Source organism: Gobius niger (assembly GCF_951799975.1).
Source record: "Gobius niger genome assembly, chromosome: 6".
Classification (NCBI taxonomy): domain Eukaryota; kingdom Metazoa; phylum Chordata; class Actinopteri; order Gobiiformes; family Gobiidae; genus Gobius; species Gobius niger.
Window position 1 is genome coordinate 20,428,738 of NC_136857.1, and position 218,436 is coordinate 20,647,173.

At 41.4% G+C, this 218,436-nt stretch overlaps 4 protein-coding genes and 1 long non-coding RNA gene across 6 annotated transcripts; 2 read left to right on the forward strand and 3 right to left on the reverse strand.

The window, feature by feature from the left end:
* Positions 1-7,604: 7,604 nt before the first annotated feature.
* Positions 7,605-19,159, reverse strand: klf15 (Kruppel like factor 15). Its single transcript, XM_079558777.1, has 3 exons — positions 18,886-19,159; positions 15,636-17,167; positions 7,605-8,369 (listed from the first exon to the last, which is right to left on the reverse strand). Exons 2-3 carry the CDS (start codon positions 17,084-17,086, stop codon positions 8,201-8,203), a joined length of 1,620 nt encoding a protein of 539 aa, XP_079414903.1. The 5' UTR covers positions 17,087-17,167; positions 18,886-19,159; the 3' UTR covers positions 7,605-8,200.
* A 17,334-nt stretch (positions 19,160-36,493) lies between these two features.
* cpne9 (copine family member IX) lies at positions 36,494-150,356 on the reverse strand. 2 transcript variants are annotated; one of them, XM_079557617.1, is made up of 20 exons: positions 150,039-150,356; positions 145,562-145,602; positions 106,262-106,308; positions 101,945-102,048; positions 101,168-101,207; positions 94,184-94,260; positions 66,465-66,528; positions 64,627-64,730; positions 63,735-63,839; positions 61,499-61,540; positions 61,218-61,293; positions 56,233-56,286; positions 52,971-53,032; positions 52,549-52,595; positions 48,093-48,274; positions 47,129-47,256; positions 45,092-45,194; positions 44,423-44,480; positions 40,998-41,071; positions 36,494-38,180 (listed from the first exon to the last, which is right to left on the reverse strand). In XM_079557617.1, exons 1-20 carry the CDS (start codon positions 150,116-150,118, stop codon positions 37,998-38,000), a joined length of 1,671 nt encoding a protein of 556 aa, XP_079413743.1. In that variant the 5' UTR covers positions 150,119-150,356; the 3' UTR covers positions 36,494-37,997. The 2 variants fall into 2 exon arrangements, with proteins under 2 accessions (XP_079413743.1, XP_079413742.1); XM_079557616.1 differs by lacking the exons at positions 101,168-101,207; positions 101,945-102,048; positions 106,262-106,308; positions 145,562-145,602; positions 150,039-150,356 and adding an exon at positions 100,823-100,884.
* A 20,397-nt stretch (positions 150,357-170,753) lies between these two features.
* On the forward strand, positions 170,754-197,834 carry lhfpl4a (LHFPL tetraspan subfamily member 4a). Its single transcript, XM_079557653.1, has 4 exons — positions 170,754-171,833; positions 192,437-192,673; positions 196,232-196,248; positions 196,640-197,834. Exons 1-4 carry the CDS (start codon positions 171,425-171,427, stop codon positions 196,691-196,693), a joined length of 717 nt encoding a protein of 238 aa, XP_079413779.1. The 5' UTR covers positions 170,754-171,424; the 3' UTR covers positions 196,694-197,834.
* A 6,459-nt stretch (positions 197,835-204,293) lies between these two features.
* LOC306964663 lies at positions 204,294-207,065 on the forward strand. Its single transcript, XR_013792991.1, has 3 exons — positions 204,294-204,599; positions 206,528-206,627; positions 206,703-207,065. It is a non-coding gene; the product is annotated as an uncharacterized lncRNA (long non-coding RNA).
* A 543-nt stretch (positions 207,066-207,608) lies between these two features.
* LOC306964298 (SRSF protein kinase 3) lies at positions 207,609-215,144 on the reverse strand (the record flags this gene model as incomplete). Its single annotated transcript, XM_079558290.1, is given in 13 exon segments — positions 207,609-207,981; positions 208,051-208,143; positions 208,720-208,789; positions 208,905-209,012; positions 210,236-210,312; positions 210,603-210,612; positions 210,615-210,761; positions 211,035-211,141; positions 211,226-211,313; positions 211,414-211,501; positions 212,308-212,416; positions 212,719-212,804; positions 215,008-215,144. Coding segments are annotated over 13 exon segments (1,305 nt in total). The 3' UTR covers positions 207,609-207,796.
* Between the last annotated feature and the right edge of the window lie 3,292 nt (positions 215,145-218,436).

The following is a 218,436-nucleotide window of genomic DNA, read 5'->3' on the forward strand; positions in this document are numbered from 1 at the left end:
ATTTTATGGTAGTGGTTTCAAAAAATTTATTTGCGAATGTGATGAAGTGGTATTTTAACAATGAATTTTACCAATGGACCTTGAATGCACCATGCTGCACAGGTGCTGTAATCAGGGCAAGCCTATACAGGTGTGGGTCTACATGGCTGGCTTGGCATTGTCTGGGGCTGAATTGGGTGCTGCTGGTCCACTCGTGCTGCCAGCATGAATGGTTGGAAGGAGTGTAGAGAGCTCCGTCAAGGTGCTGCTGGTCCACTCGAGGCCATATGCTGGGAGCTTCACTATAAATGTGACCGAGTGTAGAGAGTCCCACAGCAACAGAAATGTTTATTGCCAAGGTATGGATGACATTTTCAGTAATGTTTTCTGTAACGGAAGCTCATAATAATGGTTTGTGTTTGCTTTGGTGTTGCAGCCAGCCACTGCTGTCTTTTGTTTTGCTCTTGTTTTTGCCTTTTTAATTTGGGTTTGTAGTTTGCATGTACCGAGTGAACTCAGCTAGTGGATTGGTTTGAAACCAATAGCATCGACCTTACTGTTTATGTAGCTGTGTTACTGCCAGTCCATTCTGTCCTATCAACATTTTTAAAAATTAAAACAAAGGAAATTTAATGGAAAAAAAAGATTTATTCCAACTCCTATTGTAAAACAAAATAAAAGTCCTATTTTTCTATTTCTGCCTCTGCATTTTTGTGAGACTTATGTTGTAAGGTGAACCCAAAACCTTGCCACTTTACTACACCATGCAGTTTGGCATGACGCTTGGGTACAATGTTATAACAGTGTTTTTTTTTCAATAGTACGAGCCAGATGTACAGAGAAACATTATGTGCTGGTCCTTGGGCACATGCAAGTGTTGAGTATTCATGCTCATTTGGTATATATATTATATATATATTTATATAGTTATATATATATTTGCTCACTTGGTGCTCCTCAAGTGGCTTCTTCAGAAGGTGGATAGAACAAAATGAACAAAAAGCACACAAGGGTTTACGACAAGCTTCCCAAAAAAAGACAATCGTGAGCACAATGTTTCATAGGTACCTAAGTATGTGAAGACAAAATAAAAAGGGATATTTCCCTGTCAACATGTGGTGTGCACTCAAAACATTTTCTGAGAAATGCACTCTGGATCTGGACTTCCATGAATTCTCTTCAGACCATATGAAAGTGACTTGGATTCAGAAACATTCCCAAATCATGTTTGTTCAATTAGAATATAGCATGGTGTGCACACCCCAGCCCTCTTAACACTATTTCAATATTCATAAAAGGACCAAGAGATGACCAGAAATTGATTCAAATCGTCCTACTTTCTAAGCTACGTCCTAAGCTTCTGGACTCTATGTACATATTGTTGAATGTAAGCGAGTGAATCAGTGGGATATAAAACAACTTTTATACACAGGCACATATAGTCCTCCTATCCTCTAGCCAGGTACTCCTGACTATGAGCACAACTCGAGATCTGCAGAAGGTTCACAGTGGGATCACCCATCTCACATTGCACAGTCGACTGCCACAAAAGTAAGATTGGCCTTTTCTTAAAGTTCTGCATAATTTACCACTGACTCTGGTGTGGCAGAAAAATCTGTTTATTTTGTCAGAACAGTGCATGTCCATGATAACCTGAGACTCATTCATGTAAACACACATTTGTAGCCATGGGCTAATTTCTATCTGTTGCCCCGCGCTCGCACTCACACACCCGCTTCTCTTAATCCTGGCGTATTGTAAATGTGTTTAGGGGTACGGGAAACTAGAGCACCTGTAGAAAACCTTTGCAGGCATGTGGAGAAAGGCCCCGCCTGACCTGAGGATCGAACCCGTGCTAACCACTGTGCTACCTTCTCCTGTTTCAACATTATTTTGAAAAATAAATAATGCTCTGCATTATTGAAAAGACCATTAGAGAACATCTACTGTTATAAATGTGTGAGGTGCAATGTGAACCAAAGCCAATAAGTGTAACAGACTCTGCTACTACGCCACAGTAGGACGTCTATTCAACTTGACTAACTTGTAACAATGCACACTGTATGTCCTTTTCTTTTATTAGCTACTATTACCTACTACATATACCGTGCAAAACTGCACTCTCTTGCAAAACAGTGCTCATCTGATCCTGATGGCTCGCTGTCGTCTGCTGTCCCTGACCTTCGTATAGTGCTGACATGTGTCCACTTCTGCAGCTCCTTCAAACACATTTACGTTCAGTGGGAAGAGTGCACACAGCTGGTCCACAGTCACCTTTCTGGAAGGTTTTCAAAAAACATACCCCCTGCTTTTTATTGTACTGATATTGGAAGGCTATGATCCAGCGAGAACTTTCTAAGAACTGTTTACCTGTGTTATTTTGTGCAAATCATATTCAATTGAGTTATTAAAAGGAATTACTATTTATTTTCTTTTTTTATTTACATCCAATGTTGTATTGTGAGACACTGCTACCAGTGGAACGCTAATGTGATGGTCTGACAGTCCAAGAAGTAGGAGCATGTCACTTCTGAACATATAGCCCATTATAACCCCAAACACTTTTTTTTCACTTTTTTCTTTGAACATCAATCTTAATCTAATCTCAAACCAGGAATAATCAAGATTGCTGGTGCAACCTTCTGTGAAATTGTGTCTCTTGTTACTGCTTCGCACAGACCCTTGACATTTTCCAAGCAATTATCCTTCATTATACGTGTTGGCTAATGTATGCAATCTTTGTTTTCTTTCCTTTTTGGGGGCAACCCACAGACATCAACAGTAAAAAAGTGTGTGCTAAAACCTGAGAAGAGCAGTTTATATCCAGATGTGTGGAATTAAACCCGGCTGCTGAATCCCGGAATGCCTCTGAGAGTAGCCTGACTCGTAAATCAGCCGGCACCATATTCCACAACACATGCTAACAGACACTTCGCTTTTTATGTTAGCTGCTCAAGCAAAATAACTCAGCAAGTAAGTAGCTAACAACAAAACATTGGCTCCTCATTGGATGGCTGTTTTGTTTTGTAAATACAGTGAGACACTTCATAAGAAGACATATTTGCTTTTTTTTTTTTTCTTACGGTCAGACATGAAACCAGAATTAAGTTTTATTTTTCTTAGTTCAGTTAGAATTTTTACAAAATATTTCTATCTGTAAAATTCCAGAAGAATGAGAGATAGCATCTTCTACACATTTTGTTTAATTACTTTTTACAAAACCAAAAGTTTGCATACACTAAGATTACTATACCTTTAAACAGTATTTGGGAAAGCCCAGATGATGATGTCTGGTTCATCCTTGGGTGCAATTTCAAGACACTTGAAGATGCCAGGTTCATTCGTTAAAACAATGATGGAAATATCCAGTCATCATACAGATCAGAAAGCAGGCGGGTTCTGTGTCCCAGAGATGATCGTTCTGTGGTCTGAAATGTGAATATCAACCCAAGAAAAAAAGACCTGGTGAAGATGCTGAACCTGTAAGAGTTTATCATTATCCAGAGTGAAGCAAGTCCTGTACTAACATGGGCTGAGAGGGTACTCTGCCAGGAAGAAGCTCGTGCTCCAAAAGAAACATGAAAAAGAAAGATTGGAGTTTGCAAATAAGGACAAAGACTGGCCGTAATGACCATTGTCTCGTTTGGAGGAAAAAGGGTGAATCTTGCAAGCCTGAGAAAACCATCTCAACTTTGAAATACGGGGGTGGCAGCCTCATGCTGTGGGGTTGTTTTGCTGCGGGAGGTGCACTTCACAAAATAGATGACATCATGAAGAAAGAGCTCTATGTGGAAATATTGGAGCAACATCTCAAGACATCAGCCAGGAAGTTAAAGCTTGGGCAGAGACGGGTCTTCCAAATGGACAATGACCCAGGGCAAACGGCCAAACTGGTCACAAAGTGGCTTAAGGAAAACAAAGTCAATTTTTTTAAGTGACCACATCACAAAGTCCTGATCTCTGTTGCTGGCCTGCGGCTGTGGAACCAGCTGCCATTAGAGATCAGACAGGCCCAGTCTCTACCTGTTTTTAAAGCTCTCCTGAAAAAGCATCGTTTTTCGCTGGCGTTTAACACAGATTGATCTGTGTGTCACTGTTCTGTTGCCTGTTGTTTGTACTTGTTTATTACACTTTTACTGTACATCTTTCATCTGTTTCTGTGTGCGGCACTTTGGCCAACTGTACAGTTTTTAAAGTGCTTTATAAATAAAGTTGAAAATGTATGGGCAGAGCTGGAAAAGCATGTGCAAGGTGATCTACAAATTTGGCTCAGTTACACCAGTTACACATCTGTATGAAGGAATGGACCAAAACTCCTGCCAACTATTGTGAGAAGCTTGTGGAAGGAAAACATTCCAAAACATTTGACCCAAAATATACAGTTTAAAGGCAATGCTACCAAATATTAATGAAATGTATGTAAACCTTTGGTTTTGTAAAAAGTAATTAAAAAAAATGTGTAGAAAATTCTATCTCTCCTTTTTCTAGCATTTAGCAAATAATAATTTAATTCTGGTTTCATGTCTGACAGTGAGAAAGAAAATGCAAATGTATCTTTTTATGAAATGTATGTATACATCTTGTTGTCACTAATCAGTGGAATTGTATGTTTGAAGATCATTTGACATGTATAAACCGTGTACTTACATCCCTCACGTTTTCAGAGGTTCAGACCTTATGCTTTGTTATGTTTTTGTCTATTAGAATCTGAACATCTTTCATTTGATTCTAATAGACAAAACCACACAAAAAGAAAAGGTAAATACGGTTTGTTCATACTTACTGGTATTCAAACAGTCTGGAGAGTACTGAGCAGTCTTCAGTGGCTCATGAAAACACGAACAGTTTTTTTTTTCCACTTCGTACAACCAGTTTGACATGAAATGCAGTGTGTGTTACTTATGGGCTTTATCTTGGATGGATAAAGTGGTTACGAACATTGTCACTAATAATATTTCATCGTGCTATGGATGTTTCTCATATTTTTTTACTCTGTTCTGCACAGAGCTCATAAATTCACATGAGTCGGTCACAAGGAAATTAATGAGCACAACTGTCGGCTGTTCACCACAAAGGTATTGACTGCAGCGTGAGGGAGATTGTCCTTGAAGTGTGTGGCAAAAGACTTTCTCATGAATGCTGTCAGAGTCTTGGCCCCACTCACCGGCTGGCAGACGCTCAGCAGTACGTACAGTGTACATTTTGTCTGCACAAGCCTTCTGTAGTAGGCTATTCAGAAGGCATTTCATCAGGTAAACTTGATGAATGGGGATGATTAGCATTTTTTTAAATCGCTATAATTTATTAACATGTCAGCATTGATTAAGCTGTCAAAGGCTGAATGACCTCGGGCAGGGTTTCTTGGAAAATAATGATGATGAAAGCCCGCAAGCAGTGCAACAGTCCGGTATTAGCATTGTGAGTCACTGTTTCAATAATTTGCCAAACGTCTCCACTCTTCTTAAAGTGCATGTGCTTCAGATATAACGATGTCCACTTTTGTGCTTTCATAATATATGTGAACGCTAGATGAATAAATCTATCGACCGACCGACCTGCCCTTCACAGTATATCATGTCTTGTCCTTAAAATTTCCCCCAAAAGCCATTGAAGTATCTCCCCATGGGTCATTTTTATCACGTGTCAAAGATGAGCTACTTTGCTTGCTTTTTTTTTCCACGAAGAAGGGGCTCATACAGCAGGAATAAAAGTTCACCTCGAAGTATGCGTTTTCACATTAACACTCTAAGATGAGACCTGGTTGGCAAACAGGAAGTCGCAGTTTGCATGCTTTGTCTTCAAATTCTCCATTCTCTCTGGGAAAAACTGTCACGACTTTAGCTACTATTGATTTAGATTTATTTGTGTGATGTGTTTTCACGTTCACCCATATGATTCGTGGAGGAGACCAGGTGGAAGTTGTACAGAGACACGGAAGAATTTGTATTTTCTTTTCAACTTTTATTTGTAAATGGATTTATGTAGAACAAAAGCAAAAAATATATAATTTGGAACATTTATCTTGAGTGTTTACAGAGCACAATTAAAAGGCACATGGCACTTTTGAACATGACCATATGAGTCAGGGTGCATACAGACCGATAGTAGTTGGAAAAATTCCCAAATGCTTTTAATCATGTTGTGTAAACACTTTTGCATATTTATATACTATGTACGAATTATCATGTTATTTACATTTTCTTTACATAGTCTTAAAAATCTTTTGCAATCACAGAAATCACTAAAAGAATAGTTCATGTCTCTTGGACGCATATACAGTATTTACATACATTCACAGGCCTCACTTTGAACAGGCCACATTTCTTCTGGGTGCATGGAAGGCACTTCCTCCATACAGGTTACTCTCAGGTGCTCACATCATCATGGCTTTGTCCTTACACATTTAAGACCATACATCACATCACTGGGACAATACTGAACAATAAGGGTGTTTTTTGGCACAGAAGAGTGAATCCCTCATTTGGTTCAAGTGAGCTGCAGCATTGCAATACAAGGAAGACACGTTTAAAGCCAGTCACTGTTGCTTCATTAAACAAACAGCAAAGGGCCTCATAATAACATCCTAATACATTGTTTGTTTTCCCTCAAATGCATTATAAACATGGATTCAGTCAATTCAGTATATTGTGTTTAGAATCTTTGGTGAATTGTTTATTGAGATGCAGTATCTGAAATTTCCTTTTTTCCATCCATCAGAAATGTATTTTAAAAATTGTGCATGGCTTTTACATCACAGTTCTATTAATTTTACACAGAAGTGCTTTCTTTGCAAGATAATGTTACACAACCGTGTTGACACTAACATTTGAGCTAATGGACTTTGGACTGGAATAGAAGTCTGGTTAGACGATTGTTCATTCAAGTACAGCCAACATCAACATGGCAGTGTGCTGCTATGTCACCCTGTATATGTGTATTAGAGCATTGGATAGTGACCACAGTTTTTGCTTAGGAAGACTGACTGATGCTAATCATAAATGTTATCGTTCGTGTTTTAACAATAAAAAGTTATCCACAAATCATTTCCAGTTAAGTCAAGTAGCATTACAGGTGCATCCAGTTGTCAACCATGTAATTCTCGGCACTTCAATGTTGGCAGCAGCATAGCGTCAATAAAGAATATAAAAGGATTACATAACACGAAATGTCTCTTCTCACGGAGCACCACATGTTTTGAAGCAGGGCTTAGTTTGTCATTATCGTTCTTCAATTCAAAACGCTTGTGAACCATGCCACAAAACTGAAGGAAAGTTCAAATGGTCCTGATGGGCAGAAGATCAGGGTCATTGTACAGTGAGAGGCATCACTGGTGGCTCCAGTTCAATTTAGACACTTGACAAAACAGACTTTTCAAACTTAAGGAATGTTCATCTCAACTAAGTGTGTGCATTGCAATGACCATATTTTTGATATTTCATACTATATTTGTTGACAAGGTACCGGTAGTTTTGATTTCTTCAACAATTAGTGCGACCCAAAACTGTGCATGATTGTCTATCATCATGATAATACTGCTACATTGGCTGAACATTGGTTGAAGTCATGATATGCTTTAGGTATATGATTCCAGTTAATATAGAGAGAGATAATTTACACATTTTCCCTTTTGTTGGCATACATTCTCAGAGATATATGTACATTTACACAGTCAGAATTCTGCTCACATAGTGTTCAGAGCACATCCCTCAGAGATGCTGTACTGATATAAGGCTTTTAAATGGCAAAACAATTAGAAGTGTAAAAATACACTCAATAGCTCCTTTATCTTCAAATTAGATTAGCAAAAGGATTTCAACAAGACAAATACAGTTGTAATATACAAGAAGCTTATTCCACCTGTGAAGGTGTTATGTCAAGTAACAGTTTTCTGTTTTCAATCAGGCTTATTTTCATAGTCCTTTCCTCGTCACCTAATAAATTATCACAGTACCAGAATGTACGTCACGCGCACATATTTGAGCATAAACACAGCTAACACATGAGCTCCAGTCCCGCACCATATGTTTTAAAGGGTGTTAGGACTCACCCACCCTTCTTCTCACTCATGCTGTTCACGCACAGTCACTCACGCACGCACAGCCCCCCCTGAGCCCCCCCTGCAGTTCCTCACAGCGCCCCTGTCCATCCCGCTGTCTGTGTGTCTGTCCTGAGCGAGTGGGGGGGCTCTGGCGGGGTGGGGTTGTGCACAGGGTCGGGGGGGTCAGTTGGCGGAGCGGCCTGTCCTGCTGCTTCGCGGAAAGCGGTGCACTTTGAGGTGTTTGGACAGGTGGTCGCTGCGAGCAAACTTCTTCTCACACACGATGCACTGGTACGGTTTCACTCCAGAGTGCGAGCGCCGGTGCCGCGACAGCTCATCCGAACGGGAGAACCTGCAACAGCACACAACACAACAGCTCAGTGAAATTTGCATGCTAGTATGACTTCCTTGAGTCAGACTGACATATAAATGGCTGTGGGGAGAGTTTCAAATATTGTCACTGAACTGGTCGATTGAGTTCTCAACACGCCTCAATCAAACAGTTGACTTGGCATGCTGTGGGGAGTGGAAAGTAGTTGTGACAGGGCCATGTTTGTCTCATAAAGTACTTTGTGAAGTGCTCCATATTGAGCAGAAAGATGGGCTTTGACTGAACCCTATGTCGCCAGTAAACAATAATCATTCAGCTGTTGAGTTCGCAATTCATTCTTGTATGTATATGTTTAAATTATAGCTTGCATCAAAAAGTGACATATGTTCAGTTCAGGGGAGGAGGGTGTTTGTAAAATCCCTTTCTCAGAGGAGTTTGGTCTTGGGGCATCACTACTGTCCTGTGAAGGATGCCATTTCAAACAAGACACTTGAGCAAACTTTGAACCTCTAACGACAGAGGAAACGCAAGCCTAATTTGCATTCAAACTTGTTGCACTTGCGTGTACATGCAAGTAATGAAGTCATGTGTTGAGCTGCCAAATAAAAGTGCTCAGTACGAGAGTAATGTGAGAGGTGTGAAGTGACACAAGTCTTCCCCGCACGGCTGCTGTGAAGTTTAAGAGGAGAGCCATATTTAGCGCAACACATGAGCGCCCATCTATCCATATATCTCCCTCTGCTCCCGTCTCCGGGGCTTCACGGCTGAACGCTGTCGCCTGCTCACGGCACATGTCCCATAAAATCCCCTTCCAATCAGATTAATGTACAGCGCATCCATTTCCGCTCCATCCCCAGCAGCAGGCGGCGGACTGAGGCCATTGAGGCGATAATTCAGCCGTGTAAAGACGTCACTCATTGTATTTCTTTTTTTTTTTTTTCAAAGCTTCTCCACTCTAGACAGAGATTACACAACTGGCCTATTCATCATTTTAATAGCCCAGTAATAAAACAGAGATAACCAGTGGAGCTTAGAGGGGACAAGCCGCGGACCTGAGAAGCCCAGAACAGCAAAAACAAACACTTGGATGTATGTGACGAGAAGCATTAGCCGTATTATGTCTGGGCCGACGTCAAGTAAACTTGTTGTAGGAGGGAACAGGAAGGTTACAGTAGTCCAACAACTGTTACTAAGTCAGGGATCTATTTTCGGCGGCTGCTGTTTGCCTTTTCACATTTTAAGATAGGATCAAGCCACAGCAGCGCAGACGCCGCCATGAGTCAACAACGGCTCAATTACACCTGCAATTTGCACCAATCAAAACGGACAGGTTATTTTCATGGTCTTCTAATATCCTGATTATAACTGGTGTATACATACTACAAATTGTGTGAGATTAAAACCAACAATTAAGTGTTCCCTTGAGTAACAGCCTATCTTAAATGGGCATCTTATATGCACCCCTTGATATACTGTATAATCAACATTGGGCACTCAATAATAAGCAATAAAGTATGGCAACTTAAAGACACCATTCAGTCTAGAATACATTGGCCTGCACATGGACGTACACAGATTACATGCAGGATAGTCAGACTTGTGGTAAAATATTGAACATTAAGAAAATGGGACTGGAAATGGAAAGTCGGTTCTACAGCATGTCGGTTCCGGGGCGTTTTGAGTTATTCACATTTCCAACAAAGTGTAGCACATGGAAATCTGGTAATATTTGGAGAGCCATGAGACTCGTGTGTTCTTTCTCATTCCTTAATTGGACAAATGTGTCGCATCACATGTCTGGCTAAAGGACAAAAGGCGTGAATCTCAAAATGGTGGTTTCTAGCTAACCTGTCCTTTCAGAGAAGCCTCTGTACATCTGCTTGTCTTTAATCTCATAAGCACACTTCACATCGCTAAAGTTTCAAGCCAGGGCACGACAGAACCCATCTATTCCAATGACATCTGGGACACAGACCAACTCCACCACTCTGCACTGCCAGCTCTCTCAACGCCACAGAACCCAACGTTACGCAAAGAGACGATTGTTCTTTTTAAAGCAGTCATGTGGCACTCTCTCTGTACATCGCATTCGGCTTGTGACAACGTCCTCACTTCATTTCCCAATAGCATGTATTCTTAAACCTTTCCTTGAACAGCACAGGTTACTTGGCAACTATTTTAACCACAAATCAGCACTGCCAAATTGTCCACCACCCAAATTGTTTGTTTGTTTTATCGGGCAAGACACTGAGGCATGGCAACATTTACATATCCCAATTCTCTATAGTGGACTCACAGACGCTAAGGTGGAAGGCGAGGACACAACAACATCGTTGCAGAGAGCTGGGATCAAACTAACTGAGCTGCTTGCTACACTAAAAATGCTATAATATCGCCCTTCAAGTTAGTCAGTTATGAAGACTGGCGAGGTTACAGAGTTCATTATGACGCCTGTGAGTTTGAGCGAGCGTGTAGCGGCTCTGGCAATTACAGAGTATTTAATGGTGTTTTTGCACTTCTCTAAAGCGACCACACAGCACATACTCTACATAATGGTGCGGCGGCGGTGGGAAACACCAGCCCAGACTCTGTTCCAGCCTGTCCCTCGGCCCTGAGCGCCACAGTGACAGAGTTAGTGAAAACAGACTCTACACCTGCAGAACTACAATAACATACACACAGGCACGGGACTGGTTTCCCCACTGTTTGTTTATGTTATCACTGCTGAATTCTAAAAGGAAATCACATTATTGCCCTGATGCAGTGATTACTCACAGATGTTTTCCGCCCGATATAAAACAGAGATAGTCTTTGTTGGAAGTATGGATGGGAACTTATGGGAGATACAGCGTTTGCAGGCTACCATTCATGCACTGTGTGGAAGATTAAAAGAGCCTCCATGTTTCACGACATCTTCCTTTCAAAGCTGATTTTGAAAGTATGACATTTTCAAAGCAGTTACAAGCTTTTAGGGCATTTAACAATGTTAGAGGAGATTATCCACGCAAGTTACACACTTAGACACAGGCTCAAAGTATGAGTGACAGTTGACATTTGCACAGTCACTTTTAGAAATACCAATCACATTTACCGGCTCTAATAATAATGCTCCTTTCAAAGAGTACATTTCAAAACACAAAACACTTTTCATCAAACAGAATAAAAAGAAACAGTGTGTGTAACATGTAGCTGCTTCTTGACTAAATGAAGTATCAAAGCATTCTGTTATGTGGATGCAATGTAACAAAATAAATATAACTGAACTCTTGCTACTGCCCCATGGGGTGACATTGCCGTGCCCGCCGGTGAATGGATGCATGGGCAGTATTTAGGCCATAACAATTCAAACAACAGAACTATTTCCATAAGTCACGGGGCACGGCGAGGCTCATCACTGTCACTCGGCACTAACTGTTTTGTTGTGGGGGCGAATATCAGCTGACAAGGACAACACTCCAGTCCTGATGACAGAGGTCCTGATGACAGAGGTCCAGTGCACTCACGTCAGTCTGTTTTTACAGCAAACTGTTTGGGTCTGCGCCCAGCCTCCGCGCTCATGGGCCTCCATGCCGGTCGGAGCGGAGAGGACTACATGTACACCTCAGCACAGTGTGAACATACACTGCGGTGCTGCGGCACGGGCAAAGGAAAATAAAAAACATGCACGGCAAACATTGAAAGATGTTGACCGGCTGTGATGTGCTCTGAAGGAGTCCACGCGTGGTGGTTATGTTCTGCTCAATACTGGAGGCTGAAGGCGGCAAAGAACATTCAACGCTGAAGTCAAGTTTATCCTTTGTATTTTTGCACTTGTTAGTCTATTTATTTTCTCTATCAAAAAGGATGAGTCAAAAGCAGAGGGGAAAAGTCTGTCTCAACCTAGCCTTAGCACAAATAGAATCTTTTTAAGGTTTACTACTTTCACTGCAAAACTTACAAAAGTAGAACTCATATACAATGCAGTTAACAATAACTACATACTATAACTACAAGTATAGTACTTCTGCAGACTGCTTTGTCTCTACAGTCGTTTCCACATGGCTCTACAAGCTTCTGATGGCAGGCTAAAGGTGTCTAACCCCCATTTCCTGGCCGGACTTGGAGGCCAGGAGGAGCTGGGGGGAAGAGGTCTGAAAAGGCCAACTGTATAACTGTATATATGGCTGCTGTCATACTGAGACCTTGGCAGTGTCATTCTGTGGGAATTACAGACATGTATGCTCTGACTCCAGGTCTTGCTGCCGTAACTCAACAAACCTGGGCAAGCCTTCAAAAACACACATCAAAGGCACCAAAGTCACTCAGAGGATGAGACCTACTGATATGGATTCATACCATATTTTTCTGTAAACAACATAGTTTGCTTTGTTCCCCATTGCCAAGACAACCAACAACAAGGTCTCTTAATGTAGGTTCACGGACAAATCATTAGGACAAGCTTTGTACAACAGAGATGCACATATTTGCACCCCTGGAACATCTCATCTGACCTTTGCTGAACATTGCCAATATGAAATCAGCTTCTAATCGTCCAACTACAATCCTGCACTACAATTATTGAGGTTTCACTTTTCACAATCAAGCTTTTATTTGCAAAGCTTTGATTAGATAATGCAGATAGTGGTAAATTGTATTATCAGTAAAACTACAACTTGTTGACAAAGCTTTGCCATTATGTCTTCTTACTGGTTCCCATCTGACTAAAGTATGTCCACTTGTACGTTCGTATACCGCTGTTTGCAAACATGTGCAGCAAAATATGACAGCCAGCCTCAATAACAAAACAACGATGCAACATAAGGAAGTCATAAAAAACATAAAACGCGGGCTGCATTTTTAAACGGGCGTATTACTTTCATCGCTCTGAATCAGAAACTTTGTGAACTGTGTGAAGTGTAACTTAGCTATGAGTTCAGTTACAAAGAATCCACGTTCCGTCAGCTAGTTTGAAGCAATTACCCCTCTTTACTTCTCCCCCAAGATATTCAAAAGACGGGAAAACGCACTGTTACATAACTTGCAGCACTTGAAAGATTTGAACGAAATCCCAGATATTATAATAATTGTTGAGGGGAACATGTCAGATTGAAAAGCTGTAAATGCATGCAGGTGTGTGGTGTGCACGGGAACACTGTGCCGCGCTGTGCTTTATGTCAAAGATTTACCTGAGGCACAAACATTCACACAAACCTAATCCTGCCCATGAGTGTGATCAGCACCATAAAGCCATATCCTTGCAAAAACACTGCTGCTTAGTTTTTGTTCACGTGTCCCATCCTGAGAACATACGTAAACGGACGGTGTGTGCAAAAACAGCAGGTCCAAAGGAGGATTCCACTGACCGTCAGGGTAAAAGTCTGTTTGTACTTTGGATAGCAGAGTTCAAATTGGGATTCAGGTGGTCAATTACATTCTAGTTCATTTTTAAAGAACTTACTAATATACTATTACAAAATCAGGAAATATAGGCAACAACTAACAAAAACCTCGACAGAAGTATGGGCAAAACTGATTCTTCTCCAATTCTTACTACCCTTGACTCAATACTATAGCAACTGCATATCTTACAGCTAACACTGCTGTCTGCAAATAGTATGTTTACTTCTATTACAGAGGCTACTTAGAACAACTACTACATTTACTGGAAGTTGTATGACTCCATGTGTTGTGAATTTACGGAGGCATAAGACACACCAAGGATGTGTGGACTTCTTCTAACGTGTAAGCAGTTGCTTTCAAGAGAAAGAAAGGAACACACAATTCCAGCACACGCACGTCAGCTCTGGTTGAAGATTAAATGACAGACAGGGCAATGTATTCCTGAAGTCAAAACTTTGAACTTGATTCCGCTTAAACCCTTGTTTCCTGGCCTTGTGGATGTCTGTGTAGAGTGACAGCAGACAGAGAGCAAACAAGTAAAACAACAAGCAGGGGGCAAAGTCTGCAAGAAACTGACTTCAAACGCGGCTCTATCTAATCTACAACTCTACCAGAGTACAAAAACACACAGATAGTGGCAAGCACCGCAAGATTAGCTTCCATTTAAATAGACTTCACAACTGGCAGCAATGCAGATGCAATATTTCCTACTTTTATTACTAAAGTGACTCACAATCTATAGGGCATAGCATTTGGTCATAAAGCTAGCTTTGTTTTGAATGCAGTATATCTTGAAATTTTTTTTTTTGGGATATCACACAGGCACAGTTTTAGCAATAATGCCATGAATGAAATCCCTAGAAGTGGGTAGCACTATTTACACATCAGCATATGTGATAACTGCATGTACCTTGTAATCCAAATAGAGTGCTTAAACCAGACCCCATAGTATGCTTACATTACAAATCAACCACTCACGCATTCATATGCAGTTGAAACGTTGACATTTCAGTCTACTACTACTATCTACCACTAAATCTGGCTCAAAATCTGGGGTCAACTCCATGATGCACCACTGGCTTTGAGAAATGGGTCAAACGCAGGGAACAAATATCCATAAAAGAAATAAAAGAGCAGAAATCAGAGCATATAATTTTAACTTCACATCGAGTGTGTTTTGTCATCTGGACATAGAAAGGTGAATTGAAGTATGTTCAACTTCATGGTCTCATCAACAAACAAATTTAAGAAGTGCTCCCCACTGTGCAATGTGTATATGGCCTTGCATGTGGGTAGTGAACAATCTTTCACGATCCACCAATGTCATATGGCACAGTTCAAGAATTGACAAGCTGTGTGGTCAAACTGCTGCCTTTTTCCCTTAAAAGATCTCTAATTGGCTCACATCCCAATCAATGTGACATGCTGTGCGTACGGTGTCATTTCCTGTGACATTTTGAACAATTCTATTTTGATTATGCCAATTGGCAACAGGTGATAAGTCATGCGGTTTCAAACATGTATATTTAGATGTTGGTGTTTATGTTGTTGACTGTCTATGTTTAGTCCTAAGCTTCTGAACACTCCTCTACTTGACTTACACATCAAATACAAGTGAATTATAACTGACAATATATACCTAATGCTTTACTTTTGACAACAATAAAATCCTAAGTTAGAAGGGGCCTAGTGTATTTGCTTTATGGATCCTATATCAGACTTTTTTGTATCCTCATTTCTTCATTTGGTCGCTATGGATGGATGGATAAACTTTATTGTCCTCAATGAGGAAATTTGTCTCTATGTTATACACATTTGCATACGAACGAATATAAATCTTGCAGTATTGCAAATGATTCTCCAGTTCATGTATCATATGACCTTACAACATATTGAGTGCTTGCTCACCTCCATCCACATCCAGGCCAGGTACAGGCGAAAGGCTTCTCCCCCGTGTGTCTCCTGAGATGCGCCTTCAGATGGCTGCTCTTTGTGTACATCTTATTGCATCCCGGGAAAGAGCACTTGTGCATTTTTATCAGGTCCGCTACGGCACTTTTCTGATACCGCTGAGCTCCGTTGAGGACCCCCGCCACCGTACTGCCACCTAAACCGGCTTCACCAAGCCCTAACGGTTTGGCTGCGATAGGTACTGGTGCGATCCTTACAAATTTGGATGGACCATTGCTGCCAGTTTTGCTTGCGTTGGATATGCTCGCTGCTGGAAGTAGCTGAGGCACCAAGGCAAATGTCTGCCCCTGGATGTTGACAAGAAGCTGGGCGATTTTGATATCAGACGAAGCATTTGTGGATTGAGTTTTGGGGGATTGCTGGTTGCTAGGATCGGAAATTGCACTTGTGGTAGGCTCTTGCTTGATCTGAATGGGTTGGATCTGCAGGATAACAGGAACACCTGATTGAGCACTGTTATCTTCATTTAAGGCAGATTGTGATCCACCATCTTCCTGCTTGATCCCGTCGGCGTCCACGGTGAAAAGTTTATCCAAATGGGCTGGCGTAGGTTTGGTCTCTGTGTAGGAAGACATTGTAGTTGAAGCAGCATAAGCCACAGGTACAGTTTGATCTGCTGTTTGTTGTCGTGATGTGGACTCTTCAGCAACCGTCCTCGATATGTCCATCTCTATGTGCTGGGACATGGGGGACATCTCGGCGTCACTTGCTTCTTCATCTCTGCCCATGGCCACCACCATGTTCTCCTCCAGGAACTCCTCGATCTCCTCTAAGGTAGGCTGGAAGAGTAGCGCTGCGGGGTCCTGCAGTTCATCCAGGAAGACAGGGAACTCATAACAGTCCTCTTTGGCTTGATGCTGGAGGGTGACTCTCTGCTCCTTTTTGAAATCCCAGGACAGGCCCATGGGTAACTGGGGGGCATTGGGTGATGAGGACAGTGAAGAAGGAGGGGACGAGACACTAGAGGACAAGGAGGTGGTGCTGCCATGATACGGGGCTGAGTTGTTCAGGTTGGACTGGGACAGGAGCAGGTCAAGGAGGCTGTCCTGGCTCTCCCCGGCTGATGAGCTATCACTGCTTCGGCTGCTCCTGCTTTCATAGCTGGAACCAAAGGTGTAGTGAGAGGATGGAGACAGGGACTCTGGACTGGAGCACAGAGAGGACCGAGGACTGGATGAGTCACTGAGGTCGTCTTCGGACAGCCCCGGGGAGGATGACAGGGTGACCCCCAGGTAGGGCTGCTGGCTGTGGCTGATACAGGCGTCCGTTACCATAACGCCCTGGGACACAGCACCACTTGTGTGATGGCAGGGGGAGGGGTAGTCCACCCCCGGTGAGCCAGTATAGTACAGGAAGGTCTCCTCACCAAGAGGCAGGTGATCCACCATTCCTGTGTGGGCTCTGCTCAGCTCTGGAACTGTTCTACTCAAACTGAGAAGACCTCAATGTTGATGAATGAACTCTTCTTCCTGAAAGAACACATATTGCAACCATTATGATAAATAGTACACATTCTAAATAAAGCTAACATTCTATAAGCCTGTCCTTAATCTCACAGCAAAAAGCTTTGAACTTGATCTTGGTGCTAGTGTAGGTATTATAGAGTTGTGGCAGTTACATAATGAGGAATAAGATGACACAACATGGCATAAAGTTTTTTTCCCTCTTCAGTGTGTGTCAATTTTGCTTCAGGCTGTTAAAAAAATGCAGTGAGTAGCCTAACTTTTCCGCATAGGTTTCTGTTGTTGTTGTTGTTGTTGTTGTTGTTGTTGTTGTTGTTGTTGTTGTTGTTCTCTGACATTTGAAAAGCCCTTTAAAGACTCAGTTGCTCTATAGTTCTAGATTTCCAGTCCTGGTGTGTTTTCTGAATGCGATCGGTACAGCATAACAATGGAACCAATTTTTGAACTTTACGCCAAGTTACTCTCAGACCCATGTACTTTCTGTAGGTTAGTCAAGCAGAAAAGAAGTATTTTCAAGCTCCCAGATAAACCACCCAACGGCGTATTTTGACAGGTAAACCAGTGAGTTCAAAGCCACGCTAATTAGCAGCTTTGTTTGTCCTCTACCTGCTGCTTACTTTAGTTTTGCAGCTGATGACACTTCAGAAAGAAAGTCAACCTCGTGTGAAGCAAGTGGAATGTGAAAGCTTTGTGCGCGCGCATGCGTGCGTGCATGTATTTGTGCACGCGGCTGTGCAGCTGCTGAAGCACGCTTCAAGCTGTCCATGTGGTATCAGGAGTTCCCATTTCTCGCTCAACTTCCAACTTCAAAGCGCTCGTTTTAATGGCGTGTTTCACGGTCACATCTCTGCCACGCTCATTAGCAACACTTGGTTTGACTTTTCACGGTACAAGCGGGATGCTGCGCGCATAAATATATAATACAGTAAAATCAGATTTGGATTTTATTAGTTTATGGTATTTCTTTATAGAAAGTAAATCAGAACATCGCTCATTGTGTGCCTTTGAGCTGAATGATATTTTATGATGGTATAATAACCTCAGAGCACTAAATCACGTTTTATTATCGCCACCACATTAAACGTTGTGTGAGTGATCGGTAAGAGCGAGGTTTGATGATAGTGCGCCCTCTTCTGTAAACCTAGCAGTGGCTTCCAAATCGTATGATCTATCCAAAGATTGTTGCCATCGCGTTATATAACCGTGTCAGCAAAACCTGAACCATCCGCTGCCCTTCAATGGACGACAATCACTAAACGTCCGCCGCGAGAAAGGAGCAGTTTGCGCAGGTCGGCGAACCGGTCTCACCTGGCCCGGGCTGAAGAGTTTGTCCGATAGTAACCCAAAGCGCACTGACAGCATTACGCGCGCTGCTCTGCACAAACCATGCCACTATGGGAGCTTTACGAGCGAGGCGTGTTTTATAGTGCACACCCGAATACCTTTACTATCACAGCATCACAATATTGAAACGCACATGGTTTTGATCAGACTTTTTTGATTTGCCGCAACAGTGATCAAGCACGGCATATGTTTGAATCGAACTTCGTTCAGCTATTGCCAGCGGAATAATTCCATTTATTGAATAGCATCGGAGTACAATTTTGCATTTTGTATTCATGAGTTGATACTGTTTGGCTCTCTTCTCATCAAATCAATCTGCCACTAAACACAAAATACAATCCAATATGTTTCAAATAATCCTGCTCACACCGTGCACTCACCTACACGCATGAAGAAATCGTCCCTTCACCGAGGGCTCTCCAGGAGAAAGTTGCTTTTGGTGCGTAATTGTGCGTAATGCTGGTGTAGCTCCACAACAGTCTTTGGATGGTTTTACGCTTCACCCAATCTCTATCCTTGGGCTCTCTCTCTCTCTCTCTCTCTCTCTGTCTGTCGCTCTCTCTCTCTCTCTCTCTCTCTGTCGCTCTCTCTCTCTCTCTCTCTCTCTCTCTCTCTCTCTCTCTCTCTCTCTCTCTCTCTCTCTCTCTCTCTCTCTCTCGCTCTCTCACGTACACGCGCGCGTATCCAGCGTGTGCCTCTTCAGTTTTGCTAGTGTAAGTTCGTTTATCCCGTCACATGATCTGAGCGGGGTTTGTATAGTAAAAACGAGTAGGTAGGCTCATGAAGGCTCGACTTCGGGACTCGCATCGATTGGGTCAGAGAGACGGAGAGGCGGGACTAACTGGGAAGGGCTGGACTTAAGGAGAATGTCAACATGTTTGTCCATTGAGAGAATTGTGGACGAATCAAGTTGGATTTATTTGTCCTTGAACATGAACGTCAAAACAAAACCAAAAAATATTTAGATGAAATATGCATAATGCCAAATATATTCCAACAACATATATTAAAATGCTCTATAACGCATTGCCAGTACACTCAGCTTAACATTCATCATACAGATGGAAATCAATCCATGCTACATTCTGGTGTGTCTCCATGCATGCAGTATAATTAGATGCACAGTTCACGAAGTGTCTGCGTTTACAATGTACTGAAGGATAACACAAATTCAATTCCACCATTACAAAACGAATCAGGCATGAGCCCTTTAAAGAAGCAACAAACGGCTGCAACAAAAGAAGCAGACACTGGGGCACCTCTCAAAATAAAAACAACTGGACAAACTAAAACGAGCTGACACTTTGGCTGCCCATATAGTTATGAAACATCCACTGAAAGGTCAAATATGCACTAATATCCTGATTTATTTTCCAAATAAAAATCTATACATAATGTACCTTTAAGTTTATCCTGCAAAAAGTTAAACAAATCGAACAAAAGCTCTTTTTACATAATGCAGTCACACAGTCAACAGTCTGTGAGACTTCGACAACTTTGAGGGAAAGGTTAACTTGCACAGAAACGCTTCCAATAAGCACACTGACCGAAACAAAAATTAAAGCAGAAAGCAAAAATAATTTTCAGACACAAGCCAGTATCTTTTGCTATGCTTACTCACTACACTTGTGTTTAAAATACAGAGAGTAAAAGTGGAACTGAGAGTTGATGGACCCATACTGCACACTCATATTGATCCCGCAGGATCACTCCCCCCGTAAATCAAAAAATTAATTACTCTTCCTCATTTCCATGTTGTAATGTCTTTATTCTGTTCAGTGCTGTTCCCCAGCCGCTTCTGTTTTAATTTCTCATTAGCACTTGTAGTGTTTTTAGCCCCTAAGCAGCCAACCCTGTTACAGCTGACGTCCTCGGGATAAGTGGCCGACTGATGGAGTGACTGAGGCCGCTATTGAGGAGCCAAGCGAGTGTGTTTACATGCTGCCTAATAGCATCAGTAATAGAACTCTGCTTTTCACTTTGACCCAGCAGGCTACTTAAAAACACCTTCAAATTCACCACGCTGACTCCAAGTTAATTTGATTTGCTTGCGTAAGTTGGATTAGCTTTCAGCGTGTTTGGATAAATGATTCAATCTGTAGGTGCTTTCAGTGTGCGGTGGTGGGTAGATTGGAGTTAAGAAGCATAATGTTGCACTGAGGTGGCCTGTTTGCCTCAAGATTTAGAGAAAATGTATAGAATAAGTGCAAGAGTGGACCACTAACAAACATGACATCACTAAAAGTAGGGTAGGGAGACAGGGTAGTAGTCAGCAGAATAGTTTCATGGAGACAGTTGTTAATACTATATTTGGAAAAGGGCCAGAGGTCATGTGAAAGTTAGCCTGTTGCTAAATTAGCTTTTGATGCAAGAATGTGCAGAGACAGTCAAATGAGTAGTTTCATACTCAGTAAATAAATGCACTAATTCTTCTTAATTTTTAGGCAAGGGTGTTGAAAATTGGACCTACCATTTTTGTTCACAAGTTTTGATATGAGATATTTGGGCAATGATTGATTGGATGTACCATCCACCAGAAAATAATGTTGCAACAAAGGCAGCAGAATGGAAATTAAAGCTAAACTAATAGTCATGTATTAAATCTGAATGAACAAACATGTATATAAACATGGCATGTATAAACAATAACATAATAACGGCTGATTACGTTATTACATTATCGGTTCCTACAAGGCATTCTATCATGATGGTTGTGTAGTCACATAAATGCAAATATTTACAAATGAAATAAATGGTGCATCAGTATCTTTGTGCAAACAGACCTATTATAATTAATTTCACATCATTACTACTGTCTAAACTGCATGTAAGCAGTCACTATTTCAGTAAGTTAAAGTAGCCTGTTGACAGTCTATTTGAAGTTCATAAAGAACATGCCTTTGCTTCATCTACCCGCCCAGTTAGAGTGTGGCGGTGTTCCTGAACTTTCAGTGGACCATGGCCCTGTCTGAGTGCTCTCTGTTAATGTTGTACCATGCATCAGTCAGTTTGTCCACAGCAGCGGCGTCACTGCCGTTTACTGATGGCTCTCAACACCCCTCTGTGCTGTATACCATCACATCTGAGGCATCTCCTCACACATGTAAACATGCCATGCTCTTGAGTCACATACATGGGCAAAATGTTTAAAAACACTCCTTCAATGTATGACGCCAACTTAAATTGTGTATTGACCGAAGAATGGGGAATTGTCCTTTGCATTTGTCTCATCCTTCAATGCTCCTGGGGCAAGCTGTTAAGAGCAGTGTGGTGTCTGGTTAGCCATAACCAGATCATGATCATGCTCATTGTCAGAATTCCATCTAGAAAATCTATGGCTTGCATGGATTGATGGGAGAAACTGGGACACCAGGAAGTAACTCTCTCAGACACATGGGAGAACATGCAAACTCCACAGAGAGAGTGAAGAGGAAACCGTGCTAAGCTCCTGCATGAGAGGCAAACCAACCAAATAATAACCAGTTTCTAAACAGTTTAGAATAAGGTTTCTATAGCAAACAGTTTGTTGTTGTTGTTTCTAAACACTGGAACCCAAGTCAAGAGAGAATCTTGGGGCCATATGAAGACAAATAATGTTACTTCAAACTCGAAACACAGCAACGAGCTGAAACTATTGACCATTAAGAGTTAATAAAAGGCAATATTTTGTGCTAGCTATTTATCATCACAACTGAAGACAAGTGGTCTTGAGGCTCCCTTCCAACTCGGGCAATTTTCTAATTTGCTTCCCCCATTGTGACAACCCTGTTTGTTGTTAAAGGGACTAGATGCAAGTTGGCCATTTTATACTCACTACTGCCACCTCAGGTCTTATGTGTGACTGCACATTCTATATTAAGCTCATGCATGAGGACACTTCGGACCTGAAGTGACAACTTTTTGAGTGACAGTGCAGGATTTTAGAGGCAGTTGTGGTGAATAGGTCTGGGCTCATTCTACACATTAGGACATCTGGAACATGTAAGTGTAACCGAATGGAAAGGCGCTAGTAAGCGTCCATAAATGCATATAAACAATACTTCACTTTTACTAGCAGGCAACGCAGGTTTTTAACAGGCTTAATGATGACAGAGACATGGCGTTAACTATATGTTACTTCATTTAATAATATGTTTCTCTTTTTTTCTCTTTTGGTATTTTTGGTTAAAAAGGAAAATTACGTCGGACGCATACACATTATGTCCAAGGCACATACTTCAACAGAATTGAAATCATGAGCAGCACAGAAGAGTCCAACAAAATAAAACATCTCCAGGCAATGGAAGAGCTGGAGATGCTTCCAAAGAGGAGGCTTGACTGAACCAGGAACCGGGGGTAGGCGCAGGACCTGGCTCGCCACAGGTCTTGTACACAAACGCCCCATCACGCACACGAGGAGTCCAACGCCGAGGCCACGAGGCCCGCACACCTCTCGCCAAACCGCCGGCTTTATGCTCCTTGCGGCTGCAGTGCGCCTTTAAGTGCTCCTCGCAGCTAGGCCGGTTCCTGACTGGTGGATGACGTCAGGGGTGACAGGTCAGAGAGAGAGGGCGAGGATGGGAAAGCAGCGCCTTTTATAGGTGAACCTGGGGGTAGCGACCCCATACTGCCACATAAGGTAGAGGAAAATACATAATTTTAACATGTTTAAACTCCATATAGTCCCTATAAGTTGTTTTTGTGTGTGTGTGAACATTTCTTTATTATTTGTGATTAACATAGATTGTACATTTTATGTACCGTCAAAGAGGGGTAATTCTTCAGAATAAAATACTAGCAACTGCATACTAAGTTATTTTTTCATTCCCCATCTTAGTTTTCTAAGTACTGTGACCATAAATATACTGTACTTGCAGTAGACTTTTATTTGAATAAGAACAGTGTGTCAGTGCTGTATTTTACTCTGCACCACAAACTAATTGCCTTCATCTGCTCTGCTCAAACTTACACCTCCGCATCTGCATATTATGTAAGCCCCAGATGGACCTAATGAATGAAATGGGCTTGTATCCTGTGGTAATGCTCGCAACGTGCCAAATGCGACTTGAGAAGCTGTGTGCAGTTGTTTTCATGTTGTAGCCATTATCTTAACAACGCCGCCTTGTCCCTGATACTAGAGCTATAGGCTACGCTAGCTTTGGCAGTCACTGCCAAGCTGCTGAGTCGGATCTCAGTTGTGTTTCAAGAATATAGACATGAATATAGAGTGTTCTTTCAGCGTTCAGAACGGTGACCATAGTCTGACTGTAATACACTCCAAGCACACATGAATGACTTTTTTTTACATAACTTTATTGTGTTTGAACTGACTGAGACTGATATTGTGGTAAGTAACTTTTTCAAACTTTGTTGGAGATTGCATCAATGAAACAAACAATATTTTGACCTTGGCTATAGTGTGTATTTTTCTCACCTCTCTTTTAGACTGTCCCTTGGGATGCTGCAGCAATGTGGAGATTTATTGCAAAAGTCCAGGCCACAGGTTTATAGCACTGATTTCCCCCGAGACAAAGGTCTTTTAAAAAAAAAAAAACCTTTTTAGCCCTCAACACTTACACTATGAGGAAAAATTACAACAAACACCAGTTTGACATCAATCCACATTATAGGGTCAGACCAAAGTCTCTATAAATGTCAGTCATACAAGATCAATACTATAATCACTTCTGCTTGAAGCCCTTTTTAATTATATTGAGAGATGGTGTTAGTCAGAAGAACATAAACAACACTTTCCAATACTACTTTGGGAAACGTTTTGAAATTCTTGAAACAATTCCTGCAAGAACTCATGCTTATGTGATTGTCTGATACCGGTTACATTCCATTTTGAGGGAGAATCTATCCAACTGATGAGTCTTTGACCTTGGCCCAAGTATGTTTTCCTCACTTCAGTTTTCTGACAGTCTCTTGGGACGCTCTGCTGCTTCCCCATCCCAGATCTATAAAAAACAGGATGTTTGGGGCATGTCTTCCTCTGGGCACTGTTCGCATTATGGCCCCCCTGCTGGGACGTGACCCACCCCCCATGTGCCTTACCCCTCCTCTGTGTCTACTCCACGTCTTAGCCTGTAGTTATTCCAAATGGGATCATCTTATTTGACGGATTAAGCGTCTCTGCCCTTTTGCCTTCCAGACGTGCCACACAGTCTTTCGCAAACCGCTCCAAAACGAGAAACCTGTAAATCCTTAGAATAACATGGAGCACTAATAGGGCAATAACATGTAGCACTAATCCACTGGAACAGCTGGCCTCAGATACTCGTGAGTCAAGAACAAGGGAGCATTTCGATGACTGTTGTGAGGCTTTAATGGCGGAAACAGGTTAATGTTCCTGTAATTCGAGAGTTTACATTAGGTAGATGTTATTCTCACTCATTTACAATCACTGCAGCTCTCGTGTCACTAGTGAAAAATTAAAACACGTCACAAGGCCTTGAGCAGCTGAATGAACATGTTACGTGATCAGTTAGTGGATTGGGAACATTACCATTGCCTTTTTTAGTAGCTGCTTGTTTAGCCTAGAGGATACCAGATAGAAACCGCAATGCCCCAGACAACCCAATGAACCCAAGGCATGGCAGGGTGGTTTTTGTATCCAACGTTTCATTAAAGGAACAGGCCACCGTTTTTACATACTGAGATATGTTCTTACCTGAGCTTAGACGAGTTGATGCGTAACTGTCTGGTCTTTGTGCATGCGCAAAACGACCAAAGATGTTAGCATTTGGCCTCTCCAAGTATATTCCTATAGCTCTAAACGGGGGTGAAGTTGGAAGCTATACCACACTCTTCCACAGGCACGCACAAAGACCAGACAGGTACGTATCAGCTTGTCTAAAGTCAGATAAGAACATATCACAGTATGGAAGAACTGTGTGCCCTCAGTCACGCAAAACGACCAAGATGTTGTTAGCATCTGGCCTCTCCCAGTATATTCCTATAGCTCCAAACAGGGGTGAAGTTGGATACGTATCAGGTACGTATCAACTGGTCTAAGCTCAGGTAAGAACATGTCAGTATGGAAAAACGGTGGCCTGTTCCTTTAAAGGAATAGGCCACCGTTTTTACATACTAAGATATGTTCTTACCTCACTTTAGTCGAGTTAATATATCCCCGTCTGGTCTTTGTCCGCGTGCTCTGTCACGCAAACGGAGCACATACGCAGCCTCTCCCACATGTCACATAGCTCCAAAAAAGCTCACGATAGAAGCTACCAAGCTCTTCCACGTGTTCCCTATTTAAATAAAGTTACGTGAAGTGTTTTCATGCGAAGTATATTTACCCAGAAATGTAGCATGTCGATTTTATAAGAAAATAAAAAAGGGGGACTATATTGTGAGGCGTAATGATACGAGGAGTAAAACGTCCGCGTAGTAACTCCTAAAGGTTATTGACGAAAGTGAGCGGGGGGAAGTCTTTAGGAGTTACTACGCGGACGCTGTGCTCCTCGTATCATTACGCCTCACAATATAGTCCCCCTTTTTATTTGCTTATAAAATCGACATGCTACATTTCTGGGTAAATATACTTCGCATGAAAACACTTCACGTAACTTTATTTAAATAGGGAACACGTGGAAGAGCTTGGTAGCTTCTATCGTGAGCTTTTTCGGAGCTATGTGACATGTGGGAGAGGCTGCGTATGTGCTCCGTTTGCGTGACAGAGCGCGCGGACAAAGACCAGACGGGGATATATTAACTCGACTAAAGTGAGCTAAGAACATATCTTTGTTTGTAAAAACGGTGGCCTATTCCTTTAAGGATATTGTGGATTTTCTGTGCGGTGGACCCAACAAACCAGCAACAACAATAGTATCAAGACAAAACGTGATGTCATTATTTTTCAGGAGCTATATGTGTTACTTTAACCCCTGTCAAAGGTGATGTTTGCCTGTTTCCCCATTTTGACACCAATTTCAGCAAGATTTTACAACTTTGCAACAGAGCTTCGTCACAAAGTTCACGAGAGGCCTTCGAATGAGACGTTAAGTAAAAAAGGGGAAAAAAAGTAATGGCGATGTTCAAATATTGTGAAAGTGCGTGAGGTGAGTGAACGCTGGCTTCAGAGCTAATGACGCACGTATGATATAACCCCAGTTCGCCAAAGGTCACCGCTAAGACGAGAATCCCTGCAATTTGCCACTGATCCTGCTTGTCGGAATTGACTCAAAATGTGGCGAGCGGCATTCGCAAGAAAGACATGTGTCCAGAAAAACTGAGCTTCTATACATGCGCCTTGTGTTTACTCGGCTTCCTGTTTTGTTTGCTTAGCCTATAAAAACAAGAGCGAAGTTTGTCAGCTGCTTGCAGGGTCACGGACCAGGCCTGGCGTCAACAAACTGCAAACACGAGCCCTTCAATGCCCACCTCATCTTCATGTTTGGAATCTATACATAAGTCTTGATAAATATGGGAAGCTAAAATGATAGAAGATGCGGTTTGCTCCCTCGAAAAAAATAGAGTGTGTCCTGAGGCGGTCGAGAGGTGAATGGAGCCGTGTGTTCTGAAGCAGGTAAGCTGGCTGGAGTCAAGTCCTTCAGGTGGTCTTCCCATGGCTTTTCCCAGCGTGATACGGCCACAGTCGCTGGAGGATCACTGATAAGGACAGTCAGCACACTGTCAGCTCTATGTGGAGGGCAACCAGCAATATGGAATGTTTCCCTTCAGTGCGTGATGTTCAACTAACCCAACTTTGCATTGGTTGTAATAAAGTTTAACCTCAATAATATCATGGTGAACGATTCTTATCCATAAGCACCATTGCTGGATCAAGGAGGCAATTTCGAAACGTGCTTCCAGGACTTTAAACGGGGATGAGGGGGCATTTTGCTTTACAAAAGGAGTCAGACTGCAGATGGGGCTGTTGTCCTGCCGCTGGAGGAAGGACGACAGCACCCTCTGTAGTCCGACTGACAACCCGGGTAAATCGGCTGCAAGACAGAAGGAAGACTGCTGCAAGCATTATGAAGAAATCTGGAGAAACGGTTGGAAAAAAACACTGGTCTGAACCTTAAAAATACGACTGTGTCATAGAAGACCAAATTGACGTTATTGGACTATGTGTTTTTCGCGGTTCAGGTTTATTTTTTCTTTGAATGAGCATAAAATGATAACATTCAGACAACAGACATTCATGGCCATCTAACTTGTATCAGGTCATAGTTTACAGACTGCTTACAATCCAATTGCTCCATTTGCAATGTGTGTTTATTGTCAGTGGACAAAGTGTAAAGAAATAAACCTTATCTGTTGGAACAAGAAGCAAAACAAAAAATCTATTACCATAGGCATTTCCTGATAAGGATTTGGCAGCATTTGTTGCCTTATGTGTGTCATTCAGTCTGTCCTGTAGTTAAAGCTTATCATCTTTGGTGGATGAGTTGCATAAGGATTTGGCTGCTATAGTGCCATTCTAGCCTAGATTAGTCACATCGTTGTGTTAATGTTTGATTGAGTAGAATTGCAATTGATAGTTTTAACAACACAATTGTTTTACAGGGTTTTGGAGTGTGACCAATTTAGTTTAGTACGGGCGTCTGAATATTTTATTGGTGCAACTAAATGTTTTCCCTTGGTCGTACCGGTGCAACATGTCGGAGCCTCACCCCCTCACCGGCCAACTCTGTCACTATAAGTACAGATCGGGGGAACAGTAGCAGCTCGTTGGAAAATCCTCTCAAACCAGCATTTTAAGATCACCGCAATTACTGTAGGAACGTCAGCAATTCACTTTTTTCTCCTCACTTCTTTGATAGAGTACTAGGTCAAGCTGCTTTTCATTGATTAGTCACATTGCTGTGTTAACATGAAGCTTAGGGGCAAAGCTTTTTCTTCGGATAATTTACAGCAGGCTAGGTGTCACTGTCCACTTATCACTTTGATGATTTGAGCAAGATTTGGATCATTTTGCAGTTACATATTATCTTCTGCAGATAACCGCAAAAAGCATAAAACATGATTTAAATCACTGTGTCAAACTAATATACATTTCTGTGATTTATGGGCAATAATATGAGCACTCTGCACTCCTTTCTAAAGTAAGTGCTTTATTTATCATCGTACAACCGCACAACAAAATAGCATTCAGGTGTTAGTCCTAATCCGCTGCAGCTGAGCCGCGCCACCACTGTGGGCCAACCTGACCAGCATATTTTTGAAGGTAGGGGAAACCATAGCACCCGGAGGAAACCTGGCTGCCCACAGTGCTCCTCTGATCCTCTGAAATGTTGCAGCTGGGTTTTTCCCTGTTTCAGAGCATGGTGTCCTGCACTGGTCAGCTCCTCTTCCTCCTCCTTCCTCTTCCTCCTGTGCAGCTCCCTCCACCCCACAACAGTCTTCCAACATCTCCTGGGAAGAGCTTAGCAGTTAATCTGTTTTTATTCTCCAGTGAACATCCATTGGCTAGAACAATGGAAGGCATGCATGGCTTAGCTGTGAGTCTTGCCCAGATACCTCCTCATTTGTCCCTTTTTTGTTTCCGGTTGCGCCTCTTGTGACGCCTCCACTGTGCTGCAGGTGTAGGGGCTCTTGGTGCCTCTTCAGTGTTTCAGAAGAAGATGTTTGTAGGTCTCAAATGTCTTTAGCTCATAAGCTAGCTGTTTGTCCACCTCTAAAGTGCAACTAACCGAAGATGTTAGTCTGGAGCTCTGACTATGACTTGTTATAACTTGGTAAGATTTTTAAAAAGTTAATTAAGGCGATACTGTAAAAGCTACCAAATGTATCACTTAAAGTGAAACAAATTAATAAAACAGATGATAAAGCCCGTATTAAAATAATAGTTAACAAAAAACAATATACAATTAAACTAGCTCTTACATGAACCCTGCGTACCTTAGAATGGCAGAATATAATAGGGTCTTAGAGTGGTCTGATGCTCCAACTAAATACTTTGTGCTCCCATAAAATGCGAGCTTGATGCTGATTCAATTATGAGTGTGGGTTGCCTGGTGCCTCCTGTGCAATTACTCTGCATATTTGGACATCTGAGGAGCACATAGAGTATATTTTGCACATGCTAAAACACACTCAGATCCTATTATTCTGAAGGAAGCACGGACCACGCAGTCTAGTCCAAATGCATTTAATAATATCCATCAGAAGACCTGTAACTTGGGAAGTAAGTAAATCATCCCTTGGCCACAGCAGGACACATTTTAAGGCTAAAGCATTTTTGATGAGAGCAGACAGCACAGGATGAGGACATACTGTACTAAATTATACTCCTGTTTTGGAAATGAGATGAAGGCCCTGCTTTGTTCTATTGGCCGTTTAATGTATAAAAGCAGATCCAAGAGTTGGAGGCAGAATATATCCAGTGTGGACCATGGCCTGTCATAATGGCAACAATGCTAAACATGGAAGCCACTGAACTGGAATAAACACAAGAAGTGGATACATGAGAAAACAAAAGTAAGTAATAGTTAGTGTTAGTGATCTCTGTAAATGTTGTGCCTAGAAATGTTTTTTTTCCTAATCTGTGTGAACCTATCCCAAACAGAGCGCCTTTCTCTCAACATCACTAAGATAAAGGGCCACTTGGTGCTCTGCAATAACATGTGCTTTTGGGAAACATAAAAAGACAGAAAAATAAACGTGGTTTGCAACTGTCATCCAGTTTTGTATTGTTGTGCACATACAGTAATTACATTGAGAGACCAGTTCTTATTGAATAAGCTCGTGGGTTAGGCTATCTAAAACAAATATAGACCCAAGTCAATAGCATTTTACAAATCCGTTTGAGATCACTTAATAATTACTTAAACATCCTTACTAAAGGACCAGGCAACGATCTACCATGGCGTGCGATAGATCCGTGCTATGTGGAACAACGCCTTTTGGGTCGGGCCAAAGTCCAGGGCTAACAAGCCCCAGTCTGGCCTGCGTTTTTTTTTTTTTTACGTGAGCAATAGCCTACTTGTTTTTGTTCTTCTTTTTTGTCAAATGTTGCAGTTAGAATTAAGAGATTGGATGTACTAACTGCACAAACTGTGAGTTGTATAGGGCAGTGTGCCGTGAGATATTGTCTGGTGTGCCTTGGGAAATTATCCAATCTCACCTTGTTGTTTTTGTTTTTTAAACAAATGCATTATTATCCACAAATAGTGTACCGGTTTCGAGTGTCTATGCTGTCTAGTGATCGGCAGAGTAACCATATTATACTCTTCCATATCAGGTAGTTAATTTCTTTGAGACAAGAGATTTAGTGATGTATTGAGGCATTGTGGGTAGTGAGACTATACGGTGTTCCTAGTCAAGACACTTTGATGAGAACATTTTCTGCTGGTGGTGTGCCTCGTGATTATTTCAATGAAAACAATGTGCCTTGGCTCAACAAAGGTTGAAAAACACTGTTACAAACTAACCTAAACCTTTTCAAATAGCAATATGGAGGTTTATAAAAAAAAAAACTATCAAAGCGTGTACAGCTGGTGTTGAACTGGTTTATGCTGTTGCTAATGAAAACGTGCAGCATTGAAAGGCTCTGAGTGAGACTCCCCTGAGAGAGACTTCCACACAGTGTGCGATTGTTCCACAACTGGCTCCTGTCTGTGAATAAGTCCGTCCTCGGCCCTCAGCGGTGACAGCAGAAAAACAAACAAGCTGGCTTTTTTACGAAGCGCAAGAGGTAAGCGCATGAGGTAAGTGGAAAAACAGCACTACCGACGTGTACCGCTACAACTACTGCTACTTTTATTGAGTCTTTAAAAACCCGACACTGTTCGGCCTGTCCGTGTATTTACTCAGCGCTCATTTGCAGCATGTACAGTGGGATCTGTCAAAGCGAATTAGACACGCCACTCTTAACCTCCCTCCACATTTCTCTGAACGAATGTTTGCGGAAACCAATTTGGACCGTTCACAATCTGGCCCCCGGCTTTTGTTTAGAGACAGCCATTGACTTGAAAAAAAAAAATGCTGTACATTCTGTGCGAGATTCTAAAGTGCCCGATTCTTCTTAAGCTTGAAGGCATCATTTATATTTGCCCAAAGTTTCCCTGAGCTAAGCCCGTCTGACCTATTACCCAAAGTCCCACAAAACACGGTTTGTTCAAGTTGTGCTTTTAAAAAAGTAGCACACGTTTTTGCCAGATGTTGTTCCTTGTTTCTTTCCACATAAAAAGCCGTGTTTAGATGAAAATGGACTGGAGTAATGACACGAGGAGTGGGTTTGTTGTAGTCCAGAGGTGAGTTCAACTGCAGACATGTCAATGAAATCATCTCAAAGCTAATGTGCCGCTGTCGTCTGCGGTGGAGACATTTCGGACAGAGCTGCAGTTTGGTCCCTCTGTCAGACAGAGTGGTCCTTCAGTTTTTCTTGCCTCCTGACTGTCTGCTGTGGACCGTGTTTTGGCTACATCTGCAAAGAGCTGTGAGTGTTTCTCTACAGGAGTTCTCTTCAAGTCTTGATTCTAATTCTTACTGGTGGTTGACAACAGCAGCCAAGCGCATGAAAGTACATTCACATTCATATAGTTTTGAGGTTCACTTTTGAGTAAAGTAAAGCAAAGTAAAGCGCAACACCCAGGTACCCGTCTCTAGATGTGTAGCCAAGCTAATTTGTCAGTATCACCTGGCATCAGGATTAACCTGTTGTGGATGTTTTAGGTCGATGGGGGGAACCGTAGCACCCAGACAAAACCCGTTCAGAGTCAGACACAGGGCGAACATACACCCTCCGCACAGAAAGGCCTGCACAGTCCCGAAATCGAACCCGTAACCTTCCTGTTGTGCGGCAAGAGTGCTATCCACTCCCAGTGACTGTGCCGCCATGGTTTTAATCAGAATTAGCAGACGTTATAAGTATATTTGATTGCCCATGATCTGCAGGCAATACATTACCCTTTTATGGATATCACTTTTCCAGACCCTTAATGTGACCTGACAGTTCTCCTATTTCCAAAAATGATATGGTATCAGTGAACTTAGACCATCAGTCATTTGTCTGTAAAGTGCTTTAATCAGTTTATTTGTCAACAACATGGTCCCATTCTCCAAAGTCACACTTTTGTATCTGGAGATACTGGTCGTGAGATCAGATCATCTGCTCGTTGGACATAATGCCACGCAGTGTAGCATTATGTCTGGACAATTGATATTCATATGCGGTATTTCATCATTCTTATATCAAAACACTACAAACACTACAAAACTACATATTCAAGTGGACATTCTCTGGGAAACATTCATAAAAACACACAAAAACAAAAGGGAACACGTAATCCTGCCAGTAATAGTTTTGACAGTTTAATAATATATGCTCTGGATCTTATATACAATAAAGTAATTTCTTAAGTCATTAACATAAACATACATTGGCAAAGAAAAACCTTCTGAAAATGAAATGTGAGTAATAACAATAGAACATAAGAGCATGTGAAAGAACTTTACAGCATGCTGATATTATATTAAAAATAATTTCATATCCTTTAAGCTACTCCCCATGATACTCAGAAATACCAAAACGTCAAAAAACGGTATGTTCCAACAAATTTATATAGAAAGCTATTTTTGGAACGCAACCTCATAACAATGTTATCTCCAAATAATAACTGATGAGCCAATCTTTCCCATCCCCTCGTGGTACATTAGCATAGAAGTGACAACCCAGAGCTACACTTTCTGAAACCCTTTTTGTTGCTGTTGTGTTACAAGCCGAATTGGAGAAAATATATCTTTATTCATCGAGGATATGCGAATATAGGTTGTACATTATTATTCACGGACAAATACTACATGTGTCAGGTCATTCTGAGTAACTGTTATTACTATACCTAACGGACTATAACTATAATATTAGTACAGTATGTCATAATGCCCTGTTGTTTAGTGATATGTTGCACTCTTAAACGCGTAAGACATGTTAGAACAGTATGGATAACTTTAGGAATGAATCTCTGGAATATCAGAGCCAAGAACACTAGTAAATTTAAAACATAATGTATGTTGCATTATACTGTTCGTCCCCATACAATTACGGGTCCCTTGGCCAAGAACCCACCCCATAATTGTGTGTTTGTGAGTGTACGCTTATGTAATACTTTTGCATTTCAAGCCCAAAAACAATCTTAGATTTTTCATTTTACCATATGTGCATATCATTTTTACATAAGCTGTTACTGAATTGGGGAAACGTTCACAACCACCATACGCAGGGTCAACACTGGGAGGGCAGTGTAACGCGTCTGAGCGTCTCATTAAAGTCAAGATACATTTCACAATTGCACAAGGGTCTTTTTCTGGAGGGTGAGATTTGCCTTAGTATTGGATTTTTGCATTTGGGACACCGATGTGACCTTTGCCATGAGTCATACAAAGAACAGAGTAGATTGATGGGTTTTGGACTTTTCCCCCACTACCTTATTAATTAAAAAGTGATAGTATACAGTACCTGTATACTATACCATCTAACATTCTGATATATTATGTAACGGAAGGCCCAAACTTGCAAATAAATCATCATACCTCACATGAGTGAAGTTAAGATAGATGTGTGTAAGTCCTATCTCAACGTTTTTCTGTCGATTTTTCATATTGGGCATTGTTTAACTGATGATAATTCAGATATTCCTATCACCACAATTGTAAGATTCCGTTTCCCTCCTATTGTTTTCTTGACCCTTCCGATGGTGGATGATTTGAACAAAATGTTGATGTCGTTTGGGCACATGCAGGTGCTGCTACACAATCCTGAACTCTGAAAGGTCAATTTAGGTCGGAGTTGATATAAGTTCACACATACAGTGACTCAACTAACCATAATAAACAATATGCTATCGTTGAAAACATTCTTACAATAACACCTCATTTCTTATAATAAACATTATCGGGGCCTCCAGTGGTTCCCTCAGACGCAGAACAGACTTTAATGCCTGACATCTCTGACGTCCAGCAGAGACTCGGTCACGGGCAGTGTTAAAACACGAGCGTCAGGGGCCCTCGACAGAATACAGGAGACTCCGAGGGGCCACGCCACAGAACACATACTCTAATATACACACGTTAGTTAAAACTGACAGCAGCATGACGTCACGAAGCAGTACCAAACACTGTGAGTAAGGCCTGTATACTCGGACATGCAAGTACAAGTATTCATGTTATTATTGTACACAGGTATAAAAAAAGACAGCAGAATGGCCCCGCGAAGCCACCGACACCACATTAGAAAAGTGACGGTTCACAGTTGATAGAGCACAGAGTGATGTTTGTAGCGGTGGATACAATGGAGTCTGTCGGGAACCTCACTGTGGGTACAGGTCTGGGATGCTCAGTGGTCACCGGCCAAAGGAATTAAATCAGATTTAAAAAAAGAAGGTGAAAGTGGGCCCTTCTTGAGCTTGACTGCTCCCTGGAGGCAGTGAATAAACCTCTTCCATATGAATATCATATAGTTTCAGCACAAATTATGTCAAAATACCACAGCAGTTCATTTCAGACATTAAATAAATGACAAGTGCAGTATTGTGGCGCATCTCCCTCCATCAGCAATCCCAGAGCGTTCCCACGGCTGAGGTCCCACTCTACAGACTCCTCACAAGCCGGACTGTTAGCTGTTTGCTGAAGAGCATTGGGATACATTGGAGGGCTTCGGTCTCATGCATATTAAAGACACCCTGCAATGCACATAAAGAACACCAGGTGGCGGGCTTGCTCTGCACTATACACCAGCCCAAGTCGTGTGAGTAGAGTGTCAAGTCATGGCAGGGGAGTACTAGGGGGACATGCATAGGGTTAAGATACACAGGGGTCATATATGCTCTATCTACTATATTTATATTGCTTTACGGAATGTGCGCTTCATGTTCACTCGCTGTTAAAAAATATATCTCCAACTGTACAAGATGATTCAAAACAGACATTGACCCTTCGTGTTGCTGTGCTTTGTAAACTAAGGCTCAGTCACAATTCTTTCAAAAGATTCCTTTCCCTAATCTTTGCTCCCTGACCCTTGCGAACAGTTTCATGAAATAAAGTAAAAATGTAAACAATCCTGATGAATCCACTAACCTCAGCAGTGAAAACAACACACAGCGGGGTGGCACAGCGCAATACGATGTGGATCATAAATCACCATTAAGATGTAAATCGGGCTATATTTTCGAACAGCGATATCACAGCAGACCTGGGTAAATCCACACAATCACCTTAGATGTCTTTTGTATTATTTATTAGCAGCAGATTGTTTTGCATAGGCATATGTGGATTTATGCAAATCAGATGTATTAGTCAAAGACATTAAGACAAATTGCAAATCCTTTAGCTATATCTACAGATTTCCTCTGTGGCACTGAAGCGGGGTCAAATGCACGAAAACTATTTCCATTAATTACACAATAAGTTTAACAGCAAGGTAAATAACATGACTGACAAATCTCTTTGCTTCACCTGTGCCTTTGACACTAAAGACAAATGTCCTTAGCTCATGTGCTTACAGGCAAAGCTCTGGTTGCATTAATAGGTAGTTACTTTGTTTAGGAGACATTGTTCTAAATAGCTTCAGATTGATTATTTTAAAACCACATTATTATTTTCACAGCTGACGTTAGAGAAACTTCAGTTATTCACGGCCCGGCTACAGTTCCACTTGTCCTTGTCTTTTTACTCGCCCTTTCTTCTCCCGCACCCCCTCCACTCTTCCTGTTCCTTCCTTTGGCACCCTCCCTCTCCCCGCGGTGTCGCCGGCGAGACTGGCATTTCTCTCACAGCGGGTGGACCTTCTGCACCCAGCCCGACCCCCCACCGTGCCGGAGAGGGTGGGGGGGCCGGGGGTTTGACTGGCAGTAATGAACACGTGAACGGAATCCCAACACCTATTACCTGCCAACATATATCATCACACACACGAGGCCCGCGGGAGGGAGGATGGAGGTAATAAATGAAAAAAAAAAAAAAGAAAAAGCCACAACGTAAACACTCATCATGCCAAAGAGAGCGGTCCATTACATGGATTGTCTGGGGGCTGATGTCGTTGACCGACGGGGGAATGTATTCTGTTGTCTGACATTTATTTAATAGAGGGAGTCGGGCTGGGGAGCAAATCTTGTTAAATTTGAATATGCAATGAAATTCTGTCTCGCTGCTGCTGTGGCGTCAAGTCGTTTTGGGCTGGTCGCGACCTATTCGGAGATGCAGCAGACATCGGGGTCAACCAACTATCTGTCTATCAGCGTATTTACATGAAGACTGTAATAAAGAAATGATCATTTCAACATTGATGCATTTAGCCTGTGATCCCAAACAAGTTGCATTGAAGCATAAATATAGGCTTAGCTTTGTCATTTGCTGCCTATGGACATGTGTCCGGCGCATTTCTACTATTATATTGATAAGATTAAAAAAGAAGTGGATTCATTTTAGACATTACAAAAACCTATTCAAATTCTGCCTGAAATACAATTGAGTTGACTAAGAATGAGGACAGCAAATCCAGTCATAAAGAGTTTGATTAACTGCCTGAAAGGAAATCCGGGCAAAACTTACTTTTTTGTCTTTTTGTAATTACATTTTCCTACCTGCTCCATTCATAAATTGTTCTGTCCCCCGGAAACGAGAGCAATAATCTTAATAGGAAAGCCGTTTCATTCATGTTGTGACGTTTTATGAGACGTCTGGCCCCCCCCATACGTGCATCTCCATAAACCCCTCTCAGGTGACTCATTCATCTGTTTGGATTTGATCAATTGTTGCCAGTCTATATTAAATTAGCCTGGCATTTGGCAGTGCTTTGCTCGTATTATCTCCACTATAATGACTATCAGTAGAATAAATCAAACACCTGTCCCCTTACTGACCAATTACTGCGTGAATTACTGGGAAGCGTCTAAAAATACACCGGACCACCTGACGGAAGCTGGATTAGACTGCGAGTCTAGGGCTTCCACTTCAATTAAATTTAATGCCCTGCACTTCCTGGGCCTGCTGCCAAACGGAGCCGTGTCAAGGACAAGTGGAGAACTTCTGACTGAGCATCCTTTGAGTGGTATGGTACAGGTTGGGTCATATGCCATGGTGACTTATGCCATAACAGTGGTTTTGAGAGTGAGTTTTTTTGTCCCCAAGCCACAAACTCAAATGAGAAGAAATTATGCGACTGTATTTGGCAAGGAAATACACTCAATATAGCCACACCCATGGCACATGTATAATTTTAGCGTTTATTTAGTGTACGGGGTGGGATAGACCACACGTTTCTCTGATTGGTTAAACTGCCTGTCAATCAAGCCCTTCAGAACTCAGACTAGTCTTTTTACTTCCAATCTTTGGAGTTTTCTGTACCAACTTGTATCAAAGTGACTCAGGAAGTACCATACCATTCCAGTTAAGGGAGAATACAAAGATCATCAGTTTGTCCTGCACTAACATAGAAGTAAAGTCAGGGTATAGGTAGTAATGCGTCAATCATGAGGGCCAACTCAGCTTCAGAAGTCCATGGGCAGTCAGGCTGTGTGCAGGGGCGATAAGGTAAGGGGACGGCGGGCGAACAGTTTGGTGGTCACATGTGAGGGTGCAGCGCAGACGTGGGGGGCGTGCCCATGGAGGGTCGCGGTTCGATTCCCCGGCTCTTCATGAAGGACAGCAGCTGGTCGGGGATCTCTGCCAGGACGTCTTTAGCCAATCGCGCCATGCTCAGGACCTGGTTCCCTGATCGGTCAATGTAGTCTCTGAAGGGAACGAACTGCACGCACAAAGCAGCACAGATTAGAGAAACTCCTATTAAAGCAGAACTAAGTAACTCAAGCCCCTAGAGGCCATAAGCGCCACTACAGGTGTCAGAGCATGTTACCTTTTTTTTTTATTCATTTATTGTGCGTGAGAGTAAATTCTACGCTGACAGAAAAGACAAAGAGAGAGAGGGATATTGTACATCCAATTACACAATGGAAATATTTTTTTCACTCAAATTTGGCTGTAAACACTGCTGAAGTGGCACTAGCCCACAGTTAGCTTTGCCTGTTAGCCTGTTAGCTTCTTCTGCGTGATTCCATTAGTGTGTATTGGATCTACGAAAATGATTTATTGAGGTAAACAAGTCACTTAGTTCTGCTTTAAGGAGTATTAAATGCCAGTTTATCAAAATACAGCATTCTCAGTCCCAAAAAATAATTTCAACATCACAGTAAAGGTTTACACTGTCATAGCCTGACCTACAGTAGGTTGCATGAGTTGAGAATGTTTTGCCTTTCCTCTCAGAGGCCTCCTCTTACTCATTTGATAATCCAGTCCAGTTGACAACTTTGAAAAGGCTTCCTACGGTGGATAAAACCAGCATATCCAATTATGAATATGAAAATTTTCATATTCATAATTGGCACCTAAATATGCACCTACTCAAAGTGTTTGTGTACTGTATATCTTGGGCTTGATCTTCAACATTTTTCTGGCAAGTAACATAAAACCAAAAATAGGCTTAGGAAAAAAAAAAAAATCTGATATATTCAAAGAGATTCAAATGTATTCTTGTCAAGGGGCTAATTTAAAAAACAAACATTGTGATGCATGTAAGATTTTTGTATAATCCTTCAACGCCTGCACTAGTATGATCACATCTAGCATAAATTCATTAGTCTGCCCTTCATATCTAATTGGGCCTATGGATATATGCACATGTAAGCAGGTTTTTAATGAGAGTGATAAGAAGTACAGCTCAGTAAGATAACATTCACTGCTAGGTATACTCATAAAATGTGCTCATAAAATATTAGATTTATTTGTTTAATTTTATGTTAGATCTCAATGATTATTCTAGTTGCAAATAGGAATGACCATCCACATAATATGCCACAAGAGAATATCAATACTCTTTAAGCACACTCTCGTCTGACCTCCAAGACAGATCTGCTCAATTGATTTCCTCCCCTTCCCTCTATGAACCCTGCAGATAAATCCATCATGTAATGTTGATAATGTAAACAAAGAGCCGAGTTAATATGAAGTTGTGTCTTCAAGGTAAAATAACTAACCAGTTTCATGTCCTTTTTACACAAAATGTCCAAATCTCATTGTGAGTTACTGTGAAAAAAACAGTGGTGGCTATTGTGAGAGAATCTGTCAAAGTTCATGTTGAGGTGAGCTGAATCCTTTGTGTTACAGGGTGATATAACATGAGCGCCGGGAAATCTCCTGTTTCTCTAACAAGCAGAGAGCATACCATTATAGGAGACAGGAATAATGTGTGGGTGTTATTTGGATCAATAGTAATATTGACTGACTTGACATGAATAGACATCTTCATTGGATTAGAAAGGTGAGCTCAGAACACCCTCATAGTGTATACAAACAACACAACAAACTTCACACTCAAACTTGATTCAGTAGTTCTCGAACAACCTTTTGTTTGCCTGTCCCTATGTGTGTTATGTCATATAAATGAATCTATGACTCTTGTTAACCTTACTGCTTACTGACACAAACGTACAGTATGTACTGTCATAATAAGGGATTGATGGAACTAATAATGTGGCCACTAATGTAATGAATTTAGCCACTTTCAAAATGTAATGAGCTAATGACGATTTACGAGCCAATAACGTAATAATTTTGGCCTGACAAGATGAAAATCATTCAAAATGTAATAAATTCAGCCAACAATGCAATATAGTAATACATAAATCTGACACATTTTTGTTTGTTTTTTTCATACATTTTTTGTTGTTGTCTGTTTTTCACTATCCTTGCTTATATGTAAATGTGGTGCATTCATGCGAAAGCAGTGAGTGAGAATTTGGTGGTGGTTCAAGTGACCACCACCGAAGTCCTTGCTCCAGTAGCTTCTTCCACCACTGCCCAAAACAAAGTTCAGTTCAGTGATAATAGGATAATGATAAAAAACAACAACAATGTTATAATGCTAAACCGGCCAAATCTATTACGTTATACATTATCGTCATTACGTTATGGGTTCCTATAGTGATGCACTTCATAGGATGCACTTGACATTTAGGATGTCACTGACATTTAGACGTGAGCATCCGCAACTTGGTCTAACCTTTTATTAAAATCTAAATGCTGAAAAACTGGATTTACAAACCTACCAAACCAAGATAAAACTTTTCCTATCTTTATTACGACTGAAGACTTTGTAGTTTATGGGGCCATTTAATCAGACTGTTGCTGCTATAAAACCTGATTTAGATAAGTACATTGTACAAGTGTCACTTGTATAATGCACCACTGCACTTATCAGTAGTATTTGAAAACACCATTTAAAGTCCAATATAATGCCCTTATCTTTGGCCACGCTGTTCGCTTCCTATTCTCATTCCCTTAAAATGCATTAGAAGATAAATGCTCAGTGTTGTTGCCAGATATGTTTTATCTTTGCTGATGAGGTTTTTATACTTTATTACACTCACTGAATTTTAAGATTTAAAAAGTCCAGCGCAGAGGCCTTTGTTGTAGCGCTGTAACGTTAGCGGCGGTTCTCTGGAGGCAGACACCTCAAAGTGGCGTTGTCGGCAGGATGTGTATGGGTAAACGTAATTATGACAAGTACCTGTACAATGTCTCTCTCAGCAAGACGTCCTCTAGAGGATACTCTCACGTCGTCTCCATCCAGCTCCTCCATTGCTGTGGAGAGGAAAGAAGAAGTGACTCGAGTGTATGACAGAGGGGAGAAGCACTGGGTGTTCCTTTCATGGTTCTTAATGAAATCAGGAAGTGTACTGGGATCAGGATGGGCATTCACAGTGAGAAAAGTCATGCACCAGATCTGTCACACTTGGAGCACTTGGAACACTTGGATTTCACCCAGGTCGATCTGTTTCTAAAAATACCTCACATACTGGTCAGTGGTATGCTCTGTATGTTCAGACATGACACTCCCACGGGAACATCCCAGCACATGGCCTCAATGCAACAGAAAGGAGGATTTAAGAAGCTTTTGTATCAAAATGTACAGTGAAAGAAATGCCTCCAAAAGCACATAATCCAAGCATACGGGAATGCATGTGGGTAATACAGTTTATAGAAGAGTTATTCATATCATGGGACATGGAAGATTTGTGGATAAAGGAAGCACATACTGTCATTTTACAAAGCACTGCAGATGGTAATGCTGTACCTTTGGTTATGAGGAGAGCTTGTCTTATTACTTTTACTTCCCATTATCAGAGCTGTACCCCACAGGCACAAACACCATACATCAGTCAGTAAGATGCTATAACTTGAGTGAAATTGTTCACTGGCCTTATGAACTTGTGAGTCTTGCGCGACAGAATTGGTGAATATCAGAGCAGTAGTTGTTTGGCAGTAAAGAAACTAAATCCAAAAATAGTAACTACATTACTTTTCATCACCTTTAGACATTGAGGAGTGGCCACCCACACTCTCTTAAAGCTATTTTGAGGATTGAACCGACAATCTCTGGATAGGCAAACATAGCCCTCAACAGGAATAAGTGGAAGAAGTATTTACTGCAGATTTGGAATTTCCAAGAAAGAATGGTATGATTGATTGCTGTTTAATGTATGCACATGCTTGATCGCACAGCATCAACATACTTACTGTACACTCTGTATATTTGCTGCCACTCAATGAGGAAGGGCAGCCCGAGCCACGACATGAGGTGACTTTCTTACATATGTTTTCACCCGGAGACGAAAATAGCTTGTCGGGTGCCGTCTTGTGAGAGGTCCTCACAAACACCACCTGTACTTTGGACCTGCTCTGGCCTGTTCCTAAAGCGGCTGAGGCATAAAGAGCTGTCACAGGGACGGGTGGCTGAGCAAGACGTAGGGTCAGGGCGAGCAGCAGCGCCACAGAATACTGAATAGAAGTGAGGATCCGCAGGCACATCGCAAAAAAGGAAGCTGTTAAAATGACTTGAGTTCAAAGTCCTCTCTTCCAGCACGTATGGACTATGGTGTAATTATGTCCTCATAAAGGTGTTCGAAAGTGGTGACAATATTCAAAAACATGTGTGTGATGTTGGTCAGTAGAAATGACTTTCAGCCATAAGAATAATGTTTTGATTTGTGAATCACAATCACTATCAAATAATGATCAGGGAAAACATTTGGACATTTTTCTCTCCTATAGAGTTGTATTGGCACTTGAAATAGAATTCTAGAACAACCTAGAAAAGTTGGTGAAAATATGTATTCACATTTGTATCATCGCAACTGGACTAGGACTCTCACTACTCCTGTGGTCTGAGGATGAGTTGTGTTCGAATGCAAAACACTGACATGGTGGATATTGCAAAAACGTGTGTACAGAGCCAGAAAATATCCATCTTTGGCTCCCAGAGTTGACCCTTGTGCTGTTTGTAAAGGGCTCAATTTATGCTTTGAACCGTATCTCCATGACTCTATAAGCCACACTCATTACAAAAATCCCCGGAGTACTGCAAGGTAAAGGCTTGAAGAAACACAGCCTTGGTCTACCAGAAATAAAAAGCAGAAAAAGCCAATTAGGTCTGAAAATAAAAGGTCTGGACACACACAGCGGAGCACCTCTGCTGCAATTAGCCAACCTGACCCTCTGACCTTTCCACACGGCTGACCGGCTGCAGCCAGAACTCTTCTATGTCGATTGAGTGAACCAATAGAAATTAGGGATCTGACACGCAATGATGAGGTGCTAAGTCACTACGGCCGGCTGAGCAATAACTCAGAGTAACACACAAAGGAAAAGCATTGACCCCTGGGCTGGAAGAGGCTGCAGCACTTACAATTGAGCGTTAACTCTTCTATCAGTCTGACAAAAAGGAGCTATTACGGAGTCATGTAAAAGACACCCACAGTTTAAATGTACTGTGCCTAAATATGACACAGTACCACAGTACTACAACTAATACATTCTTTACACAATATGTACACTGCCTGCAGTGTACATATTGTGTACTGCAATGTCAAAAGATCCCATGTTGCATTATTTTTTTCAACAAGCTCTTGTACTGATGATGGGAGAGTGCGACCACTGCATAAAGCCTTCTCCAGCACAAAGATTCTCAATGAGGTTAAGATCTGGACTGTGTGGTGGCCCGTTCATGTGTAAAATATGTAGGATGTTCAAGTGGTCAGCTGCTCCCCCAGGCAGTGTATATAAAGTATGTGGACAAGCTTCTCAAAGTTGTTCAATCCCCACTGTGGATGTAACAGTTTAAGAAAAAAACAACAACTTTTTGACAATATGTAAACACTACAGATAATTTATTAGAAAGACCTACCTCTACAATATTATCTCAACGTTAACGAAAAGAAACAATATGTGCTACACAATCTTTTGAACAATAGAACTGGGTTATCTTCATGTCTTCTGTATGTTATCTTCATCATTATTAATAATGTATTAAACCAATCGCCCCAGGGACCCATCTCCAGATATATTGTGAATTCTAATATTATTCCAACAGACGTAGTATCAAAAAACAGGTTAATCTTGAAACTCTCCTCACAGCTGCTATTTTAGCCAAAACAGAGGTAGACTAATGGAAGCGAGGCTGCCAAACGATTTACCCTTCTGACCACAACAATCAAAAAATGTAAAAAATAATGCTTTCATATCAAACAGCCCTGAAACTTGATAATTCCTGATTATGAAGTAAATGTCTAGTTTACTTGCCAAAGGTTGGGTTAATCATCGTTTCACGCCCGTCTCAAAGCTAAAAAGGTCAACAATAACCCAGGCCAAATCTCACCAAACACAACATTACTTGTGAGTCAGCCACTAATTAAATACAATTTATGAAAGAATTCTAACAAATATCTTATGGGCTAAAGCAGTGGTGACATTTTCCATTCCAAAGGTCAACAGCGCTGCAAGATCGGCACTTTTCATTAAAACTCATTCTCCCCAGCGGCAGCGAGATAATAACAAGGTGTAAGTCAGGGCTTTGAAATCGGGCAAATAGAAATTATAGACATGTTGGGTCTATGAATAGAACATGGAATCATCTTAATGAAAAATGGACCTTACCATCAAACTCGGCCGGACCAACTCCAACGATGATAATGGACAGAGGGAGTGACGAGGCCTGCAGAGGAATAAAACGACATTTGTTTGTCTTGTGTTATAGAAAACGAAAAAATGGAATGTGAATGGACATATCATCCCATTCACATGAGCTCATAACAATACTTAAAACAAATTACAACATGAATTGCTGTACATTCATGTGTTTTTCTATTGTGTACAACCTGGAGACCCATCTCTTTTACCGCAAATGCTGTCCACTTGAACCAGCCACTCCATTATTTGTATGTTTACATTTGGGAGAATCGTGTCTTGTCAGTGGAGTGTCTGCTTTTAGAATGAAGTGTCTCTTTACATCATCCTTCAGACAGAGGGGATCTCTTGAGTCTAACGACATGAGACTGTTGGAGAAACAATAAATCTGCTTCTGCTGGGTGTCCTTTCCAAATGAAATGATGAAGTACCAATGTGGAAAAAAAAAAAAAGGTTCCTCGGCTTAATCTAGTTATAAAAATCTATTCAAGAAAATCTGATGTGCCGACAATGTGTTCAAAGGCAGAAAAAGTATAACATGACTTTAAAAATATAACTTGAGAATCAGGAGGATTTAAAATGGTTTTGTGTTGGATCTGCTAGTTCCATGAGGTTTGTGATTTGAACGCCAATACTCACATTGACAACGGCCTCTTTGGTCTGAACCATGTCCGAGATGACTCCGTCTGTGATCATCAGGAGGACAAAGTACTGTGAGCCGTCTGTGATCTCTGCCGCACAGCTGGAACACACACACAATTTTTTTTTCCAGTGCAGCCCAGAGCAACATAAGGAGCGCACAGGTTATAGACGGGACAGGGAGAGCGCAGCAGCAGATGGTCGGAAACTCTGGACTCACACTTACATATTCATTATGAGTATGGGAGATTTTGTGATTAAAATCCATGGGGTAGAGTTCTATCACGAGAAGCAGACAAGGAAAAAAAACAGGTTCTGATTTTATTTGAAAATATACAGACACGTAATAACATAAAGCCTCTTAAAAATGTACTTTAAATTTGCAACAAAACCATCTAAGGAGTACACTAATATGTAAAAGTTGTAGTATTTGATATAATAAGAGTTCCAATTGCCTTCCTTCTACATGCCATGGCAACCACTTCACTTCCAGGACGTGAGCGCATTGAGTTGTTTACTGTCTAGAAAAGTCCAACCTTGAGCTGCGAAGAGGCCCTTCAAAAATAACAAGCCCACAAAAGAATTGAGGAGAAATCCCGGTAGCGCTCCGTCTCCGTCTCGCTGCTGTCCGTACAAAGATCAGGAAACGAACACATCCGTCCCTGATCCCTTGTCTGAGCGATGAGATGGATGAAGTGTGTCTTTCAACGTCCTTCACACTTCAGCTCTGAAGTGTACAGAGAAATGGAATGGAAAAAGCAGCTGTATATTCCATCGCAAGCTTCTGAGTGAACTTGTGATGCGATCGTTCAATAGGCAGGCGTAAAGGTATGAACAACCAAAACTTCAAAAAGAAAAAAAAGAGCTTGGGTTTTCAAGATGAACAGAACTGGTATCCAAACCATCTCAGCCTGCCCTTTTTTTACTTCAAAACATGAGCTGTCCATCTGAAGATATTTTCACACATATACCCATCAAAGACCACAAAGAGGACTAATATAGAAGAAGAATTGAGTCGGTCTGGCTGGCTGTGCAGTGTTATATCTCACTTCATTCTATCCTTTCCACCAAACATGGTTTTCTTTTGATGAAGTTTGCTTTGAGTGGTCTGGAATATGTGAGTTCTGCATTTGGAAGCTACAGTAACTACCGCATTTTCCAAACTACAGGTCAAACTTTTTATCATGGATGGGTGTGCGACTTATACTCCCGTGCGACTTATATATCGAAATGTATACTTCCACAAGGTTTGTTCTTTTCACAGCCGCTAGAGGGCGCTCAAGGCTTGTGTACCAGAATCCGCAACTCCTGTACCACTGAGGATTTATAAAACGGTAATCGAGCAGCAGAAAGAAAGTTTGGAGAGAGCGAGAAACTTGCGAGAAACTGAAGATAAGTGAAGGTTACTCTTACTGCAATTAAGAAAACAAAATAGCTAATCGCAGGCTTAAAGCTAGATGGCCACAGCTAGAGGAACAAGATCACAAATGAAAGCTTGAACAACGTCTTCATTTTGCATTTTTTGCTGGCTCTGGAGCGACTTATAGTCCGGTAAATACGGTAATTCAGGCTCAAAGTTGTGAAAAGTGAAAAGTAACAAATTAAGGTAAATTCATCATACAGGATCTTATGCATTGAATTGTGGGAGAACTTTGGCACAATCACACATCCAAAGCTGTTAATTTAGTATTACAGATAGCTTATAAGCTAGGGCAAACGTTGAGTGCTGCAAATTCCATCCTAAACTGTAGCTATATCACAGGGGATGATTAGCCCTAATATGCATTTCAATAACACATGCTCCCACATGAGCCATTGGGATTTGACTAATAGCCAACAGGATTTTGAACCTCATCTTTGAGCCTACACAAATTGACATGCCCCCCTAAAAAAACTCTTTAATCTGCGGCACTGACAAGCTGTGACTCATGCTATTTATTACTGCCTTCATTCAAACAAGCCCCGTAAACAGGAGAACGCAGAGGAAAGATTCTTCCTCAGAGTTTGGGGTGATATTGGAGCGGAAATGGAACTCACTTGGCCACTTTGTTGATGACGGGGGCGAAGTTGGTTGGGCCGTACAGCTGCACCGTCCGCAAGCTCTGGAAGTATGACTCCAGCACACCCTCGATGCCCACGCAGTTAGAGTTCTCATTGTCTCCATTCTGACAAAATAGAACAGGGCAAACAACGTAAGGTCCTAGGTGCTTTGTATGACATCATCAATGACAATATAATACAATACATATAAGGTATATTTTCTATTGACAAACCATGTTGCATCATAACTGCACTCTCAGACATGCAGCAAGAATTCTACAGTGCTTTTGGCAAGATATTACACATAGTCTGCTGAGAACTTTAGATTGTGCTCTCTAGCAGGGAGTCATGGTCAAGATAGTTGAGCCACTGAAACCACCATTAGGCTTAAACATTAGTGCTGATGAAGCATCCTAAATGAGACGCTCAAACTACCATTCTCATGTTAGTGTTGGGACAGATGTTTTTTTCCCGTCAGATTCTAAACAAATCCAATTTAATGTTGATGTACATTAAATATTGTTATTTGGCAAACAATATTTTTTCTATTTTCTTTCTGTGTGATTTCAAAGGGGTTGCCAGCAATATGACTCATGTGATGATGTCTTTGCAGTAGATATTTTGCTCAAAGTTGGGTGTCATAGGTGCAAATATTGCTAGTGGGACGCATAGTTAAGCCTGACATGAGTAGCAGGGCGTTGGCTTGTCTCCTGCTTGTTTCCTGGAGCAATAATGCCTGGCTGGCCTCTTCCTCAGGAGGCTGAAGGAGGAAGTGGAGAGGATGATGGGAGTTTCCCCGCTGGCATCAGATGAGCCAACTTTTCAGCATAGGAGAGCAGCTGCCTTCACAGCGTCCCTCCTGGTCGGACCCCGCCCTGCCAGGCCTGATCCCTGTGTGTCTATGGAGATGTGAGTGAGGGGCCTGGTGCATGGGGCCAATGGGGGCCAGTGTGTGTCGTACCAGTGGGAATGCATGAGAGATTTTGCCGTCGGGGGGCAGCTTAGCGCCAAAGCCGTAGGCAGGGAAGAGCTTGTCACTGTCATAGTCCTGGATAATCTCGCCCACTGCTTTCAAGGCCATGGCATAAGCGTTCATCTGGTATGGGCTCATATAATGCAGGGAGGTGGGCTGCGACGGATTACCTGGGAATAAACACATACAAATGAAAGGGGCATTGTAACAGTCCTTATTTACAGTCGGGTTTGACCAAAAGCACTACAGGCAATTTGGCACTGGAGCAGTGCTTTAAGAACCAAGACAGAATCAAAAACTCGTTCTTCTTATTTCAAAAGAGTGAAGTGTAGTGCAACAGCACTACACATCTTTGAAAGCAGTTGTTGGCTTAATCCTTTAATGTATTCAGGATTATGTTATGTTTACCTCACAATATGTTTATTATATTACATATTTATGCAATCACTGACCAAAACAACTTCAACAAAAAAAAGATACTCTGAAGAGGACGGCCATGCCTGAATTATCAAACAAGGGCAAAGTACCAGCTTATTTTGTAAACTAATTAAAGAGACCGAACAACTGAGTATTTGATGCAGCTCTTATAATTATCAGTTCTGAACCTCATTAACTTTTTGTCTCTAAATAAAAAGAAAGTTCCATGAAGTAATTACAGTATATGTTGATCCGCTAAAAGATTGTCCTCTCGAATATTTCATAACGGGAGCTATTTCAGATTGATATTACTGTGCTTATGTCAGTTGCACTGTAATGTCAATCTGGCTCTTGCCAGTGTTAGAGAAAAACAATGATGTCTGAGAGGGTAGATATAAAATAGATTGAATGGAGTCTGGATGTCTAACGGAGGAGAAGTTTAATTACCATCATGACATGAACTGAAGACCATTCAAGTCTGGATAATGGGGATGCTTTTATGAAGAGGGAAGCATCCTCTGTTGTGCGTCATACTGATATAAAAAAAACATGCCGTTTTTGGACGCAGATATCTGAGAGCCAAAGTTAGGGCTGTATGGCAGTAGCGATTAAGTCTGGTGACGAGCATTGAGGGAGAACATGTGACGTAAATAAACGAATCTGATGCACAGGCTCGTTTTGATTTTTCTGATGCCGCCAATGAGGGCGGAGTTCCAGACTGATCCCCCTCTGTAAAAACAAATATAGAGGGGGCCTAATATGGCAGAGATAGGACGATCGTACAGAATGACCTACTATGATAAAAGGCGATTTTATTTTCGGCTCTAACTGTGGTTGAGACCTTGTCGTGGATTAGCGATGGTGTACAATACTAGTTCTTAAAATTATTTTATAGTGATGCATTTTTACATGTTAATCCTGGATAAACTATGAAGAGGTGTCATCAAAAATAGACATAGAGTACTGTTTTACTGTACGGTCATTTGCACCATATATATATGGCACCATTGGACAAAAACCTGTAGAAAAGCTGTACAAAAAAAAGCATCAAGGTTTTTGCCATAAAACCCTACTCATCTCACCATTGTCCAATTTTAGAGAAATATCATCTTTTGAGTTTTGAACATTTCAGACCTCTTAAACAGGCTTGTCTTGTCTGCAAATCCCTCCATAGCTTGGCCCCTCCCCTTTGGAGGAATTCATTACATAAAAAGACAGTTTTCTTAGAACCAGATCAGCCACTCGAAGGAACTGTGAGGTTCCATTCGGAGGAACCACCACTGGACAAAACACCATATCTGTGAAAGGGTGCACAAAGCTGTAATAATCTTCCAATTAATATTCGAGTGTTTAAAAAATTCTGGCGCATTTACAATAAGTAACTATACTCAGAGTTTATTAATGTGCACTGTCCTCTCCAAATAAACAAGTAAAGTAAAGTTAAACGGTACTTGATGAGCCACACATTTCCTGTGGTGTAGTTACTTGTAAAAAGTTTTTGACACATGCCCAGAAAACATTGTTAACTGTGTAAATATTCATCATTTCCAAACACCACCAGACCTGATTTTGAATGCCTTTCTTTTTCTCTCTGAATATTCTGCCCCACTTTCTCCTCTCCACACCGGAATATTGGGTGGGATGAAAGACTCTGATTTGATTATGTGTGATGGATGCGTGCTCTGCTTGCACCTACTGCTAATACATTTGTATACTAATCACAGCCCGCCCCTCACTGTGCCACAGGTGCAGCATGTGCCACCGGTCACTGAGAAACGCACACATTCAGAGGGCCTTGAACGCACCACACGGCCCACAGCTCGTCACACAGCGGGAGACCATAACAAACAGCTCTATTGAGAAGGATGAAGGCAGCGGTGCAAAGAATAAGCCAGCAACGCAAGCGCTAAATGACTATCACCGCGGTTAATACAGAAGCAAGACAAAAAGAAGGCAGAGAATGGGAATTAGATTGGTGCCAAACTCCTGCAACATTCAGTGGCAGAGTGTTCAGGAGAATGAATCTTTTATGTTGCAGGTGGTCTATTAGGTCAGTGCTGGAGGGCTGTGCTCAAAGTCAATGGAACCTGTTGTGGAGAAGGTTTGGAGGTGATAAAAGTTTTGGAAATGGGTTAGTTAGGGAACATTTTGCAGAGACTTTCCCTTTCGAAGTGCTATTCCTGCGGCGCACCTGGACATTAGTGTCTTTCTCTTTACATAACATTTGTATGATTGATTAAAGGTACATTTGCACTGCATCTTAAGGTCAGCACGCACTATACAACTTTTCCAGTCTTTTTTTTTAATAAAGAATAGGGTGTCCAGACTACACGACAGGATTTAACGACTCGTAAGAATCGTAAGAGCGAACACACTACACGACAGCTGATGTTTTGTAACACAGCGCGTCTGTCCTCTCTACGGCTTCATTTCTCCTCCGGCTTCAAAAACTGACCCCCAAATATCGGCCTCTGTTTGTGAACGTGGGAAACATGTGTGTGTCTGGATGGGTCAACAGTGTCAACAGTGTCATGGGATCGCTGTCACAACAATGCAGTTCAATGCTGCTGCTGCTGCTGCTACTATGAGCCTTCAAACGTGGCTGTAGTTCTGTCAAAATGGAGATAAACGTCGGCGACACGATGATGCGGGACGTATTTCTTTGGATTTAATAAGAAAAGGAGATGGACCATCAGCTACGAGACGGATGAGACAGCGGAGAGTGGAGAAAGCAGAGAAGTTAACGGAGAAAAGTAGCTGGAAGGTCCGTCTCCAAACTCAGTAAGTGTTAAACTCCTTTTGCGGTTGAAATGTAGCTGGTTGGTGATATAAAGTTATGCTGTTTCGTGTGGGGGTCGCTGTGGCCATGAAATTAGCTGTTTGTGCCACTGTTTTAACAGAGAAATTAAAAGGGAGGCACGGCTGCGTTTTTCTGTCTTTATTTCACTCTGGCATCGGCCGCTGCATTCGGTTTGTTCGTTTTGGGGAGGGTAAAATCAACCACGTTTCTCCTGCGTCCGAAATGGGGCTTAAAAATCAAACATGTTTGACTACCTATACGACTGGAGTCTCGTCGCGTCTGACTGCTGCCCACACTACACGATTCGAACGCGAGTCCAGTCGTGACCCCCCCACACACACACACACACTACGCGACACGACTCTGTGTGACTGCCTTAGGCGAGCCACGACTCAAGAAGACTCAGCGCGACAGATAACATCTGTTGTAAGTAAAAAGCATGATTTTGATTAAAAGTGCACTATGTAACTTTTTATGTAAAACAAAAGACTTGATATTTGCGTGTATTTGACCTTTTAGTGACTCAGTGGCTTTATGGGTGCAGCATGTTACCTTTCCTTTCCTTCACAGTGGCCTTGATCACGCTCCAGAAACAATTGTTTTGGGGTTTCTGGCCAGTTTCTTGTACGAACCCCTAAAAGCATTTGATCCTGGAGCGTCATAGAGCCCACTGTGAGGGAAAACAAAGGTGCCATGCTGTACCCATAACGCCACTGAGTCATTAAAAAGTCAAATATGAAGATTTTTTTTTCACCTAAAAAGTTGCATAGTGCACCTTTAAGTGACGCCGCAATCTTAATGAAAAAAGCTATTTTTTATTTGAATATTAAGCTGCTGATGGGAAGTGACATAGACAGAGGTTAAGTTCCATAGCAGTTTGACTCATTTCTCACTTCCTCACTTCCTGTCAGTGTCCAATAAGGAAGGGAAACTATAACCATCCCAAAAATAGTTAAGCTAAACATTTTTGCTAAAATAGTAAGTATAATTGTGCTAGAAAAATATGTTTAATGTGTCATAAGTAGATTTAGTAGATTATGTAGATTTTTTATTTCCAACTTTTCAGTATTTTTATTATTTCCTGTATCTGTAAGTAGAGAAATTAAACACTTCTTCCACTCCCTTTGACATTTCTCTTCTGCATCTACAGATTAAGGCTACGAGATGCTGTGCCGCTTGAATGCCACAATGCATGATGAATGGTTACTCCAGTGCATAGTCACTTACCATTGGATGCAGTGAAGTCTATAGCCACAGTGAAGTTCAGCTGTGTCCTGGAACAAACGCAGAATCAACAAGTATGTCATAGAAGTGAATACAGCGCTATAAAGAATGCGAAGTTGTGACCAAGTGAAGCCAAATCTGTCTGCTGCCGGAGCTTCAGTGTCTCATTAATATGGCAGTCCAATACTCCCCTCGCCATTTTGAAGGTCTAATTAGCCAGAGTGAATTAAACCAGTAATTAAAAGTGGGTGCACTGAATAAATTGGCTATTTACAAAAAAGGATGACCAAAAACCGTGTTGTCCCCGGCCACATGCACACACTATAAACTGAATCTCACAAAGGGCTGTGTGGAAATTGAAATTGTGTCCAAAGAAGAGACCTGAGCTTAAATGCTAACTCTAGAAGCATTGATATTCCACTCACCCTCCGCGAATGAAGTCCACAAAGGTATATTCAGACTCCACTTTGAAGGACAGCAGTGTCACCTGAGTACAAAAAATAGGCACAGCACAAAAAAGGAGACGAAGATTAGTGGTGCGCAATAAAAACAACAACAAAAAAGAGCACTGTTACTTTAAAAGAACAAAGCAGTGACCTGAATAGTAGAGTGTTTGGCAAAAATCCTACTTCAGTACAGATAAACTCAAAGCTAACACCATTCTTGCTCTCCTTCATAGGTGTTCCCCAGGTGTTTGGAGCCCAGAGTCACTGAGACCAAATGTTGTTCTGCTTAACTTGGATTCCTAAGTCACAACTGGACGTACGACTTTTTGGCCGTGCAATGCTTGCTGTTTCCCAAATCACAGCGTTTATTTTTTGTTTGTGGAGAATGTAGTTGTGGTGTAAGATCACCGCGCAGCCCACGTACAACCTTTAAGCGTCACTTGGAGGCTGCTCAGACATATGGCTGTCGCTTTATCCGTACAGCCAACGCACGTAAGTTGTAAGACCAACCTGCAAAACATGTACTGACCGTGGGTTCCATACGGGCTTCATATGAAGGTTGCAAGAACTGCATATGATCTGTACGTTGTGTGTACCAACGGCGTGCATTTGTCTTTGAGATTACCCAGCAATTTGGAGGGGTGTATAGGCTATATTTCAGCACACTTTGACCACATTCCCCTGTGAAAATGGTGATCTCTCCGCAAAGACTTCGTCTTCTATATTTACAGCTTGGCAAAGCTGTAAATAAGCTATACTTCTCTTTCTACTTCATGCGAGACAGCACAAACAGGGACCAAGACCAAGGCGATGGTAGGAACGTCCTTGGATGCAGAGATGGAGCATGTTTGGACCCTTTCTCTCTCATCCCTTTCTGACACATGTTCTGTCTTCACCTTCCCTCTTCCCCTCGGCATATTGCAAAAACTTGTTCAAATGGCCGCAGGCACCTGTGAAGCTTTATATATGGGAGTTTTCGTGCGATTGATGCATTCTTGCCGAATGGCAACTCACGATCGTCTTATGCGACATGTATGGAGGACGTACGAGATGTCTGAATGTGCGTTGGCCGCACTAATGGTGCACGTGTGGCGCACGACACATAATATGTGTCATATATTATACAAAGTCTGCAAGTGCGACATACGGAAAAGTTTCATACAAAATATACACGCTGGCCGTACAGAAGACGTACAGCATTAGTAAAGTTGTCTTGCAAACTGAGAAAACGTAGCCCGTAGGGATTGTTTGACATGACAAAGAACCTCTGCGGTGGGTCTGCGTCACACGCGTGCTCTCCGTGCGTTTCTTGCATTTTTTGCACATAGACCGGCCGTAGGAGCCCGTACGACCGGTTGTGACCTAGGCTCTTTTTGTCCGACCACAACCAATCATTCACAAACTACATTCATACATAGACAAGGTGGGAATAGTGTCTTACTCAAGGACACAACCACAGTCTGCCAGTCAGAACTGAATTTGGAACCGATGACTTTTGGATCCCTGAATGGACATTCTAAGCACTGAGCCACAGATTGTAATACAGCTTTTTCATCTGTTGTGGAGTTCTGCATGTAAGATTTCTGAAGCTATTCTTATGTGTTGTTTTTCAAGCCTAATTGTCATCTAATGGTTCATGTTATGACAAATTAAAGTAATGACTTGCAAAATCACACTTCACTGGACTATGACATTTTGAACGTGCCATCAGAATTTAAAATGCGCTCCATATATTTCTCAGTTTCTACCTTTTATTGTGAACACACTCCCCAAGTGATTTGTTCATTCAGCGATTCACAGTCGAAGAGTAAAGCAGTTATTATGTGTCTCCAAGGGTTGACCAAACCAAAGTCTGCTTTCCAATTAGGCTTACTCGTGATTGTTTTGTTTTTTTCTTGAGGCGTCACAGCTTTCCTGTCATTGTCTCTTGGGCACTCTTACAACATTTTGTGTCTAAATAAGTGTCAGCGTATTTGCAACTTGTTATAACTTCCATAAATTCAACGTTGTGGAGTCATTGCTTTTACAACAATAACCTTTTATGCCTTTTTTGTTGCATGGGCATGTATCTATTAGCATACATAACATACAGGAAACAAACTGAATGTAAAGGTTTTTTTTTTGTTTTGCCTGATCACTTTTCTAGAAGCACCAATTGTCAGACCTTAAAGTTTTGTTAAGATAAAGTAGGAATTTAATAGAGAAAATAAGAACTGTCAATCTCAAAAACAACATAATTATCCACTCCGGGGCTCCCAAATACCACTGTCAACATAATTAAAAAGTTTCTCACTGTCTGTGCTTCGCTTATATAAGAGCTAACAGTTGGCAACTGGATAAATAGCCTACATCAGTCAGTCATGACTGTGACCAACAAATGAAGAGATCACAGTGGCATGCTGGCTTATCATAAAATATTTGACTTCCAAGACCACCTTGAAACATATTTGTCCTTCTAAGTAACACCAGGCCGAGATCAAGATCAAATCAGGACAAAGACAGGTCTAAAAAGGAGGCTAAAGAAACTGAAACTTGGAAACCTTCACAGGCCTGACGAGAACATGAAAAGGCGTTTCCCTAAAAACATGTACAATAAGTGAAAGCCAGGTGATTCTGACAGCGGCCTGAACAGACTATTTTGAGCTGGACAAAAGAAAATCCCATCCTTTTTTCTCGCAATCTTAGGCGGCACCTGGTTGTTTCTGCTGGACGACACCAAAAGAAACTGGGGTGAAAGTTCAAGCTCTGCTGGATAACTGTGTTTTCCGCGTTTCTCTTTATGGACATCTTCAGTTCAGCCGAAAAGAGTGACCTAAAGTCAGGACTTTATCTGGAGCCACCGCATACCAAGCAAGACCCAGTGCACAGCTCTGCTTTTAACATTTTCTCTCATGTTGACTTCAGACCTTGTATACAAGGAGCTGATGGAAAGAGGAGGGTGGAGGCGACGAGCAGCTAAACCCAGCAGTACATAAGAAAAAGCAATAAGACTGAACATTGCCTCTAAATGAAATGGACGATGGAAATAAGCTTGTATATTGTACTTTTAATTGAGAAATTAAGCTGGCATTACCTGCTTACATGTGATTATAACATGTAATGAACATTTTATGAACTAGAATGCATCATACATATTGTATGACTGCAGAAGACATAACAGTTTCCATATATGAAGGGTCAGACTGGGTAAACCATCGTAGCAAGGAAAAATAATAATTAACAATAAGTCGCACATACTCACCGTCCCAGAATTAATGTATTTCTTCTTTTTGCCCTTTTTCTTGGGATTTAACACCTGGGGGGAGAAATGGGAAAATCTGATTGAGTGGGCACTTGTAGAAGCACTTCATACCTTGGTCTGGTGTTTAATAATGAACATGAATAATGCAGCAGATCGAGGATAATGGCGCTGTGAGGAGGAGGAGGAGGGGGAGGAGGGGGAAGGGGGAGAGGAAATGGACTCTGAGGTGAGGAGATTGCACTGTCCCTTTACATTTGACTCTCCATCGGTTCTGCTGGCCTCACAAACATCCCCATCAGAGAATCTCATCCGACGTTTACCCTGATTAAAAAGCTGCTGTAGATTTGGTAATTAAGAGCCTATAAAGGGAAATGTATTTGACTTTGCAAGAGTTTCATTAAGCACTTCCTGGTGTGTACGTGTGTGTGTACGACGCAGAAGGATGTGCAATCAGGAGTCTCGCGTATCAGCGGTAAATAGTACTCACTGAAAGGCATGAATTAGATTATGTTGTACAAAAGTTTTAATAAGATTGGAGTAAATCCCGTTCCAAGTCAAGCATATGCTCCAACTCATTTCTCCTAAAACAAACCCTATATTCTCTTTCACTACATTGATCTGCCTCCTCACTTGGATCCCACACCGGCTTCCTTCTACATATACTGTATATTCACTGCCTCCCCGCGCATGCCCAATCCATCTCCAATCTGGATCCAAAACATCTAACACGAGCTGTACCGCTGACGCTCTTATTATTGCCGAGAATTACCGGCAACAAGTGGGAGAGGGGGCGTGGTTCATTTAGCAGAAAGGAAATTACAGCTGTATTATTACAAATCACACATCAAACAGAGTTGTCCACAAAGCGCACTGTGGGCCTTATGATAATGTTTTCTCCGTTGGGTTTTCAAAACAATACATACATTTGTTTTACTTTCCTGTTGCCAAATGGTTTAGAATATTATAGCGTATTAGTATTGCATTTTCATAGATGTCAGGGAGACTCAAAACCATAACACTACGGTGAGTTGTGGCATGTGCCCACAACCTGTAAGTAGAGTTCAGCAATTGTTTATTTTTATTCAGTATTCAGAAAATACTGTTCGAAATGTGCCCTGGTGAAGGCCAGTTCAGTTTTTTTTTTTTTTTCTTTTTCCCTCAAGTGAGTGTTATATTACCCAGTGCCCCAGTGTAGCATTATCATAATGGAGGATTTAGCTGCATGAGAAAAATGTTTTACAGCTCAGACTGTAGCAAATGACTACTGTAAAGTCCATCACAGTAAGTGTAGACAGGGGTGTGCTTCTTTTCTCTCTCTCTCACACCCTTGTCTGGTCTAAAGTACATATTGGACAATCAGGGTAGTTCATCCTGGCAGCCATCGACGTGAGAGCAGCCGTTCAGCCATGTCCCCATTCACAATCCCAGGTTTAAAAATAAAAAAAGGAATGCCAATGTTTGTATCCCGACATCTGCTTCTAATTATTTACTCACCTGCAGGTCCATTCTTTTAAGAGGGACATTTACAAAAGAATAAAAGCTTTTGATGTAGCAGCCGACTGTCACATTGTATCGGCCTGGTCTTGGATAATGTTGAAATACTGGCAGATTGGAAGTTTTGTGACATAAACTCCTCATTTTGTACTTTGAGCCTTTCACCTTAAATTGTTTTTTTTTTTTTGAAGAAGAAGAAAGCTGCCAGGAGCTGTTTGGATAAGCAGAAAGGGATAACGCTACCCTTTAAAGACTGGAAGTGATAAAGGTGAAAATGATGAAAAGGTTTGGGAGACATTTGCAGAGGTGAAAATATCTTCAGTGAAGATGTGAATTTGTAGGGGGGAGGGGTAGAGGAAACGGGCTCAAAAAATCAAGCCCAACCCGACTCGAGCCCGTAGGCATAAAACCCGATCCCGACCCGAGCCCGAACAATTAACTTGAATTGTTGGCCCGAGCCCGAGAAAAACCCGACGTAAATAATTATTTATTTAATGCCTGGTTAGAGCCCCTGCGCAATGCATTCATTTCAGCAGCAGAAGCGCCAGGAGAGGAGCGCTCAGCGCAGCTCTTCTTCCTATACTTTTGTCAAGAATGAGACATTTTGAGATAAACATTTTTAGATTTGTTTTATTCACGACAAAAAGGCCATGTTTGAACTTTGAACACACACGTAAAATAAGTTCTCCGTTAACATCGTATCGGGTACAAAAGGCATCTAATAGCCTACACCTTGCCTCGGTGTGCACAAACAGGCATATGCGCCTATAAAAACCAAAAACGAGTCTTTGTTTACCAAATTAAACCCAGAACAATTCTAGATTAAGATTATTATACATCGCAATAACGAAATAACACAAAAAGTTACACAAAACTGACATTATATCCACGATTCACAACGTCGATAGTGTTTCCCTTTACATGGCGCGTGCGTGCGTGCGTGAAATTTCGGCCTAGTTAATGTTAAAATGTCCACAACATATCTACACTTTCGTTTGGTGTCTAAGGTGTATTAAATTGTGAACAGAAAGAGAACAAAAGGATAATACTTTTCAGTGATTGCTCCACAATCACTGAATTCGAATAGGCTATTCCCAACATGCCAATAAAAAGTATTTCAAACGAAATTAAATGAAATTAACACCAATTCTAAATTAAGATGGGTGTTTGGCAATAACGAAATTATAGACAAAGGCTCATTTGCCTCGGCACTTCTCTCTCCACAGTCCAGCCTCAACGTGACGGTGCAGGTGCACATGCAGCTGAAAGTTAATAAAAGAACAGTGTCATCATAAGCCTACAAACTTGATCTCTACATTATGCTTTTAAATTATACTTTCAAAAACCTTTACTCACCAAGGCTACAAGTTTTTGTGGAGGAAAATTATTGAATCCACTGTTGACGGCTTCAGCGCGGTTCTGCGCTGACTGATGGTGCGTCCAGCAGCACTGAACACCCTTTCGCTGCTGCTGCTACTGGCCGGGATGCATAGCACTGATCGGGCTAACTTTGTCAATTTTGGGAAGGATGCTTTGTTGATCTTCCACCAGTCAAGAACATCCATATCATTTTCCATGACAGCCATTTCGGTGTAGCGATTGACCTCGTCATCTTCCCAGTCAGCTTGCTGTACATTTTCCCATTCGGCAAAATGCGCTTTTTTTGCTGGAGGAGGTGGAGGTTCCGCTTCGACCTCAGGCTCAGGGAGCGCCACAAAGTCCACATCTGTAGGCCCCCTATCTTCATCCATGGCACGCAGAAGAGTGCGGACATGAGCATATAATGCATTCCTGTCTGAGGGTGACAGCATTCTCATCTGGTTAAATTTTGGCCAGAGGAAAGTGGCGATCTTGTGGAGGTCCTGGAGCACCACTTTACGCATGAGCCAGTCTTCGTGCCGTTTACGCACGAAAGCTTGCTGAGGGGAGTCAAGCGCATTAGGTTGACAGTGGCGTTTTAATTTCTCACTCCAGAGACACACACGATTAAGTGTTGGATATTTGTCTCCCTCAAGCTCCCGCTGGGCTTCATAGAATGGCTTCAGAAAGTCTATCAAAAAGCTCAGTGTGTCAGGTGCTATTTTGTCCAAGCGTGCGCTCTCCCCGCGCATCTCCAGCTTCTCATGGAGCTCCTGATAAACGGCCTGGATAGAAGTCAGCGTGAGGTACACTGTACTGAAACGGGTGTCTCCCATTTGCAGCAACGTTGTTGTAAGTTGTGCAGCCAGCCCCGACTGTTTCACGTACTTTACTAACGCTTTAGCAGCGGTAAGTGTGTCTCCTATGTCTGGAGCACCATCGGCTTTGGATAACTCAGCGATGTCGAGTCCATGGCGCAGCACCGTATTGAGGACATGGTCAATGCAGTTCAATCTCTGATATGGCCGCAGAGCTAATTTAATGTTTGCTCCCTCATCAGTTACCCATACAATTTTGTTGAGAGAGGAGGCGTGAAGTCCAAACTTAGTCACCAGCAGTTTCAATATCTCCCGTCTGATATTTTCTCCTGTTTTTGCCTCCTCCAAAGGGAACATTGCAGTCGTCAGGGTTTTATTCACCAGTTCCATATCTTCGTTAATGAAATGGCATGTGATTGTCAAATAACTAATCTTCCGGTAATCATCTGTCCACATGTCTGTGGTCATTGCTACGGTGAAATCCTTCAGCAGAGTATTAAGTGTCTGCACTAAAGCTGCCCTCTTTACTTCTGCCATGTCAATGCACCTGCTCGCAATTGTCTTATGGCAGGGAATAACACCATCTACGGGAACTCTCCCGTACGCAGCCCCGACATTAATTAGTTCTTGCGCAATCTCTGCAAATCCTTCGCCATTTACGACATTAAAAGGCCTAATGTCCTTACAGCAAAAGCTGACACACTTCTCTGTCACCGTTTGTTTTACTTTTAAAGGTATGGGTCTTGTCGATGCTGTAACAAATGCTTTTATTGTGGGTTGATGATCCTGGGCAAGTTTTGAAGTTGAACAGCTCCGATCAACATGTCTTGTCAGCGATGAATTTCCTGTTTTTTTGCTGTCATACTTTAACAAAGCGTCGCATTTTTTGCATTTAACGTAACCCACTGGCTTATTATTTTCATCGTGTACATGGTCAAAATTCTTCCACACCTCAGATCTTGCTTTTGTTGCTGGGTCAGCCAAAATGTAGTCACCAGAGGCTAGCCTCCGTTTCACCTCCTCAGCATCCATTTTGGCACCTTTCTCACGCTGATTGAGACGCATCATATGACCGCTCATTTACCGCGAAAGTCATAGCGCAAGCCCGAGACCGGCCCGGGCCCGACTAAAATGGTAAAAATTATGCCCGAACCGGCCCGAACCCGTCGGGTCCCGACGGGTCCCGTCGGGTTCGGGCAAAGATTTCCAGCTCTAGGGAGGGGGGGTGGGAGAACTGGATAAGAAGAGGCGATTGGGAAAGCTATTAAGGATTCCAGTAAATAAAAAAAAATCCAGTGCGGTGCTTCCTCTGACCTCGTAGACGTTGAACTGGTTCTGCCCCCGGGACAGCTCTCTGTAGCTGGTGGTGAACTCCCCGATGAAATCATGACTGCAGTGAACAAACAGACGAAAACCCCGATCAGTGATTAATCAGACGTGTCACTTCATCTCATCTTTTCAGCACATCACTGTCAGCGCCTGCCTCCTGTCTATTCCTCATGTTCGACCCAAAACTTTCGCCGCCTACTCTGTGTTAGATAAGTCACACTAGAGTGAATCACGCTATCTCGAGTAGAGTCCAAAGGCAGACTTACCTCCCGTCTCTGTCCCAGTCGTACACGTCCACCTTTACTGTCCTGCAAACAAGGCAAAAACAATGCTCTTTTTAACTTCTATTGTATTCTTACATATCAGATCAGTGACACGATAAACTACAGTGCTCCGGGTGAACAGATATTAATACTTATTATTTGCACTTGACCAGTTCCAACTCTTATCTCAAAATGACTTTTGCCAGTGGACACATCGTTTTCCAACCTGACAACTACAGTATCGATTTGCATTAATGTCAATACAGTAGTTAATAAGATATCATGGAAAAACAATCAATATACAGTGCCCTGAGGGGCTGAGGGTTTGGAGTCACTGAAACTTTCATGATGATGATTTTTCGGATCTTGCTCTTTAGAGAGTTTTCTTTCATTTAATGTTCCCATATGAAAATAGTAATACATTTAAAAAATTGCCTTTTTTCTGTAACAATATAGTGGATTAAGCCGGGTTTAAATTGATGTGTTTGCCAATATAAAGTAACAAAACTTTTTTTAATTAAATATCGAGGATACGCTCACCAGGATCTCAATTTGTAAATAGATCGGTGCTCATCAAGGTTCCAGCGTGGGTCAAAACTAAATATAAATTTTATATATATATAATATTAATATAATTAAACACCTTATTGTGAAAATTAGACAAACTATTTGTGGCCAAGTGAAAGTTCACTATATCTGATAAAAACTAAATTTGTAAATTGAAAAATGAAAAAATAGAGCTTTGCTGGCAGTGTCTCTCCTGAACAGGAGTGAGCGGTTCTTTAGTGGAAATAATCACAGCAGAATCATTAACTCGGTGGGGATATAATAATACTATTAAGGCTGATTGCCTTGAGACCTGGGGTTACACACATTCATAACGTATCCAGCTGTTACAGAAAGTTACTCTGCACTCTAAAAAGTGCGACTGCACATTCTCAAGTGCTTTTATAATCACCGTTCACAACAAGGATTGTTACTAATCAACTTAAAAAAGTTAAAACAGAATATAATGTCCCTTTCCTGATGAAGGCAGAAACGTTTTGGGGTTTAAATATAACAATGTAAGTGAATTTGAATGAGTTTGAGTTTAAGATATGAATTATATACTTTGGATTCTCTACTTAATCTATGCCGTCTTTTACTCCATTTGTCCATTTTGCTGATATAGATTCTAGTTCTTCTTCTTGTGCTTCATCCTCCTCTTCTTCTTTGAAGCTTGACTTTCTTGCAGTGTGTCTCTAATAGAAACAGGACGTTTCCATGTGAGTGCAGTCCTGCAAAGTTCTGTATGGACAAGTAGGATGTGGGAGACCGAGTCAGTCTCAATAACACCAGTGCTGGTCCCTGACTAGAACAAGACCGACTGCTGGCATTATTCTGACTGCCCCGGCAACCAATGATGTCAGCGCTCACAGGACACATCTGATTGGCTCCCTCCGCTCACTGGGACCTGGAGGATTCCCCACTTTTGAATGTAGGCTATGTTCATTAATCATACAGCGGTTCATAGTCTTTGTTTCAGAAGGCTCCCGCAGAGATGTGAAAGGCTCTCATTGGACGAAGCCTTCAATCATGTGGATCATATGGATGCTATGAATAAAATATACTGCACTTAGACACAGAACAGCTCTACGTATTGTCATTTGTGTTGCCCATTTATTTCTGCTACCATTTCTGATGTATCCATGATTTATATGAGGGCAGACTGATGTGTCTTCGATCCGATCATAATAAAGATAAATACATGAAGCTGATTCACGAAGTTAGATGTATCTTTCATATAATCCGTACCCTCCAGTATGATTTAACATCATTTCATTCACACTCCAAAACTAGGTGCTGTTTCTGCAAAAGAAATGGCTGTAAACCGGTCGATTATAAAGTCCCATGACAATAATTCACATCGACCAAAGTAGAGATTGCGATTTCGATTACATTTCCAGCCGTAATTTATACAGTCATTAAGTCTAACCCTGTGCAATATAGTGCAATTACTTACCTAGCTACTCCTTTTTGATTTTTACAACTGAGAATGTTTTTGTTTTATAACTGTATAATAACTATTCATAAATTAGCTCCAATAACCAAGACTAAAAACCACTCAGGAACCACTTGGACTCTGTTTTGTTCTTGTCGGTGCTCAAATGTATTGTTATATATAACTTGTTTAAGATCTTTGTAGGTATATATTTAGTCATTTCTGATCACAGGTGTCATTCTCAGTGAGTGTTCCCACCTGTCATAGTCCCCGTTGCACAGTGCTCGGACTGGGATGGTGAAGGGCTGCCACACAGGGTTCAGCGTGTTCTTGATCACCTCTGTCTTGTGGCAGATGGTGAACCTGTCCACACAGAACAAACACACAACTGTATAACTGTCATAACTTCATTGTCCCCTGTGAAGACACCGTGTTCCGTTATCTGTCTCAGACTCGCAGATATTATTGTCGCACTCCTATTGCTCTTCCAGGGTGCAGCGCGAGGTAATAATCCTAAATTTAGATCGAACTCAATGGGAGGTGGATGTGCAAAGAAATATTCAAAAGCCTCCTCTGATAGACCACTACAGAAAAGATGGAATTACTTTTCATCCAAAAGCTCATGACGCTGGCATTAAAGGCTGAGCCATGAGAGGCAATGAATGCGTAATGGAAAAAGGAGAATCATTTTCAAGAAATGTTGCTGTACACAGAAATGTATTAGCTGGATGAAGAGTTCAAAATGGTGGAGTCTTATTAGCGCCGTCACAGGATCAATTCAAAAGTAAGGTCTTAAGTTGGCTGCACAGAGAACGTCACTGAATATGTGAATATACAGAATCTTTGAGTAGTTTAGTTAATGGTTCAAGATATTAACATGAGCACTTGTGAAATGCAGGTATTTTCTTTTTGGCTAGTAACACATTGCAATAGTTCCTTTAGTCACTTCAGGATTTCAAGCAAACAACCCAATGACAACGGATAATTCCTGGTCATGTCATTTACACGTTTTGTTTATTTGTGATGCAGAATTCTCTCATTTGTAAATCAGTTTTTGGAAAATAATTTGAAAATAATGACCTGAAAAGTATAGTCACAATCGACAATAAACTGTGTGCAAAGTGCAAGCCAATGTGTGTGAAAGACTCACGTTCCATCCTCATTGCTCCTGTAGAAAACCAGGAAGGGGTCAGACTTGCCGAAGAAGTCCTTCTTGTCCAGCTTGTTGGCGCACAGCTGCATGGTGGCAATATCCTGCACCACAACACATAAGCAACGTTTACTTCAATTCCATCTCCTTCTGATGCAGTCTATTCTTAGCTCTGCGTCTTATTCACTACAGTCTGATGAAGGCAAACTTGTGGATGATAAAAATGAACAAGGAAGACTTTATTTGTATTGGGAAGGACTTCCTAAATTACAGCTAATGTAAAAGAGACAAATACCTTGAAACATTAACTTTTTATTTCATTTTCTTTTTTACAAATGTAGCTATTGGTCCTCTAAATTGTGTTTTATGTAACTGTGAAGCACTTTGAATTGCCAAGTGTACAAATTGTGTTCCATAACAAAACTTGCCTCGCCTAAATCTACACGAAAAAAAAACAAAATTTTATTAATCTCTGCTGGAGCCATGAATACATCAAAGAATGCTCCGTTCTCTACCCGACATTATACACACACTTTGTGTTTATTATTGCAATAAGTAATAGCTTTTGGTAATTAATGTATTGTTTACTGAGTGTCTTTACATCCTTGTCCTAGTCCATTTAGCAGGCATCATTAGTGATGGAGACACCATTTTCAATTAACCTCAAATGCATCAAGTCAGACAGATCATTACAATGAGCAGTAACCATCCATAAAAGAGTGGTTGTACTCGAGGCGATGATTAAAAGGACGTTGAGGAGTGTGTCTCTAATCTTATAGTTGTAGATGTGGAATTGCATCATCCATATGTCTGAGAACAGCTCACAGCAGAGACAGACAGAGAGACCGAGAGGGACAGACCCACAATGCTGACACACACTAATGAGGTGTTTTACTCTTAGCCCAGAGTGAATCTCTTCGGGGGAGGCTAAACTCATCTCTGATGGAAAGAGCTGTTAGAGCTTACCCTAAATGAAGGAGTGTTAGCATCCTGAGTGCATAAAACTCCCACAGTCACTGAAGTAAACACAAGCATTGCTTATTCTGGTTTATTAAAACCACCACTTTAGCGCTCTACTTGGCCACTTAATAACATTAACTTTGTAGCAACGCCACAACAGGGATGTGGAATCTGCTTTTGACATCACTCAAGTTAATAAACCATTATTTAACAAACAAAGGTCCTGGTCAAGGGGATAGCCGCAGATTTTTATTAAGCCAGACATAAAGACATCATTAACTGAAGGGCTATATAGATAAAAGTATCATTGCTTTGATTGCATGATAGATAAAAATGCCATCTCATCATAGAAGAGGGTGTGGCTTCACCGAGGGGGTGAACAGAATCTTTTGGGAAACACAATTTTTCCCGGTTAGCATTTTCCGTTATTTATGTAATTATGGGCTGTTGAACCACTTTGCTCCTCCCCATGTCTTTGTATCTTTATTGGGTCGAAAACTATCAATAATTATGCATTTGTTAAAGTAGTTTTTGAATAATTGGAGAAAGTTACGATTTTTCTCTTCTTTGTTTTCCCCCTTTATTGTTTCAAACATAACCATATATGGGCGATTCCAGAGATACAGTCTGCATCTATAGGTTCATCTTTTCAAAGTTCCTAGATTTAAGCTTAGAGAAGATGAAGAGGATCAAAGATGGGTATTTCTCTCTATAGTGAGCCATTTTATTTTCTTCCAGTGTAATCAAAGCAATTCGAGCCTTGTGTTTATGAGTAAAAATATACCAAGTAGGAGGTTCCCAATAATCTGGCAAGACATGTTTTGAAGACTATTACTGTACAGCTGTACTGCTCCAGTTCTGTGTGTGCGTGCACTGACCCGGCAGTTACTGAGCTCCTCCGCCGTTAAGATAATGACTCCACACTTCTTCCCGGGAATCCCACTGTAACAATAGCACAGACAGACACACAGACAGACAGAAAGGAGAATGTGAGTGGCACTGTGGCTCATAAATTATTCAGATGCCCGGCAGCTGCCACTCAAGGCTCTGAGCTGTTCCTGCAAGAGGTGACATTCCGCGGAGGAAGATTGTCATATTGAGGAAAAATATGTTCTTCGGAAAATCGCTGCCATTCCGACGGAGAGCCATCTGCGGCGTTCTGGTTTTAGCCAAGAGAAAGAACAAAAAAAATGGTGATTAGATTACTTTGTATGTTTTGTTTGTTTACCATGGACGCTGGAAGGGTGTCATTACATCTTGCCTCATTATGGCAGCTGCTGGATAAGTGCTTTGCTCAAGGGCAGTGTTTAAAAAGAAGCAGCGCAGTTACCTTTCGGACGAGAGTTGTATTATCAATTTACATATGGAACCTAGTGATGCGCAACGCTAACAATTTCATGGTAAAAATACACCCGCTGTATTATAGAGCAGCTCTATCTAAATAACAGACATTATGGGCTGCACTTGAATCTACAGTGGACATGTTTTGAATAAGCCGTCAGAGGTTTATATGACAGGCCCAGAAACCTATTGAGCGATATGTGGTAGATTTAACATGTAAGTATGATCATTTCAGAGTGATTACCCGTGGAAACATGAACACACATGACAGATGTTGAATGACTCACAATGAAGACTGTAAGGTTGATATTATCTTGAGGATACTAGAAACAGTGCTGCAAATGCATATACAGTACCTCTTATCTTATCTTCTTTTGCGAGTTATGTTTTCATTCTTTTACATTGCTTCTACTACGCTGTAATTTTGAAAAAACTATTTAGACAGTATTTTCTTGTTCCTGGATCCCACCATATAAAATGTTTGCATCATTTTTTTTTTTTTGTGTTTTAAAGTTCTATCTGCAATTCCACTGCTTGACTTGGTGTTATTACCTTCACTGCCCGACCAATCACAACCTGTAGTTAAACTGACCAATCAAATGCCACCTCTTTGGAATGTTAAAACTGGCGAATGTTTTTTGTGGGCCACAGCCATTTTATGTGGTTTGCAACAAGATTCAGTTCATTAATGACATTAGTTTAAAGGTGCACTATGCAACTTTATATGTACAAAAAAAAAGCTGATATCAATGCTTATTTGTGGTTAGCGTAGCCATCCCGATGGCCTGTAGCACACTCCAGGATCAATTGTTTTTGTAAGTTTTCACTGCTGATTGAACCGTATGTGTGGTTACATATACATTCCATTCCATTACCTGAAATTACCAGAAAAATAAATAAATAAACTGAAATAAAATGTATCCTGAAGCATCATAGGAGCCACCGGGATGGAAAGCGAAGGTGCCAAGCTCAACTACCCATACAGCCACTAGGTCACTTTTTTGTTTTGTTTTTTACATGAAAAGTTACATAGTGCACCATTAAAGTTCAGCTTATTGTGTGTTTTAGTCTTAATATAAAGAAGCATTACAAGTCAAATCATTTGAATATCAGCGTTCCAGACATTCTTCCCGAACCCCAAGTAAATTCTTTGTCATCTCCAGGTCCCAGCAGCTTTCAGAGTCCGTCTCAAATGGAATTATCAGACTATTGTTGTTCTATTGTATGGAGCCGTTTGACAGCTGTGATTGATGGCTGGCTGTCAGCAGAACCACTCCCTGGACAACCTCTCATTGAATATAAAGTTTTGTAATCAGTTTCGCCTAAACTATTGTAACAGACGTATCAAAGGAGTTTTCAAGTTTTGACAATTAAAACTAATCTTCAGTCACGACCAACGGGGAAAGTAAACTTGGCACAGTGGTGGACTTTCCTTTCAAATCATGAGGACATGCATTTAAAGAGTGTATTACGAGTTGGACTTTTTGTACCAGTGGGCTATTCTATCCCTGGAATATGGTAATCCCTGTTACTAACTCACAGATGTTTTATAATTGATTTCTCTTTTTCATACAATTGCCACTTCCCTGGTGTAAGATTATAGACTATATAATTTGAAACACCGGCACTGCTGAGGTGTTATGGAAGACCAGGATGCTTCAACAAGAAGAATATGACATTTGAAGCCCATGTCCAGGATCAGTCTGTGTGTGGTGGCTCTTGATGCACTGACTCCAGCCTCAGTCCACTCCTTGTGAAGGTCCCCCACACTTTTGAATGGCCTTTTCCTGACAGTCCTCTCCAGACTGAGATCACCCCTGCGGCTTGTGCACCTTTTTCCTCCACACTTTCTTCCACTTAACTTTCTATTAATGTGCTTTGATACAGAACTTTGAGAACATCCATCCTCTTTATGGAGAATGTCTGGTTTTCTGCTGTCAGGGCTGCAGTTTTCCTCATGATGGTGAATTCTACTGGACCACTGAGAGACCATTTAAGGAGCCTTTGCAGGTGTTTTGGATGAATTAGCTGATGAAAGGGTGACACTTTGAGCCAACAATAAAGTCCCTTTTCACAATATTCTAATCTTCTAAGATTTTGAAATTTGTTTTTTTTACAGCTGTAAGCCAAAATCATCATACAAAGTAAGATCCTTTTGATAATTATGGCTCACAGCTTGTAAAAACCCCAAATAAAACATCTCAGAAAATTTGAATATTTTGAAAATGGACTGTAAGCTTTAATCATCAAAATCATCAAAACCATCAAAACAAAGGCTTGACATATGTCACTTTGCATGTCATGAGTCTATATCATATATCAGTGTCACATTTTAAGTAGAAGAAAAGAACAGAAATAAATAAACGTTTTCACGATAATCCAATTTCCCGAGTTTCGCCTGTATAACAATTGCCCATTTCTTGACAAAATATTTCCCAAAATGTAACTTCTTCCCTTGATCACCAAATGTTCAAAGTTTTTGCAGACTTCTCTCAGCGCCCTCAGCTCAGTCAACAGTTGAAATAAAGACGTTTGATAGTAATTCATTAGAGAGAGGTGAAAACAGGTTCCACAGCTGAGCAGAGCAGAGCTAATGTCCTGTCACCCTCCTTCTCCACACTCTCTTTCAAACGTCAAGGTTGACTTGCACAGGTAGTGCTCCCTTTGTTGAGACAAACACATTATTAAAACCCACATTAAACTTTTGCATTCTGGGACGAAGTGACTGCACGGAAAGAACTCTTTGCTTCACAAAGAACACAGCAATTGGTTCAAAAACCAAAAGTTTGTACCAACCCATGATTGTTTAACTATAAGAATGTCCACCCTGGTGCAATGTTATGAACTGGCACACAATGAGGGAATCAAGATTTAAAAAAAAAAACTAGAAAACTTCAGACAACCCAGGATGACTTTTGCCGCTATGGTACCAATAGAAAGATGCTATGAGGTCTGTAGGTTTAATTTATGTTTGAACATGAGATAAGATGTGTGAGTGCTCCCACATTCAGTAAATCTAGTTAAACATGGGCTCTACAGTCGTGAAAGTATCATTCTGATTCTATCCAAATTCATTTGCTTCGAAATGATCAAAGTCACACCCTGCGAGGGAAGCCAACATTGCTAAAAGTCTTTTGAAATGATTATTCACTGCATGGTGATCAAACATCGCACCGTATGTCTGAAGAAATTAAATGTGCCAAACTCAAACGTGTGAGCGTGACGGCTGTAGTCAATTCACATGCCTCCACTGTGAGATAAAAGCTCTCTGCCTTGGAGCAAAGTCCCCTGGCAGCAACACTGAAAAGGAGACTCACTGAGAGGTTAATTTATACATACATTAGCAGAGTAATTCCGGCAGAATCTTTTTCAAACTTGTGCAACAAAAGAACTGACAGCCCATGTGCCTCGCGTTTCAGAAAGTGAATTGCATAAGCTTAGAAGAGCCACAATAATCATCTCTGAACTGCTCCATAAACGGACGGAACGGACAATTCTTTGTATTGTATTTTATCTGTGGGAAGACATTTGTTACAGACCTGCACTTTTACACAACCAAAAACAACAATAGAGATGAAAAATAAAGCTTGATGGTTTGAAAAAAATAATAAAAAATGCTGCTACTACCTTTTATCAGTGTGGGGGAGTGAATGTGTTTGACAAAAAAAACTAAAAACGTCCTGGCTAATGTTCTCCACACAGCATGCTGATATTTTAAAAGGAGTTTGCTGATCTCTGTGGCCATTGCCTTTGTTGATGAAATTGAACGGTTGTCTATTTATACAGATTAGCAAGCAAAGAATACAGATGGCTGAAGCTTTTAGCACGGGAACATGGTACTCATATTTCTATATTTCTATACATAACGTGGCCATCTCTTGTCAGCTAAAAGTTCATACATATTAACGTCCCGTTCCCTGACCTCTGACACGTCTGTTGCAGCACTCGTCGTGTCTCCATTTGCAGTGTCTCTATTGAGCGCTTCAGTCGCTGGCTCCCATTCTTCAACTTTGTGCTCTGTACTATCATAACGTGCAAGCGGTCAAGGCTGCTGCAAGCCCTTATGGTGCCCTAAGCAGAAAAAAAAAAAAAAAAAAGGGAAGCTCATTCCAACTAAACACACTCTCAAAACTAAACCAATATTATTTGTGGAACTAAAATAATTGAGTTTAGATATAGCAGTTTCGTGCCCCGCCCCCCCAGAACTTGAGTTTCTCTGCTCCGTCCCTGCAGTGTCTCCCCACAGGCTCCGGAGAACACTACATGACACTAATGTTTTGTCAGGATCTGAACTTAAATTTACCACGTTTGTATGAGCGGGCTGTGCGTTCACAGAGATTGCTACGTGTGTTGTATCATCAGCCGCCTTGGCACACATTACAACTCTTTCTTTCTCATCGTTTTCATTCAATGCGGGTTTTTTTTTTTTTTTTTTTAAACAGCGGCGCAAATACTGTACAATTCCATTTAGTCACATTGGCCTCAGTGTGGTGCCCCTCGGAGCATGTGTTGCCTGACGCAGAGTGTGTTATGAGCCTAAGCAGTATAACATTGCTTGAGGACAGTTGGCCGATAGCAGCAGGTATTTGTGAGCAGCCTGAGATGGGGCTGGAAGTACATTAAAGCTCTTAACTTCTCAGTCGGATAAGCGGTAAAAGTCACGACTCAAGCGTCTGGAACACAGGCCTTGGTTATTGACCACTTAGCCCCAGTTAGCAGTAGGTACCTTACAGCTAACCGTCTTGTTCGTGTGCTCTGAAGCCCACATTGAGACATTTAACTGTTTCTTTTTCTCTGGTGTTTTATACAATGCACTTTACAATGTTAAATAGGTTGCTCTGTTCCAGCCTTTTTGCTCCTCCTCCAATTTGGATACTAAAAAGAAGAATGTGTCAATGTAAATTTGTGTCAATGTAAATTATTGTACAGGTATTGTCAATTTAAATTATTTGTCCAAGTGAAACCTCACCTTGCCACACATGTACAACATAAAGAGAAAATGGTTTCACACAGTTCATATAGCATTCACTTTCCTTAGAGACTCGCTCTGTAAACACCTCTGTCTGACTAATATGTCGAGCGAACCATTTGCAGAAACTTGAAATAAGAGGAACAAAGAAAACAGTAATTTGGCTTCCTCATAGCTCCGGGGAAACATTCAAGGTTGATGTTTGAGTTTGTTTTACAACTGCATGGCAGCCAAACAGACGGCAGAAATACATTTTGACGGTAACAAATTACAACCCAACCCAAAACATTTAAAAGCGCATGAACACACTGTGGGAAGTACCATAGTAACAACTCTAGCTTTTACAGCAGAACTAAGTAACTCATGCCCCTAGAGGCCTGATGCGCCACTGCAGCTGTCGTAGCATGCTGCAATTTTTTACTCATTAATTGTCCGTGAGAGTAAATACAACGTTGACAGAAAAGATAAAGGGAGACAGGGATATTGTACATCCAAATACACAATGGAGATATTTTTTTGTCACTCAAACTTGGCTGAAAATACTGTATAAGTGGCGCTAGCCCGCAGCTAGGTTTGCCCGTTAGCCTGCTAGCTTCTTCTTCGTGATTCTATTAGTGTGTATTGGGGCCTTCGACCCGGAGGCAGGGAAGTTGCATTTGTGGTTTTCTGGCCAGAGACACCAGGGGGCGATGAAAGACCCCCCAACCATCACAATACAACACTTGTATTACCCCCAGAGGAACTATGAAAAGAATGTATTAAGTTTTTAAAGCTACTTAAAATTACTTAGTACTAAAAGGAAAAGAACAAATGTGATCAAATAAGAACATATGAACATGATTGTGTCCCTAGAAGTACTAAAAGAAGCCTCTGCGTTCCATCGAAAATGTTACAATGATTGTTTGCTACAGAATTCCTTCAAATGACACTGTTAACAGTTTCAGAATCCTGCATGTTATTTCCTCTTCAGGTGGAACTCAGTGTGCAGTCAGTCAGCGCTCTCATCGGCAGTCGCTCCTTTGTCGAACATGACAACCAGCAGTACACCAAACAAATCAAACCTGACAACTCTTTTATCCTTCATCTTTCCACATTCCTACACTGCTTTCAACTTGCAAAAAAACATGTAATGACACCTGGTATTCACATGTAGAACCATATATGATGAACAGTCATAAACGCGGGTCTAAATGGTAACGTCAGACGAAGTGTTGTGATGTTCAAGACTGACTCAGATTGTTTCAAGCGTCCTTGAATTAATCACCTTTGCAAAGAGACTGATCAGCATGTTTCTGTTTCTATGCACACCTGTGCATTAAATGAACACAATAAGAACAGCAGAGGAGGCCATGCTTATCACGTAGTTATAGCTTGTTTTCCTAAATGTGGCACAAGCTTTTGTTCATGTTCATTGGTTTTACATTTCTATGGTTTTAAACCTCTCAGAGAAAAGCCTTTAGGAGTATGTGTTGCCAGTCTTTTGTCCCATTACAAAGCCATATACAGACACATATAGCCATCCCCCGGTACGGAACTTTTGACACATTGAGAAGGTGTTGACAGCTCTGACAAACTTAATATGGAATTGCCCCTAGCATTCTCCCCACTGCATGTTTATATACACATTTACGCTGTCGTTTATGCGCACATCTCATTATAGCAGCACAAAAAACTAATGTTGATTTATGAGGCACTCCGCCCCATTTGAATATTTGGAATCGGGATGTGGGAATAAATAGATCCTCTGGCTTCGTAATTTGCATGAAGGCAATAACTATCTCACATTGCTTAATGCTATACAGGTCGGGCGTGGTGTTTGTACTGTCTTATTTCTCTATGGGCTTGGAATATTCTGGAGGTTTGAAGAGACAGAGGTCTGAGATGTGAGCAACAAAGGCTGACTGTGAATATTTTAGACTTGACCCATTTTAGGCACAATTCAACAACAGGAAATGAAGGTAGTCGCACTCGCTCATTGCACCTGTATTAATGCTTTTTGCTTGTGGTTCTATATTTTGCATGGACAGTTAAGGTAACATCTGAGAGTTTCAATGCAAGTTAGCCAAGCTCACCTCCATCATGGACAACACCTCCCACCCACTGCACAGGACTGTAGAAGAGCTGTGCAGCTCTCTCAGTGGAAGACTGAGACACCCTCAGTGCAGGACGGAGCGCTACCGCAAAGCCTTCATCCCCACTGCTGTCAGACTGTACAATAAGACTGTGAAGTAACGCCGACTGTAACAAGTGAATTTCTCCTTTGTGAGATTAATAAAGGTTTATCTTATCTTATCTTATCTTAAGTTTAGCTTATATGTGAAGAGCTTGGAAGGACTTTATTATACCTTGAGTCAGAAAGAAAGTGAGCCACTTTGTCTGAGTTTACATACAGCTCAGTCCAAAGCTGCTGGGACGGATTCCAGTTCTCACGAAAATGCAGAAAGTGAAAGAAAACATATAAAAGTTTAAAAATATACTTCTTAGGGAAAAGGGCTCTGTGTGAGTGAATTCTCCTTTAAAATGTAACCAAAGTTTTGAGGTTTTGTTGCTTTTCAAATTGATCCCATTATTATTCACAAAAACAGGTTTCTCAAAGTGTTCCACATTAGTACAATCTTCCCACAATCTAGTAGTAAAGACCATCTCCCGTTACAAAGAGTGACTGCCGTTTTGTGCGTGTGGCCTTTATGACCAATACCATCACACACTGACACATTCTTACAGCTAATTAGGGGCTGGCACAAACACACAATGACAGTATGCAATTCTAGTTGTGGGCATGTAAGCAAGTGGGTCTGATGTGTTCCTGAAAGCATCACATCGTTACACTGTGTGGAGGAATGCCATTGCTTCTTTCTGAATTAATGATATTAAATCTTTGCATTTCAAAAACATTTTTTGTTGTCGAGAGCCACGTCGTGAGGAACTTTTTCTTGTTTTTTTATGCATCACCTTTCAATTTCCTTTACACACAACAGAGGAAAACCAATCTCTTTTAAGGGGGATACCTGAACCAGGCAGTGCTTGACCCATATCACTTTGTGGAACAGCGTCTAAGCAGATCTATCAAAAATACCCTGCAAACTCGTGTCTAATTAGAGGGGGAAAGAATGTCAGCCAGCAGATGATTAAAGCAGAAGAGGAGCATGTTCCGAACCAAAACGAGGCCATGGCGAGGCGATGGGGATGAAAGAGTGACGAAACCGGAGCACAATCCACACATTGCTCTTCGCTCCTCAGCCATTCTCTCCTCACTTTTCATGCCCAAGTCATCTAAATTGGTTGTTTTTTTCAAACAGTAATGCATTAGTTTAGGTCATCCCTTCTGTCCGTTTCCCCTGCTCCCTTGAGCTCAGAGCAGCAGAGGCTCTTGTGCCTGTGCCGCCACGTATGCCAACTTTACAGCAGGATCAATGGAACTTAACGCATTACTTTCACCGCTACTCAACACTGCTCACTTCTATCCTCTGCCTCCTCACCGTTCAGTTCAAAAAGACGTGACGTAGTGTGGAGAAAGCGCTGGATTCTCCACCAGCTGCAGCCCAAGTGAACAAATTATTTATGAATTTAGGTGCACAGTGTGTCTAAGAGCCTCAAGTGAAGCCGAAAGGCAGCGCAAGTCTCAACAACAACAAGCACCTCACGTGTAATATTCACTTTTATTCTTGCAACTTCCAAAAAATATTACTCTATTGCTCCTATTGTTTAGGTCCTCTTTAGCTCGTAACCGTTTGGGAATGGATTCCAGTTACCAGAATATATACTGTTCGCAGGCTTACTTAAAAATGGGCAATCTTCGCAAAAGTACTTTACTCCAATTTACTTTGGGGAGTAAAGACGGTATTGCAAGGGCAACTTTTAGAAGGAGACAAGCCATTCCCTCACAGTCAAAGGTTGCACTTTCTTCCATCTGCAAACTACCATCTTTTTGGCAGCTGTTAAACCAGCTAATATTATTTGACGTTTTTTAATTGTCAGATTTAATTTTGATGTATCATCTTGCAGAATAACCCTTGGAGTGCAGGGTATGGCTATTCCAGTAATATTAGAGAGTATCTTCGAGACATTGTCCCAAAACTGAAGAACCTCCGGGCATTGCCGCACCATATGGAGAAAACTACCAATAGTATTATCTGGACAAAAATCACAATATTGATTGTCTTTTATTTTCATTAAATGTAGTCTTCTAGGATATAAGAAGGCTATTTCAAATTGAAAGCGTTGAAGAGCTTTTCCTCGTCTTTTAGCAGAGGCAAATATAAAGAAACATATGACATGGTAGAAAGTCACAAAAAGTTACATTAATATCATAACTGTGTCATTTAGAAACACTTTCAATACCAACGTTTTAAAGGAAATTTAAATATTCCCTGTTTTTCTATGTTTGTTTGTAGTGCGACTAAAATAACTGTGTTAGTGGTGGCTGTGCAGTTCAGAAGAAAAAATCTGGTAGAAAATGTGTTTGAAATCTCGCAGCTTGTCTCTTTGCAAAGTGCAGCGTTGAAAGGGAACGAGCCATATGCAATCATTGGGACAAGTCCCCTGTCAGAACTATAGGCTAAACTCAGGTCAGCGCTGCCATTTCCAAAGTTAATGTCTTCATTTCTCTGTCTGTTTGGGGATTAAAATCCTCATTTGGTCTCGTTTTGGTCTGGTTCAGTGGCCCGGGCCTCATGTGTTTATTATGTGAAAAATGTGGTTCAACAAAATCATTCATTAGTTTACTCTGGTGTTGTGGAACTCGGGAGGGTGTCATAAATCCTGGCACCCAAAGTGCCAGAAAACTTTGGTCAGCCAATATTTTGAAGTGAGTTGAGACGTCAGACAATGGCCAGATGGGAGGCACAGGATGAGCAAGCGAAGATCAGATGAACACAATTGGCGTAAAAGAAAACGATGGTCAGTTGACACTTGATTGTCAGTGTAGTGTAGGGTTAAGAAGAACAACAAGCTTTAAACAGAACACTTTAGACACTTCAAGGCATAAACTTAGACAGGAAGGCAGAAATGAATGCATCCGAACAAGGGGCAATATGGTTTACTCAATCTATTGCAGCATTCTGTGGAAACTAAACACAACAGCTCCTGCAGTGAAATGGGAAAGTACTCAGTTATCAGTTCATCGCCATCTTAACTTCAGGCTCCTTTGATGACAGTGAGGGTACATTTTAGCCATAGTGAAGAGTTGGTTTGAGAGATTGTGTGACATTAGTGTGACAAGCATGTTCTCTGATGATCCCATGCTTGGACAATGCATTCCCCATTATGTGGCCATCGTTTTAAAGCTCACATCTCCTGGGCCTTGGTGCAATAGCTTCAAGACTTTTCATATTCTTCCGAAGCTCATTTAAGTTTAAACAAGATGGGGGTCGAAGGATTAAATGTTTTCAGTGAAATGCCCAAATAGAATTTCAGGAGGGTCACAGGTCACCCTGGATAATTATAGCAGAGGAGAAAGTGATGGGGGTAACATCTGAGTTATTACTGTCCCGCGCATAAAACATGAGCCCATCAGACAGGAGTGAATATGACTCATCCATATGCAACACGTCCTCAGCTCAACTGTCAGTCACTGCCGCCAACTCCAGCTGTCCGTCATTCTCCTCATTCAACACATCCACAGGCTCACGGCTGGACCGCAGACAACTGAAGTTTAGATAACAGCAGCAACAAAAGCTGAGTGAAGGCTAATAAATCACCCAGGTTCCTGTGCAGATTGTTTAGTCTAAACTGGGCGTGCTGCAAAGTTCTTCTTGTGTCAGTCCCAAGCTGGGATGGGGTTAATGTTAAAGGGACTATACACATAAGTTTAACCACAAATAAATATAACTACATTTTAAATATCTTCCTCATACATGCTTCAATGCTCCGGTGAGCAGAAAGAGCCCTGGCCTTTGCACTGCAATTGCCTCTATATGCCTGTAAATTAATTTGAATAGACAGTTCCAGCGTTAGCTTTCTTCTCCATACTGAAACCGCCGAGCAAGAGCTAACTTTGGGAGGATGGATTTAGCAGAGAATAAGAAGAGACCGACTTCAAGCACCGGCGAAACTCCAGCCCAGACGCCAACTAACAAAAAGAAACAAAGAGTTTATTGTGGTGTGACAAAAAGGGCGAAAGTCGAGTCTGATCGGCGTAGGCAAAGAACAACATCGGAAAATGTTGAGAGAATCACTGGGTAGGACAAAAGACCCGTAGCTGCTGTCATTTTTGTTGAAAGGTAAGAAATGATTATTAAGTATGTGGGAAAAAAGTGTTGTTGATGCTTTCAGAACAAGGTGCATGTTGTACACACTTCACTGAAACAAGCCATAAAATAATCAGATTTTGAAGTTACCCAACTAGTTGATCTAATAGTTTTATACCTACAGACTTAGACTAGTAGTGTCAGTAATAACAGTAATTTTGCTGTACCTACAAAATAATAATAATAATGCATTGGTTTTATATAGGGGTTTTCTGGACACTCAAAGACGCTTTATATTGCATTATTCATTCACTCCATACATGGTGGTGGTAGGCTACTATTGTAGCCATAGCTGCCCCGGGGAGAGGCAACCAGTCTGCGAGCCAGCCCCCCCGAGCACCACCAACCACTCAGACACTCACTGCATTCACTAGGCTTCCTGGTCTTCCCAAACGGTCTCCCATCCAAGTACCGACCAGGCCCTTCCCTGCTAAGCTTCCAAGGTCTGACGAGATCGGGCACAAAACATTTGAGTAGTAACAGTGGTAATGGTGTTGTATTTACAATGGCAACAATAATGTTGCTAATGTTAGCTTTTCTTTGCCGCAAAGTAAGAGTGACTGTTCACGGATTTATAAGTAGTGAAATGACTACAAAAAGTAAACACTGGACATGTGCCATTTACAAGCATAGTTTACAAGTTAGCTATGCTAACTTTATTGGGCCCAGGGAATTGAAGAGATGATTTTGGCTTTTCCTAGCCTTTCTACCAGTGGAATTCTTTTATTATAACAATTAGGCCAACATTTATGCATACCAAGTATATTTTTTTCCTCCTTCAAACGTCATTCATTCGTTTATCTGTATTATTTGGCTTCTTCACTCGATTCACTTTTCTATGGATTTGCTCAAGTATCGCATCTTCAAAATTCATTCAAATTGATTTGGTCTAAATATCTTACAGCATGTTTTAAAACCATAGTCGTAGCTTGAACTAAAGGTCAAAACTAAAATGTTAAAATACACATCAGCAAGCAGTCCCTCAACACGTGCCCTACATCCACTTTGGTAAACCTGACTAGCGAACGGAAGCCGAGCGGTGTAAATAATTTAGAGCTTAACTTTGGCTGCGTCTTTGCTCTTAAGTATTTTATGTAATTGAAGTCGTTAATCTCCGGTAGGTGCACTCCCCCTCGCAGTAATGATGACACAGAACAGTTAATTCCCCACAGAAGAACTAATGCCGGCTCGACACAGAGAGAAACACTTAGCTCTGCGTCACATCTCTGTTAATACTATCAGATAAAGTGCCATTCTGCCGCTCTCCTGTGATGCCGTGATGAAGACGATTGCCAAAAGCGGTCCCCATCCAGAGCGGAATCCGGTTTAACAAGAGCCTTGAAGATGAGCCGCGCAGATACAACAAACGCAGGGATATTCAAAGCGCTCGTCATTTTCTAATGCTCCGGCAAATTTCTTCTCCCGTCGCTTTGAGGAAAAGTGGGAGGAACAACTTTACCATTCCACTTGGGAGGAGTGTTACGCGTTTGAAATGACAAAAGGGAAGTCGTTAAAGCGGGTCAAAGGTTGCGCTGATTGCAAAATGTTCGCCTAAAGATGGAGGTGATACAAATGCGTCACTTAAAAAGGAGGCGTTCTGCTGTTTGCGATGTATTTGTGTTTGGTGATAACTATCTTGCAATTTGTTGGGTAGAAAATGCAACGTTGATAAAAAAAAACAGCTGAAAATAAGTATGCGGTAGTTTCACTTCCTGACTTTCCGCACGAGCTCAACATAAGCCCCTCCCTCCACGCCCCTCATCTTCCTCTCCTTCACTCTGCAGCTGTTTCAACATAGAAAAACAGAGTCCGTGCTGCTCGTGTGGCTGTAGTGAAGTTGTGAGTAAAGCATTTCCTGGATATGTAGGACCTTAGGCGGAACTTTTAGGGAGAAGATACCAAGATTGCTCAAAGATTCGCTAGCGGCTCGAAACACAACTTCAGGTATGTTTTTGATGAGAGAACAACATTGTAACATGGCCGCACTCAGTAGAGGTCAGATATATAACGTCACCTCTATTGTATTAGAGTTAGCAAATTCAATAAAATGTTAACTATGCTTTTTAATTGAATATGTAAAAGCAGCCTTCATCACAGTTTTCTATCAATGGATTTTCGTTTATTTTATATATTCAATTATATAAAAGGTAGAAAAATTCAAATATATTTTTAGAATTTGCAGAGGGCCAATTAAAAGTGGGCCGCAGGCCGCAATTGGCCCATGGGCCGTAGTTTGGACAACCCCGCTCTAAAAAGTCAATTTTGTATAATACAGGGGATATTATATAAAATTGACTCAATAGATTTCACCTCTTAACCCCCATCTGAACCGAGCACATTTTCTCTAGATTTTACCCAAATCTATTAACTTGAAAAACATCAAAATAGCTACAAAAACGAGAAGAAAACGAGAAGAAAACGCAGCAAAAATGTGACAAATATGCAACACAAAAGTGACAAAAGCTGCAAACAATTCAACCTGAAAAGACTGACAGAGACAGACTGCATTAGAATGTTTTATTGAACGCGAATCATGATCGGGGCTCAGACACCGGCGGAAGATTGCAGTAATGATATGGAATGCATGGTGTTGATAGATGATGGACAGGGTCTTCCCCCGGAGCCCGGACACTGGTGGTGGTATCATAAGACCCGGCGTGGCTGGTCGATGCGACGAGCAGAGCCTGAGGAGATGCCGGGCGGAGGAGGGTCGCAGCACAGTTGGGAAACGGCCAAGTGATTGACCAGGGAGCTTAGAAGGGGATCCTGCACGTTGAATGGCTGTAGCGGAATAAGCAGCTGCGATGATTGGCTGACGCGAAGGCGCGGAACGTGAATGAAAAGGAACGTGAAAAAAGTGCTGACAACCTAAGGAAAAAGATACGGTTGGACCAGCTTTGTAGGCCTTAGCTTTCAAATGTGGAGCCACTTTGGCCTGTTTAGGCTTGTGAGCTCCAGTTGAGAATCTTTTACATTTTGGGTAAAGCTGAACTGGAGAAAATGTGCTTGGTTAAGGCATGGGTAAGAGTTTAAATACATGCCTGAGGAACATTAGCACAGAAAGCATTTTACTGTTACATAAAATCTGATATGTAAAGTAGATTTGAATTTGAATCCAGAGTGCCCGGAGTTAACCCACCCCGACACGTGGAGAACACATAAACTCCACATAGGAGGGCCCCAGGAACTGAACCTGGGATCTTCTTGTTTCAAGGCAGCATTGCTAACCACTCAGCCGCAATATGCTGCCTTGTTCAAAGAATACAGACAACGCACTGCAGAGCTTGCATGGGGTAAAAAGTTTGAACTTGATTATGTATAAAAACAAAGAGGCTCTTAATTACGAACGATTACTCATTATTGTGTCATCAAATTTAAAACATGGCCTTCCAAGTCATTAGTATGAACCAGCACAAAGCTGACGCCGTTACCTTGAGCTAAATTTTAGAGAATAAAAAACAACTCGCACACAACAACAACTGAGTCACTTTAAAAGCAGCCGCTGTTTCCCCAGAAGAAGTAATTCTAACTCCACATTAGCATAGCACCAACACAGAAAAAGCCCTAAGGTGTAATTCCGCAGTGACGTGGCTAAGTATAGTCTGTGGATGCACGTATATACTGATTTGAATTTGGCTTGAGTTCGATGCAATGGCACATAAGAGCAGTTGTGCCTTGGTGAGTTTGGAAATCGTGCAGACGTGACCCCCAGCACAGAAGCAGATGGTGGGTGACAGCGGAGAGAGGACATGGGCCCCGGGGGACACATGATGAAGACGGACATTTACACGAGACAGACCCATCCAGACTGGGAACGACACCACTGCTAACAAATCCCTGTCCCAGCCTTCTGCAGGACTCGGATTTGTTTCAGGGAATTCATGACCACTGCTAGGTATGTTAAATATTTATAGTCACGCTTTCCGTATAACAAAAAGCGAGACAAATTTCAACACTGTTATCATGTAACAGCCGTCTGGGACCGGGTTTGTGGAAATAACTGTATTCTGTTATAGCTTTTATTCTGGTTTGATGAAGTGTGTCAGTGGTCTCTAGTGTGAGGCTTCATATGGCAAATCTATCAAGGACTCTCCCATCACCCCACTCCAATATAGTATCAGACAAAATAGAAAATTATTTATGTGCTACTTTTTGAATGTGTGTGTTGCCATATTTTGATCAAAGAAGCAGTAATGGAAATCCAATATGGGATGACCATAAATGAACACAAATAAGCTTCCATTTCATTTTTCTAATACATTGGCAAACCTACAGTAAATTGCAAGTTATACTCCAAAACAAAGTGAAAATAAATTAACAATTATAAAATGAGCCATTTTATTTAACACCTCTGGGGTATAATGGGGATGACTTTGCTTTGTAATCTCTTGAACCATTTGCCTAATTAACCGAGTGGTTTGCTCTTTTGCCTCTAACGTTTGTTTCACAGACTATATTCATTAGTTAGCAACAGTAAAGCCTGTAATTGCATGCAATTCTCTGTGTGTTTTATTTGACATAAATGCAAAAGTCACCTTGGCTTTTTAAACTAATTGTAGTTCCATAATTGCAGGGAGCGAGTCTCCAGAATGCGGCGGTGATGCTGTTCTTCCCTCATCCCTCCTGCCATACAGTAGAGCCCGCAGTTCTCATTAGCTCAGTGTTTCTGCTGGAGTTTCCCCAAACTCGAAAAGTCAGTTTTAGCAGAGTTCTCGTGTCCACACAGGAAACACGATCTGTCCCTGTCCCTCACGAACGTGTTATTTCAGGCATGAGGCGCTTCTTGACAAATCTTCAGTATGTGCTGCAGATGCATGTGGAGCATTTCTAAAGATTGAGTTGCTTTTGTATCAATATGTGATTTCCTGATTTTTCGTATTTATTTTTAATAATCATTCAAATTATATCGTTGTTGTTTGGTCCGTCTTTTCCCACAAATCCACAATTCTCAGCGTATTTAAAGCAGTACTAAGTAACTTGTTTACCTGAATAAATCCTCTTGGGGTAATTCTAGTGTTACGGGATGATTGGGGCGTCTTTCATCTCCCCCTGGTGTCTCTGGCCAGAAAACCACACTTGCAGCTTTCCCGTCTCCGGGTCGGAGGCCCCAATACACACTAATGGAATCACAAAGAAGAAGCTAACAGGCAAATGGGCAAAGCTAACTGCGGGATAGCGCCACTTAAACAGTTTTTACAGCCAAGTTTGAGTGAAAAAAATATCTCCATTGTGTAATTAGATGTACAATATCCCTCTCTCCCTTTGTCTTTTCTGTTAGCGTAGTATTTACTTTCACGGACAATTAATGAGTAACATAGCATGTTACGACACCTGCATTGGCGCCTATGTGCCTAGGGGCACAAGTTACTTAGTATTGCTTTAACTTGTGACATTTGACAGCTCGTCTCAACTGATCCTATGTGAAGGCTTGATTGATTGATTTCTTTCCCCCGTGCATTCATTACAAAAGTCTTTTCTCAGTCTTTTCGACCCTCTTCAATGATGAAACTTGAGAAATAAAGTACAACAGATGCTTGTTATTTCTGGCTTCAAGTGTATACCCAAGACTATGAAAACAAAGGCACTGTTTCCAATCAATGAGGGTTTTTTTCTTTTCTTTTTTGCAGGATAAGGGAAAGATCAGGGAATTTACAACGTAACAGTCCTCAGATTTGACTTCAGAATAATGAAGTTCAATCATAATGGCAATGCATGTCCTTCAGCAGAAATGCAGCATTGTACAGCAACACTTTCTGACATTTCTTTTGGCCAGACAGATCCTTGTTATGCCACACTTTCCTGTCTGTCCCATTAGACCATGTGTTGATGCCTCCGACAGTAACAATACAAGCCGCAATCTGCCACTTCTTTCCACCTCCAAGTGCACAAGTGCGATTCTGCTCTGTCACCATGTACTGTATTTCCCCGACACTTGCTTACTTACTTTGTCTGCACGCCGCATCCCAGCGCCTGAACCCTATTTCTCACCGTGGCCTCTGAACCGCTGGAAGACGGACCGCGTCTTGCCGCCTGGCACAAGCCCAGACAGGGGATAATTTCGTGACACCCGCTGTTTTTTTTTTTTTTCCCGCTCATACACCGACAAGGCTGACAGCTTATTTAGTGGAGCGTCCGCCTCATCAATCTGCATCTGGGAGTGTGCCAGCTCCTCGCACACCTAATAGATCGGGCTCATTCTGCCAGATTACTTTTACAAATGGGTGATTTGTCTGTTTTTTTGCTCGCTTGGGCACAGCGTGTGCTAATGAAGGAAGTGGCAAAGTTGCGGTAAACTTGAGGGTTTTGCTGCTGTGCGTAATGTACCTGTCTTTTCAACCATATACTGCTGAATATATCACACCCTTTTACCGTTACATATTTCTTATTTATGCAGTCGGCGTAAAGAGATTTAGCCACGGAGCTGCATTGGTTTTTAATTTTGTTCACACCATGAAAAATAGAGCCATTAAATGTAGTGCTCTTTTGGGAGTGCAGGCCAGGTCAGCAGATAGAAAAAGTTAAGCAAACTTTTTAAAACGTGGTCAAATACAGAGGATACCTTAGGTTTGCGTATAATATAGACTGGACACAACACTGTTTCCTTGGCTTATTTTACTTATAGTAGACTGAAATGATGGAAAAAGTTGGAGACATCAAAACGACAGGTGCTTAAAGAGCGTAAAGTTGCTTTTGACCATATGTCAAATGGCGAAATTGTTCAACTCCTGCCCTATATTCCTATATCTCAGTATGGCCCTTTGTCAAACTGACACCTCCCGTGTGTTCTGTATAGGTCCTCATTGTGTAAAGACAAGTGTAAAAATACCTGCAGTAGGAGGTCTCCCTGTGCGGGCGGCCATAACGCTTCCTGCTGTGCACTCCATTTAAATGCTCAGAGGGCTGTATTTTGGATCATTGTTGTACTTTTACCGCCTCGGCTAATAGCCCCCTCGGTTGTCATAGTAACACCCAGGTGAGTGGAGGGAAACTGAGTGCTTAGTTGGCCGCGCAGCTTGGAGCCTGTTTCTAAAACTGTTGACCTATAAAAGTGCACTCCCACCAGCAGGAGGAGGCAGGCCCTGTACGGCGTATATATATATATATGTTTGTTTTGGATTGATTGAGCGCGTTTGTTTGTGCGCAGGCCTTTGTGAAGAAGATGCGCAGAATACAGGACACAGATCGATCCTCAGATGTATTTTTGGACATATATACCAGCGCATACTGTGATGTTGCGCGAAGCCGCTCACAGCTAAATGACAGCGCAGTAGGATAGTGCACTTTGTCAAACAAAGCAGTACGGTCTACAAAATCACTTCCTCAACACCACTGCAGAACAATGGAACAAACTGTTTTTTTGTTTGTTTTGTTTAATCTATAAAGGAACAGGCCACCGTTTTTCCATCCTGAGATATGTTCTTGCCTGATCTTAGACAAGTTGATGTGTACCTTTGTGCGTGCCCTCAGTCACGCAAAACGACCAAAGATGTATAGTGTATTCCTATAGCTCCAAATGGGGGTGAAGTTGGAAGCGACCGTGCTCTTCCACGGGCACGCACAAAGACCAGACAGGTACATATCAACTCGTCTAAGCTCAGGCAAGAACATATCTCAGTATGTAAAATTGGTGGCCTGTTCCTTTAAAAGATGCAAAATTCCTATTGTAGGGGAGTCTTGGTCATAGGGGAGGTCCTATTGAAGCAGTTCTAGTGTTGGCGTCGGGCAGGGATCTCCTACAAGTTCACCTTTTCTAAATTTGTATGTGCTCTTGATGAGTCACAATATTGATGCATTATCAGCATATTTTTATTATAAATATGATGAACACAATCTGTCATCCCTTAGGCGAATAGAAATGTATAAGAGTGATTTTTCTTTATTTGTGTGAAATATCATGTTGGTCTAGCGTGTTTGTCTTCTTTGTCCCGTGTTTTCTCTGAAACCATAAATACTGTTTTACACAGGCTTCCACTCAATGTTTTTGGGCCATGTGTTGTCACAGAGTATGAACCAGTTCAGATGTTCAAAAGTCTCTCACCCCAACGCTGATCGGCATCGACATTCACCAAACCAAGAATCCTATCGCACTGTGCTGCCATGCTTAATGTAATGAGAAGCCCAGCAACAGCACAATGCAACAAATAGAATTGCACATGAGTCCAGTTTTACAATTTTCTGAGGTTTATTCCAACTTATCTGAGCCCGGGCAGATCCTCCACCTCTGTTTCCGTGTTTCTGCAGCTCTCTCTGCTCGGATGACTTGTTACCCCTCCTCCCTGTGCCCCTCCTGAACACCAGAGAGTCTGATCTATCAAGCGCTCCAGACAGCTGTCTATTCCCCGCAGGCACTGACCGGATGAGACGGCCATATGAGCTGGATACTGATAGCACAGCCTGGCCCTGCAATCATATTGTTTTCTGTCATATTTTAAAGGTTATTTTTAGCCTCTCTAAACACCTTCTGTGTTGTTTCTCCCATCCATCTCTTAAATCTGCAGTTAAGTTCTCCAGTTATCCAAATTAAATGAAGGTCAGGGAAATTTGGTCTGCAGCAGGGAAGGCTTTAAATTGACAACTCTGAACCTCTTCTAACCAAATGTACAGGTTAAAAATGCTGAGGTTGCTCTTATGAAATATTGAAATGGTACAGCATCAATTTGTGTTTCTGTGCTGATCCGGAGTTGTCAGGAGCAGGTGTCTTGGGATGAGAGCTGTCTTTGGGTCTCAGTTCTGGACTTGGGTGGATTTGCTGTTTCTGTCAGACACTGCTAGATGCTTTGTCACAGTGAAGTGGAAAATCAAGTGCTATCATGAGGATTCTTGGCTTTCTGCAACTTTCAGTGTTGCAGTTTTTTCCGCATCCATGACATCAGTGGTGAAAAGGGCATTTGTTCCAAGAGAAAGAGAAATCACAGTAAATGAAGAGCCGCTCGCTTCATTTACAGTTTGTGTTCAAGGCTAACATTTCTGACATTTTAATCACAATCAATCTGATCTGTAAATGGTGTCCACACTGTTATCTCATGCAGAAACAGAGCCAAGAGGACTAAACATAGATCCTACGGTAACATCCTTTCAATTTCTTTGCCATGAAAGGTTAAGAAAACAGCTACGACGACTAAGGTACTGTGGAAGATTTTCTACAATAGGATCATGTAAATTTTCATTACTTTTGCTTAGTTGATTTGTTACTGGTAATTAACGCTACAAACTTTTAAGCCAAGATTATTTGAAACATCCTAAAATAAGCACAGAACATTCCCGCCATCGAATGTGGTGTTCTTTCTGACCAGAATGTAGGCTCTAAGTTTTTAATTCTGTGGTTTCTGGCAGAAACATAACCATCTTGTTCTCCACCAAATTACTATAAAATAAACTTCTGGTGGATATAAATTGTCATAAAATAAAAATAAATGAAAAGTAAAACATGAAGTGAGTGTTAAGACTTGCCGTCTGAACAAAGCCACACATTGTCAAGCATGCATGCTTGAAATTGCGTTGCATTTTAGCAAGGTTTCCAAATAAACTTGCAGAGATGATGAATAGTGCAAGACAGTTTCAATTCTGATGTAATGTAGCTATTTTTTTTAACCTGCTGCCGATGGGTGATGCTGGAGGATCCACTTGTCACACTCCGCTGTCCACATTAATCAAAGAGCCTGCTATTAAACATATGGCACACACACAGGACATGTGATATGAAACCTTTGACTTGGTGCATTTTCTCATTCCTCTCTCCAAGGTGAATTCCATCAGCCCATACAGCGAAAGATGATTAATCACATGGGGCCCGTGACAGGTATGTGGCAACTTTAAGTAATTGTCCTTGTCCTTAAGAGTCAATTTAATCTAAGGGGTGACATATCTATAAATCACATTTGTCCCCAAGTGGTGGTGAATGTGGGAGCCTGTGGTACTGATCGGGTCAAATATTGGGAATAATGTGTAATAGGTTTTTGCAGCAGAAGATGTAATTGGACGTCAGGATTCATTTTATACTTGACAACATTTATTTGGATTTGTGTCTAGCATAATTTTTTCAGCACACCAATATGCCATGTATTAATGCAAATAGATTCAGAACTGGCTGAAAAATATGGAATCTGCACCTTCATTATCACATATTACATAATATCGGATTCATATTCCACACAGGTGGTGGATAGGCCAAGGTGAATTGCACTTTTACGCTAAATTTCGAAAAGGAATTTGGTTCCACCAGGCCAAAACCAACACGCCAAAACCAGCGCACCAGATAGAAGGGGCACAGACATGCAAGAGCAGAGTGGGAAGCATTTAACGTAGTACTTTGTGGACTGATGTTTACCTGCACAGCATGACTGAGCACTCTAACCGGATGGCAAAGAGAACAGGGAGGTGGAAGTGAGAGGTCAGTGGGCGAGTAACCCAAAGAACACACTATTTATAGGGTAACCCTACCGTGCACTGCCAATACAAATCAGGCCACATCATATGTCAGACCACACTGCCACATAGGCTTTATTTGAAAGGACAGAAAGCAACGTGAAAGTGAGTGGAGTGTAGACAGATTCAACAAACTTCCAGGAGGTGAACTCACTATGTTCAATCTAGCATAGGTGCTTTTCCTTAAACACATCAGGTGCGGGCAAGGTATACTTTATTGTCCCCGCAGGGAAATTTGTCCTCTGCATTTGAGCCATCCTTCAACGCCGCTGGGGCACCCGTAAGGAGCAGTGGAAGACTGCAGTGTAGCGCCCGGGGACCCATCTCCAGATGTGGAGCCAGGCTGATGGTCAGTATCACCCAGCTGGAGGTATCACCTATTGTACATGTTTTTCGTGGTAGGGGAAACTGGAGTCCCCGGAGGAACGCAGACACATGGGGAACATGCAAACTCCCCAGAGAGGCCCATCCGGGGATTGAACCCGGGATCTTCTAGCTGTGAAGCACGAGCAACATTCCAAAACAAGAAGCACACTGGCAGAGTCAGACCTGCTTTATATCTTTTCACAATGTTTTTAGTCATCCTGGCTCTGAAACAGAACAAGATCACATCAGATAATCAGGCCTGTCAGGATTGTCTCGGGTGAGACATGCCCTGGTTCACATATCCAGTGATGAGTAGACTGTCTGTCTGTGCCGTCCACAACATCGCTCAAAACACTAGATAGAGTCTGGACATATGGCAGCCCAGTATGTCACTACATACTGTATAAACATGTCACAGAGGGGCATGCCGCGTCTCTGTCTGTGTCAACAGTGCCTTGCTTATGATTAAAGAGCCTATCTCACCGACCTAGAGACTAGTCGGAGATTAGAGTTGTCGCTAGTCACGAAGATATTTCCGAGAGGTCCCCTGGCAATAAGGTGAGTCTCCAGGCAGTCTTGGTCAAAACGAACAGGTTAGATTTCAGGAGAGACTGCATGTGGAGACCACATGGAGACTTGAAAAAGTCTCCACATGGAGTCCGAGAAGTCTTCGAGAGGTCTCCGAGAAGTCTACGCAGTCTCAAGCAGCTGTGGCAATGTTTCAAATACTATTTGTTTTCCTCAAGCTGTGAGACGCTTCTGTGACAGATACCAAGGAGATCTCAAAGAGTCGTATGGAGTCTCTGTGGTATCCGACAGGTCTCGGAGACACTGCAGGGACGTCCTCAAACCTCATAGAATAGTATTCGCGACCTCTTGGAGACCTTTTTCAATTCTTCATGAGGTCTCCACTGAAATCGAACCTGGTCGTTCTCACAGTTTACCTGGAGACTCGCCTTATCTCCAGGGGATGTCTCGGAGACATCTCCGTGACCTGCGGCAACTCAAGTCTCCAAGTAGTCTCTAGGCCAGTGAGGCCCTTTAACCACAACAACACATGAAAACTGCACTCTACAACAAGATAAATAAAAAACACAGTCACTGGTTTAAATTGGTGAAAGAAGGAAACTGTAAACAAAAACATCTACCTTTCCTCATTATACATACTGTAATTGTAAGCACAAAGTTAGAAATGAGTCCAGATAAGCTTAGGTGATACTGCTTGATTGCCCTTTGTGAGGGTATGAAAAGATAGAAGTCAGACGACCATCCCTAATCATGTGACCCTGCTAAAGGCCTCCAGTGGGGAACGAGAAGGTAGTGCCCTTCTGCCCTGCATTCATGCAAATCCCACATCCACTCTTGGATATGTGATAATATGGCATTATTCCATCCTCGAGATTGTCTACATAGTGCTGTGATATGTACTGATTTTAGTTAGGAATGAGCACTGGCTTGTGACCACTTGTGGTCTCTCTTTTCAAACTCCAATATAGAACTCTTTTCATGTGCCCTTTGTGCTCCAACTGTCCCCTGTGCTGGCCAGCCCCGTGGCCTTTAGAGTGACCACAGCTGAGTGCCTGCATGGCCTGTGTGTGCCTGATAAGCCTCTGAAACCTGTCAATAGCGACACTGGCAAGGGACAGCTGCAGGGGCGGCAGAGTGGCCCCCATCTGACCAGACTCATTACCGAGTCCCACTAAAGTCAGAGCAGTGGTTCACCATTCATGCGGTTCATTCATGTAGAACGCTTTTATAACTTGTTCAACACCATACGGACTGGCTATTGTCAGTCCGCCGTTTAATTATAGTAACAGCTTTATACACGGCTCTGTTGTTGGTTCAGCTAAACCTCCCAGACCAGTGCCAAGCAAACTTTGTGGGGAAAAACATTTGAAAACTGGCACAGGCAAGCTGCAGCGTGGAAGGCAAATAAAGTTAGGATACAAATGGATGCAGAGTGAAATTATGTTTTTGTAACCTTGAAAAGTGCTAGCATTTCCAAGGCTTTTAGTCACATTGCATGATAATCAGAGCCACAAAGTTTGAGATGGCCTTACATGTGTAATGCTTGTGGTTGTTTACTTGAAGCTATTTCCCATATACTTAATTGCTTGTCTGAATTAAGGAGATTGACGAGTCTACAAACTGCTATCTAAACTAGGAATGATGACAGCTGTTTGAAAGAGGTATTTTTCTCTTCCAGACTCGGCACATCATTAGCAACCTGCTGCAGAGAGGTACATTAGATTTGCCATTTTTGCACTTAAGCAAGGTAGCTGTATACCCTCACTTTGTAAACTGCAATGATTTATGACAATATAATACACATATAATACAAGAATAATTAATAACAAACTCTTTAATGGCTTTATAGATTTTACTGTGAAGAAATTAACCTGTCTCAGCAGTTCCTAATACAAGATAAGGTGCCAAAGATGTTGCATCACTGAAACATCACAATGAATAAAAGACAAACCTGAACAAAGATAAGTATAAATGTATCTAATACTCAAATAGTAATGACTCCAGGAAGGAAGGAAGATATGTACGGAAAATAAGCCCAAAAACTATAAACCTAGCCAGAAAATGATTCAATAGCGAAATCCTCAAAGTCATCCACAAAGCAAATTCCAACAATTTAAAAGTTTGCATCTTTTGTTTCCCTAAATGCCAAGTCACCAAGCGAGGCATTCACAAAGCCATTAATCTTATTCCGAAGCAAATCCCTCTGAAGGTTTTACACCAAAACAACAATCTATCCTCTGGGCAGGAAATCAAATACAAAACTGAGGTGTGAATAGGAATTTAAAAGCTATTTGCTTTTAGGAAAAGAGGCTATGATAAAGGGAAACAAATGTAGGAACAAATACAGCAGGTTAGGTACAGCAATAACTGGGCCACAGCAGAGATCAAAATGTGGTGTGAGGTACCCAGAGTTTTACAGTCCGCTCATGGTTAGTAAGGGCTCTAGGTATTTATTTGATATAGGTATTTACATCATGGGGAAAAAAAACACAAATGTGAGAAAATGCTAGGCTCATGCTCACTATATTTCAAGCTAATTCTCATTATGGATTACATTATTCAACTAACAAAACCAGTTTCATGCTGACTTCAACGCCTTTGAAATAGCAGCTGTAATAGCCATCTGGCAGCACTCATGTGCAGTTCAGAAGCACCAAACATGAGAAACAGTGTGCCGATATTGTTCTGTATGTTTTTTTGTTTTTTTTGCTACATTCACAGAAGCAGTAAAAAGCTTTTGGCTGTGTTTTGTATTCATTGAAACGGCATATTCAGCTGCTGTCCGTGCCTTTCTTGTTTCTATGCTGATTTTCTACAATATGCTTGTGTGATAACCGTTCTGTAATGTATTTTTTTTTCTTCTTTTTCTTGTGCAAGCCCAGACAAAGAGGCAGACCTCGTCCCCGTCACAGAATGGGTTCACAGAGGCGCAAGACTTTTCTGATTCCACCTATCACTCTGTGCTTATGCTATCGGGAGCACACAGTATTATCTAGTCCTGGACAAAGTGCAGGAACATGCGTAGCAATATATATATATATATATGTATGGGGGAGGTGTAATGTTGTTCTGCACTGCAAAGGAGGAATGTGAATAATGAATGATAACTACTATTTTTCCAGGGCTTTATAATAAGTTTGGCTGGTGCTGTCAAATGGAAATCTGATGGCCGACACATCAAAACACCTCAGATCAGATATAACCTGTAAAGAAACAAACACAGAATTGTTTGCCATAAACATATTGCTTATCACTGAACAGGGAAAGCTTCTGAAGCTCCACTAAAATGATAAGTTACAATTGTAATGAGAACTGAACAATAAGGACAAAATGAGTTCTAAAGTTAACTTTTGGGGTGCATGCGGTGTCTGTGTTTAAATAAATGAAACCCAGTTTTGCTAGGAATTATGAGCACATCTGGATGAAGGACTGGTACCTCCCTGCCACAGGAAAAAACAGAAAAGACTTCAATGTAACAATATGTTCATGTAAAAATTATATACTGTACGTGAATAAGGCTAATTTCCATCCTTTCTCCCGTACTCACAAACACGCGCTCATCCATCCAGGCTATTGCACATGTTTTAGTTGTAGGGAAAGCTGTATCTGAGGAAACCTGCAAACAAACTCCCTACAGAGAGGCCAAGCATGGCCTGGGGATTGAACCCGAGACTTTCTGTGAGGCAAGGCCATGAACAACTCCACCATCATGCCACCCGCACAGCCTTGCAGACAGGACTCTAGGAGTGCATGGGGTCAAAGAGAATTCTGGGTAACAAAAATCACAGTCCACTAAAGAAACCGACTATTGTCCCGCGCTGCTCTCTGAAGCATGCGCCGTGTGCTGCTGTGTGCAGAGTGTTTTCAAGAACACACGGTAGAGCTTCAGTGGAGCGAATCCCTAACAGCAGCGAGGTCTGGAGACAGAGGTCAACCACCACAGTGTTTCCAAAACACACTTCCAGGACATTTTTTTTTTTTTTCATATTAATCATAATAAAAAAGGAAAGGGAAAATGAAGTAGAAATTCTGGTATCCGGTGCCAGGAAGTAAGCTAATACCATTATACCATAGCATTTGACAAATTAAGTACTATATTGTAATAACCACTTAAAATAACAATAATAAAACCTGATACATTTAGGATTCAATACCATTCATACATATTTAAACAAGTCCTTATCTAAATATACACCAACACAGAACTTTGTACAAGGGGCTATTGCGCTAAAGTGGTAAGTAAAAGTTTCAAATGAAATGTGTGTGAACATCAGAGTCCACGTCTATCTTGAGCGGCTTATTCAGTTGTCCGTTCCAGCGACCATAATAGTTACAATGCTGTACTCCATCTGTCAATATCCAGACCCAACTGACTACCACAGCCCATAGCCATTAGCTTTGTGAAGCCATAACAAAACATTTGGTTTGAATGATGCTGTAGCCTGATCTGGCCTCTGCTCTTCGCTGCGAACCATAAAAAATATAACATCAGCCGAGTTTAGCCACAGTGCATTAAGCTCATGTTGTGTTCTCCGCAAGCGCATATAAATAAATATGGAATGAGGAATGTAAAAGCGAGGCTCGGCACGACACCATTTTTCAATTCACAACTCTAAACAAATTATTTATAGGGCGCGATTTGCATGGGGATGATTCGATATGTCGCGGTCTTCAAATGACGGGTGCTGAAAGTTAGGGGGATGCGGCCAAGGCGACTTACGACAGAGTTCTTTGCAGACGTCCTCCTGTTGAGCCGATGATTTCTCCGAGGGTGCAGAAGGTCTGACCCAGAAAGTCCTGCAGGAGCAAGAGAAGATAGTGGAGGAAGATTTAATTGCGCGCCGGGTCAGAGGTGGCAAGGGTACAGGGACACGGTGTGCAAAATAGCAACACGCACATGAAAGTCTGATGGGTGAGTCGAAACAAAATGATGAATGAAAAACGTGAGTACGGGAGAGGACCACATTGAGATGCAAGGGCTTTGGGGGGGTCATGAGGGAAGCTCTGAAATGCAAATGCTTCTGTGACCTGTTCAGCCCACATTCTCTGCGTAAGCACTCATTTACACATGCTTACCGTGTTGATATTAAAATGTGCAAATATTTATAGCACTATATAGCTTTTATTGACACCGCACGGAGGGCAGTATAACCACGTAACACAATGTAAACATCATAGCCCCATAGATAGAACTCCAGAAAAAGGGTATTTTAAACTATTTCACTTCACTTGGCGTATATCCGAGTCAGTTCATTTCGATGGAAAATATGTCAAATCAAAGGCCAGAATTGTTTTGAACTTGAATAAACATTGCTTCAGAGAGTGCGGGAACAAGCAAGTGTTGCCATAGCCCTGAAGAGTGGCCTCCAAGGAAATCACAAGACATTTTATCACCATATTGTTAGGTTCTACAGACTATAATCATTTGCCGTCCATCCTTTTTTTTTCTTTCATAGTTTCCTATAGCTTTATCATAGATCTGTGATTTTTTTCATTTTAGATTTTCATACATTTAAAGCAGTGTTATTTAACTCGTGACACTAGAGGTCATAAGCGCAACTGCAGGTGTTGTAGCATGTTACGTTTTTAACTCATTAATTGTCCGTGGGAGAAAATACTATGCTAAAAGAAAAGACAAAGGGAGAGAGGAATATTGTACATTCAAATACATAATGGAGATCTTTTTTTTTCACTCACTTCACAGGTCAAGTGGCGTTAGCCGTAGTTAGCTTTGCCCGTTAGCCTGTTAGCTTCATGATGCTATTAGTGTGTATTGGTGACTCCGACCCAGAGGCAGCACAGTTACCATTGTGGTTTTCTCTGGGGGAGATGAAAGACCCCCCAATCATCCCATAAACACTTGTATTGCCCCCAGAGGGACAATGGAAAGGATATACGAATGCAACAAGTTACCTAGTACTGCTTTAAAGGTACATTATGCAACTTTTTATCTGGAAAAAAAGTTTATATTTTTGTGTATTTGACCATAAAGTGGCCTAGCGGCTGAGTGGTCAGCTTGATGCCTTTACTTTTGATCACATTGATCTCTAAGACGCTCCAGGATCAATTGTTTTGTAGGTTTTCTGGCGAGAGGGACCGTTAGCAGTGAAAACCTTCCAAACAATTGATTCTGGAGCGTCCTAGAGACCACTGTGATGGAAAGTACAGGCGCCATGCTGACCACTCATACAGTCGCTGGGTCACATGGTCGATATTATATATAAAAAGAAAAATTACATATAAAGTTGCATAATACGCCTTTAAATCAGTTATGCAAAATAGATTGAAATAACACCATCTCATGACATCAGCTGGTGCAACAAAGTGCTTTGACCTTTTGAGAGGAAGACTGACTGAATATGCAAAAAAAAAACACAAAACAGCCTTAAGTGTGTTTTTACTTTATTTTTCAAAAGGGAACAGCATTAGCCAATGATTAAAAGCTTAAAAAAGTCACATAATATGGTCGACTTAATTATGCTTTACGTACTCTCCACTGCTTACCTCTCAACCAAAATGTGTTTAATACTTTTTTAATGATTAATTTATACAACTGTCACTCATCTGTCCATAATTTCTTGCCTTAACGGAACTATACGGAGTTCAAAAATATTAAAAGTATGTATTTTCCTCCCCCTACATGTTCCAGCCATGTCCTAATGTGTAGAATGAGCTCAGACCTGTTCACCACAACTGCCTCAAAAATCCTGCACTGTCAGTCAAAAAGGTGTTAATTCGGGTCCAAATTGCCGTCATGCATGAGCTTAATATGGAAGGTGCAGTTACACGTATGGCCTGAGGTGGCAGTAGTGAGTAAAAAATGTCAAACTTGCATCTAGCCCCTTTAAGCCCTCTCTGTCAATACTCTTAATTTCTACTTGTCAACTAAAATCAATGTTCAGTCAATCACATGCAATGCTTTGACAATGCCTTGTGGTGGATATTGATTACCACACGACTGGGGTACTCTTTAGCTTATAAAGAGATGTTAGTGACCCGAGTCAATCAGGAAACTGACATCCATTAGAGTGCAGTCCCCAGGCTGGGCATTTCTGTCCCTCTATCTCTCATCTGCCTGGACACATGTAAAACAGCTTTGATTTTTACTACAGGGGCGAGCATGCACGATAAACCACTTGCCAATAATTAACCACTTGCCAATAATGAGTTGTTACATGAGAAAAAACGATCCAGTCCAAGTACTGCCACGCAGAAATTGCATCTTATTTACTTCACTATGTTACCTATAACGTGTGTATTTTGCTGCAGGGGTCACTGCATGTGACCTACTTTTATGCAACGTACAGTAAATAAATGCTAGAGTGCTGTGATTCGTTGCGTAACTATGTGCAACTTGGAGAGTGAGCAGATGATGGTTCAACACCATTTTAAAAAAGGACTTGACTTTCCTAACACTTGACTGTATTTGCATAAATGTTTGCAGGTTGTGTTGAACATGTTCCAAACAAAAATAAAATACATTGAAGAGATTCATCAGTACGTACAAAATGTGGAAATACTAACTGAGAATTTGTTGCATCTTTTGTCCCGACCAACTGGTTTCAGACGTGGCACATGTGGCAAACCCAAACTCTATTGGGTTTTGTTTGATGTTAAAAAAAAAAAGTCAATACAAAAATCAGTGAATGTTTCATGGAGATCGGGATGTTGATCATCGTCTCGAGGCTGGTTGATCTTGTCCCATACATCATTATACAACTTTAGGCCTTTGTACGTGGCAGCTGTTGGCTCGTGAATTCATTCATCATACAGTATAATTAGGGTATAAGCTCTCCGGAGAGCCCCCAACCAACTCAACCTTCAAAGCCTTTATGAGGAGCAGCGACGCGCCTCATACATTAGAGATTATATAACAGCACAAATAATACAGCACACAGAACTGTCAGGATTTGAAGTTCTCACAATATCTGAAAAGTAATTATGGATTGTTCTGTGTGTCTTGGCATCTCAGAGTCACAACGGTGATGTTATCACGCAGTGTCTTTGAATATTTCCTTTTTAAAGGTCCTTTATCATGGGAGCCGTAAAGAATGTACCTAGTGTATTCCAAGAACGCATAAGACACTTTCTTATACAGCAGACAAAGGGCATGTGGGTCGATAAGTCCAGCTCTGTCATTTCTTGTCTTTAATCCTACTTCTTATAAAACACATTAACTGCTCTAACCTTGAATAACATGTTGCTATTTAGTGACAAAGTATGGGTACATAGATGCAGTCTAGGCTGACTATACACTTGTAACACGTTATACTTCAGCTCAAATCATTCCTACATTTTTGTGCAGTGGCTGTACACTGTGTTCGAATGACATTTTTCTAAGATTTTCTAAATTGTCAAGTCAAATGAGAGTCAGCATAATTTTCATGTCTTTAACTGGTAGAGGATCATTTAAATGTGGTGGGGAAAAAATCCTAGTGATAACAGTGTTTTTTTCAAAAATAAATATAGTAAAAACCTCAAAATCTACTGTTCCAAATTATTATGCAACTCATCGTTTCAATGCATTTTAAAGCTTGTAATTAACTGAAAATGGTCATTTGTTGAATTTGTAGCATTATGAGGTCATATATGCTGAAATCAAAAGCTATTTCAATCAAAAAAATCTGAACAGGTCAAGTTATATTTTACCATAGGAGCCCTTGTGTGATAGCAGCTTAAAAATTCTTAAATCCATTAAACTTGTGAGTTTTCGGACAGTTTCTGCTTGGATTTCTTTGCAGGATGTCAGAATAGCCTCCCAGAGCTGCTGTTTGGATGAAAACTGCCTCCCACCCTCACAGAAGTTTTTTTTGTTGAGGCTCCAAAGGCTCTCAACAGGGTTGAGGTCAGGGGAGGAGGGGGTCCACATCATGAGTTTCTGTCCTTTTTTGCCCATAGCAGCCAGTGATGCAGAGGTATTCTGTCATGATGAAGAGCATCTTGTTAGGGAAAGCACAGCTCTTCTTTTTGTAGCATAGAAGACAGTGGACATCAGAAACTCCACATATTTTTCAAAGGTCATTTTCACACCTTCAGGGAGCCCAAAGGGGCCTAGTGGGGCCGACCAGCTCTCTCACCATGATTCTGGCCCAAAACATGACTCTGCCACCTCCTTACTGACGTCACAGCCTTGTTGGGACATGGTGGCCGTTCACCAACTATCCACTACTCTACATTATCCACTACATTGATTTGACCATCCAGGGCTACACGGCCTCATCAGTGAACAAGACTGTTTCAAAATGAGTCCTCATGTATTTCTGAGCCACTGCAGCCGTTTCTGTTCATCAGCTTCCATTAACAGTTTAGGGGAGGCCCGGATAGAAGGTTTTTGCACAACTGCAGCCTCTGGAGGGTCCTGCACCAGCAGCTTCAAATACCTGTCTGCTGCTTTGTTGCATCTGTTCTCTTAATCTGATGTGTTTGTCTCGCAGAAACCGTCCATATTGTGCCATTATCTGCACAAACTGGAGTGTGCTCTGAATCATCCACAAATCTCTTATCAGTATGATGATTATGCTTAATCTTTCATGAAATATCAAAGGTTTTCATACCTAGACCAAGGCATTCAACTATTGCACGCTTTTCATCAGCAGAAAGTCCTTTTTTCTTTCCCATATTGCTTGAAAATGATGATCTGCATAATAAAGTGGAACACTCTTTTTCAGAAGTTTTCCCTTAACTGGGCTTAACCTGAAAACTAATCATCCCAGGTCTCTGAGATTAATGTCAGTGATTCATAGAGCCCCAAGACACGATACCATCCATGAGTTTCATTATTATTGGTTTTTTTTTTACCGTTTTGACACAAAAATCCAATTTGCATAATAATTTGGAACGCAGTGTATGTACAGAGTGCAGCATCATGGTGCATGAAAAGAGGTTAATCTGTTACTTAATCGCCGATCAGGAGGCTAGGGTTAGGTTTAGGGTCAAGGGTTAGGGTTAGGAATGGCATATGTGATGTAAAGTGTGTTTGACTCACACAGATCTCACAGTTTTATAAACTACAAGGTAGTAGCTTTCAAATGAGATATCACACTGGTATATAGGCAGTACGCTCATGTCAGTACGTTTTGAGATTTGGATATACATAATTGTTAACCCTAACTCTAACCATGAACTGAACCCTCATCTGGCAGATACAGTAACAGCATAAATGAGTGCCTCAGCCACTGATCACCATCGAAATATAGCATAATGGTGATGTATCCTCTGGTTTGGCCAAGCTATGCCAGGGTTTCATGGACAGGGGTTAACTTGGCTACACTGGTTATTGACAGACAGAGATAAGTCCCAGCACAAAGCATATTGGAGTTTCTCTCTGCGCAGATCTCGTCTCTGTGGGAGGGCGCGGGATTGAACAGCACTGTACACTCAAGAGTTATCCAGCGCTCTCCCACACAATGATAAAGGGGTTCAGCGTGTGTTGGCCTTTAATCAAGCAATAACTCGATCCCCGGAGAAAAGCCTGGATTTCGGGACAGCTGGTCACCATAATGCAGTCACTCTGAAAACGCCTTTGTTGGAGGATCCTGTAACACCGTTTGGAAACCACTGCACTTTCTGTAGTATGCGGTGAAAAAGCATGGATGTTTATCAAATGAATGCAAACTTTCATAAAACTATCTCATGTCGGCGTACCTCTTTACATAAGTGCTCATAAATTTATGATCTGAACTCACCTTCAGTTTGCACTCGGCAAACAAAGTCAATTCAGGCGTGTCCTTCAGGGCTGCTTTATTCTGCCGCTTGTTCACACATTGATTATTTTTAAGAGCTCTCTATGCACATAATGAATGCTCCCTACAGCTGTTTCCAATTCAATCAGCAGTTTTATTGGGCAAAAGATTCTAGACATTCTGATAGCTTGCACACACATCACAAAGAAGGCACATGAAGAGAGGAAGAAACTAAAACAAAACATGGAGCTGCATCAAGATGACAGTCCTAAAGCTCTGATGTGTAAGTATGTGGAAGCGTAGGGAAATGTATCGTCTGTATTTGACCTGTCCTTTTGCTTCTTTCTCTCAGGAAAAAAAAGGTTTAGGCCCTAAAGAGCAAGATCAAATTGAGTTGGGGCCCATGAGTCCAGATTCAAACAGAACGCGAATGGGCCGAAACGACTATATTCAAGTTACCTGTGATAAGAGGCAGCCAGACAAACCAATTGTGATGGCATTGCAGCAGTGTTTTCTCTGTGTCCCTGATGTAGTGTGATAAAAGAATGAGAGGAAAATCACAAACACGAGTGTAATAAATCAAATACGCAGCAGAAATGAAAGGATCATCTTTGAGATCGATGGTGAATGCGATGATGGATACACGTAATACGGGGCTCATGGGTCCTTTAGCTTACCTTCTGCTCAGATGGTTGGGATTGTGAGAGAGAGAAGACAAACAGCATTTAGATATCTCAGACACAAACAAATTATGACTGAGAGGATTTGAAAAGTAACAGGACACTTGAATTTAGGGCCATTGTTTTCCTTTTCTTTTAAAATCTGTTTACATCTCTGCAATGAGCATTAGTAGTACCACCAAATAAGCAATCCCAAGTTCAGACAAGCTTGTACTTGAGATATGTGTATTTATATTTGTAGCAGTAGTAGCAGTAGTAGTAGTAGTAGTATTCCTATTTAGCAAAAACAATAGTAACAATAACAGATTAAGTTATTCTTCAGTCTGCTTCTTGCATACGTACGTATTTGGAAATGTTACAACTCCTGGAGTCCACATTGTATCTGTAAAAAAGCAGGTGCAGATTCTGTTAGTGGCGTTCATAAACACACAGCCTACTTTCCTCTCCCATCGTGTTTTTTGTGCTATTTTCTGATAGCACCAACATAATGAACATCGGTTACATATGACAGGATTATATATTTCTTTTAGCATAGAATGAGGTAGAAGAAAGGGTGAATAGCTTCAATTTAGTCTGGACAGAAGTGACACAAACTTTTATTGCACAGCCTGTTGGAGTGACTGCAGGTGCTAACTTCACTCTAGCAGATGTGTGAAATTACAGTTTTGCTCATGTAAGTAATAAGCTTTCCTTGGAAGCTACTTCACAGTCAATAAAGTGTTGCTTCAGGTGAGCTGAGGACCTCCCTCAAGCAGCACATTTGTGTTTCTTGATTAGGGCTTTGGAGACGCCTGGCTGATTTTCTCAATTGATTTGAGAAAGGTGGATGAAAGAATGGCCAAGGCGTAACACAGGCTCTAATTCAATCAGTGGCAGATTCCAAGTGGCCTGCATTAAGTGCCCTTGTTGGAATCTTCTTTGTGATTGAAAATCCTGGAGTCTAAATTTAGCTTAGATTGAGCTGTTCATTTATCTTAATGAGGCAAAATTGCCTCTTCACCTCAGTAAAGACCTGCAGAGACCGGAATTATTCAAATGTAATCAAGGCTAAGACACTGAGACCTGTTGTCACGGCTATTTCCTGCAAATAACAGATGAAAAGACTGTGGAGTTACTCACACATCGAATCTTAGGTTCTGCCTCTCTTCAAAGAAGAAATCCAAGACAAACTTCCTTACAAAGTCTGGGTTCCGTGTGTTATCGATCACCTCTGTCCGCCCGAACTACAACAGAAGTAAAAAGGTGAAAGCCCAGTGATTGATGACTGAATATGTTGTTCAGCCAAAAGGACCAAAGTGTGAATAAAATTGATGAGATTCAGAAGCTGGGCTGATTACTACCGTCACATTTCAGAGGAAAAATTCTTCCATACATATGAGCCTCCTATTACACGAGGTTCCTGTTCAGCCAAATCCCAGATCCCAAGAGAAATCACCCTCTCCTTCAGAGGCACAGCACGCCCCTGCAGCCCCTCGCCCTGTCCCAGGCTGGACGCCTCCTGGGCCACCCGGCTGTCTCTCCATCTCTCTGACAATCACACAGTAATCCCCTCAGTGCGACCCGCTCCGACACCGCTCTGTAATGAGCTATTGATCTGAGCACTGCTTCAGCACAGCCTCAACAGCTCTGCCCTGTCTTTAGTGCCCAGTGCACATAATCCATGCTATCAAGTGTGTCCCCAGCCTATCCATTACCAGGCCTCAGCGGAGAGCACCAGACCTTACCTGTGTATCGACCACTGGGACACTTCCACAGCGTGTTTCTATTCTGGTCTGGGGGCCGGAGCCGTGAACACACTCGGCCTGATTGGTTAATAGGTGCTGTGTGATGTGCTGGAGGTTAGAGGAGTGTTGTTATAAGGACCAGTGGTTTCTGATGTTGCTGGATAAAGCCGGAAAACACTCATCCACACTATTGTTTCAATGAGACATGCTGTGCCAAAAGCCAAGCAGCAGCAAAATGCTACAGCTCAATCCACCGATGTCAAAGGAAACTAGCCCTTATGAGCTAGCATTTAAATGTTTGCAATTTCCCCTGTCCACCTCAGAAGTGCATGCTGACAAAACTCTATTTGGTGCTGCTATACTTAGCTGCTGCCAATAAAGTGCTAACATCTAAAGCACGTACAAAGCCACAACCTGATCAAAGACATGTTGTAGCGTGATGCTGACTTAAGATGTTTCTGTTCACTGATGATGACAACCAGGAAGGATCAGGTACACATTATTCTTCTGTGTATTATGTTTCTTACTGCTTTCTTTAATTGGTGTTATTCATAGATAGAAGATAGAAGAGATAACCATGTTCCATTCAGCCCCATTCCTGAGTGGTCTGTCAAATTAACATGGCTGCCTAATCTCCTCCTACGAATCCTGTTTCTTAAAAGGCCAAAAAGGCAGAAAGCCCCACCGTTGTGGGGCAGGCTTCAACTTTTTATTGCTGATGTTCAAAAAACAGTGTGGTTAAAAATATTTACATTGTCACATGGGTCATAGCAATTTTTAGAAAATGAAAAACTTGTTTTTTAAGCAGTTTAAACAAGGTGAAGTCTTCATGGAAACGCTGTTCCCCAAGTGTCTTTTCGAGTCGCCCCTGGCTACCAGGGGGTGGTGTTACAGCAATGCTATCCGCCATGAGGACCACAGAGAAGGGCTTTCCTCACCCATTGGTTTTACTTTATATTATTTATGTGGCCACTGTGAGTCACTTGGATCCCTGGTAAATCAAAGAGCGGATATTATGCTTTTGTGGGTAATAATCTCAAACACATATTTATCACTATCTTACACTTTGTTGGTTAGCAAATGCGATATTAATCTAAAACAGCTGGTAGTAGTTTCACTTCCTGATCCTCGAAGCAAGCTGCCATAAGCCCCTCCCACCCCCTCCTCCTCTTGCTCCCCTTTGCTGTGCAGCTGTTTCAATAAAGAGAAAAAAAGAAAAAGATAATGCTCCATAGGAGGCCCTGCATGAAGAATTGGACACACACACCATTTTTCTCTGTTCAATGCACTTCTACACAAAACAAAGTTTGACCTTTATGTCAAAAATAGAAATGTTAGGCTAAGATTTATTGCATCAAAAATATTGATTGTACAAAATGAATTGCTGACTTTTGACAGTATTTAGTCGTATTGATTTGCAGTGCCTTTTTCCTGGAGGTACATGTTTGCCATAATTATCAGCGTTTCCAGGCGGCCACATGAAAAGGGCTTCACAATAGACAGAGGTTTGTTTTTTGGTATCGGTGCCTCTTCGCATGGCTGCCCTGTGTCGACTTCCACAGCGAGAGATTTGCATTCATCTTGTTTGAGCATTGAAATTGGAGTTTTCCATAACTATACGGCACAAAAGGTGTATTAGTGAAATGCATTGTGAGTGGTTCCTTTGTAGAGATTTGCGATGGCGTACATCTAAAGTTGGCGTCTGGGAGTGTATTAGCATGCACCGCGTACACATCGCTACGGGTAGGAGAGGATTTAGGATGTTTTCATTTTGCTGAGTGGAAATAAGAAGGTCGTTCGCCTATCTGCACAAAAAGGGGAGAAATACATTTAGTTATTTTCTTCATAACCTCAGAGGACCTTGTCGAGAGAGCCTGCACTGAAACAAGACATAAGCATAAACATATGAAATCTCAAATCTTACAAAGAAAGTTTGTGTAAGTGCACACTACTCATCATTTTTTATGAAACTGTATAAAGTATGATTTTATTTAGGCCTGGGAATCAATTCCATCTTTTATTCATGCACTAGAAGATGCATGAAATAGACTACTGAGATTTGTTGAATATTTACCTCTGATATTTAAGATTACAATACATGTGTTTTTTTTTTGTCCCATTACAATGTTGCGAGGCTTAAAGATACTTTCAACTCAACTAGGGAATAAACTGTCTTTATTTTTTTCTTTCAAGACCAAAATAAACATGTATAATTTTGAGGATTATATGTATTAAAGATTTCCTTTCTTGGGGTCCTAGGGTTAAGACAGGAAAGCTTTCACGTTTTCATTTCGCTCTTGAGGTCACCCAAGGATTTCTGAAAGACTGGTGATCATTTACATCACACTGCTAAATGCTAGTCCTACTAACTAATTCACCTCATACATACATTTTCTACTTGAAGAGTATTAGCCTTGCTCAAACCAATCCTCGTCACCAAACAAATGACGTGTCAGCTTTCATTCTGAGCACAATAGAAAATGCATTCCACTGGCAGCAGAGATGTTTACTCGACTGATTGCGATGCTTTCATGTCGTGTTTTCGATCACATCCTGGTTTGCTAGATAAAGAGGTGTGAGGTGTCTAGAGGACAGGGGATCATCGGTGACCCAGACCTGACGAACACGGCAAGCGTCGACTTACAATCTGCAAACGGTATAATTAAACCAACAAAGGCAGCTGCCTCAGGTAAGTTATGTAAGAGCATAAAGGCGGGGAGATGGTGAGATGCAGTGGATGAAATATGAAGACCTTTTCAATAAAACACAATCCCATGACATCACTACCATTGTGTAACGCATAGTAAAGGTGGGGCTTTTGTTGCCATTTTTAAAGGGATTGTATCTGTTCTTTGTTTGCTTTGTTTTTTGTGTGTAGTAATCCATTTAACCTCATGTACTATATTGGGTTTGCAGAGACCATTGAAGTGATGTTGGTTCCTCAAATATATAGGTTTAGAAAGTGCACTTTTTCTAATACATTTTTCCTTACATTTTTGGCTTACAACATAAGGTGCATTCTTATTCATAAATGCCACTCACAGTTTTGTTGAATGTCCAGTTTTATGGGGTGTCATTAGCATGTTTTGTTTTCTCATTGTTCTGAGTTTAGATGCCTAGAGCTCTTCTGCTCCAAATGCAGCACAACAACAGAGCCCAAGCACATGCGCGACATGAAAATGATGCAGCCGCAAGAAGCAAGGCCCAGCTACAATAACAATAACGGGATATTCTGCTCCTCGTCCATAAGCGATTTCAAAGGTGTCCTCAAAACAACAAGCGCCATTTCTCCCCTGTGAGCTAGTTGCAAAGCGGCTCATGCGACGTCTTTTTAATGTGTTCGGGTCGGCAAATTGAGACTCATTTTTTCTGCGACTGTACAGGAAGAAGTAGTCGCAGGTTAGCCGGCACAGCTGCACTTTAACCTGAATGTTGCAAAACCTGCTTATGAATTTATCCCTGTGAAACATCGTCATGTTTTTGAAACGTTTAAATAGCTCCCGGTGTAAAAATAAGGAAAGTAGGGTACCGTGTCTTTAAAGGATGGGTTGGAAATGGCAAAGGTTTATCATTTGAGAAAAAGTGTATGTCCGATTGTTTGAACGCCGGGATGTCTGAATCCTGAGGACATCAAAAAATCAAAGGAAATTCCGACGTTTGAAGTTCATAGACTTGTGATAGAGACTATTGGGAAACCGACGGCAGTACTCACCTCTCTCCATTCTTTGGTGCCCACGGCCTGGAGGTACAGCACGACCACTGGAAAAGACAAAAGTGACAGGGGGCTGTTTAAGGAAGGGAAAACAGACAAGCCGCTCGATGATTTCAGTAAATAAAAGCTGACAAGTGATGAAACTCGAGGGAAGGACTCAGCGTGGCTTGCATGGATTTCCATTCGAAGTGGCGCAGCTTGAGGCCCAATCGATAACTGGGTTGGATCAAACCGCGGCTCTACCTTTGTGAGGGTGACATTCAGACCTCAATGTGGTTTCAAAGATAAATGAATATCATAATTTATGGCCGGACATGTCAGTAAGGATGAGCTTCTTCAACCGAGACCTGTCAGCAGAAATATACGAACCATAGTTCTTTTGGTGATTTTCAAAGGGTTCACTCACATCAGAACACAATATTATAACCCGGTTCTATCTTAGGTTACTCAAGTGAGATCAATGCATTGCTCTGTGTAAGTGTATGAGGAACAATGTGACATCCCTCATCATTTTATCATGATGCGAACTTCAAGCAGTTATTTTGCATGTGATCCTACATGAACCTGCCACAACTTCCTTTCAACACATACATCAGATGGGGTTGCCAAGCAAACTGTGATTCTGTCTGCTGCTGTAGCTGTGGGGTTGTAAACAAAATGACTTTTCTCTCGTCAAACATATACCGGGAGTTGTATTTGGAGTCAATCGTGTGAGTGATCGTTAAATCTCTGACGGACACTGTTTGAAGTGTTGCATTTGTCTTCCTCACTTTCTTCTTTTGTACATAGTCAGCCATTTTCTAACAACCATACCTGAGACATTTAGTGGAGCGCTGCGGCTGTATAAAACAAAAAGCTGTGGCCCCTTCTGATACTCGCCGATGTTCAGCGATCAATTATGACTACAATGTGGAGAAGAGATGGACTGTGTGTTTGAAACATACAGTAGAGCAAAGAGAGTCTTGATGAGCAAATTCAGATAAATAGTGATCTAGTCTATCACAAATACCTGAAAAAAAGCGTAAGAATTCCACGTAGCCAGGGTTGTCACATAGCCTACCGTAAATTCCAGAGTATTGAGTGCACCTGAGTATAAGTCGCACCAACAACATTTTTAAGTTTTTTTTTTTTACATACATAGGCCACTGGCCTTTAAGCCGCAGTTGTCCACGCTGTTCCAGCACATTTGAAGCGCCATCAGCAACTGAAAATACTGGACTTTTGTTTTACGTGTGCGGTCAAATTTTCTTTTTTCTAATTTACTTTTATTAAAGGGACTATATGGAGTTTAAAAATGTAATTAAGTATTTTCCTCCCCCTACATGTTTCAACAATGTCCTAAGGTGTAGAATGAGCCCAGACATATTCACCACAACTGCCTCTAAAATCCTGCACTGTCACTCAAAAAGGTGTTAATTCGGGTCCCAAGTGCCGTCATGCACGAGCTTAATATAGAAGGTGCAGTTACACGTATGACCTGAGGTGGCAGTAGTGAGTATAAAATGGCTAACTTGCATCTAGCCCCTTTAAAGCGTGATAAAAAACTTCTATGATATTACTCTTTAGACAGTCGTGTGGTTAGTGAAGCCAAAGCACTGCCCGCACAGCGACTCCTCCTTGGGAGTTTGGCCGTGTTTAGAGCCGCCCTCCTCGGGATGTTTGCGCACACATCCTCGCGAGTTTCCCGGTATTCGAAGCTGCTCTGAGCTGGGAAAATCACTCAAGGCTGGCTTTTGATACTTGCGCTATATTCAGCAGTGAAAGAATTATTTTGCACCCAAAGGCACGTTAGCAACGGGAGGGCATCCTGCTGCCCCCGCCACGGTGCGCAGCGATAGGGTAACACGACACAATATTCAGTATGACCATAAAAATCTATAAATTAGCCGCATCATTGCACAAAAGTGTGGGAAAAAAGCAGTGGCTTAAACAGGAAATTGTCCATCTTTATGCTATTCTTAGACCTTGTTTCTCCTCAACATAATCAATTTGTTTCTCATCCATAGGTGGCCTTGAGGTTAGCTATGCATTATTAGTAGGTTAATAACGTCATCCACTGCTCAGGACTTGTTGTTCTTTGCCTTGTTACCAAAAGTTATTTATGTTATTATTTTTGTGTGTGAATTATCTCTCAACTAATGCATCCCATCTGTGCTGCAGCTGTTTGCAGGAAATATATCACTGACTGAAATTACCTGTGAATGTTTTGATCTTTACTGCCTCTCCCTAATGACAGCGGTGCCTAAATTTAGCCCGGCGCATAAATCGCCCAGAACACTTCTCCAGCCCGTGCGCTCCCTGGAGCTCTTCTCTGTGCAAGATGTGTGTAAAGGAGCTGAAAGAGTAATCCATCTCCGCGTTTGAGCCTCAAAGAAACACTGCCACACTGTCCGCCACGCCACACATCGATGCTGAGCGCTAATTACCCAGAGCCACATTCAGACATGTCCAGCATAAGGAAAGCGCGGTGTTAATGAATAGAATGAAAACAATCAGAGTTACAAAAGGCAACAAAGTATCTCATCAAATGTAGACGCGAGCAAATAAAAAACAAATGAAAAACAATAAACTACATGAATAATTAAACATAACAATGAAAGCAAAGTGAAATCAAAAATCAAAAAACAAATCAAAACAGCAAATTAAGCAGCACCAATATAAAATCACACAAGATGTTGTAGAGTAATCTGAAGGGAAGGGGGTAACAAACCTGGATATGAGCCAGGCGCCTAAAGGGAAACAAAAATATGCTTTCATGAAAGGTGCCTTGACATTAGCCATTGTCTCGAAAAAATAATTATAATAATAAATTCACATTTGAGACAAAGAGGACATGGCTTATTCTTTGTTAGAAAATCATTTCTCCAATAAGGTCGGCAAATGTTGGCGCTGCAAAAGCCCAATTACCACCCAAACAGTGCCCACAAATACTTAATGTGCTGCAATAAGCAACAAACAAAGCAGGGCTAAAGAGTCTGCGGGGACACTTTAATAAAAGTGATTCTATGTTCGGACAGTCACCATCAGCTGAAGTGTGGACATTAGCTCTAATAAACTTGAGCCTGTCTGCTGCGCTGCATGATTAAAACCACATTGGGCTTCTTAATGAGCAATTAACAGAGGAGAGATAAGAGCCAGGGGCAGCAGCGGACAACCTCCAGGCATTGTGTAGGAGAAATGCAGCTTTGTGTTGGCAGAGCGTTAAACATACGGTCAGCTTACGGCGCGGTTTAAAGGAGCTTAGGATCCAGCGGAACAAGACCATTCAGACAAAAGCACTATTAGGTTTGCAATGGACCAAGCTGTGTTTAAAAAAAAACACACGTTGTATAACTTGTGTATGGAAATGTGGAGCATAATAAACAGTTATTCACTCCTAACTTTTATTTACTCCTTGAGGAAAGCTGTTTAGGAGAAGAATACATTATTGTCAATCTATGGGGATATTAGTCCTCTGCATTTGTGTCGGCCATCAGTGCCACTGGAGCAACTTGTCAGGAGCAGCAGTGACCTGTTTCCAGGCTGGGTATGATCAGTACTACCCTGCTGGATTGCATGAAGTTATTAGTGATCAAAATGTAGGGGAAATTTTATTCCTTACAGACATTGCAACATCCCCACCAAGACGAAAGAAAAACGTGAAAAACATAACTTTGCATTTCAAAATTATTATTGAATCAAAAATGAAACAACCAAAAACCTATTAAGCTCATAAGCCCATAAGAACAATGTATAAGTTGAACAAGAATGAATGATTTCCTGTTTGTCTCAGCGAAGTTGTGCGGCAATAGCCTATGGCTAGTCTATGGCTGAACGAGCTCATGCATCTGACCAGGTGAAAAGGGTAGAATAATTCTGATATTAAACAACAAATCAAATCAAATCAAATCAAATCAAATGTATTTATATAGCACATTTAAAACAACTGTTGTTGACCAAAGTGCTTCACAACATCCTCCTCTCTGTCCCCAATCAGAGAGTCCAGCTCCCCCTCATAACATGGCTGACAGCAGTGTACATGTTGACAGTGGTCACCGCTTGTAGAACATCCTGAGCATCACCCTGAGGATGTTTATGGACCTCAGCCGCCTCAGGACATAGAGAGCTCTGGCCCTTCATGAATGACTTCAGGTCCATTTATAATTATATCAGGCCTTTACTTGAAATCCGCAGTTGATGTCTTACTTCCTAAACATTATTATAACTGGCTGCTTTTTCATTTAGATTCCTACCATTCACAAGATTGGTCAATTGACCATCAAAGCCCATCGAAACAGAATGTTAAGAGCTCTCAAATGGCACCCAATCAATGAAGGCTTGATAGCTTTGACCTTCGGGGGATAATAGCTGGTAATTTTCTATTAATGAAGTCATTAAAATGTAAAATTGAAACACATTAGCTTATCATACCCAGCCTGTCGAGATCTATATTAGATGTTGTAAAAGGGCCAAAAATAAATAAATAAGACAAGTGGAAAAAAATGTTGTAGCATATGTGGTGTGACTATCTAAAATAAATTTTACAAATATAGAAGTTGTGCAATGTTTCTGCTAATTTGTTGCAAAAAGTTGTTGAGAGTGGCCCTAAACTTCATTTAATTACAAAAAGTGTCCTGCTGACCTGCTCCAGACCATCGTCTTCCAGACAGCCCTGGTCCAGACCCCTTCAGTATCCCTGTGGCAGCATGGGGATTTTTTTTTTTTATGAATTATGCTTTGCTTATTTGTGTCTGTTTCTATCTTTTGCTCCATGCAATCTAACAATATATTTTATTTTGTTCATTGTTTTTTTCTTTTCTTGCAATGTTAACATTGGGTATGCACAGGCTTAACTATCCATTGACATATAGTCAATTTTAACTGCTCTCTTTGATCACATGGATTATTGTGCACAGGAGGGATTACAAATTCTTCTGTTTAGTGGAATTGTGGCAAGAGGGATTTACATTTTAATGACTTCTGTGCCTATTCTTGGATCATCCACCTGAACAATATATGGTAATCTTACAATGCTATTCAAACGGGTTCAAAGGAAATTGTCCAAAGACTACCCTTGCACCTTCGCCTACCACAATAATGATCTTCCTCCCAGTCAGTGGGTTATTTCCCCACTCAGTCCATTCCATCTAAAGCTCCTGTCCCCTCACAGCTTTAGCATTGCATACATGTGTGTGCGGGTCGTCTGGGTGAGAGAGTGAGGAGGCTGACTGATGACCTTTCTCATGGAAAGTGACTGCAGAAGGAAGAGCCCATCTGGTCAGCTGCAATTGCCCAAAATCTCACCAAATCGCAGAGCAACCAGAGTCTAACTACCACAGACCCCAGGTGACGACAAAGATAAATGAATTGAGAACAAATTGTGTTAGGTTCACTGGTGGCTTGACTGTTTAGGACTTAAATAGGACAATGGTTATAACATATAGCCCAGTAACGGCCGATGTTAGAAGGTTCAATTCCAGATCTGACGGCGTACGGGTACTCTTCACACACCATAAAGACCACCAAGTGAATTCACAATGCAAGTTAAAGGCCGTTGGGTAAAGGCTAATGGCTTCTACATGTTGTGAAAACCTCGACAAATATTATACAAAAACTTGATAAGCAGCTACATTATGTGTCTTTTACTGGAGCAGCACCTTCTGTGTCAGTCCAGCACAGGTCAGAACTATCTTCCAAACTTACATGAGGCGTTGACTCATATTTATGCAAAGCCGCCATCATCACTTCATCTCGAGTCACTCATATAGGCCTATAGCATAGGACTTGTTAAATCCACTTTTGTGAAACTTGTGATTCCCGTCTCTCAGACCCCATCATAAATGTCACAGCGGTACATCCCCTACAAGAGCACTTTATGTAACATTCACGGGGGTTAAAAATAGCCCGGGTTTTCACAAAGTTCATTCCGCCAACCTGAACCCCACAACATGAAATAAAGAAGATGCCGGCATTAATAATTGAACTGATGATTAAACATGTAGCAGGATGTTCTATGTTTACGCGGCACAGGAATTAGCCACCTCCGTTCTGTAGCCAACTGTCACCGCATCCGATAGGTGCCTCCCCAGAGAAGCCCTTACAGAAACTAGCACTCTGTGTGCACTGTGGCCTACCTGTGTATGAATAAATCAGGCTAACAAATAGGCCAGGGAAATCTCTGCTTGGCTTAAATACACTTGTTCACTCGGAATTCCCAATTCTCCTTGGAAAAAAAATAGCCAAGAAGTAGGTTGAACGTGAAACCAAAAGTGGACCTAGTTATTTGTGAGAGCACCCCTTCTCTAAGACCATCTCGCTTTAGCGGTATAATATTTATGAAAATGAATACGAATTGTTTTATATTGAATGACAGCAGTAAATGTTGTTACTGTAAATGTCGGCCCTATGTCAGTGTAACCACCACAGTTCTACTTTGCTCATATTTCTGCTTCTCCATGTTGTTTCCAAAACAAGACCATAAAGACCTCCCACTCCTTCCCGAGGCACAGTAAAGCACCATTTGGTAAATGGCCTGTCACATCAAAATCTGGGGCACATATGCGGCAGTAAACACAGCTCCATTCTGCATGTCTTCCACTTTACAGCTGCTTTCCTCTGTGTGGAGTATACTGTATGTTCTTTCTGCTCTAATAACATGTTCTGAAACAGGCATGTAGAAAATGTATAGATACAGGCGGCAGCTCTGGAATCGCCCATATATGGTCATGTTTGAAAGCAGTTGAGGGGGGAAAACAATCAAAACTTTCTCTAATTATTCAAAAACTACTTTAATAATGCTGAATTATGAACATAGTTTTACACTAAATAAAGATACAAGGACATGGGAGGAGTCAAGTGGTTCAACAGCCTATAAATACATAAATTACGGAGAATGCTAACGTGATGCTTTATCGTGCTAATGCTAGTGCTAGCTACGACTGCCATTTTTTTGCTTCTACTGAACAATCTGTTGTGAAAAAATATCCAAATGGACCCGATTTAGACTTGACTTTATTTATGTGATAAATAGGGAGATGGACCTATATTGGACATTGTTCGACATATAATTAATGAATACAATGAGGAATGATGACTCATATGTACACGGTTGCAAACATATACATCCGAGAACTCAAGTGGGTGTCGGCCCAATATTGGACCACCCCATGTGTCCTCATATTGGACCAGTTCGGTCCAATGTAATGCTATGGACTCTCTCCACGCATTAACATGATTAAAACATCTGCACACATTTTAGGGCTATAATGGCATGAATGAATAAATAAATAGATTGATTAATAAATAAATCATTAAATTAAGTATATACTCATTGTACTTGCCATTTGAAACAAAGCATTCATACATACATACACACACACTGAGGGAGACAAAAGGCATAAACAGTTGGTTACAGGTCAAGATTGTGAATGTGTGTTCTGTGAGTACGGAAGCATTTAATTCAATTTTTATTTGTTTAGGCCAAATTATACACAGTTTTACATGTGGTCCAATATTGGGATCGACCTGGTCCAACATAGGTCACTGTGTCCCCAAATTGGACCACTTTTACTGCAATAATATAATATTTGACAAGCTCGTATCTTGTATGCATAGAGGACTTATTGTAACTCATTCACTGAGGCACAAATGCTTTTGATGCACTTAATTAGAAAGGGGATATACGAGTATGTTCTTAGGGGGTCCAATATAGGTCCATCTCCCCTAAGTTTGTATTCCCCCTTGGTGAAGCCACGCCCCCTTCTATGCGCGATGCCGTCTGTATCTATAACAATGTATCTTTTATATTTACAGTGCCATCTGTTTTCACTCTCGGCCAATATGCAGTTTGGACCACCTGACGCCTTTGATAATTCCATCTGTCTTTTTTTAACAAACAAATTAACATACATCAGCCTTGCCAGCAATTGTGTTTGTAATACACATTTACAACAGCCGGGAGTTCTGCCACTGCACAAACCTTACACCAACTTCGTCTTCCAAGCGAAACCTACGTTGACTGCCTTCATCAGTGTATGCGAAGGAAACAGTCCATCGCCAATCCCTCCCCCGCACAAACCTGGCGGCAGTATAGGCTCACCGTTTCCATTAGTCTGTGGGGTTAATTGGACCCTTTTCCTCTGATCGTTACGAATTGAAGACTGTGATACCTGCCGTCACCTAAAACGGCTCCCCATCCTGAGGTTCTGCTTCCACCATCTTGGATCAGCTCAGGAGGGAAATCTCATCAGAGTATAGGCAGAGGTAGACAGCGTGCCAGAGGGAACCACGCTGCAGATGAAACAGGAGGAAGGGGGAGATGGCTCACGGGGAAGGAAGGCATCACGGCAAGATGGAATACTAAAGGCTCCGAAATTGAGGGAGTATGCTGGAAATAACTGGGGACAGGATTGGGAGTTAGTGGAAAACAAAATGCAGTTTGGAAAAGGATGTTAGTCGAAATGGGCAAACACATACAAAGATGCAGGCTTAGTGTCCCAGACCAGACTTTTCGACGAGAACCAGTCATTCTAAACTGGGTCAGAACCCAAAAGTGGGTCACAGAACCATTTTCAGAGAGTCACGAGAGACTTTCCGAGAGAACCTTTCTTTCAGTATTCATCTTCTGTAAAGTATGAAAACACAATCTGTCTGACTTCAGCTTTATGAGTTTGCTGAAAGCTTTAATGTGTTCAATCCAACGACAATTAGTGGAAAATTCCAGTATTTTACGTTATATATACAGTATAACAAACTATCTTTCTATTTGGGTCGCTGCTGTCATCCACTGGTGATGGTTATGACAAAGAAAGTGTACAGCGACTCAGAAATAACCCCTAGAATCTCAAGCAGTCGAACAAAAGAAACAGTCTGGCTTCACTTGGACAGAATGGTAATCCGGGGCTAAAACCGTCCGAGGCGGTAGATTTGAGCGCAAAGTAGAAGATTGTGGTTTTAAGGGGCTCTCCGGTCAAAAATCCCCAGAGGCTGCACCTCTGCCCGGGCTGAGGATCGCCACACACTCGTTCTAAATCTATTGATCCGGAGCAGCAGAGGGATCAGGGACAGCCGGCCCTTCTCAGAACCATCCTGGGGCTCTGCTGAAGCTCACCTGGGGGCCAATTTAGGGAGATACCAGCAACCCCATGGAGATTAGCAACGGCACACTGCAGCAGAAGAGGTGCCAAGGCATGAAAGTAACTGCAGAGGAACAATTACGCGAACAAAAGGGGGAAAAAATATTGGGTTTGACTGGCTAGATACAAAAATGTGCAGTGCATTTGTACTAAGCCTTAGTAGCATTAACATTTATTTATTTTTATTTTTTATCATGGCAGACACTTTTTTAATTAATGTACCTTTGATCATTAATTCAGAATGTCAGGAACTAATTAAAAACAGGAACTTAAAGATAAGAATCAAATGCAACAGATGAGATTGTATCTGTTAAGCCTCTTGGGGGCTAGACCCGAAGCCTTCAGCCTCATCCCTGTTCACCCGTCTTTCGCTTATTTAGACCAGGGGTGTCCAAGCACGGTGTAAAGGGCCATAGATCAGAAGTTAGTGCCACCAAACCTTTGACTAGAAGAGGTTTAAATTGTGCCCCATACCTTTACTTATGCTTTAAACCTTTATGCCAGCTCTGTCTCACAATAAAATGTTAGTTGTTAGGCTAGAATTGTGTAGCATTATTACATTTCAAATAAAAAGGACCATCTCTGAAAATGTGGACTGATTCAGCAAGAAGACAGAGGGCAACCAAAAATTGGTCTGAGGGCCGCATTTGGCCCCCGGGCCGCACTTTGGACACCCCTGATTTAGACTTATACTCAATTTCTTTGAATTCATAAGGAGCCAAACCTACCCCCATGTGCCCTTTTGGCAACACCACTAACTCTCAACAACTATGGGCGTAAATGTAAGTCGAATTTAACCCACATCTGATTCAACAACAATTTTAAAAACATGTGACTGTGAGAGGACAGCAGACGCCACACTGAAACAAATTGGGAAAAATGACCAGCTCGGTGGGAGGCAGCACATGTTTAATGGTGGCGAGCAACAATCCAGACAAGGAATGCAGCCATGGGTTCAACAGTGAAGGCTAAAGTGGTGAGTATGTATATTAGGGAAAATTTAACTGAGAGTGATTCATTAATTCATTATTTAAAGCAGTACTAAGTAACTCTTCCCCCTAGAGGCCATAAGCGCAACTGCAGGTGTAGTAGCAAGTTACGATTTTTTAACTTATTAATTGTCTTGGAGAGTAAATACAACACTGACAGGAAAGGCGAAGGGAGAGAGGGTTACTGTGCATCCAATTATACAATGGAAATATATTTTTTTCACTCAAACCTGGCTGTAAATACTGTTTAAAGTGACGTTAGCCCGCAGTTAGCTTTGCCCGTTAGCATGTTAGCTTCTTCTTCGTGATTCCATTAGTGTGTATTGCTTTCTCCGCACCGGTGGCAGTCAAGTTGCAAACATGGTTTTCTGGTCAGAGACACCAGGGAGAGATGAAAGACCCTCCAATCATCCCATGAACACTTGTATTACCCCCACAGGGACTACGGAAAGGATTTATTAAGGTAAACACGTTACTTAGTACTGCTTTAAAGAAAACAGTTTGTTGTTTGGACGCTAGAATCTAAATGGTCTGAGCAACAACGTTAATTGCAATTTTTGTGCTTATAAAATATGAATAAATGATGAGGAATGCCTTATAAATGATGAATTAAATCTTGTGTTTTACAGACTGTTAAGGGTCAATTATATTTTAGTAAAAGCCCACCAAAATAATATTACTCATACATAACTCAGTAAAATGAGAAGTTATTATAATACAGTTTCCACAGCAAACTGAATCTTTCCTGTGCATTTTAGTACTGCCACATGTAATTAACTTTATGATTTTGTCCTTCCCGTCCCTGTCATGCACTCATGTGGCGCTGATTCAGGAGGAGCCTTGGGTGGTATTTGGAGAAGTGCAGATAATTAAGCTCTGGTGCCACGTTGCACTGATGCCTGCTTTAATTGGGCCATGCATCCCCCCAGGAGCAGACTGGTCAGAGAGAGAGGGCACCACTTTCCCCCTGACCTAACTCTGGCTCTGGTTAGGCTCCACCACCGCTTCACTTTGAAAAGAAAACTTCTGCTAAGGGCTAGAGGATACAGAATCTGAAGGATCCTGTGACTGGGACAGGATGGGTCTTGGTAATGCCGTCACATACCCACATGATGTTTTGATGGGACCTGTGGGAGTGAACATTCGACTGTCTCCTGAAAAGTCATTTGTTGTCATTGTGTTATATAGACCTCCTTCAACTAATAATGAATTTTACTAGTAGTTACTTAAGTGATATTTTTTAAAAATGTAACTCAAAAGAAGTCCTACTTTTGGGGGATTTTAATATTAATTGGTTAGATAAGCAAGGCAGAAGGACATTTGAAGAAATGACTCATAAATTCAACTTTACACAAATTATTGATAAACCAACTCGGGTTACAAAGACATCACAAACACTTATTGATTTAATTTTCACAAATAAAACCGACCGTATCACAAAGGCGTACAATCTTATAACAGGCCTATCTGACCATAATTTAACATTAGTTGCCAGGAAGCTGTCAAAAGCGCGCTATAGAAAATGAAATAGTGCAGACTCAAATGATTCTGTATCTTACATTCCAAGAAAAAATATTGAGTTATTTGATAATGAAATAAGACAGGTTAATTGGAACAAAAGTATTGAGTCTAAAGACTGTAGTGTCTCATCTCTTGATTTAATGGAAGTGTTTCAGCACATGATATCTAAATATACAAAAGTAACAAAGGTAAAGCATAATGGGAGAAGTCCCCTACCTTGGATGAATGATGTTTTATGTAAATTGATGAGAGAAAGAGTCTCAGCTCTAAAAAAAACAAACATTTTAGAACAAAACTTGTAACCAATCGATTAATATTTACTGGGCTTCGAAACAAAATTACACAGGTTTTTAGAAAAGCTATGGGCGACATTTATTCTTAAAATAATTAAACCCAGGGAAATTCTAAAAAGCTGTGGCAAACAATAGATAACATTACAGGAAGGGGAAACCAAAATGCACGACCATAGAGCTTAAAATAGATTGTTAGAGAATTAACAATGGTGTTCGAGAGGATAGATGAAAAACAGGCAGCAGTCTGGATGTCTTATACAGGAGAAGTTTATTTACCATCGGTGCGGGACCCGGAGGCATGAACTTGAGACATTGCGCCAGTCCTACCACTCAAGTCTGTCTATGCTTCCACAGAAAAGGGATAAATGCCCTGTCAGAGCGCCATACTGATACGCAAGCATTTCAGTGGCTGAGAGTGGCGCCTGAGCCCCACAATCAAGGCCATGACAGAGATAGTACGACTGTACAGCCTGACCCGGTAAATAGCGATTTAATGTTATGTTAACATAGATGAAACTTACATCAATGATGGTACAGTTGCTGATCACTTCAGCAATTATTTTATTGACTCTGTGAACGAAATCACATCACAACCCTCTGGTTCCCTTCAATTGCTCTCACCACCTGCATTTCTGTCCAATACTGCACTAAAATTCAAAAGTATGGATGATGCCAAAAAAGGTAAAATAATAAAATCTTTGTCAAATTCAAAGGCCAAAGACTACTGAGGACTTGACAACACACTTTCAAAAACATAGGGAGACTCTAACAACAACAATAACCCAAATTGTTAACAAATCTATTAATGAAAGTGTGTTTCCTAGTGTCTTCAAAACAGTGGTTAACCCCAATTCATAAATCTGGTAGTAAAAATGGGGTTAGTAACTTTAGGCCCATTAGTATACTACCTGTAGTATCAAAAATATTAGAAAAGGCAATTATACACATTCCAAGGCATCCCCTACTGTGTCCATTTGAGAACTGGGTCTATATTGAACTATTTTAGAACTTTCAAAGTAAACTCCTACCACAGGCACATGTTGTACATAATATTTACATTTTGGCAATATGTAAAACTCATTTGTTGTGAAGTATTTATTTATTCTATTTACTTATTATTTGGTTAAATAAGCTTTGTTTTTGCTTATTTATTGACAAAATTCACTAAATCCAAGCCAATCAGCGCTGCTTTTCCAGTGAGAGGGAGACAGTGGCGATTCCACATCTTTGAAGGAGCACATGGGCTTGTGAATAAGTAAAATACATTGAAAGGTCCAGCTGCAGATTATGAACGTTTTTTCAGACACTTTTGGGCATGGTTTGGCAGCTGAGACCTGGCAACCCTGGTTGTAGTGAAGCTATAGCAAGCTTTTTACTGCGCCATAAAAGGATTATGCTATACGAACACAGGAAGAGATAAATAATCTTGCCCCACTTGCCCCAAAATAAAACTAATTTAACCTTATAGGCTAGTTCATTCATTCATTCATTCATTCATCTATGAATCCCTGAGGAAGATTCAAAGAAAGAAATGCTAGTTCCTGGACACACAACTCAAGGTCTATTTTAGATCAAGGAATAACATTATAACATGACAAAAAGCTCAAAAAAGGTTGATTTTACATACCAACCTCCTTTAAGATAATAAGTAGTACTAGTAGACGTCTATCTTTTCCCATGCGTACCCTGCATGGATAGATGTCATGTATTTATATTACTGAACTGTCAGCCTAAAGTCATCATAGTGTGGACGTTTGACCATACGCTTTATTGCGACTACAACTTGTCACATGTGAAACAACAAAAACTCCAGCCTACATAAGATTTGTCACATTTTGTTTATCACATTTTTATTAAATGATTGGCACAATTCAGCGACAGAATTCACAGACTCTGGCATCACTGGAGTAGTAGCAGTTCTTCTGTAGTTAGCGTGCTCCAGGTTTGCTGCGGCGCTAGATCTTGTAGATTATGTTAACTGTTCTGAAGTCCTGAAGACGATTCAAACAGTCAGAGTGGTTGTATGCAGAAACTGCTAAATGATCTTGCCCCACTTTCCCCCAGCACCAATAAAACTATATTATTTAACCTAGTAGGCTAATTCTTTTATTCATTCATCTATTGCATTGAAGCCCAATATTAATATGCATGTATTACACAACCCAGGCCAGCACAATGTGTTTAAAACCTATTTTCTAAAACCCACCAATGAATTTTAATATTTTTTTGTCTAATAACATGGTACTTGGAATGGCTCAAATCAACTAAACTATTGTAATGCGACCCTGGGAGTTAGGGATTTGCTTTCTTAAAGGGGTCCAAGTATCTGTCACCTCAATAAAGTTGAAGAAGTTAATGTGGATTTTAAGAGTTGCCCTGGATTAAAGGTCCTATATCATGCAAAATCGACTCTTTGGAGCATTTATGAAGCTATGTTGCAGATGTCAACTCCTTATAACTGTATTGTGAAGTAACTTCACTTATTGCTGTGATATTTATATTTATTTTACTGCTAATAATGCATGGGCAGATCCGCTCGGAGAGAGTTAACTGAATTGAAGCGTATTGTCTTCCGTGTTTGCAAAATACCCCCAGAAAATATTTATATTTCTCACAAAAAATAGTGCTCCATAGCAGTAGAGGTACTTATAAATGCATGTATATCCTATAAATGCCTATACTTTACTTAAGGATGGCTAAAACAGCATGATACAGATCCTTTAATGCTTCAATTGTGCGGGCTCTCATTCGTCCAGAAAGTATTATTATTTAAGTTGCTTCTATCCACCAAGAAGCTTCTTTTAAATTTACATTCATTTTATTTTTAAAATAGCATAAAACATAGTAGCATTATAGTAAAAACATAGTATTTTAATTGCAATGAAGCTTAAATCGCCGTCTGGATTGTTCTTTGTTGAGCTGAGGATGTTTTGCTTGTATCTGCAGAAGTGTCTTCTTTGTTCTTGTGGTCAGAATGTGACACTACACCTAAGCTAGAACGGTCTCATGGCAGATTCAGGAACCAAAGCTGCCAACAGCCAAGTTCAAGTTGTTCACTTAACAGCATCACTTCTGAATTGAGTGCTACTTTAAACAACTTGAATAGATGGTTGTTGGCAGTTTTGGTTCCCGAGTCAGTCATGAGACCGTTCTAGCTTGGGTGAAGTGTCACATTCTGACCACAAGAACAAAGAAGACGCTTCTGCGGATAGAAGCAAAACATCCTCAGCTCAACAAAAAACAATCCAGACGGCGATTTAATTGCATTTAAAATTGCAATTGAAATACTATGTTTTCAGTTTTTGTTTCATCGGAACGAAGAATGTAAAAATAAAAAGAATGTAAATTTATAATGGGGTTCATGTTTAAATTTTGCAGTAGGGCCGGGATGAGATGGTGCTGAGAGGGCGTTGGGACTATGTTTAAATAACACGATTATGTTAATTTGCTGTGTAAACTAATAAAAAATTGGAAAATTCTCCAGGAACAAAGTTTCGGCTGTTGTGGTCTGATTCAGACCTTTGGCTCTGATGAAAGATATTCGCTGAATGCACCCGTGGGGATTCTGTTTCTCTTGAATACCTTACTTAAGACTCTTTTGTGCCATGGTTTTGCAGTGAGAGTCTGGGTCAGTGAACTCTTGATGTGGATCTGCAGATGTTTGACTGTGGCCCTGATAAAATCTTCCTCCCTTTGTGATAAAAGCGTAGAGGAGGAGCCAAGCTCCAGCAGCAGGCCTTTGGCAGCTGCTTTGCCAATTGTTTTCAGCATTTTGGCTCTGAGCTCAAGGTTCTCAGGGACCAGGACTCTGCTCTCCACCTCTCTGAGTCTGTGAACAAGGTCCACTTGTTGCTGAGTGTCAAGGGACACAGGGGATTTTTGGAGTAGTTTCTTGGCCATGGCTTTGACCATACTGTGCACAGTGGAGGAGGATTGTGGCATCACAATCTCCAACGCCACAGTTAAACTTCCTGCAGCAGAAAGGTCTTGTTGATCTAGTAGTTGGGTGGGCTGAGGAGCGCTGGAGAAAGCTAGATCGGTGAAGTCCTCTAGTGCATAAGGGGAGTCCTCTGGATCAGTGAAGCCTTCCAGTGCATAAGGGGAGTCCTCTGGATCAGTGAAGTCTTCCAGTGCATTAAGGAAGTCCTCTGGATCAGTGAAGTCTTCCAGTGCATAAGGGAAGTCCTCTGCTGGAGTGGGTTCAGCGGAACTGGTTAAATCCAGTGGCGTTGAGAACTGCTGTGGTACAGAGCAAGAGGCCTCTGCTTCCATGAAGTCCTCTGGAGGGACAAGGCCCCCTGTTGGACTGACATGGTCCACAGGGCTGAGGGTCTCTGGTTCAGTGATGTCCTCTGGAGGGGTGGAGTCCTCTACTATAATGAAAGGCTCTGTGGGATCAGGGATGGTCAGTGGAGTTGAGAACTGCTCATGTTCAGAGGTGGAGACCTCTGGGACAGCACACTCTGCTGGAGTGACTGAGTCAGCACTCCTGGTCAAATCCTGTAGTGTCATGAGCTGTTCTGGGGTGAAGACTTCTGAATTTGAAGGTATGAACTCAGGCTTCTGTGAAGGTGAGGGCAGTGCAGAGCTGGAGCCCTGTAGAACCTCTGAGAGATTAGATTTTACCTCCTTTGGTCCATTGTCCACTGTAACCTGTAGGACCTCAGGAGGATTAGTCCATGTCGCAGTAGTTGGAGGTAGTTTTACTGGCCTGGGAGCTTGGGCTGACCTGAATGGAGCAATAAACGCTCGCTGGTGTCCCTGGGCCAGCAATTGGTCCCTTCTCATTTGCTCTCCAAATCCCATCATCTCTAACATGCGTTCGGCAGCCATTTCCTTGGCGATTTTCTTCTTGTGAGGGGCTTCAGCTTGGGTAGTCATCTCGCCCACTCTAACTTCCACCGTGTACCAGGGGACGTGGCCTTTATAAGTGGTCTTGATGTTCGTGAACTCCGGGGCCTTCTCCCGCCTCACTGTAAGCACTTCCACAAGAGCGCAGACGGGATTTTTGTCAAAAAAGAAATATTGGCGATCCTTAATGTCCACAAGATCAGTGTGAGACCTAGACCAGTACGGAGTCACAGTCTCTGGCACTGGGAGCTTTGCCAGTTTAGTCACCACTTCTTCGGAAGCTTGTAATTTGGCCTTCTTTTTGGTCGCCCCACTGCCAAAGCCGACAAACTCCCCCACACGTAACTCCATTTGGAAGATTCTTAGCTGCGGTGTGCCGATGTGTTTCAATTCTTTGAACTGCACGTGTAAATTGTGCAAAATGGCAAGGTCGTGCAGGCGAGTCAGGTCAGTTTTATAAACCTCCTCCGGCATCTCTGTCTCCATGATGAAGACTTCAGTCTGTGGGCTCTCCGTGTTGAAGTTAACATCAGTTTGAGACCTGTCTGTCTCCATGTTATGCTTCTGTCTGTGGTCTCTTGTTGAAAATAACTTCAATTCGAGGTCCGAGATAGTTTCAAGTTGAGGCCTGTCTCTTTCCTTGATGGAGATGACAGCAACTTCTACTTTCCTAAATTCACTTTGTCAAAAGCGAGAAAATACAGTACAGTCAGTTTTGCTCAGAGAGTTTTGCAGATAAGTGCGTCTCGTGTGTGCAAGGCAGACCGTAATGACAATAACAGGAACCCTGCGGAATCACTACACCTTCTAAACATACCATTCTATGCAAATCACCATCAGAACTCCATAGCAATGGAATTCTGGTGGTGATGTCATTCTATGGAAATGATATCACCATCAGAACTACACAGCAGGTTTCCATAGCAACATACGCTGTACTTCCTGTCGCCGATAGTTTACATTCACAGTTAGCAGGTCACGCGCAAATGAAGAGAGAGCTCAGGATTTGGTTAAAAACAACGACTTACTGATGGACAGTCACTGCAACGTGCTACAAATCATCTTTACTGTGAATCCTGCCCCAAAGATAGCACCAACGGTCGTAGGTAGGAGCTTTAATCTTGCGAGCTAAAGAAAAGCTAAAAGCTAAAAAATTATAATATAACATGTAAACAGCTAAATACAACATTACCGGGCAGTGCAAGAGCCCCACTGGTCCACAAGGCTGTGCTGTTGCATTTAAGGAAGAGATCATAAGGTTTCTCTGATTTTGCTTGAGACCTGTCTGTTTGCTTTTGTGTCAATAGTCCTTTATCCTTCGTTGGACATGTATTGTCTTGAATATATTCCGCTGCTGCATATTTCAGTTCTAGCTATAATTTATACATTTTATACCTTATTAAAGATGAAAAATCACAGGCGGGGACAGGCCAAAAAACACATTTTTAATGAAAATGTGATTATTGGATTCTCTCTCTTTTTTTTTTCCAATAATATTATTGAAATTGTTTCAAAAGTATTAAATATTACACACACAAAAAATCTAAATAATGTTGTGTAATAGTTGTCTTTCAGCAACTGGTTGTGATTGCCATTTTGTGGCTGTTTGTTTTTATTGGGGCGCAAATGGCACCGTTTTGGCCCAATGAAAGTAGAATATTCCACCCGGATTTAAATATCTATGTCACAGCAGGATTCAAGGTTATTGAATTTCTGTAACTGAAGCCAAATCAGATGCAATTTCAAGTCAAACATTGACGTGTAACAAACAAACAAAACAAACAAACAAAACAAACAAACAAACAAACAAACAAACAAACAAACAAACAAACAAACAAACAAACAAACAAACAAATAAACAAAAACAAAAACAAAACAAAAAAACATGAACGAAGTACCCATTGGATTGGATATGTGTTTGTATATGAAGCAATTTTTTGGCCAACCAATTTTTTCACTTAGTTAAGGTACTATATATAATAAAGTAATAATAGAAAATAAATTAACTGCACTGTCAAACCACTAAACCACTGTTATGTGGTCAAAGAACATAGAATATGAAATGTGAATTTCATATTGGGGGGTCCACCAAGGTAGTTTGTACCCAGGGCCCAGAATTTGGCCCAAGTTCTTATAAGGTAATTTTGGGGGTCAGGGCCTGAAAAGTTTGTGAACCTCCTTATTACAGGTGAAACTCGGAAAATTTGAATATTGTGAAAAAGTGAATTTATTTCTGTAATTCAACTTAAAATGTGAAACTAACATATGATATAGGATTATGACAATTAATGCGGCGTGGCATGGATGTTATCAGCCTGTGGCACCATATGACATTTGAAGCCCATATCCAGGATCCGTCTGTGTGTGGTGGCTCTTGATGCACTGACTCCAGCCTCAGTCCACTCATTGTGAAGGTCCCCCACACTTTTGAATGGCCTTTTCATGACAGTCCTCTCCAGACTGAGGTCACTCCTGCGGCTTGTGCACCTTTTTCCTCCACACTTTTCTCTTACACTCTATTAATGCTCTTTGATACAGCACTTTGAGAACATCCAACTTATTTGGCTATTACCTTTTGAGGCTTTCCCTCTTTATGGAGGGTGTCACAACTGTCAGGGCTGCACTCTTCCTCATGATGGTGAGCTACTGTACCAGACTGAGACCATTTAAGTCTCAGTGACCTTAGCAGGTGTTTTGGATGAATTGGCTGATGAAAGGAGACACTTTAAGCTACAATGTAGTCCCTTTTCACAATATTCTGGTTTTCTGAGATGAATTTGGCTTTTTTGCAAGATGTAAGTCAAAATCATCATGCGAAGTGCATGCCTTCATTTGTCCATCCATCCATCCATTTTCTTCTGCTTTATCCGGGGCCGGGTCACGGGGGCAGCAGTCTCAGCAGAGATGCCCAAACTTCCCGATACACGCACACCTCCTCCAGCTGTTCTGGGGGGACCCCGAGGCAACACCAGGCCAGCTCGGAGACTCATTTCGGCCGCTTGTATTCGCGATCTTGTCCTTTCGGTGATTCATCTCATGACCATAGGTGAGGGTGGCCTCCATTTGTTATAATTGTATTATTATTTTAATTTTATTATGGCTCAGCCAATGGCCACTGGCTGCTCTTCTTTATGCCCACAACACTGGAGGCCGCCATTGCTGAAGTACCTCCATATCGCCACTAGTGCCCCATTGAAAAGCATTGAAGTTTAGACACCTTAAAAACAACTTTAATGCCTGGTTTAAATTTGTTCAACACTAGATAGATAGATAGGCTAGATATTCCTCCTGAGATAACGCTGGTTTAGTCACAATTCAAGAAACATGGCTGGTTTTCGTAAGAAGAATTTTAGAAATCTTGTACTTAATGAGGGTCGGACTGTTAGCATTGGAGCAGTGCGAGCTACACGTCACGCAAGGGCCAAGTCTACGGTGAAGACCCCGCCCGTATGCCCTTTTTAGGAACATGCTTCGTCAGAGCTGGGGAGGGGGAGTCTGTAAATCCGCCATGAATTCCCCCACGACCGTAGTCATTATGGTAAACGGGGAGGAGTGAGCAGAAGCTGTCCATTTATATATACACTCTATGGGCTCAGCTGGTAAAAACCCCAAGTTAAACATCTCAGAAAATTAGAATATCTTGAAAATGGACTGTAAGTTTCACATTTTAAGTTGTATTACAGAAATAAATGAACTTTTCATGATATTCTATTTTTCAGAGTTTCACCTGTAGTAGTGTATGCCTGTCTGTCAGACAATAGGAGCAACTGCGTGCAAGAAATTTAGGTCAGAATGAAGTCAATAGAATAAGGAGCATGTCATTTTCTCATTTCAGTATTCCTCTTACAGCATCTGTGGTTAGGTATTGTGGTTAGCCAAATCCCCAATAAATGTTTCATCTTTCAGGTTCACTGACAGTTCACAGTGTTTATATTCCTATAGAAGACTCTCATCACTTTGTAACAGCTTCCATTATCTTTATGCTGGCCACTAACCCTTGACAGGACTAAGTCGTAGATTATTGCAACATAAATTCCCGCTATTAAACTTTACAGTGAGATGTGTAAGTTTAAATACATAGTTTCTCTGAAAGTATAGTTGCGTCATACGATGGAGGACTTGATCTCTATTACGAGCTGTTAACAGTTACAGGATAGAGGATTAGTGCAGTTATAACTACAAAGTATTTCGGTGTTGGAGCACAGTATTTATTCAAATTAGATCTGCTCATTATTTCGTAGATTTAGCTCACTTATTTATAGTAGTTATTGTTGCTGCCTTAGGCCTCGTTGTAAGAATACTCTGTCTGCATGTTTTGAAGAAGAGTATGGGTCAGCAGGAACGCTAACATCTCATCGGGGACCAAGGGGGTTAGTTGGTAATTACGGACAAATGACCTTAAAACCTCTGACTCAGGTCTGTTTCATTCATTCCCTTTAAGACAGAGAAGGTATTTTGTTTTGATACAAATGTTCAAATGGTCGCAGTTAATCAATAACCATGGATTGATTGTTTGGATCCCAGAGGACATGAAAAAGCAGGCCACTTTGTGACACTAGAGTCTGTAAAGGAAGTTCAGTCCCGGCCTTTCTGCTATAGAGACTGGGATGATACCGGGATGATATTTGCCTCATCTGAGACTGCTATTTGCAAATCTACCCCCTGCGCCGCCTTCCGCCCTCGGCTTTAATCAGAGCTCATGAATCATGTGACATCACTGACAGCATATCATGTGACTCTGCGGGAGGTGGCCAGTGTCCAGATTGGGTCAGAAATAGTATGATCCTCCTTTGAGTGGTACTCTTGGTGCTTTGTATTAAGATCACTCTTTTCATGGTCCAAAACCAACAAGTCAGCAGCGTGGATGCCTATTGAAGAAGAATTAATAAAGCCATATGTCATGCCCAATCTCTTGTATTCTAAATTACCTTTAAAAATAGTTAAAAGCCAATATGGGCCCATTATTGCACATCTTGTATCTGTTTGGAATCAAGTCAACAAACATCTGGGCAAAGACAAAGATTTTTTTCTTCAAACACCAATATTTCATAACTATTCTCTCCTTATTGATAAGAAACCTATCTCTTTTCCCACATGGGAACGCAAAGGAGTTCACAATCTAAGAGATATTATAGGACAGCATGGTTTAAGGGAGTTTTATGACATACAAAAGTGTTACAATTTACCAGGCTCCTCTTTCTTCTTTTATTTACAGTTGCGAACTGCTATGCGTTCTTATGGGGGCCCTTGGGGATGCACGCTAAAAAATCATCCTCTCCACACCATTCTGAGCAAAGCAAAAGCCACTGGCATCGTCTCGGACATGTACACACTATTAGTTTGTTCTTCACAAAAAATATTGCCCATTGAACAACTTTGGAAAACGGAATTGAGGGACCACTTGGAGTGGGATTGGAATCACATCTGGTCAAACATCTCTCTCTCTTCAAGAAATTCCAATCACCAAATGATCCATTATAAAATTATTCACTGAGCCTATTTCTATCCTAGGAGACTGCATCTAATGAAATTAAAAAATAATCAATATTGTGATTTCTGTCCAGACAATACCATTGGCACTTTTCTTCATGTGGTGTGGCAATGCCCTGGGGTTTTACATTTTTGGGAAAATGTTGCAAAGATGCTCTCAAACATCATGGACAGAGCCATACCTTGCACTCCGAGGCTTCTTTTGTTAGGTGATACTTCCAACTTAAATCTGACAATTAATAATCGTAGAATCTTATTAGCCGGCCTTACAGCTGCTCAAAAGATGGTAGTTTGCCGATGGAAGACGGTGCCTCTGACTGTGAGGGAATGGCTCCTGTCCTACAGAGATATCATTCAGTTGGAGCTCTCTGCCGCTCGAATGCATGGAGCAAAAACGGAAAATATCTCATGGTCCAGTCTATTAAATACATCCAAACTGGATTAGATTTCACGTTATAAACTACAGTGTAACAATGAACATGTGTTGATGTACTATGTGTTGAGAGAAAGATTATTACATAATTATATGTACTATGTGAATTGTTCGATGTATTGTACATAGCCATATGTATACTGCTATTTCTGTGGATGTCTTTGACGGAGGAAATTAGCACCTTGTATTGCTCAACTGTACATCTTGCTTCACTTATATATGTTCACCTGGGTTTTATGTTTTGTTTTATTTTGTGTTTTATTTTGTGTTTTATTTTGTGTTTTATTTTGTGTTTTATTTTTTATTTATTTGTCAATTTTTAAATTTTTTGGGGACTGCTTTTTACGCAGTTTTGAGTTTCTCTGCCCATCATAAGGGAAATGGGGATGTGGGTAAAAAAAAAGGGGTATAAAATGAAAGTGTAACACATGCAAAAAAGTGCAAAATGCCAATGCAATGTAACACTTTAATTAAAAAAATTGATCACAAAAAAAAGAAATAGTACGATCCTCGAAAAAGGATTGGCAGAGACGGCAACACTGGATCAATGTGGTAAAAGAACAGATCTTCATAACTTACAAACACATGCATGCTTCAAATTTGGAGAGAGGAGAAAATATTGAAAGGCATTTATTGTAGTCAAACGCTTTTCGACTCAAAAGTCATTGTAGCGGAGCCTTGTAGTTTGTTAAATACTGTTGCTACAACACCAGTATAATGGGAATATAACTTGGTCAAATGATTTACAAACGATACGTTGTTACATCAAGTTGAGAAACGTCTTTAAAGAAAAGATCATTTAATTTCACTTGAGCAGGATTACAATTGACATTCCGAGCAGCAGCACTTTTAACAGAAAAGGACACCACAGGAAACAACAAGAGCAGGAGAGGCATGATGGTGCTGCCAGGGCCCTGAAACAACATTTGAACATTAATACACAAGTACAAAAAAATAAGTTACAGGCAGTAAAATAGCCTACCGGGATGTGAAATGAAGCATGACTCCCTACGAGCCCACAGACCCCGGGCCTTCAACCATGTCCAGCTATACGACACTACTCAGACCGACATCAGCGCTGTCTGAACAGTTGGAACTTAGAAATGCACCCATACAACTACACAACTAAAGAAGATGTGCTTACCAACAATTCTTGGAAGTTGCATGCAAGGTTTCTGGACTTTGCATGTATGCGACTCATGTCGCTGGCTTGACGCTCCTGACACGACGGACAACTAGACAACTAACCGCTAGGCAAGCGTCAGGCAGGTGTGATGTCAGAGAGGTGAGAGGATAGGGAACGCAGAAAAAGGCTCTTTTTATAGCATGTCTCCTTTATTCCACTGGCTAAATGCAGACACCTTATTCCACCTCAGTACATCTTGATTGTAGTAAATTGTCATTATCAAAATGGCAATGAGGTTCCATATGGACTAACTGGTTTTACTATAGTGTCAGTGTCCTATATGTCCGGTCTACAAGGAAAGCAGAAATGCAATGGATATATTACAACATGGATTTATTCAGAATTTCTAACGTTGCCGAATAGATTAAAAACAAGCAAACAAAAAAACAACTAAGGGCATTGGGTGAAGTTCTTTGAGCATCTATGACCCAGGAGGTAGAGCAGTGACCATAAAGGCTGGAATGTTCAATCCCAGCTTCAGTCAATCCACAATGTCATCGTGTCCTTGGGCAAGACACACACCTGCCCCACGTGATTGCGGTGTGTGAGTGGTTGGAGTTAGTTAGTGACGCTGTTGGCTCACTATATTACCACTGTATTACTTCAGCAATGAGCACAATACCCTGTTATTCTGTCTACATTCAGGTGACGGGTGTTGGGTGCATAGACTGTATAAATAGGGTGTCTCCGGGGAAAGCTATGCTTTGCGTCTTGTCCAAAATATCAAAACATTCTGCAAAGCAAGAATTATGCAAAGTTGAGTCAGCACTGCATTAATATTAATGTACTATTTATATAAATATAAAAATGTGGCTAATGTTTTCAACCAAGTCACGGTTTTATTTTAGTTTGAAAACTTACTCTGCATATCACTAATTTATTGCACTATCTGAAACAATACAACATTGTTTTGGTACATAGGATTATATGAACACACTGGTTGGGCTGTTTGATGATTGTGATGAAACATGTACACAGTTTCATTCTACAAAAGTTTCAGACTCTTAATGCTCTACATTTTCAATAGATTTGATTGTCCTGTGAATTATACTGCTCAGGGGAATGTGCTTCCTAACCATGCATCTAACATAGCTTGAACCAGAATAGCTTGAATCAGTCTCTTGTCACTAAATTAAATAAAAAAATAAATCGAATTGCCATTGATGTTATATGTCTTTAAAAGTGGGGCAGACTTTGTACTTACTTTTGACCGACTTACTATTCAAGAACCACTTTTAAATATTTCATTTCTCAAGTGGAGACTGTGCTTTACTCTACTCTACCCCCCTCCCCCTTCCTCCTCACTTTGCTCCACAAGCTGGGTCGGTATATATCCGTCATTTTCGCAGTAGTCAGAAGTCCATTGTTGTATGGCTTTATCTTTCCTCCAGTCAAGATTTAATGGAGAGGAGCTTGGCCTCTGTATGCCTGGGGTCAGAGCACTGTTCTGCTGAAGTCTTTTAAAGAGCATTCGATCATTCTCAAACCTGAGTTCATGACAGAAAGCTCTTGACTCCCCCCCAGTCGGCCCTCGGAGAGAAAACACTCCTCCTACTGCTCTGACTCACAGTCCCACACAAACCCATGTAACAGGAGTAGTTCTTTAAGATTAGACAGTAGAACAGAAACAAGGCCATGCTGTTAAAAGTGTGCATTGTGTAGTGCCTGTGGTGTTTCATGATAAATTATTGATTCATTAATTTATTCATTACTTCCACAACTTTAGGTGGATCCTAAACAAAAGCCCAGAAACTTTATGATGCTTAAGCAGGGTGCGACAAAACAGAACAGTGTCCAGTCATTAGAGTGGTTGGGTCTCATTTTAGGAAAGGGAGGGCAGGATTTAAAATAAAATAAACAAAAAATCGGCGCCAACTGCCGATGTTCCCTGTTATATATTTAAAAAAGACAATAAATATGAATTAATAAAGCCTATATTTAACAATAAAATTGGTAATGCCACACATGGACAGCCTATTTTTTGTTTTGTTTTTTTCACACAAAATTGCCTCCCGTATGCACTGCTCACTGCACTCTTCATTGCACTGAATGGATTACACTACATTGCTCTGTATGTGACAGGATAATTTGTCCTGGATGACTGAGAGCCTATACAAACATAGATGCAATTTACTTAAATACTGAGCCAAAACCAAACGTTCTCTTCCTACTCACTGATAGCACAGATATTGTCACCATATGCCAGAATATTCTTGGGACCAATATGCGTCTGGTTCTTGGAAGTGTAAACCTATATCTTTAGCTCTAAATAAATGATTAATGTTGAGTACTAAAATACACACAACTCACAGGGATACTGTTGTTTACTATGGTGCATGCTGTATGTGGTCGTTTCCATTAATGTGTTGATGTTTCTAAATTTGCTTTTGTATCTTCGTGATAAGTTTGCCACTTGCCACTTGCACACTCAGGACAACCATAGTTTACCAACACCTGAGAGGGACTTATCTTTGTGTTGTTTGGCACACAGCCTTCATTCCCATTGTACGCGTACCTTTTTGGAGAGTAAAATCACTTTTGAAAATCTGCCAATCTGGTTTTGAAAGGGGCTGATGGGTAATAGCAGGAGTGCATTGTCTCCAGAAGATTTTAATGGCATGAGACACCCATGCACGTCGATAAAAACTCCACTGGCAAATGATGTTATGTAAGGCAAGTGGGCCGCTCGTAGTGCTTTAGACGGCAGCACAAAATAGAAATAAAAGTAGTTTGAGGAGCTCACGATGAGAATATGAGCAGTAATGGAACCACATTTACACAGAAATATCCGGCATGGATAAAACTGACTTGCATTCAGAATATGAGCGTTTTAGAGTGGTGTTAGCTCTAGTTTTATTTTCTTAATGTATGCCAATTGTAATGTTAAAGACCTTATGCCTGATTTGGTGGATTTTTATTGATCGTGAAATAGCAGACTTTATGTTGTTGTTAGCATTATTACAATAGCAAAGCTCAGATTTGCCCCATCAACGTTTAAAAGTAAAGTGCTTGAGCTTATTTGAAATGCATTGGGAAAGTTGGGAATTAGTTTGGACCACGACAAACAATTTAACTGGTGTATGCTCCGGTGTACGTACGTTTCATTTGCTTGTAAACAATATAATCACACATAGGGCTTTCAATTTATTCATGTCTGCCAAAACATGATCTAAATGTTGTTTGTTTCTTGAGCCAATCATCCAATCTGGAATCCAAATGAGCCTCGCACTCCCTGTTGCTTGATCATCTGGCTGAAACCAGTTCCCAATATGTAAAATTACTCTCTCTTAGTAGGCTAAGCGCTCATTACCAAAATCTCTGCAGCTATCGCAAATAACGGAGTGCCTGTAACTAGAGGTCGACTGATGTGGGTTTTTCTGACTCAGCTCTTTCCAATGCAAAACGCGGGAAGTCTCTATCACATTTGGGCCCGGAGAAATCGGCCGATATGTCGGTCGACCTCGACTTATAACGAAAAATTGCAAACTTCGTGTGTGTCCTTAATATGCACCTTAATGCAATCAGGCAACCCCGCAGCTGAGTGCTTTTAAAAACAGTCAGACACATCTTATCTACGGTAACCTTCACACTCAAAATATGTGCAAAAATGTTGACATCACCTTACAATAACCAGTCCAATTTTCATTTCTTTGCCTTCATTGTTTTCATCAATAAATTCCCAAGTAATTTCGAGCGCAATGACACTCTCAAAATCTCCAAACTGATGGAGTGAGATGTCGAATGGTCAGGCTCAGATTTGAGAGCGATATTAAATGAGCTGTACCCGGCGCTGCACAAGGCCATGAGTCATTATGGAAATGTTTTTGTTTATTTACTATTTGACTTCAGACCGCTCCTAATCTCGTCGAGGTAGTCACTCCTCCTTGTCAGCTCAAAGTCAGAGGAATCTGTAGCTAGTAATGTGCCCCGGTCAGTATTTGCCTGTGTCCAAGGGTAACATTATCATAGCCGAGGTCGCACGTGCCCACAACATATCCGGAATGAACAAAGATGGCAGAGGGGGGTCATTGGTAGTATAATGGTTACGCTTGGCCTTCAGACTTGCTGGTTAAGGTCTCTATAGGTCTGAGCTCATTATTGGAGGTCACAGGATTGTAAATCAATGCCACAACCAGGTTATGTCCCTTTGTTCTTCACCCACGTATTGTCTGAGTTTACATGCAGGAGAGGAGATCGAAGCTTTGTCTGCCCAGAACAGATGGGGAATTTATTTGTGGCCTGTGGCAAGCGTATGTTTTGATTTCAGCGCAGATAAATGGGCGTATATATGAATCAGACACAAGCAGTGACTAGAGGAAAGCGGTTGTTCTAGATACAAGTAGGCCCGTCACAATAACAGATTGGAAATTCGATACATTGGCGCAGGAAAGTATCGTGATAAACAATATTATTGACTCAAACGATAATGGATACTGTCAACTCTCAGGCATAAAAAAGACAGTAAACCTTTGCTCTAAAAGTGCAGAATCAAATCCTAAATGCTGCACAAGCTGCAATAAACATGAAAAGTGCAGATAAATGCTATGCAAAGCGAACTCGAACCGTTTTCAGCCTGGATTTGAACATTGTCAGATTTGAGGCTCACTCTTCAGGAAACTGTTTCCGATGTTAGCTGCTTGGTTTCAGATTTAAGCTGCTGACAATGAGCACCCGCAGGAGATTCTCAGAGCTCGAGACCGTTCATGTGGCTTGAACATGTCAGTGATCTCTGGCAAGGCGCTATAGGCTGCGCACTGAGGAGCTGTTTTAAAGTGGATTCACTGAGCGACAGAAAGCCAATGCCGGCTGTTACAGTTGACCAACCTGCTGAAGATAAAAGCAAGGATGTCTCTGTAAGTCCGGTTTATACCTTTGATTCTCAGTACTCATCAAAAAAAAATCACCACAGGAAGTCGTTTTATGGTAGCGTGGTTGGGTAAAAATTGCAGTAGTCATACGGAACTTGTAGATGTGTGAAATACACTCTCAAAAGTTAACTTTCAAAAGCTGTCAAAGCCTGGCACTGTGCGGTATTTTCCCCCCAAATCCTGCAAGATGTCTGCACATGTAAGACATCGCTTTTAACACGAGTTTCTGCTGAGCAAAAACACTAAAAGCGGAAGCGGCTTTGTCTGCAAAAATAGGTCTAAATTATACACTCTCCTTTCCAGCGCAGGCTTAGGTGTGGACTCTGGACAATATAGACCATTTTCTATTCTCTTTAAACTAAATATTGAAGAAGATTTCAACTCTGAAGTGAGGAAAGTGCGATAGTCATCTTTACCAAACTATGCCACAGAAAGAAATCACCCAAAAACTAGCTGGAAACCACATAAAGGTTTGATTTTTTTTCTGTTGATGGGAGGAGGGTACAGACAGTTTGCTCTGCATATTTGCATGTTTACAGTCACACCTCCAGTGATTAGCGCTCGCACAGATGGCCAGTATCTGTTGAGCCCAGCTTGATATTTGATAAGTCCGTCCTGGGGGACTAAGGCATGTGCCATGAACACACCACTGGACCACACAGACACCGCAGGGAGAATGAGGCACTTAAAGGGCAGCAAATGTGACACATTTTGCTCACTGGTGATGTAAAAGCAAACGATGAAAAAGAAAACTTGTAAAAAAGTAATGTAGATTGCATAAAAGAGACACCTGTAAAAAAGAAAACAAATAAAAAACAGTGTGTTGTATTTAGAGCTGGTAATCATTCATCCTTTTAATCTCTTTTAACAAAATATCAGCTCACAACAATCCTATCCTCCTGAATAGACGTCATTGGGATCCTGCATACACAGTCCTTAGAGGAAAAACTTACAGGACATGGAATAACCGACCCTCAATTAGCCTTATATTCATTGGTCCAATATTTAGACTGTACCCGCATCGTCTCTCCAAGTAAACTTCCCCTTCACTGGGAGTACGGTGACAGGCTCGGAAGCTTCTTTTAATTAACAAGACGTGCACATCAAACGTTTACTGAAGATTGTTAACGCATACAACAGCTGTCAAGTACTTGTGTTGTGAGCAAAATCTATCCACGTCGTAAATCAAAACAGAAGCTGTTTGGGTGACGTACAGGAAAAGGGGGTTTTAAGCAGAGCATGGCCCTATATATATATCCTCATTTTCTGCTCTGGGAAGTAAAGCGACAGGTCTAAGTGCTGTTTCTCCACTCCACTGAGACACAGCCATTGATTGCTCTGTATTGCATCCTCATTGGTGGGCAGGTAAAGGAGGCAGCGAGTAATTTGATGGCGGACGAACAGAAAGCGAAATTAAATTTACACAATGATAAAGGCGGCGCGATACAGCATCCCCAAGGACACACTCTGAGTCATCCATAAAATAAATGAGGAGTAGGAGCGCATGGTGTTCGGGGGGGGCACGCAGGCTTTTACAGAAGAGGCGTACACAATTCACAGTAAAGCATGTATGTATACGATAATGCTATATTAGTATTTGAAGAATAGCAGTGGAAAATCTCATCTTTTCAGTTGTGATGCAGTATAGTTAAATGTGTGCAAGTAAAAAAAAAAAAATCAAATTTTCAATTAAATGCAGTATATTTAAGGGAAAAAAAGGAAGTGCCCGACGTGTCCGCGCTGCCCCCTGCAGGGTAAACAAACGCACCCCCTGAACAAAGCCCTTTTTGCACCGAAGTTGTAAAGAAGGGGTTTTTCTAACTCTGGACACCGTCTTTTCTTTTTTTTCTTACCTAACAATTATGTTTCCGCGGAAAAGCGCTACGAGAGGCACTGGACCCTTCCTTAAGAAGAGTCCACTCGCTGGAATTTCTCTCCAGGATTCAGTGACTAACCAGCCAAAATATGTTTGTCACTTTTCCGATGGATGCCTGGCGAACCTTGGCCAGAACCAAAGTGGATTTACGCCTATAACCAGCGTTTCCACAATAAAAACACCCGATAGAGATGCCAGAGCAGTAAGAAAAATCAAAACGCGTGTTAGCGTGTGTGTTAGCCATTAATGACGCTGTGTTTCATATGTCGACTCCATATAGCTGCTGTGTTAATTATATTGTTGCATCAACTTGGAGAGAAGGGCGGAGTTAACTGAATCTATCTTCCAGGTTGGAAAAATACCCCCAGAAGATACTGGTATTTCTCACAAAAATTAGTACTCCATAGTGGTAGAGGTACAATATATCATATAACTTCTATAGTTTACTTTCGAAAGGCTAAAATAGCATTATATAGTCTCTTTAAATCAGTACTAAGTAACTAATGCCCCTAGAGGTCATAAGCGCCACTGCAGGTGTCGTAGTGTGTTGCGGTTTTTCACTCATTAATTATTCGTGAGATTGAATACTATGCTGACAGAAAAGACAAAGGGAGAGAGGGATATTGTACATCCAATTACACAATTGAGATCTTTTTTTTCACTCAAACTTGGCTGTAAATACTGTTTAAGTGGCGCTAGCCCGCAGTTAGCTTTGCCCGTTAGCCTGCTAGCTTCTTCTTCGTGAGTCCATTAGTGTGTATTGTGTTTTCTGGCCAGAGACACCAAGGGGAGATGAAAGACCCCTCAATCATCCCATTAACACTTGTATTATCCCCAGAGGGACTACGAAAAGGATTTAATAAGGTAAACAAGTTACTTAGTTAGACTCAACCTCTGTATAGGAGGTACACTGCATTGTCCTTGTAATGTGATCAAACTATTAACCTAAGAGATGGCTCAAGCGTGATTGACAAAGCGTCTGTCTCCCTGGCACCCACCTCCTCATGATGCCAATGACTTCCTTCCTGTGATAAACATTTGTCTTCAGAACAGCAACAGCATTTGCCCTGTTCACTTTCCTCTTTACAGTTAGTGCTGATAACATGATAAACTGCAGATCAACAGCAGGCGTGTTTGCATGAATACAGAAAGCTGCTCAGATTGATAGTGTGGCATGACTCAGATCTGTCATTTGCTTCAAACGGGAAAGAAAAGCTCTCACCTATGGTCATGAGATTTGGGTAATGACCGAAAGGACAAGATCGCGAATACAAGCGGCCGAAATGAGTTTCCTTCGCAAGGTGGCTGGGCGCACCCTTCGAGATCGGGGGAGGAGCTCAGTTACCCGAGAGGAGCTCGGAGTACAGTTGCTGCTCCTTCACGTCGAAAGGAGCAGCTGAGGTGGCTAGGGCATCTGTTCCGGATGCCTCCTGGTCGCCTCCCGCGGGAGGTGTTCCAGGCATGTCTTAGTGGGACAAGGCCTCGTGGAAGGCCCAGGACACGCTGGTGGGACTATGTCTCCAAGCTGGCCTGGTGTCGCCTCGGGGTCCCCCCAGAACAGCTGGAGGAGGTGTGTGTGGATCGGGAAGTTTGGGCATCTCTGCTGAGACTGCTGCCCCCGCGACCCGGCCCCGGATAAAGCGGAAGAAAATGGATGGATGGATGGATGGATGGGAAAGAAAAGCTCTATTCATTTAATTTGATCTGAGTTAAAGCATGACATGCAAGGATGAATTACTGAGACACATGGGCCAGGGCTGGTCAGGATTTTACCTTTAGATATAAGCCCCTGCATGTTTTTCCTGAGAATATACAAAGTCACGGTTTCAGTGAGTCCCGAAATGTTGTTTGAGAAACACTATTTTGGATGTTTTTGACTGTTGACACGTCATGCAGCCCTGGGCTTCTCCAGTGCACATTGATTAGTGTGTTCTAAACCGTGACTCACTTAAAGAGTGCTCCGCTCTCCAACTCCACAGCCTAATGCGTGCAATTACATTACTGAAAAGGAAAATGAACTGATCACGACCTCAGTGACTAAGGAGTCTATCAATCCACATATCAAATCTGCTTTGGGAAAAGAATATACCTTGGCAGGGCTAGGAGTTGTGTTATTTTGCCTGTAGTGTCTTGGCACATATGGAAAGCAAAGCCAGCCGTAGGGAACCGACTTTATTTTGAAGAAACTGAACAAAAACTGAAAAACGCTATTGTCTCTTAGGAGCTTATGAATGATTAACAACTCTAAAAACATACCTGAGGCTATCTTCAAAATTGTAGCGTCAGTAACAAAAGCTTTTCTCAGCTTGTCTCCAAAATGCTGCACCTATATCCTCAGAACACATGTTGAGCCATATCTAGCTCCAGGTCAATACCAAGCCATGACCCACAGCTATAGCTGACAGCTATCTATTAATACAAACTTGAGAATTGACGAAGCCTCTTTGGATGAGAAGGGGAATGTCTTCAACCTAAAACAAGTTCGGATTCAATTTTGAAACCTTTTGATGTCAGCTGCCTTGATGATTTGGCTATTCACAAACCTCCTTTTGAGACTGAAAAATAAATCAAACCTTCAAGTTAAGAGTTTCTGTCAAATGGCTGATAGAGCTTTGTACAGATGCACAAAAATAATATCGGCTAAGAAAATAATATCGGCTGTAGTGTACATTCAGTACTTCCCGCTTACATCATTTCCGGTGGGGATTTGATTAGGCTTGTTCAAATAAATGATATGTTTACATCATGCGTCATCCTGTCAGTGATTTCCTACCAAGAACTCGCTGTTCACCACAAGAAAAATATATGTTTACTCAAATGAGTCTAAGCTATTCCTCATCGGAAATGAATAGGGTAGCGGAAAAAGCCAATTCCACGTCATTAGCTTTCCAACAACACCCAGTGCTACACCAAGACTAAATCGTCACTAAACTCATTGAAATCAGGACAAAATGAATGACTAAATGGTTGTAAATGTAATGTATAAACTGGGCCCAACTGAGAACAGAAATAAACAGATATTTTGTGTTTTATTAACAAAAGATAAAGACAAACCTGAAAAAGTGAGAAGTATCAGAAACACTGATTGAAGAGTCAGCTGGACATGGGAATATCCAAAGGAACTGCCTCGTACAAAATTATGAGTTATGACTTGTGTGTCCACGTCTGTCATTCCGGAAGCCTTTATTTCCCCAAGATGCCACTTATGATGAATGTTGTTTTTATATCACGGCACTTGCGTCTATTGAACGTTGCCAAGGTTCTTTTTTTCCCCTCATTTCAAAAGCTTTTCAACAGTTTCTGAAGCGAGACGCCCAGAGACAAATAACCGGAGGCTGTGAGAAGTTCGACGACCTTCAGGAGAAAACAAACTTAACAACGTGTGTTTTTCTTTCGTGAGCGCTGGTTTGGCGAATCAGCTTCACTTCGCCGATGTATTGTTTGGGATTTAGTACCGACGACTTGATGCAGAGACTGAGACAAGACTGAACAAGGCAACCTCTTAACCCCCACCTGAACCGAGCACATTTTCTCCCATTTGACTTTACCCAAAAGGGTAAAGCTTCTTGAAAAAAGTGTCAAAATAGCAACGAAAGTAACAAGAAAACAAGGATGAAAACGTAACAAAAACGCAAAAGAAAAGCGGCAAAAATGTGACATAAACATAATTTATAAGCCAAAAAAGAGCCATAAAAAAGCAACCAGAGTGACAAAAAACAAAACTAAAAAGTGACAGAAACACAGCAAAAAAGTGACCAAAAAAAAACAGTGAAAAAGAACAAAAAAGTGACGACAACATGGCAACAAGATCAGTTGAGTTTAGTTTTGTTCTCTCCGGTGTAGAAGCTTCTGCAGTAGATTTGGGTACAGCTGAACAGGAGAAAGGCCAATGTAATGCCTCATTTGAAAGCTAAGACCTACACAATGAATCTCAGATTTTTCTTGCGTTGTTGTCGACTGTTTTGTAGTATTTTGTTGCTTTATTGTTGCTCTTTTGATGCTCTTTTTTTCCTGCGTCTTCATCCTCATTTACATCTCGTTTGTCGCCATTTTGACGCTCTTTTTCAAGAAGCTTTTAGATTCGAGTAAAGTCAAACAGGAGAAAATCCACTCAGTTAAGGTGGGAGGTAAGAGGTTAATGCTCCAGCTGTAGCATTTTAGCAACAGGCTGCCATAGCTGCTGTTAAACCACATCTGCTCGTGTCGCCCTCGGAGCACGAGACCTCTCTCTCTTCTGCTCGGAGCCGGTCCCAAGCACCATCTCGCCCTACAGCTGTGAGCGCTGAGACTAGCAGCCCAAATGTGAGGGACCACAGGCTTTCAAAGTGCACAGCAGGGTAATAACTAGCACGAAACGCCAGGAGTGAAAAGCAGTTAGCGGGTGTAAAACATCTGTTTGGTTCCAGAGTTTGATTTTAAATTTCTAACAATTTTAGCATGCATTAATAAGCACGTGAATCAGTTTCATAGGGCAAGAGGACTGAATTCTACGTCATATATTTTGAATAGTATTTTGAATAATCTTTTTTCTTGTTGTTCTGAGCTACTTGTCCGACTCTTTGCAGCCAAAGCCCCACAGCTGGAACCATCAGACGGGTCCATCGCTGAAATGTGAGAGACCACAGGCTTTCACAGTGCACGCAGAGAATCCTTTCACGCCAAGACTCGAGCGGTAAAATGCAGCCAGCAGCAGCAGCAGCAGCAGCGGCAAAATAATCTGGTGCCACTGATGCGCCATTTTCTATGTTCAGATAAAAGGCATCTGGCAAATGCACCAAGCTTTACTGTCACATTTAATTGGACCAACAATATAGGAACAGAACCATGAGTCAAAACTTTTGAATGCTATTGAGGAGCAAATCACGAAGCAAAGGTTCTGCAACTCCAAAGATACCACTAACCCTTTAATCTGCACTTTTATCTGACTGTCTTTCAAAAGTCATATCAGCCAAAATAACACCACAAACACACATACTTAGAATTAAAACTTAGAATGTACTTTTTTAATCATCATATTTAAATTGCAATGTACAATCTGGCATCAAAAGTGATTGGATTCCTTGTATCTGGCAAACGGAGGTGGCAAATCAAATTCTAGCGTCTTTTCTTTTTTTTCCTCTTTGTTTTTCCTGTCATTCCCGTTGATTACTTTACTGCACAGTTGGTTGCCCCACCCCGCCCTTTTTTTCCACCCCCAACTCCATATCCGTACCCTTTGCCTCTCTGAAGACATTTGATTTGAAACACCATATGCTTATGGTCTGCGGTGAACTCCCATCTACTCCTCTGAACCTCTGCTCCGGGTTGGCGTACTCTTTAGTCCTCTCATTCCTCTAATTCTGCGCTTGTCATCTCTGGTTCAGCGCCCCACTAAATCTAACAGAAACTCACTGCTTGACCTTCCCTTGACATTGATACACACACACACTCTGTCTCTCCTCAGCTCTGTCCTTGTTGTTAATCTCACGCGGCCCGTTTTATTCCAGTATTTTATCAGCACTGGTGTTGGCCATTGATAGCTTTGACCTTCTGATTTACTAGCGGAAAAAGACAATACGCACCGGGAAAACCATTCATTATAGGATCGCTGTTGTCGTCTTTTTGGAGAAAAATGCCCTGCCAGTTGTCATCTCCAGAGAATTTCAGAAGCGATTTAAGACCCTGTTAAAGCCCTTACAGATAAAACTGAAACGCTTGGCGTAGATTGCAAATTGCATTGTTGCGTGTATATGATATACATGTATACATTAGGGCTGTCAAGGTATGAAAATTTTACCTCACGGTTATTGTGACCAAAATTATATATATTTTCGGTATTATCGCGGTATTTTTTTTAAATGTGTGTTAATATGTTCAGAAAGCATTGATAGTCCTACACAAACTGAAATCGTTTCAAAAAAGTTTAACAGTGCTTGTTACATTAAAAAAAATACAAACCTTTTCACATCAAAGTAAAGGAACTATAACGATGTGTCGCTGATCGTTTCGAGGGTGTTACATACTATTTATAGCGTCAGAAACAAAGATAAACCGTCTATATCAGGAAAATTGTTGTTGTCCTTCCAGTGAGCTTTCGCTTTGCAGATTTGGGAAAATGCCATCATTATTAAATTCATAAAACTGCGGCGAGAGTGAATCTATTGCAATCTGCCACCGGGAGGCCCGTAACGCATTGTGCCATTGTACGGAGGTATCCGCGACATTTATGTACTGGCGGTGGCGCTGCAGCCGCACTATGAGGCGACTCGTTACATTCTCCCTCAGTCCCACATCAGCATTTCAGCTAAAGCGCTAACGTTAACTTACTGCTATAGAGCTGTGGGAGACGGTCACGCAGGTGAATCAGAGGTTCGAAGTATTGCTGCATTTGGAGCCACTTTTTCCTGCACGCTCCGCAAACTGAACTCTGAAGGCTGATAGATCCTGCGCGCTGTCGTGTCGGACATGATTCCAGCTTCGAGAAAGTTTTGTTTGGGTTGCAAACAACAAAGTGCGCATGCGCGGAAACTGCAGCAGATGAGACGATGGCTGGTGAGGCTCACCGTGCCTACACCGCGGGTGCGGTTATTCACCGAGATAATAATAAAAACACAAAACAAGAAGGTAATTTTCACCGTCAAAATTTTTACCGGGGTTTACCGCTACACCGGTTACCGTGACATCCCTAGTATACATACATATATATATATGATTTCAAAAGCCAGTTGTTTTACCCCATTGTCATCCTGCACCTTGTTGCTTTTGCCGGGAAGAAATCTATGTGCACTTCTTACTTGTTTTCTTTTTACTTGGCTGGTAGATCATTTGACCAGGGATGCACCGATCCAATACTGGTATGGGATATCGGAGCTGTTACTGGAAAAACTATGATATCGGGTATCGGCTACAAATATCTGATACTGAACAGATACCTGTTTTGGCTCATATAAACACAACTTTTACCATCTAAATCTCAGTGAATATGGACAGTTTCATTTTTTTATCGCGGCTAGCAACAGCATGCTAAAGCTAGTGGCAGCATGCTAATGCTAACGTCATCTAAGGCTGGGACAGAGACTATGATTGGATCACATTAAGTTTATTTAATTCCTATTCTTATGGCCGACGTACGTATAACGGATCGTGGAAGTAACGTACTCGGTGTAAATGGGGCGTAATAGAGTTCGGGAAAATCCACAGTTACCATGGAGATCTGCCATGTTTGCAGCTGTTAGCATACATTTTCCATAGACTAACATAAGCTAAGAACACTGTAAAAAGTGTTTGTTTGTTTGTTTGTTTGTTTTGTTTTGTTTGTATACTTTATTGTCCCCGTAGGGAAATTTGTGGAGACAACTGCTGAGTTACTGCTGGTAAATACATCTAACTCATTGGGGTCCAATGTTTTTTGTGAACGATAACTCCATTAGTTTATAATTGCTGCTAATCCCGTGATGCTTAGCGATGTGACATCACATTCTTGAACTATATGGAATAAAATCAGCCACTGCTGCAGTTGCCAAGTGTTAAGAATTTGAGTTTATGAGATCCTGTTAAAGAATCTGATCTAACATATTATGTTATGTTGTAATGATCAGATCAATTTATGTGGTCATATTAATGTAACCATAAGCCTGTCATATACTCAAGGATATTTAGTGTAGAAAAGTCCAGTCATTCTTGTTTCATTCCATTCCACTTTATTAATAGATAGCCTGTTGATCTGTAACATCTCGTTTGTAAGAGGTGATTATTGACAATAGAGAAAAGAGGACCATTCATTTTCACTCACAGCAGCTACTTTTAAAGCAGTACTAAGTAACTCTTCCCCCTAGAGGCCATAAGCGCAACTGCAGGTGTAGTAGCAAGTTACGATTTTTTAATGTATTAATTGTCTTGGAGAGTAAATACTACGCTGACAGGAAATGCGAAGGGACAGAGGGTTACTGTGCATCCAATTATACAATAGAAATATTTTTTTTCACTCAAACTTGGCTGTAAATACTGTTTAAAGTGGCGTTAGCCCGCAGTTAGCTTTGCCCGTTAGCATGCTAGCTTCTTCTTCGTGATTACATTAGTGTGTATTGCTTTCTCCGCACCGGGGGCAGTCAAGTTGCAAACATGGTTTTCTGGCCAGAGACACCAGGGGGAGATGAAAGACCCTCCAATCATCCCATAAACACTTGTATTACCCCCACAGGGACTACGGAAAGGATTTATTAAGGTAAATAAGTTACTTAGCACTGCTTTAAGAAAGTCTCTTAGAAAACAGCCGAACCCCTGAGATTAGATGCTGTGTTTTCAAGATCATTCTTTGGGCCTTTTATGAATAGTTCACGAAGTGCAGAGTACAATGGTTAACTGCTTTCTCTGCTAAATGCGTTCTTTGATGTTTGGTGCGAGTGGACGGCATGCAATAGTTTCATTTTGAGGCAGAATAAGAAGTGTTCAGTTGGCCTCCCCTGCAAAAAGATATACTGAAATCTCTGGCACTTTTTATAATTACATCTGATACCAAATAATGCTAGCATATTGCAACATCAATACCACTTTACATGAACACTTTGGGAAATTTGCAAACTAAACAAACAGCTTCCATTCGACCCTGAACAGAATACAGTCCGCTCTACATTGCAGCACTCTCGGCAGTTTATGAAGAATACAATATATAACAAATTCTTGACAACAAATCAGTACATACCAGGGTCTGACTTGGAAAAGGTGTCCACATCCAAGAGGCTTCTGTGGAAAAAGCAACAACAAAAATGGAGATTAGATTCTCTGAGGCTCTACTGTATTTTATTTCAAGACAATGTATTAATATATTCATTCATTTCCATTCCCAAAAATACTTTTTATCCCCAGGTTTTTTTTTTTTTTTTCCTGAACACATTCTGAAAGTTCCAGCTAAGCCTCCAAGTTCTGCCACATTTAAATAAAGCTTTCTTGCGCTGTAACGGACCAGAAGACAGCCACAAAAAGACTAATAGGGGGAAGAAAATCACACAAACACACACACAATGGAGAATGGAGTTTGAAATCTAACAAAATGTCCACTAGAAGGTCAAAGTTTAGAGGTACAATTTACGCTTTATTTTTGTCATTTGTTTCTCAGCAGACGATATAGTATATTTATAGCCTTTACCAACATTGTTAGACTATTACAATTATTATTTTCGACCGTTTATTTCATTAGGCTAATTTGTTGTGCTGAATGCATAGGCGGGTTTTTGATTCGTCTTAGAACAGAAGCGATGTGTGAAAATGTATGAGGCCAATTTCTGTCACACTCAATTAAAGGTGTTATCTGGCAGAATCACGATTTCATGAATTTGGCACCGTCCTCCGCTCTGTTCATTAGCATGTCCTGTTAACTTTCATTTAAAAAACAGCATTGTATTTCTCATATACGTATCAGAGTATAATGTATCTGTCTGCCCCATGACCTGCTGCATGACCTCTGTAACGCTGTCTGTAGAGTAGCTATATGGTTCATGTGTCTATGGAGCTCTATCTTTTTATATGAACATTAAACCTCTTAATCCCACAGCAATAACAACAGAGACTGGTCGGAAGCAACTCTCAGTATAGTGCACTCAATGGACACATTTCAACATGCACATGTAGGGTTTAAACCATGGCATTCAAAGAGGAACTGGTTCATCAAGTCTTTTGCTAAAGATGCTACCTAATGGAGAAATCACAAAAGTCTCCCAAAAAAACTCTAGACAGATTGCAGACAGAATTGCGAGTATATTCAATTTGGCGATGCTGCAATGTTGCTTCCTTTTCTCTCAAAGTTAAAGGTGTTTCTGTGGCAAGTGATGGATTTCGTCAGTGCCTGCGGTGCTGGGCTCGCACAGGTGCCGGACATGTCTCTGGAGGGACTTTTGCAGGAGAAACATCCATCCATTATTCAGAAGGAGAAGTGTGCATGCCCCCGCTGCGGGTGACGTGTGGCTGGACCTATCACTGCTCCTTCAACCAAACATCCTGCTGTACCACGTTTATCCATCACACCGGTGTCATGGGTGACTACGGTCGACAAGAAGGGCGTGTGGATGGGTAAACTGAAAATCAATCCTCAGTCAAGATGTTGATAGTTCTAGTAATGTTGTTACTGAGGTCGGTGTGGCCTTTAGTGGACATATGTTGATGGGGATTTCCTATTTTACACGATATTCTATTAATTAAACTCAGTTTGGCATTACTCAATTCTAAAAGCTTCTTGAACAAAGCGTCAAAACGGTGACAAAAGACGAAATTTTGATAATGAAAATGCAACGCAAACATGACAAAAACGATAAATACTGTCTAGATACAGACGGCATCTCTGGAATGACCCATTATAGTCTGGTTTGAAAACAGTTAGGCTAATCCTTCATGCTAGCATCGTGCTAATGCTAATGCTAATGCTAGCTAGCACCATTTTTTCGCTTCTACTGAAAAATCTGCTGTGAATAAACATCCATATGGGCCCAATTTAGACTTGATTTTATTTGTATGTGATAAATAAGTTTATATTTTGTCAGAAAATGGCTAAAAAGAGTGAAAAATTGTGTTTCCCAATAGATTCTGTTTTCCCCCTCGGCAATAGGGATGGGCGGATCGATACCAAAGTATCGATATATCGATACCAAACGGCTACTTTTTAAGTATTGATATTGGGCAAAAAGTATCGATACTAATTTGCATATGTGAAAAGAAGGCGGGGCAGCAATTGTCAACCCAAAAGGATGATGTATTTCTTTGTTCTGAGCCAAAACAGTCACAGTTAATGTAGAAAAAAACAACAACAAAAACACAAAAGTCCATCATCAACAACCTGGCTATCAGGAAGCTTAACTCTACCCTCCCTCTGATAACCCCTATTGCGCACATATGCATATGTTTAGTTTGGATGACAGTTTTGAAAACCTTTGCCACAATGGAAAACTCCGGGATGACTGAGACTGTACAATTGCCAGCCAAATAGATGAGGTGTGGAAATATTGACTTGTGTATCACTTTTGTGTCATGGATTCGAGTCCACTGACAATTTATCTTCCAGATTTAACAGCAAAAAGATGCACCCATCCAACGCTTCCTTCATATCATCTGTAATGTTGCACCAGAACAGACAATCCAGTGCAAAAGTTCAGAAGAAAAGATTCTCCCACTCTCCAGACGACTGAAGCCGAGCAGGATAAAGGTTTAGCCCAGAGTCAAGCCAGTGGGTAGGAGAGGTCAAAGTTCACACGTACAGAGAGACAGCCTCTGTGTTATACCTCTGCGTTTTCAAAAACCGTAACGATCCCGGAAGGTATTTTTGACATCAAGCATCGCTCCTCAGGCAGCAATTTTGAAACAACCTCTGTAAGTGGCTTCAGAGCGGAATACAAGATGCATCATATTCGCAGATGAAAAGAATCAGGCTCGGTTCAGTTATGTCATTCTACAATACAGTGGGAGGAAAAAGTATGTGAACGCTTTGGAATTTCTCACATTTCTGCTTAAATTGTCACTACATGTGGTCTGAGCTTCATCAAAATCATAAGAACAGTGTAAACTAATACCACCCAAACATTTACAATTTATCATATTTTTATTGGCCATAATATGTAAACATTCACAGGACAGTGAGGAAAAAGTAAGTGAACGCCCAGAAATCTCGCTGGACTGCAACAGTTTTGTAAAGAGGAATGGTCCAAGATTCATCCTGATCTTTGTGAGCGTCTAATGTGCAAAAGAAGGATCAGCCAGCTATTTAATACAAGGGGATTCCATGCATGTTGTGAATGTCTTAGGTTTTTCTGCAAAATACCTTCATGATCTTGTGAATAAATTCTTCTGTTGATGATAGCACGTGGTCCAGGCCCTGAGGCAACAAAACAGCCCCCAAACCATAATTCTCCAGCACCGTACTTCACAGTGAGCATAGTGTAAAGATGTTGATGTCCTTGTTCCATTTTTCTTCCTCACATGATGTTGTGCGTTCCTCCCAAACTATTCAATTTTGGGTCCACTGAATATTTGTCCAGTATTGCCGTGGAGCATCTTTCGCGAACCAAAGCTGAATAGTTGGGGAGGAACACACTTCGGATCACATTTAGTGACCAATTTAGACAGAAATGTGAGAAATTCCAAAGCGTTCACATACGTTGTCCTCCCACTGTACGTCACTTTACAAATATGTCATTTACCATTTGCCAGAGGGGTTTGAAAATGTATCTTTATTTTATGTGTGATTACTTCATGAGTAGATTTGATTAATAAAGTAAAACATTAACCATTATATTCTTCACGGGCCCCATTTGTCAGGTTCGCTTCACAGTTTCGACTCTGGATTAGAATTGCTTATCATGCCTCAAAAAAGTGCCCGGACATTTCAAACGCCAGTGCAAGTGACAATCCAGAAAAGCAACCTCGGCATACAGAGCACGCACATTTCTGCTTAAGTTCTATGGCACAGCATCAAAGCATAAACAACTGTGGTACGCACTCAGAGAGGTCATGTTGTGTTTTGAGCACAGAATCGGCTGAGAAAGGGGGTCTATTTGATGTCCTCCTATGGGCATATAGTTCCTGTAATCTCCATTTGAAAACATAATAGTACTGGATTGGAAAGGTACCATTAACAAGTAGGCCAATTATACAGTCTGTAAAGGATTCTCCACTCCAAGCCAAACGCAGTCTGTAATGAGTAAATAGGTGATCATTCTGATGTATTATTATCATGACTTATCTGAAATGATCCAAATGTGCCTTTTGTCCTGCCGTAGTTTTATAATGGACACATCGAGATTGAAACGCGTGCGTACTTTTATATTTCCTTCACCCAACCGTCGTGTAACCATTAATTGTGATAATCAATTAATCTGTCTGTGACGTCAAGCAATTCTTCTCCGCCCGGGTCACAGTTGCGCAGCACCAACAACAACCCACAAACTCAGCCCAAACTCTTTAAAAACGCGACCCCAATTAAAGCTACATTCCGAATGGATTGACTTTACTTTCCAGGGATGTCTCGCCCCGCTTCTCTACTTCGATATCCTCCGCTTTCGTGCCACAGAAGACAAATTGGTGTGTGTTGTTAGCCTAATTGATAAAAGGACAATTCTTCTCACACACTGTCACAAACTCAGCCCGAGCCGAAACTGGAACGCCCTGCCAAGCCAAATGCACTTTTACGCACTTACCGGCACGACACTGTAACTTCTATCTTAGTTGCGGGGACTCTGGTGTTGAGAGGATCAAATTCCCCTATTGAAGCCATCATCTCGACCCACGGAGCGCGCAGACCATCCACGGACAAAACGGACTTATAACAGCGAGCAAAGCGGCGAGGAGAGTGAGCGGTGATGCGCAGATGTTGGCGGTGTTTAGCGGCCGGCGATGCGCGCTCGCTGTAGATCCATTCACGGTGTGCTGCTGCTGCTGCTGGTGGTGGTGGTGGTGGAGGTGGTGGAGGAGGAGGGAGCGGCCGAGATACACGTAAAGAGGTGGAGAGAAAGTTGTGATTTAAAGTTCATTCATCACCGCGCGCCCCTGATGTTCGCCCGAGGAGGAGGTGGTGGTGGTGGTGGAGGAAGAAAAGCAAGCCACTGGGAGACGCCTCCAGTACGCGCGCACACAGACGCACGCAGAGGTGGCTTTCTTCTTTATTCAAGCGAAAAGGTTCGGCTTTGATATCGGGCAGGTTTTCACGGGTAGAAGTAGTTTTGACAAGAAGACGTACAGATGCGCACGTTATTTTGTGTTTACTTTGATGGATTATGATCATTTCCTTTTTTTGTCAAATTAAGTCAGTCTTTGAATAAGTAAATGTACTTATTAGAATATAAACCATAACATTCCCTTTAAGTATAGCCCTAAATTAAAACAGTGGCATCCCCACATTGTGTTGGTGAGCAAGCCATTTGATTCACATTTCCCTGTCTCCTTAAAGTGATTTTTGTTCATTTAGATTTCATTTCGAACACATCAGCCTTGAAAAGACTAAAGACAAAAAGAAGAATTCATTTGCAGTGCAACGTCAACATAAATAGCAGCAGAGCAAAATAACTCGAGCATAATGTTGATTAAGACATGTTCTTTATTTGCTTCCAAAAGAATGGTTCTCAACTTGTGTTTTGGGACACAAAAATGGCTAAAATTGCGGAATGAGCTTCAGTGATGTGAACCAGTTTTAATGGAAAAAAACAAAAAACAAAAAAACAACAACACTTGCCTAAAAAGACAGGCATTGTGATTTCAGCTTTTAGGATATGCAGTGCTTAAATCTGGTCTGGTGTGGAATACAGTATTTAACATTAATTCATGAACATATTCCTTAGAGTCACAGCTTGTTTGCATCGTGGTGTGATAATGGGTCCACACCACTGCTGTACAAACCAGACCCAAAGTAAAACTGTGCCAGTGGCTTTGTATTATTATAACAAATAATGAGGAAAAACACAATATTTTTCATAAAACAACATGTAATACCCATGGATGCATTATGCAATATTATCTCGAAGCGCCCCCTTAGACCTTTCTCATTTTGCTCAGTGGCAAATCTTTGGTACTGCAGCTGAAAATCCTTTTAGGCCAGGGATGTCGAACTCATTTGGTTTGTGGGCCGAAATCCAGCTTCCTCAGTGCAGAAAAATACTTTTGAGAAAACATTTTTCCAATAAATGAATATTAAGCTGTGATTTTAACATAGAGCTGATTTGGTCAAAGGCCTGAAAGGACTAATAAATAATAATAACAGCTTGCACTTGTATTGTGCTTTAAATGGTAAATAAATGGTCACATTTAGGCTATATAGTGCCTTTCTACTAGCTTTAGGCTCTCAAAGCGCTTTACATCAACCAGTCACCCATTCACTCTCATTCATAAAAAAGTGTACGCAGACACTGGAGGTGGGTGAAGTGTCTTGCCCAAGGGACACAACGATATTCTAACCACCGATCCTCCGATCACAAGACGACCCGCTCTGCTCTGCGCCACCGTCGGCCCAAGCCTGTGTCACAGAAGTTCTCAAAGTACATCATACTTACGTCATTATGCTGTAGTCATAATTCATTCACTCCACACTCTGTGTTGTAGCCACAGCGCCCTGGGGCAGACTGACCATTTACCACTTGGCTATAATGTTTTGTTTATATCCTATCTCATACTATGTCAGTGCCCTCTGCTGGACATGTGTGGCATTCTTTCTTTTTTTAAAAAATTTAAACTGCTCTCTAGTGGCTGGAATGAGCAAACTGTTTTTTTTTTTCTTCTTAAAAATGCATTACTCTGCACAGGAATGTGCTAGAGACTTTTTTCCCTTTTACATACTCAGGAATCTATGCTCTACACAATGAAATACAGAAAAAGTCACATTTTACCCTCAATAGTGATTCTGTACAGCTTGAAATATTCAACATAGGTTCACATGCTAAATACTTCAATGTTCGGCACATCAATCAATTTGCAAGCTAACGTTAAATTGCATAAATGAAGAATCTGAATGTGCCAAACCTTATGCAGCCTTTTAATACTCCTGACCTCCTATGCATTGATCTGTACCCCTCTCCGACATTAGTTCCACATCAGAGGGGAGGCAGTGTGGGCGGACTGCTGTTGTCTGGGCTCTGGACAAATCAGTAGTGGATCCGTCCTTAATAAATAATACATACCTGTTCCAAAAAGCCTGTTTGAGCCTGACCTTTCTTGTTCAGAACAAACCGTCATGGTGTTACAGATGAAAGTGCAACGTCTTGTTTTCTCGTTCCAAACACATCACAAAGTTACTTTTACTTTAATGCAAATACTTGGATAAAACACTGGAAATACTGGAATAAATCATTATTTTAAATATTATGTTTTTACTATAAGGGGTGTTTGGCTCCCACAAGTTTCATTCCAATCCAATCACAGATGCTTTAAAAATGCTCAGGGTGAACTTTAAACACTTCTCTCACGTCTAAATGACAGTTGTTCCATGTGCTGATGCCCTGTAAATCACGGCCTTTAGAATTTGTAGATACCCAGACTATTATGTCCTTTGATACATAGCCGAGTGCAGGGGGATATTAGTTTGGTTAAAATATGCTGCCACAACGCCACCCAGTAAAATAACTTTTGCAATGGTCGCAGGTTTGTTTCAAGGCCGGGCAAATGCAAATTATGTACAAAAGATGGAGACTGTTTTATTCAATTAGGTTTTAGGTCACTTCTTATGAAAAGTCCACTCCATTTACTTACATCGGAGCAGCAGTGCCTTCAACACAACAGGACACAACTTGAAATAACAGGAATGGGGGGCATGATGGTGCTGCCAGGACCCAGGAAGCGAAATGAAGTATGACACCTTACGAGCCCGCAGACCCTTGACCTTCGACTATGTCCAGCTATACGACAGCACTCAGACTGGCATCAGCGCTGTCTGAACAGTAGGAACGTAGAAATGCACCCACATTGACACTAACTAAGCAGGATGTGCTGCTCGCCAAGCTGAGTCCGACAGCAGAAAAATCTGTTTTCATTGCGCACTCCCTGATTCCCATTGGCTAATTGCAGGGACTCCTTAGTCCACCTTACTACATATAGAATAGGATAGAGTACAGTCTGACTGGTCATCCAAGGAGTTTTCCATATTGGCTCCAAGTGAAGGGTCAAAATGGTTACACTTATATAGAGCTCCTCAACCTACATTAGGCACTCAGAGTGCTATACACTTCAGCAGTACATTCCCTTCTAAAAGCCACTATCCACACCTTTGACAGCGGTGAGGTCAGAATTTAAGCGAGAGAAAAAAGATGCTTTGAGCAAGAAGTGACAGAAGCTATTATTGTGAAAAAAGAGAACGTTTCACTGAAGAGAAGGTGTAAATTGCCCCTAACCTTCTCCAACCCAAACAACATGGACATGTTCAGGCCAATGTTCCCAAAAGCCTGAGACACAACTCAGGTTGAGACAGTTGTAAACATCCCAGTCCAGATGACTACCTGTAATATTCAAGAATTACATGTTGTGTGATTTTTTTTTAATTGTTTTCATCTGAATAATTTGATTATATCCATACTAGAAGTTTTTAAATTACAATTTTAAATTCAGTTTAGTTGTGATACTTACCATTTTTGATTCAGTGTTAAACACATTTCAAGAGATAAGTTTTCGCTTTAACTTGAAATTATTATCAGTGCCATTATTTTTATTTGACCATTTACATTGCCACAACAAATCCTCAAAACGCTCTTTCACTTTCACATTAGCATGAGGACAGTGCTGTTTAATTCAATTTGTATTTGATCATAAAGAAAATGCCCCTTTGTCAACATCCAGGGCCACACGTGTCAAGCTTTAATAAACGTGCAGTGTTCTCAAAACACCAAAAGTAGGCCATAGCGTTTATAATTTATGGCTAACTGTGAAATGGAGTGCGCTTTCCTGAAATCTCCTTCAATAAAAACACAAATGAATGAAAAAATCTGTGTTATATTGTATTTTATTCAGAAATCTCTCATGCATAATCTATTGATTTCCTCTTCGTTTTGAAAGGTTTTGGGCCACACAAAAAAGAAACACCGCTTTTCATCTTGAGTTTGTCATATCCTGTTCTGAAAGTTGAAAGAGAAAATGACGTTTGTTTTTTTTATTTATTTATTCACTAGACTTCTTTATCTATCAACGTGTGAAGTGGTGCTTCTTAATCTCCGCTTCACTTCGCTGGAGCAGAGAATAACCTGATGGTCAATTAGTCAAACAGAAGCTAGTGGAATGAGATGTGGGTCTGTTTTAATTATCAAATGTTCTCCCGTTCCTCTTTTTATCGGAGCTATGGACCGCTTTATAGCATTAAAGATCATATTTAATTTCTTTTGGAGAATGTACAGTATATAGCTGCTGAGCAAGATAGGCTACTGTAAAATGTAAAGCAAGGTGAGTTATCCATAACACACATTTATTAACATCTACATTTAGCCATGCATTTGTAAAATGCTATCAATACAATTTGAAGTTGTTACTGTAAGCTCTATCTCAAGCTGGCGTCTGTATTGGGTTGAGCATTGAGGATGCTTCACCTCTCACTTCAGCAGGCTTTGTCAGCAACTCATGACATTTTATTGAGAGAAGGGTTCTTTGTGTTTTTGCCACCAGCATTACTTTAATATTTGGGGAGTAACTGAATTGATGATTTAGATTACTTTAGTAGTTACTCTTTCCTTTGAGATTATTTAGAATACAGTTACTGTCCTAAAATCAAAGGAATATATCTCAGGACTCAATCATTACATTTTAGCTTATATTGCACAACATTATTAAGAAAAAACTTTTAATGATGACTTGTTTTTCCTCCTCAAATGAAACATAGATTTAAAAAGCCACAGTTCAAACAAACATAAACAAACCATGCACATGTAGATGCATTTACCAAGAGAGTGGTGTTTCAACAAGCCTACATTTTGGTAATTATAGGCCGTATTTATTCATAAAGGTAATCATCGTGAAAGTATTCCAAGTATTCAAAATACAATACTCTGATTGGACAAAGTCCAACGACTGTGGAGCAGAGAGTAGGGCAGCGGATCGGCAATTCAAATCCCACAGGTGCACACTGTCGTTGTGTCCTTGGGCAAGACACTTTACCCACCTTGCCTCAAGGGTCTGTGTACACTGGTGTATGAAGGAGAGTGTGACTGGGTGACTGGTTCCTTAATGTAAAGCACTTTGAGTGCCTAAAGTATTTACCATTTACAAAGTAACGTAATATGTCACAAATACATTTGAAGGCAAGTATTCTGTATACTGTATCTACTGTAAACACAATCATAAAGTATATTCCCCAACACTGCATGTCAAGTCCATATTAGGAAGACGCGTCAGAGATCATTAAAGTCAACTCGTGTTTAATAAAGGTCACCACTGTCACTCAGTAAGTCATAGCACTTGCATGCAATTATAGAATGTGTTGTTATGTAATTTATCTTTCTTAAGAGTTTCGTGAAAAAAAGAAAAACAAAATACATGCACATAAGAATTCATGACAAGTATAGCAAACTGATGGAACTACTCCCAAAGCACCTTCTATCTGGTATGTAGCTTGCAGTGTTTCTTCAAGGCAAGTAGGTTGGAAAATGTGTGTTTTATGTACAGTATGTTCAGAGGATATGTCATCATGTTGTTGTTATGGTCAGACCTTTCACAGTAAATAGGTCACTGATCACTCAGAACAGACGGATGGGCCTTTGTTTTGGATGCTTTTACTATAGAGTAGGCAAATATACTATCAGGTACACCTCTTTCACATGTGGCAGACACATACTGTAGGACCGCATATCATACATATAAACGAGGGGCTATTTAGATAGGGCTTTCTTTAAAATGGGTGAACCATAGATCAGTGTTTTCTATGTCAACATCTTAAAAAGCTCTGAAATGTCAAAGTAGCATAATGTGCTCCATACGTGGGTAATTTTGAAAACTGATGAGATTTTTTTGGTCATTGGCTTTAAATGTACCTTAACTCGACTGTTCTACTGTGTGTTGGAGCCATGTATATTCTCATATGAACTGTCTATCAGAGCGCCAAATACAAATAAAGGAACCTCGGTCTTAATCAGTAATCAGCACAATATCAGTTGGTGAAGTTGTGAGCTACATGAGTCATGAATTCTACATTTCACCCTTCATTGTTGTTTACTGGCACCCCAGGATAACATTGAAATACACAATTGTTCATGCATATTCATAGTCTCTGGGGGAATATTCATTCTCCAATCCACTCACACATGATGCATGCATATCTATGGTGCGCCTATTCAAAGCCCATTTTATTTTTAGCATTGTGAGGCTCACACCATACATTTATGCATTAAACAAATAGAAAATGTAGTATAATGTAGGATGCCAACAGGGCTTGCATTGCAGCTCTGACAGATTAGTATTATTTATGAAAGTTGGCTAATGTATTGTTTAGCAGATGGCGCTCAGAAACTATCCTCACATAATTCATGTGACTTCTCAGGTGACAGTTTAGCAGATTTTGATGAAGAAGCGCAGAGGCATTTTACACAACTGACAACTCCAACTTCCTCAAAATCATTCATTCTGCTACAATCTGGGAAATAGTAGCATAAAAAAGATCTTGTCGATCTTTGCTGTTGTCTTTTGAAACATGAAGGCTCTTCATTGATTTGAAAGTGCAGAGGCGCTGGGGATTTATGGTCAAACAGCTGTATTCAGTCGCCTCGTTGTTTTTGCTAAATTCTCTGTCACCATGAAACTGATGGAGTTTGGGGCAGAGCCAGATGGGTCCAGCACAGCGTTTCTGGAGAAATGGGCTAAAAAGAGCGTGGCATTGTAATCTGCCGTGGATGGAACACAGTATTTAGGCCCCGTGTGCCTGTGGAGGCTCTCGGCTCCCGCCTGTGCCTGTGCAGTGATTGCCTGAGCCGGGGTTGCCGATCCACTCAATTTTGCAGCTGATCAGGCAGAAATGGAAATTTCCACCAGCTAAATAAAGAAACCCAGGGTGAGACAGAGAGTGAAGAGAAATGAGACCAGAAATAAGGGAAATACATGGATTAATGACATCCTGATTGTCTTTAAGATTGAGAGTAACAGAGATGTTTTTATCTACAGTGTATATGTGGAATACAGTGTATACAGATTACATGTATCTGTTTGGTATCATGTCATTGCCAGGTTAATTTGTGTCCATTTCTATAAACAAAGTTGTATAATATATAATTCAAGTCTTTTGGCTTGGCGGATGTAGCACGCAATACTGAAGATCAGGTTCTTCTAACAGGTTCCTCAGTGCCTCAAATGAATGGGTCCAATAACTGAAAACAAAATGATCAAAATCAGACTTCATACGTGCGAACGGGAGCCATTTTTTGTGGACCCCAAGAAGAATAGTTATTGCTGCGGTAAAAACTAATGGGGATCTGCAATAAAGATGAAGCTATTTTGTTTATGAAAAATCACAAAATACTTTGTACAGTTTGAGGCTTCTCCACATAAAACACGTAAAACTTCAAAAAGTAATTTGGATAACTTTTGAAATTCTTCTTGTCAAGAATATTTTCCACCCCAAATTAGCTAGTTCCGATAAACGTTCTCACTTGTACGAAGTGAAAAATAAAGGCGGATTCCTGCTTCATGGGCTGTCATCCAAAATGGGTGGCATCCAATATGGCGGACGGCGTTGCCGTAACAATATTTTTTGCTCAACTTGTCAAGATGCACGTCTGTACCGATTTTTTGTTTCTACGACAAGCTTAATTTTTGCCCACGTCCTGTCTCGCAATTTTAAAAAATATTTTGAAATGAAAAATTGGTAAATGGTGTAGGAACGGGTTTGAGTTTTCATCAACGTTCACTGGGTGAAAATTGTGACGACTTCTAGGAAAGAATAATATTCCCATACAAAAACAATGTTCACGCTTTCACGGGTACCATAAACTATATATTTTCGGAAAGTGCTTGCACATTCCTACCTCGTGGTAGAGGTCCTGGGTTACTGACCTGGGTCAGTGACACAGGGCTCTCAGTCGCCCATGGGCTTTTATGGGCTCTGAACAATTACAATGTGGATTTTTGCATTATGTATGTGCACGGGACATGCACGAGGAGAGGAGTGTGTTAGTGAGTGTTTCAGAGGAGGAGAGCACTCAATTTGTCCGCCTGTAATAATGTGAACGGCATTTACAGTGTTTGTTTTCTGATACATGTGCACTGCTATGAGATTTTAAGAGTCCCTTCGCCAACCCTGAAGGCGCTCGGGCCTAATTATAGTCCTCTATAGCAGTTGTCTATCCCACAAAAATCAATAGCCTATTAAATGATGACTACATACAGTACATTGGAGCTTGCTGATACTGTAATTAAAAACCTGTTCAACTATTGATTGAGGATTCACTCAATTGTACTCTGTAGAAATTGGAGAGTGAGTCAGACCAAGAGTCATAGATCAAATGAACAGTGGAGCAGAAGAGATGCCACTCTTGTTATTTCTCCTCTTAGTTCTCCTCGTTCTCTCCTCCGTCTTCATGATCAGCACTCGTACTGCTGACAGATGATGAAGCGGACACTGTGAGCCGAGTGGGCGCGCTGGCAGCTAATTATCGCCCAAGCCCAAATCCTGTTTAGTCTCTTCAGCTCTGCTGTGTGCGTGTGTGTGTGAGCAGGTGTCGGGCGCGGACACAAGGAAGCAACTCATTTCTCCTTTTTTAGACCCACTGGACCCTCGCTTCACTTGTTATATCCGATGTCTATCCGCTGAGCCCGCACGAGGCACTAATAATTAAAGTTAGGTCCTCCCTGCGCCGTGAAAGTGCAGGAGATATTGTTGTTGAGGATAAACAGTGGTCTTATTAAAGGAGTTTGTGGGATTAAAAATGAACTGGCAGAAAAACAAGCAAACAGTTCCAGAAATAATTTAGTTATATAACATTCGGGCAATTCCCAAAAGCACAGAGTAATAACATTACCACCTCTACATTAGATAAAAATACACAATTTCCCTGGATGAAAGTGAAGAGGCCAAGATTTCAGGAAGAGCTAAGACGTGAGAATTGTTTTGTTAAATTATAACGTATGTGCATGGTCATTGATGGGACAGAGGACATTAGGTTATTTGTTCACGTGCTTAAGAGATACACGTTTAAACCTAATTCAGAGTTAACAGTTTTACCATGAGCACAAATTGCATTCTGGTATTATAGGATTATGCAAACAAGTCCAAGCAAAGGCATCCCTCTCCCCATACACTTCCCTCTGCACTCCCGAGTGTTGGAATTGCATATTTATGGAGGCAGACGTCCATGTTTGTGTTATACTCAGAACAGAGCTGACTGCGTAAGCAGGTAAAACTGATACCAATTTCTTTTTAATGACTTGTTCATGGGAGCACCTGTGCAGCGGATGGATATGTAGCAATCATAAATCATTGGAACAACTTCAACATCCCACAGCATAAAGGATCTCCCTCCAACAAACCCAGGAAATTGATACTGATGTTTGTGTCTGCTACTGTGTCAAATATATCGTGTATTTTACATAGTAGATTGCCCTGTTACCATGTCAAAACACATGATGCCATTTCAACTGTATTACTATTGTGTTAATACCATCAATTTCTAAGGTTTAATTGGGTGTGTTTGTCTAAATGGTTAATGGTTTATTTGAAGGAAGACCAAATTGACTTTTGCAAAAAAAAAAAGTTTGAAATCAGAGCCAGGACTCTGATTGGTTCTTACCTGAGGAGCATCAGCAGACAAACACCACCCTGCCCGGTCCATAAGCCAGAACCTCCTGTCAGGAACAGACCACCCTCCGTACCCGTATTCATCCTCCAAGCTCTGCGCCAAGGCTCAACCCCAACCCACGTCCCTTTGCCCCTCTCAAAAGGGACAAAGCCTTTTTGCTGTCTACCCTGGTCATTCGGCGACCAGCTCTCAAACGGAGGTTCGTTTGAACAAAACAGCAAACACAACAGAGGATTTTGGACTCTTTCATCTTGGTTACAAACTAGACTTTTCGACAAATACAGCCTCCACCAAACAGGGCTCATTTACCTGAACGGACTAACTGCCATCTCTTACACCAGCAATGGCCATTGTCTACTGCCCTTGGAGAACCACGGCCGTTCCGGTACCTTTCACCTACGCCTGAGGCCCTACAAGCTGTCCCGCCGCCTCCACTGCTCCCATGTAAGACAAACCAGTTAATAACATTTGCCATCTGTTTATGTCATTCATTCAGAACAACTCTCTTTCTTCTGCACTCAAACATTGCAGTCATCTGTGCAGATTTATTGACACTTTCAGAACCAAGGTCACATGTAAATTGAGATTGTTTGTTTGTCAAACTCTGATTTGCAGATAGTCATTTTATGCTATGTGTGTTTTGCTTAGGCTGTGTGTTACAAGAGTCCCTTATTTGCTTAAGACGAACAAGGACAGAAACGTCCAACCAACAGCCGGTGGTGCCCACTGAAATCTTCTCTTTGTGTTTTTTTTTTCTACAGCTAAGTTTGGTGGCACTCTATTCTTAAACGCTACAGATACAGTATGTGTCAGTGGTGAGGCGCAGTGTTTCAGACTTGAGCAGCACATTCAAATCATTCCAAACAACTTCTACTTTTTTTTTTTTTCTTTAAAGATGTGGGGGGAAAACAGGTTGGTTTGTGTGGAAAGACAAGTGCTCTTGCTCTTATGAGAAACCATGGATGAGTCACCCACTTCAGGTAATTATACAATAAGTGACACATCGTACTATACATTTATGCCCCATTTAACCATCACATAATCCTCAGAAATAAGCACGGAATTCAAAATGTTCATGCATCTGGGTAAAAATCTACAAAGTGCTTGCAAGGTCTAATTGCAGACTGTCTCCCCTGCACTAGGACCATGGCATATTATCAAAAGACATCAGAAATAAAGTTGTTCTAACTCCAAAACACCCGCCCTAAAGCAAAAACCATGGGAATCCATATTTGTATTTGTAATCTAAAAATGTGTTAATTGTAACTTCCTATGTTTGGCCACACGCTACAAAAACAACCGAATGAAAAATCTCGAAAACCACACATTGTACAGTAGATTTGCAAAGGCTTTGTTTGTATCACGTGAAATGGTTCATTTCATGTTCTGCCAAATGTTCTGTTCACTGCATGAGACTATTTTAAATAAAAATGCCCCGCGCACAAGGCAAAGCCGCGTGTACAAAGCATAGCTCTCAAATCCAAGGCTTCGCTCAAAATGAGAGAGGAGAGTGTGGAGTAGGTGTCGGTAGCGGGTCACGGGCACACCAAAAAAAAAACACCTCTGAGGACTAATAACATCGCACTCAGATATTTTTAAAAGCAGAACAAGTGGGCAGCGGAGTGCAGCGGGTCTTTCTGAAGGCTGTAGAGAAGGGCCAGCCACGGCGCGCTGGAGGAAGTGGATGCTTCTCTCTGAAACAAGGTTCAGCTGGTTCACCGGAGCCGACGTTTGGTTTAGTCATGGGCTTGCTGCAAAAGGGATCGCAGTGGTGCAGCGGGTTAAGCAATGACACCCTGTAACCATGTTCAAAACAACATACTGTATATAAGACCCATTGGGTAGGTAACGAGATCACTTGAGAACTTGAATGAGACAACTGAAGAAACAACTGACTTTTTGCAAAACCCCGCCCCAAAATGGTAATTGTCCAATCATAGCAACCATTACTATGAAGATAGGTCCGTCAAGCCGCAGACCTCCAATGCAAGACAATGGGATATACCAGCACTGAGCACTGAGCAGATTTCACCAAAAACCCTACCAGACGAAGAAGAACAAGCAAAATGCTGCAAAATGGGGTATTTAAATCAGACACTAGGCTCCACGAGAGTGTGTCTGGGGGAGTCGAGTTCTTTCCCTTCCCAAAGCCGAAAACACAACTGGAGCACTGCCAGCACTGCCTACAATGGATCAAACAATGTGGACGGCCCTACTCCCAGCTAAATGTCCCGAAAATATACAAGCATACCTGCTCTAAGGTAAGGCTAGGCTAACAGCTTAGCATGCTAACATGTAGCTACTGACAGTCACATGTTACACAAACTGGAGCTGTAACTTTAACTGCAGTGGTGAACTTTTACACACCTACAGTCACATGTTTTTTTTGTCTCCCTTTATGATAAAAAGTTTTGTGCTTTTTGTCACGGTCCTGATAACTGGCTGCAGGCTGTTATCATTGTGGCACGTGTAGGTTTAGCCAGCGTTAACTAACTTTCGTGAACCAAAGCAATGCTCATAATTTTAGCAATATACAAAAATAAGAGAGTGCTAGAGCACGACTGGTCCACAAAGCTGTGCTGTTGCATTTCAGGAAGAGATCATGGCTTCAAGGAGGTTTCTCTGATTTCGCTTGAGACCTGTCTGTATGCTTTAGTGTTAATATGCACTTTACCCTTCATTAGATAGTTTAATATATTGAATATATCCCTCTGCTGCAGATTGCAATCCATTTTGCCTCAATCTGGAGGATATTACACTGGTGTTTTGCTCCAATAAGAGTCACTAACACGAGTCACTCCAGCAGCGGCATCAGAAAGTTTGATGGACGTAGCAACAGTAACTAAGTGAGCAGGGCTTTTGCGAAAAGGCATTTATATTATATATTGTACCTCTACCACAATGGAGTACCATTTTTTGTGAGAAATATAAGTATTTTCTGGGGGTATTTTATAAACCCGGAAGACACGACGCTTCGATTCAGTTTTTCTCCGAGCTAATCCGCCGATGCATTATTAGCAGTAAAATAAATATATATATCAAAGCAATAAGTGAAGTTTCTTCACATGCATCTGCAACACAGCTTCATAAATGGCTAACACACAAGCTAGCACGCATTTTGATTGACTCACCGCTCTGTCCTGGCCGCTCCATCAGGTGTTTACAATATGCAACTTGTGTTGGTTATAAAAGTTAATCAACTTGGATTCTGGTGTCATTAGAAAATAGAACAGGCAAGAGCTCCTTCTTCACAACTTTCAGGGCAAACATGACATCTGTTCAGACAATCGGGGGTGCGTTTGTTTTCCCCGCAGAGGCAGCACGGACGTGTCAGGCACTTCCTTTTTTTCTTTTTCTTAGTTGCAACAGATATAATGAAAAAGAGCTGTTTTATAAATTAAATCAGGCTTTAAGGCATTACATTACAGACGTCGGGCTCTTCCTGACGTAAAAAACGTCAGAGTGTCGCAAGTCAGTCGTTTTCCAGGAGAGGGCGGAGTAGTTGCTCAGAGAGCAGGATTCAAGAGGATTGCTGAGAACTGCGTGTATGTAGTCAAAAAACACTCTGGGGGAGTTTTTGAGACGGAAATAGCAGTACAACATGACTAAAAGCTCCAAAAAGAAAATAATAGAGGCTCATTATTCGTGTCAATAGAGCTATGGGCTTGGACACAGGGGTTTCTTGCCATACAGTATATCCAGGCTGGTTGCAGAATAGTGTACAGTATAATTAATATAATTTTGACCTGGCCCACAGCAACGAAGGGAAAAAAGATCCACATAAGTCAAATCACATTTTCTTCCACCTATTTCTTAGTGTGACCAGACACCTTTCCCCTGGGCGAAGAAAACCTGTCCTCCCTTTGGGGGATTTGTCGGCCACATGGAGGCCCCATAAGCCCTGCTTCAGTAAACGTACGTTGTAATAAAAATGTATGTATGCCCGATTCCACACACTGTGCAGATCACTGATTCTGTTTGAAGACCTACCTGTGTCTCTGTGCACTCACAATATGGTGTGATTGGAGCGGGATAAGCCTGTCAGAGAGTGCTCATTCAGATCTCTACTGTTTCCACAAATAAACTGGCTGCATGTGCTGATTAGCCCAAGACAAGAGCGGCACGAGGTGGAGCTGCAGTAATTACAGCGTGGAGAAGTTCCTCAGAGCCCAATTTATCGACGTAATCACCATACCCTGAATAATGTCGGCGCGATATTTCAAGATATGCTAATGTATGTTTCAGGGGATGTGTTATCTATATCCCTTCAAAGATCGGTCCAAAGTTTGCATGATGGCATAGCGATTTTATCTTCCACCCTGCTGTACGTGATGGTGTGGCCAACAATTCAAAGGCGCCTGCATTCTGAGGTCTCACACAATGAAAGTGGAATTTTCCATTTAATTTCTGAGGAGGTCCAAAATTCTGCTCCCCAATCTTGTCAAGTCTTAGAAAATAAGGAGGGGAGAACTGAGACAGAGCCTGCATCCCGAGTCTCATCACATCCTCCCGTTATCCCCTGATCATCTCATCACTCTCACTGTGTCCTGGCAATCCAGTCCTCGGCATCTTCAACATCTTCATTGTTGCATCTTGCTCAAGAAATATTTCAAATCTATTTCTTGTTGTGGCGGGATCCCTCCTAATGAAACAGTATTTACTATATTTATGAATTCATATACTTTTATATAGACTTCTTCGCAGTCTCCTTTTTGAAGGCAGAGCACTGAAGAGGCCGTGTTATATGTGTGGGATCACCCGCAGTTCTGAAGACTTTGGGGGTGGGACCGGTGGAGTAAATGATCTGAATGGAGGGGAAAGGGGCACCGATAACAGCTGCTCTCACTGTAGACAATATTGCACCGCAGAAACCTTTTGCCATTCTTGGAGCTGCTCCAGTACCAGCTTAGAGGGACCGTTTCAGCCCCTGCTCTGGGGTCGTACTTTCCAGTCAGACCAGGAACGTTCACATTATTATTTGATTGTATTTGTTAAGACTGAATCAGCCACAACGCTTCCTCAAGTTGAACATTTTCCTGATTTACTTGGCAGCTCCTGAATGCATCACCAGTGCACATTGTGGGGATTGTGTGGGTATAAAATAGGACCAAACATCTCTCCTGTCCTATTTATAGCTCGGCAGTCTCTGTGCATGTTCCCAGTTCTCCCAGCGCTGCAATGTGTGTACCACTTCTACCCCCTTCACAAGACCCCCCACCCCCCACGCTCCCTCCCTCCCGTGGGCTCTGAACACCGTTTGAAGTGTCTTTGATGATGTGACAGCATATTTGATTTGTTCAGTGTCCGAGCGGCCTGAAGCAAGCAGGCTGGGGGACAGATGCCAGCTCTGGGCCACATAACGACTGCCCCCCCTCCCTCCCTCCCTCACAGACGCCACGGCTGGATTAGCTCGAATATGACTTGATGCCACACTTGACAGGGGAAGAGTCTTGCCCAGGGACACAGCAACACCTTTAAAAGTCCATATTTCACGCTTCCATGAAGTCCAAGTTCCATAGAAGCAAATGTTATCAAAATGTAGTATCTTGGGGAGGGAAAAGACAACATTTTGAAAACATTTGCCATTGTTAGATATACAGTAAAATGTCAGTTGACTTCCTTAACTGAACTCCTGTGGGGATAGAGTGACATTTTGCATGCAAAATAAACTTTTAACTGTTTTGACATTTGATATTCTCATTGTAGTTCCACCACTCTCAGGATATATATATATATATTTCATGATTCTCTTTTAATTACTTGTTAGGCTTCTTGAATGTTGACACATAAAAGGAAAAGTTGGTCTCTCCTGATGCCATGGTGTGCACTTGGGCAAGTCAGACTATGACAATAGTTGGGACAAGACAGTCATCTTTCATCTTTAAACTTTGCCGAATGCTTGAGACTGTTAAACAAAGAACAACGGAAGAAATGAGAAATGGATCAGGAGCTCCAAAGATTCATCGTCCTTTTGAAGGGGGACGGGGCAAAGCAGCCACAAGAGCCAGTCGGGAGTGGTTATTGTCTGGAGGTCTGGGGTCGGAGCGTGAGGAGAATTCAAATGTTTGATGCCATCCCAGTGTCAGGGCTGTGGTCACATCAGAGACAATAAACAGCAGCCTTATTGGACAGTCCATGAACTGTATAATATGATGGAACATTTGTATTTGTATTGTTTTGATTCTAGCACCAGAGCTAGAATTGCAGCCATACAACCTTGAGGACGCCCAGTCTCATGTATTATTAGTTTTGACAGTGGGGGTCCCGATTGTTTTTGATATTTAGGGGATCTGGTGGCCAGAAAAGTTTGGGAACCCCTGGTCTATGTAGGGCAGCTGTAAAAGGCTTATCAAGCATTTTGTGACCAATGTCTGTGAAAGCACTTTAATAAATTCCTTTTCTTGGGTTTTCATGTTCTACAACTCAAAAATCAGTCTGAACATTCAAAACGCCTGATTCATCCACTGCCGGCTCGGAGAAGAGAGAGACTGTTCAATCATCATCATGGCGACGGGTAAACAAGCAGCAACTTCCCTCTCTCTTGGTACAGCTGTATTTTATTTTTTTCTCTGCAAACTGCATTAGTTGTTTCTGTGTTCCACATTGTTTACTGGACACTTTCGGGCATCTTCGCTGTGTTATTGTATGGTTCAGTGGTTCAGATTTGTTTTACTACAGAGAGTCCATACTAGCCATGAAGGACCATGATATCTCTGTGTATAAAATAAACAGAGAAGTATCATTCTGGATGCCAGGCTACCCAGCTCTTTTTTTTAAGTTAACAAACAGCTAGCTTATGAGCTAAAGACATTTGAGACCTACAAATTTCTTCTTCTGAAACACTGAAGAGGCATCAGGAGCCGCCCACACCTGCAGCACAGTGGAGGTAGAAAAGAAAAAGGGACAAACGAGGAGGTATCTGGGCAAGATTCACAGCTAATCCACACAAGTCTTCTATCCCTGCCTACTATTGTTCAGGCCGATGTTTGTTCACTGGAGAATAAGATGGGTTATATTCGTCTGCTACGCTTTCCCAGAAGATGGTGAAAGACTGGAAAAGGAAGGAGGAGCAGGTTTCCTCTGGGTGCTCCTTTTTTCCCTAGGTCCCAAGGTCCATGTTTGTGTTTCATTGTTTTTCTTTCTTTTTTTTGAAGAAATAACATGATATTTGTGTTTGAAAACATTTGTTTAGCAAAATGAGCCCCATAATACCAGATATACACACATCAGGAGCAGTGGGCAATAATTATTGCTATTAGATTCTGACATGGTATTTTCACAAGTGGTCTGTGCCTGTGCGGGCTGCACAGGCTAGTACTTTGATTAATCCCTCTTCTTGTTGCTAAAACCTTCAGGGAAGTATGAGCTGGTTTGATATTTGCCGCCCTCCTGTGTTCAGACGGTGAAATTACATGTTATACTTTTACTGTTCTTGGTCTGCCACTAAAGATCATTTATTTCTCTATTTTCGGGCAGTATACCGACACACTTTTGGAATGTAATCATGTTTAGTAGGCATACAAGGACAATTTGAGTGTATATGTATTTTTCAGAACACATTTTTTTCAAAATCTGAATCTATGAGTAACTACAGATTTTAGGCCCACAGGCCACATTGAGAGAAACTGTATTGAAAATACACAGATCAAACATAATAAAAAGGAATCAAAGTCCATGAAACAGAAACACAATGTCTGGTTTGGGCAAACTGCTTCTATATTGTGGACTTGTGCATAGTAGACTTGTTTACATAACGGCACTTGCATGGAGATTTCCTGTGACAACCTGATATTTAAAAAATGACATTGTGTTTTACTAATCATGGAGTCATGCCTTGATACCTCATGCATAACAGGAAAAAGTCCAATAATACGTACATTTGCAGTCTCATGTATAACCTGCAGCATTTGTCATGACTGTCCAGCAGATGGCGATAAAAGACAAGCTCTTTGTGTTGAGTTTGACTCAAAATCTTCTATGACACAAATTACAGTAGTGCTGCTTTATGAAACAATATTTTGAATGTATAATACAATATTCAAGATATGACTATGTCATTCTGTGTGAAATACTATAATATAATATACATAATATAATATAATTTTTAAAAAGTAGTAGACCTACTTCGACATATCATTTTTCATTGAAGAATGTATTTTATTTGTTGTAAATGTCATGACTTTAAAAAAGATTAGCAGCAAACAATCAATATTACAAAGCCCATAGTGTATGTGTCTCTCTTATTAGTATATACTTTCTTAAAAGAAGACCAACAATTGAAATAGGGGGTGCTTGGAGTAGGTCATATGTCAAAAAGCTGAGGGTGGGTTTAAGCTTTTGTGGATGAAAGCAGTAATATCCATAATCTAAAGTCCACTGCCTCAGTAACATCACATTTGTAAAGAGATCCTAAAAAGTCAGTCTTTCCATTTTGTGAGTGTAAAGATAATGACTTTCCGTGGCTGTTCCCTGGTCTCATGTGGCCTGTTGGAGATGTCAGATGATGAAACGTGTATCCATGTATGTTTGGACAGCAGAGGTGTGCGCTCAGATAAGACATGACATGCACTGCATTATTGATACACGTCTGAGCGGAGACTGGAGCCAAGTGGACACTGTCTGCAGAGGACGTCCCAGAGGATGCAGGGAACAGAGGTGGGAAAACACACACTCAGGCACTGCTCCTGAGCCCGGAGATGTCAAAGTAACAAGCAAAAATATGACTTTGTTATACACTATTACCTTTGCGTTGATGTTGTAAAAATTGTTATGTTGTTGTTTTCTTTATGGAATTCATATAAGGGTAATTAAGACTCAAAGCACCTAAACTCGTCTTCTGCTTACCACAATATGTAGGGGGAAAATGCTACTAAAATCTGAATCTCTGTATCAGGCAGTAATGATCAGCCTTCAGGTTCAAAAGTTTGACCAAGACACACTGCTATTGTTCTTTAATTACATGAAACGCCTGTTAAAAGTAACATTGCTTTGGTTTGTCTTTAGTTTTTTGCAACACTACCAAGTACAGGTCTCAGTTGAAAATACTTTGACTGCAATGTCCTAATTTTACATCACTGTACTGACCCATTGTTGACTCTTGTTACTACATGCTGAACTACAGTTGTAGAGCAGGTTTGGAGGCATCACATGAAATTGAGAAACAGTGTATACCAAATGCTTCTTTTTGTTTCTTGTAGTCGATGCAAATATTTTTAGTATATTCTCAGCAATGTTGCTCTTTGCCTCTAACTCCAGTCTTCGGAAGAATGACATGTTTTACTTGGACACCAGAATGACTCTCAGTTATTCACTAAAGGGACATGTGAACATGAAGTGAACAGCTCAGTTTGTGTCCTACTCCTTTACTATTTGTGTGCACACACCTGGTTAGATAATACTGACATATGGGATTTAATGTGGCTAATGAAGTGGACAATATGCTCTGAACTGAGGATCAGCCTGCATGGTATTTCCTGCTTGGTCAAGGCCCTGAAATTAGTTTGGAATAATTGGCTGAGGTGTGTCATATTGAAAATAATCAGCTGACGAAGCCTTATGGATGAGAGGCGAAACGTTCTACACTTCAACTACAGAGAACAGAAAATGACTCAAGAGCCGGTCACACTTTTTAATCACTACACTTTTTTAACCCATAATAAATGATGAGTTAACACTTAAGTTTGAACATTGTGAACAATTCATTAGTTAAATGTGACTAACATTTAAAAAATACTTAACAATGAAGTATGTAAGTGTTAATTCATTATTTTTAAGGCTAAATAAGGAAATGATATTGTAGTGATAAAACATTTTGATGTTTATTTATTTTTAACAGTGACTGTAGTTATATTTTATGCAAACACTGAGAAAAAAAGAGAGGTACACACATTTGCTTGCTTGAACTAGTTAAAGTACAAAGTGAAGTGTGAGCTAGTGAAGCCTTGACCAGTGTTTTTTTTTTTTTTTTTTTAATGGGAAGAAATGGTCTTATGGTGAATGGTCTCATCTTATATTGTGCTACCTTCATAGCCCAAAGCGCTTTACAGTAAGGAACCATCACCATTCACACTCTCATATACAAATACAGCAGATGGAGGCTATGTGGGTGAAGTGTCTTGCCTATGGACACTACAGCATCTTCAGGAGCTGGGATTCGAAACCCTGACCTTCCGATCATGAGACAGGAGGTCACAACGACACCACTGTAGCAGAAGTGCAAAGTTACTAAGTATTGCATTTTATGGCATTGTTGCATAAAATAGGTGTGCAGGATCTAGTTACATCAGCACAGAATCTGAACAGTGAACAGTTTCAGGACAACTTGGACAATAAACTTAGACTGGATATTATGGAATAAAAAAATATTTCTTTTTTAAGATAAATTAATGCAAAATTGCCTTTTGTTTGCATTATAGCATACGATATTTAATATGACCACCAACTAGTGTTTTAAAGACGCTATAAACACTCAAAAGCATCCCCTGCTCTGCATCCAGCCTCTCTCGGGGTCATGTATTACCACTAAACGTGATTTGCTATTTTGCTAAATTCCCAATTCAAGGTGAGTAGCGGCGGGGGCGCGCATTGATGCAAATTTGCTGCTGTTTCTGCTGCTGAGGCGCGCGCGTACGTGTCCGCGCTCCATGCCTGCCTGTCATCAGTACAACATCAGCATCTTCCGGGGAGCGCGCGCGGGGAAGAGGAGGAGGTGGACGACGGAGCGCTCGAGAGAAAGCCAGAAGAGGAGCAAAACCGAGCCGATAATGGAGTCGAGGCGGTGGAGGATGCGCGCAGAGAGGACTGTGTGACACCGCGCGTCCGTTTACATCTGCGGAGTCTTTGTGTGTGTGTGTTTTTTTTATTTTCGGGGGAGACGTGAGGAGCGGTGGAGGAGCTGAGACAAGAGGGGAGCACCCCGCGCGGATGTTGGGGACGCAGAGGAACGGAGGCTGCACCGCTGGCACTGTTCGACGGGCTCCGTGTCAGCGACACGACGCGGCGATGAACCGCACATTTGAAGCTGCTCACAACAAAAAGGCACCCGCTCTGAAGCTTGTTGTGGCATTTTTTCTTAATCATTGATGGGCCCCGAGGAGACGCGCCTCGGAGCGCTATGTTGAATCACTGGTGCTGGTCAATTATTCAGTAGAGCTATAGGTAACGCGGGGCTGTGTGCATGTAGAGGCGCTGTGCGGCTCCGTACGGCTGAGTGCCATCATTAGTGTTGTGTTAGATTATGTAGGCCCATTCAAGCCTGTGCGTGGAAAAGGCGTGGGTTTTTTCTTCGTTTTTCTTTTGTTTTGTTTTTTTTATACTGAGATCTTACACAAAGGCCAAACATGTTGCCTTCCCAAGAAGCCTCTAAGATCTACCATGACAACTACATGCGCAACTCGCGTGCCATCGGCGTGCTGTGGGCCATCTTCACCATCTGTTTTGCCATCGTCAACGTGGTGGTGTTCATTCAGCCCTACTGGATCGGCGACAGCGTCAACACGCCGCAGGCCGGATACTTCGGCCTGTTCCACTACTGCGTGGGCACTGGGCCGTCGCCTAGTCGCGAGCTGACGTGCGTGGGTAGTTTCTCCGACTTCAGCTCCATCCCGTCCGGAGCTTTCAAAGCGGCGTCGGTCTTCGTGCTGCTGTCCATGGTGCTGACCCTCAGCTGCATCGCGTGCATGGCGCTCTTCTTCTTCTGCAACACCTCCACCGTGTACAAGACGTGCGCGTGGATGCAGCTGCTGTGCGGTAAGTGACGCTCTGCCATTGTGTGTGCTCTGAGCTGGATATGAGCCGCTTAGCAAATGGAACCAATCATTCACAATAGACCTAATATTTCACAAAACAAATAATAACAATCTGATGGCCTTTCTAATTGCAACATGGAATACAAGCGGGGCCAGACGCCAAAACGGTGTATTTGCAACATTACCTATTTGATTATAATTGCATTCGCCTCTGTGTTAACCAATAAATACGGCCCTCATGGGAAAGGAGGAAGGAGAAGCTGCGCTGTGAAAACACAGTCCACATTTCAACTATTATTAGTAGAATATACTTTGGGAAAACAAAGAATAAATGGTGACACATACATTTCATTTATATTCCTATCTGCATATAACCATATGCTGTTAAATTAACTACAGGAAAATTGTTGCGCAGAAATGTAGAGATGATAAATGTGTAATGCACCATTGTGCATTAGAACAGGAACATAATACCAGTGTTTCCCAAACATTTTTCTTATGCATATTTAAGGGGTAGTTTGAAACAAATGTGATGGTAGATTTGGATTATTGGGTGATTGGTTGAAATATCTGCAAACATTGAAAAAGAAATCTTGCGTAATCCATGGAAAGACAGTATTTGTTCTCTCATGTCAGAGTTGCTATTTATGATAAATAATGCACTTTTAGAAAGAGGGCTTATTAAGCATTCTTCTAATACATGTATTTATTCAATGTCTGTCCATCATCCTCTGCTTTACTGAGGCCGGGTCACGGAGGAAGCCGCCTTCACTGTCCATGTGATTTGACCGGGGTCTCCTCCTGACGGAACAGAACACCTCCTGAGGGCAGTGTCTGCGGTGGCCACCTCAGCTGGCTCCTTTCAGTGTGAGAGAGCAGCAGCTCTGCTCCAAGCTCCTCCCGGATGATTGAACTCCTCACACAATTTCTAATAGTGCGTCCAGGCACCATGAGGAGGAAGTTATGAGCAAAGTCTGATGACAATTATAGGTCAGAATATAACAGAGATTGGCCAGTAAATTGAGAGCTTCGAGACAACCGCATGGCAATACAACATGTGTTGTTCATTTCAAAAGGGACAGCATAGTATATACACTTTTAAGATGATTAGTGGTTGAAATTATTTTCTGTGCTGTTGGGCATTGGCTGGTGGAGAAGCATTTTGTTTGTTTGTTTTGTGATCTTCTATACAACATTAACACAAGAATCACACTACCTGTCACCGTAAATGTAAGACATGAAGAAAGCATTATGATGATTAAAGCATACACTGACCTGTTTCTTACAAACCACCTCAATAATTCCTTGTTTACAAAGCATTCATCGGTAAAAAGCAACACACAAGTCATCGCTTGGAAACCTATAAATGGGGCTTCTCCTTGACAGCCAAAAAAACATTATCCTCATGGAGATGTTAATCCAAAAATGAAAATAAGATGGTAAACATTTGCACAACTGCAGTGAAAAAACCTTTGTGCCGTGTCATCAAGTAACTCTGACGTGTTTGTTTGTGCTCTTCCTGGGTACGTAGAGTGGGGGCGGAGACGATAGATAAGTGCAAACGGAAATTCACCCAGTCTCTTTTTTTCCTCCAAGCTCGAGTCCTGGGAGCTTGAGGGTTCATGTATACATATATGTTCTGTTGATGGTGATTTCCAATTGATTTGAAGCAATAATATAAATGCAAGTAATCCAGTGTTGTCCCACTTTAGGGCTGGATTTGTATTTTTATTGCTCTCTTCACTTGGTTAGAACAAGTTTATTTGGGAGATTAGATTGTGCAGTACATTGTTTCATTTCATTTTAAAAAGATTAAGGATTTGTTTGGCTGAGGCTTAAAACAGTGAAACAGTAATTTCAAATGGTCAAGTTTGCATTTATGATGCTCTGGAATTTGAGGGCCTGTCCATAAGCTATTCATTGTTTCTGTTCCACATAATTTAAAGTCTTGAATACACATGTGGGGGGAAAAATGCTTATTTTCATGTTGTCAATTTTGGCTGACAGAGATGACGTGCTCGTTTTTTTGTTTCATGTGGATGGGCCCAGAAAATCTACAGATATTAAGCATTCAAACAAAACAAAAAAACTCCCTCCGTGTGCGATGTCTTTTTCTTCCAAGCGGGTATCTTTGCTATTCCGAGAACTGCACTGGACTGAGACGTTTGATGTATTTCCTGGGATCTTCTGGATCTCATGCTCCTTTTTCCTGATGTTGCAGTCACTTGGTATTGCTATGTCAACCTCAACGGCTTTCCTCTGTTCTTTGTCCACCACCACAATGTCCGGTTGGTTCGCCATTACCATTCTTGGCTCGGTCATTCTCTACCACCTCTGGAGATTGTTCCCTCTTTGACCTTGGGGTTTCCAGCCCATTCTCTGCGCAGGTGTTCCTGTACACTATGCCAGCCACTTGGTTTTTGCGCTCCGTGTAAGCTTTCCCAGCCAGCATCTTACACCCTGCAGTTATGTGCTGGATTGTCTCAGGGGCCTCTGTGCTGTCTTTGTTTCGGTGGTACATCCCATGTAGAAGCTTGTCCCTCCATGACAGAACCTCCAGCACCTCATTTTCTGTTCCCCATTGTCTGAGACATTCACTGAGCACGTCATCTGTTGGAGCCTTGTCCTTGATGTACTTGGATCTTGGATGTTTCATCCTGGATAGTGGCTCTCACGCTCACTAGTCTTCCTTGGCTAGTGTACAGTCTCAGGGTGTTGGATTTGGGGTGGAACCCTCCGTGCATGGTAGGAGCTTTCTTAACATCTGTGGTCTGTATCTCATCCTTTAGCCAGCTTAATATTCCTGCAGGCACCTCATACAGTTTACTACTGTGAACAATATACCACTTTATCAGCAGCACTTGCCTTTACTATTACATGGTGTCATTTTGTCATCTTCTGTCTTATTGCTTGTATATCTATTTGCCCTGATTGCTGTAAACCCAGCACTGAGATCGCTTTTGTCAAGGAACATGCAATTCCTCAAGTATAGTTTTGTTTTTTAAGTAAACTAGATCTATTTCTCTGTTTGGTGATGTCCTCTGAAAAAACTCCGTTTGGCTCTCAATTATTGATAGTAGGCCTTAAATTCGGGCGTCCCAAAATTTCATCCGATGGGCGGGGGAGCGACTGAATTTTGCAGTGCATTATGGGTAACAATAGTCTTCGCAAGTTCCGGTTCTGCCGGAGCGTTTTCGTTCACTCTGCTTGCTTCATCTTCTGCTGAGAGAGGAATACAACTCTGTAGCTGATATTTTATGATGCAAACTTCGACTGTTCCGACTCCCTACATTTGGGGCTCGGACCTCCCGCCTCCCCGCCTGCCTTCAGTGGACACTTTTAGCCACGCACTGCCCCACTGTACGGTCTCCCGCCCGGCTCGGAGCCTCGAAGGCCGGGCAGGATAGCTCAGCGTTGCCCCTGGGGTCTGTGAGCTGTCCCTGCAGACTTTAGTAAAAAGCAGCCATTTCATAAGCACTGACAGTCTCTGATTATCTCTCTGCCCAATACAACTTTATCGTGTCTGTGTTTTCAACGTGAGAACATCAGCCATGTCAAAAAATAAGTCTGTAGCCAAGCTGCTTGCCCGGAGCTAACTAGCTCCTTAGCAGCGCATAGATCCGGTGAAAACAAGTATTATGCAATAATAACGTCAATACAGTAACTATATAAAGCAGCCTTTGAGATGATCACACACTGAGTCGGGCCTGAAGCATTTGTGGTTTATTGCGGACTTTTCATCAACAATGAGCTGTAGGCGATTGTATCAAGCTAATGAGGCTAACCTGGAATAATCATTGTCCACTGGCACAAATAATAGTCCTTTATTCGGACGTATGGGCTGGATATGTGTCATACTAGGGAGATCCTTGCGTAGATCATGTATAGCTATAGTTCAAGATCCATAGGACATGGCAGTAACAAAGAGGGACTAGTTAGAACCAAAACAGCAGTTATTTTTCAGTCACGAGCTCCTTCCTACGCTTCAGAACACATTCAAAATCACTCGCCCCTGACATCTCAGTCAATCAGTGGTTTTGTAAAGCCCAATATTACAACAGGAGTTGCCTCACAGGGCTGCACAAACCATTAAGGCAATAAAACAGATCAGAAAAGTCTCCATCGCCTTCAGTCTGAATGCAGTATAATAGCATCAGGAAGTGCGCTAGGACACGAACGGTGTGGATGAAATCTGTGGATGAAATTTTGGGAGAGCAGAACGTCCGAATTGCTTTCATACCCAGTCTACATAAACCTATACCTGCTTCCGTATGTATACAGAGAAGGTCCCGCAGGGAAATCTTTTCTGCCACTGTCCCCATTTATACCTGGACAGATTAATGCATGATTTTTCTGTACTTTAGAACAGAAAAGTGTTTTGTTCCCAAAAAGTATGTTCATCATTATTTTTATTAGCAAGCAACCTCTGGATTGGTGAGGAAGCGCTCTGCTGCAACCGCTACCACAAGTGCTCAGAGTGCTGTCTTGTTCTGTAGCCCTTATGTAAGCACAAAGGCCAGTTGTAGTCTACCGATTTCCCATTCACACTGTTGCCCCTGACACCAGATCTGCTCCTGATAATTCCCGGCTGCAAATCTCACTCTACGCAGCAATACCAGGCACAATCCTCCTCTATTCCACTCAATACGTGTGAAAACAGCACACTAGGCTTATCCAATGCAAATTCACTCATTCATCATTAGTGGGGAGTATTGGCCAATGTGGACGTCCCGGTACATAAAGCTTAGTGTACATGGACTGGTGCTATTTTGAGGCGTGATTGCGGGTCGATTGGATTAGTGTTCCCAGCCAGGTGAGCTTTTGTCTCTGATGTCGGATTACGCTACAATATGTGCACAAGTGGCTTCCCCCACATCTGTGGTAAAGAGGACCGCTGTGGTGGGATGTTGTGCAGCTGTGGTGATGCCGTCAGTGGGGCCAAATAGTCAGGGTGTGAATAGTGGCGCAGGGGTTAGTGTGCCTCTCAGCATAAAATATCATGTAGATAAAAGGGAGAAGCAGCGACCTTTGGTTGTCCAGAAGTATCAGTGACAATCCATTTGGTGAAATTACTTTTTGTTCTTGTCTGTTCTCTTTAGTGTCTATTCCACCACGTGTAACACACAGCAGAGAATTGTAATTGCATCACTCTCCAACTCAGTGCGAGTAGATAGACTTTCAAACACATATACATACAGTAGAGGGGGCAGCAGAGGGAGCATTCAAATCCCTGCCTGGTGGACCCAGTATATAAGACCCGGCAAGAATCAAGACTCTACAGCACCTGAGTCCAGATCCGGACCTCCAGAGACTTTAGTCCGGACCCCCCAGGCTTCTCATCCTCTCAATATACTTAATTTCTAAAGCTGAATAAAAAATATCTAATCAATTTGAATAACATAGCAAAATGATTGATTAATTGATCAGCTCATGTTTTAACATGTTCAAGAGCAATGACTGCATATGTACATATATGGACATATCTTCAAAAGTTACGAAAGAAAAGTTTGCGGACCTTGAGCTGATTTAGTTGGGCATACCTGCTCTACAGTCTTCCTCTACAGTCTTCCTGCTCTACAGTCTTCCTGGCAGGACTGAAGAAGCTGCAATTCTCCCCCTGAGACAACCTAGTCCACTCCTGATGCAGGAAAGCTGGTATTACAGGCCCTGTCCAGATCATTGTTGAGACAAAATACAACACAGTCACTGTCCACTGAGACGAGTGAAGTCCAGCTTGATATAGAGAAAGTGTATAATGACCTGTACAGAGTCTTACATAAAAACTTCATTGATCAGAGATTGATTTAGTGATTGTGTGGTTTTGAACGATGTAAATACTGGTTCACAAATTACACGTTTTTTTTCCCCCACTCCACATTTGGTACGTCCTCATACATGAGCAGCAGACATGTTCCAGTCACGGTTCATGTCACAGCTCATTAGCCACAATGGCATCCCCACAGTCCCTCGCTCCTCTGACGGACACATGCTAACTGAGATTTATGTGGCGCGATGGCGTTTAAATGACTGCAATGACTGTAAGACCTTAAGCCTGACATAAAGCGCGCATTAGGATCTGTCCTCCGATCCAACGTGCAGCCTCCACAAGTGAGTTAGCAGCACAGGGGTAGAAACGAATCACTTGTCCTGAAGTTACTGAAATAACGTAGCTTCAGGTTTTGCCGTTTTTTAGATAATGCAGTAGCTTCAATCTTCTGCTTTGTATCATCAGACATTAATGTAAAGTTTGTGCAATGAATACATTTAAACTGAATACATGAACCAAGCCATAACAGTAACTCTAAATGCTGTACATTTTAGTTATACAACTTCTACACTTAACAATCGGTGCGTGTGTGCCGTGTGCAAGAGGTAGAACCATCAGCAAAAGCTGGCGTTACAAAGATATCAGCACTTTTTTGGTATTGTTTTTCCCTGTCCGCATCTGCCCACTCGATGCCCTGTTCTGCCGACTACGATAAAAGCAGCAGATTCAATATCAGAATCAGCACAAATTTAGGGAAAAGAGCAGAGGTTGTAAAGATGTGGCCCTCAAACTGAAAACCTGAGCACAGTAATCGATGACAGAGGGAGGATACTAAAACAAGATGGCCGTACACTTATCTGTGATGTGGGCATAATATAGAGGAAATGCATTACAGGGAAGTGATGACTCAGCAGAATATAATGTGCTGTATCAGTATATGCACATTCAGACATCTATCAGCTAGATGACAGGCTGGGAGAGATAAGGGAAACGCGCCAATGTAAAACACCATATCTGAGCCTTCACTTAAATGGTCATGCAACATTAAAGCCACTTCCGCTGATGATGCTTAATATTATTTTAATGGTTTTAAGTATGTGTGCAAATAAGGCAAAATTGACCCTATTTAAACCATGATAATAAAGTTGTAGCTTTTGATCTGAACATTTCAAAAACAGTATTGAAGACGATGTTTTGTTTTGTTTTTAAATCAAAGTTAAGATGCCTCTTATGATGCGTTGTTCTTAAAGGAACAGGCCACCGTTTTTCCATACTGAGATATTCTTGCTTGAGCTTAGACAAGTTTATGTGTACCACGGTCAATAATACCATAGGAGCACTTTGACGTCTGCGCAGTAAAGTGAAGATATCACTGCGCGGACGAAGAAGCGCCCCTAAGCTGACCTCAGTTTGGAGCTATAGGAATATGCTAGGAGAGGCTAAATGTGTCTTTGGTCTTTGTGCGTGACTGAGTGCACGCGTAAAGACCAGACAGGTACGCATCAACTCGTCTAAGCTCAGGTAAGAACATATCTCAGTTTGGAATAACGGTGGCCTGTTCCTTTAAGAGCTCTGTCTTGTGAGGAAAAGTAGTTGTTGGCGAAAGGGCTAATGCCGTCCACCCCCTGAGAGAGAAGCGTTTAATCAGAGGCCATTCCCACTGGGGCAGCAGCACGTCACCTGGCCCCATGCCCTGACAGAATGTACCTCAGCATGGACACGCTCAGGCCAGTTCGGACCAGGCTGGAACACCTTAAGTGATAAGAAGCACCCTGTGTGAGTTTGGAGGTGGTCCATGGACAGTATGAGCTACATAGAATGCCAGACATGTCTCATTTTTTCCCCAGGACAGCTGAGACTACAGAGTGGCCTTCCAAAACGCAGTGTGTTAGGACTGAATTAAAAATGAACCCCTTATGATGTTTGAAATGCAAAGCAAGGCTTCACGTAGTGTTCTATTTCTGAGCAGATGTTCTTCTTTAATGGAATTAGTTGAAAGGCCATTTGTTTGGGGATGGCACTCCACTTGTTCGTCTTAAGATCAGATCCCCAAATGAAACTATCCTATTGCTTTTGCGCTTTTCATTTGTACTTTTGGTAAATAACGTGACACCATGTTGTTACTGTGTTTAACTTGTGTGTAAACCAATATCAAAGCCACCCCTACATTCTGTGGCCTTGTCTGGAGATGGGATGAAGGATCATTGAATCCTGAGTGTCAGGACACTATGACGCGGGCACGTTGGCAGAGTCCAGAGCACAGCATGTTTTGGACGCTCCAGACAGTCAATGAGCCAGTGCCGGCCTCTCTGTTCACTCACATTCACGCGCGACAGTGGACACAGGACAGCCAGTTAATCACATCCCAGCAATGGAGAGCAGAGAACTGGACAGAGACCTAGGATAAGCTTTAACCTCTGAAACGCCACTTGAACTGAGCACATTTTCTACAGTTTGGCTTTACCCAAATCTCAAAGCTGCTTTAAAATAAAAAGCAAGCATGACGAGGATGAAAACACAATAAAAAGTGACTAAAAAGCCTAAAAAGAGCGGTGAAAACGTAACAAAATAGCAACGAAAAAAAGGCCACAAATAAGTGACAAAAAGGCACCAGAAAAGCAACAATAATACAACAATAAAGGTGTCTAAAGAGAGACAAAAAGGTGACAAAAATAAATAAAAATGGGACAAAAATGCGGCGACAACGCAACAAAAAAAGTAAGGATCAGTTTTGTAGGCACTAGCTTTCAAATGAGGCAATAACACTGTGGCTCTCCAGTCCAGAAGATCTTAGATTTGGGTAAAGCCGAACTGGAAAATGCCCTCGGTTAAGGTGGGGGGGGGGGGTATGAGGTTAAGAGACAATGTAGATTAAGATTTGATATAATTAATTAATTAAGTGATACAGTAATAACACTTAAAGCAGTACTAAGTAACTTGTTTACCTACATAAATTCTTTTACCGTAGTCCCTCTGGGAGTAATACAAGTGTACAAGTGTTGGGGGGTCTCTCATCTCCCCCTGGTGTCTCTGACCAGGGTCGGAGTCACCAATACACACTAATGGAATCACAAAGAAGAAGCTAACAGGCTAACGGGGCAAAGCTAACTGCAGGCTTAGCACAACTTAAACTGTATTTACAGCCAAGTTTGAGTGAAAAAAATCCTCCCCATTGTGTAATTGGATGTACAATATCCCTCCCTCCCTTTGTCTTTTCTGTCAGTGTAGCACGAGTTACTTAGTACTGCTTTAAATGAGAGCATTTTTGGCTTTGACGCCACTATTTGGACTATTAACCTCCTCCTGTGGAAGCATAGACAAACTTGAATGAACGAGACAATAACAATGTGCTGGGGGTTCATTTCGGCATCATGGTCCCACATGCTACCACTCACACTGGAGGAGCATGAAGAAACGCTAATGCGGTCCTCCAGGCACAATCCATTTTGACACGTATTTTTTGTTCAAAAAACAACAACAACAACAACAAAAAAACAGTAACCCAAATGTAGAAAGTATTGTTATTTCGTCCTCACTCTAAGTTTGGCAGGCTTGGAACTGGCGTGTAAGACTTAGGCTGGGAATGACTAGAAACTGGGGCAGCTTTAAGGCACATCTCGCCGACATACTCCTGGATATGTGAAGGAATAATGGGGTCGACGTGTAAACGACTCAAAGTAGGCTAGTTGTGGGGCCATTAGCAAACCGACCAAAGGCTAACCGCTAACAGGTGATGCTAACTCCCCCAGTTCTGTCTGCGCTCAAGGGGAGGCTGAGTAATGGGCTCACTTTAGAAACCAAGTCAGCTGAACGAGGGGTGCGGCAGATTTGGCAAACGCTTCGATGTGTCATGTCCCCAGCAGTAAATAATCTTCGGGGACAAAAAGGACCTTGTGTGTCCTCACATTTTGATCTCGAGACAGATTTAGTTCCAAATATCAGACAGTGCCAGTTCTGAAAGATTTCATGCAACCCCTGAAACTTTTGTGAACACACCCAACGCAATGTCAAGAGCATAAATGATGGCATAAACAAAGGACAAGAACATTTTTTTTTATAGGGTCTACTGTATATTATGCAAGTCCGACTTTATGAAGCTTTCAACCATGTTATATCCATTTAAACATTCCTGGAGTGGTGTTTTATTTCATTCAAACATGTCTAGTCTCTCTCTTCTGCACTCACAACGCCAGCCCACACTATGATGTGGATCAAATGGAGTAATCCAAGTCTCTTCCAGACGCCTTCACTAAAATGATTATGTTTTATTGTGGCCTGTGCAGTATAATTGTGTCATATTTAAACATTTAGGTTTTATTTTATAGACATGTATTATTATACATCTTGACTAGGGTACCCTGAAGTTTAAAAATCTGAATAAAAAGATACATAATTTGGACCTTTAGGACTTAAAATGTGCCCAGAAAATACTACAAGGTTCGTATCAGAGTTCAAAAGTCTGGGTTCGGCCTTGAAATCACCAAAAACGGATTGTTTTTTTTTAGGCGCCTTTGATAATTAAAGAAAAACAACAAAACGTAGGCTACACTTAGTCCTTTTCCGGTTGTTTGTTGCTCTTTGTTACTACTTTGACACTGAAATATTGGTGAACATTGTGCACATTTGCTGCTATTTTTGGGCACGGTGTTTTGTTTGCCTATTATTTAGTTATGTGTCACTTCCTGCTTATGAATTATGAGTTGGAACATTTAGTTTGAAACCTCATGTGAACCTGCCTCACTGCGCAAATGTGTGGATAATAGAAAGAAGCTGGTTTATGAGTAGCCTATTTCCTTAACCTTTTAGGATAGAGCATGGGATTTTGTTGTTTGAACATTTAAGATTTCGGGGTTTCCTTGTGCATTTCATAATGATGAACGAGTCGAGATCATTGACAGTATATTTAGAATCCACTGTCAATGGTCGAGATTCTAAAATATAAATCATCCGATGTTAAGTATTTACCAGTAGTGACTCGGTAGGATATTTTCTCTACATTTAAAAAGCAATATCATGTTTAAACTAAGTTAGTAAGAACAGTGTTTGCTCATACCCCATCAAATTGCAGATTTCTATGTGAATGTTCCATTTAAAACACTGCCTATGCATCCTCAAATGCAGTATTTTTTTCAGTGTCCTCTGTAGAGAAATCAGTAAAAACACTACAAAAAAGCGTGAATGGGTAGTACGTTTACACTGACGTTTCATGCATACAAGTGCTGTCCACACGCGCCCCTTCATGCGAGTGCGTAAGCCTCTGTAAATGAAGTGAATTATTAATGAGGCTGTTTCTGCGCGCTGGAGCCACTATGGGGGTTCCTCCTGTTTTCCCCTTCTCTCTGCTGCAGTAGTTGGCCTAATCACTGTGTGAACGTGCTAGTGCAAGCATGTATAAAAAGGCCTCCACGTGACGCAGAATTAGGTTCCATAGTGCCTTGTCGTTTTGTTTTGGTCCTTTTGATATTTAGCGATTCTTTCACATTTGTATACATTTTTCAATAATATGACTAGTTTTGCCTGTTGTATTATTCAATTTATTTCGTTAACAACATGTCTCAAAAATACATCAAGTCAGGAAGGTCAGTGATGCTTGTTCATCTTTTCACTGTTTTGATCCAACAGCAGAAAAAGTCCACTAATAATATACATAGGGATTCTTGACTATGGTACGCGTATCATCGGATGTACGTGGGTTTTCTTATGGGGAATTCGTCCTCATTTATACTTAGTTTAGCTCTGAGGGTAGTTGTGTTTTGTGATCAGTTCTTTATTTGTTTAATAAAACCATTTATTTATAGGGAAAAAATATAAAACGTTGATCCTATTGATCATGAAAATCATAATCAAGGAAAGAATGCAACTTGTTTGGATGTGTTTAATATCTAAGGATTGAAGTTTTGTCTTGCTGTAAAATATTCTTCGTATGAGCACGATGTGTTCTTATTCTTAGGTTGTACTTGGTGTGAAAAGTTTGAAAACCGCTGCTCGATGTGGAGCATATACAGTATATTGTGAGTTCATCATCACTTGATCGCATTATTTGCACTGCAACATCCCTCATTTCTCTTCTCTTCAGTGGAGGCAGTATATGGGGTTTTTCTCTGGTATCCCCCTTCTCTCTGCAGTAGCAGCGCTTGCGTGTGCGTCATATGTTTGCCAGTGCACGTATGTGGATGAACTCCCCCACGTGCACGCGTCCATGCTGCAATGCTCAGAGTTATATATAGCCCCACAAAGGGAGAGCGTTTCCCGGGGGAATCTCCCAGCCTCACTCATTCATTCGCAGCTTCACAGTCGAGATTTCTGCCTTCTGCTCTTCCCTGCAAACGGCCATGTTTTAATTATCAGCTACTTAATAAATAATTCCAAAGTCACCAGGGTGTTTCCATAAATAGCAGTGCAGCTGAATAATGGATTCCTTTGACCCCCTCGCAATGGCATTGTCGCAGCGTGAGATGGAGCAGGAGAGGTGGAGAGATGCCCCGCAGCCTGTGGAAAAGATGTGCTTTGGACAAATGAGAATGTATCCTTTCTCTTTTTTTTTTCCCTTACTTTTTGCCCTTTAACTACAGTGTATGTGTGTAAAGCATATCTGTTTGTAAGGGGGGGAATTAGTTGGGTTCTGTGATGCACTGCAGATAAGGCTTTGGGATCCCGACATGCGGACATAAAGGTTGGGTAAAAGAAAAGTTTAAAAAAAGAAAAGAAATAAAAAGGCAGTGTGCGACAGCTCGTGCAACTTTCCTCACTTTTTGAGGTGTCTGGCATTCACAGCAACACACTTGGAAGCCTTGATGTAAAATGACTGCTATATGCTTCCTTATATGGGAACTGAGGGGGGAATCCCAACACATATAAGTGGATTTGTAGATGAATTATAAGTTGTAACAAAATAAAGACTCACATTTAGCTCCAATAGTTACAAAAGTTCTTCATCTTGACATGAATTGAAGATGTAGCATTTAGCTCTAATGCCTTTCTCAACTCTCAAAGGACATTTTTTCATTGTAGGCACAATGACCACTTCAGTATGCACAGGAAGTGATTGGGAATTGCTGCTGGTCCAAATGCATTACTGGACTTACAGGAAAAGGGTTGTGTTTGGGCCGTGTTATTGCCTCACCTCGTGTCACTCACAGAACATTCTAATGTAAGTTTTGGGCACTCATCAGTATAGGTAGGCTGTAGGGAAGGCTACACTGTACACTCTCTGCTTAGAGCTGCTGGAACAACGGACACGCAGTGCTGCTCACTGACATTCAGTAGGACTCGGGGCCACTTTGTTGGTGTCATAAAAACCCTTAGGAATGGTTATGCATATGTGTTCTATGCTAAATAGCACAATTCTTGGCAATATACACGGTAGAAATACCAGTGCTGTTTGCAGCGCTGTGACCCTGAGTGGTTTATAAAATCAAAATGACGGTAAAATGAAAGTTTAAAGTCATATTTTGAATCAGCCGCAAGTCAAATTGTATTTATTTATTCATTACACTGCACACTTATTTAGCATCTTCAAAATGGCATTAACCCCCACCTGAACCGAGCATATTTTGTCCAGTTTGGCCTTACCTAAATCTAAAAGAAAAAAGCGTCAAAATAGCAAAATGCAAAAAAAGAGTGACAAAAACATGACAAGAACGCTTCAGAAATGTGACATAAATGCGGCGACAATGCAACAAAACGATCAATTTTGTAGGCCTTAGCTTTCAAGTGAGGGTTAGGCTGGAAGCTCTGGTCGAGATGCTTTTAGATTTGGGTAAGCTGCTAAACAGATCCGCAAAATTAAAAAACATAGAGCACACGATCTTGCAGTATATGTACAAAACATTTGAGAACACCCATTCGGTTAAGGTAAATACTTTACAGGTTAACGTAAACCTGCTGTCACGACGCGAGGGTGAGAAACTGTGTCTGCACTAGACTGGAGTCCACTTGGCATCCGTGACCCAATATAAACAGCAAAAGCCTAATATAGTGCATTATAGAGTGAACAGTATAGGTTTGGCCACAGCCTCAGTGTTAATGTATGCTAATATATGAGTACAAGCATCGTCTGGATAAAGGCTAAAAATAAGATGCAACAGTACAGCTAAGATGGAAGTAGAGCCTCGGTGTGGGGGAGCTCCATGCCAAGTGGGGCACTGAACCCTGGGGTTTGGGGCGGGAGTAAAGTGCCCCCTCAGCAGCATTCGCACCACATGCCCCAACACAAAAAAAAGAAAAGAAAAAACTAAAAAAGTGTCCATTAGACAGATGAGCAGAGAAGCCCGAGGTCCGGACTGTGCTATTACGTTATGGCGCGGACATGGGGGGTGAGGTGGGGTGGGGGCGGTCCTAATGTGGGCATGTTGACACCTTTCCACTCTGCCGCGCCGCGTCTGACTCCAGTACACTTCCAGAGGTGAGCCGGGGACTGCAGCCGCCACGGGAGGTTACCCACGGTTATAAATAGCCCTGTTGTTAGGCTTTGGGCTTCTGAGGAAGACTTCCAAAAAGATAACAGAGGAAGAACGACAAGGAGATCCCCCTTTAAAAAAACAAGGGTTCAACGAAAGTGACTGCCCAGGGAGAGCAGGACGATTATGAACTATAGAGTCGTGAAAGCAGAGTTGAGTGGTTTAGACTCAACCAAGGCAGAACTGGAGGTTGCATGTCTAACGTTTAAAAAAAAAAAATGTAAATATAAATACCATATCAAAATGGACTGGGTTAATGGGTAAATGGCAAGGAGAATGTTTTAGGAGCCAATGAGAGAGCCTTGGTTTGGTTGTGTTCTGGGGCGGCGTAGTGAAAATTGGTGAAAAGAGGCCAAGCTAAGATGAGTTCTTGGAAACAAACCGAAGATTTTGCGAGTGGGAGATTGGGTAACAGTGTACATTAATCTACTTGGCTCTAATCCTCACTTTTCCTTCGAGCTTTAATGGTTTTTTTTTGTTTTTTTCAACCCATAGAAATGATATTGTGGCTTGGATTTGGCCAATTCCAATCACACAAGGTTGGTGAAGTGTTTGAAGAAAATAAAGGTGTCAAAAAGTAGAACTTTCTTTCAAGAGGATGACACAAACATGTCTGGCCCAAGGAAACAACAACAGTATATGCAACATAGCCTGAGTGTGGATGGAACCACCATGCAACATATTGTGCTATTCATTCTTGCATTTTCAGTTCTTTAAATGTGCAGCAATATTTTGATTTGAATTTCACTGGATGGTCACCCCTTGTGAAATCATATTCATAAAGTTATGAATGCGCCCCTCACTTGATGAATTCTTCACGTGACTACTGCTCTGATGAAAAAAAAAAATATATATATATATATATAACACACATTGCATATATAGCACTCCGGTGATATTTTGGGAACACTTACGTAACCACGTTTGGCTCAAATAAAACAAGATGTGTGTGGACATGCAGATAAGAAAGTCTGACAAAATCCTTATGTAATGACTCTATAAATATCCCAAACAGTTATAAATAAATTGCTGCATTGCCTTTTTATTTCTCTCCAAATGTTTCGATTGTTTGACGCGCTTTGAGTTCTTGTTCTGACAGCTGACGGGCCACTGACAGGCCGTGATCAGCCGCAATGAGAAAAATCAACTTGATGAAGGAGCAGTTGCTATTGTAGAGTTTTGTTTCTTTTCTTTTCCATCAACATCAGCTTTCGCCTGGTGTGTGTTTGCTTGAACCCCTCCCCGATACGTTTGAAGTTCCTCTCTTAGAGTGGAGCATGCAGCAGGGTCCTGAACAGGGAGCCCGGGCTCTGCAAACGGTGTAAGGTATTTTTAGATCGACAGAATCCACAACTCTCTCAACATGATGGTGACAAGTTTATGAAATGACAAGTTTCTTTGTTCAAATGCATGATTTTGTCGCAACAGCATTTTAACCATAATCATAAGGAGAACTTTACCACTTTTTACATCTTGTTTGTGTAGGCTCTCAGTCGTCAAAGCAGTAGAGATTTACTGTATGTATTGTGAACTTGCCTAGGGTGAGTGAGTAGAGGATGGTTACGATTCTTCTCACTCTTGTATTGTGAGAAGAAAACTAACACACAGGCTATAGGGGCCGAGTTTAGAAAGGTCTTTGGCTCATGTGGTACCAGTCTTACATTTGTATGTGATTCATACATTAATGATTGCACATTATGTTCAGCAGTGTCTTGTCTAGGGAAAATGCTGTAAAAACATTGTCATCCTTTATAGCAGGGGTCTACAACAAGCGGCCCGGATGATTCAATCCGGCCCATGACTTGTAGAGCACAAATTCCGGAGTATGTAAAAAAAAAGAAAAGTAAACCAATTCCGGTGCGGAATTATGAATTTGTAAGGAAATAACCTGAATGCTCACTCCAGCCACTAGGGGGCAGCTTAAAGAAAGAAAGGAACGAATTCCACAAGTGTTCAGCAGAGGGCATTGACATAATAGGAGATCAGGATATAAACAACACATTAGGGTTGGGTGATCATGTCTCCTTAATTGGCAGTTGATGATGTTTACAGTGAACCATCATGATGGACGATGATATCGTCCATTTCTCATTATAAGCATTTTTAAAGATATTTACATAGCCTATATATAAGCTGCATATTATTTATGTTAGGAAACATGTGAGATCGCAGGAGAAATGGATCTAAACTAAACATGATCTGAACAGAGTCACGGAACACGACTTTTGCAAAAGAAATGTGTTAAAACTCGTGCGTAAAAGTGTGAGAGGAGAACGACTTATTCATAGCTTCAACTCCTCCTCAATACCAAGGCTCTTATCACACTAATACAAGTGTAAATCGGAGATTATTATTTGCATCTGCTCAATTTTAATGTAATGTTTAAGAAACAGTGAACTGGACAATATTTACAAGTTTGTGTCGTAGCCTACGTTTTTGAAGCTGCTCCACGCGCCGCCCGGTCCGTGTGCTCGTAACCTGTACCTCCTGCACCGCACCTCTTTCTCTCCTCTCTCAGTCCTTCGTGAGGATATCTAAACCCATGCGCGCTCTGCTAGCTCCGATGTGAGAGCCATCTCGTCATTTGTAAAACTGTTTAGTTTCCGTACGAAGCAAAGCAAGACCATGCTGTGTTGGAGTGAAGCTGCTTTTAGAGAGAGAGAGAGAGAGAGAGAGAGAGAGAGCCCCGCGTGTCAAATAGAGCAGCGCTGCGTCTTTACTTTAATGTTACGGCTAACACATCATGTCTTCTGGCTTCTGGCAGGCTACTTAAAGTAGCGTGTATATTAGTTATATTCGTGATTTAATTTACAGTGCAATCCCTGCACAGTTTGAAGGTTTACAAGGCCCACAGAAGATCAGTGCGTGTTTATGACAGGAGGGGGCGTGGCATCACGGTGGTGGCTCTCCATCGTGATGTTGCCCATCCATCACGATGGACGATGATATCGTACATCGAAACAACCCTACAAAACATTATAGCCACGTGGTAAACGGACAATCTGCCCCAGAGCGGCTGTGGCTACAGTAGTCACTTACCACCATTGAGTGTGGAGAATGAATAATGCCTACAGTGTGGCAGAAATTTGTGACACAGGCTTGTAAAATGCAATGCAAGTGTAAGCCATTTTTTTTATGAGGCTACAGTCCTGTCAGGCTCACTATTGTTCATTTCTTGAAAAAAGTTTCCTCAATAGTATTTTCCAATTAAAACATATTTTACTAGAGCTTTTGTTTATGAACCCTGGCAATACACGGCCGATATATTTTGACCCCCATGGAAATGTACTTGGAGATCCCTGCTTTAGAGTGTCACGTGTAATGTATGGATCTCATCCCATTTGTGTCAATCAGATAAAGACTGAGGAGCTCAGAGCACACATTCACAAAGGCAAAATATGGTGGATGACACAGATTGGTTGATGTCATACATTGTCCAATAGGCAACATCTTCTGCCTATTTTACCATTTATTGAAGGACAATGTTGTAAGTTACATGTTTGAGACCTCAGGTGAACTGTGAGTCTATGTGCTCTGTATTATATGGTGTGGTAAACCGTGTTCAGCCTTATTCTTTTCCACAAAAGCGGTCTATCAGAATGTGTTACTGGGCAGTTCCATTAGTCATAAGGTTCCCTCAGAAGACCCTGCCTTCGCCCACGGTCCATCATTCACAGTGAGGAGGTGGGCGGCGAATTCACGCCAGATTCTAAGATGGCTACGGCATTAACATTAGCAATAATACGTGCGCGCAGAAATTTCAAAAGCCTCATTCCGAGCAGAGATTTGAAAACTGCGTCCAGCCTTTCTCCAAAATGATTGTGCATAATGAGATAGTAATGAGAATCTCTAATAGTCATCATACTGTAAGTAATGAGAGAATAGCAATGCAATGGAAGTAATCATGTGGGAAATCAGAATATTATTAGCTGCTTTTATGACCTGTGCATGAGATATGAACATGGATGAAAGATGAAGAAAGCATTAAGGTCGTAATAAGCGCGAGGTAGTATGGTTTATGAATTTTTGATGAATGTGTCTCCAGCTGGCACAAAACCAACCGAAAATTATTGAGTGTGGGATTTCCTGGAAGATCCTCTCTGCGATTAGCATTAGCCGTTCATCCGCCTTTTGGCTTTGATAGAGCTCATCCATTATAACTTCCGGAAAAGATTCATTCAAGACAAATGAGGATAGGCAGCGTCAGGTCTACTTCTAAAAGGAGCAATGGAGATACGAACAAAAAGCATGAGCCCTACATTATAATACAGTCATTTAACCAATTTAATGCAAGCATGTATTTAAATGTGTTTGTTTGTTTTTGTTGGTAAAAAAATATTGAGGTTGATATATTGCCCAGCCAATATATCGGGCTGATATTTGGAATTTTACAATATCAGCTATCGGCTGATCTATCTCCAGGACCAAAAGTGATAGAGTCTTTTCTTTTTGCATTGGAAAGAGCGAAGAGCTTTAAAACGAGTCCTCTCACAACTTCCGAGGCCTCAGGGGAAGAGAAACATTGCAATGAAAATTGGTTAGCTACAAGTTTTTTTTAACTAATACACAAAATTCACTAAACCTCAGTGAATATGGACATGCTGCATGTCATTTTGAAGCACCGAACCTGGAGAGTTCAATTGCCGAGTTAGTTTTAACCTCCGCAAAATCATTTTGAATCACTGCGCAAAATGCAGCGGCTAGCAACAGCATGCTATAATGCTAACGGAATTATGCTAATTAAAGGCAGCTAATCAAAGTTGGCACAGAAGCTTTGATTGGATCACCTAAAATAATAAAATTAAATCGCCCATTGCTGGAGTGACCAAGTATTTATGTTTTTACAGGACTATGTGTTTGAAAAAATTGGCCAAAAATATTGGTTTACAATATCAGCCAAGGAAAATCGACATCGGCCAATAAATATCCGCAAAAATCGGCATCGGTCTTAGAAAAATCCATATCGGCTTCAAATCTTGGTTAAAATATATGGTTTGCGCTTAAACAGACTACCTTAAACAACACAAAACCATTTAGGCACGAATAGTAGCAGTGACCTACAGCTGGAGACACAATTTAACACAAGCTACAGCCTACACCTTGAATTGTATCCGCAGGAAACCGCAAACACTGCCCTCCGGAAGACCATTGAATGAAACTCTCTTGTTTGCAACACAAGCTTGATCCACTCTGGAAACGTACCTATAGCGAAGGACAAGAGCAAAGTTGAGCGAGTTCAGTCCACGGGGAGCACTCTTTGTAACATGCGACTGCAGTCCACAGATCATTGTAACTATAAGCTGCACAAACTGGCATGAAAAACATAAGTGGTTGCACCCACAGATGGCAGAACTGGATCTAATCCCCCATTTAAGAATTGCACTCGAGGACACAATACGTCACAGTATAAGAACTTGTGACATAGTTTTAAGCTTAACTTTCCACTTTGCCTGTGTCTATGTGGTGTGTGAGTGGTCAGTGTGGATCATTACCTGCAGTATGTCTTTAAGTATTGTGTTGGAGTGTCAGGAAGACAATAGGAAATTAACCTCTTAATGACTGAAGCGAGCCTTTGGCTTCCCCAAATCTAAAAGGCTAATAAAAAAAACAGCTCAAGTAGACACAGGAACATGGAAAAAGATGTATAATCATAAACCTATGTCGTGAAAGCAATGCCTGTAATGCTGTGTGTGCTGTAGGCTGAAAGAGATGATGAAGTGGATTTTTCAGTACAGAATTGTGGTGTGGAGTGTTTCTCTTGTCCTGGCTCTGACAGTTCCTTCAGCACACTGCAGTCCACACAGAGAATACGGCTCCATCAGCTCCCCAGAGCACCGCGCTGTGATGAAAGTGCAGAGAGCCAGAGTATAGATTACTATTTCTGTTGTAACGTCAACAATGCGTTTTTGCATTCCTCTGAGACATTTTGTTCTCCAAACAACCGGTATCTACGTACAATGTGATATGTTGAGATATGTTGTTTATTGTCCCTGGAACAACAATGCCTTTGGATCATCAAAAAGTTGTACATGCAGCAAAATGAGCAGCACTAGAAGCCTGGTAGTTTTGTGGATGTGCAGTGTTGTCCATTGTTTTCTTCGACGTCTCTTGCTTCAAAACATGTGGGGATGTGCTATGACACATTTGACCAACTCCATTTTGATTTAGCTTAATGTTAGCTAATAATCTGGATAGTTGCACTGATACATTGACGTATTATAATGTGGTAAAATGTAGGCCATGGAGGCCTGCTCTGCATTGTATTCAAGCCAGGTTTGCCTTTTCTCAGTAACCACAATAGTATATCAGGAAGCAGCTCACCCTTATTTGAATAGATGGGGCCTTACCTGCTGTCTCCTCTCTCCTCTTGTCCCACAGGTGTGTGCCTCGTGCTGGGCTGCATGATCTTCCCTGACGGCTGGGACGCTGAGGTGATCCGGGACATGTGCGGGGAGCAGACGGGGAAGTACGCCCTGGGCGACTGCTCCGTCCGCTGGGCTTACATGCTGGCTATCATGGGCATTCTCGACGCCCTCATATTGTCCTTTCTGGCTTTCGTCCTGGGAAACCGCCAGACAGACTTCTACCTGGACGACCTGCAGACAGACAACAAAGGTGACAAGGGGGAATGCTGCCTGGAATTGATCATATCAGTGTTTTTTAGGGGCATTTGTGGTGCATTAGAGTGTAAACCTTCACGAGCAAATGTTCTTTGAACAGTAATTGGATGGGATAGTTTTTTACGATTCTTGCTTATAAAACATGAATATCAGTTTCATTCAGAGCTTGGATATTGATTTAATTTGTTCCTTCAGTTGATTATTTTTGTTATCGACAGTAATACCTAGAGATAAGTCAATGTTGTTTTCCTTTGTTGTTGTATCCTAACATGTTAACAAGGCAAACAGCTTATCTATCTATGTACAGTGCCTCTCGAAAGTACTAATGCACCTTAAACTTTTGCACATTTTGTCATGTTTACAACCATAAACATAAAGATTTTACTGAAAGTTCACACACAAGTAACAGACAACTGTGAAGTGAAAGCAAAATGATACATGATTCTGTTATTTTTCAAAAAATAGAAAAGTGAAAAGTGGGGCGTGCATAAGTATTCATACTGCATTTTCTGAGTGCATTAAATTGCCTTTATAACATTCCTAATGACTGCAGAATGTTCACACCTTGCCCTGGCGGTTAAATAGAGGCTCTCAGTCTTGAGAATGAGGAGTCAAGTGCCAAATTGGGGTGATTTGGGGGGGGCTCTGAGCCGGTCGGCCATGATGGTGGTAGTACACTAGTGGCATGCCCCCAGAATTTCACGTATTCTTCACATTACAGAGCACTTAAATTTTTGCGCATTTTTTTTTTACGGCGGGACAGAGACGGATCTACGAATACGACAAAGAAAAGGAAGAAAGTAAAGCAGTGCAAAAAGATAAGGTGAAAGAAAAGGGACCGTAGAGCAACAAGCTCATACCAAGCGCAAACACAGCGGTGTTTGGAGAAGCCTGCGGACATCCAAAACATCGACCCATATGAGCTACCTGCAGAGGAACGGCACAGAGACCTGGACCATTTACCTCCGTGCACATACATGGACATAGTAAATTACCTTGTTTTTGGTATAAGTTACTACACGATGCAGGAGTTTAAAAGCCACAAGTCTTTGGAAAGTTACGAGACTTTCTGCTGTGCTGCAGGACTCGTCCATCTACAAGCCTCCAGCGGGTGAAAACAACAACTCCTCACTCTCAATAATTACAGCTATTCTATGAGGGCCTCAGAGAAGTCCAAGTAGCATACCAGAGAGGTCAGGGATAAAGTTGTGGAGAAGTTTAAAGCAGCGTTAAGTTATACAAAGATTTCCCAAGGTTTGAACAGCACTGTTCAATCCAGCATTCGGAAATGGAAAGAGTATAGCACCACTGCAAACTTACCAAGACACGGCCGTCCACCTAAAGTAACAGACCGAACAAGGAGAGCACTGGTAAGAAATACAACCATGTGCCCCATGATAACTCTGGAGGAGCTGTGAAGTCCTGCCGCTGAGCTGGGGGAATCTGTACATGGGACAACTATAAGTCGTATCTACATAAATCTGGCCTTCATGGACGAGTGGAAGAAGAAAGCCATTATTGAAAGGAGGCCAGAAGAAATACCGTTTGAAGTTTGCTAGAAGTCATATGGAGGACACAGCTCCATGTGGACGAAGGAGCTTTGGTCAGATGAGACAAAAAAAAAATTAAACTTTTTGGCTCAAATGCAAAACATTATGTATGGAGCAAACCTAACACTGCTCATCGTCCTGAGTGCACCATCCCCAGTGTCAAATATACGGGGGGGAGCATCATGCTATTGGGCTGCTTTTCCTCAGCAGGGACTGGGAAGATTGTAAGAATAGTTGGGAAGATGGATGGAGCCAAATACAGGGACATTTTGGAGGAAAACCTGCTGGAGTCAGCAAGAGAACTGAGGCTGGGGCGGAGATTCACCTTCCAGCAGGACAGTGACCCTAAACACAAAGATAAATCTACAATGGAATGGTTTAAAAAAAAAAACATATAAATGTGCTAGAATGACCCAGTCAAAGTCCTGACCTAAATCCTATTGAAAATCTGTGGAAAGACCTGAAAACTGCTGTTCACAAACGCTCTCCTTCTAATGTGACAGAGCTTGAGTTGTTTTGTAAAGAGGAATGGGCTAAAATGTCAGTCTCTACATGCGCAAATCTTGTAGAGTCAGACCCCAAAAGACTTCCACAAAGTATTCATTCATGCTGTATGAATACTTATGCACGCCACACTTCTTTCTGTTTATGGTTGTAAACATGACAAAATGTGCAAAAGTCCAAGGTGTATCAGTACTGTATTGACGACAGCCAACATTTGAAAGACCAATCTCTTGTTTTTGGCGCCCTCTACAGCACCTATATATAACCTATATTGTGTCGAGATGACAGTTGCTCTGCCTGACCTGAGTTAGTCCAGCCAAACACCTCTGAATGCGGCTGTGAGGGGCGGCGGAGCAGAGGGTAGTCCTGTGAGCCTGCTGACAGTTTCACAGTGTTGCATCAGGACACTCCAATCGCATTGTTTCAGCTACGCAAAAGCAGAGCCGAGCCACAAGGAACAGACAACAGGAACTGAGCGAAAAGCCAAAATAGTGAGGCGGAATAGGGCTTACAGCAGAATTATGTGTTTGACTTGACACTGTGTTCATGTAGAAAACAAACAGAGATACAGCAACTCAGAGACAGAGGAAGAGAGCAGCAGAGCAGTGACATAAGATGTCTCGCTCCTCTGACAGTCTCTCTCCATGATGGTTTCCATGGTAACTGGAGATATTCCAGAGCGTGGGCGTGTCTTTTCTTCTCATCTGATTAACCTCACTGACAGGCTCCGTCATTTTACACACTTAATGCAAGAGTATCACCAACTCTGTTGAATGTGCTCTTACGTTTGTGCAACAATGTCACCAAAACACTGGTAACTGAAACAGCAAAAGTCAACAGTCTAGAAAGACATGTTGAACCATACTACACGTCACTGATCTGTTTCATTAAAGAGGGGGAGATGGCCAAGTAGCTGGTGCCTTCTCTACAAAAGTAATGTCAAATTGTCTGGTCCCATATAGTAAAGCTCAAATGCTCAAATTATTATTAAAGGGGCTAGATGCAAGTTGGCCATTTTATACTCACTACTACCACCTCAGGTCATACGTGTAACTGCACCTTCTATATTAAGCTTGTGCATGACAGCAATGTGGACCCGAATAAACAACTTTTTGAGTGACAGTGCAGGATTTTAGAGGCAGTTGTGGTGAATAGGTCTGAGCTCATTCTACACCTCAGGACATTGGTGGAACATGTAGGGAGACGAAAATACATAATTTGAACATTTTTAAACTGTATAGTCCCTTTAAGACAGCATCCTTTACAGACAACAAAACATTCCACATCCAGCCATCTAACACTGCCTAAACAGACATGTTCTGAAATGGATCTGATTTTCAAATAGTTGATGCGTTGATGCTGAATGATGGTTTTAATTAAAAAATTACAATTTGCAAAATTGTGCTCCTTTATCAGGCACATTTTGCATCAAATTATTATTCCACCCTTGTATATGTATATCATTGACACTTTGTTTGTTGTTTTGTTTTTTCTTGCAGACTTTGCCGTGTCAAGGGTAAGTTTACTCATTTTATTATATTATTGCAGCCATTTGAAAGAAAGTGAAGCACTTATATTGTCATTACTGCGATGCAAGAACCATTGGCCCTTAGTATGGGCAGTTCAGTCACATAAACCCATTGGTTGAAAGAAGTGAAGAGAATAGAGTAAAACTACAAAGATCTACTGCTTATGAGTTACACACTGTAATTTTGGCAATCGTTCCACTTTGGTTGGGCTGCAAGATAGACATTTGCCTATGAGTTGAAGTTTGTAAGCGACAATGACAATTACAGTGGTATATCAAGAAATATACCCCATATGACATTATAGCTTCTGTCTCTCAGCTTCTTTTAAAAAGATATTTTACAGTTGAAATGAATAACATGCCCTTTTGTTGTGCACAGATCGAGGTGCGGGACAGAAGAGAGCCGCGGTATGGTGTGCAGCGTCTTCACTGAGTGCAGTCTACGCCATCACGACTTCACCACATCCTCCTGTCTGTCCTCTGTCCTCCTCTCCAATGATCAGGATCAAACCCAATCTAATGCACACACAAGTGTACAGGATTCTGTATGATAGGAAAACAACTCAACTCACTCGGATAAACTATATTTTGGAGAAAAAAAAATGTACAAGGTTGTACAGTTCATTTAACACAAGTTTCTCAACTGATACCTTTATGAAAAAATGTCTTGATTTGCGAGAGGATTTCAATCCTTATGATGAAGAACCATAACACCCTCTAATTTTGTCAATTGTTTATCTATTTATTTCTTTATTCTTAAACAGTTCAACATTTTAAGTTGTTGTCTATTCATACCTTTGAATGGGTTTGAATCGAGACTGGCAATACCATAGCAAGGACCTCCACATGCGTTAAAACAGGGACCCATATGGCTCTTCATCTAAGGACTTTCAAATGTGAGATTTACAAAAGAGTTCCCCATTGCAGCTTTACCGAACATCTCTGGGAGATTCTTGTACATATGAAACAATGTAAATAACATTTCTGCTGACAACAAAACCTCATCTGGCTGTAAAGCATCAGAGTATAGTACTTCTACCCCTGATTTCCATTTTCCTTATGCCAGAAGAGCACTTGAATATGTGCACATCCATGACTCCTTAACTGGATTCAGAAAAGATCAAACCAAACTGGGATTTTCAGTTGTATTCCACCCCCTGAGCAGAGCAGGTCCCTGTGCTTCTTTGCTTTAACTTGGCCAGTACCTATTGCAGAACTTGACAGTAGGCATGGATAGATTTTTATTCCATTGGTTTCCACAATCACTGTTGTCATATGGCAGAACACTCTACAGACGTTCTGAGACTATAGCCCTTTACAGACATGAGACAGACTGTCCGTTGAGGTATTAAAGTAAAACATGTGTGGCATAGGGAAGATCCAACGCATAGAAAAGGGTCCTGTTTTTACCCCCCTGGAGGCATCCTCGTTTGTCTGTAAAGGGCTCTCCTGAAAATGTTTTTTTTTTTTTTTTACTTTGCCTTCTCTCAGTGGAAAGCCCCAAGTGCTGCGTCATCAAACGGTGACGTCGAGTACCTACGTTTGCCACTATCAATTTTACTGGCAGCGATTCCATTTTCCACAAAAAAAAAAACTGAATGAGCCATGGAGCAGTTCACAGAAACGGGCTTTCTGAAGTATTTATGCTGCAATGACTTTATGGGGTTTGTCGTGACTGTGAACGAGAGCATGTGGTGGAAGATATGCAAAGGTCTACAGCATATCCTTTAGACCTTTAGACTTAGACAATTCACTTGATCCCATTGAAGGCTGCTGGTGATGTTTGGCTTTGCAGTGTGAGACAATTTGTAGAAGTTCGAATCAGTGAAACCCTTTTTTTTGGCTTTATACTGAAAACAATATGAACCGAAAGTCTTAGTCCACAAAAAAAAAAAACATCTTATAGACTATATGTTTGCGCCTCAAGCATAGTAGGATCAAGGAGGCTATGAACTCAATGAGATGCTCCCCCGGATGAGTCGCCATGGAGGTGGTTCTAAGCAGAGGCAGGACACATCTCCGCCTTCTTGTCCTGCGGGATGGCCTTATAGACACCAAACACAAGTATTCTTGGTGAACATGACCTCAGTTTCCCCAAGAGAAAACAGAAATACGAGAAATGTATAATTACTTGTTCATGTCGCACCACCAAAACAAAAAAACAAGATACTACGACTGTGAAATTTCACTCAGATAACCACATCGTGTCATTCTATGTAGCATTAAAGACTAGCACCAGTGGCAACATTACGTTTACAAGTACGTTGTAAATGCTGCAAAGCTGGTTATTATGACTATGTTGCCCAGTAGGTTACACAAACGTCAGACTTTGATAGGCAGCTTTACATATAGCTTCAATTTAACTGGATATTCATATACTCGTTTATGCTCGGAAACAGACCAATTTTATTTTTATTTTATTTATTTTTATCGGGAGTTGCCTTCAATCAAATGAAAAAAAAAAACGTAGGAAAACGTGTGACACCTTTGAGAGGTTTCTTCATTTAGCACAAAAAACTTTTACAGCGACAGCGACAGTGAAAGAGAGAAATGATGTGTTTTCTTTCTTTGTTGGGATTATTACTTCAATGGTGGATTTGGATGACAACTCTATAGAGACACAAAGATGGTGAGTGACTTTATCATTCTGTGGAGCTAGGAATGGTCACCCGCTCACTGTGTGCAACGCTATGTCTTACATGGAGCGGGCGAGGCCACGTAGTTTTATCTCCTGAGGAGGAGATAAAAAGTATGTTCTACTGTGCTCGGCTCAACTTGTGCCGCGACTCCAGACGTAGAAGAACAAGGACAAGATGGGGCTTAGCTGTAAACACAGAGAAAGGTGTGGACAGTGTGGGCAGATGCTACTTTTAGACGGAGTTTGCAAAATGATTTTGAAAAATGAGAGGAAACAAAACACTAAAAGACATTTGAAGGTAAATTAACTGTGATTAATGCTACTGTGTCGGCAGTCACTGCTTACGACAGCGTCATAAGCATCACTCACTGGTTAAAACATGTTTGCTATGCATGTTTCAGAGGTTTGGTAAATCAGCAACCGACAGTCAGCTGCCCCAAAGTGGTCAATCGTAGGCCTATAAGAATGTGTGCGGAGGAAGAGTAACAGCAGAACATTTTCAGCGAAAAGGCTGAGAGGAGATCAAAAGGTAGATTTATAGATGAAGAAGTCAAGTGAATACAGAAAGTAGGATTGAGGGAACTTTTTTTTGTGACAATTTGGCAATTTATGCAGGAATTCATAATAATAAAATAAACGTTTTCACATGCTGTTAGCTTATGTTACTTTTTCAGAATATACTAGCATAAGGCTGCATTGGACAGGTTGGGCTTATGTAACAAGAAGCTCATTGTACCATATGAACACACTTTGTAGTTTGACTGTGTAGAGAACGGCTACAGAGTCAAGTCATACTTTAGGTACAGCAGAATATATGTCCTTGCCCCATACTAAATCGATAGCTATAGATGTCCTGTGTGTTCTTGACCATAAGGCAAGCTCTCAGGAAGCTGTTTACACGGTACTGTATCAAAGGTTCATTGTAAACCAATCTTTTCTCAAATCTAAGCGTACTCTATTCTGATTAAAGGTGTGGGCCTCTCACAAAAGTTTAATACTGTCCATAAACACAGATCTTATTTGAATTGTTCTCTCGGCTCTTTTTTCATCCACTGTAGGGTAGGAGTACTGGGCCCTCTTTCAACAACATACTTTTCACACAAGTCTGGCAATTCAGATATAAAAACCTCCTATATTACAAATTTAGGAGGTTTCAGACCCTGCCAATTTTGAAAATCTAAGTTTAATAAAAAAAATATTTAAAAAAGAAGAATTACTACTTAACAGAATATCAACAAATTGGCATTTTAAAACCCATTCCCTATACATCGTTCGAAGGGCCAGGCTACTTTCCACCAACTTTACAAGAGAATAAAAATAAAACAACTATAACAAAAAATATATACAAAAGATTAAGTATCAGAACTCTTTTGGTATTGCAAGAATTGTTTTTGCTTTTGATATGTTTGTGAGAAAAGGCGTGCACTCGCTGAGAGTTCAGCATGGGGATTTTTATACCTGAAGTTTGCATTAAGTAATGTCTCTCATACATTATGTATTGTGATTAAGGCATCTACAGTGATCCTATAGTGTGTGTCTCTCATATGGGAATACTTTTGTGGGCCCAGGACTTACTTTGCTGAACTTAATGGTATTACAGAAAAGTTATGTGTGCGTTTGGTCTGAACTTCTCTCTGGGTCTCTGTTCCTGAGGACTTGACAATGAACTGAAAATTAAAAAAAAAAAAACCTTAACAAGGAACTTACAATACCTTAACCCTGATGAGCACATCTTTGTACCACAACAGGTGCCTCGAAGAACTCTTGATTTCATTCTGACGTGGTGCAGAACCAGCAAAACAAGTAGTGACACTGTAGTTTTTTCTACTGAAGACTACCACTGAGCTTGGAGCCTTGCGAGAGAGGTTTTTTTTCTGGAAGACCTGAGGTCAATTCAGTGTCGAAAAGTGAAAAAAAAAAATGTTTTTCCAAATTTGTGTTTTTGATATGATGCTAGTTCAGACATTAGCACTTTTTTAAGTAATCTGACCCCAATGCTGAATTCACCTGAATCTCAAGCTCTCCAAAAGATGGGACAAATATTTAATAGCAAATACATGGAGTTGATGAGAAGTCATTTTTCAATTACAAGCAACACAGGCATATTGGTTGCATATGTAAATGTCATTGATATGTCAATGATTCCATCCATAGTTTTTATCATGCAATATCATGTATAAAGACATAATGTTAGGGGCGGGAGGGGGAGGGGTGAAGATGATTAATGTCCAGTGACTTATGTTATGATACTAGTTGAATTTCTGTTAACTCTCCTTCAATGCAGATGTCGCCAAAATACCATCAAATGTCATGTGTTAACCATGGAGAAAAAAAAAGAAAGTTTTTTTTTCCCTTTTTTTGTATCAGAAAAGAATGATATACCAATATTTGTCAAGTATTTATGAAGAGACTTTAGTTTTACGTGTTGCTACAGAATCTTTCCTTTCTGTTCTCGATTACTTTCGCTGTATTTTGGTATGATGTATGATGATTGTTGTTCTGTCACATCCGACTTCTCATCTCCGATTGGATTTTTGACTCACTTCTGAATGACTGCGTGTTGAACTCTCAACACTCCCCCCAAAAGTGTACAAGTCTATAGGAGGTGGCTTGATTGTGGACAGTGGGCCTGGATTATCTGAGACAGGCTTGTTGCTTTTCATGGGTTATAAAGACATGCTTTTAATTTAACTATTGCCTAATTAATTTGTGAATAGAATTCCAACTCACCATGATCATTTCTGTTGTTGAAACACATTTTGAGAAGGTCGAAATAAAGATATTTTACATTCAAAAATATTGCAGTGACTGAAGTGAAACATGTTTTGCGTGGTATGTTTTTTAGATTAATTTATTTTATTTATTTGGTCTAGACAGTGCATGTTCATGAACATACATGGGACTCAGGCATGTAAACACGCCTCGCCGGACTATTAGGCATGGGATCAATTTCTTTATCCAGTAAAATTCTTTTTGTCCTCCTGATGCGTAAAGTTTGCATTGTATAATGATTTGTTGACATTGTGTGTGGTCAACCCAAATCATCAATAAGTAACAATTTTACTAAAAAGGTTCAAAATTAGGCATAATTGTCACTGTTGAATATAATTTGATGGTGGGACAAACATCTGAGAAATGTGACGTGTTAGTAAGTCTATGTCAAAAAGCAGCAATAAAACAATTTGTTGTCCCAATTTCCAAATCAAAACTTTTCTCTGTGATTAGCCAGAATTGAGAGAAATTAATCTCTTAAGGACCTAGAAAACCTAAAAATGTTGCCATCTTATTTCAGTGTTATTCAAGCTGTTTCGAGGCTTTGGGGTCTGGACTAAAGTCTGCCCGTCCCAGGTCTGCCAGTTGGGGACCCCTGAGCTATAGACTGTATTTTATAGCCTTTACATGCAGTAAGCCAAACTAGCTACAATGGCCTAGTTCCACTCCTGCTTTCATACTGAAAAAGGAATTTGAGGTGTTTATATGAATATGTATAAACACATAAACACAAGAAAAGCACAGGAAAAGATATACGATGCAACAGTAATTGATGCATCAGCAAATGTTTATCGTCTCCAATTCCAAGCAGATTCAGTTCCCTTTTTAACTAACCATGTCAAAGAGAATGTTCACTTGTCATAGAGAGATTTTTTTTTTTGGTTCTAATTCTGAAAATTTCGCTATTCTCCTTTCTGGCCATGGTTACTTCCCTGTTGTGGTAAAACGTGTGTAATTAGAAGGGAAGCCAGAGCGCCCACTTGAGCTGTACTGAGGTGAGTCACTCATCCAAAAATATCCAGAGATGCATGCTAACATGTTGGCATTAGTGAGACTGCAGGTAATGGACATAAGGACAAACATAGCGTCACTTCCATTACCTGTTCTCAGTGTCTGCTTTAGAGTTGCACAGGTAACAGCAGTCAAGCTATTGCAATTCGACCAGTACTTTCCAAGGTAAACTTCAATGAGCTATTCTCCGATGCTGTGCAGGCCTGGGTACTGCTATGTCCCACATGTGGACCCATATGGATGCTAGCATGTGTAACTGCCACTGTGTATTTGCCTAGTTTGCCTACTGACAACAAACCATGGTATTAGACTGGCCACAGATTGCTTAATGTTTTATCAGTTTGTAAAAGTAGACTGTCCGTGGTTAGTGTCTGTGTGGTCCTCTAAGGGAAGTGCTTACACTCACCTCAAAGACAACGGCCAACCTACCACAGTTAGCCAGCCTGTGCCATGTGCCACAAAGTGCGACGGGAAGTCATTTATCAAGATGTGGCTCGAAACTTTTCTGGCTGTCCCGACCGATAAATGCAAAGCACTGGAGGTAAACCATTCAGGAAAGCAGAGATGACAAACGTATGTGTCAATAAAGGAAAGGACTTTATTTGTATAGTGCCTTTCACAGACACTGTCATAAAGAACTTTACATGAGACAATTTTGCATTCACCCCACACTCTGGTGGAGGTAAGCTACTTATGTAGGTTCTGTTTCCCCTGGGGGAGACTGACAGAAGCACTGTCCCGACTGTACTCATCTGCGCCAACGGTCCCTCTGACCACCATCAGTCATACATACATACTTTTAGAGGTAGGGGAAACCGGAGTACACAGGGAGAACATACAAACTCCACACAGAAAGGCCCCATCCAGGTAAGAATCAAACCTGGGACCTATAATAAATTCACTTTCTTAACACTCTACTGTAGTAATCAACTCTTTTCATAATGTTTCAAAGTGTTTCATGCGGAATCAGCTCTGAGGAACAGGCCACTGTTTTTCCAAATTGAGATAATATATGTTCTTACCTGAGCTGAGACGAGTTGATGCATACCTGGTCTTTACGAGTGCACTCAGTCACGCAAAAAGACCAAAGATGTTGTGAGCATTTAGCCTCTCCTCCTCTCTTCTATGGACCTAAATGGGGTGAAGTTAGAAGCGAGCAAGCTCTTCCACGTTTTCCCTATTTAAATACGGTTACGTGAGTAGTTACACGATCGAAGTATAGTTACACAAAATTAAACATGTTGGTTTTCTAAGTGGATAAAAAGGGGTACTATATTTTAAGGCGTAATAACACCTTAGGAGCACTTCGACATTCGCTCAGTAAAGGGAAGATATTACTTTTAACCGTTTAGAAAATCGACATGTTTAATTTTGTGTAACTATACTTGGATAGTGTAACTACTCACCTAATTGTATTCAAGTAGGGGAAACGTGGAAGAGCTTGGTCGCTTCTAACTTCACCTTGTTTGGGTCCATAGGGATATGCTGGAAGAGGCTAAATGCTAACAAGATCTTTGGTCTTTTTGTGTGAGTGAACGCATGCACAAAGAACAGACAGGTACGCATCAACTCGTCTAAGCTCAGGCAAGAACAAATCTCAGTATGTAAAAACTCTGGCTTGTTCCTTTAATATAGCGTATTCAGGATGACGTTGTTTCTTACCCTTATGCTCTGAGCAACTGTTAGATAACACTCCGAGGCCACACTAGCCAAAGCCAGTGTGGCCCTGAGCAGCTTCCTGTGAGTGACCGCTCTGTGAGGAAAGTATTGGTTTCCAGTTGGAACCGTCCGCCACACGCTCTCTCCAGCCCCTTCATGTCCGCTTGTGTTCACTGCGCTTAGAGCTGGCCGCAGGCTCCAGGCTGCCCTCCGGAAGGAAGAGGCAAACCGCGAACGCCATCCAGTCTCCGCCAAGAAGGTCAGTGAAGAAGAAGAATGAATCACGAGTAGACCACACACTGAAGCAATTGTATTATCAAATGTGTTTCCCATTTGTTCTGTGCACACACTGTTGTTTGAGCAGCATCCTCCTGTATTTGTAAAACTGCTGCCAAGGCTTTGCAGTGAATGCAGAAATAGATTCCGAGAATCGCCGTGTTTTTGTGCATATTTGATTCTATTGTAGCAGTGTTTTTATGATCACTGCTTACACCAATTTGGGCCCATGGGAGTCAACGTCAGCATAGATTCATATTGTGAGCAAGCTAAAACAATCTGATGATTTTATAGTCAGCAGATCTGTAGATGGAGGTGCAAGAGAGGTACACTTTTTCGACTAGATCAGAAGGTGTAACACTGCTAGCAATGGTTGAATAGAGTGAATAACACCTCCACATATATATGCAAACAAGGAACAACGCACGTTTTGTTACTTTATTGATATGCTTGATATGCTTGATATGATTGATATGATGATTATTTTCTTAAGCATTAAATCTATTCAACACATTCAACAACAAGCTTGAGATGGCTTTGATGGAAGGGGCACAGGGGCTGTTCTACTCCACTCAAAGAGCCTCTTTATGTCTCTTATTATTCTTTCTTTATGTTATTTATCATCAAACAACAATAATATGAAGAAATGGTAATAAATTAGCTAATACACATGCAGGCTTATACGTTCAAATGTAAGTGCTCAGATCTCAATAAGCCATTAATATTATTATCATTATCATTATGGTCCGTTAAGTTTGCAGAATGTGCAGCTGATGTCACTGAAGTAACGCAGCTCTGAGAATTGGTCAGCTCTGGACCGGCGGCCATCTTTGTGCCACACATGTTAGTGGCCGTCCCAGAGGTAATAGTTAGCACGCTCGGGTACACAGCCAACATGTAAACACTCTCCACACTCCAACTAAACGCTGGTCAGACACACTACTGTAAACAAACCTTTACATCCTGCTATAAATATTAGGCAGCCGTCAGTCCAGCCTTTACAGCAGGACTCTCACTAGGAAAAGTGTCTTTATTTCTGCGTGGAGGAGAACATAGGGGACTAGAGCTGCAGTCATGTTTGGGTTCGTGAGGCGTGTTGGCTGTGTTCAGCTTGTTCTGGCGTCTCTCTGTGTAACTCTCATTCTGCTACTGGACACTCGCGACACTGAAGCCTCGCTGTACCACATGAAAGGTAAGCCTTCTCTCGTAGATTGTTGGTCTCTTCAAAATTAATTAAAAAATAAATAGAAGAACGTTTCTTGATCAAGTTTTGCAAAGTAGGTTTTAGGACAGGAAGCAGTGAAATATGATGTACTAGCAAAAGTAGCGGTGGCCTGGCAGGCTTCGTTAGCTTTAGTTTGCATTAGTTTCACTTGAGGTTTCTGCATTCTGCTCTGCTCACAGAAATCGATGTGGCTCTGTGACGTGTATGGGCTGCAGGGTAGACCTCAAGTGTCCTCTGCTGTGTGACCTGCCCCTCCCTGTGGGGCTGTCCTGGACACATAGGTCCTAATATTGATCCCTGCTCAGGGTGACTGACTGTCCCCGGAGACAGAGCCAAAGGTATAGAGATGGGACAAAGGACATGGTCACCTATAGCTCACCTACAGCTGGAGGACTCAATCTGTGCTGCCATGGTCAGAGTCAATTTGAGGAAAGTCGACACAAAACAACTTGTGAAGATCAGATAACGTCTAAATAGAGCTTATGAGCCATCCCTTGATTCTTTTACTGTTTCTCCAAAGGCATACATTTAAAGTGAATAAATTGTCTTTGCGAGGCAGATAATAATTAATTAACCGTACAATGATACAAATATGAATGATTTGTATAAATGTGCGTCATCACTGCTACCATGATTTCGGTGCATATTGACATATTGTGTCACTAAGTTTAACATTTGTTTTTCAGGCATTTGTTCCCACAAAAGACAATTCTACAAACCAGGAGACACGTTTAGACGAGGCTGTGACAAGTGCTACTGCCACCAATTTGGCGCCTACTGCATTTCGTAAGATAATTTATACTCTTCAAATACACGTCTCTGTATATTTAATAATAACTCTTTTTTTTCCCTGCTGCTTAGTCAAATGAAACCCACGTCTTGGCCTGACAAGTGTCACCGCGTCAGGACCAAGTGTGGCTACAGAGTTGTGTATAAGGAGAAGCCGCTGCTGGAGTGCAGAGCATACAGCTGGATTGGATGAATGTTCAAACTTAACAGCATGTCGTAGCACCTCTCTGGGCTCTGAGCCCTTCACTGTTACACATGTCAGTGAGCAGTGTTTCTGAAGGCACATGGTTGAGTGACTTACCGCAAGAGAGATTTCTTGTGGGGTTCACAGAAAACATACAATTATTGTGAATTTGGTGTTAGCATGACATCATGCATGCCTGCCTTTGGGCTATCAGTGAGTGGATACAGAAAAGGAGTATGCTGATATTTCTGCTTTCATGCAAATATTTTGTCTGGTTGTATCATACCACACATACTACGAGATTTCAACTTTTCTGTTTCTTCCACCTTGTTTAAGATATTAATATTTGAAACAACAACATTAATTGAAAAGTATTGTTTAAAAAATATTAAAACTGCAAGCAGTGATAAAGGGCCCATGGAGGTGGAGCAACATTTTTATACTGGAATCTTTGTGATATGAGCAGAAAATAGTATAGAAACTTTGTTATGGTAAAGTTTATAAAAAATCCACCTCCAGCCAAGTCATTTATTCTCTTATTTCATCATTCTCTCTGGTGCTTTGCATTATTTCATATACTGTATAACATAGTGTTTTGAAAAATGTGTTTGTATGGTGTATATTTTTTACCCCCATCTATTAAACAAAGCGGCCTGATGAAATGTTTCATTTTGCACATTTAACATTTAATCAAAGCATTTAATCTAGGTGGTACAAAACATTTAAGGAATAAAAATGATTTTACACAGACTGTGTTTTCTTAATATGTGACACAAAACAGTGTTTCAAGGCTATACTGGCTCCTAAAAAATCAATTCATCAGCAACAACGCCATCATCAATTAAAGTGCATTGTGGGACTACAGTATGAAGACCTGACAGTAGAAAACATTTAGAACCATATTTGCAGCACCATTAGAAATGACCTGAGCTAGCGGAGTGCATAGCGGAGTGCATAGCGGCGTTCATGGGGCATGTTGTGGTCAGGAGGTAAGCCAGGGGTGTCCAAGGCACTGTGCGGCTGTAGACCTCCTTTCTGGACAATACTCCAACATGGGCAGCAGGAAGTCTGAGAACTCTGATGCCTCTTGCAACTTGAAGTGGTATTTCTCCACCAGAACATCATAGAGCTTCCATGACTTCACTTGACCCACTCTCCTCAAATCTCCTGCAATACACAATGTAAGTGACAAGGCTGGTAATAGGAGCAATAGTATCAGGATTTAGCAGTACTGACCTCTGCGGTTGAAATACTCAGCGGAGTATTTTCCTGTCAGTGCGATGGCTGGAGGGATTTTACCAAGCAGCATCATTATCTGAGCAATATGATCTGAAAGGGGGAAGACGATCAGGACAATATGGTGTAAAAAAAATAAAAAATAACATATACAGAATGTGCATTGATGGGAAAGAAGAAGTGATTAAAGGTAATTTGTGATTGAGTGGGTTGGAAACAGTTTGTTTCTTAAGATCACCATTTGCCATCGACTTGACAATAGAGTCTTCTTGGGGTCCAGATTATAAAATCACATTTTATACAGCAATCACAGTCTAAAATATTTGTTGCCATTTGTCAACAATTTTTTTTTTAACATATGTTTATGTCTGCAATGTTAGAAATGTCTCTCAGCAGAGAGTTCCAGGATTTCATTCCTCTGAACAGAACAACCTACTTTCCAGTCTTACTGTTGCAGGATGGAAGAGTAAAATGACCCTTTACTATGTGTATTTTGTGTTAAATCTGTGTTTGGAACAACTGAATATCAGTACATCATACAAAACTTTATTCATTCATAATGGGTATGTTTGGAGGCTAAAATGCATAATGATTTGGGGCAAGAATGACTCAGTTGAGAAAGTGGCCTTCTCGGACATTTGATGCTTGAACACTGTATATAATGTGTACCTTCCTCGAGGGAGAGGGAGTCTGCTGCTCGGGGCTCAAACAGTGATTCTCCAGTGAGAAGTTCAAAGGCCTGAACAGGAGCGTACAGAAGAACTACACATCGTAAGTTCATTTGTCCTGGTAATACCATTTTTGGAAACAGTTTGGACACAGTTGGTTGAAATGTATATTACTATATTACTCACCAAGCAGGCCACACTCCAGATGTCAGCAGGAGGGCCATAGTTCAGTCCCACCAGAACCTCTAGAGAGCGGTACTGCCGTGTCTGAATCTCCTCACAGAAGTGCTTGTACTGGCCAAGAAAAGAGAAGGAGAAGTGAGCCTACTGTTGGAGACACTTAAGGTGTAACATTCCTCGGCCCACCTAACAGACCTTCCACAAAACCCTGCTCTAAAATGGTCAATGTCCATTAATACCCTATATCTGCTGTTGCTACCAGAGGTTCCGCGGATATCCTCTCATTGAAACTAATGGCGTGGGATCTGTTTCTCACAGTTCAAAGCCGATAAACAAGCAAAATACATACCGTCCTCTAACTAGAGTATAGCTAATACTCCATCCGTCTTGTTGTTTGCCGAGAGTTTCATGAGCTGTCATTGCTGGACATCGTGACAAAAAAGCAGTTTCTGCTGCTGTAATATCTGGCATGTTTACTTTCTAGGTGCTACAGGAAGCATTTAGTTGCTCTGAGCAGAGCCTTGATATTTCAGCCACGGGTGGATTTATTAGGGCTTTAATAGGCTGTATTATGTCTTTACTGGGGAATAATGACTTTTATGTTACCTCACTAAGCAACAGCGGCACGGGGGAGATAGAGTCACGGCAGCCTCTTTATTGCACCAAAAAGATAAAGATAAATGATAAAGATCACTTTTTGACGGAGCTGGCAAACATTGGCTATGGGGGCGGGGCTTTCGCGAAAGTTGAAGTATACAGTATTTGCTGCCTCAAAAATATGTATAAGCAAAGAAAGCTGTAAATGATTGTCCTTATCCCTCTAGGACTAACATGAACCCTAATAGTATTTAATGGTATTAGGGTTAGGATTGTGTCTGCGGACACAGTTTTTAAAGGGCAAACCTACATAGAAACAACAAAGTTCTTTCTTTACAACCAATTATTCTCAGTGTGCCATGTTTAGAAGACGCATTTTATTGTATTTGTATTCTTCAAATATTTGCAAGAGTAATACTATAATTAGAATCACTTGCTGTTTCTCTCAATTACAATGAATGGATGTTATTCAAATACAATAAAAGAAAATCTCCATCTCCTGGGTGTTCAGGCGACTATTAACATCAAAAGGCATTGCCCTTGAGTCAGTAATAGACACTCCTATCTTGAATTGATTTTGCTTAAGCCATGCACAGACTTTGACTTCTTTCTCCAGAATCTGAACATGTAGTTTTGCTCCAATCCCTTAGTTTGGATAAACTTTCCAGGCCATTGTTTCTCTTCGCATTAATCTTCCTCTGTCTACAATCACACTGAGAGCACAACAAAGCAGCACTGACCACCCAACAGGAGCTGCCCAGGTCAGCAATCTTCACTTCAATCTGCGTCGGACCGTCAACACTTATATGCAGACCATCTAGAAAACCACACAAATGTTAGTTTTTTTGAGGTACATCACACATTGTCGTCAAATAACTAGGTTTTATATCAGAAAGGTAGATGGTTGTGTCAGTTAAGTTATTGGTGGAGATAGTTTAAAGGTAAAACACAAAACGCACACAAAATAGATCGATGTTTGAAGGGAGTAGGAAAATGTAGGTCGGTAAATGTTCTAAACCCATGGATGCCACTATGAATGTAGGGCAGGCCTATGCACTTTATATGAGGTCCCGAAAAACAGTATTGTGGATATGCAAAGAAAGCCACAGTGCCTGTGAATTTGTTGACAGAGTTGAGTGAGTGACAGCCAGTGCCCCCTGCTGGTGTAGTGTTGGTCTGGTCCACACATAGCAGGATGTTCTCTGGTTTGACATCCGTGTGGATGATCTTACACTGGCAGTGGAGATAAGCCAAGCCCTGCAGTACCTGCACACAAAATAGAACCACAATATATTGATATTCGCAGAGAGAGGAGTCCAGGGGAGTGTAGACTGTGGGATGGAATCATTATTGTGAGACAAAATACTGTATTTCAATTGGACAACTGCCACGATTATGAAATGTAAAAAACAATGACAAAAATACATAATATTGTTGTTTCTACACATTATTTTTTATTATTATACTCCAACATTTCTTACAATTATATAGTGTTGTGACATCTAAAATAATGAAATATTTATCAAGAGTAGGCATTACCTGAGTGAGGACCTTTTTGACCACAGGCTGGGACAATCCAGGCGCCCCACAGGACAACAGGAGACTCCTCAAGTCAGGACCCAGCAGCTCCAGAACAAGGCAAATGTCTGACCAGCCCATGTTAGGGACTAATGTATCACACTGCACATACTGCTGTACTGATTGCATTGGCTATTTAATAAAAAAGATACGTACTCCATTGCCACCAGCCACTTTGAATTCATCCAACAGCCGGACAATTCTCTGGCTGTAAGAGGAGCGACGAGTGGAGCCTCCGGTCTGAGGAGAGAGATGTGATTAATTTGAAAATTACTAAGAAACTGGGATTTATAGATAAATTCAAAATTGAAGATAGTATTTTTATCCATTTATAACTTACACATCGGAGCAGAGCCACCTCATCCTGTCCCGCCTGAGCAAACCCAGGGCCACTCTTCAGCACCTTCACTGCCACATGATGACCGGTTCTGCACAGCAAAATTTACAGGATTCTATAAGATACTGCATGTATAATTTACAAAATAACAAGCACAAATTAATAACACTGGTTTACAACAAATTTGGTGTCAAAGTTTTGTGAGCTGATAAAGGACCATTTTGATGTGTTGGATCCAAAAATCACATTTGTTTTGCTCAATTAGGACAATTTTATATCCTTCAGCCAAAAGGGTATTCTGCTCTGGTGCCTGACCTGTCTGTCTACATTCAGGGGGAGACTGGGGTTGGTTGGAACATAACTTGCATATATGATGAAAACTACTACACACAAAAAAAAAAAACCTGACCTGATCCAGAAAAATCTATGTAATTTTCAAATTGTTGCAAACATGTTCCAAATCAGTTTTTAAAAAATATAGACTTCTTACAAAAAGTCATTTTCCATAACCCAGTGATCATCATCATTTACTGGATTATTTTCATTAAATTGATGACACAATTAGATTACACACCAGAGCACATTGGAGAACAGAACCATGTCAAATCACAAAAACAATGAAGAGCTCTGTGTAGTTTGTCACAAACTCCCGTATGTGTCGAAACGCGTTGGCTGTCCAGATGTTACAGGACTTTTAACATGGAGTGCCTCAGATGCCCTTTTTTGGCTGCTAAAAGGTATATACAGCAAGTTGCTCTTCACGGTTTTTTTAGGACATGCTCTGGCCTTCAGCCTTGAAGAGCACCCATAGACCACACATTTTTGAACATACAAAGTGGACCTGTTTTGATGCGCACACATGTCTATTGTCAATGTCAAATCACTGTTCCACAGTACCTCAGGTCAAGGCAAAGCCAGACGGTGGCGAAGTATCCCCAGCCAAGTTTGGACAACACCTGGTACCTCTTATTGAAAACATCACCGATCTGTACACGATGGTAACCACCTGTAAAAAGACATATTACACTTTATAGCAACAGGATCAACATGAAAACAGTCAAAGAGCAACACGAAATGTCAGAGCCATAACTCCTCTGGAAATGAGATTCCTAATCTCAGTGGGACTTTCCTAGTTAAAGAAATGATGGATAAATAGATAAATAAATAGCAATTGTGACTCATGTAATGCAATTCAATGCAGTGAGTAAGTTTAATGGTTTTGTATAGCCATTAAACTTACTCACTGCATTTAAGTAATATGTTACATGTCAGATATGCTGAGCTCCACTGAGCTGAACTGAGTTGTACCATAGTGGTATTCTCCAGAGTCCTCTGTGTCCTTTCGGTCCCTGAACCCCAGCTGCTCCAGCCATCCCAGGGACCCAGCTTTCCCCCTGCAAACATCACAGATACAGATACAGACAGTAAAGGTGGCAATAAAAACAAATCTCAACTGTAAAGAAAGAGTTATAATGAAGACATAAATGCTTCAAAACAAATGAAAAAATAGCCTTTGTTGAAATCTTTGGTGCATTTACAATAGTTCTATACTCATGTAAAATGTCCCTAATGTGCTAATGTACGGCTATAAATTTAAAGGGGCAGTTAAGGACATCAACAGGGTTAGAGACAGAAGTGCTGACAAAGGGTGGTGCTAAAATTGAAACGGGACAATGAGAGACAAACTGGAGGGAAAAAAACAATTACGTAAACTAATTCAGTGAACTCTCTCGAGGGCAATCAACAGGTAGAAATGAAAGTACACAAGTGATGAGCTCTGGGTTGACTGAAAGAATATGGAGACAAGTGATTATTTTCCTCTTAAAGAGTAAGGAGCTAGGTCAGGGGCTGCGTTGATCGTGCAGAGATGCCTTGGAGCGAGAGATCCGTTTCTGACATCTCCTTTGAGAGATATCCTATACTTTTCCACTTAGAGAAAGCCTCAGTGAAGATCAATGGTGAAAACACGTGTCATGTCAGATTGTCTGAGTGAATGAACCAACTTTTCAGTTTTTGAAGACAATGTTAAAATGTCAATAATGGCATGGGTCCAAGTCAAATACACTTGCACTTTTACACAATGACTTAAAGTTTGCTGTCTCTTCACTCTCTGTAAATCTGCAGGTCACACGTGCAGGACCACCTCACACCTCCTCAGCTGTTGGAGTGACTGTCAGTCAGTGTCATGTTTCTGGGGGGCAACAGGAGGTGGGGGTTTCTTTTGGACTTTCCCACCGTCGGCCCAAAGCATGCATGGAAACTTGTCCTGGTGCCCAACTCGAAGCGGGTCACATCGGAAGTCGTGCTATTTCTGACTGCGCCGTAAATCATTGCGCCGTCAGTGCGGACAACCAGCTGCTGAGCCATCGGCCGGAGGGACAGATCGTGTCGTGTTCTGAAAATATACTGCCACCTCCAAACAGCTGATGAATGTGGCACATGTAGCCTTGTTTTGATCTTGTCCAGGTTTAGCTCTGCAGAAGGACTCAGAGCTCATAACCACTGGAGCTCAAGTGTTGCGGCGCATTGGGCCATCTTTGTGCAATATGTTGTTCTGCTTCAGTTCATGAAAAAAACTAGTCCATCACATGTGGGACAAATATCAACTTGCTGACGTGTAATGACCTGGATTATGAGACCTCAACGCACAGAAAGAAAAGCACCCTTTTTACAGCATTGACGTGAGATGGGACAGACCAACTGACAAATCCTTAATCAAGTCCAAGTGACATGGATCATCGCCAACTCCCCTTCTGAACTCTTGAGGAGCACCTGATGTATTTCTTCCAGGGCCCCAGTATGGACATAGTACATACTGTATGTCCAGGGCCATAGGTTCACGTCCAGCTGATGACATGTTTGTCATCAGCTGGACATGAACCTATGTATATGATAGTGGTGTGCTCAGCGTTTACTCCAGATCCTATAACTATAGAATTGGAATATAACATGGCACAAATGCATACATACCTACATTGATTTAATAATGACTGTATTTAAATGAGATTTCACTGTAATCTGAATTCATTTTTACACTCATTTTGCACACACAAATTGACCATACATTTCAAATGGTAACATTACAATTATACATTGACAGCTTGTAGCCAGTACATGTCAAAAGTAGCAAGAACATGCAATGTAAATTTGATCCTGGTACCATAGTACACAGATAAGACATTCTTAGTATAACTTCATGAATGTCAGTAAAGCTCAAGTCTATTTAGATGTGTAATCATTGCTCATTCAATAGCAGGGGAATAAATAAATAGTGGTTCACTTACATGTGATGCAGTTGCTCCATGCTACTCTTCACTTTAAATCACAGGGGACAAAGTTCTCCAACACTTCACCCAGTGCCCGCCCCAAGCCTGAATATGTTCGACTTCTACAAAGCCCCAAAGTGTCTTTACCCTGCAGCCGTAGACCAGTATGTTACACCCCAGGGCAGTGCTGCACCTTTGGAGAACCAGTGAAAATGGTTTAGGGGTGAAGGTCCGACTCTAGTTAGAAGCGTCTAAACATAGAAATCCCCTTAGCCTTAAGAACATAACCTGCCAACTTCCTGATTTATACCAGCTCTTAACCCGGGTATACCTCCAAAGAGAGCCAGGCTTATCGCGGTGTATGGATGCAGAGGTGGGCAGAGCTGAGCGGCTGAAGGTGCAGGTGTGGCAGAGCTGGGCAGCTGCTGCAGTTGCTCTCTCAAATGTCTGACCTTGTGGCACTGACATCATGAAGGGATAAAAATAGCAAAAGAATGGGAGTCCCGCCGGTTAACATGAGATAGAGGAGCACAATAAAGCTGGGAGAAGCACTTGTGCTGTTGTTGAAGAGATTGGGGGCTAAATCAAAATTGGAGCACTCGTTTGGTTGCTATGAAGGTTACAGTTAGTCTTCTTAGGGTCCATCTCATCACATAAAACACATAGAAGAAAACATGCAGTGTTTATCATATTGTAAACATTTTAAAGCACCAACACCCACATGACAACGCCCCTGCCCTTGTTATTGTACTATAAGATACAAGTAGCACCGTTTTTGATGTGTTGCTATAGAAATAGATCATACTCTAACAATTGTAGGTCTGGGTATGGGCATTTTAAGTGGTATTTTAGTTATTCTTTCCATTTGATCACTTCTAGTATCACCGCAGCAAGTTACCCAAAAAAATAAAAAGTAGATCACACTCCTCCGCAGCTGAAGTGTGAACAGATGCTCGAAAATCTCCAACACCCAGTGGACTGCAATGCCAACAGCTCACTGTTAACACCTGCGCAAGTCGCCACCTGATGACAAGCTTGAGGGCTGCTGGGTAACGAAGTGCAGAGACAGTGAAAGGAATTAGACTGGTGAACAGCCAGTGTCTGTGAAGGCTCCAGCTCCACCTGAAATAAACAGATGGCATTTTCTCAGAACTACAAACTGACTCTGAACTCTGGCACTTTCAACACACAATCTGCGGAGAAAAAAAAGAAAATTCTGTAGTGTCTCTCTCGTATGGACCAGGTTGTTAAAGCTATCTGAGATTGCTTTAACTCAAAGCTTTGGAGTTGGTTAGGGGAATGAGCAGTCACTACATGGAGATGCACTTTAGTCACCCTGAGCTACAGCCTGCGGCCACTTATGTAAACTTGGTAATTGGTGATGTTAACTGTAAGCTAATACCAAAAAAACGGGCTATGAAAGTAGTTTATGTTATCAAGGCTTTAAAGGAACAGGCCACCGTTTTTACATACTGAGATATGTTCTTACATGAAATTAGACGAGTTGATGCGTACCTGTCTGGTCTTTGTGTGTGCGCTCAGTCACGCACAAAGACCAAAGATGTTCTTAGCATTTGGCCTCTCCCAGCATATTCCTATAGCTCCATACGGGGGTGAAGTTGGAAGCGACCACGCTCTTCCACAGGCACGCACAAAGACCAGACAGGTATGTGTCAACTTGTCTAAGCTCAGGTGAGAACATATCTCAGTATGGAAGAACTGTGTGCCCTCAGTCATGCAAAAAGGCCAACGATGTTGTTAGCATTTGGCCTCTCCCAGTATATTCCTAATGCTCCAAATGTGGTGAAGTTAGAAGCGAACACGCTCTTCCACGGGCACGCACAAAGACCAGACAGGTGCCCATCAACTCGACTAAGCTCAGGTAAGAACATATCTCAGTATGGAAAAACGGTGGCCTGTTCCTTAAACATATCTGATAGTAAGCAAAAATAATTTCATTAGTGCCAATTATAAAAGCACAAATTGTTTCTCTTCATGGCCAGTCAAACCTTGAGTGTTTTGGCTGCGTTGTTGTTGTGTCTTGCTAATATGGTGTTACAAGTCTGTCATCAGTGTTCATTCATATTAGTAATAAGCTGTCATAAATAGACCACAGCCTAAACACTCATTTTGTTTGGATATATCCCCCTAAACCAGTCCAGCTCTGCTCTTTGCTCAGAGACATGTGTAGTGTAGTGCCATTGTAGTAGCAGACTTTTGTAGCTCTTCCAGGCGCTAAGTCTCTGTAGTCCCTCAGCCTCAGGAGTGCCGCTATTAGCGTCTAATATGGCTGCAGACTTAAGCTGAAAAGCCCAGGCTGGCTCATACTATTTTCCATTTTTAGCATGCCATAATAAGACTCCTCCCAGTGGAGCACAAAGTGTGTAGCGCCATCAAAACAGCACCTGCTGGATGTGGATCACTGGGTCAGTGGGAGCTTGAGAATCGCACCTTATAAATCATTGCACCACGCTACGTTTGCCCCAAATGTGCGCAGTATACATCATCTGCACATTCATAATTGTAGTAGTGAGGATGCGCCCCACAGCCGTAAGCAGAGGTCGGTATAGGTTAGACTGATCTGGGAGAAATTATATACTTTTAAACGTTTTCATCTTTTTTTACTATACTATAAGTTCAGCAATTGTTTACGTCCAGTTACAATGTTCCAAAGCAACATACGTATTTAGTCAGATTCCTTTGTTCCCCACAGGAAACTGTCAGTATTGGGATTTCAAAACACACAATACCCAGGAAGGATTGGGGCCTGACTAACAGTACAGCACAACACACGATCAAGACTTTTCACTTTCATTTGATCAATATTATTCTACACTGAAAGATTTTTTGGACTCTCAGCCTCTCCTGAAATGGAACAACAGTCATACATTTCCACAATCCTTCACATACACTCAACCTCGTTTGGCCTGTATAACCTCTAGTGGTTAGAGGTGGAAACATGAGCTGCTATTATTAGCTCTGACGCTATAGGGCTAATTTCAGATCCACTCATACCTTCATCTCTTTATTTGTTTAAAGGAATAGGCCACCGTTTTTCCATACTGGGATATGTTCTTACCGGAGCGTAGAAGAGTTGATACGTACCTGTCTGGTCTGTGTGTGTGCCTGTGGAAGAGCTTGGTCGCTTCTAACTTCAACCCGTTTGGAGCTATAGGAATGTACTGGGAGAGGCCTAATGCTAACAGTATCCTTGGTCGTTTAGCGTGACTGAGGGCACGCACAAAGACCAGACCACTGCCAAACTGGTGAAAACTTGCTTGGTTCAGGTGGGATCTGACCAGTGGGGACACCTCCAGCGGCACCAAAGGCAGCCAGATACAAGATTTGAATACGTTTTCTTCCTCATCCAAATCCATTCTTTGATCACCCACTGTGAAATTCATCATTAGGAGTAGGTTTAGTCTTGCTGGCAACAATATAATCCAAAATGTTACACAGCGTGCCTGTAATCTAACCCATAAAACACTTTACAGAGTTAATAAATAACAGATTCAAACTGCAAATTACTAGGAAACTGCTTTATCAATTGTTATCCCTTGTTATGCAATTTCCATGATATACAAAGCGCCATCTATTGTCCTGAAGTAGTTTATGAAGTTTTGTGTCTATGACCTTAAAATGAATAACTTGAAGAAATGGTCCAGACGAACTCCTACTGAGACAAGTTTATTGCGTCAAATGAAATTGCTGTTAGGTTTCTTCTAGTTGTTGGTTAGAAAAGCCAAGTCAGTTTGTAACT

Excerpts from the sequence above, each read along its gene's own strand:
- cpne9 (XM_079557617.1), bottom strand. The coding sequence starts at position 150,118 with ATGATGGCTTCAATAGGGGAATTTGATCCTCTCAACACCAGAGTCCCC. Across the intron at positions 63,840-64,626 it reads AGGAGCAATGAGGATGGAAC|GTTCACCATCTGCCACAAGA; the intron begins GTGAGTCTTTCA and ends CTGTGTGGACAG. Across the intron at positions 45,195-47,128 it reads GTCATCAACAAAGTGGCCAA|CTGTGCGGCAGAGATCACAG; the intron begins GTGAGTTCCATT and ends TGTGTGTTCCAG.
- lhfpl4a (XM_079557653.1), top strand. The coding sequence starts at position 171,425 with ATGTTGCCTTCCCAAGAAGCCTCTAAGATCTACCATGACAACTACATG. Across the intron at positions 171,834-192,436 it reads GTGGATGCAGCTGCTGTGCG|GTGTGTGCCTCGTGCTGGGC; the intron begins GTAAGTGACGCT and ends CTTGTCCCACAG.
- klf15 (XM_079558777.1), bottom strand. The coding sequence starts at position 17,086 with ATGGTGGATCACCTGCCTCTTGGTGAGGAGACCTTCCTGTACTATACT. Across the intron at positions 8,370-15,635 it reads TGGCCTGGATGTGGATGGAG|GTTCTCCCGTTCGGATGAGC; the intron begins GTGAGCAAGCAC and ends GTGCTGTTGCAG.